This window comes from Plecotus auritus (genome assembly GCF_963455305.1).
Source record: "Plecotus auritus genome assembly, chromosome: 4".
Lineage (NCBI taxonomy): Eukaryota > Metazoa > Chordata > Mammalia > Chiroptera > Vespertilionidae > Plecotus > Plecotus auritus.
The window spans coordinates 27,587,120-27,865,063 of record NC_137775.1 but is presented as its reverse complement, the minus strand read 5'-3'; the positions used below and the strand labels follow the sequence as shown (position 1 = coordinate 27,865,063).

The following is a 277,944-nucleotide window of genomic DNA, read 5'->3' as shown; positions in this document are numbered from 1 at the left end:
CAATGACCTAAGGGCAGGAGACCCTTGGGAAGACTTGCACATGGTCTTTTTCTGCAACTCTTTTCTAGCTTTTTGCATATCAGCTCCTTCCCATCCCCAGGGTCCCAACTCCAACATGTCACTTCCTTCAGAGTGATATAACTGAGGAGCCTTCTGAGAAGAGCTATCAGAAGTATCACCTTCTTTATTTCCCTCATCCATCTCTAATTATTCTGTCAGTTTATATGTTTACTTATTTTCTATCTCCTCGCTCAAATGAAAGCTCCATAGTGTAGGAGATTTTTCTCTGTCTTGAGCACCTCATGAAACAGCTAGCATATATTTGTTGAATGTATACATTAGGTTTTTTCCCTATGAACCGTAGAGGGAAAACTATGTTAGCTGACAGTTTACAGTTTTCCCCACCTATAGTGGGATCTTTAATTAACCCAGCTTTTCAGTAAAGGCTCTGTGACTGTGTTCCAAAGCATATAGAGACAGGCAGGGAAGTACAGGGAAGGGTACCCATGCTCACCTAAACAGGGATTCTAATAGGGAACTCCAGGCATTCATTGCAGGGTCCATAGCAGAGCCTGGAGCTGCAGGGAGGAGTGCTGGATACTCAGGAGCAATTGCTGGTTGGATATTTTGTGCCTATATTTTCAAGTCTATTTCCCCCACCTGACATCCTCTAAGCACTAGGAGAGCCAGGATGGTATCTATCCTTCTAACTAACTGTGGAGCCTAGAGTAAAGCCTGACCCACAGTAAGTGTCCAGTGAAATTTTGTTTAATGGAGAATGCTTGAAGCATTCTTCTTCTGGCTACATTTTTCTAAACCTTAAAGTTTCAGCTATATCATTGATTCTCTAGGAAGTCTTCTCTGAAATCCCAAAGCTAGATTTGTCCCTATGTGCACCCCAGCTTGCATGCATGGTATTGAAATTGCCTATTTACTTGTCTCTTGTCTGGGCTCCCACTAGACTATAAGTTTGGTGATGGCAGAAACTGTCTGTCTCAGTTGCCATTGTATCCTTGGTACCTAGCACAGCACACATGGTACACAGTAGGTATTTAATAAATGCATGACAAATACATCAATAAATAAATGGATAATGCTTTGAAGGTAGATGCAGCAGAATTTGGTGGCCACTTGAATATGAAAGATGAAGGAGAGGGTGAAGTAAGAAATTCTGAAAACTGGAGAAAATGATGATGGTTGTTAATTAAATGAAGACTTGAGGGGGGAGGATAGTATGAGTAGGAACTGTGGACAAAGATAATGAGTTCAGACTTCGCTTAATTTCATTACTGCTATCCCTCACTAGAGGTAGCTGAGAGATCTTAAAATATTTTGATAACTTTGGCTTTGGCCTTTCTTCTTTTGTTTTATTTGTCTTTTTTTTTTTAAGTGGTGAGGATGAAAAAGCTTAGTTTAAGAAAATTGAGGTAATTATTTTCTTGTATAAGCACATTGCTCTCATGCCATATTGGATCAGAGTAATTGTGCATGTACCCTGCAGACAGACATTCACACCAGCTGCCTCCCAACTCTACATAACTGAGACTTACGAATTGGAAACTTTCCCACAAAAATATCATAATTGGCTCAAAGCTCACAGACAGACAGACAGTTGCTGTTCTTGTTCATTGTGTGAGCTATCCCCTTCTCATTCAAACTGAAACAAAATGAAAAGGAGAAGAAGCTGGGTCACTTCTTCATGCTCAACCCTGTATTCTATTTTTAGCCTTAGTAAAAAGTTCCGATTTATTGTTACAAAAAAAAATTCCTAAAATCAAGATGTTAAAAACAAGATTTAGGTGGGGTTAAAGGATTCCACTTCCTACTTTCATACACCATGTGGAATTTCATAGGAAGCCTGCTGTTTAACCCTTTTATCTTCCTCCTTTCCGCCCCTCCCCCATTTCTAAAGGAGAGGGGGGAGAGAGAGAGAGAGGGAGAGAGAGAACCTACCTAAAGAGAAAGATGGAAAATGATGACAGAAAGTCCTTCCCTCAGCTGCTCCCAGATGAGCTGTAGGAACCCAAGGACACCACTATAGTCTATGTATCCATACTTGGCTTCTCTTTCTGTAATTTCCCTGGTGTGTTCTGAAATGAACTTCAAAACAATTGTACCTCTACCCAAGGTTTCCCGCCCCCCAGAATTTGTCACCCACTCCATCACAGAGGTCTTCGCAAAATTAAATAAGACACAGCTACAAATAGGTCATCAAAGTTAAATGATTTATACCCTTGAGAAAAGGGACAAGCTAATCCTTAGGGATGGGTCCAAATAAGTGGCCATTGTTCCAGTATTCTTGTTCTGTTCTTTTTTTTTTTTTTTTTTTTTTTTTTCTTTTGCTTGACATGTGTGCCTGTCTTCTAAACTGATGGGGGGTCAACTAGTCATTTGGGCCACAGTTAGCCTGTTCTGCTAAAGTCACTTCAGGTAAATATAGCTTAAGGAATGTATGTTATCTCTATGTACCGTTTTTTTTCTGGAAATAGCCTCTCCTGTGCCCACAGGTTTACTTTGAAAAATAGTGATAATTGTGATTATAAATAACTTTGACAAAAGTGGAATACTTATGCAAAAATAATAGGGTTTATTAAATGCCACAGATCTGCTCTGCCATTTGACTATTCCCAATAATCAATATTAATATTTTTCTCAAATGTGTACCCTTAGGAACTTTTCTTTTCAGGTCTTTAGTTTGACTTTTACATTATTTCCATAATCTACAAAAGCAGTCATTTAAAAAATCCGAATTCTGTCCTCAGTGACCCCTGAACTTGCTGCTTACTCCAACCTCGGTATCTTCTTTGCTCATACTGCTGTCTCATTCCCCAACAACACTCTTCTGGACCCAAATAATCTAACAGGATGTTTCTTTTAAGAAAAAGATCAAGTATAATCTCTTTCAAGAAAGACTTACCTGCATTCATTCCACTCAATACTCTCGCTTTTACTTCACACTTGCACATGCTCACCACCTGGCTACAGCAATGTTTTCTTTTTTTTATTATTTAATAAATCTTTATTTTTCAGATTATTACAATTGTTCCTTTTTTTCCCCTCATAGCTCCCCTCCACCTGGTTCCCACCCCACCCTCTGCCCTTACCTCCCCCTCACTGTCCTCATTCATAGGTGTATGATTTTTGTCCAGTCTCTTCCCGCACCCCCCACACCCCTTTCCCCCCGAGAATTGTCAGTCCACTCCCTTTCTATGCCCCTGATTCTATTATATTCACCTGTTTATTCTGTTCTTCAGATTTTTTATTCACTTGATTTTTAGATTCACTTGTTGATAGCTATGTATTTGTTGTTCATAATTTTTATCTTTACCTTTTTCTTCTTATTCCTCTTCTTAAAGAGTACCTTTCAGCATTTCATATAATACTGGTTTGGTGTTGATGAACTCCTTTAGCTTTTTCTTATCTGTGAAGCTCTTTATCTGCCCTTCAATTCTGAATGATAGCTTTGCTGGGTAGAGTAATCTTGGTTGTAGGTTCTTGCTAGTCATCACTTTGAATATTTCTTGCCACTCCCATCTGGCCTGCATAGTTTCTGTTGAGAAATCAGCTGACAGTCGTATGGATGCTCCCTTGTAGGTAACTAACTGTTTTTCTCTTGCTGCTTTTAATATTCTCTCTTTGTCTTTTGCTCTTGGCATTTTAATTATGATGTGTCTTGGTGTGGTTCTCTTTGGATTCCTTTTGTTTGGGGTTCTGTGCACTTCCTGGACTTGTAAGTCTATTTCTTTCACCAGGTGGGGGAAGTTTTCAGACATTATTTCTTCAAATAGGTTTTCAGTATCTTGCTCTCTCTCTTCTTCTGGCACCCCCATAATTCTGATGTTAGTACGCTTGAGGTTGTCCCAGAGGCTCCTTACACTATCTTCATATTTTTGGATTCTTTTATCTTTTTGCTTTTCCGGCTGAGGGTTTTTTGCTTCTTTGTATTTCAAATCTTTGACTTGATTCTTGCGGTCCTCTAGTCTACTATTAGGTCTCTGTATATTTTTTATTTCAGTCAGTGTATGTTTAATTTCATATCTTGAGGGTCTCGCTAAATTTATCAGCCTTTTCTAGAAAATTCTTGAAAAACCTTATAACCGTGGTTTTGAACTCTATATCCAGTCGTTTGCTTTCCTCCATTTCTTTCATTTGTGACCTGTTTCTTTGTCTCTGCATTTTTGCTGCTTCCCTGAGTTGGTAGAGTAGCTTTGTGTGCTAGGTGTCCTATATGGCCCAGTGGCTCAGCCTCCCCAGTTATCTGAGGTGGACACTCTTGGTGCACCCCTTTGTGGACTGTGTCTACAGCCTTGTTGTAGTTATGTCTTGTTGTTGGTATCACTGAGAGAAATTGACCTCCAGGCCAATTGGCTGTGAGGATCAGCTGTGTCTGCGCTGGGAGAACTTCTGTGCTGGAGACAGCCTTATGAGACAAGACTTGCAAAATTGCAAAAGCCTCTGGGCTCAGCTTGGATGGGGCGGAATTTCAGGGTGGAGCAGACAGCCTTGGCTTCCCATCGGCCCTGCCCTATGAGGCCCCTGGGTCTCAGTGTCCCTCGGTAATTGCTGTAAGCACCTCTGAGAGAAAGCCGCCCTCGAGTTCTGCCCGTTGCCAGACAGTCCAGTTTCTCCCCCAGTGAATCTGGATTCCCAGATTCTCGCCCAGAACTGGAGTTCAGTGCAGTAGGAAGCTTCCACCTTCCTCCCGCTAGAGAAAGCCAGCGGCACACTCAGCAGTCAGTCCTCTCTGTGCGCACTGGCACACGCACCTCCAGACCTCTGCCTTTCGCGGCTCCCCGGAGTTTCTGTGCGCTCCTCTCTTTTCCCGACAGTCCAGACTCCCCCCTTATGAGTCTGGGTCCCCAGGGTCTTGCCCGAAACTGGGGTTCAGTGCAGTCGGAACTGGGGTTCAGTGCAGTCAGGAGCTTCCGTCTCTCTCCCACTAGAGAAAGCTAGCCAGCCACGCACTCAGCCACCCGTCCTCTCCGCACACGTGTCTCCATACCTCAGCCTTTTGCAGCTCCCCTGAGTCTCCGTGTGCCCCTCTCTTTCCTTCTAGTTGTAGAATTTCCACTCAGACAGCTTTCCTGTGGTTCTGGATGATGTCCGTTCTGTTTTTTAGCTGTAGTTTTGAAATTGTTGTGTGAGGCAGCAGTTTAGGTGTTCACCTATGCCGCCATCTTGGTTTCTCATTACAGCAATGTTTTCTAAGTTGTGGTTTTAACTAAACTTTTGGTGATGTTGGGTGATTAAATTACATTAATTTAAAGTAACTTTAGCAAAATTATTTGTACTTAAATTGTTTCAGTCCTCAACGTTAAAAAAAAAAAAAGGCAACTATTGGCATTTAGAACCAACACAACAGTATAAAACATTATTGGGTCCAAGGACCTGCTTCAAGGACACCTTTTTTTAAGTGCTAAGGGTACTGCTATTCCTGTTTCTGTGAACCATGCCCAGCACGGCCAGTGGTGAACCTGAGGAGGGGCGGTGAAGGATTAAAGAAAACAGGCAAGAGAATATAGTTGGGGCCAGGTGGATCACTGCACCTGGATGAGGAAACAGTGACACAGCCTGTAAGTGGAGTCTTTATTTTATAGTCAGATCACACCAGGCAAAACAAGGGAGTGGTCAAAATGTTTACAATATTCTTGCGAGTTTCAAACCTAGTTAGTTACATGCACCTGAGAACTCTATCAAGCTTTATTTTGGCAGCACTTGCTGCACCTCCTGCAGCCCACCTCCCTCAGCTACCTAGGACCACAGGGTCAGACTATAAGGTCAAGCTTACAACCACAGCCTTTGGCTATAATTGTTCTGGATGGGCTTTGCCCTCCAAGCCGGGACTTGTATGTGGCTTTGCCACAAAGAGGACTGTGCCCTCTCATCAGTCTGAGGCTTGAACCTGTCCAAACGCTGTAGCCACTCTCCACATTTCTGGAGTTAATTTTGATTGATCTTGAATAGAATTCTCTCTCAGGATTCCTCCTCCGCCTTTATTTCCACTTAGAACAATTTCTACCAAGAGTATCCTGAGGAACACTTGTTATATAAGACATGCCTCTATTTCTGTGGTTAAACACTATGTTTTTTATGAGTCATAATTTACATTAATATAGTAAAGATCCCTAGAAGTCCAACAATAAAGAAACCTGCTTACTCCCAACTTAGAATTTCCCAAGTATATACAACCTGTGAATTCCTTTACATGTAAATCAGTTAACATCTGTGAAACTAGAGTTCTGCTAAATATTGGGGAGGGAGTGGAGATAGTGCCTAATGCAAAAAAACACACAAAAAACCTACTTTTAGCATTAACATTCAAGTGAGTTGATGCAGTGGTGAAAACTCAAGTGAAAAGGCAGACAGTGGATCCCTCTTGTAAACAACCAGTTTTTTAGAAAATGCCTTGGGGCCTGGCCAGTGTGGTTCAGTGGTTGACTGTCAACCTATGAACCTGGAGATCACGGTTAGATTCCCTATCAGGGCACATACCCTGGTTGTGGGCTCAATCCCAGTGGGGTCATGCAGGAGGCAGCTGATCAATGATTATCTCTCATCACTGATGTTTCTCTCTCTCCCTTCCTCTCTGAAATCAATAAAATATATATATATTAAAAAGGAAGAAAGAAAATGCATTGGGAAATATCTTTAAAACTCTATAAACTCCAATTGTTATAATGATATAAATACATTAAATACTAATTCTAAATAGTGTAAAACAGTAGAACAGTCACAACACTGCTTCCAATTGCAGAAACATCAATTATGCTATCATTGTTCCGTTGAAGAACAAAAATTAGTGTCAACAACCTAGTGAGTACTACTTTTTTTTAAATGTGAAGACATCTTTACCAATATTATAACTAGAAACAACTTCCATCTCTTCTTTAGAACCTTTGTTATAATAAATACTATAGAATCTAGAAATATATTGCCTTGTACCCTGTCAATATGATGTGGTTCTTTTCTTTACATCACAGAAATAATCAGTTTCACCTTTAAGTCCGGTAATAAGTACTGTTATGTCGATTTATGGAGATAATTTTGATTGATTGTGAATAGAATTCTCTCTCAATATTTTCTTTCCTTCTGCAAAATATTGATCTTGAGTCCTTGTATGCAAATATGGTACTGCATAGATTAAAGATGGCTACAAACTTGCTATGCTCTCTTTAAGACAAGTGGTTTTCCCCTCCACTTGAATCTGACCTAGCTTTGTGATTTGCGTGGACCAATCAGAAATGCAGCAAAAGGGTGTTGCTCCAGTTGCCATCCTAGCTTTTGCTTTTACTCTCTTAAAGCCAGCCACCATGCTGTAAAGGACTATGAATTAGACTATGGAATGATGTGAGGCCATATGGAGAAAGTGACGGAGACTCTCTCCTTGATCAAATGTGAGTGAGGCTCTTCTGAGTCCTCTTTTTTAAAAAATATATTTTATTGATTTCAAGGAGGAAAGGAGAGGGAGAGAGATAGAAACATCAGTGATGAGAGAGAATCATCAATCGGCTGCCTCCTGCATGCCCCACACTGGGGATTGAACCCACAACCCAGGCATGTGCCCTGACAGGGAATCGAACTGTGACCTCCTAGTTCATCTGTCAACACTCAACCGCTGAGCCATGCTGGCCGGGCTGAGTCCTCTTTTTGATGTGGTCCTCACCTTGGGCTTGGTCCTTGGCCTGCTCAGTCCAATTTTAGCAAGAATTCTAAGTCAGTTTATCGAAAATACACACTCTTGGCATCAGATCATTCTTTATACCTTCCCACCCTGGTCTGCCTTCAGCAAGAATCCTGTCAAGTCAGTTTAACCAAAATCTCTCTACTCCTGATCTTTCCTCTTAGTAATTTTCCATCCACTGACCCCTACCCTGCTCCCTGGCTATAAATTCCCACTTTTCCTTGTTGTATTTAGAGTTGAGTCTGATCTTTCTCCCCTATTACCAACCTCATTGTAGTAGTTTCCTAAACAAAATCTGTCTTACTGTCGTTAACAAGTGTCATTTCACAATGTTTACATGTATCAAAACATTGCCTTTGTACATCATAAATATATGCAGTTTTTTTATAGAATGAAATATTTTTAACAGAGGACTACAAACATCTGGAAGATGAGAAGCCATCTCCGATGTTCTAGTCTCAGCCAAGCTCCTCGCTCAGTGTTTCTCAGCCTGGGCAATTTTGCCCCCTGGGGATATTTTTGGTTGCCGCTACTACCATAGCATCTAGTAAGTTGAGGTCAGGGATGTTGCTAAAATCATATAATGCACAGGACAGCCTCCCCAACAATACAGGGTGTCCCAAAAAAATGTATACACACTTTAACAAATAATAGCTCAATTTTGAAAATGAAATGTATTTTAATAAACACTGCCTTTATAATTATTCAAAGTGTGTGTATACATTTTTGGGGATATCCTATATATTATCCAGCAGCAAATGTAGTGTCAAGTTTGAAAAATCCTATCCTAGCTGAATGCAGCCAGATGAGTTACCACAATTTCACCATATGGAGCAGATTGTCCAAATGAGCCCAGTCAATGCACAGAATTGTGAGAAATAATACATAGCTGCAGTTTTAAGCATCTGTTGGGGTAGTTTCAATGGCATGCTATTGTTAAACCACAGGGCAAGGGAGGGAGCCCTGATTTGTAGTGTTTACATTTGTGCATGGTATAACTACTCCTACCATAGTCAATTTTAGGCTACCGGCATGAGCCACTGAACTCAAGGCTGGAAAGAGGTGTGCACAATTGGCTCTGTGCGCCTATAGGACTTGGTTACACTGCAATAGGCAACTGAGGCAATATCCCTTGTACACCGTATTTTTATATCTGAATTCTGGGCATGGGCATTCCCTATGTTCAGTTGACCACCTGGTAGGGTTCTCTACTTGTGTATTGTGGTCACATTGCTATTGCAAGCTTCTCTTTTAAACGGCAAGATGCTAATTCTGCTGCCTTTATGTCTTGTGTTATTTTTTGCACCATTAAAATTGTCAAATTGGGCTTAGTTACGAGGCTCCCACAGTGGATCACAGCATGGACTCCACTCTTAAGTAATCCCACAACACCCACAACACTCTCACATTTTAGTCCTGAGGCAAACATTCTGATTGGGGATAGAACATTGCCCTCACTAAACTGTGGGTTTTATTTGTGAAATGAAACATCGGAACAATAACTGAAGGAGCTAAGCAAAAGTGAAAGCAGGGGTGGTGAGGGGACGACAGTCTACCTGTGCCAGGTTTGGTCTCGTGATAGAGCGTGCTTCAGAAAAAAATGTTCTCCTTGAAGATAGAGGGAATTTCTTCTAGCACATAAGCCCAAAACATTCTTATTTCCTAGATCAGCCGTTTCTCCAGTTTCAGGGTGGACACTGGATTTAGGTTTGGTTATTATAGTGTTGTGGTTAGGAGTCCGCATGAAGCCAAATTTCCTGTGTTTCAGTCTTGGCTTGCCAGCTGTGTGACCTTGGGCAACATATTTGTGAAATAAGGATAGGAATGGTATCTACTTCAGAATTAAGATAGGTAATGTTGTGTAGTGCTTACTACATAGTTAGCTTTCAATAAGTAGTAGCTATTATCATTATTAGAAGCATTTAAAGTTTATATTCACTATTGCTATTTAACTTTCCTCCTTTTAACTGTAAACAAGATTTTTTTTTCCCTAAAAGTAACATTAGTTCTCGGTCAAGGATAAACTGTTTTCTGCACACAACTTTCTTCTCCTCCAAGAACAAGCCACACCCTTCTTCCTGTTGCATGCAAATACAGGTACCTTAAAGAGACAGTCAAAACCAGGCGCCCACACAGGATGCTAAGATTGCAACAGAGCGCACTCTGGTGTATATAGTGGGAAGCCAGGATGGGAGGAGATAATGAGAAGCAATGCTTTGCCCAAGAGTACTAAGTTGATTTGTGTGGATATAAGAAATTATTGCAAGTTACTAGACATTTAAAAAATGATATGATAGCCCTAGCTGATTTTACTCAGTGGATAGAGCATCGGCCTGTGGACTGAAGGGTTCCGGGTTTGATTCCAGTCAAGGACACATGCCTGGTTTGCAGGGCTTGATCCCCAGCAGGAAGCGTGCAGGAGGCAGCCAATCAATGATTCTCATCATTGATGTTTCTATCTCTCTCTCCCTCTCCCTTCTCTGAAATCAATCCTATCTAATAAAGAGGGAATATGCTAATTGACCACCACTCCGTCACAAGGATGGCTGCACCCACACCTGAAGCCAAGTTCCCATAAGGAGCCTTAACGAGCAATCAGCAGGGACCTGAGGCTACACCCTCCCCTGCCCCCGTGGGGCTTGACAGGGGACCTAAGGCCACATCCCCTACATGGCAGGGCTTGACAGGGGACCTCAAGGTGTGCTTCCCGTCCTGGTGCTGGGCTAGGGAACCTCAGGCCACACCTCCCACCAGGTGGGGCTTGACAGGGGACCTCAGACCACACCCCCAACCCAGCAGGGCTTGACAGGGGACCTCAGGCTGTGCCCCCCACCCAGCGGGGCTTGACGGGGGACCTCAAGGTGCACCCCCAGTGCTGGGTCAGGGGAACTCAGGCTGTGCCCCCGCCTGGCGGGGCTTGATGGGGGACCTCAGGCCATGACCCCACCCAGTGGGGCTTGACAGGGGATCTCAGGCTGTGTCCCCCACCTGGCAGGGCTTGATGGAGGACCTCAAGGCACACCTCCTGTCCTGGTTTGGGCTGGGGGAACTCAGTCCATGCCCCCTGTCCTGGCGCCGGGCCAGTGGACCTGACCGGGTCTGGATCTAGACCAATTGGGGGGTAGGGGGGCCGGCTGGGTCTGGGTCTCACGCGATTTTGAGGTGCATGTGGTTGGTCGGGGACTTGACTCTGGGTCCCGTGGTGAGCCCCAGACTCTGACAGGAGGAAGGTTTCCATATACATTTTACTAATTTTCTTTCATCTCTGACACTTCTATTATAAAGGGCAAATAGCAATATTAAATTATTTCCTCTAATTAATCCCCTTTTAATGTGCACGAATTTCGTGCACCGGGTCACTAGTAAAAATATATTTAAAAATTATAATAATCATAAAATAAAGTTTATTAGAAGCATGTGAGAAAGATAAGGCAAAGGGAAAGCAATGAGTGGGTCATACAATAGAGGTTGGCTAATGCACAAAATAAATACAATGGAGGCCCACGTGTATTTCCTAAGGACCCACCAGGAATTTGACTCTAAGCCTACAGGTTCTACCAGATGAAAGCAGACAAAAGCAGACCAGTTGCTCGGGATATAACTAGTCCGGATATAAGGCCAAACAAACCAACCCACAAGGATCCTGAAAATGCAATACCATGTGATATACTGAAGAACATTCTCAGTAATATCCTTATAGCAATGGAGTGGGGCTATTTCTTACAACACATCTCAGTATGGGCTGATGGCTTATCATCAAAGTCAAGTTCAGTGGAAGCAATTTTACAGAGATTCACTTAAACAGAAAATTTCATTGAACTGTGGTAAATACAGTGATAGAAATATGCATCAAGTGTTATGGAAGAATAAGTGGACACAACTGATCAATGAATTCAGTAAAGTTGCAGGATACCAAATTAATATGCAGAATCTGTTGTGTTTCTGTACACTAATAACAAACTATCAGAGAAATTAAGAAAACAATTCCATTTCTAGTTGCATCAGAAAGAATAAATACCTAGGAATAAATTTAACCGAGGTGAAAGATTTGTACTCTGAAAACTATAAGACACTGAAGAAAGAAATTGAAGATGACACAAATAAATGGAAGGATATACCATGCTCATGGATTGGAAAAATTAATATTGTTAAAATGTCTATACTACCCAAAGTGATCAACATATCCAATGCAATTCCTATCAAAATATGATTGGCATTTTTCACAGAATTGGAACAAATAAAGATTTATATGGAACCACAAAAGACCACAAATAAAGCAATCTTGAGAAAGAAGAACAAAGTTGCAGGTATCATGCTCCCTGAATTCAAACTATACTATAAGGCTATAATAATCAAAACAGGATGGTACTGGCACAAAAACATACACACAGATGATGGAACAGAATAAAGAGCCTAGAAATAAACTACACTTATGATATCAATTAATTTATAACAAAGGAGGCAGGAGTATACAATGGGAAATGACAATCTATTCAATAAATTATGTTGGGAAAACTGGACAGATACATACAAAGAAAATGAAGATAGACCAGTTGATTATACCATACACCAAAATATAAATAAACTCTCAAAATGGATTAGACTTAAATGTAAGACCTGAAACCGTGAAATTCCTAAGAGAAAATTAGGCTTTGACATCAGTCTTAGCAATATTACTTTAATATATATCCTTAAGCAAGGGCAGCAAAAGCAAAAATAATAAATGGACTACATCAAAATAAAAAGCTATTGCACAGCAAAGGAAACCATCAACAAAACAAAAAGGCAACCTACTGAATGGGCATATAGTAACTGATAGGATCATGTGTTGAAATGATATATTCAATAATAAACTTAACATCAAAAAAGCAAACAATTTAAATTAAAAAATGGGAAGAGGCCCTGACTAGACATTTTTCTAAGGCAGTCATACAGGTGGCCAACAGAAACCTGAAAAGATGCTCAACATCACTAATCACCAGGGGAATGCAACTCAAAACCACAAAAGGATATCAACTCCCACCTGTCAGAATAGCTGTTATCAAAAAGACAACAAATAAAACATGTTGGCAAGGATATAGAGAAAAGGGAACCTTCATGCACTATTGGTGGGATTGTAAATTGGTGTGGCCACTATGGAAACAGTATGGATGTCTCTCAGAAAATGAAAAATAGAACTTATGACCCAGCAATTCCACTTCTGGCATTTATTCAAAGAAAACAAAAACACTAATTTGAAAAGATATATACACCCCTATGTTCATGGCAGCATTATCTACAATAGCCAAGATATAAAAACAACTAGGTGTCCATTGATAGATGAATGAATAAGGAAAATGTGGTAGATCTATATAATGGACTAGAAGCCTGGTGCATGAAATTCACACACTCGGAGTGAGGGGTCCCTCAGCACAGCCTGCACCCTCTTACAGTCCAGGAAGACTTGGGGAATGTCCTTAGTGCTTTCGGGACAGGCTTCTGGCTGAGCGGCACTCCCCCTGTGGGAGTGCACTGACCACCAGGGGGCAGCTCCTGCATTGAGCATCTGCCCCCTGGTGGTCAGTGCACGTCATAGCAACCGGTCATTCCACCATTTGGTTGATTTGCATATTAGCCTTTTATTATATAGGATTATTAGCCATAAAAAAAGAATAAAATCTTGCCACTTGCAGCAGCAGGGATAGACCTAAAGGGAATTATGCTAAGTGAAATAAGTCAGAGAAAGATAAATACTGTATGTGTGGAATCTAAAACAAACAAAACAGATACAGACTCAAAGAACAAACTAATGGTTACCAGAGGAGAGGGGAATTGGCAGGATGGACAAAAAAGATTAAGGGGATTAAGAGATACAAACTTCCAATTATAAAATAAATAAGACAGAAATATAATAAACCACATATGGAAAATAACGTAAGTTTATATGAGAACAGGTGGTTACTAGACTCGTCGTGATGATCACACCGTAAAATATACGAATATACAGTCACTATGTTGTACACTTGAAATTTATGTAATATTATGTCAACTGTACTTTAATGAAACAAATAAAAAGAGATTTAAAATAACATATCCTAGATCAAAAAGGTAGGGAATTAAGAGAAGGTAAAACAAGATATAGCACTAAAAGTATACAAGATACTTTTATATCCAACAATGCTTTTTGGATCCAGTAAATAATATAACTCATTATTCTAACTTATATTCAAGATACAATTAAGCAGTTATTATATACAGTCAAGACTCAAAGGTGTGTAACCCTAAGTACAATGTAATGCTTTTTCTAACTAGACTCAACTGTCATCATTCACTTTCTCATATTATAATTTCTGTAATCTCCCCAGCCTTAAATAGAACATGTTAAAGGCTTTGGGAGTAGGATTTTCCCCTGAAAATATTAAAGGATGGTATTTCTTTCTGTTTTATTTTTAACCCAATAAACTTGATGTTGAAACTGTCATTTATAATCAGAGGCCTTGGGAAACCTTTTGCATTGCTCCAGCCTCCCACAGAACTTCAGACTTTGCAAACAACATTCTGAAACTCTGCCACTTCCCCCTGATTCTGAGGTTAAAAGCAAGTGCTTGCCCTCCTTACTCTAGTTAAGATCTTATCTTCTCTTGTTTTTCTTTCTCTGATAGGCTGATCTGGTACTTCTCCTGGGCAAAATAGAAGAGTGCTTTGATATTTGCTTTCCTCCAGGCTCAAACTGAAAGAAGACTATTAGGAACATGTAGACACACACACGCACACACACACACACACGCACACACACACACCTGCATGCACGCGCATGCACACACACACACCGTCACTGCATTACTCCACTAGTCTTCCCAGGGCCTGAGGCTCACATTGCTACAGCATTTTTAACTCTCCTGCCTCATCTGTAATGAATATATCACCATGTCTGTCCTCTATCTGCTTTGGGCTTTTGTAGCCATAAGTTCATGAAAGAGATTTGTTCACTTCAAGTAATTCTTTTTTTTTTTCTTACTGTAAACAAATTTGGAAAAAAATATATTTTAAACATTATAGGTTGGTTCTCTCATAGGTTCCTAGTATGCCAAATTCCTTTTGAACAACAATATTTGTGCTTATATTTCCTTCACATGATTCAAAGAATAGAAGAGAATAAACTCCAGGGAGCATGCCAGATACATTTTATTTTAAATCCAAATGGTGAAATTAAGCCAGATTATGCAGGGAATCTTTGAGATATTTTAAAATCATTAGAACTTAATTTGAAGTAAGAAACACCAATTCAAATGCAAAATAGTTATTTCTCTTTATTTTCCGAGGTCAGTAAAAGAAGTTTCTTACTATTCCAAATAAAAAAGGCCCTTGCATTAGCTTTCTAGGTAGTTATCTTCCAAACATCTTCAACCTAATAAATCTTGAATTTTTTCAAATGGTTCTCTATCTATGGGCAAGAGTTTCCAAAAATAAGTTGGACAAGATGACCTCTAAGACATGTTTAAAACTCATGATTCTGTGAAGTTACACATAAAAAGTAACAGGGGGAAAAAACCATACACTTAAATATAGACATGTGCAAGACAGAGAACTGCACCCTTGAATAAATATTAAAATCACCTGGAAATTAAAAAAAAAAAAAAAACAAAACAAAAAAACGGTGAGCACCTCACCCTCAGAGAGTACAATTTAACTAGCCAGGCAGAGAGCTCTCAAATTAAAAGTTTTTCTTAAACTTTACTTCTTTAAAGTTCCCCAGGTGATTCTAAGGTGCAGTCAGGACTGAGAGCCACTGATTTGAGGTGTATCGGGGTTGTCTGTGGGGAGTTGGGAGAATGGAAAGTGGGAAGACAGTTCAATAACTTTCTGTTCTTGAGAATCTATAGTTCTGCTTGTGTTAAGGAGATTGTGGGGATAAATACCATAACTGTCATCCACTGGTTTGGGTCTGGGAAGGCTTTTAAAGGATATGAAGCTTTTTTGAACGGGAACAGAGTATAACTTCATTACAAGAATAGAGGAGCCAAGATTAGGTCAGGGACTTGGAAGAGTAAGAGTAAATCATGTTCAGAGCTGGAACAGAGCTTTTAACTGAGAACAATTAAAGAATACCAAAAACCCACGATCAAAACTTTGTTTCCTCTAGGTACACAATGAATAGTAATTACATTTCATTGTAATTGAATTAAAACAATTTTTTAATATATCTTATTGATTGAAGGGAGAGGGATAGAGAGTTAGAAACATCGATGAGAGAGAAACATCAATCAGCTGCCTCCTGCACACTCCCCACTGGGGATGTGCCCACAACCAAGGTACATGCCCTTGACCAAAATTGAACCCAGGACTCTTGAGTCCACAGGCCGACACTCTATCCACTGAGCCAAACCGGTCAGGGCTGAATTAAAATAATCTTAATGGAAAACCCTTAAATATTCAGATTAAGTTTTGTATTTACCATTGTGTCAATTTAATCCTGACTCTGCTCTCCAAGATTTAGAAATATTACGACCCAAGAATCATTCTCCCTTCCCAGCACATATTATCTTTCCTGCAGCACTATGAATGGAAGTTATTCAAATACTTTTATTAGCAACTTCCACTCCTTATTTTCACAGACCAAATGTTACCCTAACCCAGTGGTCGACAAACTCATTAGTCAACAGAGCCAAATATCAACAGTACAACGATTGAAATTTCTTTTGAGAGCCAAATTTTTTAAACTTAAACTTATAATGCCACTTCTTCAAAATAGACTCCCCCAGGCCGTGGTATTTTGTGGAAGAGCCACACTCAAGGGGCCAACAAGCTGCATGCGGCTCGCGAGACGCAGTTTGCCGACCACGGCCCTAACCCCATTGATGAAAGACAATTTTGAGATCTTATAAAAGTTTCCAATATCCAGAAATATAGTGGATAGCTCTTAATGGTCCTATGATGATGACGATCCCGTTACCATGGGAAAAAAGGTTATATGTTAATAAAACATTTCCACTGAAATTTACAGTCTAATAATATCTTATACCTGGTTCCTTTTTAAAATTTGTAAAATACTTCTCATCCTTTTTTAAATGTCACTTTTGTTTCCTAGAGAGAGTTGAGTCAAATATGCATAGTTTGTGAGATATAAAAAGAAACTATTCACTGGCTACTTAATTGAGAGTGAAATTTTAATGAGACTTGCTTGAAAATCAAACATGACCTCCCTGTAATATCTTCCTTAGGGACTGTGCAATCATCACTTAAAGAGTAGCAACTGGCCCAGCTGGTGTGGTTCAGTGGTTGAGCATCGACCCAGGAATCAAGAGGTCACTGGTTGGGCACATGCCCATGTTGTGGGCTTGGTCCCCAGTGGGGGGCATGCAGGAGGCAGCCAGTCAATGATTCTCTCTCATCATTGATGTTTCTATCTCTCCCTCTTTCTTCCTCTCTGAAATCAATAAAAATATTTTTTAAAAGATTAGCAACTGTAGCCCCAGCATCAAATACAATTGTACCAGTAGCCATCATCCACAGTAGCAAGACACGACAGAATTAAACAAAGCATTCTTATCATCTTTAGGTGGTACTACGTCATCAGATATGCTGAATTCATTAGTCGGATCTGTAGGAATAGTGTAATATCTGACCTTAAAATATTGAAACAGTCAGAATGTATCTTTGATGCCACTATACCTCAATCAAATTTATTCATTCACGCATTCATTCATCAGCAAACACTGAGGCTACACTATGTGCCAGATGCTGAACAGGACAGGCTAGCTGCTATCTCACAGTTTAGTTGGGGAAATTTTACCACTAAACAGGTAAACAAATTAAAAATTATAATTAAAAATTGAAAAGTAAATGTTGTGAAGGTAATAAACAGCAGGTTACATGAGGGACTAACAAGAGCGAACCAACCCTGCACACAGTCAAGAGAAGGAATTCAAAAGAGAAGAAGGCTGTAGATGAGGCTGGAGAGGAAGTAGGTCATTTTAGGGTATATGAAACTTCTATTCGGCCTGGATCCTCTCTGCTGCCCAGCACCTGGAGCTCAGGCTAGCCAAGAACACCTCTGCGGGACCCAGGCCAGCCTGTGCCTTACTGTCTTCCTTGGGAAAAGTCTTCCACAGAAGACTCAGCCTTGCTCTGTGTATATGCACACATGCTCCTATGTGTGTGTCTGTGTTGTATGTGGGTTGGGGAGGGAGGGAGGCTAGCATAATTTAGGTTTTTTAATAAAGCTAATTTTTTTAAATCCTGTACCTATGAGCTTAGTTTTTCAAGAAAACTGTGTGGGCAATTACTCTTGGGTATTGCTTGTGTAGGGAGCCCGAACACCCTGACAGTGTGGAGGCTTCCCCAGTAAGACATATGAATTCTCTGATTTGCTGACTTATGGGGGTGAGTGGGGAATAAAAGTTCCATTGCAAGGGCTGAAAGCCTGTGATGCATGTCAGCAAGTTAGGAAGCAGCTCAGGGGATCCTATTATTAAAAGTCAACTGTGGTAGTTCTACCCTTTAGCTTTGACCTTTTTTGACCTTTTAAACCCATATCTACTTTTGATAAACCTAAGCTTGCATAGTCTTTTATGAGTTAAATTGTGTTCTCCCAAAATATATATCCTAATCCCCAGTATTTGTAAATGTGACTTTATTTGGAAATAGGGCCTTTGCAGATGATCAAGTTAAAATGAGGTCATTAGGACAGGCCCTAATCTAGTATAACTGTGTTCTTATAAAAAGTGATGCATCTGCAAGTCCAGAAATGCCAAAGATCGCCAGCAAACCATTAGGAGCTGGGTGAGAGGTATGGAATGGGTTCTCCCTCCAAAGGAACCAACCCTGCTGATACCTTGATCTTCGACTTCTAACCTCGAGAAATGCAAGACAATGAGTTTCTACTGTTTTAAGCCACCCAGTTTGTGGTACTTTGTATTGGCAGCCCTAGCAAACTAATGCACACTCCTCCAAGGCTACTTACATGTTCAAAATAAATAGAAAAGCAACTTCCTTTGGATCTGTAATTATTTAAAAATAAAAAGCTAAAAAATGGAAAATTATTATTAAAAGCAAGAAATAAGAGGATAAGAGAGTATCCCGTCTTCACACTCACGATTGAGAATCGCTGCTCTGGCTGCTCTGAGTTATATAGGAGTAAGGAGGGAAGGCTTGGGTGCCAGCCAGACCTCCTCCCTGCCTCAGAGGAGATGCATCACTCTGATCCTCTTTCTTCACATGGCGTTCTCCCTGTATGACTGTGTCTGCGTCCAAATTTCACCCATGTAATTAGAAAACCAGTCATATTGGGTTAGGGCCCTCACTAATAACTTCATCTTAACTGGATCATCTACAAAGACCGCATCTCCAAATGCGGTCATATTTACAAATATGGGGGAGTTAGGACTTCAACATATTTGTGGGGGGGAGGGGAACACAATTCTATGCACAGCTGATACCAACATGACTTTCCATACCATGAGAGACTAAAGAACATCAGTAAGGTTCTAAGAGGAGGACCTGATCCAGCAGGCCCAACTACTCAACCATTGTAAGGAAGCTTCCATAGGATGGATATTGTCAGTGGGCTCCCCCTGCTGGAAGAGTCAATGATGTATTTGACTCTAGCTGCATTTACACCTGTGTCTCCATGTAAAATTAGCCAATTGTTTTTCCTATCTTGTTCACTCCTTAGAATCAAGGTTACATTATTGTCATAACATGAATTGGAGGCTATACTTACTTAACTGTTATCTGGATTATTATGTATGAGATGGAAATTACCTGTTTTGTTGCTTGAAGATTCAGTAGAAATTGCTTATAAATCCACATTGGCCTTAATATGTTTAGTTTCGTTTATAGGCAGATGTGTTTAAAACTACTGATTCTCTCTCTCTCTCTCTCTCTCTCTCTCTCTCTCTCTCTCTCTCTCGCTGTGTGTGTGTGTGTGTGCGTGTGTCTGTCTGTCTGTCTCGCTCATTTCCTGCCTTATTTTGAATTAATTTAGCTTTTTACATTTCCTTTTATTCTTCAACTAGTTTGGAAGTCTTACTCTATATTTGTATTTACTTTACTTTTTCTTAAAATTTAATATGTTATGGTAGGTTCTGATCAAGCTTGCTATATCTAAATGCTCTTCAACTTTGAAACCCAGGAGACAATTGATTGCCTAGATATTATTACACAACTTCTATACCCAGAACCAGATGTTCAATGACCTATCTATATAAAGGCAGCTTTTGAAAACATGAAAGCTAGAGAACTGGAGTACGAGAGGCTTGGTAAGCACAGCTTTACCTTAAACAGACAGAACATGCCCAATTCAGGCATGTCCATGAAGCTCTTGGGGAGACTCAAGAAGCCATGCTCATTGAATATCTGTCTGATGTTCTCTGTTAGGCTCAGAGCTCCTCACAGAAAAATGTAACTGGTACACAATTTATTTGTCAAAGTGCTCATTTTCATCAAGACCTAGAATCAACCTTCTATAGAACTACTTTGCCTGGATATTTAACAAAATCTAAATTAATAACTTGGACCTCATATTTGACAGTACAAGGACTTGGAATACTAAAAAAAAAAATTCTTTCTTTTCACATGTAACCATATTTTGGTATTTAGTTTTACCTTTTTTTAACTCCATAAAAAAATAGACATTATTATTTGTTTTTCAGACTTATTTTATCATTTTATCCACTCTTCATCTTGCATTTCTAATTCCTGGAGGGCATGAATCTTCTTGTTTGTTGTATCTGCTGATTCTTGCCCATGGTAGATTTTTCCCTGTTTATTTTGTGACTTTCTACATATCTTGAACTTGTTTTAACAGGTTTTATCTTGTGGATCCCGTTCCTCTGAGGAAGTTTTGTGTTTTTATCTGCTCTGACTTGAGACAGATTTTTATGTTAATTTCTACATTAGGAGGTGTATGTATCATACAGAGAGTGAGCAAAGACACAGATAATAGTAGACATAAGACTTTAACATAGGATAAGGAAAGTCTTACTAATTCAATGTGAGGAAAAGAATTATTTTTTTAAGTAGTTCTGGATTCAGAAAGAGTGCAATCCAATCATGTATGCTACTTAAGAACCTAATGGAAACTAATCATCTCCAATCTTGGAGTAAGAAAAGGTAGTGAGCCCAAATAAATCATGAGAAAACCATCATGGTAATTAACAACTTGAAATATCTAGGCCAGGCTCCTCTACATGTATCTCTCTCCCTTTCATAATCTTCTTCCCTAGGATATTTTCCCCTTGAATTACAACTCTCTAAGTTAAGTAGGATTTTGTCTTGCTAACCTAAGAGAAACATAGAACAAGCCTGCTTTTAACCCATACAACTCACATGGAAGATTTTCACACTCAGGAGAGAAATTCACCGAACACTTCCCGCCCTATCTTGGCCTCTAAATTAAATCTGCTTCATTTGACAATTGATGTTGTGCTAAGTCCGACTGTCTGCTCCCTCCTGCCCCACCAAAGGCTCTTCATGATTCGTAAAGAGAAGGCTCATGCTGGTGTAACCTGCATAGAGTCCTGCAGTTGGTCCATCTATTCAGGGGACAGTCTGTTATAGAAACAGGCATTTATAATTGCTGAGCAAACCCAAGCAGACACTCCAAGTGATGAGCCGTGTCCCTTATTTATAAACAGTTTTCAAAGATCACCAGACATTTGAGGCATGCAAAGGAGAGGTCAAAATGAACAAACAGAAATGCTTATCCCAGAATAACCAGAGATAACATAGGGAAAAGAAGATAAGATTGAGGACATTTTTTAAACATATAGATTTAAAAGATTAATGAAAATGATAGAAAAGTTAAGCAACATAGATAATATGTTTAGTAGAGAAGAGGTATTTCAGAAGTAATAAACATCAAGAATAGAAGACATGTGCAATAAAATAAATAATATAGAGTGATTTCCCGGAACTGAAATGTTCAGTCATCATGTCAAAAGGGCTGGCTAAGTTCAAGCAGGATGAATGAGAAAAGACAGGAAGTACCAGCTGCTCCAGTCTTACTTATAGAAGGGATTTTCTGTCCAGCTGTGTAGAGTGCAGCTAGCTGACAGCCTCCAGCTAGTGGTGCCTTCAGGATCTACCTCAGCTTTAAGTAGAGGCCTTGCTCTTTTTAGAGAGTGTCCAGCCAATGGCAGGTACTAGTGTTGGCCATTTCTGGCCAAGGTGGGATTCCTCTAAAAGGCAACTTTGTTTCAGAGCTCCTTGTTGGGTTGGCCAAGATTTGGTTAGATCTGTCAGATAACAACCTCACCCCTTTGGTTTCATAAGTGTCAGCTCTATATCTTGATCCAAATGTTCTCCCTGACCAATCCTTTCTTTTCATTTCACTTTTCACAAGCATTATCCCAAATAAATCTCATATTCAAACATCTTCTCAGGTCTGCTTCTCCCAGAGGACATAATTGGCACAGCTATACATATAACCATGAAATTCTTAATTTTTTTATTTTTTAATTTTAAAAATATATAAAACAAAATAAGAGAATCATATTGGTATCAGACTTAGCTGCTAAACAGAGTGTTGAAATTATGAGCAAATTTTCACAAATGTTTAAGGATAACAGAAACCATAGTTCTATATTCAAACTACATAGTGCAAAGGAAAAAAATGATACATATACATAAAAAAAGCTTGCCTGCCACATACACTTTTTGAAAAATAGTCTTAAAGATTTTCCTCCAGAGAAAATTTAAAAAAAAATAATAGGAAAAAATTCAATTACTTAAATTTATTTTATTTGCAAGTAACAGGAATCTATGTGGACTCGCTTGGGCAAAAGGGCAAATTATAAAGATGCAAAGCTATTTTACAAAATCTGTCTTAGATTCAGTCCCCTAGAAAACAAAGCCTGAAGCGATAGCTTATGTGCTATTATTAAACTGGAGCGTGCAAGCCTAAGGAAGAGTGAGGGGGGAAAGGAAGCCAAAGGGAAGGAAGGGGAACCAATACAAGAAGAGTATGTTAGCAAGCTGGTCGTCACTTGGCATCCCAAGAGTGACCTAACGAAAGTATATTTTCCAGGAAGCTGTATGAATGGTTGAATGTCAGGACAGTCTGTCCAACAGCTCCTGACTCCATTGGAGCACAATGTTTCGCCTCACAAAGTACTTGGTTGCACCATCATAAATGAGCACCACAGATTCTGAAATTTCTTACGCTTTAGTATCAAAAGGGAAGCTCCAAGAAGTCGGGTGAGAAGAGGGAGGTGAGGGTTAAGCAATGTAGGCTTGCAGCAATCCCAACTAGCTCTACCTATGTGAAGTTAGAACCCACCTAAAGCTACAGAACAGAGGGGATTTCTCTGATCAGAACAACAATTGGCCAGGGACTCTGGAGATAAGTGAGGTTGAAATGATCTGAGATGCACTTTCAGAGATTTGCTGATAGAGTCCAGGAAAAGGGGTGTGGTTGGATCTCTGGAATAAACTAAAAACAGTGATTGGGACCCAGGAAGAGCACAGCTGCCCTTATTTTCATTTCTCTTTTTGCTTTTCTCTGTAAGTCAGCTTTATTCTCTAAAGCTTCAGATGGACTTTCTCAGAAATGAAGGGAAATTAAAAATACCTCAGAGAATAGCCTCGAACAAACCAAACATGAGGAAGAGCATGTTTCACTCAACTCTTTGAACCTAAGTTAAAAAAAAAAAGAAACAAATAAATAACTAGAAGGAACATATCATATAAATAGATTGGAGTCAGTGATTTCAAATTAATTTATAGATTTATTACAATCCCAGTCTCCATTGTAATGGAATTTGAGTAGTATCTTAAAATTAGCTGGGGAAAGAAATGAATGACATTAACTTTTAAAAATGAAAATAAATGGCAATATGAAGAAACTATAATTTCTAGCTTTTAAAATATAACTAATTATACTTGGCTTGGCATAAGAATAAACAGATCATGAGAGATCAGTGTACTTTTGATAGTTAAGATGTCTCTGGTCATTACGCAGACATTGAAATTCAAGTTTTTAAGCTGATAGTGAATCTGATAATACCTCAGTCTGGGGCTGTCATAGTTTTGCTTGTGCTTTTACTACTCTCAGTCTCTGGAATTCAGGAATTTCAAATTCTTATGAACACAAGAAAGCATTAAAAATTTTGTTTATCTGCATCCATTCAGATGAGAAACTAATTTATAAGCCATTAGCTCAAGAGAGAAGCCAAACTGAGGTAAAATCTCCTAGTTCAATGATAACTTTCTCATGGAAAGGAGCTTGTACCCTAATTTGGGTCAGAGGTTCACCCCTGATATAATCAACTGTAACTTGAATGGCAAAGTCATGTATAGAATATGGCTGCTCCCACTGTGACTTTGAAGATTGGGCAAGAAGAGAATAGACATCTCCAGAAAAGCAAAAAGAAGTAAAACTGAGTGAAAGAAATTTGTGAAACTTAGAGTTAAGTTGGAATGAGTGGCGATAATGTAATTACAATGAAAAATTTTCTAAGATAAAAAATCAAAATAATGATCCTTGGGAAATAAAAGTCCAGATGATTGCAGTAAGAATTTGTTTGGATGGGAGTTGAGTATATTAATTACTTCTTTTTTTTAAAATATATTTTATTGATTTTTTTACAGAGAGGAAGGGAGAGAGATAGAGAGTTAGAAACATTGATGAGAGAGAAACATCGATCAGCTGCCTCCTGCACACCCCTCACTGGGGATGTACCCGCAACCAAGGTACATGACCTTGACCGGAATCGAACCTGGGACCTTTCAGTCCACAGGCCGACGCTCTATCCACCGAGCCATAGCAGCTAGGGCTATTAATTACTTCTTAATAGAAATGTGTAAGCTAAATATCCTGTGTTTCATAAATACTTTATAATAAGCAATTATTATATTTGCATTTGTTATAAATAATGAGGATTAAAATGTCCATATTCTATGATCCAGTTATTTTACTGGTAGGAATCTATCCTAAGAAATAATTTGAAATGTGAACAGACTTATGCACAAAACATTAATAAAGCATCATTTATTTATAAGCATAAAAAATTGAAAATAACTTAGATATCCAATTATAGAGAAATTATTTTAAAGAACTTGACATATTCCTAGAAACTATGCTATTAAGCCATTAAAAATTATGTTTACACAGAATTGTTAATAATGAAAGAAAATTCTTAGGCTAAGAAAAACTAGATATGAAATTATATAAACTCAAAGATGTAAAAAAAATATTTCATGATGCCGGAAAGTGCATCACAATTCTAGGTGAAGAGACCTTCGGGATAATAAAGCATATCAGCAATTATTGGGAGGTTTTAGTTTTTTTTATCTAGAGGAAGAAATGGGTGAGAAATTATCCCTTACAAAGTGACAGATCCAGGTACACAACAGATAGCCAAGAATATTACTGGCCTTACTGGTATGTAGATATTAAAATTCAAGTTCCTAAGCCAATACTGAATCTGATAATACCTCCATCCAAGATTGTCATAATTTTAACTTGTGCATTTTCTACACTTGGTTTAACTTTACCAAAATGACCTATTCAAGGAATAGAAGGATATCAAGGCTTTGAATGTTTTGTTTACTTTTGTCTGGGCTGGGTCCTGGCTTCTTCTGGCTGGATGCAGCTCTGTACTATCAGAAAGGAGGTTCCCAACATGAGATGAGTGTCACAGTCGCCGTAAGAAGACAGAGGGAGTAGCAACCCGTCCCAGTGCCGCTTCTTAATGACGCTGGCTTATGAAGCCAAGACAACTTCCATGTGCATATATGAGAACGGGTGTCAATCACAGTGCAGATGTATGACTTAGATGAGTTCTGTAGCACAAAATAGAACACCTAGACTGCTATGGTCCAGTGGTCTTTCTCAATTGGAGTCCTTTGACAAAATGAAACCCTGCAGAAAATGATTGGAATGACAATTTTTCTCGATTATCCCTCGATGATACATTACTAGTGCCATTACAAACACAGAGGAGCGAAGTTAAGTCATTATTTACATTGAATGCTTTAAAGCTAATTCTCTTGTGAAATTTTAGTTAAGAAGGGCTTGAGGAGAATAGCTAAATTTATACCAAGCAAAATGGGCCACTTTCTTTGAGCAATCTGATGTTTTAATATGCAAAGGACTGGACAGCAAAACTTACAAGACAATGTATTTTATCATCTGGGTTATGACCTCAGGAAATCTTGTAACCTAAAAAAATCTTAGTGGCCCAGGTTTGTATCATTTTGGTAGAGTTTCCATAACAAAGTGCCACAAACTGAGAGGCATAAACAGCAGAAATGTGTTGTCTCACAGCTGTGGAGGCTTAGAAGTCTGGAAATCAGGGTCGTTTCCTCCTCAGGGCTGTGAGGGAGAGAGCTGTTCCAAGCCTTGTTGACTTGTAGATGGCCATCTTCGTGTTTACCTGGCATGTTTGTATGGCTGTCAGTGCCAAAACTTCACCTCTTTGTAAGGACACTGGCCATGTTGAATAAGGTCTCCTTCCTGTGACCTCATTTGAACTTGATTATCTCTGTAAAAACCCTATCTCAAAGTAAGGTCACATTCTGAGGGACTGAGAGTTAGAACCACAACATCTGAATTTGGAGGGACACAATTCAGCCCACAACAAGGTTGTGTAAACATCTGCTAATTGTGCCTGGTCAGCATCCATTACACTTTCTTCTTTAACTGAAATTCTCTTGTCAGTCATCTTTTTTTATGAATCACCACTACTTCTAGAGGCAGGCATATTATCCAGACTTCAACAATCCAAAAAATACATCTCCCTGACATTATGATTGGTTTAGAATGAGCACATGACTCAAGCCGATCAAAGTCCTCATTGGGACTTTTACTGTAACTACCAAGAAAGATTACAGATGCTAAGGATCATGTAAGCCTATCTTTAGTGGCATGTGAAAAGGCAGTGCCTGAGAATAAAGTCAACCAACTGTATGTGTGGCACATTCCTTCAGAACCGGAGCACTTATATTCCCAGTTACTTGGAATATTGGTTGCTGATGACTCCAGCCAAAGATAGCCACCTGGCTCGGTGACTGAATAATGTGGAGGTGAGGTCTTATAAATGCCCAGACCCCTTTTCTCCAAGCAATACGACCTTAAAGGGATTGCCAACTCCAAAACTACTCCCAGAATCAGCTGTGTCCCTCTGCCCAGTCCTACTTTCCTCACACTCTTCACACATGTTGATATCAAGAACACTCCCAACACACTTCCTGCAAACCAATCTTTATATCAAACCTATGAAACCAAAACAGAGGGAAGCAGTATTTTAGGATCCAGATTACCTTGTTTGAGGCCATATGAACCAATAAATTTCCTTTTGTTACTTAAGCTATTTAGTTTTAGCTTCCCGTCACTTTCACCAAAAGAGATGTGACTAATGATAACACCTCAGTTACAAGTATCAGAATCGCAGAGGAATTTTTGTACATTCATTTAGCAGGTATTATGGAGCATCTATCTACCCATCTACTTTGTGCCAGCTACTGTTCTAGGCACTGGATACACAGAAGTACATGATTCAATGTCCCTGTTCTCAGAGACTTACATTTTAGTGAGGAGAAAAGAAAATAAGCAAGTAAGAAAATTAACAGAGTAGAATTTTAAGTCAAAGATACCCACCCAAAGTTGGCCCTGGGGAATTGGAGTTCCACAGAGAGTGGCTCTCCCAGATTGGATGGCATTATATTTGAGTAGAAGAGGCCATCCCCAGGTTCTGTACCTATGCCACAATGTCTCTCTGGAGGACAACATGGGGACAATGATGTTAACTAGGGCCTATTAAAAATCATCCATAGTCCACTATTTGTAACACTTTAAACAATAAAATAATAAATAAATAAACTGCTCTGCGCTGAAACCGGTTTGGCTCAGTGGATAGAGCGTTGGCCTGCGGACTGAAAGGTCCCAGGTTCGATTCCGGTCAAGGGCATGTACCTTGGTTGCGGGCACATCCCCAGTAGGGGGTGTGCAGGAGGCAGCTGATCGATGTTTCTCTCTCATCGATGTTTCTAACTCTCTATCCCTCTCCCTTCCTCTCTGTAAAAAAATCAATAAAATATATTTTTTAAAAAACTGCTCTGTGAACTTAAAAAAATAAATAAATAAAGCAGATGAAAACAAAAACAAGAAATCATCCACAGGGACTAGTAAGAGTCACGCTAGCCTCCTGGGCTGCCTTTGACCAAGGCCTAACTAGGCAATTCCAGAGACTGCTATATCAGATCTTGACATTCTGGGAACTCAGCCACCATGGACTTCACCTCAGTTCTTCCCTTCCCGGATCATTACAGGTACCTGATTGGAATTATTTCATTGAGCACTCAAAACAGCTTTGTAAGGGGGGTGCTCCTGTCTTCATTGATAGATAAGAAATGCAAGGCACAGAGAGGATAAGTGACTCCTCCTAGGTCAGTGGTCGGCAAACTCATTAGGCAACAGAGCCAAATATCAACAGTACAATGATTGAAATTTCTTTTGAGAGCCAAATTTTTTAAACTTAAACTTCTTCTAACGCCACTTCTTCAAAATAGACTCGCCCAGGCCGTGGTATTTTGTGGAAGAGCCACACTCAAAGGGTCAAAGAGCCGCATGTGGCTTGCGAGCCGCAGTTTGCCGACCACTGTCCTAGGTCATACCACTACTGAGTGGCTCTGGGCTCAGGCAATCTGACCAGACACCTTAGCAGCTCCTTTAGAAGCCTGCACAACTCTGCAACGCTTGACCCAGGGGTCATACCTGTCAGAATGCCTGCCTGGGTCTGTTTCTTGGCAATGTCAAATCATGACAAATGGGATTAATATCTACTGGGCTCTACTCCATTCCAAATACTTTTCATGTGTAAGGTCATTTAATTTTAAAAAACAAACAAGCAACCCAACAAGGTTGACATCATTGTCCCCAGGTTGCACATACAGGTTTAAAATGTGCCTACAGCTCTAACTAGTGCTAGAGCTAGGTCTCAGACCTGGATCCGCTGACTCCAAAATATGCCCTCATGATTACAATTGCACCTTACTACTTTTTCAAGCAGATGGTTACCTGGTCCCATTGAGGTTTAGTTGTTTACTTTCAGTTTCCTCTGGAAAAACCAAACTAAAGTTATTAAAAGATCAGATGTTATTGAAACATCTAGATAGGATTCTGTATGATGGGAACTGAAAATTTAAAGAGATGAATTGAGAGGAATCCAAGCTACACTATGGATTTGCCAAGTTTTTCACTTGGGCAAATATTTGTGTCCTGCTGTCAATACGGAGGAAAACACGGGACTGGTTTTTCTGCAGTCACCACATGCTTTCCCATTAAAGGACTGGTGAGTCTTTTCAGCCACAGGTGAGTGGGGCACAGCCTCACTCCTTGTCATGGTCCTCAGCCTTGTACTCTCCTGGATTCCAGGCTTGACCCGACTGGATGGCTCTGTCTTTTGTAGTAGTCACGGATTTGCAAGATTCTCCTCAAATTTTCTTAGGCTTTTTGCCTTTAGGCAACCACAGTTACTTCAGTGCTTTTATCTTGTACCTCCTGTCACTCACTGTTGGTGTTCATCTCCATTCGTACACAATACAAAACCCAGCACTTAGTGCCCTGCCCTCTCTGTGATCCCAAAGGTAGGACTTCTGGTTTTATCTGTGATTGGTTTTCCTTCCTTCTCAAAACTGTGATTTCTTTCTGCTCATCAGGCCTCAGGGACACTCTCCCAAGGGAATGCATCTTGGCTCCCGGACCACAAGGTCAGAACCTCTTTATGGACTTCTTTACCTGCTGGTTCACTCTTATCATCAGTTTCATAGGGCTGATCTTTCTCTGCATTTGGCTATGGCTCTCTGGACTTCCCAACTCTCAATGTTCCTCTTATCTTCTAGAATCTTGGATCCCTGCTCACACCTTTCCTGTGGTTTTTGGTGATGAGGTTTCTCTATAGTTGCTTCCTGGATCCCCAGTAAAAAGTTCCTTAGAAATAGATGACTCCTTTCTCTATAGTTGCTTCCTGGATCCCCTTTGAAAAGTTCTCTCTTCTTCCACAGCTTCAGGGACAAAGAGAACTTTACTTAATATGCAGACCTTGCAACCAGCCTTCCAACTGCTATTGCTGCAGAAAGCCCTTTTTAATACTTAAAAATATCTTGTACTTCTTCATGCTCTGCCCCCTTGCATATGGCTTACACATTTTTATTGCAACAACTTTATAAACAATTTAATGATCTTTTAATATATTTTCTATAATTGCAGCATATTTAAAGAACTGATGCTCCTCTTTAAGCATCTAAGTTAACTTATAAAATATAGACTTGAACTTTGGGGCTAAGAGTAAACATCTTTTTGTTGTTATTTTATCATGAGACTTTTACAAGTTCTCTGATAACATATTGGTATATTATTGTTCTTAATGCTATTTCCTCCAAAAATGTACCCTTTAAATTTTAAACACAATTCCAGTCCATTAAAATTTCACAAGGTGGTTTGTAATCATTCTCTGAGAATGAAAGAAATAGCATACACTTAATGAGAATTTACTACGTGCCATGCTCTGCACTGAGCACCATATAGACATTATCTCATTTACTTCCTCAACAACTCTAAGAGGCTGGAATGATAATAATAATTTCCAATGAGCAAGATGAAGCTCAGAGGGGTTAAATAACTTTAGCAGAATCCAAGAACTGGGCCACAGTGGAGCTTGACTCCAAAGTCCAAACCTTAACTATCAAGTGACATTACCTCCCCAAACTAGGTAGAGCTAAAAAGTGTGTGTGTGTGTGTGTGTGTGTGTGTGTGTGTGTAAGAGAGAGAGAGATGTGGAGTAAGAAGTCCTCTGCATCTCAGTACCCTCCTACCCCAATCAGATTCCCCTGTATGGAACTCCACTGTAAACAATGCCACTATTGCTAAGACTCAGAACATTCCATGCTTCTATATATATAAAAGCCAAGCAAAAGGAACGACGGAATGACCAGGACAACTGGAACAACCGGTCGCTATGACGCATACTGCAGCAGCCAACCTGCCTGATCAGGGCCCCGATCACGCCCCCACCAACCCCCGCAGCCCCTCCCCCTGGCCGGCCCCACCCCCAACCACCCCACCTATCAGGTGCGGGGCCGACTGCCAACTGCCCATGGGTCCTCCCCCCTGCTGGCCATGTTTCCAATTGGTCCCTCCCACCCCAATCAGGGTTGGAGCTGGCCGGCCAACCACCTGTGGCCCCTCTCCCCCACTGGCCCCACCCCAATTGACCCCCATAGGGTGGGCTGGCCAGACCCCACCCATGCACAAATTCGTGCACCAGACCTCTAGTATGATAATAGAAGGGACACTTTTTTTTTTCAGATCACTAAAGAGGACTTGTCTTTGGTTCTCTCATAAAGTAATCTCCTCAAAGCTTCCTTAATTCATGATCTGTATTTTTCAGACCACAGATGTACTCAGATTCAAATCTATGGACACTCTTCAACATATGAAAGGTATGCATGGTTTTCTACTGTATTGCTTTGGTTTTTTGTGTCATTGCCAGCTTTAAAAAATCTATTTTTGTTCTAAATAGCGTATCATTTATATAGTTTTACAGGGTTACAAGAAAATTTATTAAGACAGTATTAACAGATTTGTTTTGATTTTTCAATGTGGTTCATGAGAAACAAATAGCAAATAAACAGGATAATCCTTTAAGTCCAAATCATGTGTTCATGGTAAGGTGCCCAGCAAGTTGAATTGTGTGTTTTTTCTTTCCACCTAAAAAATTACCATTTGGTGTAGTGCCACTTCAGAGTGACAAAGAGGCAAACACTTTATCCAGATTTCATTGTAAAGAGGGTTGTAATGTTAATAATAGTGTTGGCAGTGAGTCATTGTAGTGGCAGCAACAGCAACAGCAATCTTGATACTATATTTCATGGAGCTGGTGTTTATTAAGGCTACAAAGCCAGAACATGACACATCCATCTCATAATTCTGCCATTTATCTGGAAACAAGCAAATGACTGATGTTCAATTCCAGATTAGGTCCAGGAAGCCCTGATTTATCCCTAGACTAATAGTAAAGTTTTAGGGCCACTTTAGGCCCTCTCCCATTTTGCTGAGCCACTGCTAGCCTGGATAACTGTTTGCACAGTCTGTATTGCCTGCCCTGTCATAGGTGTTGGGAGCACCAACTGCTGCACACTGACATTCACAAGAATTCCTTTTGAGTAAACAATGGGGCTCTGAAATTTTCCAAACACACACCTCCTAAGCTATAGGACTTAATGCCTTCTAACCGTGCACCAAGATCTCCTAAATTAACACCCCTGAGACTCACAGTGAACTTCCTAATCGAAGTAAATGCACTCTTTTATAACCCTTGTGATGGATGCTGTGGGTTAGCTAGCTCAGCGTGCAACCCTGCTCCTTCTGGTTGGAAAGATTGGGAATCTAAAACTGATCTTTCCAAAACTACCTTACAGATGGGGTTCTGGACATGAGTTGTGTTCTGTCTGGTGCGTGCAATTATGTCACAGGTAGAAGGTAGAAATGAGGCCCATTTTCCTGCCATGTTTTGGTTGTTTTGTTCTGCCGCAGTGTTCCAGGTGCTATTCTCAGGTGGAGTGCAGCACAGTTGGAGTGCAGGAACAGTTGGAGCAGCAACGGTGATGCCTTGATTCCAGCTTCCTGGCCACTGGAACACAGCAGCAAAGCTGGGTGCTTGAACTCACGGTTCTAGTGGCAGTCGCAGGAGGAGTACATACCCTGGGTGTCAGAGCCACATGATTCTAGGACCCTGAAAGCAATCCAGGTCTTCAATCCTGAACCAACAGGTCCGGCTGAAAAGATGTTGGCCCTGGGAAGAGCACACTCTCCAGATGCAGCCAATGAAGCTAATGGACCAGGAGAACAAAGCCAGGGGCTGTGGAGAGCAAGCGAGAGATGTTCTCCTTCTCCTAGGAGCAGATCCTGAGTCTAACCAAGGACCTTACTTCATTACCAGGGCCCAAGTTTTCACATCTCCGACCTCCCAGATACTCATAATTCTCATTGACCAATCACAAGTGCTTTCTATCCTCTTTTCCAAGTGACAGTTACCCTGTTTCTACTTTTCCATTGTATTTTGGGCACTGGGTGGAAGGAACTACACCTTCCTATTCATTTATGGGCCAACAAACCAAATGATGCACTTCCAGCCCAGTTGGAAAGGACTGCACATCACCCAGAGCTCTTTGCTTTGAATTGATTGTAGTGACTGGAAGGAAGTTGGAATTGTCTGCTTTGGGGAAGGAGGGAATGTGCTCAGTGTGGGGGAAGAAGAGCATGCATATTTGAAAGGCAAGAGGAGAACTGCAGCAGAGATGCAGTGTCTACCAAATCCATTTTTCCCTTCAATGATAAAACTCCCAAGTTCTAGGGGGCATAGGACTGCCAAGGTGCAAAAGACATCTCTCAGAACCCTTACAATATGGTGTCATCATGTGACTAAATGTTGGCCCATGGGACATGGATAGAAGTGATTTGTGTCTCCTCAAAGTGGTACCCCCCCAAAAGGAGAGCATTGTGTTCTCCTGCCCTTTCCCCCTCTCCGTTGGCTGGAAGATGAGGAACTTTAGCAAGGAGGAGACACTTATTAAGAATGGTAGAGCCTCCTCCTGGCCCTGACATAATTAATCTGTACTGTTACATGTGAGAATTATATACCATTGTCCTATTCAAGCCACTATATATTGGGGTTGCTTTGTTCCAAAGCTCATCTTGTACTCTAACATTTGTGGTTTACTGTACTAATGTAGAAACAAATACAAAAGGTAATGGCTTAGTTGAACTGGTGGCAAAATCTGGCCAACCTAGAAATTAAAATTAGAATGCCATATGATAATTACCAGTTGTTACCATTGCAACCCCTGGGATCTTCCATTTCTGTGGTATCTGTGGTGATCCCCAGGGCATCTTCATTTCCATCTCCTCCTCTCTTTTCAGATTCTGGTGTCCTCATTATCTTTCCATTGACCCCTTCTCTGAACCCATTAGAATAAATGGGAAATAAAAGACAACTCACATATACTGATCACTTTCCCTATGCCTAATACTATATATGATCTGAGATAGACAGTATTATCATTATTAATTCTCAGAGGAGAAAAGTATAGTTCAGAGATATTTATTATCTTCTCTTAAAGTCACTTTTCTAATAAGGGTGTGAAAATCAGTCCCTCTCACTAAAACTTGAAGATTTACAGTTATACATGGCTCTATTAGTATAATTCCAAGTGTCTCTAAGTTGAATGGAATTCCTGTTTGTATTCTGTGTAGAGCCACTGAGTCATGGAACAGAAATATTCACCCATTACTAGAAGCACATTAACACTTTTAACTCCTTCGTGCAATTTTAATTAATGTAATAAGGATGCCAATATAATGCATATGACTCTGGTGGCTTTTTTTTCTTGCATTAATTATTAAGCACTCCAGGTATTTTGCTAATGTATTGTATGTTCTCTTTCCGTTAGGAATATCTAGTTCAGTGCTTTCCATACTGCAGATTTATTGAAGGGAGTATGATATCCTAATGAAATCAATATATTCATAGCCCAATATTAGCCAAAAATAAACAATATATAAGAGTATACCAAAAAATAAAATATCAGTGTGCATTGCACATGGTATAGGTGAGTATTGTTGTGTGGGGAAAACATGCATTGGGATTGAGAGAGAGCGAGAGAGGGGTGGATATCCATGGTGTCTGGTATGTAAATTCCCTTAATAAACTTTTAATGTAATAGAGTTATCAGCCTCTTCGTATGGTCGCTCAGGCCCTGGGAAATTTCCCCAACACTAAATCCATTCGATCTTCTCCACATAAATGCATCCAAATGTAATATCATTCTATGCTTGAAAGCCTTTTATAGGGAACCATATTAAATTATCTGCAACAAAACATGTATATATTTTCAATATGTAAATTGAAAAAATTTTACTTTATGTATCCATTATGCATTAAATGTTAAAATTTTCTATCATTAAAATTGCTAATACACAGTTGATCAAAATAACATCAATATGCTGACACTTTTTATAGATAATTATTAAGCATAAAAGAAATTTTTTTTAATATATTTTTATTGATTTTTTACAGAGAGGAAGAGAGAGGGATAGAAAGTTAAAAACATCAATGAGAGAGAGACATCGATCAGCTGCCTCCTGCACGCCCACTACTGGGGATGTGCCCGCAACCCAGGTACATGCCCTTGACCGGAATCGAACCTGGGACCCTTCAGTCCGCAGGCCGACGCTCTATCCACTGAGCCAAACCGGTTAGGGCCATAAAAGAAATTTTTGTTGGAAATTCATCTCTTAATGAGATGAGTGAGGCTGCATTTAAAAAGTTAGTTCATATATTGAACCATGAATATTACTTACTAATATGAGAATGATTTGGTATCTTCCCCCCCCCCGCCTTATTTTTTATTTTTATAAATGTAAATTCAAAAAAATCTGGCTAAGAAAAATAAGTACAGGGATAGGCAAAGGAGGCTTACAGTTGTGAATATGCAGAACAGAGTTAATGAAGCTATTATCCTATCTAATAAAAGAGTAATATGCAAATTGACCATCACTCCAACACACAAGATGGCTGCCCCCATGTGGTCAAAGATGGCTGCCCCCATGTGGACACAAGATGGCTGCCACAAGATGGCCAGCAGGGGAAGGCAGTTGTGGGCAATCAGGCCAGCAGGTGAGGGCAGTTGAGAGGGTCCAGGCCTGAAAAGGAGGGCAGTTGGGGGCAATCAAGCCTGCAGGGGAGGGCAGTTAGGGGTGACCAGGCTGGCAGAGGAGGAAAGTTTGGGGCGACCCGGCCTGTAGGGGAGAGCAGTTGGGGGCAAACAGGCTGGCAGGGGAGCAGTTAAGCATCAATCAGGCTGGCAGGAGAGTAGTTAGGGGGTGATCAGGCTGGCAGGCAGAAGCGGTTAGGGGCAATCAGGAAGGCAGGCAGGCAAGCAGTTGGGAGCCAGCATTTCTGGACTGTGAGAGGGATGTCTGACTGCCCTCAAGGGGTCCCAGATTGGAGAGGGTGCAGGCCGGGCTGAGGGACACACCCCCACCCCATGCATGAATTTCGTGCACCGGGCCTCTAGTAATAATCATAAGCTGCATGTCTTTTTCTATATGAACAACTATAAACCTACTTTTGCCTACCCCTCCATATGGGGATATAAAAGGTTTTGCTGAAACGAAGTCACTCAGTTCTTGTGTCAAAAATCATCTGATTTGCCTTGAAATTATTTTCATTTCTATGAAATGACAACTTGATTAGGCTTGCCTTTACTTTTGCTAGAAGAAAAGACTTGGAAACTACCTGGCTTGCAATCAAATTTTTATCTAGTTATTAGGTCTTTTGCCAAGAAAGGTTTTGTCAAGACTTATGAAATGACTGTTAATTAAATATTTTAGTTTTGACTTTGAGGTACTTTCTAAAATAAGTTATGTCCAAAAAGTGTTGAAAACATTATTTATTTTTATATATTTTTGCATTGTCATAATTTTCAATAAAATTTCATTTGTCAAAAAATTATCTTATTTTACCACATATTTTAAATATTTTTTTCAAAACTGATGAACAAGAGGTTTAGCTCACTGAGTTTGTGAAAATGTTCACCATCTAATCTAACTGGCAAGGCCAGTCACATTCCAATTACTTTCTTCAGAAAAACTGTGACTTCAGTTCAAATAAACATATGAATATGGATTTTAAGGAATATTATGAAAACTCAATAAATAAATATGAATCACATCTTATAAATTGCTAAAAGTAGTAAAGTCAAGATTAAAATTATATAGAGGTAATAGAATTTTCCAATTTTTACAATAAATTATAAAACCAGAAAATAATGCTCTTTCTCATTGCAAATATGTAATTAAGTGATGGAATATGAAATTCTGGCTGAGGAGCAGCCTTTCTCTTTAAATTGGGAGTGAGAATCCTGGAAAAGGAGATGTATGAACAAAGAACCTTCATAAACCTGCCAGCCAGTTCTCAGGCAGATCAATTTCATGTAAGAGTATCATGGGAATTGAGAACCTAGAAATTGATTTCCTTAAAACTATTTATGCTCATATGCTTCTTGGAAAGTCTTCTATGTTCAGGGATACCCCATAATTTGAACACTACTGCTGTTGAGAACTAAATAATCTGCTTCGATACCTAAAGGAACCAGGCATATAATCAGTAACAATTATTATTATGCTGAGAAAGGCCAACCGTCAGGTATAAGCCAAGGACTCCCAAAATTATCATCAGTTAAGCTTCTTCATAATTTTCAGATGCCAGCTGAATGTCGCAATTGGATGTCACAGCCACCATAAACACAACACATCCATAACTTAACACATTGTCTTTCACCCAGACTTGTTCCTCCGCCTATATTTCCTGTCTCAGAGCGTGAAGTCAACAGCAACCTAATGACCTGTGGAAAATGCTTCTGTTGTCCATCCAGTATTCATTCTGCACCAACAGAACTACTATTTAGTTCAGAGAAGCAATATACCCAGCTGACAACGTCCCTTGCCACTAAGGGTAACTATATAAACTAGTTCTGGCTAATAATGTATGCTACAATGACAAGGATGGGACTTAGAGGAAAGCTCTTTTTAAAAGAGCAGACTTAAGACCCATATTATGCTAAGTGAAATAGGTCAGATGGTAAAGGACAAGAACTATAATTTCACTCACGTGGGATATAAAACAAAAAACAAGTGAACAAACAATATTTTTAAAAAACTCTCATAGAAATAATAATTTTTTAAAAACCTCATAGATACAGACAACAGAATAGTGGTTAACAAGGCAAAGGGGCTGGGGGGTGAGTGAAAAGGATAAAGGAGATCAAATACAAGGTGACGGAAGGAGACTAGACTTCGGGTGGTGAACACCCAATAAAGTATACAGATGCTATATTGTCAAGTTGTGCACCTGAAATTTATATAATGTTGTTAACAAATATTACCCCAATAAGTTTTAAAAAATAAATAAAAGGGGCAGACTCAGCCTTTTGTCCTTCACCCTTCTTCTGCATCCAACCTGGACCACAGCAGATATGCTGCTAAAAATAGCACATGCTTCCTACTATAACAAGATGACATTATGAGGATGAAGGCCCACACTAAAGAAGGCTGAGCAGAAAGCTAAGAGGAGCCTAAGACCTTGCCCACATCATAAACTGAAGAACAGCAGTAGATTGCATTGCCAGCTTTGCTAGCCAAAGACAATCCTGACATCCTAACCAACCAAGAAACCCAGATAATTCTCCTCTGCCTCACTCTCCCCATCCACCTGGTTGGTATACATGCCCTGATGATTTTATCTCTCTAACATCACCACCATCACGCACATTTTGTCCGTCCTACAACCACGGCCTTAGTTTGAGCCTTTCTGTTAGTCCATTTCTCTGATGGTTGTTTCCTTAGAGCCTCAGCTTACCACCAAAGCTTTAAATGGCCCCTGTTGGCTGTAGAATGAAGTGCCAACTTCTTCAAATGAAACACTAGGTCCCAGAATATGAACTTAATCCTGTTTGCCTTGCTAGATTAACTGCTGACCATGCTTCTCCCACTCTTCATTCCAGACAAACTGAGCTACACTGAAGTTGTCTGTTGTTTTCAGACCTTTTCTCTCTCTGTGTCCTTAAAATAACCTTCATCCTTCACATCATCATGATAGACATCTACTCTTCTTTTAACACTCAACTTATATTTCTCCTGAAGACTTTCCTGATTCCAGCCCTCCCTTGCTGAAATACACAGAGAAAGATAATTAAGGGATTAATATGAATTTATTTAATAATAATTTTATTATGTTCTGAGAAATGGAAATTTAAAATGCTACAATCTCTATATGTGTACAAAATGGCTTTTAACTAAATATGAATGTTATACATGTAAAAATTCATATATATGAATTATAACTCAAACTATATACCCTAATTAATCCTGATGTAATTGTTTGTGGATTTCATAACTTTTATGAAGTTAATATTTGCACAGAAGCTAGAGGTAAAATGGAATCAGCCCATTTCTATCAGACTGGTGTCATTATTTTGTGTCTTATTAGCATTGTTGTTTACTTGGAATAATGAATGATACCTGGGTGGTTACCTATCTTGTTTATATAGAGTCTGCTCACAGTTCCATCAATATGTCAGCATTTAATAAACATTTGGGGATAATTGAATACTAACAACATGAATTGCCCATTTAATCATCATAATACAGACCCCATCGTGCCTTATGTGTTGAGTGTGTACTCAGAGTTGAGAAGAGACAATGATACTGAGATTTCGGTTTGACTGTATTAAAATAAACACTGAGTTTCAAACATCTGGCCAGTCTTTGTTTCCTTATAATATTCAGTGATTAGTTGCTATTTTAAAGGTCCTTCCTGCAATGCTGGAAATCTGGCATGATATGCACATAAAGAAAGAAGATTGGACTTAAAAACGTATTACATACTCACTTGAAACACACCTGCAAAAAGTGACAGGGCACAGCGCTCCCGGAAGGTGGTCCAAAATATACAAAGTAAAGGCACCTTCATTTACCCCTCAGCACACACAATGTGAGCTTACTTCAGAAAGGGCTCTCCCTTCCAGTGTGTTATACTCAATGTCCCTTTACTCTTCTTCCTTCTAAACATCGCCAGAGCTCATTGTGTCCCCTTTGCCACTTCTCATTCTCCCCACCAAGCACCATCCCCTGCTTTTCATCTGTATGAGTGCACTGGCAGATGGTGGATGTGGGACAGAGCCCCTAACAAGGTGTCACAGAGTGTCCGTATGACAGAGGTCACAACTCAAATGCCTACAAGGACCCGCTAGTAACATAGCAGTGAAGCCAGCCAGAGGTTGGTGATCTAGGGCTCATAAACCAGGGACTTCAATTACTTTGCTCCCGCCAGTATTTACTATGAGCTGATCCTGCCTCGTATAACCAGATCTCCTGGTTTTTTGGTGTGTGTGTGTGTGTGTGTGTGTGTGTGTGTGTGTGTGTGTTTCCCAAGAGAATCCAGGGAATCTGGTTCGGTTTGGTTTGAGAGCTCTCCTGACTTTTAAATGTCAATAATGAATTTTAATTGTTTTTTAACATATGGATCAAAATGAAGTACTTCTGTGAACGAGATATAATACATAGGGCCATTTGTCAAACATTTTTTCTGTTCAGTGAACTTCTCCATATAACTTTGCGATAGAAACACCTGATCAGTCATTTCTGATATTTTCAGGAAGTCAGAAAAAGGGAAATAGGCAATCTGGAAATTAATTGTGCAACTAATTATCTAAAGAAAGTGTTAAAATTACACTGGACCAGAAAAGGAGCACTGCAATAAATGTAACTGAAAATACCCTCACACAATGAGCTGATCACTAATTCCCAACTGGGCAGGTCATGGTGGGTAGTCACACCCCAGGCTTATAACTTCTTTAGTAAAAGATTTAAGCAAGCCCAGTCCAGTGTTTTTGTGCATCTAGGGTAATGCACCTTTGAAATGTCAGAAGTAATCCTCTTTTCCAGACCCCTAGAAAATGCAACCACCCTCAAGAGACCACATCATCTTGCTAACTATCTTATAATCCAATCCACGCCTTGCTTTCTTTCACCTTCATGTAATCTTCCTTATGTTCCCTCCTAAATTACAAATGTGTAAAAGAAACTACAAAACTGTCATTCTTCAGAGCATGTACGATCTTGCTTCCTAGCCATGTCATCAGTTTGGGCTCAAATAACCTCATAAAAATTCTCTGCAGGTTTGGACACTTTTTACATTGACAACAAAAACGGAGATACTATCTACCTTGGTTTTGCTGGAAGCCTGGATGTGTGACAGAGGCCCCAACAAGGTATCATAGAATGTTTTATAACCTGATTTGGGGGGAAATCATGTTTCAAGTTCCAACAACGTCAAAAATAAATAAACTTTTGGAACTCTACCCTTTCATTCATTGAAGGATGCCATTGTGTTCAGTAAATGGGAGAGCGTTTTCTATGAAATATGATCTGACCATATTTTGGAGAATTCCTGAAGATTTCGCAAGCTATCTGATGTTTTTGATATAATATGGACATCTAATCTCCTTTACAACAAAGATACCTCAGGCAAGAATAGTATAATTGCCTGTGGCCCATGAAACATTAAACCATAAAATCGTAATAGCACTTGGAACAAAATGTAAATATCTACCAGAAGATTAATGTGCTCTGACTAAATGTATAGGCAGGGCCATTTAAGCAGGGTGCATAACTGTCTGTTTTAACTTTAAACAGGATTTATAGATGCTGTGATGGTTAATCTTATGTGTCATCTTGGCCAACCAATGGTGCCCAAACATTGGCTTAGATATTACTCTGAAGCCATTTTTTAGATGTGCTAAACATTTATAATTGGTTGGCTTTAAGCAAAGGAAATTATTCTTTGGAATGTGGGTGGGCCTCATCTAATCAGTTGAAGGCCTGAAGAGCAAAGACTGATATTACCCTGAGAAGAAGAAATTCTGTCTTGAGACTATAACATAGAAATCCTGCCTGCGTTTCCAACCAGCCAGGCTGTCCATTTGCCCTACAGATGTCAGACTTAACCAGCCCCTATAATCACAAAAGCCAGTTTGTTATAATAAATCTCTCAATATAGTCATATGCTGCTTAACAATGGCAATGTGTGCTGAAAAATGCATCCTTAATGTGATCTCACCGTTGATTGAATGAACATCATAGCGTGCACTTACAGAAACCTAGATGGTATAGCCTACTACACACCTAGGTTGTACGGTATAGCCTTTTGCTCCTAGGTTACAAAATTGCATGGCTTGTTACTGCACAAAACAACATGAGATTAAATTCATTTCAAGAGAAAAATGATACAATTAAAAGAAGTGGTAAACACAAGATGTATGAGGCTGCTGCTGGTGTAACACGGCATACTGTTTTACCGCAAACTTTTTTTTATAAATAAAGAGAATACACTCTAAAATAATTATTAAAAGGGTAGTATAGTCATTTATTATCATTATCAAGTATTAGAGGCCCGTTGCAGGAAGATTCCTGCAGTAGGGCTTCCTGCGGCGGTCTGCTTCCCTCCCTTCTCCCCCGCCCCGCCTGCTTCCCTCCCTTCTCCCCCACCCCACCTGCTTCCCTCTCTTCTGATGGTTTGAGTGGGAAATAGAAGCACTGAGAGAGACAACAATGACACTAATCATTTCACAGGCATCTGCGGTATTTATCTTCCCAATTAGATTGTAAACTTCTTGAGGAGAGTGTAGAATAGTGGTGGAGAGCTCAGACTCCCAGTTATGCTTCTTCTTAGCTGAGTAACTTTGGGAAGTTATTAGATTCCCTTAGCCTCAGAATATAAAGCAAGAATTGTAATAATAGTATTATTAATACCTATTCAATGCGTGTTACAAAGATTAAATAAAATAATATGTGTAAAGTACTCGGTACATTGTTAAATACATAGTAAAAGCTTAATAAATGTTAACTATTACTATGACCTTCCATGGTGACTGAGGTGAAGGACATTTGTTCATTTCTTCAAAAAATGTTTATTGAGCACCTATGTGCCAGGTATTGTTTTAAGCACTAAGGACACAACTCTGAACAAAACAGACCCCAAAAATCCCTGCTTGGTTGGAGTTTCTGTTCTAGTGCAAAGGTGTAGCAGATGAGAATGTTAAGACAGACCTTAGAAAACAGATATATGAAATCTCCTAATTGAATCCAGGGATATCTGGCATCACAGTTGTACTGATTTTTCCTCCAAGATGGGCTGAAACCACTGTTAGTAAAAGAGGTATGCCAAGATCTTTTCACACCTTCCCTGGAGACAGCTTGCACCAATGAAAGGGAAAAGTTAGCACCTGCAAATCTCCTGCTTAAAAACTCTTTTTTTAAAAAAAATCCTTCTTGTTCTTTTGATATTTGTGCCTCTATAAATAAATTGGAAAGAAACATCTTCATTTGCATATCAAATAAAGGAAAATTACGAAAGGCTGTCACATGGGTCCATGATTTCTGCCCCAGAGGAGGTGATAGCAGAGGTCATAATCCTCCCCTCACAGCTGGAACAGTTACCCAGGTGGGTAAAACTACAATGTGTCCACCCCGTAAATGTCCACTCTATGAATGAGCCACAACTGCCCTGGATCAACCTCTCAAATCACTCCACTTTTGGCAGAGGACTGAAAACAATGCAGATTATACTTGAACATTTAGCATTTGATTTAATGGAGAAGAAACCCTCTCACAGTTCTCTCTTGGTGTTCTTCAGTTTTTGCCTTATTGTACTTAAAAGAAACCCTAACCTAGCGCAAAATGGAGTCATCTTGGATTTTGGCAGATTCTAAAAGAGAGGCTAGTAAGTTGCTATGGAGAACCTTAATCTATTCTTGCCTTTTCTTTCCCTTCTTTCATTACAGGAGTCACTGCATACAAAGCCACTGAAAATACCTCAACCCATTCAGAAAATCATCCTGGGCCCAGACCTTTATTCTCAGCCTTCCTGTCCCTCCCTTCTCATGTTGTCTCATTGATATTTGGGTTGAGTTGATTCTTGTAATCCCACTAACACAACAGGGAGTAGTTAGACCTGGGATGCAAATAATCCAGAAACATCTGTGTTTTTGCCTAGTTGAAGATCTAGGATTCTGGACTAGAATTCTGCATTCAAGTAGCTACCAATGTCAACATCTCTGAATTATAGGGATCGATGCCTCCAACAACATCCGGTCAACGTGGAGTTTCCCTCATACCCAGATACCATGACCACTTCTTGGAAACACAGTGCTACAGATGTATTGTCTCCCTTGCTCCTGGGCTGACCACTCCTGGCTTGCTCCTCTTCTCTTCTGCCTGACACTGGTCTATCAACATGTTTTGCAATCAAGTATTGCTAAATCGTAACACCTAGACTACCAAGTACTTGATAATACAGTGAAGGTTTTTTCATGGGAATTTCAGCTTTTCAGGACATTTTTTTTAATGTCACCAACATAAAAAGTAGCTGCCCATTGTTAAAGGTTTTATCAAACTTTGTTTGAACATTGTATCTCGAACTTTTTGGACCATAGTACATTTAAGTAAGGAAAATGACCAAGTGCCACCAAAAAGTTTCATTTTCCTGTAGGAGAAAAAATTGAGTAATAAAAATAAACTCTTGCTCTATAAGCACTTATTGTGGGTTTTATATATTCATCTACTCTAGCAATAGAGTAGTATGGGTTATTCATATCTCAAAGTCTAGTTTTAGGGGAAATTATAGGCCCAAAATATCATTGTCTCAAAGCAATGTCACCACTTGCAATGTTCTAATAGAACAACCAGCAAATTTAAAAGAATGAAAGTTAGCCATTAAGTAACCAGAATGGTAGAAATTGGAAATCAGGATCAAGTCAATAAAACACTGATGACACACCATTAACAAAGCACTCATTCAAAAAAGTGTGGGAATTCCAACCGTCATGACGTGTGCATACAATAAGAGCTCTATACTGTTTCGGTGCTAGTCCAACCAGCTTTGTCAATAGGCTACTGAATCAGGTGCTTTGTCAGCTCTGATAGTTACCTTAATTTTAGCTTACAAACAACGAAGTTTATCAACCCTTAGCTTCCTTTGTAGGTTACTAGTTAGCATTCTTAGCCCTATGTAAAATGAAAATAACTTTCTCCTAAGCACCCAAGAAATACCTAGCATGTTTAGATCAGTTGTGGACTCCTCATGAAGACCTTACAATGAACCCCATTTTGCAAACCATGGTACTAAGGTGGAATAAGCAAACAACCTTTCCTTTAGACCATTTGCTGCCCTGTACCTCCTCCACTGGTATCTTTGCCCCAGACCCACTAAGTACTCTCCCTTTTCTTAATTCTATAGTCTAGTCTTATCTTTGTCATTTCCTCTCTCTCCACCCAAAGTTTGAAGCCTCCCCAAATTTCCAAACCCATTGTCATAAAATAAAAGTTCTCTAAACCTTTATGCAACTCTAGCATCCCCTACTCTTGTTCTTTAATGACATTGGAATGTCCTACTCAACAACCGCCTCATCAGCCGGACCTATCATTGTGGACACTTCTCTGGTGACAGCTCTCTGGGAAGGCAGCTGCCATCCTTTCTCCTCCTGCATCACAAGCTCCTGTGTATGTGGTACTCTCGTTCCTAAATATGCACTACCTAAGACTAGATTGTTCTGGATTCATCCCAACACTTTTCAAATTTGGCACAGCCTTGAAAGGCTCATTTTTATTTCTCTAATTATGAAACATATTCTAAAAACCTGGCAATGAAATGAGGGGTTTGTTATTTCATAAAATACAGGAGCCATGTGTTACCTTTCGGTAAGAAAGTACTCATTTATCATCCAAACACTGTATAATAAAAACTGCCAAAAGAGATTTTAAAAAACTATAGCACACCACCAAATCAAAGAACTTTAACTGCCAATCCATATTCTTTCTTGTTATTTTAAGTTGTAAGTGACCATGATACATGAGCATACTTCTGATGCTCAGAACAGCAACCAAGCTCTTCTTCTAAACTAATTCATCCGTCCACTCTTTCATTCATCCACTCATTCAACATTGATTTATTAAGCATCTATTAAGTGCCATCACTGTTCTAGGGAGTGGAGTTCATCAGTGAACAAAAAGACAAAGTCTCCATAGGGTGGACAATGGTATGTTGCGTGATGGGAAGAGGACAGTTAACCTTCAAACAAAAATCCACCAAAAGAAAACTAACATTTGTAAGTTTGTCTCTGAATTTAGTCCTATGACTTGCAGTGAGCCTTCTTTCCTCCCCTGGAAGTATGATATAGTGAAACCTTGACCGTGACTACGTCCCCTGCTTGCCATAAGTCACCCTTGAGGCTCAGGTTACTTTCAGTACTGCATGAAACACATAATGATAACAATTACAACCCCAACAACCATGTCCCTGACAAGACAAATAATAGTAACAACTAATAATTATTGAGCAATTACTGTGTTTCAGTTAATCCTCACAATAATCCTAAAAGTTAGGTATTATTATTATTTCCCCATACTACAGATGAGGAGAAATCAAGGCTTAGAGGTTATTAGATTTGTCCACGACTCTAAGCCAAGGATTTAGTTCTTTGATTTGCTGATTGCTTCCTGGCTATAATGGTCAAGTACCCAACTCTGTGGTTAACTCCAGCTCCAAAAATACCTCGCCTTTATTATGGCTTTTGGCGCTAATACCTTTGCCTCTCTCTGCAGTCAGATGTCAGCAAGCTCTTTCTCTGTTGATGACAATATCAACACACAATAAATATTGAATATATGTTTAGACTATTTACCATTTTAATCAAGTAGTGCATTCCACAAAGTTAATTTGGCACCTATTTAATGAGATACATACCTGTTATTGAATTGGATGGCAATTAGATAAAGTCCCAATAAATTCTGCTCCCAAATAATTATCTTACGTTTTCTGCTCCCATTTTTTAATTTTGCAATATATACTATTTCCTGATGTGATATGCTAATCCTTTTCCCACTTCCTCTTTAGTTTCTGCAGAACACATGCACGTGAAGTAAAATATAATGATCCTAGATTGTGTTAACTAATGACCTAAGTCCCACATGGTCCAAGGATGAGATCTTTCTGGGCTTCTCCTGGCTCCCACACCTACTTTCCTGATCCTCATCCTCATCTCTGAATGACCTGGAAGCTGAAGCATTCAGAGACAGCAAGAATCAGGCAAAGTTGGTCTTGAGAGGGTTACAGTTGTATCATACATTGGGGAACTGGCATGGCAGTGACCTCCAACACAGGTGATGATGAAGCAGAACTAAATATGAACTCTGGATTTCCTGCATTTAAGATTCCCAGCAATCTTAGAGCAAAAAGAGTAGAGCAAACAGTTAGGTATAAGAAAAAGTAAGAGATTTTCCAACTAAATTTGATAAATTGGTCAGCTTTTTTATTTTTAGTTCTGAACCTGTTCTTAACTGTAACAAACAAATAAAGGAAGTCAAAATTTCACAAGGACACTGAGAATGTGAGAGGAGACAATAGCTGATATGCAATATCAATAATCTTTGGAGGTTACAAAGCAATTGGAAGAATAACATAGACTTGAGAAAGCTGTCACTTAAACACCTATGGATAGAGATACCAGTAGGAACCAAGCCCACCCACCCCACAGAGCCCTGGAAAGGCTCAGAACATGGCACTTCCAGGGAACCCTAAAGGCGGAAAGGAGATGTGTGACTGAAGTCAGGGGGGTTGGTTGATCATCTGCATACTGAACTGATGGAACTTCCCCGGGTCCCATTTCCCTTCCCACGAATCCAGACAACTACCCCTCCTCCCCACTACACAGAGACTAAGGTCTCTGGAAAATGGAGAGCAAGTAGTTTCACACCAGAGAACCCAGAAAAGGTGCAGAGCAAGGGTGATGGGAAGAGCTGAAAACAGAGAAGCTGACTGAAGAGTAGGACCAGCCTCTCCGCCACTCTGTGTCCAGAATGCCCGCACCATGAGACACACCCAGGCAGAAAACAGCTGGATTCTCCTCAAGAGAAAAGGGATGGCTTCAGAGGAAAAAAACAACACAAAACCAAACACAATGTTGATGTTGGGGATCTTCACAATGAAAAACTTGCTTGCCATCTGATTACCATATAGCAAAGCTCACTAGTATAAGTTGGCAAATACTGCCCACCAATCCAGAGCCTCCTAGCAGCTTGTTGAGTTACTATGAAACATTAATAGAGACAAAGATCTCTAGGACCTACCCTCTGAAATCACTAGCATCACTTCCACTGTATTCCACAGGCTAACGCAGTCACAAGCCTCCCCAGATTGGAGAGGAGGAACTGCAGAACTACCACTGACTCTGAGAAACGAAGTTAGTGAGTGGTAAGCCATGAGGCTCAAATGCAGGCTTTCCTGATATAGGATCTGTGGTTATTGTACCACAGACCATGCCTACCTGTGGACTTAGTACCCCAAAGGAACCACAGGGTTATTTCAAGGAATCCAGGAAACCATATGTGCACCTAGCATTTTCTGTGGATAAGTGATGTGCCTTGTATACATAAATAAATGTGCTATTATCTTTAAAGTAGACATACTGATCTTCTGGTTAATAAGATGCAAACATTTAAAATCTTTGCTGAAGTCATAGTGGCTTTTCATATTTTCTATTTTTTTAGTATGTATTTTGTATTATGTATTTTCTTAATCATGGATACTAAAAGTATACATGTGGAGGGAATATTTTTTATGCTTAAAAGGGGACTTTCTAAATGTGTATTCTCCAAATTGGAAGTTGCTGTCTTTATGGTCTACCATAAATCACAGAGATCTCTGAGGAAAGTCTTGTTAGATTGCAATCATACTGCCTGTCAGGCCCATAGGCACATCTAAGACAGCTGAGCTCACAGGCCCTGTGCAGTAGCTGTAGGTGCCTTGCCCTCCCGTTTTCAGCCGTAACTGATTGGACCAGGGGACAGCAGCTGACCCAGTCAATCCTTAAACTGGCCAATGACCAATGGAGTGGCCTGGCACGGAGAGTTCTGTCAACTATGCACAAACCAAGCTACTCAGGCTCTTTATGTTAAGCATTTAATTCAGACGAACAGCATAAGAGACAGCTAAAAGCAAGGGACACTAATAAAGTAATAAGAGGGCAAACTAAAGCTTAAATAGAAGCTATGAATTAGAGAAAAGATAAAGGATGAGGAATCTTACCAGAAGCAAAAGGAGAAGCCTGTCAGTAGAATTGGATCCATGAAAACAGCAGAGAGGTGTTATTAACAGGGAAGCTCTGTGCCCTGCGGGATGGTTCTTTCCCAGGGCTGTGCATCGGAAAGGGCCTGGGGGAACCAGCCCAGGAGATGCTCTCAGGGAAATGCTTGGGCCCCACCAGTTCTACTCAGTCAGAATCTACTGCATGTAGATGTTGAGAAAGTTTTTGCATCGCCAAAGCTATCCTGATACTCTCTGGTTAGTTGTCCCAAATCTCCTGAAACTCCACCATGGCACATTTCCCCGACTTGAATTACAGGGAGCTAGTTACCTTACCTTCCTTACTGCCACATATAGATCTAATTATTAATCCCGGATACCTAGCTAAGTGAGTCTCCATTCCTTCCAACCTAAAGAGTCTTCATTAGAAGGAGAACTACAGAAAAATAAAAGTTTTTTTAATGAGACCTTTTGTTGAGGCAGCTGAATAAAAACTACAAGATATGGGTCTTCATATAGACTCGGCTTCCAGAAAAATAGGATCGTTTCTGATTTCTCATCATAAAAAGCTTTTGAGGAGTGAGTTTTCTTTGAAGAGTTATTTATATCTTTTGCTAAGGAAGAGGAAACTCCAAGATTATTTGATCGTAAATAACTTAACAGCACATGCCTTTCTCTTGACTTTTCCTAGATTTACGAGGCTATAAATGAATGAGGCCAATACCGCATGCCACAGAGAAAAGAAGGCTTCTCCCTGGGCCATCACATATGTTTGTATTTTGTCTATCAGTCCATATGCCTTTTTTTCCTTATTGTCTGGAACCGTAGGAAGCAGCTTAGAGGCCAGAAAAATCTGAGATGTTAGTGTTCAATTAAGACAAATTCCTCAAGTCAACTTTTCTATAACTTATTTTTAAATGTGCCTCCAGGACACAAAAGGGTGCTTGGATTTTCTGTGATGGGAACTTAAGGAAACTTGAGTGCAAAAGTGGTAACTTCAATTTTTCAATTAGCAGTCATTCACTATAAAATGATGAGCTATACTTACAGATTGTCTTACATAACATCAGTATACAAAATAGCACTGTTATGGAACCTGCAATTAAAGTTATGTCATAAACAGCAGTACTTATCAAATTATTTCACATTTTTCAGTTCATTTTTAAGACACACACTTAAAATTATTTTTTCTATCTCAAGAGTTCAATATAATGCCTCAACCAACTTTTCCAACCACAGCTCTCAATACTCCTCTTTCCTTCCTTCTTATTTGCCTTTCTCTCCCTTTGTAGGCAGTAACAACCATCAGCAAAGTCCTTCCCAATCATTGTGCTGCTTTAAGACAAACTTCACTTCATCTCAGTTCCCCCCGGAATAATTCATGATTTGTGCATCTGTATCCCTATGTCATTTACACAAAGCTTCTATATTTAATACATATTGCACAAATGTTTTTCTTTGAAAACTGGAATTAAATTGTATTCTTATTTTGCTTTGCTTTAATAATCCATATTGCCCAGCACAGTGAGTGACCTGTCCGAAGTAGATGCTATAAATTTTCATTTCATGAATGACAATGTTTGTGTACACTATTTACGATTTTTAACTCCCATCCACCTATAGCCAATGGCACTCATTACTGAGATGATTAACTGGAATGCAGTTTATGGCCAAAAGGATTAGTTGCACTGTGAATCTGGCTCAAAAAGAAATCAAATTGATGATTTTGAATTTTTAAGGCCAGGATCCAAATAAGAGAAACTACTACCATATAGGAAGCCATTACAAAGGACTCTCGAATCTAAAGGGAAATCTTTGCATTTATCACCACCCCCATGAGATTCTTGGGCAATGTTTTAGCTGGCTTGTCTGACTGCATCTTTACTCTCTACAATCCACCCTAGTTACCAGTGTCAGAACGACCTGCACTGAACATCATTGTCATCATGCAGTGGTCAGCAAACTCATTAGTCAACAGAGCCAAATATCAACAGTACAATGATTGAAATTTCGAGAGCCAAATTTTTTAAACTTAAACTTCTTCTAACGCCACTTCTTCAAAATAGACTCGCCCAGGCCGTGGTATTTTGTGGAAGAGCCACACTCAAGGGGCCAAAGAGCCGCATGTGGCTCGCGAGCCGCAGTTTGCCGACCACGACTCATCATGGAACTTCCCTGCTCCAATTTCTCTTCAGACTCTTCTCCCTGATTCCCAGGTTCCACCTCAATTACCCAGTCCGAATCACCCCTCTCCCTAATATTCCCGTCAACCTGATGTCCTCTGACCTTCCACAAGATCATGCCTTGCTAATTTGTGTCCCTGTCTTACCTTGAGTCATCACCCTCACCAGTCTCATTTTCCCCCTCTGGATAATCAACTCTGATCATGTGAATTCTGCCTCCTCTATGATACCTTTGCCAACTGTCATGCTTTCTTTGATTTTTACCCTCCTTGAGATTCTATATCACTTTCAATCCTGTACTACAGGCTGCAACATGCAATTATAGACAATCCTGTATTGTGTCAGGTGGGTCTAACTAATCCAATATGAAAGTGAAGTTTTTAGCTCCCATGTTTTGGCATGTCCCCTAACTCAATGATAAGCATACAACAGGCATCAAAATCAGTATATTTTTCATAGGACCCAATCATTACATTAACCACCCCTACTTTTTAATTTTTAGACTATTCTGTAGTTTTAAGAGAATTTTTCTTCAAATTAAGATAACTTTCATTGCAGTTATCTACTCTTGATGCAAAAACTCGATTCTGAGAGGCACATAAATCTTCAATGACAAAATAAGACAATAAAGCACTTTTCAGATAGTAACATGTTTTTATTACATAAACATTAAAATATTCCTTGTGGGAGCTGGTCCTTAGTTTGCTTCTTGCTTTCGCAGAATATCAATTATCTATGGAAATTGTCTAAGGATGATTTATGAAACACTCTCACACGCCCACCACAGAAGCCTCAATGCCTACATTTTCCAACCAGATTCCTGAGAAAAATAATCAGTTTTGTTTTTTTTACAGTGTAATACATAAATTTTCTTTCAAGATATGAAAAGGATGGACTTCTAAAATGAGTCTCCTTTTGTTTACAAAGTCCTATAAAAATACATTAATATGCTCATGTTTTTCCTCTGACTTGAAAATATTCCAGTTTACCAGAAAATAACAATGAACAATGATATGCAAACCACATTAATCTTGCAGCAATATAATGTCAACATCATCGTGAACACCTTGCAAAAGTAGCTCTCCTGGGTATGTAACAATCTTCCTTCGTTTCGCAGCTTTGAGCGTTCCTACCAATGCTTCAAAGAGGTTGGCACATTTGTCATCTCGGAAGAGGACCCCAAATTTCACACTTAACTTCCCATCAGCATCTAGTTTGAAAAAATACAATGTTAGTCCATGCAAAGTCTGTTTCTTGTCCCTCTGTATGGGAGAATTACATAATCTTTAACACACATCTAGCTCTAGGTTAACCAAAATGACCATTTAACACTGAACAGTCATAAATTCAGTGTAACCTCTTGCCAGGTCCAAAAAGTGATGAAATAAATAACAACACGTTGCACACCTCTTAGCCTTAGTATCCTCTGGAAAAAGACTGGAAGAAAACCAAGCAACATTTGCAAAAGGTGAATGTGTAACAGTGCTACTACTATGGACCAATTTCTCTCTCTAAATTTTGATGTTTTTAATTGTGTTAGTAGTTGAATCAATAAAAATAACGAAGAGTCAGGAGCAATGCTTCTCTCAGTGTGTTATAAATGTACTCAGAACCCCCAGGGAGAGAGTGATGACCTTAAAAATGAAGAAATCTGTATTTACTGAGATCCCTAGATTATCTAGATTGGAGACCAGATCTTAATACAGATGTTAAAAATTAAGATATAGCCCTGGCTGGTTTGGCTCAGTGGATGGAGTGTTGGCCTGTGGACTAAAGAGTCACGTGTTTGATTCCAGTCAAGGACACATGCCTGGGTTGTGGGCTCGATCCCCCCATAGGGGGTGTGCGGGAGGAAGCAGATCAAAGATTCTCTCTTATCATTGATGTTTCTATCTCTCTCCCTGTCCCTTCCTCTCTGAAATCAATATATATATATGTTTAAATTAAGGTATATACTAAAAAGAAATGAGTTACCAAGCCATAAAAAGACATAGAGGAGCCTTAAATACATATTACGAAGTGAAAGAAGGTAATGTGTTTAATTTTTAAACTATTCTGTAGTTTTAAGATAACTTTTCTTCAAATTAAGATAACTTTCATTGCAGTTACCTACTCTTGATGCAAAAACTTGATTCTGAATGATTCCAACTATAGAATATTCTAGAAAAAGAAAAACTATGAAAAAAAAGATAAAACTAAGTAAAATGATCAGTGGTTTTCATGAGTTGGGGTGGGGAGAGATGAACAGGCGAGGCTTCCCAATACATGCTTTCAGCTTGCCTGTCTTTCTTCCTGCTGCCTAAGAGACACACAAGGGCTGAGATGGAATTTCGTTTATTTTCACATCTCCAGCACTTAAGCACAAAAGCAGCACTCAAGAAATATTTGTTGAATGAAAGTATTTAAATCTCCAGATAATCTTTATCCACTTAATTTTTTTCTACTGGATGGAAAATGAGAATAGAATTTTATTTTTAAAGAAACAGATAAAACTAAATCAATTTCCAGTTTCAGCTAATATATATCATAATTTAGATCCATCAAAATTAATCCACAACTTGAATAATTTACCATAGCATGTCAGTAGATAACACATCTCCATAGATACTTTCCAATTCATAAGTCATCCATTACCAGAAACGGGAAAGTCAAGAAGGCCTGGTGAAACTGCAATCTTCAAAGTATTTTCATCCTTATAGAAGTTATGATAATTACCTTGTTGTCTTCTAGTTTGTATAAGCTGCTAATTTTAAAGTGTGGGCTCAGTTTATCCTTGCAGAACACTGTGTTCTGCAAGGATAAACTGAGCCCACACTAGGGATATAGAGGCTAGACTTTTACACTCGATCTTAGCCAAAAGGCTGAGAAGCAATAGAGGTTAGACTTTCAAATTATTTTTTATTTTATTTTATTTTATTTTAATAAATCTTTATTCAGATTATTACAATTGTTTCTCCTTTTCCCCCCCCATAGCTCCCCTCCACCCAGTTCCCACCCCACCTTCTGCCCTTACCTCCCCCCCACTGTCCTCATCCATAGGTGTATGATTTTTGTCCAGTCTCTTCATGAACCCCCCATACCCCTTTCCCCCTGAGAATTATCAGTTCACTCCCTTTCTATGCCCCTGATTCTATTATATTCACCAGTTTATTCTGTTCCTCAGGTTTTTAATTCACTTGATTTTTAGGTTCACTTGTTGACAGATATGTATTTGTTGTTCATAATTTTTATCTTTACTTTTTTCTTCTTCCTCTTCTTTAAGAATACCTTTCAGCATTTCATATAATACTGGTTTGGTGGTGATGAACTCCTTCAGCTTTTTCTTATCTGTGAAGCTCTTTATCTGACCTTCAATTCTGAATGATAGCTTTGCTGGGTAGAGTAATCTTGGTTGTAGGTTCTTGCTATTCATCACATTGAAAATTTCTTGCCACTCCCGTCTGGCCTGCATAGTTTCTGTTGAGAAATCAGATGACAATCGTATGGATGCTCCCTTGTAGGTAACTAACTGTTTTTTCTCTTGCTGCTTTTAATATTCTCTCTTTGTCTTTTGCTCTTGGCATTTTAATTATGATGTGTCTTGGTGTGGTCCTCTTTGGATTCCTTTTGTTTGGGGTTCTGTGCGCTTCCTGGACTTGTAAGTCTATTTCTTTCACCAGGTGGGGGAAGTTTTCGGTCATTATTTCTTCAAAAAGGTTTTCAGTATCTTGCTCTCTCTCTTCTTCTGGCACCCCCATAATTCTGATGTTGGTACGCTTGAAGTTGTCCCAGAGTCTTCTTACACTATCTTCAACTTTTTGGATTTTTTTTTTTGCTTTTTGCTTTTTCGGTTGAGTGTTTTTTGCTTCTTTGTATTTCAATTCTTTGACTTGATTTTTGTGTTCCTCTAGTCTGTTTTTGGGTCTCTGTATAATATTTTTTATTTCAGTCAGTGTATGTTTAATTTCTAGTTGGTCCTTTTTCATATCTTCGAGGGTCTCGTTATATTTATCGGCCTTTTCTAGGATATTCTTAAAAAGCCTTATAACCGTGGTTTTGAATTCTATATCCAGTCGTTTGTTTTACTCCATTTCTTTCGTTTGTGATCTGATTCTTTGACGCCGCATTTTCACTGCTTCCCTGAGTTGGTAAGGTAGAATTGTGTGCTAGGTTTCCAATATGGCCCAGTGGGTCTGCCTCCCCAGTTAACCTGAGGTGGACACTCTTGGTGCACCCCTTTGTGGACTGTGTGTACAGCCTTGTTGTAATTAAGTCTTGATTGTTGTTGGTATCACTGGGAAGAATTGACCTCCAGGCCAGTTGGCTGTAAGGATCAGCTGTGTCTATGCTGGGAGAAGTTCGGTGCTGGAGACAGCCTTATAGGATTAGACTTGCCAAATTGCAATAGCCTCTGTGCTCAGCTTGGATGGGGTGGAGTCTCAGTCTTGGCTTCCCGTCAGCCTTGCCCTTGCACGCATGTGCGCGCCTTCAGACCTCTGCCTTCCCGGCTCCCGAGTCTCCGCCCGAGAGTCCAGACTCCCCCCACAAGAGCGTGGGTCCCCAGGAGCTCGCCTGGAACCAGGGTTCAGTGCAGTCAGAACTGGGGCCCAGTGCAGTCAGGAGCCTCCCAACTCCCTTCCACTAGGAAAAGCCTGTGGCAACCTCTGCAGCCTTTGTGTGCACTGGCACGCATGCGCTTTCAGTCCTCCGCCTTCCCCGGCTCCCGAGTCTCCGCCCGAGAGTCCAGACTCCCCCCGTAAGAGCGTGGGTCCCCAGGGGCTCGCCCGGAACTGGGGTTCAGTGCAGTCAGAACTGGGGTTCAGTGCGGTCGGGGGCTTCCTTCCCCCTTCCGCCAGAGAAAGTCAGCCAGGCTCTCAGCCGCCCTTCCTCTCTGCGCGCACAAAGACCCTTTGCCGTACCTCCAATTCTCTGTGAGCTTTTCTCTTTCCTTCTAGTTGTAGAATTTCCACTCAGCCAGCTTCCCTGTGGTTCTGGATGGTGTCCGTTCTGTCTTTTAGTTGTAGTTTTGAAATTGTTGTGCGAGGCAGCAGTTTAGGTGCTTACCTATGCTGCCATCTTGGTTTCTCTCCTCAAATTATTTTTTTATCATTATCTTTTTTTTGGTTAATACTCACCTGAGGATATTTTTCTATTAATTTTTAGAGAGCGTGGAAGGGAGCAGGAGAGACAGAGAGAGAGAGAAACATTGATATCAGAGAGATACATCAATTGTTTGCCTCCCATACAAACCCTGACCAGGGCCGGGGATCGAGCCTGTAACCAAGGTTGACCAGAATCGAACCCAAGACCCTGTGAGGCAAAACGGCTAAGGCTAGACTTTTAAATGTGATGAATCTGACCAATTAACACTCAGCTGACAAGGCAGAAAGATCTAAGAGAAAAAAGAATGCTATGAATCTTTGGAAATACATCTTTAATACCTTTAACCAACCAAACAATAGTCCTACTCTACTCCCTAGAGTAACATGACCTCACAGAGCTCTGGAGAAATTGGGAATGCAGAAAGGAAGACCACAGGTAGAGGGATCATTGTTGAAAAGAAGACTCACCAAACTTCCACCAAGTGGGTATGATGAAGTGGGTGGGAGAAAAATGGGGTTAGGAAAGATTATTCATTGGTTGGATTGAGGAACTTAATAAATGGCAACCCCTGCTGTCTCCTCCTGTTCTCCACAAACATTCCAAATGCAGCTCATGCATTTCCTCCAGAACTGACCTGTCCTACACTCCAGAGTCTTACCTAATAGCCAAAGATTCACTGAGTGCCCCCAACTACTACAGTTTTCAAGAATCTTTTTCTCTGAGACCACACTAAATTGGATGACAGCACTTCACAGCTTAGCATACCATTTTTTCCTGATAATTAGCTCATGCATTTTTAATCTATTTTCGCAACTAAGTAGTAAGATCTTTGAGGGACAGGAACACACCTTTATGTCACTTGTACCTAACACAGTGCTTGCATGCACAGATTTCCAACAAATAGTAACTGGCCATATGATTAAACTCAGTTGTTGAGCCCACACTAACTTTTAAATGCCTAGTTTATTTTTTCTTGGTATATTTCAGTGATGATGACCCTGGCTGGAGCTTCTGCTCGTACCAGGTTTAATGAAGAAATAAAATGACTAGAGAAGACCAAAAAGGGGAGGTGACAGAAAGAACAATGGCCCCCCAAAGACATCTATGTTCTAATCCCCAGAACCCATGAATGTATTACCTTACATGGTAGAGAAAATTTTGTAGATGTGATTAAGGACCCTGAAGTGGGGAGATTATCTGGAACTATTTGGGTGAGCCCAATGTAATCAATCACAAGTATCCTTTCAATGTGGAAGAGGGAGTCCTGGCCGGTGTGGCTCAGTTGGTTGGAGCATCATCCCATACACCAAAAGGTTGCTGGTTTGATTCCCAGCCAGGGTACATACTCAGGTTTTGGGTTCAGTTCGGTTCAGTCAGGGCACACACGGGAGGTAACCTATCAATGTTTCTCTCTCACAGGGATGATTTTCCTCTCTCTCTCTCTCTCTCTCCCCCTTATTCTCTCTAAAATCAATTAAAAATACCTATCTTTGGGTGAGGATTTTTTTAAAAATTGGAGAGGCAGAAGACGAAATCAGAATGCCAGCTTTGAAGATGGAGAAACAGGGCCATGAGCCAAGAATGCAGAAAAAGACTAGAAAACAGATTCAGATTCTCTGGGACCTTCATAAAGGAATGCACCCTGCCAACACCTTGATTTTAATCCAGGGAGACCTTTATCACACTGCTATGGATTAAATGTTTGTGTCCCCCTCCCCGTTCCAAACTCGTAAGTTCCGAATTGCTAAAGGTCTGATATTAGCAGATGGTGCCTTTGGAAGATGCTAAAGTCATGAGGGTGTAAGGATTTAAAGTCATGAATCATAAAGATTAATGCCTCATAAAAGAGGCTGCAAAGAGAGCCAAGCCCCATCCACCATGTGAGGATAAAAAAGAGAAATCTGTAACCTGGAAGAGGACTTAACCCAACCATGCTGGTACCATGACCCTGGACTTCTAGCCTCCAGAACTATAAGCAATACAGTTCTGCTCTTTATAAGCTGGTCTGTGGTATTTTCTAATAGCAGCACCAATGAACTAAATAGACTCCTAAACTACTTTACTCTTAAGATATTAAAAGCATTGTTTCACATCACTAAGTCTGTAGTAATGTTATGGCAACAATAGAAAACTAATACAGGGGATGTGTGATATGAATGGCTTAATGGAATTTTCAAAGTATGTCTTGTTATTTCAAACTAGAGGCCCGATGCACAAAAATTCGTGCAAGAGTAGGCCTTCCTTCCCCCGGCTGCCGGCACCGGCTTCCCTCCAGCACCCGGCACCCGGGCTGGCTTCCCTCGGGCCACCTACAGGCACCTGGTTCCCGGCTGGCTTCCCTCCGGCCCCGGCTTCATCAGGAAGGACGTCCAGGATGACATCCAGAAGATGCCCGGTCTAATTAGCATATTACCCTTTTATTATTATAGATGATTTGTGATTCCTAAGCAGATAGAGCTGTAAGAATAATGATAAAACAATTTCTTATAGCTGTAAGAAGCTATAATGATAAAATAACTCTTAAGAGGTAATTTAAAACCATTTTTCACTAATATAATTTTCTAACTTTGAGTTCCATTATCCTAGTTATTGCTGAATATGTCTATTGCTCAAACATTTCCCAAATCTTCCATGTCTTACCTGAGATGTACAAATACCCAAAGGTACAAGCACAATAGTTACTTTCATTTCGCCTTGGGAAAAGGACACTAATACTACCAATTTTACATATCACTAATTTCATGGTAGCTTCTTATATGCTGCTGAAGAAATAGCTGACTTAAAAAAATGCCTAAAGGTTGGTTTATTTATCTATATATATAAAACCCTAATATGCACATAGACCGAATGGCGGAACAACCAAACAACCGGTCAATGAGACGTGCGCTGACCACCAGGGGGCGCACATGGAACATGGGGGGTGTCGGCAGCAGGCGGCAGAGCACAGAACATGGCAGGCATAGGCTGCAGCGGGATGGTGGAACAGGTGAGTGGGGATGCCAGACCAAGGTGGGGCACCGGTCACTGTCATTGGGGTGAGACTCTGGTGTTTACTGAAAATTCTTTGCTCCTGCATGCCATGGTCCCGCCAGGTGCTCACACCTGCTGCCGGCACCGGCCCTACTCACACCCGCTGCCAGCGCCGGAGCCTCTGCTCGCACCTGCTGCCAGGGTCCAGCACCAGTCCCAATCACTCGGCGCCGTCAGTGTGTGCAAGCGGCAGCTGCTGACAATGCCAGCCCCACTCACATCTGCTGCTGATGCCAGCTCCAATCGCTCCATGCCATCAGCGGGTGCAAGCCAGGCTGGTGCCATCAGTGCATGGGAGCGGCAGTGGTGGAAGCGGGGCTGTAGGCAGACAGGGGACCAGGGGCCGCAGCGGGAAGGGCTGGGCGAGGGCATGGAAGATGGGCCGAGACCCGGCCCTGTGCCCACCGCAGCCTCTCAGCCCACAGTTCCTTTCAAGGTGCACAAATTTGTGCACTGGGCCCCTAGTATGTACATAAATACCTGATTATATAAAACTTAAGAATTTGGAGAAAATAAAGAAAATTTAATATAATTTCAATCTTAGTCCCTAGACACTTGGGAGTTTTAAAAATGCTGGCAGGATAAAGCAGAAAGTAAATTGTAGTAGTGTGACAAATAAAAATTTGAATATGATTCAATTACCAGATTTCAATGCAGCCAGAGTAAAGAGGCACAGCAATTTTCATTCCATTCAAAGGATAATGAAATATCTCAACCATTCTTTGCATCAGGATCCCAATACCCCACTAGCTTTGTGTCTCCACATATTACTTCATGGCTGAGGGCACTTGTCACCTGTGACAGAGGGAAGGGCTGTGTCATAGCTGTGTCCTGAGGCCTGGTGACTCCTTCCAAGGTTTCTACCAAAAATGCTGGTCCTACTTGCTCTGAAGCAAACTCAATAGAAATATTGTATCTGTGTTATAATACTTACTTTTTGAACCCAAACGGTGAATTTCCTCCACTAAGAGGTTAACCTCGTGTTCCACATTCATTGCTGCCTGAGGGAGAAAACAAAAAGTCTATATTATTGCCATTTCTACATTCCATTAAGCACTTCTTGCCAAATCCAAGGGCCCTTTCTTTTATGTAGCAATTGTCACTATTAATTTACCATGCTCCTCTTCCTAAAATTACTTGTGTAATATAATGGAAGTACTAGAGTACTTCCATTTTCCCTCCATCTGCATAACTTCCCTCTGGGCTGATCCCACTCTTAGTCTACACATTCTGTTGGGAAGAATGCAGCCATTTTTCTTGCACCCACTCTTAATTCTAAGTCCATCTTCTTCATGGTGCGGCTGCAGGCCATCAAAAATACAAAGGGGAGTTCATTGATTGATCTCTTCCATGGACATAGACAATAGGGTGGTGAAGGCCTAGGGGGTTGGGGGTGGGAGAGGTCAATGGAGGAAAAGGGGATATATGTAATACATTCAACAATAAAGATTTTAAAAATAATAAATACAAAGGTGAGTGACACAAGGATCTGCTCTCAGGGCAACTAACCCTCCAGAAAGAAAGGCCTGGAATGCATAGCAGTCTGACTACTCCTTGACTGATTGGTCCAAGGCATTACAGGAGCACAAAGAAGGAAGCCACAGGCTTCATGGAGGTCACTGGGGAGGTGTAGGCCAGGTAGCAGTTGGAAAAGGGTGTTGAATGCATGGGGAAGAACATGTACAAAAGCATAGAAAAAAAGGGGAAAAGGCAGGTCCTAAGTTAGGAGCTGGAGATACCAAAATAAACGTACACACTGCCTCCCCTCTGGGAGCCTGCAGTCTAGTGGGGAAGGAAGATTGATACAAGACAATTTTAATAATGTCAGGTCAGTGCAACAATGACTCCTGGGTCACACATAGGGACATGACCTTCCCTGGACAGTGCACAGTATACCTGACTACAATGAAGTAGCGGTGAAGACCATTCATCTTCAGATGACGGGAGCTACTAACTTATTTTGGCCTACTAGGTCCTCCACAGGCTGGGTTCCACCCACCATTCCAGCTTCCTCTACTCAACCCTCTTGAACTCTAGCTACAGCTACAAGGGGCTTCTTTTTGTCCTTCAAATGTCCCTCAATCTCTCACATCCAACCTTCCCATACACTGTTCCTTCAACCCAGACTATGACTATTCTTCTTTCTTGGGCTAACTCCCACACATTCAGTCCCAGCTTAGACATAACTTCCTCTGAAGCCTTCCATGAAGCCTGGAGTAGAAGAGTTCCCCCAGTGAGTGTCTCCAAAGCACTGTCCACCCTCATCATTTCATTTGATTGGAATTACCGATTTCTTAGCTTTCACCGCAAGGTAGTAAGCTCCTCTAGGCAGGGATCTGACTGTAAAGCTGTCTGCTTGATTGTCTGGCACCAAGAGCACAGGTTCAATAAATATTGGTCTCATGGACTGAAAGAAATAGCAAAGGCTTGAGAGAGGAAGGAACTAACCATAAAGCTGCTGATTTAAGTGGAGAATAGAGAGGAGCTCTCAGAGGAAGAGCACACAGAGACAGAAAAGGAAAAGTAAAGGAGCCTGGCAAACAGCTAGAGTGAGAGGGGAGAAATACCAGCAAGAAGAGGGGAGCCCTAACCGGTTTGGCTCAGTGGTTAGAGCATCAGCCTGCAGACTGAAGGGTCCCAGGTTCGATTCCGGTCAAGAGCATGTACCTTGGTTGCGGGCACATCCCCAATAGGGGGCGTGCAGGAGGCAGCTGATCGATGTTTCTCTCTGATCGATGTTTCTAACTCTCTATCCCTCTCCCTTTCTCTCTGTAAAAAATCAATAAAATGTATTAAAAAAAAAAAGAAGAAGAAGAAGAAGAGGGGAAAGCAGATTGAGGTGGAGGAGAGAACCCTGACCGCGTTGGGTCAAAGAAGTAAAAGAAGAAGAGTTTCCATAAGAAGGCAGTAATCTACAGTGAAAAGGACAACATGAGGGTCAGAAAGTATGCCTCAATCATCAGTCTGTTTTCCAATCCTAAATTCTCCAAATCAAATAAGGGACTAAAAAGGTGGGGTTCTGTGAATAGTTTACTTTGGGGTGACAATTTGGAAAAAAAACATTATCCAGACAGATTGTAACTAATTCCTGGTAGCTTTTTAAAACAAGAATGACTTCTAGAGGTTTAGACTATACCAATGGTTGGCAAACTCATTAGTCAACAGAGCCAAATATCAACAGTACAACGATTAAAATTTCTTTTGAGAGCCGAAAACCGACTTCTGCGCATGGGCCACGAAGTTTCAATCGCACTGTACATGCACGCCCACACGTGGTATTTTGTGGAAAAGCCACACTCAAGGGGCCAAAGAGCCGCATGTGGCTCGCGAGCTGCGGTTTGCCAACCACTGGACTATACTGATTGGGACCTCAGATTTTCCATCAGCTAATAATTAAAAGCACAACTGCCATCTGCTACTTTACATGTAAGAATATTACAATTTAAGAAGCTTGTATTGCAATAAAATGCAACATTTTAGGTTCATGCATTTACATAAAACTATAAAAATTATAGCACCCAAATATCAGAAACTTTGTGTTGGTGAATTTTATCTATAACTCAATTCAAGATATAGTTTAAGAGAGATACTCATAAGCTGAAATACACCCAAAGGACATCACTGAAAGACATACCATGAGAATTATGGTAGAAAAAGCACATCCCTGTAAATGTCAGCATGGGGGACAGCTGTTGTTTTTACCTACCCAGCACCCATTCCCCATGTTGGCACCATTAGTCTAATTTTTGTTTGGATCAAGCCTTTCTTAATTCTAAACTCATGTATCTTGGATAGAACCTCACCCTAAACTCCAGGAGTGGTTCAGAGCCAGGATAATTGATTGGGGGCATAAGTAGATGATTTCATCCCGAACAATGAGGTACTGTCCCACTGGGTTCTAAGATGTAAGTTTACAGCCCCTGATGTAAACAGCTACCATTGGGAAGAATCTAACAGGAATCAAGCTGGCACAAAGAAAAGTCCCACCACATAACAATGACTGAGCCATTACAGGGCCCTGGACTTTCCAGTTACATAAACCAATCAACTTTCCTGGTTTTGCTTGTGTTTTTGAATGGGTTTCTGTCACTTGCATTCTAAAGACTCTTGACCCATAAAGTTAGCCTAGAGAAGACCTACCACTATTTTTTTTTTTTAATTAAAGCTCCTCTTATGTACCTATGGGAATAGTTTGTTTTATGTTGCTCTATCAGATGAGATGGATAGATGTAATAGAAAGGCAGATTTGGGAGCCATATAAGAAAAACAATCAAAACTGCCTAACAATGAATAAAGGTGACACCATGTTCTTGAAAGCATTAATGCAGAAGTAGTGTGGATCTGTGAGGGTTGTTGAGGAAATTAGCCCACACTGGTCAGAAGGGAGAGTGAAATGTCCAAGAGGATTATGGGCCTCATTCTCAGATTCTATGATTTCCTCCCATTCTGAAAATTTCTCTAACACCATTTTCCACTCCTTCCACCTACCACTAGCCACACACTTCAGACAAAGCTCTCCTTTGATAATGAGACTCAAAATGGAAATCCCTCTATTATGTATAGTGTGAATACCTGCACCGTGTTAAACAGATGTATGCTCATCCAATTTTAAGAAGGGAAGGCAACGGGCATTTCTTTATAATTAATTACATATGAGGCTCCTTATCTGTTAATTCATGTAATCCTAAGAGCCTTGCTGAGTATTTATTATTTATCCTCATTTTACGAATGATGAAACTGGCTGTTGCCCCTGGGAGTGTGGGTGGGGGGTAGTGAGGGGACGCTAGCACAATTAAATGCTGATGCTACTACATCCTCATCCTCTTCTATCTCCCCCTCCTGTTGTTCCTCTTTATCTTTGTTACTTATTATGCAAAGTGGTGCAGTAAATGCAATAGAGTTGCATTTGTATGAAATATTACAAACTGAGTATTTACTAAGGCAGAACACTTACAGAGCAAGAAGGGCTCCCTGCCCAGACCCCTCCAAGTAGGAAAATAACAGGCCCAGGAACTATCGCTAGCATACACAACTTGGCATGATTTATTTATTTCATTCTTTAGCGGGGACAATGGGGTAGACATATTCATTGTTACACAATCCTTGGAAGGCCCATGGCATTTTATCAGGCTTGGGACTGGAGTAAGCAGCAAGATCAAAAACAATGAGAGGCCAGAAGCGGGCAAGTCCAGAGGGAAGAAAGAGCTCCTCGAAGGGCCAATAGGCGGGGAAGGGAGAGAAAAGGAGGAGGGAAAGGGGGGTGGGGGCGAGTGATCGAGGGAAGGCGGTGGCAGATGCCAGGCGGCCCTCTAATTGTGACAGAATGTAATTGGGCAGCGTGCGTGGGGATCACAAAGAAAGCGGAATGTCAGAGCATTCGGCATATGATAAAATGCTCTACCATTAATACACATCTATGTAGGGACCCTTTGTAAATCTTTTTTTTAAGTTTGGAGGCACTACATGGACATTTTCTAATGCTGAAGGACTACAGCCTCCGGGGAATCCGGCGCCAACTCCATGTGCTAGGGCGGGCCACTTTTCCAGCCTTCCCAAGCCATCCCAGACCAGCAGCTGGTGCGGGTCAGAGGGTGGCTGGTTCCTTCCCGCCTGCTCCCGGGCGCGCACACTCCTTATTTGGTCATCTCCGCTCCAAGTTTGGGAGCCCGCCCGGAAGGTGTCCCCAGACCCTGTGCCCAGAGGCCATCACACGATCACGGTCACCACCGCACTGGCGCAGAGCTGGGGAACGCGGGATTCGACGCCCTGCTCCGGGGCAGCACCGCGGGCTCGGGGGCGGCCTCCCCGGGAAGGGCCGCGTCCCGGAAGCCTTTGTCTCCGCGCTCCCCGCGCCCCGAGCGCCCCAGCGCGCCGCCAGACCGCGCGCCCAGACCGGGCACAGAAAACGGACCTGCTCCGCTCCACAAACCCCTACTGTCTCCTCACTAACCCCCCGCCCCACATACAAGCAGGAGAGCCCAGAGCCGCACCACCGCCCGCTCCGCAGAACCTGCTGCCATGAGGCCATCCAATTGCTCGTGGGGATCTCGCCCCGCACCCCCATCCCTCCCCCTCCCTGCTCTGCAGATCGGGCTCCCGACACGCCGCACCGCAGCCGGACTCCCGGGCCGCTGAGCACCTCGTGAGCCGAATGCGTAAGTCTGCGGAAAAGTGGGGGCGTGGGGCGCGTCCATCCCGCCCCCGGCTCCAACTCAGCCCAATTCCAGGAGTAACATCCACGCGCCTCCGCCTCCCCCGCGTCCTGGCTCTCCACCCGCAGCGCACGATTCCCCTGCTGCTTGTCCTCCACCGGATGCCGGGTCCACCCCTGATACCTGGCCACCTCTTCCCAGGGGACTCACTCACCTCTCCGCCTCCTTTCCTAGTCGGTGGAAAACCTGGTGCAGCGTCAGCGGGGGCGGGTTATCTGATTAAACGCTCGGAGGAGGAAGAGGCTGAGGTAGGAAGTGACTGAGGCACAGAGAAAGGCTGGCGAGCTGGGGCGGGGAGGAGGAAGAGGAGGAAAGGGGGTGGTAAGAGTTTCTGCGCTCAGGAAGTGGGCCGCCCACACTCCCAGGGACAAGCCTATGAGGAAGAAACTCCGGAGTGGAGACGCCCGATACGGGGACCGGTTCCAGACAAGTGGGAAAGGGACCCAGATCTTCACCTTTTTGATTGCCGCCACCTTTCCTTCGCGCTACCCAGAGCCAGTAGTCCCCAGCCCCCTGCATCTGACGCGTGATTTCCTGCCCAGGTCTCTCTTCTCGCAGGAGAAGTAAAGCGCCCCAACATGCTGAATGCTGAGGTCTCCCAGGGACTTTGGTTCTCTATGCCAGGAGCAGGGGTCTCCAGAAATCAGCAAGACAGCAGAATGGTGTGGTCTGCAAACAAAACTCATCTTGTTTTACTGCAAAGAAATTTTACTTGGACGAAGCTAGTTCTTGATTCTGGGTCGACAGAGGTGTCTTACTTCCTACATTTAACTGCAACCCACTTATTCATACATTTCAGTCAATGTTGTTTTCGTGTGTGTGTGTGTGTGTGTGTGTGTGATGCTTGCTGGAGTCCCTTTGGAAAGAAATTGAGGCTCTGCTGAGGTGACCCAAACCATACCTGGGGCAGAGGTTGCACCAACCACCACCCAGAAAGCACCCGCTTCTCCAATAACTGATTGGATTCAGAGTGATCATGTGGTCCAAGAACACAGCCCATAAACTGGCCCTCATCTTCCGAGGTCACCTGGAACAAAGTTCTCCCTGAATAGTGACTGCTAATTCTGTAAGCCATTCAGATTCTCCCTTGGAAATTGAAAGGAGAGAATACTGACAGTGAGCCATCTGATAGGAAGGCTGGAGCTGAAAGAGGGCTTGGGACAGGGGAAGTGAAAAATGGGCCTCCAGAAAGCAAAATATTTGAGTGAGCAGAAACGTGAGGACCAAGTAGGGACCAAGTAGGGGCAGGTGGGGCGGGAGTGGTAGAAGCTGAGACCAGTGATGGAATAAGATCAACAAATACCTGCTCCCCAGGGACCTATGAGTATCCAGTTCCCTGGAGGGGCACTGGATCCATCCACTCTCCATACTGTGTTCTACCGACCCTTTCACAGTGAACACCTATCCACCTGGGAGTGACTCTGAATGAGTCTCTGTTCCCTAAGGCCAAAAGATTCCTCTTTAACCTAGGTCTGATGCAACTAGGTTTCTCATGACACATGACGCTTAAGGTGACTCCAGGATCCTTTGAGGCCTATTTTTTTCTCACTAAAAGAAATCTGAGAAGTTATACCTTATATCTTTAAAAATCTACATAATACAAAATTGATAATTTAAGAAAAAGATTGTAGTTAGCAATTCTCCAAGCAAGGCCTGGCTATTTTGGCCAGTGTCCATGATCACAATTCTTCATTCATCCAATGAAATTAATAATTAATCTGTAGTGTGACACTTCTGTTATGACTAAGTAATTAGTGTTTCACAGTATTCTGCCAGCAAGCAAAAAAAGAAATAGATTACCTAAACAAGTAAAAGTCTGTTAATATAGATATGGATTCACTCTTTTAAAATACTTTGTTTATACATATGCTGCACTAACCATAACATAAACTTCCTGTTAATCTATAAGGAATTACAATTCAGGAAAGGTGTTTTTTATAAAAAATGTTATAGATTTTGCCAACTAATATTTTTCATACCTAATTCCTACTCTTTCAGTTTCCATACTTACGTTTGCCATCTTTTCTTGATATTATAGGATATTATCATCATGTAGCTAAACAATGTGGAATTTTAATGTAAAAAGCAAAAAAATAAAATTTATCAAACAGTTGAGAAGTATTCATTAACTATCAAGCTTGTGCTAGTCCTAGAGGATACAAAGTAGCTTACAGCATGATCTTTTGTCAAAAAGAACTTTTGGTAATGTACATATAAAATACTAAAATCATCTTTACCCATTTATTTAATTACATAGTGTACCAGCCTTGGGCAAACTACGGCCCGCGGGCCGGATCCAGCTGTTCTATCCGGTTCTCTTGCTCTCCCCTACGCTCCTTTACTTTGAATTTATATTAGTTCACACAAACACTCCATCCATGCTTTTGTTCCGGCACTCCGGTCCAGTTTAAGAACCCATTGTGGCCCTCGAGTCAAAAAGTTTGCCCACCCCTGGTAGACAATCATTGTCCAATGGAAATATAATTGTGATCCACATCTGTAAAATTTTCTGGTAGCCACATTAAAAAAACACACATGTGAAATTGATTTAATAATATGTTTGTTTTAATCCAATATATCCAAAATACTATGATTACAACCTGTAATGGCTATTTAAACATTATTACTGAGACATTATACATTCTTACTTTTATACTGAGCCATTGAAATGTATTGTGTTTTATGCTTACATTTCAGGAATTAGTGGTAAAGTGTGCACAATCTTGTAATACTCTAAAAGACACTGTATTATACACTTAAAATGATGAGGTTTATGGTATATGAGTTACATATCAATTTACATGTTTTTGAATAAGAAACAATGAAAATGTTATAGGCAATTAGACAGACATGAGCAGAGCAAGGACAATGAGCCAGGAACAGAAACTCACCGAGGCAAAAAGCAAGGGGGAAAACTGGCAAAACAAGAACTCCCCAGCCCCCAGGGTAACCTTTCCTCCCCTAGCATACTGCTGGTCATGTGGTTTAGAACCCCCTGACCTTTTCCTCCCTAAAGATAACATCTAGGCCTCAGTTGTATTTTAGCTCCAGGCCCAGAAAAGCAGCAAAACCAGACAAGTGAGGGGCTGCCTCAGGACCAGCTGCATTGACTAATTAACCTCTGTCCTGGTGCTGACCAATCAGTGGAGACCAAAACCCTGAAAAAGCACACCTGCAAAGCTGATGAATATTCTATTAGACCCTCCCCTGAGACCTCCCCTAAGATTTTCCACCTGCCAGAGAGAGATAAATAAGCTCAGGATGGAGGACTCAGTTCCTGCTCTTCCCCAGGGGAGCACCCCAGAGCCGTTCCCTTTCCTCTTCTTCCCTCTAAGGGACCCGAGGAGACTTGCAACTAGGGGAGCAATGGGCAGCAGCAACTCATCCTGGGCTAACCCCCTGAACCTGTCTCCAAGGCCCCCTTTTCTCTGACTCTCAGTGAGCTGAAGCAGCCCAGCCAGGCTCTCCTGTTCCTTTTTCTATGCCCTTCCTTGTTTCACTGTCCTAAGTATATTTTTGCCATGTCCAATAAATTCTTACTTAGTTTGCTACACTTTGTCTCTTGATTGAAATCTTTCTTTCAAGAAGACAAGAACTGAGGTCCTGTCATCTCACCGGTTACAGAAAGTTAAGACTAATTAACAACTAAGAACCAAACCAGAGAACAAATAAAATGATTTGGCTCAAAAACAAACAAAACGAACAAAAACTGTTGAACAAAAGGATGAATCTGACTACCTTAGGAAGGTGCTCTATTTGCTGTATTTCCCCACTGCTCCTTCTTTCTTTCCTTCCTTCAACAAATATTTATTGCAAACCTTTATGAGTCAAGGCTTGCATGTCTCTTATAGAGTAGTCAAAGAGAACAACTTGTGAAAGAGAAACATTTTTTCTCACCTGAAGAATGGGGCTCTTCTAAGCTGGCTTATTAAATGATATACAGGTATATAATTTTATAAACACCATTATTTCTAGAATTTACATTAAGATGTTATTTTTATTTTTCTTCTTGCCTCCATATATTCTTAAATATTTTTTCTCTTCTCTAACCCCCAAAATAGAAATAATATTTTTAGCAAAGCTTGGGTATTATGTGCACCACTCACACATGATTTATTCTCTCTCCCTCCTCCTCTCCCATCATCCCCAGTTTCCCTGTTTTCACTACATAGTTTCTAGTCTCCACTCCAACATAACTTCAGGTTGCATAGGGCTTTGGTTTTCCATGGCACAGTCTCCAGTGCCAACCCTACTTGTTCAGCTCACCATTAGTAAATGGATGCCGCATTTCAGTATCGCAGTTCTAGAGTCATAAAAGTATAGGGAGCAGTTATAGGGTTAAGACTCGGACTGACCTGCTGGCAAAGCCACAAACAAGTCCCAGCTTAGAGGGCACAGCCCTCTTAGCATAATTAAGCTTGATCTTGTGACTGCTCCCTAAATCTTTCCTGGGTAGCTAATGGGCTGTGGGAGGTGCAGCAAGTGCTGCCAAAACAAGTGAAACTTACAAGAACGTTGTAAATTACCTTGTTTACCTCTGACTATAAAATAAAGCATCAGCTTGCAGTCTGGATCTGTTCTGTGGTCTCAGTCACGCACAGAAGATCCACCTAGACCAGCCGTGGGCAAACTACGGCCCGCGGGCCGGATCCGGCCCGTTTGGCTGTTCTATCCGGCCCGCAGAGCCGAAAGAGCAGAGGGTTCTCTTGCTCTCCCCTCCGCTCCTTCACCAGCAGCAGTGTTAACATGGCAACGTCGGGAAACACGGCCGCAGCTCCTTCTTCTGAGTGGGCGGATTTATATCCGCCCATTCAGTAGAAGGAACAACCTCTCAATCTTCCAGAGGCTCCTTGTAATGCCTGCGGACGCGTCCCCGGACATCACCCTGGGAATGCGTAGACACGTTATCGTGGTGATATAGGGAGACAAGCCCCTGGAGAGCACAGTATCAGAGCCTTTCTGAGGTAAGATTAAGAGCTCTACTCAAACACAATTTTTTCCTGTTCCCACATTCTGTACATCACAATGACTTGTTAATAAAACAACAAAGACTTTCAGCTTTTAGTCACTTCAACTGGTGGCCTGTCCTTTGTCACAAAACCCTGAAACAGCACCGGAAGAGGTGCAACTGGAACTTATCGATCTTCAGTCTGACTTTGTCCTAAAGGAGAAATTCAGCTCTCTTGAACTAAGAGACTTTTATGCTTCACTTAATGAAGCCACTTTTCCAAACATCCGGAGGATGGCATAGAAGATACTGGTGCTGTTTGGGTCAACCTATGTTTGTGAGCAGACATTTAGCATCATGAACATCAACAAAACCCCTCACAGATCCAGCTTAACTGACGAACACCTCAGATCTATCCTGAGAATAGCCACAACAAAACTAACTCCAGACTTTGATGCATTAGCTAAAAAAGGAGACCAACAACACTGTTCCCACTGAAGTTGATGTTTTAAAGACCAAAAACCTTTCAAACCAGTCTACATTGCCATCTACATCTATGTCCCGGGCATAATTTGGAAGTTGCACTAAAGAAAATGTTTAATTTACTGTTTACACATTTTGTTCTTTTCTATTTGTTTTAGTTTTAAATTATTTTATTATATTTAAGTTTAATTTGAAAGGCTTTTGTACCTTTCCTTTGTTAGGCAATTTTATTTTGCCTTAGCCATCTTCAATATAAGGTATGTTATTGTGCTATGATTCCTCCATTTTTTGAAGTTTCAAATTATAATAATTAGTGTTTACATTCTTCTTGTTAAAATGTTTGAAATGAATAAAACTATTGAAATAAAAAAAAAAATACCGTACCCTTTTATGTAATGATGTTTACTTTGAATTTATATTAGTTCACACAAACACTCCATCCATGCTTTTGTTCCAGCCCTCCGGTCCAGTTTAAGAACCCACTGTGGCCCTCAAGTCAAAAAGTTTGCCCACCCCTAACCTAGATCCAGCTTATTCTCGTTCATCCTTAGCCGGCCCTCCCTCAGGCTCGCCGAACCCTTGGCTGTACTGGCGCTGCACAAGTGGCACCCAACGCGGGGCTGAGTTCGGCCCAAGTGGCACTCAATGTGGACCTGAGTGTGAGGGAACTGCAATTGTCAGGTGAAAGGAGGCCCCAAGGCGTGCGCACGCAGTAAGTAAGGTAGGGGTGTAGTACTAGCTAGGTGTAAAACATGGGAAATTCAGGATTGCAGGGGAAGATGTATGCGTATCCATGCTCAAGGCTATGCTCCATGCGTGGGGTTGTTCTGTGAGGTATGAACAGCTTTTCGATTTTTTGGATTTTGTGAGTAAAACCTGCCCATGGTTTTCTGAGGAAGAAAAGGTAAATATAGAGGCATGGGAGAAGGTAGGAAAACAACTTCGCGATCATTATATAGCTGTGCTCCATGCGTGGGGTTGTTCTGTGAGGTATGAACAGCTTTTAGATTTTTTGGATTTTGTGAGTAAAACCTGCCCATGGTTTTCTGAGGAAGAAAAGGTAAATATAGAGGCATGGGAGAAGGTAGGAAAACAACTTCGCGATCATTATATAGCTGAAGGTCCAGAGGAAATGCCTGCCTCTACTTTCAGTCTGTGGTCCCTGATTTGGGACTGCCTAGAGCCCACTCCAGAAGGGGAGTGGAGGAATGTGGCAGGGGAATCAGAACAGATGGGGGAAGGTTGCCAAAGGCTTCCGACTCCACCATCGGCGCCTCTGCCGTCTCCTCCTGTCCCTGGGGCTACAGCTCCTGCGGGAGAGAGCCCTCCAGATGATGCACTTTCTCCCAAATATGAGCAAGGATTGGAGGAAGCAAGGGAACAGCGTCAGCGTGTTTGGAATGATGGGGGTCTGATACAAACATTTGGAGAGCTTACTGTTGCTCATAAGCCTCTCCTTTTACCCCCTAAACAAGCAGAAAAAAGAATGGTGCCTTTGTCTCTACTCCAGCAGACTCTGCATGGGGCCAGGCAGGCTGGGGAAGATACATCAGGATTCAGTTTATATCCTATATTTGAGCAGCCTGATGCTCAGAATCCAGTGCAGATGCTCGTGGTCATCAGTCTATACCTTTTAAAACTTTGAAGGAGTTGAAGACTTCTTGTTCTATGTATGGACCGACTTCCCCCTTTGTGCTGGGGTTACTAGATACAATATCTGAGGAAGCTATGGCTCCTAGTGACTGGAATACTGTCTCAAAGGCTTGTCTCTCACCTGGAGATTACTTATTATGGAAACCTAATTGGGCAGAGCTTAGTACAGAGCAGGCTAACAGAAACCAAACTCATGCGGTACCCATTACAATTAATATGCTCATGGGCACCGGACCTCATGGGGCTTTGCAGGATCAGTTAGGATACCCCATGCAAGTTTATCAGCAAATAAACGTATGTGCCACCAAAGCCTGGAGGCAGCTGCCAACAAAAGGGGAAAAGTCTTTAGACATAAGCAAAATTAGGCAAGGCCCTGAGGAGCCACATCAGGATGTTGTGGCTCGCTTGTTCCAAGCCGTAGGCAGGATTGTGGCTGATCCTGAGGCTGGAATGATACTAGTGAAGCAATTAGCTGTTGAAAATGCAAATAGAGTATGTCAAGAGGCTTTATGTCCATACAGGAAGAATGGTACTGTACATGACTTCATCTGTATTTGTGCTGACATTGGACCAGCCTATGTTCAAGGAGCAGTATTAGCTGCCACATTAAAGGAGATGTTGTTCGCTGGTCATCAGAAAAGGAAAGGGGGATGTTTTAACTGTGGCAAGCTAGGGCATTTTGCTAAAGACTGTAATGCTACAAATAGAAGTCAAAGGGCTACAGGGGTGGAAATAAGCAGTCCGGATTATGTCCAAGATGCAGGAAAGGAAAGCAATGGATGAGTGAATGCCGCTGCAAGACTGATGTTGATGGTAATTTAATACCCCCTAGGCAGGGAAACTTCAAGAGTGGCCAGCCCCGGCCCCACCAAACAGTAGGGCCCTTATCCTTAACCCCACTGCAGTCTTTCCAGCTGGCTCGGTATGCTATTGATCGCCTCCTTGCTGTAATGCAAGGGGCTACCCCATTTTCTCTTGCCCAGTCCTCCCATGCTTTGCATCATCAAAATGCTGCTGCCTTACGCAAACAATTCCGTATTTCTAGGGAGCAAGCTCGTCAAATTGTTAAGCAGTGCTCTTAGTGTGTAATTCATTGCCCTGTACAATCGTTGGGGGTTAATCCTAGGGGTCTTAAACATAATCAAATTTGTCAAATCGATGTCACCCACATACCAGAATTTAGTAAACATAGATGGGTACATGTTAATGTAGATACCTGCTCCCGCTTTATCTTTGCGACTCCCCAAACGGGAGAGAGTGCCAAGCATGTAATTAATCATTGCCTAGCTGCCTTTGTGGTACTAGGTCCTCCCTTAGAGATAAAGACAGACAATGGGCCCGCATACACTAGTTCTGCTTTTCAACGTTTTTGTCAGCAATATCAAATTTGTCATAAAACTGGTATCCCTTACAACCCTCAAGGTCAAGTAATAGTGGAAAGAGCAAATCGTACTCTTAAAATGCAATTACTAAAACAAAAAGGGGGAGACGGATGTTATGTGTCACCTCAAAACAAACTCAGTCATGTTCTTTATACTCTAAATTTTTTGAATTGCAATGCAGAGGGTCATACAGCAGCCAAAAGGCATCAGGCCTCCAGTACAATAGCCTCCGTGGGGTTAGCCCGATGGAAGGATGCACAAACTGGACAATGGTTTGGACCAGATCCAGTAATGATATGGGGAAGAGGTTGTGTTTGTATCTTTCCAGAAGGAGCAGCACAGCCAATTTGGGTGCCAGAGCATTACGTACGTCACCACAATGGACCCAGAGAAGCTCCTTGTCCCATCGTTCAAAAGACTGAGAGTTGCCCCAATGACAGCAAAGCGGAAAAGGAAGATGATAAAGGCTATACAAAAGACCGAGGTGCCAACATGGGGTCAGCTGAAGAAGTTAACGACTGAGGCCCAGCAGATGGCAGAAAAGCAAGAAGTGGAAGCTACTCCCTCAATCATGTTTCTGGCCATGCTAGCATTGGTTAGCTGCCAGTCTTCTACAAACTCTTGCACAGCCAAGTCCGAGGACTCTTGAGTAAATCAGCAAAAGAAACTTTCATTTAGTAGAAAAATGTTACTGTAGTTTGATTTCTCTATTATTGTAGTGTTGCATTGGCATTGTTTTATTAATAGCCATGTCTGGGTTTTACATTGGCATTGTTTTGTTATTGGGTTTTGCATTGGCATTGTTTTGTTAATATTTTAATAGTCAGAACTTTGTTCTTGTTGTTTAAGTTTTACTTCCATTATTAGTAGCTTAAAATTAAAAGAAGGGCAAGACGTAGGGAGCGGTTTTAGGGTTAAGCCTTGGACTGACCTGCTGGCAAAGCCACAAACAAGTCCCAGCTTAGAGGGCACAGCCCTCTTAGCATAATTAAGCTTGATCTTGTGACTGCTCCCTAGATCTTTCCTGGGTAGCTAATGGGCTGTGGGAGGTGCAGCAAGTGCTGCCAAAACAAGTGAAACTTACAAGAACATTGTAAATTACCTTGTTTACCTCTGACTATAAAATAAAGCATCAGCTTGCAGTCTGGATCTGTTCTGTGGTCTCAGTCATGCACAGAAGATCCACCTAGACCCAGCTTATTCTTTTTGTCTATCTTTTCTTCATCCTTCGCCGGCCCTCCCTCAGGCTCGCCGAACTCTTGGCTGTGCTGGTGCGGCACATAAAAGAGAGAAACTAATTGACTCAGTTTGGATTGACCCAGTTCAGATAGGCCAAGTTAAAGCTTTTATGTCTAATACATAGGGCTGTTCTTTCCAAAAACTGTAAATGAGATTTCTCTGTAAAGAAGGTATGAGAGAGGAATCACACCAAAATATGTTTACCATAGACAGCAGCATCTCTATAGATCTGCCTTGTACACTAAGTAGGTATTAGACCCATGTGGACATTTTCATTTACATTTAAATTAATTGAAATGGAATAATACTAAAAATTCAGATCCTTAGTCACAGTAGCCTAATTTCAAGTACTATTCAATTGCTGCTGTTTTTTTTATAGCACAGAACATTTCTATTTTCCCCAAAAGTTCTGTTGAATAAAGCTGTTATGGATGGTATAAAAATAAAAATAAAATCAACAACATTTGGGAAATTGTTAACAACCTTAATAATTTGATAAACACTATTTAGTTTTTGCAATTCTTCTCCCACTCCTAACCCAACAGCTAAAATAATTATAAATTACCTATGTTCCAGGCTTTCTACTTTTCTGGCAAGAAATCTAAATTATTACCTCAAAATGATTACTCAGAAAGGTAAAATCTGGGACGGTCCCAGTCAATTTAGGACAACTGGTCACCCAACCCATATTTCACCCTTCTCTTTTGTAGATTTGTTTCTTTGGTTTTCAATCCTTCCACTTTCTTTTTCCTGAGTCTTTTTTGTAGCTCCAGTAAGGGAGAGGCTACATTATCCTTTATTGAACCTGGGCCAAATGGTCAGCGTTGCCAGCTGAGAGTTAAAATTTCTAGATCATTGAACTCAATCATGAGAGGGTAAATGCTGAGTGCAAAGAGCAGCCACACCGGTAGCTGTGTGATGACAGCGGAGTCAGGTGTCAAGGTGGGCTAAGAAATACAGTGTCTAGTCCAGATGTCCAGGGTGTTGTCTGGGGGTTACAGAAGGCCTGGAGTGGAAGGGGTTAATTCCACCAAGCATGACACTGGTAGCTAATCTGGCTAAACCACCGCCAAATTTTAAGAAGCAGGGCCCTGAACCTACTAAAATTAATTCAATTGTAATCTTTGGGCCATCTGTATTTTATATGCATGCATACCATCTGTATTTTAAAGTCCCAAAGTGTTTCTAACTTTCAGCTGAGGTTGAGGACCACTGAGCTAGATAACCTGTGAAGCCAGCAGCCAGGGCAAGCTTAGGCAGCAGTTGCTCCAAGGAAATCCAAGGGACTTCTGCTGCTTTTCAGCTATAATTGTTCATTAATGTCTTTTTAGTCCATTCCACAGAATGTAAAGGGTCTGTTCTGGTCTCTGCCCAGACTCCCTCACTCAAAGTATCTCTGGGCAGAGAACTTTTCAGGATGAGCAAAGGACAGTCTGATACCTAGGCAAAGTAGGGAGTCATTATAAGATTTGAGGGGTGTTCAGGAAGGTTTCATTTCTCACCTACCACCATAATTTATGCCTGGAATTTCAATCAGTGTAGATTACTTTAACACAGACATTGCAAATTCAAATGCCCTTAGAGACAGCCAAATAATATAAATGACAGCTGTGAGAATGTGCACCCAAAGTTGCTAGCTCTTAACATTTTTCAAGAAAAAAATAGAAATCTGGATTTAAAAATATATATACAGTTCTCACTTTTTTAAAAATGAGGTAATTGAAATACTTTTAAAAGACTGTCCTGGCAAAATGAAACTTACCTACAAGATGGAAAAGTCCCTTCTCAAAATGCAAATGTCCCTGGAAGTAGCAACAGATTTCCTTTCTCTCTTGTCTCCATTGGAGCATTTTCTTCTTTCTACAATCCTGGTAAATCCTAGTGTATTCACAATTCCTTCCCTCAACTTGCCTCTAATTTGAGCTTCTATTTTATCAACAAACGTCTTCAAACACTTTACATTAGCTGCTTCTAACCTTCACCATCCACCATATATTGCACTATTTGTAATCTGGTTTGTGCCTTCACCTTTTTATTAAAGCTACTTTCTCTAGTCTAAGGTCACTAATGACTCCCAATTGGCAAACACAATGGCCTGTTTCCAGTTCTGATTGTCCTGTAGCTCTCTGTAACACTTGGCATTGTGTCCACTCTCCTGGCTAATGACCATTACCCAGTAAGGGAGAATAAGTGGCTCTAGGCTGCTAGAGACCAGGAAGAAGTGGGAGAGGAGGGAGAGAGCTGGAGGCAGGGGAATGCAGGAAACCAGGGCAAGCACAGTCTCTTGGGAGGAAGTGATATTCTAAGGCTGAGTTCAAAAGATGCACAGCTGAAGCAGTTCATAGTTGAGGTTCTGATCTGGAAGTTTCAGGCTTGGGAGAAAAGGTACAAGGTTGTATGCCTAGCACACAGAAAAACAAAACAAAACACTAAATAAACATTTACGGAACAGAACTGATCTCCACCCATCCCCTCACTATACCCTGGACCAGATGCAGGAACAGAAGCAGAGATCTTGCCACTGGGTCCAGGCTGGGGATGGAGGGGAGGAAAAGAGCCCCAAGCCAGGGCCCAGGCAGAGGAAATCATGGGTCAGATCCCCAAAAGCTCTCAGTAGGAGGTTGGTGAATAACCACTGCACACTGGTGGGCAGCCTCCCCTTTGCAGAGGATTCTAGGTCCTAGAATCTAGGAGAAGCTGGAGTCAGTCCATTTCCTTTAATCAGCTAAGGGGGAAGAGTGACGACCTACCGGAAAACGCTCCCATGTATACACAGAAAGCCTGGGAAGGGACAGAACAGTGCATGGGGTCACATCCTTTCCTGTATCAGGGGATGGACAAAGAGCTCTCTTGAGGCTCCCCCTATGGCCATTCCTTCCTTTCTCTCTGTGCGGTTCTCAGGTTCTCAAGCCCACCCACCTCCCTAGGTCAGTCTCTAATGCAGACAGCTTGTTAGAAATGCAGAATCAAAGAGTCAGCATTGGGACATCCTTCACCTACTGCTCTGGGACATCCTTCACCTACTGCCAGGGTAATTTTCTGAAAGTACAGCTTTAATAATGTTATACCCCTGCTCAAAACCCTCAGTGTCTCTTCATGCTCTATTAAATCGAGTACTGTACATGTTTCACCATGCCTTCAAAAATCTTCTACCACTTGGCCTCTATTACCTTCCAGATTCCTGACCACCCAAAACCATCTGTGAAAACCATGAGTCAGTAAAGTTGAACCATATCCTGTTCCTGCATCTAGCCCATAGTGCAGTGTGGAGATGAGGTGGAAATTAGTTTTGTTCTATAAGTGTTGAGCTAGCACTTTCTGTGTGCTCAGCATACAACCTGTTCCTCTTGCTCGCCCAGGCCTGAAACCACCAAATCCCCATTTTCTGGCCTTTGCTCTGATTGTTCCTGTTCCCCATTTTCTGGCCTTTGCTCTGATTGTTCCTCCCCTCCAACATATCGTATCTTTGTCTCCTGAAATCCAAGGGCAAACCCGAATGCCAGCTCTTGCACAAAGCTCCATGTGTTACCTACATTTAAGGCAGAGATGACCCAGGCACCCTAGCTGGCTCCAGGCCTGACTGTATGTGTCTTTGACCAGCCTCAGTTTTCTAACTTAAAAATTAGTGATACTGAAACCTAATTTCAGGGTTGTTGTAGCGACTGAATAAAATGGTGTCTCTTTGAGAGTCCTCTAGCACTTTGGACATCTTTGAGGACAGTTATCTCATGGCATCTTATGAAATGCAAATATCACCATCATCTTTGAAATTTAAAAAAATCAATTCAAATTCATCCTGTAGGAAGTCTAGTGCTCTTCCTTACATTTTAGCAAATTCTCAAGATTCATGTTCTCCTGCTTTCTGCTGGCTCTGAGCTCTCTAATCCTATTTACATATCACAGTTCACCATTTCCACCCAAAATAGACATGAAGGGCTCCATTTCTTTAATTCACCCCCACACACCAACTCCTTCTCCACCTTGCCCCTCAAAACACTAACATTTGGCATGCGTGCTGAATGTCAGGCTTTAGCAAAGGCTTAAGGATGAAGGCCATTTACATGCAAGCAAGGCAAGCAATTTATAATGGACTACGAGATATCCTGCTTCAAGTCCCTTCACTGTCCTGCCTCTGGACTTGCTCACTGACCCCTCTCCAGGCAGCTCCAGTCTCCCATCTGCTGTGGGCCAATGTCCTCACATCTCCCCATCTGTTCTCCAAAGTCCTGCGACTCAGGCTAAGGCTCCAGAGCCTCAAGTTACCCCCTTTATTATGCAGAGCAGCTTAGCTTTCTAGTAGAAAATCATCTCATTACTGTGCTCTGATAAAAAACTTCTTCACTGACCCCTGAAGAAAGGGTCTTCCCTGAGCATCTTGGAAGACCTAGAAGAGGCTTTTAATTTTGCCTCATTTTTTCTTTTCTTTCTTTCATTTTCTATACTTTTTTTTTGAGGGGTGGGGGGAGCTCTCCACCATTAATTTGTATCAGTGAAAGTAAGCCTATAGCAAATTCTTTTCATGTGAATTATGACAACCTTCTCAATAAGACAAAATTTCCTTGTTTTAAATAGGGCATTTAGTTAAATTTGCTTTGGAACCATAGTCATTTCCCCTTAATAGACTATAAAGTTCTTGAGGATGGAGAGAGCCTTATCATTTTGTATCCTTTGCAATGCTTGGCACCAAGTATGGCAGGGAGTGGGCGTTCAGCAATGGACTTGTTGAGTGCATGTGAGGGTTGACTCTCTAACTTCTTGGCTCCTCCCAGGGCTATGTAAAATGAAAGATCAGATGTGTAAGCCAGCTATTTTAGCCATTGTAGACTGAACATCTTTTTTAATTTCACCCAAATTTAAACAAGTTTCTAGGGAAGAGGTAATATAAGAGAATAGTATGTATTGAGTACATATTAGCAACATTTATACTCCATTTCCAGCGTCTTTTTATTGTGAGATTAATGTTTAGCAGCTCTGCCCTCAGTATCAATGCCTCTGGATCATATTCAATTAAAATAAGCCACTAAAATAAGTAAAATTAGTTGGATACAAATTTAATGGGATAAAGTGCCAAGTAATCACAACAATGAAAGTTTCATTGATATTATCATTTACAATATGTGAATTTTATAATATTTTTATATTTAATATTTCTATTTTATTTTTTAAAGAATTTGTAGGTCTTACTTTTTTCCATCACCATTTATCTCCTCTATGCCCTCTTCTACCTCCACCCACCCCCTTAACATGGTGTGAATCTTAAATATTATTAAATACATGTAAAATTCTTCATAACAACTGCCTTTTAGCTGTCAGTGATTTGTAAATATTCAAACATCAGACACATTTATTAACTCTTCCTGAGAGACATTTCAGAGAAAGATAGCAGAAACGTGGTTTGATGTTTTGTCAACATAAATTTAAAAGATCTATCTACAAGAGTAAACCTTTCAAGTCTTTGTGGCAGTTGTTCTATACATTTAACTAAGGGGTGAAACAACAAAAATATGGGGGAAGGCACGTATACCACATTCTCTTACTTCTTGGTCTTGGCAGTGCCAATTAAAGTGTTTGATGAATAGAGATTTTTTTTAGTACTGGTTGCAATGTATTCATTGATTTCTTAAGAACTCAGAACATGGTTTTATTGCCACACACTTCCTATTCAAATAGCTGAATACTTATTCAAACATTTAGATTTCAGTTTAAAAGTTCAAACATCCAGTTTCTAGATGGGTTTCTTTTCTGAGTAGTTATGTGGTTTCAGGCTGCTCATCCAGGTATGACATCAGAAAAACTTGCTGTATTAACCATGTATATATATTATTTTCTTTGAAACATCAATATTATTATACAGTAAGAACAGTAACTATATAAGAAGTTAGGTTCATTTTATCTACTGAGGGGCATCCATAATTTATTGTACTTGCAAAATCAGATTAGTTTCCACAAAGTGGTTTTTATAATCACAGAATTAAATACAAAACAACTTGGATTATTCTAGAGGTTATCTAATGCTTTCATAGTAATAGGAATTCTATGAGAGAAAACAAAGATGACTAGATATGCTATAGTAATATAAGAGTTTGATACTAATATTTTGTCAGTTCAAACAGTTATATTGGTCATTGATGATTATAACCATTAAAAACATTTATTAAACAAACTAGAGGCCTGTTGCACAATATTCGTGCAAGAATAGGCCTTCCGAGAAACCAAGATGGCGGCATAGGTAAACACATAAACTGCTGCCTCTCACAACAATTTCAAAACTACAACTAAAAGACAAAACAGACATCATCCAGAACCACAGGAAGGCTGGCTGAGTGGAAATTCTACAACGAGAAGGAAAGAGAAAAGCACGCTGAGACTCAGAGGAGCTGCAAAAGGCTGAGGTACGGAGACACGCGTGCGGAGAGGACTGGCAACTGAGTGTGTGGCTGGCTTTTCTCAAGCAGGAGGGAGACAAAAGCTCCAGACTGCGCTGAACTCCAGTTCCGGTGAGACTTTGAGGACCCAGACTCATACGGGGTGAAACTGGACTGTCAGAAAAGAGAAATGCACACTGAGACTCAGAGGAACTGTGGAAGGCAGAGGTACCGAGGCGCACGTGCGGAGAGGGTGGGCAACTGAGTACGCGGCTGGCTTTCTCAAGCGGGAGGGAGACAAAAGCTCCCGACTGCGCTGAATTCCAGATCCGGGCGAGACTCTGGGGACCCAGACTCATTCAGGGAAAAACTGGACTGTCTGGCAGCAGGCAGAACTCAAGGGCGGCTTTCTCTCAGAGGTGCTTGCAGCGATTACCACGGGACACTGAGACACAGGGGCCTATTAGGAAAGGGCTGACAGGAAGCCAAGGCTGTCTGCTCCACCCTGAGACTCCGTCCCATTCAAGCTGAGCACAGAGGCTTTTGTAAGTCTTGTCTCATAAGGTGTCTCCAGCACAGAAGTTCTCCTGGCGTAGACACAGCTGATCCTCACAGCGAATTGGCCTGGAGGTCAATTCCTCCCAGTGATACCAACAACAATCAAGGCTTAACTACAACAAGACTGTGCACACAGCCCACAAAGGGGTGCACCAAGAGTGTCCACCTCAGGTAACTGGGGAGGATGAGCCACTGGGCCCTATAGGACACCTAGCACACAAAGCCACTCTATCAACTCAGGGAAGCAGCCAAAATGTGGAGACAAAGAAACAGATCACAAATGAAAGAAATGGAGGAAAGCAAACGACTGGATATAGAGTTCAAAACCACGGTTATAACGTTTTTCAAGAATTTCCTAGAAAAGGTGGATAAATTTAGCGAGACCCTCGAGGATATGAAAAAGGACCAACTAGAAATTAAGCATACACTGACTGAAATAAAAAATATTATACAGAGATCTAACAGCAGACTAGAGGATCACAAGAATCAAGTCAAAGATTTGAAATACAAAGAAGCAAAAAACACTCAGCTGGAAAAGCAAAAAGATATAAGAAACCAAAATTATGAAGATAGTGTAAGGAGCCTCTGAGACAACTTCAAGCATACCAACATTCAAATTATAGGGGTGCCAGAAGAAGAGAAAGAGTAAGATACTGAAAACCTATTTGAAGAAATAATGACCGAAAACTTCCCCCACCTGGTGAAAGAAATAGACTTACAAGTCCAGGAAGCACAGAGAACTCCAAACAAAAGGAATCCAAAGAGGACCACACCAAGACACATCATAATTAAAATGCCAAGAGCAAAAGACAAAGAGAGAATATTAAAAGCAGCAAGAGAAAAACAGTTAGTTACCTACAAGGGAGCACCCATATGACTGTCAGCAGATTTCTCAACAGAAACTATGCAGGCCAGATGGGAGTGGCAAGAAATATTCAAAGTGATGAATAGCAAGAACCTACAACCAAGATTACTCTACCCAGCAAAGCTATCATTCAGAATTGAAGGTCAGATAAAGAGCTTCACAGATAAGAAAAAGCTAAAGGAGTTCATCAACACCAAACCAGTATTATATGAAATGCTCAAAGGTACTCTTTAAGAAGAGGAAGAAGAAGAAAAAGGTAAAGATAAAAATTATGAACAACAAATACATATCTATCAACAAGTGAATCTAAAAATCAAGTGAATAAAAAATCTGATGAACAGAATAAACTGGTGAATATAATAGAATCAGGGGCATAGAAAGGGAGTGGACTGACAGTTCTTGGGGGGAAAGGGGTATGGGGTGGTATGGGAAAAGACTGGACAAAAATTGTACACCTATGGATGAGGACAGTGGGGCGGGGGGTGATAAGGGCAGAGGGTGGGGTGGGAACCTGGTGGAGGGGAGCTATGGGGGAAAAAAGAGGAACAATTGTAATAATCTGAACAATAAAGATTTATTAAATTAAAAAAAAAAAAAGAATAGGCCTTCCTTCCCCTGGCTTCACTCCCGGCCGCCCGGGAGCCTGCAAGTCCTTGCTCCCGGTTGGAGCACCGCTCCTGTAGCTCCCTCCACCGCCCCCCCTCCCCCTCATAGCAGGCATCCTGCCCCTCCCGGCTGCTTCGCGCCTGCATATGCAAATTAACCCACAATCTTTGTCAGGTTAATTTACATACTCACTCCTGATTGACTGTGGGCGTGGCAGAGGTACAGTCAATTTATATGTTTGTCTATTATTAGGTAAGATATTTATAGAGTACCTACTATGAACTTGATAGGTGATTCCTTTAAAGGGGGCTTTTGGTCTGATATTCAGGCCATGGGAGGACAATTTACTCTGATGGGGAATCTAAGATGGTGCCTCAACAGATTGTGTGTCTCTTATTAAACTCTCCCTGTTTGATACCTTACAATGATCTTCTGTTTGTAGTTGTTGAACTATTGTTCTGTCCCCCCATCAGTAGAGAGCCTCTGATAGTTAGCTAAATCAAGGCTTATTCTCAAACCAATTAAGGGTAGAGAGGCCTTAGTAAACATGGGTAAGGCAACCATTTAGTGTAGAAAATTTGAGATTAAAAAGGCCTACTACTAAGAATAATGGTTTCCAGGCTATGTTTAAAAACACCTACTTGCACTTCCACAGACAAAGATTTGGAATTTGTCCATATCAAGTAAACCACTTTACTATCAATTAAGCATCAGTATTATCCTGTGATGATTCTTAGTTTTGGTTGTGTTATATGGCTTTTAATGATCATAAATACATTGTTAAGTATGTTTATGAGTAACTAGAGGCCCGGTGCATGAAATTCGTGCACGGGGTGTCTGTCCCTCAGCCCAGCCTGCACCCTCTCCAATCTGGGACCCTTTGAGGGATGTCCAGCTGCCCATTTAGGCCCGATCCCAGTAGGATTGGGCCTAAACGGGCAGCCAGACATCCCTCTCACAATCCAGGACTGCTGGCTCCCAACTGCTTGCCTGCCTGCCTTCCTGATTGCCCCTAACCACTTCTGCCTGCCAGCCTGATCATCCCCTAACCACTCCCCTGCCAGCCTGATTGATGCCTAACTGCTCCCCTGCCAGCCTGTTTGCCCCTAACTTCCCTCCCCTGCAGGCCTGGTCCCCCCTAACTGCTCTCCCCTGCAGGCCTGGGTCCCCCCCAACTGCCCTTCCCTGCAGGCCCGGTCACCCTCAACTTCCCTCCTCTGCCAGTCTGGTCACCCCTAACTGCCCTCCCCTGCAGGCTTGATCACCCCCAACTGCCCTCCCCTGCTGGCCATCTTGTGGCAACCATCTTGTGTCCACATGGGGGCAGGATCTTTGACCACATAGGGGCAGCCATCTTGTGTGTTGGAGTGATGGTCAATTTGCATATTACTCTGTTATTATATAGGATAGAGGCCTGGTGCATGGGTGGGGGCCAGCTGGTTTGCCCTGATGGGTGTCCCAGATCAGGGTGGGGGTTCCCTTGGGGCATGAGGCAGCCTGGGCAAGGGGCCTGTGGTGGTTTGCAGGCCGGCCACGCCCCCTGTGACCCAAGCAGAGGCCCTGATATCTGGGATTTATTTATCTTCTATAATTAAAACTTTGTAGCCTTGAGCAGAGCCAAGCCTCCTGCTTGTTCCGTGGCTGCAGCCATTTTTGTTGGGATTTATTTATCTTCTGTAATTGAAACTTTGTAGCCTTGAGTGGAAGCCAAAGCAGGCCAGGGCTGCAGAAGCTTGGCTTCCTCCATAGCCAGGGGCAACTCAAGCCTCCTGCTCTCTCCAGCTCTGTGTCTGCCGCCATTTTTATTGGGATTTATTTATCTTCTATAATTGAAACTTTGTAGCCTTGAGCAGAGCCACGCCTCCTGCTCGCTCTATGGCTGCAGCCATTTTTGTTGGGATTTATTTATCTTCTATAATTGAAACTTTGTAGCCTTACGTGGAGGCCTGGGTCCGCCAGGGTGTGTGGAAAGCTTGGCTTCCTCCATTGCCTGGGAAACCCAAGCCTCCTGCTCACTCGGTGGCCGCAGCCATCTTGGTTGGGGTTAATTTGCATACTCGCTCCTGATTGGCTGGTGGGCATGGCTTGTGGGTGTAGCGGAATGATGGTTAATTTGCATATTGCATTTTATTAGATAGGATTATAAAAGACTTTTAGTTGAATACATCATTGTTAATTTAGTGTATATCATATGTTTGCATCAGTTTTAATTCGGGCCCATCATTTTTTAATACCATTGCCAAATGACACGTACTCCTGAAAACACCCCAATTTTGCTGTATGGTAACATTAAAGTTAATCTGTAATTTAACCTTGTGTAAGTGCATCGGATCCCTCTGAGCCTCCTTCCCATCAGCTGGATGTGACATTTCAGGACTTGCAAATGAGTTCCCTTCCAAACATATCAAGTGTTCAAGAGAACAAGTAAAGGTGTGTATGAAAGCCACAAGTCTGAGCTCTCACAGTTACCTGGCATATCAGCTCACCCAGGGCCTGGTTTTCTATCTTTAGGACAGAATACAAAGTTTTTCCTCTGAAATTGCCAGAGAACTGGGATGAGTCAGGAAACTAATTTGCATGTTAACTAAGGAACTTGACTGGTATCCCTTTCAGGTAGGTTTCATTGGAAACAGGACAGTGTTGTCATAACCTGGACTTTGTCCTGAGGCTTAGGAACAGGGTCAGAATCTCACCCTTCCGTTTGGTGAAGGGAAAGGAGAGCACAGCCTGATTAGAACATGGGCCAAGGGGTAGGTGTTGGACTGGGCTCTATGTAGGGCAGGGGACACCAAGGCTGTAAAAGTAGAAAAAGTCAAAATCACACAGAACAGCCAAATTCCAAAGGTCAGAAGTAAGAGAAGCACCAAAGCTGCAGGCCTAGTATCAAGATCAAGTTCAGAGAAAAGGCAGATGATATAAGAAAAGTAGAATCAAATATGGTAGAAGGGCTTTGGCCAGGTAGCTCCGTTGGATAGAGCATTGCCTTGATACATAAGGTTGCAGGTTCGATCCCCAATCAGGGCACATACAAATATCAACCAATGAATGCATAAATAACTGGAACAGATCAATGTTTCTCTTTCAACAAATAAAAATTTTTTAATCGTGGTAAACGGGTGCATAAAGGAAGAGAAAGGAATGAATGGTGTTTCTGAAAAGGTTTTGGAATATCAATTGACATTTATAGTTTACATCTAATGGTTTGCTATGGGGACTGACAAGGTATTGGTGGCAAATGGGCATGCGGATGAGCAGAGCTTAAACAGCCTGGGGAAAGCAAACAGGTGATAGGGAAGTCAGTTATTATTTAAGCCCAGGCTGATTTTCAACTTCTTTGGTTCAGCTCTTCAAGTACGGGAAAACTACCCCCCCACACACATACTTCCCCGCAACTAAGAGTAGAGCCCTTGCCCTTTTCTCTGGAATGTGTAAATATTCTGGGTCATTGAAAGAGTGGAGGGAGGTTCTGCTTGGGTAATCACATGAGAAGTAAACTTGAGTGTGCTTCGCTGTGCTGGGCAGTACTGGGTATAAACAGGGAAATGGCTGGTTTGGTCCCTGTGTCTAGGCAAAATGCTTCTCTGGTGAAGTCAGGGGTCCTGAGACTTGTGACTATTGGGACCTCAAACAGTGACCCTCTTGGTCTACTCACCCTGCTTTTCTGGAGCAATGGTCCAAAGCCTTCTAGGCTGCTTCTCTAAGGGTCAACTCCCAGACTCCCAAGGGGCCCTCTGGTAAGCTCTGCTCATCAGAAAATCCCTCTTTCACCACATCTTGTTTCCCTCTGAAGCCCTGTCCCCCTTCATGTTGCCTTCTTCTCTTGTGCCATTTTCACAATAGACTTTCATCATTTAGAAATTAACTTGTTAATTAAAAACTGAAAATGCAGTTCTCCTTGAGAGCAAGAAGAACTTAATTCCAAATCCTCCCTGGAAGTGAGGTGAAATGCTTGCATTCCATCCTTTTGTGCAGACAAGCAAGGGAAAACAAAACTTGCATAGTAAGCAGTCTGAAAACTCACAAGCTACTGCAAAATGTTCACATAAAAGGGGATCAAAGGCCATTAGAGGAGAACCAGACATCCTCACACCAGGAACAACACCAAGCTGGAACTCAGAGGTGGGGGTGGGGGTGGGGAGGTACATAGTTATAAAGTTCAGCACAGGAAAGGAAAGAAATTAAGCAGTATGTAGGGTGTCCCCCACAAATGTACACACACACACTTTGAATAAATATAGAGGCAGTGTTTATTAAAATACATTTCATTTTCAGGATTGAGCTATCAGCTGTTATAGTGTATATACATTTTTTGTGGGATACCCTGTATATTAGTCTCCTCGACGAAACTATAAATTCCTCAATGATGGTGATCATGCTCTTCAACTTTCTGTTCTCAGCATCTAGTACAGTTATTAATACATAGTAGGTGATCAATAAATGTTTACTTGAAATGAACTAAACTTACCAAACTGTTTTCATGACAGGATTATAGTTATGTACAGTGCCCCCAGGATGTCTTAAAAGCCCTGCACATCTCAGATAACTCTTGAACCTTTACAACAGCGATTTTCAACTGGTGGGCCTCAAGAATGTTTAAAACATGCAATACCCAGCTGTTTAGTCAGGGACACTGACCTCTTTTCCCTTAGATTGTCAAGTAACATAACGACAACAGCCAACACAAGAATAGCTGTTCGGCATGAATGAATAAAATATTATACTTATTTTTTGTCAGATAGGCAAAAAATAATAATAATATTTTTGGTGTGCCACAGAATTTTAGTAATTAATATTTGTGCCATGAGATGAAAAAGGTTGAAAACCACTGATTTAAAGGGTTAGAGACACATTAAAACATAAATAAGTGCATATTGATGAATGTCCTAAACTGAGAGGAAGACAAATAGAAAATAGGCGGAAAAGTACCTGGTTGTAAAAAATAAACGGGGACTCTCCTATTCCAAAGCTAATCACATTAAACAATCCCGTTAACGCTTGTTGATCTTTTTAGAGCAGATTTAGAAACATCGAGTTACAATCTTATTTTCAAAAAACTTCTCAAAATGATTAAAGCAGTGGAGAAGGGATTACAAAGGGGAAAATGGCAAGTCGATTCTGGAGTATGGCTGGCATGGAGAACCAGGCATCGCTCTCGGCCAAGGCTCAGCCTGGCCAGCACAAGGATTTGTATCGTGGGAATATTGTTGCTGCTGTTGTTGTTTCTAATTTATTATGGTAAGGACACTGAACATGAGTTTCTACCATTTAAAATTTTTAGGTGTGCCGAAACCGGTTTGGCTCAGTGGATAGAGCGTTGGCCTGCGGACTGGAAGGTCCCGGGTTCGATTCCGGTCAAGGGCATGTACCTTGGTTGCGGGCACATCCCCAGTGGGAGGTGTGCAGGAGGCAGCTGATCGATGTTTCTCTCTCATCGATGTTTCTAACTCTCTATCCCTCTCCCTTCCTCTCTGTAAAATATCAATAAAATATATTTTTAAAAAAATAATAAAATTTTTAGGTGCATAATATAGCATTGTTAAGTATGCTGTATGGCAGATCACTGGAACTTACTCATCTTTGGTAACTTTCCTTTTACCTTTCCCTCCTTTTCCTCACTGTCTTTCACTTTTGCCTTCACATCACTTCTAGTTCCATTCTCCATTTCCCCATCTCCAATGACCTAATGCGAAATGCCATCACTTTAATATCATTAACTGTCACAGGTCCTGTTCTACCGGCCAAACTCAGCAGGGGTCCTCAAACTTTTTAAACAGGGGGCCAGTTCACTGTCCCTCAGACCGTTGGAGGGCCGGATTATAGTTTAAAAAAAAACTATGAACAAATTCCTATGCGCACTGCGGGCCCGGGACGAGTCGGCTGCTAAGCAGGACAGGCAGCGGCACCCGGTGGGCCGGATAAATGTCCTCGGCGGGCCACATGTGGCCCGCGGGCCGTATTTTGAGGACCCCTGGGCCAAAGTATTGATAATCATAATATAGTTCCCTCCTGAAGGAGCAGTCAAGAGCCAAAGATTAAACTGACCTTATTTCTTACCACTGCCCGGCAACTTTTCTATATATTCTGGGAGTATTCTGTTTCTCTCTTAAACCATGTATCACACTGTATTGCATTCGTAGTGAATGTCACCCTCACTAGCTTTTCACCTCTTTAAAGGCAAGACATCTTTTCTTTAAATCCTTCGACTGAGCATAGAGCCTGACATACAGTAACTATTTAGTAATTGACAAATGAAAGGAAGGGAAGGGAGAGATCAGAAGGGAACAAAACAAAAAAGGAAGGAGGATGAAAGAAGTTAGTGAATTGTACTCAGAAAAGAAAATATGATACTAACTTTGTGGAAGCCAATTATTCATAGGCACTCTTACACAAAATCATTGTAACTATTCCTCAGTCTGCTCACTTGAAATGACCTGGCTCATCAGGGAGCATGTCTTAAGTTAACCTCACAAGCAAGATATGTGCCCGTCTGCAGATTAAGGGAAAAATTAAAGCAACTACTTGTTTTTTAAGGGTCCCAAATTCTATAAATAAAACCACCAACAAAAAATACTAAGTCAAACTAACCAAACAACCAACTTCATTTTTGTTTTCAGGCAATTTCAGGGAAACTTGTGGTATTGACTCCTTAGCTACATTTCTCTATTTTTCTTATTTCTCTTTGTACATATAATACTTATTTTAATGACTACCTTTCTCATAAATAATCCTTTGAAAATTATTCACTTTGAGTAACTTACCTGGTTTATTGAGTTACTTTGGTAAAATAACTTTGTGTCTTTAAATCAAAATATTGTTCCAGGAAATACGGGTAGTGTGGATCCTGGGCCCATTGAGACTGAATCTGAGTGTGCTTATTGACTTCTTATTGAACTGACCTTTATGAGTTTCTTTATTATATGCCATAGGAAGTAGCATACAGTAAATTTTATAGCTTTTAGCTGAAATAACTTATCTTGGTAAAACCAGCTTTGCTACTGTTCAAGCAGAACATTTCATAATGAGATTTTTTTTTTTAAATTAAAGGCAGTATAAATCTATTTTTAAATAATCCAAGAAAGTAATTAAACTTGTCTTCTATCTTGAAACTTAATTGTGGTCTGTCTTTAAAATAGTTACATAAGGCACATTAAAGAAGATTGATGTCAATTTTAAAATATCAATGCAATGGATACATTTCTGAGGGGAAAAAATTCATTCAACAAGAAAAAATCTGACTACACCAATAATCTAGGAAGAAACTGATAAAGTTGACAAAAAAAAAAAAAAAAACCCACAGCCCAAATACATCAAATAGTTCTATAGATGAATCATTCCCATGATAAATAGAAAAGGTTAATTTGGAGACTTAAATATAACCTTGGCAATAGTAAGATGCCAACAGCAAGATGTGAGATTAAGTGACAAAGAGAAACCCAATCTAAAATAAATCTCTAGTTAGTTGTACTCATTTTTTGCCAGTTGTAGTATACATGGTTTAAAAAGACAAGTCTTTTTATATAGTTTATTCATTATAATGAAAAACAGGGGACACTTCCATTAGGAGGTGGAATATAAATAATTCTCCTCTCATTAAATCTAGTCTGGCCTTATAATACCTATGTTCAATAGAATGCATTGAAATGATAATGCATAATTTCTGCCTCGATTGCTTGGAATGCTTGCTTTTCAGATGCTTCTTTTAAAAATGCAACTATCATCCTGTAAGAAGCCTGAATAAATGGAAATGCCATCAAATGCTGCAGGAGATACCCCAGATGAGCTCCTAGATGACTGCCAGCATTAATGGCTCCCCATGTGAGGGAGTCACCGTGGACATGCAGCCCAGCCCAGTCAAGCCTTCAGATAACCGCACATAAAAGATAACTGCCTCGTCAAGCCCTTCCCAAACCCCTGACCCACAAAATCATGTTTTGTGCTACTCAATTTTGAGATAATACATTATGCAACAAAGATAACCAAACCACCTGCCTAGACCAAAATCTCAATTCTAAGAAGCAACCCCCACCCTCACCCCTGCAAGTTCCTATATGGACCAGTGGAACTACTAATGGAAAGACCAAATGACAGTCCACCAAATGCAGACTTAATGAGTAGAGGTTAAAGGCTACAAGTGATTTTGTGATACCAGCCTGATCTCCTTAAAGGGCAAACTGGACCAGCTAACTCTAAGGATGCCTCATCATAGACTTACACTACACCAGCCCCTTACAGTGAAACCAGAGGACAGTACAAGGAATCCTGTAGATTTGAGGCCCCTTCTCTCTCACAGTCAAGAAATCATGCAAGCTGTCTCTATCTCCCACCCCCCATAACCCTCTCCATGACATCTGGGTGAAGGCCAGGGAAAAGAGTATGCAATATGAAAGGCGGGAGACTAAATACTTAAATGATTGCACTTTACCAGAAAGATCCTAAGATAATTGACAAAATTAAATTCAACCCATGCTGCTACTGAGGAAGATTATATTCATTAGAGAAAATTAAAAAGCCACTTATAATGTTTAAAAAGTTTGATCCAATTACTCACATACCTGTATTGAAATAATTGTGTGGGGGTTTTTTTTGTTTGTTTGTTTTTTTAAAGAGATCGCCCTAACCGGTTTGGCTCAGTGGATAGAGGGTCGGCCTGTGGACTGAAGGGTCCCAGGTTCGATTCTGGTCAAGGGCAAGTACCTTGGTTGTGGGCACATTCCCAGTAGGGAGTGTGAAGGAGGCAGCTGATCGATGTTTCTAACTCTCTATCCCTCTCCCTTCCTCTCTGTAAAAAATCAATAAAATATATTTTAAAAAATAAAAAAAAGAGATAAATTGTTTGGCCAGTGCGGCTCAGGAGGTCATGGTTCAATTCCATATCAGGGCACATGCCCAGGTTTCGGGCTTGATCCCTGGTCGGAGCATGCAGGAGGCAGCCAACCAATGATTCTCTCTCACCATTGATGTTTCTCTCTCTTCCTCTCTGAAATCAGTAAAATCATATATCTATATTTTTATTATTTTTTAAATAGATAAGTTGATTTTAAGCACTAAATTGGTATTGGTTATTACACATGCTGTATGTACCCAAAATCACTAGACACAGGCCAGGCTTTCTTTGTCCATAGGGTTTACAATATGGTAACAGCTGAAAGTCTAGGTGGAAATGGATGTGATAACTAATAATGTATGTTTAAAATAAATATTTATATCTTAAAAAATATCTTCCCTGATGGTTTGAATTATTTGAACAAAGAACAGGAACAAATATAAACAATCTAGATTTTAACTGATCATGTTTGTCATTGATAATAGCTGCCATTAGTAAAACACCAATTAAATAGCAATCTTTTTCATTCATTTTTCATTTTCTCTGGTACTTGCACTGGTCAAATAAAGTATCCCATTTTACAGAAGAAGATACTGAGGTTGGGAGTGTAAACTAGCCCTAGATTACTTGGCTAATAATTGCCAGAATCAGGCGTAATCCAAGTGTATTTGACCTCAAACTAGAACTATTCTGTTTCCATTACAACTGGATACCTTTCTATTGCTGTAGCCATTGAGATTGGTTTATATTCATTTTTACTTTACACATTTTTAATTTTTAAGATTGTACAGAGATAACCTCTTAGTATCCTTGGAAAGTGAAATATTGACAACAGCATGATTGTCAAAAATAATAAGTATGATTTAGGATTAAAATCGAAAAATACTTCACAAAGCAGAAAATGTCTAGCTCTTAAGCGCCATGGAAGCTTAAAGAATCCATGATGCTAAAATATTTTCATGTCAGGTGATGGGGGGATAACAAATACTAATATAGGTTATAGAAGTAGAATAAAGAACAGGTTACTTGGTTTCATTTTTGTTAAATTAATAGTTTAGGAAGGTGAAGTGTTTGGAGATGACTCTGCCCACGTGCAAAGTTTTTGCTTTAGAAAACAGTGCCAATGGCAAGCAGTGTGCTTCAGCATTTTCTACAACCACCTCTGCATGCGTTAGTATAATGAAGAATAGGGAAACCATTTGACTTTTTCCATGTTAAAAATTCAGAATAGTAGAAGCACAATAAATTAAAAGCATTTACAAAGGAAACTTAGAGGAAAAACTGCCTTACATAGTGTAAGTAATAAATATCTGTTGGTTTGATTTTTATTTAGAGAAAAGTGCTTTTCATTTTGGTTCATCTCTCCTGAGAATTCTATTTATATAATGAGTTGATTTACTGTGCCAACAATTTCATTAAGATTGCTATGCCTTTGCTCCTGACGAACCTCATGGTATCTTAATGGGATCTTAAATTTACCTGGCATTTTCTATCTCATTATTAAACCACCAATTTACAACTGCAACGTCCACAAAAATAATAATTTTATGATTCTCTCTGATATAGGTAATGAAAATAGATAACATTGGTAGTGTAGTATAAAGATTGCCTCATATAGTTTTTGGAGGCTACACAGTATTTTTTAAAGTTAATTGATTATGCCTTATAGGATGACTCCAAAAGAGGAAAAGAAATACGATTCATATTAAGTTGCATAGTTGAAAATTGCTAACAGAGTAAATCTTAAAAAGTTCTCATCACAAGAAAAAAATTGTAGCTGTGTGGTGATAGATATTAACTAGACTTAGTGTGGTGATCATTTTGCAATATATACAAACATTAAATCATTATGTTGTACACCTGAAACTAACATAATGTTATAAGTCGATTACATCTCAACAACAAATAAAGTTTTTAAATTCACTTACAAGTACATTTTGGAAAAGGCAAAAGATATTGAAAAAGAAAAAAGTGGTTGCTAGGGGCTGAGAGTAGAGGGCAGAGTTAGTATAAAGGGGCAGCAGAAAGGAATTTGGGGGGCACAGAATGGTTCCCCATCTTGTTTTTGGTGGTGGTTACATTACAATATACATTTGTCAAAACTCATAGAAGTGTGTATCAGAAACAATACATTTTACTGTATGTAGTTTATTTTTAAAACTTAAAGATTTCCAATTAAAAAACAGTTGATATTTGTGGGCAGTAACCAACTGTTTGATCTTACCTGAAAGCCAACATCTTTAAATGTGTAGCTATATCATATAGAACATGTGTTTTAAAATAGCTTTCTCATGATGTCATTTTTTAAAATTGACATGTCTAGAAATGTAAAGGAAAGAAAATAGATTTGACCTCAAAGAGCCCATGTGTTAAATCATTTCTTTCCCTTTAAACCTGGAAATATCAATTTAAGTGACAGACATAGAGAAAAATCTTTCACTTGTGAAACTGTCAAACCCTCTAGCACCAAGCCCACCCAGTATCCAGCCAGGGGCCAACAAGGTCTCCCCTTCATCCAGGCCTCCCTGATTTTTTGAGCTCCTGCCTCCACGGAGGATGTGTTTGTCTGGAAGGGCTCTCACACAGACCCAGGCTCCTCCCCACCTTGGGGAGTGGGTCAGTGGGGCTGAGGCTGTGGCTGCTACCTGTAGGGCCCATCCAGTTGCTTCTTAATAAGCCTTTACCTAGTGGGGGGGGGGGGGTAGGGGTGTCTGACTTGATTGTTTTTCTTTAGAACATGTGGTACTCTTTGTCCTCAAGTTGGTCTTGGTCATCAACAGGAAAACTCCTACTCTATGTCCTAGGAAAGCCTCACAGAGCAATAAGACCACAGGAAGAGAACTGCTCAACATCCTGTAACACATGTGGCCAATTCAGTGTTAGCCTTTGGCAAGGAATCGGGAGGGGGAGGAAGGACAGTTCAAGGAGGATTCGGGATGCTGCAGAAGGTCCTTGGCATGGCTGACAGTGAGGCCCGTGGAGTGAGTGCTCCTTGAGGAGAAGATCATGCAGTTCCTTTCACACTGGCACAAGATGCTCCAAGGGTATTTTCCAGTACATGAATGATGTGTTGGATAGGGAGGAGAACCTGAAGGCTATAATGAGCAGGCTTATTTGAGAAATGGGAGGCGAGAGTAAAAGGATAGCACATATGGACTGAGAAGGGAATTGCAGAATCCCAGAACTTGGAAGTGAAACAATCCTATAATTATTTCAGGTTGCCACGGAGGAGTGGAGCTGGAGCTTGCAGAGTTAAGGGAGCCACAGTAGGAGATGATGGTATTGACTGGCTCGTCACACCATTTGTTCATTTATTCATTCAACAAACTCTTGATGAGTACTATATGCCACATACTAGGCCTTGGAGCTATGGCAGGCAATGAACAAATATTTTCTGGTAAATGCAGGGATGGTAGCTGGGGAGACTTAATAAACAAGTAACGAAGGCACTGTAAGTGATTTTGGAGTTGAGACTGTCTGGATCTTGAATCCCAGATCCAGACACTTAGTAACAATGTGACTTATAAGTTACTTTTCCCATTTGTGCCTCAGTTTCCTCATCTGTCAAATAAAAATGCTAATAGCGTCTACTTCATAGGGTTGTTGTGATTAATGCAGTAATTAGTGTAAAGTCTTAGAACAGTGCCTAAAACATAGTAAGTACTCCATAATTATTAGCTATTAAAAATATAAATGGATACATACTTTAATGTCAGGTAGTAAAAAGTGCTATACAGGAAAATAATTCAGATAGGGGCTAGCGTGCGGTAGTGGGGTTATTTTAGATTAGGTGTTGAGGGGAGGTCTCTTTGAGGAGGTGACATGTGAACAGGGATCTGAGTGGTGTGAGCACAAGCCACGCAAAGGTCTGTGGGAAAGAGGAGTTTAGGTGGCAGGAAGGAAGAGCTTCAGTGCCTGGGAAAGGAGGTGGCGAAAACGGTGCTGAAGGCAACTGTGAACCAGCCCCTACTCTCCTGTGCTCCTCCCGTTTGTGCCGGAAGACAGGCCACCTGTGGGGCTCTGATCACCTGTGGCAGGCGCCCTGTTGGGGTGTGCAGGTATCTCTGTGGCAAATCGAAAATTTTAGAGATAGGGAAATGTGTGCTTAATGGCATGTTATATTTGTATCTATATAAAATACTACTATTCAGTTAGAAAATAGTCACAGCTCCACAGTCCCTCATCTTTTTTAAACAAAGAATGGTAACACAATACCTATAACAGTGTGTGTGTGTGTATCCTATTAAAGCCTGTAGTAAAATGAATAAATGTTGACGCTAAGGGGCATATATAAAGACTATAAATAGTCTCATGCGAGTTAGGATTTTTGCCTCCAAATGAGGCATGTCAGGTTTTGCTGCCAGAGAGTTACAAAAAAAAAAGCTTAGGCTTTACAGTGCTTTTTTATTTTGGAATTCCAGATAAAAGATTGTGACCCTTTAATAATTTTCAGGATCAGCCCTCTGGGGAGCAACATGTAGAAAACAAAATAAAAACCCAAACTGGAAAATCCGGATCCTTCTGCCTTAGCTGCTGTTTTTGAGATACTTCGTATTTGTTACGTATAAACTCTGTTAAGATCTTCTGCTTGAGCTGCCTTCAGAACTCCCTGTGTCAGGGACCACAGGGCAGTGCAGAGCGCGGCTTTGCCAGAGGGAGAAGCGAGGGTTTACAGAGCGGGTGGTAGACGGAGAGCACCAAGTTCCTGGTGCCAGAACGACCTTGTGCAAAGAAAACTTGTCCGTTTTCCCCCAAGTCAGCAGATGTTCTCAGGAAAACATGGCTTAAAACCAGAATGGGGGTGACGTCACAGTGCTCGAGTCTGATGAGAGTTTCCAAAGGCATTGGGTGTTCACAGCCCTTCAGAGCACACACAGCCGCTGAATTTATTCTCAGAAACTTCTGACATCAAAAAGGTACGAAGGGATACCATAACCTGAACAATGTTCCCTTTCGATCAAATACTTATCCGACGCTGCGCGCCAGAAGCTTCGAAATAATGTAACCTGCAACCCTTATCTCTAGGTTCTCCGGCTCTTGATGAGCCGCATGCTGTTCCCGCCTGATCCCGCCTTCCCCGGGGTCCCGGCTCGTCCCGCCGAGGGAGGGCGGGTCGGGCCTCGCCGCGGGCTCCGGCCACCAGGGGGCGCTGCGCCCCCCTCTCCCGGAGCGGCCGGCCGCCCGGTGGGTGTTCCTCTCTGCCTCTCGCGCTCTCTCCTCGCGGCCTCACATCCGGGTCTGGAGCGCGGCCGCTGTCAGTGTCGGTGCGGCGCGTCGGGGGCCGGGCCGGGCGCAGTCAATGGCGGCGCGGGGAGGCGGGGCTGCGGCCGCGCTAAGCCCGGAGCCCCCCAAACTTTAGGTTCGGAGCCCCACAACTTTCTGGGAAGTGCTGCCGCTCCGGGGGCGTGGACGGAAGGGGAAGCCGAGGCGGAAAGTCCAGGGGGAAGCGGCGCGGAGCCGGGGAGACTCGAACCCGCGGCGAAGGCGTGCGGAGTCCGCCCGAGCCTCGCGCCGCCGCGCCCCCGCCTCCTCCCCGCGGCCCCCGAGCGGAGCCGCGCGCGCTGAGCCCGGGACTGCGCGGGCCTCGCAGGCGGCGGCGGCCGAGCCCGGCCGGGCGACCTCCGGGCCCTGCGGCTCGGGCGCCCCCCGCGCGCGCGAGGCCGGGCTCCCGGGGGCTCCGGGCCGCGGAGGAAGCCGGGCCGCGCGCAGCCCCGCGGTCCCGGGGCCGGGCCCCGCGTGTTGCATGCGGGTGGGGGGCCGTGAGCCGGAGGCGAAGATGGAAGGCTTAACGCTGAGCGATGCGGAGCAGAAATACTACTCGGATCTCTTCTCCTACTGCGACATCGAGAGCACCAAGAAGGTGGCGGCCAACGGGCGGGTGCTGGAGCTGTTCCGGGCCGCGCAGCTGCCCAACGACGTGGTCCTCCAGGTAAGGTCGCCGCGTCGTCTCCGCTGCGCCCGGGGCCTGCCGGCCTCCGAGGGGTCTTTCTCGGCCGCTCGGGCCTCCTGCCATTGCCTCCGGGGGTGGGAGTGGGTGCCGTTTCCCGGACGGACGGCGGTGGGCAGGTTCCCCCCACACACACCTCACCCCTTCCTCCGCCCCGGCTGCACCGTCCTCGGCCGGGGCCGCAGGTGCCCGGGCCGCCGCACTCCGCCGGCCGCGGTGGAGGGGAAGGGGTCGCTCTTAGAGGATAAAAGTCAGGCAGAGATGCAGTGCGGCCGGGGGTCTGTTTATTATCTCTGAAGAGCCCGAGAGCTGGATCTCTCGGCTACCCCTCAGAATCTGTAATTTCCAGCCCTGGAAGAGCAACTTCAGTTGAAGAATCGTGGGTGGTTACCATGTCTTTGAGTCGTAAGTCTTGGTATATACACAGCTCTTCGGATCGTGCAGAGTAGTCATGTCATCAGTAGAGGTAAAATGTTTTTTAATTCTTGAATTAACCGAGCAGACACGATGAAGTGGATCTTAAAGATTTGGAAATCGAAGAAGCAGTGTTTCCAAAGAAGCTAAATTCTTAGGGAGATTAAAAAATGTGAACTCCTAGCGAGTAGTTCACAAGAAGATCGGGAAAAGAACTTACAATTAACAATAGAACGTGTGGCTGGTGTAAACGAGACAGGTTTCCGATTGGCTTTTGGTGAAACTTGTGGATTTGGGTTGGGAGATAAGTATTGAGCAGCTGGGGGTCAGAGGTGTTTATTTGCCTCCATCTGTAGTACTAGAGGAGCAAGCAGAGCGAGTTTTAAGCTTTCTCTATCACATCCGTTTTTAAAATAAAAGGCTTCCTAGAAGTTCTTATCTAATGTATGTGGTGGGCATTGATGTTAACTGTTTAATGATTCATAACTGCTAGTAAGAGTCTGTCTAAATAGCAAATCAGGAACAGGTTTTAAGCTTTCATCTTTATGATGGTTGAAACTAGTTATCAAAATCTCCAAAACTTAAAGCCCAATGCATAGTTACAGTGTACCGCAGAGAGCATTGAATCCGGAGGTTTGAGGCCTGGGGCTTTGACACCATTCTGTTGTTCACTAACGCTATGACTTTGGGCCAGGCACTTTCACTCTTCAGCATATACAATGAGAGTCAAGTTCTCCCAAACAGAAATTCCGGGAAGTATAGAAATTCACACTCTTTTAGAAGTTACCTGTGCAGTAACTGTGACTAAGATGAATGAATTCTGTCTTTTTTTGCATAATCTTGTATGTTTTATATTGCTTTTTTAAAATCTTGGGAGGAAAAGTTGGGTGTCTTACATACCAGCAGCTAGGATAGTCTCAAATTCATGTTGCTGAACAGGGAGTTTTAGGCTTTGGCTGCCACAGTCTCTGTCCCATATTCTTCTTTGTTTTTTACAACCCTTTAAAAAAGGTAAAAACCAGTCTTACCTCAGGGGCACACAAAACAGGGCCTGTAGTGTGCTGACCCTGCTGAAGACTGTTAGTTGTAGTGTGGGGTATATATGCTCTTCATATGGCTTTGGTCTGGTCAAAACATGGTCTTTTTGTAGAAATAAAACACACTTTCAACTCATTTAGGAACTAAAATTAAGGAGAAACTTCCCATGTTATATTTTGGTTTATGTCCTGGGTGGGGAACCTTTTTTTTGCTAAGGGCCATTTGGATATTGATAACATCATTCGCTTAATATAATTAACTTAATGTAAGTTTATGTTGCTATGAAAGAAGCTCCTAGGTTTATTGAATTTCGAATCCCACCTACGGTTGCCTTGGCAGGGCCAGACCAAATGATTTCTCGGGCCTTACATGACCCAGGGGCTGGCTATTCCCCACCCATGGTTATGTCTTTGCTGGGGGGAGCTAAAATAAACTGACTCATTTATTTAGGACTTTAAATGTATTATTTCAGATAGACAAATTTGTTAATTAACCTTTGCTTAAAATACGTTTAATTTAATCCACTTTATTTTCATGTTTTGCTTAATTTTATTAACATTGAAAAAATCTATTGCCTTTTTGTATAGAGAGCTTAAATAGCATAAATATTCAGGATTTAATTACAAGTTGGAAGCTATAAGAAATCCCTACAGCGGAATTCTTGCAGTAACATATACTGCAGTGGCATTTTGGGTATCTTGAAGGCAGTTTATCTAAAAATTGGCTTAAGACATAAAATGTGAGACAAAAGCGAGGGAATGTGAACTTAATTGGCTTAAGGGAGTTTGAGATTGAAAACATAGCCCTCCATTGCTTTCTAAGTGGAAAGCATTTGGGGAAACTCACATACTGTTGAGTTACCTCCCTACCACTGGTTGGGCATTGCATGGTATCAATAGGGTAAGAAGCTCTCGGGGACCTTGTAAATTACAGGAATATACATGTGTAACATAAAGCAAAATATGAATACCATAGGAGAGGTACAAAGGAAGTATGATCAGGAAAGGCTTCTTAGTTCTGATGGAGTTTAGTGTGGAGGAAGGGCAGGGGGGTTAAGAGGACTTCCAGGCAGAGAAAAAACATGACCAAAGGTGGAAAGTGTAGGAGCCTTTCCAAAGACTAGCAGACAGCTTGTACCCAAGGTAGAGTATGTTTTCCAGGTAATGGAACAAGAATTAGACCATATTAGGAAAGATTATAAGAACAGATGGAAGATTTCATGTTTCAATAAGCAGTGGAGCTCACTGGTAGTTTTTTACTTTGAGTGAGGAAAAGAGTAGAGGCTGGGCTTGGAGGCTGGTGCAGTGGTCTGGAATGGATGCTAGGTAATGGACATCCAAACTAGGGTGACAACAGAGGAATAGGAAAGGAGGAGCCAGATGAACAAACAGGTCTGTTATTGAAGAGCTTCTGAGTAGTCACTATGGGAGATGCTTTGTGGGATAATGTTTAATTGAGGCCAGATTATCAAGGCTGGGTGGAGAGCTTTGAACTGTGAAGGCAACAGGTAGTTGTAGATATAAGAGAAATGACACATGAAAGCAGTGCTTTGGGAAATCTTTAGGAGATCAGTAGAACGGGAGTTAGAGGGAAGAAACGAGATGAATTTGGGGACTGATTCTAAGTGCGTGTACGAACTGGTGATCTAGACCATGGTACTTAAATATAGGAGGTGAGGAGGCATTGGTGAAGACAATTATTTTAATCTCCAGGGCGGCAGTTGCCACAACTGGGGAGAGGGAGCAGTTCTGCTGGCATATGGTGGATAAAAGGGAGAGATGCTGCTAAACTTCCTACAATACACAGGACAACCCCCCAGCAAATAATTATCTGGCCCAAAATATCACTAGTGCTGAGATTGGACTTGTAGTGGCAGAAGGACAGAAAATGAAGCTAGAGATAGAGTACAGATTATGAAGGTAGACTTGGTGATATTTAGATGATATTAAGATGAAAGAAGACTAGGACAAAGATTATTCTCTGTTGGACCCCACTCACAATTAGAAAAGGGGCTGGAAGAGGGCCCAAATTTTAAGAGATAATGAGTTTGATGTCGGCATTTTGAGATAGCAATGCAAATCTCCAGGAGATGGTTGGAAACAGGTAGAGATTTGTCCACCTAAGTGCTAGTTCTTACAGTGAAGTTCAGGCGTCTGGGGTCTCTTTTTCATCACCTAAGTGTCTTGCTTGGGGGCAAGGGACAGATAGCTCCTCACACTGTGGGCATGCATCTACACACCAGGGCTTTGATTGATGGAGTCATTTTCAGCATTTGTTAATAAAAGTCGAGAGAAGGCTGAGTCATCTTGGGGAATGAGTCTAGGAACAAAGAACAGAGGGCCCAAAACTGAAGGAGGAATGAGCTGGCATTTATTGAGTGCTTATTATGTTTCTTTTACTAGGCAAGTAATTTTCATGGAGGAATTCATTTGATCCTTGCAACAACTCTGAAGTGGCTATTATTTTTGTTTTTTAACTAGGAACTTGATAAGCAGAGAAATTAAATAACTTGTTAGTGAATAGAGTCTCTCTTCCTTATCATTATTCCTTGGCACCTCTCAACTCTTTCTTTTTTAAAAAATATATTTTATTGATTTCAGAGAGGAAGGGAGAGGGAGAGGGAGATGGAAACATCTATGATGAGAGAAAATCATTCATTGACTGCCTCCTGCACTCCCCACACTGGGGATCAGTGAAAGAGCAACCCAGGCATGTGCCCTGACCCAGAATGGAACCGTGACCTCTCCTGATTCATAGGTTGATGCTCAACCACTGAGCCACACCGGCTGGGCTCAGCTCTTTCTTACTTTCACAGTTCATGTGATTGTTTTGCCCATAGTTCTTATGAAGACTGGATATTCTAAATTATTTGTTTTGAGTTATATATGGATTTTCTCCTTCACATAGTAAGTAGTTTCATGTATAATAATGTCTTGAGACACAGCCACTTAAGAGAAATAGGAAGATTGTTGAAGTTGTATCATGGGCACACAGACACACAATTTTACATTACTACAACTGTCAAACATCTTAAGGTATGTTTTGACTTTAAGGATTTGTTTATGGAAACAGTATGGCAACACAAAGCGAATATGTATAGCTAACACTTTGTAGAATTATGCTCCACACCAGAAAGGAACAGAACTCAGAGGGAGAAAAATCTGTCTTCATAGGATTTAATTGTAAGAAATTTTGCTGTCTACTGTGCAAGAAAGTATTCAGAGGTTTAAAAATATTTTTTTCCAGAAGTAATTTATTTTATTTTTTAAAGATTAGGGAAGGTATGCTATTTACCACGCTAATAAGTATGTTTCTTAGCTTTTGCTTAAAACCTCTATGCTGGGAAATGTTTTAAAGCTTCTTACAAACTTTGTGTAATAATTTGATAAAAGTTTCTAGTACTAACTGTTCCTTTGTTGAAGGTTATAAACAATGTACCCTATTAATGAGACTGAAAAAATCTTTTAGATCATTTGTGTTGAGCAATATCTTGTTAGACTATTTGAATAACACATTAAGTTAATGGGGGAAAAGTGATAAGAATTAAACATAAACCATTTTGTCTTTCTCTTAAAATTTGTTCAATTGTAAGAACTCATTAGTGATAGGATTAAAATAGGAAACAGAGCCTCATTATGCACTGGAAATTATAAACTTAATACAAATAAATGTCAGGTTTGTTATTTTGGAGTAGGCATTATTTTCATTTGTAATTCTTGAATCACTGAAGAATTATAAGAAACTATAAAAATAATCTTGCCTTAATTAGACACTTTCTTATACACAGTTGAAAAACCATACACTGTGAAAAAAGTCACACTTAATGACTTTATGTAGTGTAATATTTACTTTAAAAATGTCTCTTTTTTATATCACATTGTGCTAGGTTTGGTCTTTTATTTCCTTAACCAAATCCCACAGTTAGAATCTTAGTGTTTTGGGAATTCATTCTAAGTATTTTGATAGAGCAGTTAAAGAGCATGAGAGGTTTGTATAAGGAGCACTAAATATGGGGGGCAAGTTCCAGTCCTGTCTCTAGCTAGCTTTGTCACCTTGAACAAATCACTTACTATCTGGGTGTCCTCACTACATGAAGTGATTGGATTGGATTTTCAGACTCTAACCACAACCTTAAGAAAGTAGCACACAGACTTGAAATTAGTTGCTTCATGATTTTGACACTGGAACTGATTTCTTTTATATTCTTCGGGAGATTTGAGGTCCATCGTTCTTAGTTCTTTAAGGTATCTAGATGGCCAATGAGAATTTTAAGTGGGTGACAGACTTTGCATTTGCAGTGTTTTCCCTCATGTATGTTTCGTTCTCCATATTCTTTTCTGTGATAGATGCATTTTCATTTTTCTTTGCCCTACTTTACCTTTGTGTAAAAAATTTATGTCTGATGGGTTGCATACATATAGGCATGACCTAAAAAATCAGGATATAATAAGTTTGACTCAGAGATCTTTTTTTTTAAGTTCATACCATACACCAGATTCATTGGGATTTGATAAATTATAGGACTTAGATTAAAAAAAAAATTACATCTCCATTTTGTTTTAAGAATTGACTGTATGTTGAATTTGAGTTTATCTTATTAAATGATGAAACCAGAATTTATCATATATCTCCTTCTAACCTCTTAGGTTGTGGATTCCTTTGAGATTCTGGCATACACACTGGACATCTGCTTAGAAAATATAGTTAAGCAAAATTTTGTGTATAATTTGAGGTTGTCAACCTTCCCCCAACCTAGTCAAGCTCATCCCATGGACTACTACAGTAAGAAAGTTTTAAGGAAGAGCAGATGAATCTGTGAAATGCTGGATGAACATGTCTTCCTTAAAGTTTTATATATTTTTAATAAATACTTCTTCATGGTTACTGTTTATATTTGGGGTGTATATGCAGTGCTGAAAAACCAGAAATCTTCCTCTGCCTTCTTGGATTATACTTGTGTTAAAGTAAAAATGGAAAAGAACTGTGTACAGTTAATAGAGTATGATGGGGAGACTGTGGGGACCTACTTAGGAAGGCCTCACTGAAGAGACATGGACATAAAGTAAGGGAGAGAGAATGAGATGTTTCACATAGAGGGAACAGCATGCGAAGGGCCTGATGCTGTGAAGAGCTTAATGTGTTTGAGAAAATGAAAAGTTGGAATAATATGAACAAGAGCAGAGAATGGCTACAGGTCTTATACACAGCGATAAGGAGTTTGGATTACAAAATATTAAAAAAACCAATATCCCTGATGAACATAGATGCTAAAATCCTCAACAAAATAGTAGCAAATTGGATCCAGCAATGTATTAAAAAGATCATACACCATGACCAAGTGGGATTTATTCCAGGGATGCAAGGCCGGTACATTATTTACAAATCAATAAATGTGATATGTCACAGACAAATTGAAAGACAGAAATCACATGATCATATCAATAGATGCAGAAAAAGCATTTGACAAAACCTAACACCCATTTTTAATAAAAACTCAGCGAAGTGGAAATAGAGGGAGCACACCTCAACATAATAAAGGCCATATATGACAAAGCTATAGCCAACATCATACTCACTGGGCAAAAACCAAAATCATTTTCCCTAAGAACAGGAACAAGACAGGGATGTCCACTTTCACCACTGTTATTTAACATAGCACTGGAATTCCTAGCCACAGTGATCAGACAAGAAGAGAACATAAAAGGCATCCAAATTGGAAAGGAGGAAGTAAAACTCATTATTCGCAGATGATGTGATATTGTACATAGAAAATCCTAAAGACGCCACCAAAAAACTGCTATATTTAATAAATGAATTCAGCGGTGTAGCAGGATACAAAATTAACACCCAGAAATTGATGGCATTTTTATACACCAAGAATGAATTCTTAGAAAGTGAAACCAAACCATCCCATTTACCACTGCAACAAAAAAATTAAGATACTTAGGAATAAACTTAACCAAGGAGGTAAAAAACTTGTACTCGGAAAACTACAGGACATGGGAAAAAGAGCTAGAGGAAGATATAAACAAGTGGAAGAATATACCATGTTTATGGATTGGTAGAATTAACATTATTAAAATGTCCATACTATTAAAATACCAATGGCATATTTCACAGATCTAGAACAAATACTCCAAAAATTTATATGGAAACAACAACAAAAAAACACCCTTGAATAGCCTCAGCAATATTGAGAAAGAAGAACAAAGTTGGAGGAATCACAATACCAGACATCAAGTTTTACTACAAAGTCACTGTAATCAAAACAGCCTGGTACTTGCACAAGAACAGACATATAGACCAATGGAACAGAACAGAGAACCCAGAAATCGACCTAAGCCATTATGCTCAATTAATATTTGACACAAAGGAGGCAAGAACGTACAATGGAGTCAATACAGTCTCTTCAGTGAATGGTGTTGGGAAAATTGAACAGATACATGCAAAAAAATGAAACTAGACCACCAACTTACACCATACACAAGAATAAATTCAAAATGGATAAAAGACTTAAATGTAAGTTGTGAAACCATAAAAATCCTAGAAGAAACCATAGGCAGCAAAATCTCAGACATCTTGGCGGGGGTGGGAAGGGGTGGGGTGGGTGTCAATTGGGGAAAAAGGAGACATGTAATACTTTAAACAATAAAATAAAAAAGAAAAAATATCTCAGACATCTTACGTAGCAATATGTTTGCAGATGGCAAAGAAATCAAAGGAGAAAGTAAACAAATGGGACTACATCAAAATAAAAAGCTGCACAGCAAAAGAAACCATCAACAAAACAAAAAGGGAGCCCACTGTATGGCACTGATACATCTGATAACGGGTTAATATGCAAAATATATATAAGGACCTCATACAACTTAAAAGGAAGACAAACAATCCAATTAAAAAATGGGCAAAGGACCTAAATAGACACTTCTCCAAAGTGGACATACAGACGGCCAAGAGACATATGAAAAAATGCTCAACGTCACTGATCATCAGAGCGATGCAAATTAAAACGATAAGGAGGTATCACCTCACACCTGTTAGAATGGCCACCATCTACAAATAACAAGTGCTGGTGAGAATGTGGAGAAAAGGGAACCCTAGTATACTGCTGGTGGGAATGCAGACTGGTGCAGCCATTATGGAAAACAGTATGAAGTTTCATCAGAAAATTAAATATGAAACTGCCATTTGACCCAGTATTCCATTTATACCACAGAATACTATGCATCAGTAAAAAAGGCAACTTTCTTACCTTTTGAGATAGCATGGAGGGACCTAGAGAGTATTATGCTAAGCAATCAAAGCCAGTCAAAGAAAGACAGATATAACATGATCTCACTCATATGTGCAATCTAATGAACAAAAAAAATCCAAAGACAGAAACATGGAACAGACTGTTGAATCTCAGAGGGAAGGCAGGGGTGCGGGTGGGGAGTGGGGTGGGGTGGGAGGGTGGTTGGGAAAAGATAAACAAAGGAACTTGTATGCATATATGCATAACCCATGGACACAGACAATAGGGTGGTGAAGGCCTGGGACGGAGTGGGGACGGGCTAGAAAGGGTCAATGAGGAGAAAAAGGGAACATATGTAATACTTTCAACAATAAAGATTTTTTTAAAATGCGAAAAGATTTTGTTCAGCAGGTAGCATCATATGAATTATATTTTTAAAAAATTACCCTGCTGTATAGAGAAGAAAATACTGGGAAAAGCAGAAATAGATTGGTCAGTGGATATGCAGTAATTTAGGTAGGGGACAGTGACTTACATTAGTGGAATGGAGAGGAGTGGACTTACTTGAGATATTTTTAGGTGGTAGAAATAGGAGGTCATGATAATGGATTGGATGTGGAACTTAAGGAAGAGGGAAGAACTCAGGGGTATTGCTGGATGTTGTCATTTTGGATTGCTGGGGAAAGAATGGTGTTTTGTGTGTTTGTTTTTTTTATGTTTTAGTTTTTTGCTTTTATTATTTTGGAGGAGGGATAATGTGAATTCAGGAGTTTCCTTTAGTCCAGGGGTGGGCAAACTTTTTGACTCGAGGGCCACAATGGGTTCTTAAACTGGACCGGAGGGCCGGAACAAAAGCATGGATGGAGTGTTTGTGTGAACTAATATAAATTCAAAGTAAAGGAGTGTAGGGGAGAGCAAGAGAACCGGATAGAACAGCCGGATCCGGCCCGCGGGCCGTAGTTTGCCCAAGGCTGCTTTAGTCAGTCTTGAGTTCTCAGAAGCCTCAGATTGTCAAGTAGGCCTCTGTCAGAGAGAGCCCATGAATCTTACGGAACTCAGATATTTGGCTTGGATATATCAATTTGAAGCTTATCAGTGTATTACTGATATTTAAAGCCATGAACATAGGTGAAATCTCTGAGGAAGAGACTGAGAGTCAAGGTTTGGCTAGAAATAGAACCCTGAGGATCTCTGTACATTTTAAAGTTGGATAAACTGGAAGGTCACTAGGAAGGAGGCGTAAGAAGGACAGCCAGAGTGGTTGTAGGGAAATTGGAATGTATATTGGATCATGTCATGGATGCCAAGTAATGCAAGTTTTCAAGGAAAGGGTAGTTAACTGTATTGAGCTTGGCTTAGAGGTTGAGAAGATGTGGGCCATTGGCTTTGACAACCTAGAGGTCATCAGTAACTGAGATGAGCCAGTTTTAATGGCTTGGTAGAGATGGAAGCCAGATTTAAGTGACTTGAGGGGATACATGATAGCTCAGGCCTAGAAATTTGGTGTATAGATAGCTTTATAAACAAGTTTGCTATGAAAGGAAACAGATACGGTGTAGAAGATAGAGGTGTATGAGGATATAAAGGAAGTCTTTGTTGAGTGTAAGAAATACCGCAGCATGATTTTAGTTGTTAGGATTAATAAAAGAAGGAAGGAAGATGAGAGAAGTCCTTGAGAAAACAAGAAAGTTCAGGATCCTGACTGTATAGAGGATCAGTTCTTTGATAGGAAATGGATCATCCTCAATTTTAAAAGGAAGGAAGAAGTAAAAACATAAATATAGAGAGAAGTAGGTATATAGATTTAGTGGAGGGAAATTAGAATATTCTAGCCTAATGGCTTTTACTTTTTCTACAAACTGAGGCGAGTTTAACAATTCAGTAGTGAGAAATTATCTGACTATGAAAGTAAGAAAAACTATTCACCGTGTCATCAAAAGAAATAAAATATTTAGGAAGAAATTTAACAAAAGAAACACCAAGATGTTTTTACTACAGAAACATTGCTGAAAGAAATTAAAGAAGATTTAAATAAATGGAGAGACAGTCTGTGTTCATAGATTGGAAGATTTAATGTTGTTAAAGTGATGGTTCTCCCCAAATTGATCTGCAGAGTCAACAAAATTCTTACCAAAATCCCAGACTTTTTTGAAGAAATTGTCAAGCTGATCCTAAATTTATAAGGAGATGCAAAGGACCTAGAATAGCCAAAACAATTTTGAAAACGAACAAAATAAGAGACTTACCCTAGCTAATTTTAAAATTTAACTAATCTCAAATAATCAAGAACATGTGATTGGCATAAGGATGAGCATGTAGATTAGTGGAACAGGATTGAGAATCCCGAAATAATTCTTACATTTATGATCATTTGGTTTTTAAAAAAAGTGCCAGGACAGTTCAATTGGGAAAGAATAGTCTTTAAACAAACGGTGCTGGGACAATTGGATATCTGTATGTTTAAAAAATGGCCTTGGGCATATTTTTGTGCTATATACTTAAGACAGTACACAAAAATTATCTCAAAATAGATCACATACTTAATTGTAAAACCTAAAACTATAAAAATTCTAGATGATAACATAGAAGAAAATCTTTGTGACCTGTGTTAGGCAGAATTCTTAGATGTGACACCAAAAGCATGAATCTTAAAAGAAAAGCTGATAAATTGGACTTCATTAGTATTTTTAAACTTTCACAGTTTAAAGGATACTTAATATAAAAAGTTAGGCCACAGAATAGCAGAAAATATTAGCATGTTAAAAACATGATAAAGTTCTTTAATCTCAAATACATAAAGAAGTCTTACAACTCAATTATAAAAAATTATATTAAAAATGGGGAAAAGACTTTAATAGATATTTCACCAAAGAAGATAATATGAATGGCCAACCCATATGAAAAGATGTTCAGTATTCATCATTAGGGAAATGCAAATTAAACTACAGTGATATGCTGTTACACACTCTAGTGGCTATAATTAAAAAGACTAACATGACATAGTATTGGTATTGTGGAGGAACTGGAATCTTTATACACTGCTCTTGGAAAATGGTTTGGCTGTTTCTTAAAAAGTTAAACATATGCTCATTATATGAACCAGCAATTCCACTCTTAGGAATCTACCCAAGAGAAATGAAAATGTGCATGCAAAAAAGTGTAAATGTCTGTTTAGCAGCATTATTCATAATAGTCAGAAATTGAAAAGCAATAAAAATGTCCATCGTATGATGAATGGATAAACAATATGGTATATCCATGCAATGAAATTCTGTTCTGTAGTAAAAAGGAACAAATCACTGATAAATGCTACAACAAAGGTAAATGCAAACACTTAAGTGGCAGAAGCTAAACACAAAGGAGTACATATTGTATTTGCTGTCATGATGAGTTTCTTTTCTATATTGAGATATTTGCAATCTATTTTTTATAGTTTTTTTGTTTTCTTCATAATTTTTATCCCAGGTATAATATTTATCTAATCTAAATCATCAAGAAACATCTTTATAAGATTATATTATCTTCCCTGGCCCATGTGGCTTAGTTCAGCGGTTGCCAACCTATGGTCCACGGACCACTGATGGTTCGTGAGATCTGAAAGGTTGACGACCGCTGGCTTAGTTGGTTGAGCATTGTCCCATGGACCGAGAGGTCCCAGGTTCCAGTCCAGGTCAGGGTACACACCGGGGTTATGGGCTTGATCCCCAGTAGGGAGCATGCAGGAGGTAGTTGATCTACATTCCTTTTCCTCTCTTCCACTCCTTTCTCTCACTAAAATGAATAAAAACATTTTTTAAAAAGATTGTATTGTCTTTTATGGAACTAGAAAGGTACTTGAAATAATAATCTAAAACTATAAAATACCATTCATGTTTTGTTTTATTTTCATTTGATATCCTACTTCTTTGAACTTTTTCCTGATCTTCTCAACCAGATAACCCTCCTGTAACCTTCCCACATTATTCTATAAGTTTGCACTTATATACATCTTATACTTTTAGCCTCCTGTTCAGGTATATATGTTTTTCTTAAAATGTGGCAAGCAACTTGGAAGTGTTAGCTTATTCTTGTTTGTTTCGCTCATATCATTCTGTTCATGATAGGCACCCAAAACACATTGGACTGGTTTATTTGGCACTTCAGGGCTTCATTTCTCATCATTACATTGGTGAGTCCTAGCCTTACCTCTTCACTTGGTCATAATACTTTAAAAATTCCAAACACCAATGAATGAACCTTTTAAACAATATGGAACCTCTGAGACCAAATTGTATAGATCTTTCAGTTAGACTGTATGTTAGTGAAAACTTGTGAAGTTATTCAGTCAGGTAACTCTAGTCAAATATAGTGAGCATGCATATTAATAACTTTCCTTTAAGGTGCTGTACCTTAATGCTATTTTCCTCTTAGTTTTTTTTAAGATATCAGGTTTACTTCAGTAGTAAACTCACATGAGCTTTTTTGCCTTTCTTGAAGTATAATTTCCAGTTCATGAACTTGATAATGAACAGGCAGTGGTAGATAACTAATTTAAATAAGGAAACAGGTCAGTAGTTTCTCATTTAATTTAGTTGACTCTTTTGGAGGGAAAGCATAGCATTCTCATAAAATGCATGACAATAGTGAAAGCATATCAAATCTGAGTGGTTATGCCTAACCAGCCTTAAAAATTATCTGCCGACTCACCCTCACATCTCACAATCTTGTTTCCTATTATTCTCCTAATATGGACTTTGTGTTCCAACCCAGCAAATCCGTTTTGTGTTTCTCACAGTTACTTGCTCTATATCAGTTTCTTTTCATCATGCTACTTTTTCCATGTGCGGTACCCTTCCCTCGTAACTTCCATGCTTCCATCCTCCCCATTTTTCAAAATGTGACTTAGCTTTTGTAGGCTTTGGAAATTTAATTTGAACAACCTCAGCCTCACTCTGAGACTTTGATTTGCCCATCCTTTCGTAGGAATTTTGCACTGTGTATTACTTTTTGTTTATGTCATTGCTTAGCTGCTTTTTCAGTATATTTACATCCCAACAATATTGTAAGCAAACTGAATAAAATTCAGGTCTGTTTTCTTTCATGACCTCATGAGGTCTGTAGCAGCAAAAGTGTATAGTAGATGTTTAGGAAACAGCTCACTTTTTAGGACAAGCCACTTGCTTAGCCTTGCTGTTGCTCTGCATTCATAAATGTGATTGGGATGATGAATTAAAGCAAATCTGGGCTTCTCACCCAGGGAAGTAAAAAGTGGGGTGCTGAAACTTACAGTCTTGATTACTCTCTCCCCAGTCCAGTCAACATTCTGGGCTTGAGAAGAGACAAGGAGGCTGCAAGAACAGGAACAAGTAGCATTCTGAGCTCTGACTTTGCTGACCAACATTGTCAGTTCCCCTCCTTCCCTTTTAGAACCCTTTCCCCTCTATTTTTTATTTTATAGCATAGTAATTGTAAGTTTTAAAAAAATAAAACTGGAAACTTACTGGCAACTAAAGAAATAAATTATGGCAGAATTTGGATATCTTGGCACATTCTACATTCTTTTATAAAACGTAATAAAGCACAACTTCAGTTGACTTCCAGTGTACCTGGGTGAATGTGGAAGACCACAAATCCATGTAGAGATGAGCGTGCTGGTCACGCTCACAATGGTACCACATAGGGATAGCACATTCCCTAGCACAGGCCACTGATCCTGTGCCACGTCAAAATTACAGATTATACTACTTGTCATGATCCATATAAATCTCACAGGAATAGTGAAAACTGCAGTTGTTAAACTTTTGAAATCTAAGAGCCTACTGTATTCTGTGCCTGCCTTCAAAAAAAGCTAAGTATTTAATAACCAGAGGAAGAGTGTTTATGGTTAGAATTTCTATTACTAATTACAGTTTTGAACTCCTAGAGACAGAAATCGTTTACTTCCCTAATCACATTTCTGCTGATTCCCCCAAGACTTGGTTCTGGAGCGAATGCAAAGATGGTGTTTTCCACTTGCACCTAACAAATGGCAAAAATAGAATTGTCATAGTTACTAATTGCATTGTATCATGGTTATTTTCTGCTTAGTGTTCCCTTTTGCTTCCTGTGTTATTCATTTGACCCTGCAGACCCATTTACTGTCTTCCTATTTTTCTTCTTCTTTTTATTGCCAAACAACAGATGACCCAGATTTCTTCTCAGCTGCCTGTACCCTCCCTAAGCACTACTAACGTTTTTATTTCCCTTAACCCTACTCCCTTTTTAAAAAAGATGCTCTCAAAGTTCACATTTATCCTAGTCAGCAAATCCAGTAACCTTTTCTTAGGTCTTATTCTGTTACCACCTCCCTTGCAATTAACACTGAATTACTTCTTGATGGAAATTATCTCATCTTATTTCTGTTCACCATGATGGTAAATTATTATATGTCTTTAGCATCTTATAAGTTTTTAAGTTTGGCTACTTGTAAGTGTTAGTCTTTTAATAAAGAATAGGTAGGCCTTGATGTAGTCACAAGCATGTTTTGCAGACAATGGTATTTGGCAGAAATTAAATAACAGTTTTGTTTTTATTGAATTTATTACTGTTTTTGTTATCTTCTATTTATTTCAAGTGATATTTATTTTCCATTTATATTGTGATATAACTTCCTTTTAAAATAAATTTATTAACTTTTTGAAAAATTTTGATCTAAAGAAGAAATATTAAGAACATAGTAGCACAGATGGTCCATGGACATGGCAGAATTTGTGAAGGTGATATGCCAGTGTCTGAAGTTTGGGAAACACTGGCATGATGGAAAAAGCCAGGCTTTGGGGTTTCACAAAGCTAGGCTCGTATTTTGGCCATGTTGATATCTCTTCTATGACCTTGGGCCAGAACTTTCTCTTTGCCTCATTATTTTAATTTGTAAAATGAATGTAATAATGCTTGCTGTTTAGGATTATTTGAGGATTATCTTAGATAAGTACTAGCATTCCACTCTATAAATGGTAAATTTTTCATCATCATCATCATCATCATCATCATCATCAATTTTATTACTTTGTTTCTTTCGTCATTTAGTCAACAAAAAAATATTTCATAGAATTTTAAAGATGCAGTTTAATTCTTAGGATTTCTTACTCTCACATTAGTACTTAACTGTTCTGGGCCTTAGTGTCCCTGGGCATTAGTTTTTTTCATCTGCATATTGAGAATAACATAGCACCAGCCTCTTAGGATTGTTTTGAGGACTAAATTAATTCATAAAATACCTGGAATAGTCCCTGGTACTTGCAGTAGTACTATATAGCTATTAGCTATTATTATTGTTAGTTATGTTTCTAATATTGTTAGTTATGTTTCTAAATAGCTATGTAGTACTACTGCAAGTACCAGGGACTAAAACAAACATGGTAAGCCAAATTATTTCTCTATTTTTTTAATGATTAAATTGGTACTCTTCCTACAAAGGGGAAAATTGACCCTGAGACAATAACAAACTAGATGGAGTACATAAAGTTTTTCATTATCAAATATTTAATACAAAACTATGATAAAACAGAATAAAATACTGTACTGATACTTGAATTTTACACCAGATCTTGTTCCTTTGGAGCTAGATTTATAGGATTTAGCAGTGGCTTTATTATTCCCACTTAAATCCCCAACACAATTAATTTTACTCCTTATATTTTTGTTTATCATCCTATATAATAAAAGCCTAATACGCAAATCAACTGAATGGCGGAACAACCGGTCGCTGTGATGTGCACTGACCACCAGGGGGCAGATGCTCAACACAGGAGCTGCCCGCAGGCCAGCCAAGGTGGGTGCCAGCAGGTACCTTCCGATTGCCCCACCGGTTGCCCCACAGATTGGCCTTGATCGCCAGCCAGGCCTAGGAACCCTACCCATGCATGAATTTCATGCATTGGGCCTCTATTAATTCATATTTACATATACATTTGTGTCATTTTTTAAAGGGAACACATAATATATGACTGGAACTTTGGCAGAAATAGTTTCCAGAGGGTAGTTTGTGTTATAATTACATGTATCATATGTAATAGACTTAATATAAAATTTACACTCAGATAAATAATACTTGCAATAGAAAAGATCTTAGAGATAGAATCCTATCTTTTCATGTTGTTTAGGAAACTTGAGATAACTGAGTTACCTATATTTACATAGCAAGCAGTTATCAAAACCTGATTCTGTGGCCTATCCCCCCAAAACTAACAATTCTTGTTTTACAATATAACAGAACTATTTTATAATACAACTTATAGGAATCTACCTCTGGGCAAATAGGATCCCTTATAAAATAAATTACTTGTTCAGATCATGAGTTTCAATCCATGTTCTGTTACTTGCTGTGTATCCTTGAGCAGGCTTACTAGTGTGAAACAGTACCTCTTAGGGTTGTTAGAATGATTATATTAGTTAATATGTTACTGAGCTTGGACAGTACCTGACACATATATACACCATTTATATTAGCTTTTATCATAATCATCATTGTCATCATCCTCACCCTGTAATAGCCTGCAATAGCCCATAGCACAGATTAAAACTATTATAGTAACAGTGGAATAAATGGGTATCTCTTTGTCACAAATAATAGAAATTTCCCAGGCCAAGGTTTGCTGCTGCCTGACCACTGGTAAAGAATATGTACCAGAAATTATATCACAGTTACTTAAACCTGTTCAGTCTGATTCTACTCACTGACTATACACACTTCAGAGCTCCACTTGTTGTATGTGTTTATGAAAAATCGTGGGCTCCCAATTCCTTCCACTACAGGAGGAATAGCGGTAACATAGTACAGTAGGTAAAAATACATTTTGGAATCCTCAGCTCCCCCACTTACTTTGACCATGGGTGGGTTATTAACTTCTCTGTGCTTTAGTTTTCTCATCTGTGACAGTGGGATAAAGGTCCCTGTCTTTCAGGGAGAAAAATTCCTCTTATGAAGACCGAATGAGCTAATTTATAAGTGCTTAAAATGATGTCTGGTCCAGTGTTTAAATATTTAACTTCTATTATTTTTTTAAAATTTTCTGATTAAGTAGGCATTGCTGAGACTCTAGAATAGTCAGTTAAGCCTCCAAGTAAGAAAACAGGGAGGTTTGACCTGACCAGTGTGGCTCAGTTGGTTGGGTGTCATCCCATGCACTCAAAGGTTGCTGATTGGATTCCTATAACACATGCCTGGGTTGTGGGCTCCATCCCCAGTAAGGGGAGTGCAAGGATAGAGGGTGTGCAGGGGAAGCTAATTGTTTGCTCTTACATCAATGTTTCTCTCTCTCCCTCTCCCTGTCTCTAAAAATTAATAAAAATATTTAAAAAAAAAACAAAAGAAACAGAAGTTTGATTACTTGTAACTGGTTCCTGAAAAATAGTATTCCTTAATCAAAAATTATAATTTAACTAGAGGCCCGGTGCACAAAATTCATGCATGGAAGGCGGGGGTGTCCCTCAGCCCAGCCTGCACCCTCTCCAATCTGGGACCCCTTGGGGGATGTCCGACTGCCCGTTTAGGCCTGATCCCAGTAGGATCGGGCCTAAACGGGCAGTCGGACATCCCTCTCTCAATCCAGGACTGCTGGCTCCCAACTGCTCGCCTGCCTGCCTTCCTGATTGCCCCTAACCGCTTCTGCCTGCCAGCCTGATCACCCCCTAACCACTCCCCTGCCAGCCTGATTGATGCCTAACTGCTCCCCTGCCAGCCTGTTTTCCCCTAACTGCCCTCCCCTGCAGGCCTGGTCACCCCTAACTGCCCTCCCCTGCAGGCCTGGTCACCCCTAACTGCCCTCCCCTGCAGGCTTGATTGCCCCCAACTGCCCTCCCTTGCAGGCCTGGTCCCTCCCAACTGCCCTCCTCTGCTGGCCTGATCACCCACAACTGCCCTCCCTTGCAGATCTGGTCCCTCCCAACTGCCCTCCCCTGCTGGCCATCTTGTGGTGGCCATCTTGTGTCCACATGGGGCAGTCATCTTTGACCACATGGGAGCGGCATCTTGTGTGTTGGAGTGATGCTCAATTTGCATATTATTCTTTTATTAGATAGGATTAGATAGGATAGAGGCCTGGTGCATGGGTGGGGGCCAGCTGGTTTGCCCTGAAGGATGTCCTGGATCAGGGTGGGGGTTCCCTTGGGGCGTGGGGTGGCCTGGGTGAGGGGCCTGTGGTGGTTTGCAGGCTGGCCACACACCCCGGCGACCCAAGCAGAGGCCCTGGTATCTGGGATTTATTTATCTTCTATAATTGAAACTTTGTAGCCTTGAGTGGAGCCAAGCCTCCTGCTCACTCCGTGGCCACAGCCATTTCTCTTGGAATTTATTTATCTTCTATAATTGAAACTTTGTAGCCTTAAGCAGAGGCCAAGGCAGGCCAGGGCTCCATCGCCGGGGGCAACCCTAGCCTCCTGCTCTCTCCAACTCCGTGGCTGCCGCCGTTTTTGTTGGGATTTATTTATCTTCTATAATTGAAACTTTGTAGCCTTAAGCAGAGGCCTGGGCCGGTCAAGGCAGGCAGAAAGGTTGGCTTCCTCCATTGCCGGGGGCAACTCAAGCCTGCTCTCCAGCTCTGTGGCTGCCGTCATTTTTTGTTGGGATTTATTTATCTTCTATCATTGAAACTTTGTAGCATTGAGTGGAGGCCTGGGCTGGCAAGGGCAGGCAGAAAGCTTAGCTTCCTCCATTGCTGGGGAAACCCAAGCCTTCCTCCTGCTCTCTGTGGCTGCAGCCATCTTGGTTGAGTTTATTTGCATATTCACTCCTGATTGGCTGGTGGGCGTGGCTTGTGGGTGTAGTGGGGGTACAGTCAATTTGCATATTACTCTTTTATTATATAGGAATACTAGAGGCCCGGTGCACAAAATTCGTGCATGGGTGGGGTCCCTCAGGGTGGCCTGTGGAGATTGCGCTCTAGCTTGCGCCCCCAGCCTCACAGCCCTGCAGCCCTTCCTGGCAACCTGCCTTGGCCTGGTGCCGCCTACTCACCCCGCACCTCACTACCGCCACTGGTCACAGTCAGCGGGGCGATTGGATGCCTGCTTGCACCTGCCTTGGGCTGGCACTGCCAGCTTACCTGCTCCACCATCCTGCCGCGGTCCCGCTGTCATTGGGGCCCATCGAGGCTGACAGCACCTCCACTGCTGCCAGCACCGCATTGCCAACACCTGCCATGTTCTCCACCGCTGCCAGCCAGGGCCACCCTCCCTTCCCCTGGCCAACCCACCCCCTGGTCAAACTCCCCGAAGAACTCCCGGTTGCGGGACAATTTGCATACTATGCTTTTATTATATAGGATGGCATATTATAAGGAAACAGGTTGTAAATGTTGGCTTTTCATGTTATCTTATATATCTTATTGGTTTAATGGGGTCATTTATCTTGAAAGGTGTTTTAGAAGGACACATAAGTTTGGTTGTGCTTGAGACAATACCAGCTTATGTCTTTTGTCCAGTCATAACTATAAATAGTGCTTCCTTTCATTCTTGCATAGGTCTCAGATTAGATGTAAATTTTGTGGTCACCCTAAGTATAGTTTACTGGCCAGATTTATTTTACTAAACTATCCCCATGCTCCAATATTTTCTAAAGACAAATTCTACTATTTTAACCTTAAGTTTTATTTGATTTGTGGTATTCTTGAAATCACTTTTGCATTTTTTGTTGTTTTTCTCTTTACCTTTAGTCTGTATTTTAGTCTTTTTTTAAAAGTTTTTTGTTGTTAAAGTACATAATATGAAGAATTACTGTAATTGGGAATTTGGGATTTGAATTGAACTACCAATAAACATTATAGGCAGTCATATTATTTTTCATATCAGAGAGTCCTTACATTTTGAGGCTATCAGAAGTGTTTTATTTGTTTAGATAACTAATAACATACTGATTATAAGCAGCAAAATATTTATTGGTCTATATGTACTAGTCTTATCATAGTAGACTGTCAATGGCAGTTTATATTGCCTAAAGCAATATAAAGAATTGAGTCAGCCCTAGCAGGGTGGCTCAGTTGTTTAGAGCGTCGTCACTGTATGCCAAGGTTGCGGGTTCGGATCTTGGTCAGGGCACGTACTAGTACAAGAACCAACCAATGAATGCATGAATAAAGGGAACAACAAATCAGTGTTTCTCTCTCTTCCCCGCTAAAGTCAATAGATAAAAAATTTTAAAAAAGAATTAAGAGTCAGATATTGCTAAGAGGAATCTCTTTAATTATCTCTTTATTTTCGTTGCTACTTCATAACTGTAATTTTGCTACTGTTATGAATCGTAATGTACATATCTGTGTTTTCCGATGGTCTTAGGTGACCCTGCTAGCGGTTCTCAACCTGTGGAAACCTGTGGGTCGTGACCCACAGGTTGAGAGCCGCTGCTGTAGAGCCTAAGACCATCAGAAAACACAGATATGTACATTACGATTCATTAACAGTAGCAAAATTACAGTTATGAAGTAGCAACGAAAATAATTTTATGGTTGGGGGTCACCACAACATGAGGAACTGTATTAAAGGGTCACGGCATTAGAAAGGTTGAGAACCACTGCTTTAGCAGGTAGAATAAAATCTGCCTTTCAAATATTATTAAGCTTCTAGGTATTAGTAATCTATATTGTTATAGTGTGTTCATATGATAAATTTCTATGGTAATATTAGCAGGGGGATAAGAAGATAGGTAATATATTTGAAATGTTCCTGCTGAAAAGTTATTGTATTGAAAAATTTACCACTTACAAATGCTTGCTTATATAGAAGGGGGATTAATACTTATCCAGTACTTACCTAATATTTCAGTGCCTGATATAGTTAGTAAGGGCTCAAGAAAAGTCTGATATGTATATTTTGCTATAGTAGTTATGACAGATTTTATATATTTCTTATTTTTGAGGTGGTCTGTAAATTAATGTATGCCATTGTCAACAATGTATACAGTTTCTTATTTTACCTAAGAATACTGTTGGGGAAAGACATGGAGAACTCATCCTTAACTGAGATAGGACAGTGGTTAATATATGAAATGGAGGTTATACATGAAGGTATGAGTGGAAGGAAGAAAAGAACCCAAAGAATTAAGATAAAATCATAGCAGGAGAAAGCAAAGAAGCAATGTGGTCTTGAGCAGCAGGCTTGAAATAAAAGATCCTTTGAGTTGTGTAAGCCAAGAAATAAGCATTAAAGAGTTTGGATAAGAAAGTATTATAGTGAAAGTGAGTTGAGATATTTGCTCTAGTACAGTTAAGGATCTCGAAAGGGTTGGTAAGATTGCATTTCACTTTAGACCTGAGTTCAGTAAGGAAATTTGGCAGTGAAGTTAGTGGTGATCGCTAGTCATCTGCAAACATGCTTCATTAATACAGTAATGGATATTAGTTACGTACTTGTTTGTTGGACTGTGCTCAGTATTTAAATTAAATTGTTTTGTAACAAAGGAAAGTTTTAGAGGTTAGTGTGTCCACATGGCTTGTGTTGACAGCAGTGTTTGAAAGAAAATTAAGTCATGTTGGAATGAGTGGGCTTTGATGTATGTCCCTATCTTCTCTGCCATTGATTTTTTTTTTTCTTGACCTTTTCTCCTTGTCATAATTTATTGCAGTGGTGAACATAATATGTGTGGATCATGTATAATAGAAATTAATCTGGACAAAGCAAACTGTTTAGTATTAGAAAATATTTAACTTTTAAAGAAATGTTAAAAACGATCTTTCCAAATAAAAAAGGTGTAATTCAAGTGAAGACTATCTAACAGAATGAATTTGGTAAATCAGGGGTGTGTGAGCACCATCAGGGAGCGATTCTCTTCAGTACTAAGTGCCTACCTGTGCAAAGTATAGAGCCAGGTTTTGCAGGGGATTCTAGTAGGATTAAGTCATAGTCTCTGCCCCCAAGAAGCTTGCTAGAGGGACGGGAGTGTAGGGAGTGTGTGGTGTAGTTAACATAATGACACTGATAACAAATAACTCAATGGTAGAACCTGGAGTACTAGTACAGAGAAAGTAAAAGTCATTTGGTTATGGGTAGGAAGTATAGAAAATGTTACAGGAAGGGGAAGGCTCTCGTGGTGGGTTGTGAATGAAGAGTGTAATTTAAATAGGCAGAAATAGGTTAGAGAGTAATCTGGTGAGTGAGGAAAGCAAAGGTATGGAGATAAGAGAGCTCAATCTAGATTCGCCAGATAAGACAGGGAAGGAAGTTTGAGGCTATGTTATGGAGAATCTTGAATGCTAGACTTAGAAGTTTATTCTTTAAAATTTAATAAACATTATTTGGAACTGTACTTAAGGATTGTCAATCTGGTAGTCTGTGTATAGGCATGGAAAGAGACTGCAGCCTAGTTAATAAAAAAATATTCATTCATCCAGCCAACAAATCTATTGATACTGTGCATTAGAAGTTATTTTGGTGCTGGGAATATAAGAATATAAGAGATCTTCCCTGTTCTCTGGAGTCTCCTTCATTTGGTAAATGTTTACAATAAATAAATAAAAACAGTAGGGTGCTCAAGGACAGCCTCTGAGATCATGACACTTGAGACTTGAATGACTGAAGAAGCCACCCAAGCCAAGATCTCCAGAGCAAACATACTGAGGATATAACAAGTGCAAAGTTCCTGGAGCAGGAACAATACTGACTTTTAGAAGGAAGAGGTGTTTTAGATTTCACTTATACTGTGGAAATCTATATGTAAGGACTGTGCCTGATAACACCAGTGAAGGATGAAATAATGCATTTTCTTTGAATTAATTTCCTTGGTTACTCTTCAGTTGTCTCCCACTTTGCCAGAAAACAAATGCCCTAGCCCCGTGGTCGGCAAACTGCTGCTCGTGAACCACATGCGGCTCTTTGGCCCCTTGAGTGTGGCTCTTCCACAAAATACCATGGCCTGGGCGAGTCCATTTTGAAGAAGTGGCGTTAGAAGAAGTTTAAAATTAAAAAATTTGGCGCTCAAAAGAAATTTCAATCGTTGTACTGTTGATATTTGGCTCTGTTGACTAATGAGTTTGCCGACCACTACGGGCTTAGCTGATTTGGCTCAGTGGATAGAGTGTCCACCTGCGGACTGAAGGGTCCTGGGTTCAATTGTGGTGAAGGACACATGCCCAGGTTGAATTTTGGTCACCTGTTCATAATGAATGAGTCAATATGATACGGATTTTTGGACTGGAACACTCGGTGTTTCCCTGGGCAGGATGGCTTCCCCGGATTCTTTGTCCATCAGAGTTGAAGAATGAAACCACGGACGGAAGATGGTATAGCAAAGGTGGAAATTTGTTGAAGAACAAGTACAGACTCCCACGTGGGGAGGGGGAAAGAATCTCACAGCACAGACTCCCATGTGAGGAGGGGGAAAGAGTCCCAACGAGTCCCCTCCTCACCCCCCACTTATAAAGGCTGTAGTTCTTGGTGCCTTGATATCCCCTCTGATTGGTCACTAGTCCCTTATTGGTTACTGTAGTAACTCCTGAGCTCAAAGGTCAAACCTCATATGGGGCATTTGAGGCCCTCCTCCCTCATTGTTCTCCTATTCCCTCTGGGCTTTCTTCCTCCTTTATTTTGTAAATATAGTCATTTTTGCTACTCCCAGTTCCCTTGTCCTATGGAAATGTAACTTCTGCTGGCTTCCTGTTCCCTTGTCTTATGGAAATGTACCCTTTGCAACTCTGTAGCCCTGTGTTTTTTTCCCCATGGACCCCCAATTCTAAAAATTCCCTAAACCTGCCTATTTCATCTCTAAAAATTCCTGTTTCAAATAGAAAACTATAACTGAGCTCTGTGCTTGGCATAGCTTCTCAAAAGGTTGCCTGCCTGCCTGCCTTTAGGAGTAGATTGGATGTTGACTCTTATGAAGGATTACTAAATGCTAGAAACATAGGCTTTTCTCTGGGGCAACAACCCCCATCTTAGTATTTCCCTGACATTTTATTTTTTAGAGATATAACTTCCAGTTTTTTGTTTGTTTGTTTTCATTTGGAGGGTAAAGTCTGATTGCTTGTATTGTAAGCAACTGTAGAAATAGGGATTTTAATTTCTGTCCCAGGCTCACCCTAGCTTTTCTGGGTGAGTCCCTGGATTTTACAGGGAAGATTGATTCTTTTCTATGGGTATTTTTGGCACTTATTTCTTCCACCTTATTACATTAGGTGCTACTCCACCTGCTTTTTTGATTGCTAAACTTTATTGATATTTCTTGTCAACTCGTTGTTCCCCCTTCCCTCTTACTTATTTTTGTGGTTTTACACCCTGTATCATTTTAATAAGATTTCTGAAGGGAAAGGATAAATTCCTGTGCTCGGTGTATTATCTTAAATCAGAAGTTCAAAATACTTAGGAAGGCATGAAAGCATCCTCTAATTTAGAAGACTTTTCATCAAAAATATAATAAAACCCACTTTGGTACTTAAAGGCATTAGCTCTTAGCTCTCAAGAAAATGTGGTTTTCAAGAATGACTTAGTCTCTGAAGTCCTAGACTGTGGACAGTATATTATGATCAGTGTAATGAAGAAAAAGTAGTAATAATGATATTTGTAGATCAGACTCTGTTATTAAAATGCTTTATTAAATACAGACTCATTGCATCCTCACAGCAACTACATGAGGTAGTATATTTCCACAGTTCACCTTGTTAACATAAAAACATTCAAACCTGTAAAGAATTTTTGTGAGTTTATTTGAGCCAAACTGTCGACATATGCTGGGAAGTGGAACCTCAACGAATTGAGATAATGCTCTGGAGAATGGTGGGTTACATCTATATTTATACATTGCAATCAACGGAAGGGACGTAGATGGGTTACATGAAATCCATTGGTGATAGACTAGAGAGGTGGGATAAAGCAAGCAGGGAAACCCCTGGGATTGGATATAAAATAAAATAATAGACACATACTTAGGTGGGTGCAGGAACAATTAATAATGAAGGAATAATGATAATAATGAAGGAATTTGTGGTATCTGTCCTGGCTCTCAGTTGTGCCCCAAGGGGTCCAGAAAAAGGGAAGTTACAAGTTACCCAGACATTTCAAGGGTATGTTATTATAGATGCAAAAAGACAGGCTCAGTTAAGGTAAAGGTTGACTTTGTCAGTGAAGATACCAGCCTAGGATGTAACTACCCACCATAACTGCTTTTAGTTAAAGTTTAATGTCAGACCGTCCTTTGTGGTTACTTTAGGTCTCTTGAGTTTGCAAGACCACCATGCAGGCCTTCCCTGAGCTTGTCAGATTAGCATGTGGCCCCTTTCGTCCAAAAGCTGTGAGGAAACTGAGGCACAGTGAAGTTCTATAACTTGCTCAAGTGCTGTATGAATGATACAGATGACTTGCTTGTCACATTGATCTCTATAGGCATAAAAGTAAACTATAATCTAGTTTATTTTCCTAGATGTGAGTGGCTCTTTTGTAAATATTATGGAACAGAGTAGCGAAATCAATTCTCCTGGTTATAATCCCCAAAGAGTTCTCTCTCACTTATCCTCTTGCCCACTCTTGCACTCTCTTGCTCCGTGACCTGCACTCTCTTGCCATGTGATCTTAAGCAGCCGCATTGCCCATGGCCACGTGGACCCCACTCGCAATGGACTGCTGGGAGCAGAAGTTTAACTAGCCAGATGCTAGACTGGACTTCACTCCACTGGAGTGGAGACTGGGCAGTGGCCTTAATCTTGTCCCTGATGGAGACAAGGTTGGACTTTTTCCATGGCAGGACAGAGGGAAATGGGACCTTGGAAACCCAGGGTTTTAATTCCACAGAAATAAAGATCACTCATCCTCCTATGTGAGTCTTAGGAAATTCCTTTCCTTTGCAGCATTGCAAGAACTCCACTTCCACTGGTAACAGGTGGGGACACAGAAGGTATTCCACCCATAACAGAATGACCCTGTATTTGTAAAAATTATGTGTATTACATATGTGTGCTCATGCATATGTATACATGTAGAAAAGTTGCAAAGTGGAACTAGCTGAAAAAACTTATGAAAGGAATTGTTATTTTTTTATGGGAATTGTAGGAACTTTTCATTCTATATCCTTAGCACCTTTCATTTTATAAGTTAAGAAAATAAAGCTTAATAATTCACAGTAACTATCAGCAGTATACCAGCCACCACCAGCTGGGTTTCCTAGTTGAGTTAGATTGGAAGGGGTCTGTGTCTTAACAATTAAAGTGGTTTCACTGGGCTGGAGAAAGTTGCATGTGCACAAATATGCGAAATTTACATTAAGGGAAAATTACCATAGAGAGTGCATTAAATTAATGAGACTACTTTGAATAATATGCTAAATTAATAAATTTCAAATTTTGGAAGCAATAAATGATTTTCTAGGAAATTATATATTTTACAGATAGAAAACCTAGTTTATACCAAATAATAAGGAATAATATGGAGACACATGTCAAAGATACACAAGTCTACCCTGTGTCATAGGTGAATTCTTGTAAATTTTTAAGGAGTACATAATTCCTAATCTATTGAAAGAATTTCAGACCAGAGAGGAAAACAGTAAAGCCAAACCTTTCACATACAGGGTTTCTTTTTTTAAAAGCTAAATCATTTTAAGACTGTGGTTAAAATTTTACAAGTATTATGTTTTTAAAGTAATATACCATTACTAAATAGAATTCATTCTAGAGATCAAAGGATGGTTTGATGTTTAAGAACTCTATTACTAGAATTATTAATCTTAATAGACCAAAGAGAAAAATTAGGATTTCTTAGTTTTTTGCCCAGACATGCACAAAATAAAATTAACACCTATTTGTGATTTTTGAAACTATGAAACTCAAAGACAAAACTCCTAGAGGAGTGGAACTAGCTGAATAGTTTCTTAATATATCAAAGGTGTTGTAGGGTGTTAGCCAGTATCATCTTTAATGATAAAACACTAGATGTCATCCTGTTAAAGTTAGAACTATGACTATAAATAAATGCCATCCTAATTAAAATCTCAATTTATTTTGATAAATGGTTCTAAAGATTTATTTGGAAGAATAAGTCATATGAGAATAGCCCAGAAATTTTTAAATAAGGGGAAAAAGTTGAGGGCTGCACTAACCTTATTGTGGATATTTAAATATTATAAATCTAAAGTAATTAAAAAAGAGGTCTAGGATTAGCTATACAAAACTGTGTAACATAGGGAGCCAGAAATCTATATATATATATATAAAAGCCTAAGCAACCGGCTGACTGGCCAGTAGCTATGATGTGCAATGACCACCAGGGGGCAGACACTCAGTGCACAGGCATGGAAACATGGAACAGAGTGATGACTCGAGAGGGAAGAGGGAAGGGGGGTGGGGTGGGAAGAGATTAACCAAAGATCTTATATGCATACTAGAGGCCCGGTGTACCGGTGGGGTCCCTTGGCCTGGCCTGTGGGGATCAGGCTGAAACCGGCTCTCCAACATCCCCCGAGGGGTCCTGGATTGCAAGAGGGCGCAGGCCAGGCCAAGGGACCCCACCGATGCACGGGCCTCTAGTAATACAAATGTGTGAGTGGTTTTTCAAGTTACTGGAGAAAAGATGAGAAACAAGCACTCTCATACTGACAGTGGGAGAATAAATTTTAGTAACTTTTTTGAAAGGCAATTAGATAGCTGTTACATTTCAAATATAAGAATACTTTGGTCTAGCAGTTTTGCCTTTAGGAATTGGTACCAAATATTTCTTTAATGACACATTTTGTCTAATTCACAAATTGTGATGATAAATCAGACTTCTTGATACTGTTTCATTAGGAATTATTTTTGTAAATTGTATGTCACAGCCCCTTCCCTCCTTTCTCCTGCTTTCAAGAGCTTGTGGCCCCTAAAATTGGGATAGCTTGAAGAGATAATTAGTGATAAAGTGAGTTTTTTAGGTGGCACAACCAAGATCAGTTGTAAAGAAATAACTGCAAATGTTGCCTTTGAGCCATTTTTCTCCCCCTTTTCAAACTCTTTTCATGCTTCCTGGGGTGAAATTTTTGGCATGCAAACTTAAAATTTTGTTACGTCTAATACAGTAAAAAGATAGTATCCTTTAGGTTTGGAATTAAAAAAACTCGTTTCTAGTGCCAGTTCTTCCACTGACCAGCTCTGAGATTTAGGGAGAAGCAAATTTACCCTTGTAAACTTTGTTTCAGAGCCAAGCATCTTAACCTGTTTAATATCTGTCTTTTTACTTCAGTTCCTCCAGTTCATTCCTTAACCCATTGCAAACTAGATTTTACCCTGCCATATCTCTACTCAAGCAGCAAACACCTCCTAACTTCAAAATATAGAGTACATTTTCCTCCCTTTTTATTTGGCCCTGCTGTTTCTCACTTTTTAAAAATTATTTATTAATTTCCTGAGTAAATTATATTATATACACACACACACACACACACACACACACACACACACACACACACACATATATTTGGTAGTAAATACAGACTCATGTAATGAAAACAAAGAAGTGTTCCTTAATTTCAGCACCCAGAAATAAACACTGGCATATTCACTGCCATTTATATGTACACTAGAGGCCTGATACACGAAATTCGTGCAAGAGTAGTCCTTCCTTCGCCCTGCTGCCTGCACCGGCTTCCCTCTGGCACCCGGGACCCAGCCTTCCCTCGCAGCCCTAGCTTTGTCCAGAAGGTTGTCTGGAAGGACATCCAGTCTAATTAGCATATTATGCTTTTATTATAGACTAGAGGCCTGGTGCACGAAATTCATGCGTGGGGGGAAGGGGTCCCTCAGCCCGGCCTGCACCCTTACCAATCTGGGACCCCTCGGGGGATATCCAACTGCCAGTTTAGGCCTGATTCCACAGGGAACAGCCCTAAACCTGCAGTCGGACATCCCTCTCGCAATCCAGGACCACTGGCTCCTAACCACTCACCTGTCTGCCTGCCTAATGCCCCCAACTGCCCTCCCCTGTCAGCCTGATCTTGCCCCCAACGGCCCTTCCCTGCTGGCGTGGTCGCCCCCAACTGCCCTCCCCTGCAGACCTGGTCACCACCAACTGCCCTCCCCTGCAGGCCTGGTCACCCCCAACTGTTCTCCCCTGCCAACCTGATCGCCCCCAACTGGCCTCCCCTGCCAGCCTGATCTCGCCCCTAACTGCCTCTGCCTCGGCCCCCACTACCATGGCTTTGTCCGGAAGGAAGGCAGACATCTGGAAGATGGCCGGTTGACCCGGTCACATGAGCATATTACCCTTTTATTAGTATAGATGTCTAGTAAAGTTGGGATTATATTTATACACTGCTTTGTATCCTGCTTTTTGTTTTAATAACATTAATATTGTAAGCAGTGAATTTTAAAGGCTGCATAGTTTTCTTATTATATGGTTATTCCATAATTCATTTTATCAGTTTTTGTTCTTCTGGTAATTTTAGTTTGCTTCTCCTTTTTGTACCTTTCCCCTGCCTCTTCTTAGGTTTTTTTTTATACCTGCCCTTTAGGTTGTGGTGCTCTCCTGATTTTCCTTTCACTGCCCCTGAGTGTCCCACAGGTACCTGAAACAGATGTAACAAGGATAAATAAACTATATGTTTCCCTTAAGGGGTGTCAAGTGGGCAAAAAAGGGTGGTGAATAAGGGCAATAATCCTAATGAAATCCTGTGCAGCCTGCAAGCCTGTGTGCCCTTCCTTCCTTAACTCTCTAGCCCTCCTTTTCCTCCTAGTTCCTTTAATGTAAACCTGCCTCTTTATCTTCCTTACTCTTAAATTTATACACAAATGATATCCCTTAGTGGGAGAAACAGGAAATTCTTCCAGTTTTGATCAATCACAGTCAGGATTACTGTATTTTCTTGTGCATGTAAACAAATGATCATTGTTATACATTACTTAACCACTAATAGGTGCTTTTCTGAATTCTAATAAATATGGACTTTACTTCTGACTTACTATCACAACATCCAAGGTATCTTAATCTTCCTTTGAATGTTTTAGGGAAAAGAAAACAGATTAAATATGCTTTCTTTCTACAGGAATTTATGTATTTTGAGAAATTGAGATAAGGATACTTAGTGCTTATTTTACTTAAAGATTATAATCCTATATAATAAAAGGCTAATACGCAAATTGACCAAACGGCAGAACAACCAGTTGCTATGACATGTACTGACCACCAGCAGGCAGACACTCAATGTAGGAGCTGCCCCCTCATGGTCATTGTGCTCCCACAGGGGGAGCACTGCTCAGCCAGAAGCCCTGAGCCGGGCTCACAGCTGGCAAGTGCAGCTGTGGTGGCGGGAGCCTCTCCCGCCTCTGCAGCAGTGCTAAAGATGTCCGACTGACGGCTTAGGCCCGCTCCCCATAGCTGTCAGTCGGATATCCCCCAAGGGCTTCCGGACTGCGAGAGGGCACAGGCCGGGCTGAGGGACCCCCCGCAAGTGCGTGAATTTCATGCACCGGGCCTCTGGTGTCAGTATAATAGACATCTACTCTAGCTTTTGGCGTTACAATTTAATCTTGTAACATAAAATTCTCTTTTGTAGTCTGATATGTAATTGCTATAGCCAGTCTAGAAATGCTTATTGAATGACTAGAATGTCAATGTAGATCCTTGAAAGCCTAACTGCTTTAAAAAAACAAAACAAGCAAACAAAAATTATTGTTGTAAAGGAAAGAGTATAACCACATTAAATACAATCTGGAAAATAAGAGGCAAAAGTCCTACTCTTAATCTCACTTAACAAAATTTCTCATAGAATTTTCATATATTTGGTTGTTTTCAGATTTGTGTTTATGTGGTTTAAATGTGTCCTGCTTTCTTCCCACTGAATATGTCATTTTTTGACTATTATTTAAAATGGCTGCATACTAATCTGTTAGTTGCATGACCCTGTTGTATGCACAATGTTTATGTAGAAGAGTGTTTCTAAATATATATATATATATGATTCTTAAGAAAAAATAGTTATTCTAATAAAATAAAATTGTTTAGCACATGGGTTTTAATAAGTAGGCAAACGATAATCTTCTTATTTAAGGTCAGTGCCTTTTTGTTTTCAAACATATGAACCTGAAACTTGAGGAAGTTGGTCGTCAGGTGAGAGTATGTATTTTGGAGAAGTTATCAACAGAAGTTAGTTGCTTATTCAAAGAATTATTGTCATAAATCTTATGTTACATTGTGTTCTTTTATAGATTATGGAGCTTTGTGGTGCAACAAGACTTGGTTATTTTGGAAGAAGTCAGTTCTATATTGCTTTGAAACTTGTTGCTGTTGCCCAGTCTGGTTTCCCTTTAAGAGTGGAAAGTATTAATACAGGTAAATATGGGATACATTAGTAATTGAAATGAAAATAGACTTCAAGTCACAAATGAAGTTGAGTCTTTCTGATATTACAGTGGCATTTGTGACCTTGAGAAAAATGTCATGACTTCATTCTCACCACCTTGCTATTTAAAATTTGTGAATAGAATACATACCTATTTTAAATGTTATGACATATATGTACTTCCTGCATATTTCATTGTATAAAACTGTTAAAATGGTGATTGTTAAAGCATAAATTTACTAAGACTTGTTTAGAATTTAGGTAATTTTATCAAAATAAAAGGTGCATTGCAGTGACCCTCATATATGCTTTCTTTATATATTTTTCTAAGTATAAAGCAACATTATACTTTGTTTTCTTGTTTGTGAAGACTGAACGCTCCATATAAAACTAGAAAGCATTAGTTAACCGAAACTTTCTGGTTGATAGAGATACTATTAAAATATTGGCATATTAAAACCTAGTTATAAGCATCTGACTGTCTTATACATATCACCTAGGAAAATTTGTTTTTCTATTATTTGGAGGTGTGTTGATAATGAAGTAGATGGAAATTTTATAAGGTAAGCACTTAAATGCAGAGAGTTTTGTGATTTTCTTAGGGAAAAGAGGAAAGAGAGCTACATTTTCTGTAATGTTAGGATTTTTATACAGTAGTGTTAGTACAGTTTAGTTTTAAGTGCTCAGTGTTTAATGCCAGCTTAGTTGGAGGTTCTCATTGTGGGCCTCTAGTGGGACACGCATCCTTCTCCTCGTGTTAAGAGTTTACATTATTTTCAGGTAATTTTGAGTACTTTGCGTACACACTGAATAAACTTCATCCCCTCCATAGTGTGGAAATTCTAGGGGAGATTCAGGGAATTATAGTGGAAGGAAGTACATTTTCTTCTGAAAATGATTCTGCTATGTTATTCTGGTCCAGATTGACCTGCGGAATTCTTAGTTTTTTATTTTTCTTCTTTATTTAAAATAGAATGTAAAGTATCTGCCTGTAGGAGTGAAGTAAGCCAGACTAAAGTTGATAGATTGAGCTGCTTGTACTGTGTCTTTGGTAGGTGAACAGTAAGATATTCTCAGGAATTTCTGCCATGAAAATGTTTGGATTAATCTAGTCTCAAACTTAGTGACATATTCTGTGTTATATTTAGAACTCGAACATCTTACTTTAGAGAATTAGTGTGAGTAGAAACAGCATAGGCTTTGGGGTCAGACTGACCTGGGTTTAGATTTTGTCACTTACTGTCAATGAGCCTCAGTTTGCTTACCTGTAAAATAGGGACTTTGCAGGGTTGATACGGTAATGAATGTAAACATAGGACCAGACATGCAATGGACATTTAATACAGCTATTTTTATAACCCCTTGGAAGGACAATTTGGTATTACTATTTCTTTCTAGGTTAGGGTCTCCCTAAACAATTTAAGGAAGAGGACGAATAAAATTTCGTAGTGATAGACATTTTGTTTCTGTATCACTTTTGCAAAAATTCTTTCTAATCTAATTCACCTCTTCAGGTTTTAATGTGTGCATCATTTTTTATTTTAAAGTAATAATTATTTTTGCTGTTAATAGTAAAGGACCTTCCTCTGCCAAGATTTGTTGCTTCAAAGAACGAACAGGAATCTCGCCATGCAGCCTCGTATTCTTCAGATTCTGAAAATCAAGGGTCTTATTCTGGTGTTATTCCTCCACCACCTGGAAGGGGGCAAGTGAAAAAGGGGTCCATAAGCCATGATACTGTCCAGTCTCGTACATCTACAGATCAACAGGTAGTCACATGCTTGTCAGTATTATTAGTTGACATCCTGTGTAGATATTTACACTAAAACTTTTACTGAATGCCTTAACAATGACAATGTTATCTTAAAATTTAAAAATAATGGTACTCTTTCTAGGAGCCTGCATCTCCAGTAGTTTCACCACAGCAGTCCCCACCAACGTCTCCACACACATGGAGGAAACACAACCGTCATCCCAGTGGAGGAAATGGTGAGAGGCCTCTTGCAGGACCTGGGCCATTTTGGTCTCCCTTTGGTGACGCACAATCAGGTATTTACAAGTTCTAGATGTAACAGTCACTTATTAAAGGTGTAAATTGAAGGAAACTTGATAACATTCCTTTAAGAGTTGCCTCTAAGAAAATTTTTAATTATAAGTTAAGTGCCTTAAATGGAAGCAAATGCCAGCTGTGAAAATTTGTAAGTAGATGTATCACTTTGAACATTGGTAATTGCATTTATTTATATCTATGATGCTTAGATAAAAGTTTATAGACACTGCATTCTCTGAAGGTAAAATGAATAAGTGATTATTTCCTAGAATATTATATATATGTTAGATTAGTTTCAGTAACAATTTAAAAGATTTAAATGAAATAATTTTAAATTGACAGAAAATATTTCATTTTGGAAATTAACATTTCTACAAAGTTAGAACTCGAAAGAAAACTTATATAATATGTGTATGGTGAATTGTTACAATAAAAAAACCTAATAACTTTATATTCTTTAAAAGTGAGTCAGCATGTTTGCCCATTCTGCTTGTAGGTTCTGCTGCTGGTGATGCAATGTGGTCAGGGCATTCTCCACCTCCACCTCAAGAAAACTGGGTCAGTTTTGCAGATACTCCACCAACCAGTACTCTTTTAACCATGCATCCTGCTTCTGTCCAGGTGTGACATTTTATTAGTATTGCATTTTTATTTGCTTCATTCAAAATACTGCTGCAGTCATTATTTTTATATTTTGCTGTTGCAAATTTTATGAATGCAAGTTCACTTTTATTTAAAAACCACAAAACAAACAAACAAAAACCAGAACTCCACTCTGTGCCTTTTCTTTAAGTCTTATCATTGAAATGTTTCACTAAAAGTTTTGGCTGATTTTCTTTCTAATTTCTTAGTGAACTTTTGAAAGGTTTTGGCATCTAGGAATATATTTGCTTGGCTTTCTTGGCACATTTCCATAACTTTCCGTTGCTTACACATTGCTGTCATTCTATACATTTATATAATCATTGTCCAAAAACACTTAGTAACCTGATTATAAGTATGTGATTTGCTGATGAGTTTGTGAAGACTTCTTATATTTGAAACATCCACAAAAGTAAGTTTTACTTGCAAAGATAAATAACCCAGCAATCTTGGTCCATGTAATCATATAGATAAATACTGTACTGAGGAAAAAATGTTTCATTACAGGACCAGACAACAGTACGAACTGTAGCTTCAGCTACAACTGCCAATGAAATTCGTAGGCAATCCAGTAGCTATGATGATCCCTGGAAAATAACAGATGAACAAAGACAGTATTATGTAAATCAGTTTAAAACCATTCAGCCTGATCTAAACGGATTTATTCCAGGTGAGTTGTTAAAAAACAAATTTTTCTAGATGGGACAGTTCAAAGTCTCAGTTTCATAATCTCAAAGATATGGTTTTATTGGTCAGAGATTATAAAAGATAATTCTCCAATTGTCTAAAAAAAGTTTATAATTACTAGAGACCAAAAACATGACATATACATATGTTAAGGTTACCTTTTTTTTCAATGAAAAAGGTCTTAAGACCACATTTAATTCTTGAGTCTGTAAGTTCAGAATAATGCTAAACAACACTGTTTTGTATTTCAGGATCTGCAGCTAAAGAGTTTTTTACAAAATCAAAGCTTCCTATTCTTGAACTTTCTCATATTTGGTAAGTGTGGTGTATATTACTTGGGTAATGTGGGTTATTTCAAAGGAGTTTCCAGCAGGTAGATTTTTTTAACCTTAAAAATAAACTATTAGAATAACCTTTTAAAGAATGTTCTTATGACTCAGTATTGCCTTAAAATAGTCAGCTTCTCTCTCACTCTCTAGAAAAGAAATAAAGTAATACCAGTAGAATAGTTCTTTAAAAAGTGCTAAAAGTCTTTAAGCTATAGTAGCTGTTTCTTATTGCTAGTATAATGCATGGAATAAAAGCTAGTTTGCTCATACATGGTTGTGTTTATTCCATTTGATTTTAAACAAATTTAGTAAGTCCTGTACCAGCCATGAGCTTAAGAACAGTGCTTAACACCCATTTAAATACCAACTGAAGACTCAGGATGGTTGCTATGTGGTTGGAATCAGTCATTAAATTTCAATCACAAATTGCTTTTTAAAAACAATTTTCAGGTAAACTTAAGTGTTGTTTCCATTTTATATCTACACTAGTGGCCCAGTGCACGAAATTCGTGCACAGTTGAGGGTCTGTCCCTCAGCCCAGCCTGCACCCTCTCCAATCTGGGACATCCCTCTCACAATCCAGGACTGCTGGCTCCCAACCGCTCGCCTGCCTGCCTGCCTGCCTGATTGCCCCTAACTGCTTTTGCCTGCCAGCCTGATCACCATCTAACCACTCCTCTGGCAGCCTGATCAATGCCTAACTGCTCCCCTGCTGACCCGATTGCCCCTAACTGCCCTCCCCTGCTGGCCTGGTCACCCCTAATTGCCCTCCCTAGCCAGCCTGGTCACCCCTAACTGTCCTCCCCTGCAGGCCTGGTCACCCCCAACTGCCCTCCCCTGCAGGCCTGGGTACCCCCCCAAACTGTCCTCCCCTGCAGGCCTGGTCCCCCCTCAACTGTCCTCCCCTGCAGGCCTGGTCCCCCACAACGGCGCTCCCCTGCAGGCCTGGTCACCCCTAACTGCCCTCCCCTGCTGACCTGATTGCCTACAACTGCCCTCCCCTGCAGGCCTGGTCCCCCCCAATGGCCCTCCTCTGCAGGCCTGGTCCCTCCCAAATGCCCTCCCCTGCAGGCCTGGTCCCCCCAACTGCCCTCCCCTACAGGCCTAGGTCCCCACCCCCCAAACTGTCCTCCCTTGCAGGCCTGGTCCCTCCCAACTGCCCTCCCCTACTGGTCCAGTCACCCCTAACTGCCCTCCCCTGCTGACCTGATTGCCTACAACTGCCCTCCCCTGCAGGCCTGGTCCCCCCCAACTCCCCTCCCCTGCAGGCCTGGGTCCCCCCCAACTGCCCTCCCTTGCAGGCCTGGTCCCTCCCAACTGCCCTTCCCTACTGGCCTGGTCTCCCCCAACTGCCCTCCTCTGCTGGCCTGGTCACCCCTAACTTCCTTCCCCTGCTTGCCTGATCACGCACAACTGCCCTCCCCTGCAGGCCATCTTGTGGTAGCCATCTTGTGTTCACATGGGGGCAGCCATATTGTGTGTTGGAGTGACGGTCAATTTGCATATTACTCTTTTATTAGATGTAATGATATTTCTCTATATTCTAAATTTTATTACTAGGGTTTTTAGTAGCATAGAGTGCTATAGTAGAAGATAAGTAGATAATGCCAAAACCAAAAAGTTAAGAACTAGCAATATATACATGCTATTTATAGTTTAAAGTGGTAAATTTAAAAAAATGGTTGTTCCTACATCTAGGAAATGGAAGGATAGCAGGGTGGGGCTGCTGTCTTTTTGTATCAAGCCTTGTAATTGTATTGGATCCTTTAAAGTACATACATATAGACTTTTAATAACATTAAAAGCAAAGTTTAAAAAATTTTTAGTGACTTATTAAATAAGCCTGATTTCAACTAAGTTCTGTATCTAAAGATATCTATGTGTTAAAGGCCATTTCTTTGGTGACCTTATTTTGGGGGGGGGGGGCTCTTTTTTCAGCATTTTATTAAGAAAATTTCAAGCACTTAGAAAAGTTGAAAGAATTGTGCCTTAAACCACCCACATGGCCAAAGCCTGTAATCTACAGATAACCGTTTGCTATACTCACTTTGTTACACATCTTCCCATCTACGGGATTTTTTAAATTATTGTTTGCTTGCACTTTTTCTGGAAAAGGATTTCTCTTTTTCTTTTTTTCTGAGACATAAAGGGATCCAAAGTAGAATATGATTCTATTTCTGATGTTTTTCTTTTAGGGAACTCTCAGACTTTGATAAAGATGGAGCATTAACACTGGATGAGTTTTGTGCTGCTTTTCATCTGGTAGTTGCTAGGAAGAATGGCTATGACTTACCAGAAAAACTCCCTGAAAGTTTAATGCCCAAGCTGATTGATTTGGAAGACTCAGCAGGTAAGATCCAGGAGCTTGAAGAGACCTGATTGCATGCCTTGAAAAATGACACTTGGTTTTCAAAGCAAAATCTAGATGTTAAAACTTAGCTTAAAAGCATAGACATTTCATCAAGGGCATGTACATTTGCCATTAGAATAAGATGTACAGCCTCAACTTGGATCAATAATTTGTCTGTTTAGTCAACTGTAAACAAAGATAAAGAATATATGCCACTATTTTACTTTACACTTGTGACCTGCTGAGATTTGAAGAGCATTTCACAGTGTCTTGTTATTTTGTCATCCTTTAATTACATTTTTTATTGTCTGAAGTGGAGAAAGTAGCCTGTCTTCATTATCAACATTTTTCCATTTAATGCATCTTAATTTGTTGAAGGGAAATAACCTGGTTTATCATTAGACCTTTGCAAGTATGCAGGCATTTTCCTTTTAAAAAACCAATTTCTTCAGATGCTAAAGAAATCTGGAAATTTTGTGTGTGATGTAGATAATACTACATTGTTATCATGTTTACAAGAATGCTTTTATAGATGCTAATATTTACAGATAGTTTTATTTTAAAAGAAAAAGAATATAGGGGGTAAAAAATGAGTACATTTTTCTTAAATTCTGAATGAATAAAAGGAAATCTAATGTTAAATTAGTGAGTCTAATTAAAACTAAATTATTGTCTTTATTTTTTCTACCTAAATTCTTTTTTACATATTATGATGGAAGGAATTTTATACTTTTTAAAAGAGAAGTTAAAACAGAATTTGGCTCTCAAAAGGGTATTCATCTATTGGGAAGCTTCTGTGTAACCCAGAATTGCATCTGATCTGACTTTATTGTGTAAATTATGCAGTAGGAATCATATGCATATTATTATTGTCAAAAAGAGGACTGCCTCCTTAGATTCAAGAATCTGTGTACTTCTAGTTTTGCTAATTATTCCTGTGACCTTGGGCAAGTTCTTTTTGTTTTCCCACCTGAAATGTGTATTCGATGCTATTCACATTTCAGGGCCTGAACACACGGACCTTTTATTAACCAATAAGTCTATTTAAAATTTTAGGGTTTTTTAGTTTTTTAGAAGCATTATCCTATGAGAATCCTAGAATTTTTCTGATCATTTTAGGCAGTTATTAGGTATCTCTTAACCTCTGACTTGAGCTAAAAGCTTAGTATTTTTGTTGGGTAATTTTGTCTCAATGTACTTTGATTTACCTAATGAAAAAATAAACAAAAAGAACTTCATTTGGTTTATTTCATAGTAGCCAAAAGGGAAGAAATTGTGGTAGCTACAGACTTACTGTGCCATTGATTTTAAAATTAGGCCTTGTGTCTAGAGTTTTTCTATGACTTTAATCCTTTAAAAACTGACAGCGTAGTATAATTTAAATCAAGCTTATTCTGTTGTATGTCATTTTCTTGAGACTTGTCTGATTCTGTTATCTGTTGCATATAGATGGGTGAATCTGGCTTTTGCATGTAGTCTTTTTTCCCCTTCTTTATTTCATTTAAATAAAATCTGGGATTCTTTGTAAACTTGATCTATTGCCTGAATTTTAAGGCTAATGATTTAAGTAGAAGTTATTTTCTGGGCATTTTTCTTTTTACTCCTATTAGATCTGTTTTGCACAGAGTCACACTGATTTTTCTCCCTGCATATACCTCTACACCAGTGGTTTTCAACCTTTCCAATGCCGCGACCCTTTAATACAGTTCCTCATGTTGTGGTGACCCCCAACCATAAAATTATTTTCGTTGCTACTTCATAACTGTAATTTTGCTACTGTTATGAATCGTAATGCAAATATCTGTGTTTTCCGATGGTCTTAGGCTCTACAGCAGCGGTTCTCCACCTGTGGGTCACGACCCACAGGTTGAGAACTGCTAGCAGGGTCGCCTAAGACCATCTAATTATAATTTTAATTCTAATTATAATTTTAAAGGTATCAAAGACTCATAGTTGTTTTTTTTACCATTTGCACATAATCTGTGTAATTTTCTGATGAAATTTATTGTAAACATTTGACCACACAATATTAAATTCAAATCTTCTTTGCCTAATCACTAAGTGATAAATTTGGAATTTTGTTAATTTGGGGTTGAGGGAATGATTAACCTTTTTTTTTTCTCCCAGCTATCATAAGCCTGAGATTTATATGCCACAAGTACTTTTATAGAAATTGTTATGTGACACTGTGGATCAATCAAGATCTGTAAAAATCCTTTTAAATAGCTGTGTTTTTAGAAGTTCACAGTTGAAGGGGAAACCACCCAAGCAGTTCCTTTTGGCTGACCTAAAAATTTATCATAAATATTTCTTCTATGGAGCTCTTCTGACTTTCAGACAAAAGTAGTTACTATCTTCTCTGATCTCCCATAGTATCTCCTATGTGCTGTTTATTTGTGACACCTGTCACACTGTTTGTTTTTTTTTTTTCTCTTTCCACCACTACATTCTGAGTTTCTTAAAAAAGAAAAAAGAAAGAAAAAAAAGGAAATGTGTCATATTCACTGTAGTATCCCCAGGATCTAGCACTTTGCAGGCATGTGCTAAGTAGCTCAGTAAATAACTGCTGAGTGAATTAATGCTAAATGTGTGCCATTTTTAAAGTAGGATATTTTTCTTAACATATTTCTGTCTTTGAAAATATAGTCTTTTGTTATATGTTTGTGATGTTGGGATATACTAAAATATTAACTCTACAAGTATTTTGTATTTATAATTTAATAACTCATAGAAAAATAGATGGTGAAAGTGATGACTTGAGTTACAGTTTTTTGGAGAAACAAGCTAGGCTTTCTAAAGGCATACAAACATGGGTGGGATAGATATATATTTTTTCCAAAATTATTTGAACAAGTTTATGGTATTAAATAGCAGACAAAATAAAATTGCTAAGGATCATAGGTATAAGTACGTACACAGACCTGAATTAAAATACGTATATTTAATGTCATCACTGAATATGGCAACTGAAGTAAATAAAAGGGAAATTTGAATTTTGTTATCTTACAAAAGAAAGCATATAAAAATTCATCTGTGGGAACAGCTTTCTGAAGCTGAATTCAAGAAAGAATGTTTATCTTCCAAGAATGGTTATCTTCTTTAAAATAAAAAAAGGTTAAGGTGACCTCCTAGCCTACCACAGTAGTGTATCTTAAAGGGAAAAAAAAGCATGTTGTGATGCTTTGCATCTTAAACTCAGTCTCCAAAGAATCTTCTTTGTTGTAGCACAGTCGCAGTTTTACATATACTGTATTTTATGTGATTACTTGAGGTCCATTGTACACATTTGTGCACTGGTGGGGTCCCTCGGCCTGGCCTGTGCCCTCTCACAATCCAGGACCTCTCGGGGGATGTCAGACTGCCAATTTTGGCCCAATCCCCTCAGGCCAGGCCAAGGGACCCCACCGGTGCACAAATCCGTGCACCGGGCCTCTAGTAAGCATATGAGATCTTTGGTTAATCTCTTCCCGCCCTCTCCCCTTCCCCCTTCCCTCTGAAATTCATCAGTCTGTTCCATGTTTCCATGCCTGTGTATTGAGTATCTGCCCCCTGGTGGTCAGTGCGTGTCATAGCTAACAGTCAAACAGTTGAATGGTTGCTTAGGCATATATATATATATATATATATATATATATATATATATATATATATGTAAAGATTTGATAAAACTAGTGCCTCGGTGCACAGATTCGTGTACGTTGAAAGGAAATTAATTAGAAGGTAGCCAGCGGGGCAGGACTGGACGAGACGGGCTGGACATGCCCTGGAGCCAACCTCCCGCAGTTCCTTTCTGGCCAGCTGCACCTAGGGCAGTGGCTCGAAGGGCTTCTGCGAAGTGAGCAGGGTCCCTCCAGCAGGTGGGGTCCCTCGGCCTAGGTTGCGGAGATTGGGCCGAAACCAGCTCTCCGACATCCCCAGAGGAGTCCCGGATTGTGAGAGGGCAGTTCTCAAGTGACACACCCCAGAATCGGACTCCCTCCTCTCTGGTTCCAGGGTGCATCACCCGAGAACCCCCACTGCCAAGTCACTGCAGCTCAGCAGCTCCTGTGTTGAACTTCTGTCTCCTGGTGGTCATTGCGCGTCATAGCTACTAGTCAGATGGTCGCTTAGCCTTTTATATGTATAGACTAGAGGCCCAATGCATGAAGATTCATGTAAGAATGGGCCTGCCTTCTCGCCTTTGCTCTGGCTGAAGCCGCCTTTCCCCTCCGGCCTGGAGCCGCCTTTCTGCTTCTGCCTGGAGGGGAAAGAGCCGCCTTTCCCCTCCAGCCCGGAACCACCTTTCCACCTTCCTATGCTGCCCAGAGGCCCAGAGTGGCTGGGGTGGTGCAGAACGCCTGCATCGTAGCCATGGCGACGACACAAGTATCCCGCCCCCGGCCACTGGGTGCCTGTGTATGCAAATTAACTCGCCATCTTTGTTGGGTTAATTTGCATACTCCTGATTGGCTGGTGGGCGTCGCGAAGGTACAGTCAATTAGCATGTTACTCTTTTATTAGGTAGATGGATATCTCTCTCTTTTTTTTTTTTTTTTAAATATATTCCATTGATATTTCACAGAGAGGAAGGGAGAGGGATAGAGAGCTAGAAACATCGATGAGAGAGAAACATCGATCAGCTGCCTCCTGCACACCTCCCACTGGGGATGTGCCCGCAACCAAGGTACATGCCCTTGACCGGAATCGAACCCGGGACCTTTCAGTCCGCAGGCCGACGCTCTATCCACTGAGCCAAACCGGTTTCGGCTGGATATCTCTCTCTTAAGCTACACTAGAGGCTATTGGTTGGGCAGTAACTAGATTGGTCTTACTCATTATATCTCAGCACCTAAGAGGATGCAAATTGAGCACATAAGTAGTTGTTTTTTAAATGGCTGAACTACTTTTTTAAAAATCTGTTTTCTGTCTTCACACACAATGCTCACATGAACAACTCAATAATATATGACTGAACGCTCAAAGAGGGAAAAGAATGTGCTCCCCATTCTGTCTCCTCTTTCATAACCACTGCTTTATACAGTAAATTTGAGCAAATTTTCATTATTGTTGATATGGTGCATAACATAGTACTTCTAAAATGAATGTTTTTAAAAGCCAGAAATTTTTAATGACATTTACTATGCAGATTTATAGTTGAAACTAGACTAATGTGAGTTAATCACTGTTAAGAGTTTTTCTGTATTCATCCAGAAAATTTTAACATAAAAGCTTAAAGTAACACATGCAGATATCTGTTTTAACACAAGTGCATTCACACTGTACATCACTGATTCTTTTTCTTACAATGTTGGACATCTGCACTTTGTCAAACACAGGCCTGTTACCTTGATTTAACCAGTCTCTGATGGATGGGCTTGGAGGTTGTTTCTTGGCTTTGCCTGTAAAACAGTGCTGCAGTGGACATGCTTCTACATATAATTTTGTATAAAGAACCCAGTATTTTTTGTTTTTGAAAATTTACTCTCCTGGTGCCCTTACTTGCAGAAGAAAAAAATAATGAAAATATGCACTAATATTGATCTTTAACTTTCCAATTAAGGAATTACTTCTCCAGCTCCCCCCCCCACACACACATACAAATACAGTTTTAACACTAGAATTATTTATCTCAAGTTAGTTGGGTATTATAGCTCAGAAATCAATACAATTACAAATATTGGCAAAGATGCACCATTTAATGAAATTGGCCATAATAATTAGAACTGCTTGAATTTCTGGCAAAGAAATTGACAAGCAAGGTTGGATAATACTTGAGCAAACCTTTACAAGATGACACACTAGGGGCTTTAAAAGATGATAGTTTAAATATCAGTGGATTAGTAAAAGTCCTTGGGAATAATTAATTATACCTTTAATTTTTTTTTTTTTTTTTTTTTTTTTTTTTTTGCAGAAATTGCCTTTTTCTTTACTATTGTATTGTAAGAGTCAAAAGTGAAGTAAAGGGTATCTGTCTTCTTCTGCTAGTAAGAAAACTCCATGGAAATAGGAGCCTTGTCTTTTTGCTCAATACATATTTTTATTTACTGTATTTATGTATAGGTCTTCAGTAAATTTATCGACTGAATTTATGCCTTTATTAATTTTGCCACCGAATTGCCCCCACAAAATTTAACATCTTTCATTCTTTGTTTTTTATGCATATTTTTACAATTTTCTGTGTACATTTTGAAGACAAAACGCCCATCAAATTTCTTTTTCACTTTATGAAATTATAGTCCTTATTGTAAGTTGACTAACTTTAAATGGGCTTTTTCCATTTTTAGTTGTCCTGGGTAATGGGAAACTCATATATATCTGTAGGTAATGTTCTTTGAAGTAGAATAGCTGAATCAAATAGTAGTTTCTCTAAAATGTTGATCAGTACTGCCAAAAAAGGCAGTCAGTACAATTTAATTCATATTTTGGGTGATTGCTTTGCTTCATTTCAAACTTTGTTGGACACATTTTACTTCCTTTTTCTTGAATCTTCGATTTTAATTTAAAACCTATATAGACTTCTATATAGACATTCTTAAGGTCAGCCTACTGAATAAGTTCCGTTTTATGGCATGTTGAGAGAAATGGAATTAATTTTGGAAATAGAATATAGTTTTTGATGTATATAATATTCAAAACAAAACATATCTGAAATTATCTTTAATTTATTTCCCTGTCTTTTAAGAATGAATGAAAAAGGTCCCATTTCTAGTCTTTCTTGAAGACTTAAAATTTATCAAAACCTGTGTATCTTTTAAATATTTTTTCTCATAACAATAATATTGACATTTCAAATAAATAAAAGCTGTAGTTTACTTTTGCTTTGAGGAAGCTATTAAATGAAATTGGAATCATGAAGATGATTGAAGAATTCTTCCAACAAGTTTTGCTACTTGAAAACAAAATAAGTTTAAAACCATAAGACTTTTGGGAGTAACAATTTTTTAGTATGTTGAATATAATACTAAGAAAGTAACAGAAGTTCAGAGTGGGTAGGTGATAAGCCTAGGTAAAAACGGAAGGTCTTTGAGAAAGGTGGTTTGGCAGGTACACTGCACTGAATTGAATCTGCAGACTTTTCAGAGTCTTTGGAGGATAGAAGGATGAAACTACTGAGAGCATTTTTATTTTCTAGTGCAATACAGAAAATATGGTTTGCACTTATTTAATTTGCACTTGTTGCTAACTTTTAAATGTAGCCTAACAGTATGTCAGTCAATATGATCACAGTGTTGTGTCTTCCAGGCACACTCTTATACATGGAAATACTTTTTGCATAAAGCCCTTTTGGGGGTTGGCTTTAACAAATAATTTAGGCTCATGCTCTTCTTTTTCAGCCCTGATGCTCTGATGATGTCAGGGGCAGAGCAGACCCCTCAGGAGGGAGGCAGGGTTGACACAGTGTTTCAGCAGGAGGCTAGGTTGGAACACTGCATCAGGTAAGAGTAAAACTACACCCCTGCCTCCGTGAGGATACGGTCTACAGACTAACTTTTGTGGGCGGGCCTGAAGCTCTTTGTTGGAGTATTCATAGGGAGCCAGGTTGGTAGAAGGAGATACAGCTTGTTTACAGACTTAATGCTCATGACTATTAGTTTCTAGAACATAGGTAATTTGCTCTTTTTCTACTGCCATTTGTTGTTCTATATATGAAATAACATTTTAGTCTTAGAACCCCTTTACATTCTTAAAAATTATTGTGGACCCCAAAAAACTTCTGTTTATGTGACTTAGATCTATCAATAGTTGCCCTATTAGAAATTAAAAATGATAAATTTTAAAAATTTTTACAGCTTTTAAAAATTACAATTGTAAGCTTCCTAAATATTAGCATACATATTTTTAGGAATATAACTGTATTCCCCAAAACAAAATAAAAAATTATGAAAAGGGTGGCATTGTTTTACATTTTGTAAATCTCTTTAATATCTATTTTAGTAGAAGACAGCTGGATTTTCATATTTGCTTCTGCGTTCAGGCGGTTAGATATTATTTTATTTGAGGTATCAGGTGTCTGCAGACCAAGCACTGAGTGCCATATCCAGTCAGCTGACTGTTTTTCTATAGCCCACAACAAAAAGTGGTTGTTATTCTTTTTCTTTTTAATCGTTGGAGAATAAAGAGAACAATATTTCATGACACATGAAATTCAAATTTGTAAAATTATATGAAATTCAAATCATTGTCTATTAATAAAATAAAGCCAAGCTCATTTTTTACTAATTATCATGGCTGCTTTTGCACTACAACAGCAAAATTGAATAGTTGCACCAGAGACCATATAGCCTGCAAAGCCTAACGTATGTACTATCTGGCCCTTGGTAGAAGAACATTGCCAATCCCAAGTACATGAAGAAAATCTTGTCTGGCATAGTGAAATGAAGGACTGTTTTTAGATAATTATGGATATTCTTTGGTACCACACCAAATGTCAACAAATGGTAGTTTCTTAAAGGTTAATTGCAATGTGAAAGCTGAAATCATATTAATGAATTATTTGTACTGTTACATTAAATTCCATAGATCTGTTTTGCACTTTGAATATGCTTTGGATTAATATTTTGCCCATGCATGATTTTATAACATAATTGATTATTTGTAAATTATTGGTTCATTGAGTTACACAGATATGGATACAAGTTTTCCAAAATTCTAATTTTCTCTTGAAAGCGCAAAGTTTGTCATTAGTAACAATACTGAAGACAGTTGTTTTCCTGAAGTGACAGGCTTACTTAACTCATTTTTGAGAACATGCATAAAAGTCTGAATAATTCGTTTGTCAGCTGTTCTTTAAAGAAAAATGCACTCCTTCTCCTCCTTCCATGAAAAAAGAGGCCTGTTCAGCTCACAGCTAAATCACTCAAGAACACTTCCTGAAGATGATCACCCCTGTGCTCTGATAAAGAACAAAAGTGCAATATATATTGCGCCTCCCCATTACTTTGGGACTCCATTATATAGAATTGCAAATATATATTTCCCCTTTCTCCTACAAAGACTATTAAAAATATGTGTATTCAGGGCTGAGATTTAATAAAAATAATTTTTACCGCTTAATTGTGAATGTTCTTCAGTGACATTGCCATGCCTATTTATTTAAACTGGAATGTGTGGGGGTGAAGAATACAATGACTAGTACAGGATGGGGCAAAATTTGGTTTACAATTATTCCTATGGGGAAAAATACAGTCCTCCTATCTAATAAAAGAGTAATATGCAAATTGACCATACCTCTGCCACACCCACCAGCCACGCCCACCAGCCAATCAGGAGCAAGTATGCAAATTAACCCAACCAAGCTGGCTGCGGCCACGGAGCTGCAGCAAGCAGGAGGCTTGGGTTTCCCCAGCAATGGAGGAAGCCAAGCTTCCCTGCCGCCCTGGCCAGCCCAGGCCTACATTCAAGGCTACAAAGTTTCAATTATAGAAGATAAGTAAATCCCAACAAAAATGGCTGCGGCCACAGAGTGAGCAGGAGGCTTGGCTCCACTCAAGGCTACCAAGTTTCAATTATAGAAGATAAATAAATCCCAGATATCAGGGCCTCCGTCTGCTTGGGTTGCCAGGGGGCGTGGCCGGCCTGCAAACCACCTCACCCAGGCCGCCCCACACCCCAAGGGAACCCCCACCCTGATCCGGGACACCCTTCAGGGCAAACCAGCTGGCTCCCACCCATGCATCAGGCCTCTATCCTATCTAATAAAAGAGTAATATGCAAATTGACTGTCACTACAACACACAAGATGGCTGCCCCCATGTGGTCAAAGATGGCCACCTCCATGTGGACACAAGATGGCCAGTAGGGGAGGGCAGTTGGGAGGGACCAGGTCTGCAAGAGAGGGCAGTTGGGGGTGATCAGGCCAGTAGGGGAGGGCAGTTGGGAGGGACCAGGCCTGCAAGGGAGAGCAGTTGGGGGTGATCAAGCCTGCAGGGGAGGGCAGTTAGGGGTGACCAGGCCTGCAGGGGAGGACAGTTAGGGACAATCAGGCTGTCATGGGAGTGGTTAGGGGGTGATCAGGCTGGCAGGCAGAAGCAGTTAGGGGCAATCAGGAAGGCAAGCAGGCAAGCAGTTGGGAGCCAGCAGTCCTACCTGGATTGGGCCTAAACGGACAGTTGGACATCCCTTGAGGGGTCCCAGATTGGAGAGGGTGCAGGCTGGGCTGAGGGATACACCACCCCGTACACAAATTTCGTGCACCAGGCCTCTAGTAATTAATAAAAATACAAGGATAAACTCTGTTTCGTGTCCTCACAACTGTAAACCTATTTTGCCCACCCCTGTATTATTTGGGTGTCACTGCCTTGTTTCTTATTGATAAGCCAGCAGTTTTACCCACCATTGCTTTTGCACCATCATTTCAAATGCCAACACAGGAGAAAAATAATAATATAATGATTACAAAAAACTTTTTGACTTTTCAGATGCCCTATAAGAGTCATGGGGATTCCCTGGAGTCAGTGGTCCACAGTGTGAGAACTGCTACTCTAGGAAAATGACTATGTTGGAATACTTATCAAGTATAATTATTTGAGTGAATAGTATCCTTCAAGAGGCTACATCCACTACAACTTTGTACCAGTGAATCACAGAGGTTCCCAGAATCTATCCCAAATTATAACTTCCCTGAGGTAGGGGTAGAGTGCAGTCTGGACCGAAATTTGCTAGTAGAAGACTGACATGAGAAAGCCAGGCCAGAGCTCCAGCTTACCCTAAGATGATATTTGAAACTGAAGTAATATAGTCTGACTGTAGAAAGGTTCTTTTGAAAATTACCTTATAGTTAATACTGTTTTAATTCTATTTATTTTTCTTCAACACCTGCTTTGCTGGATCTCTTAAAGACACTTCTCCATTCACCATCCTCCTAACAGAGTTTCAGTTTCATTAAACTCAGATTTATAGCTATTATATCCTTTCCTTAACTTTCTTTCTCTTTATCATAGGAAAAAAATCCATAATTTTTGTTCACACTAAAACCACAAGCTATTCCCATGAGGAATTTGCTACTACTTTTCATTATAAATATTATTTCATTAGTTTTTCTCTAAGAGCTTTGATTTAAGAGGTCTTCATAGAACATTATCGGAAGCCTGTCTGCCTCTTATTGTTTCTATACTACTCATACATCTTTATCAAGAAAGGGATAGCATTAAGAAAGAAATAGCAACAACTTCCGATCTTTCAAAACAAAAATTTATCAAAATCTGCTGCTAGACTGCAAATTAGAACTTGCAGTGTGATATAACTATAAAAAAGGAAGTATTTTGAGATAGTAGTCATGTAACAAAGGACAAAGAGAAATTGAGTACTTTTTCAAAATACTGGTAGTTAGCTTTGGTTCTGGGAAAATAACAGTAAAGGAGAATGAATTTAAAGAAGAAGAACACAAAAAGCAACTCATTCAATAAAGATTTGTGTACATAGTATGTATTAGGTTCTGTGTCAGGCACTAAAATGTGAAGGATTTACTTTTGAATAGATTGAAAGGTTAAAACCTATACATTGCTAAGTTATTGTATGACTTTATTTAGGAATTTGAACTATAGTGCTAACATTTAATGGCAAATGTCTTTCTTTCTGATGGAGAAACTCGGGTGCTGTTTTATTCAGCTTGCCCATCCATGGTCAAGCAGTGAGCTAGTGACAGATGCTGGAGTAATGTTTTGATACAGGTTCTAAATAGATTAGGTACTCCCCATTAATTTGGCAATTATTTGATTTTCAGACTGGTATTCAAAGATATGTAAAACTTGGGAAGATTGGAATGAGAATTAAGTTAACCATTGAAATTCCTTCTGTTCTCAAATTGAAATTTAAGTGATATTTTAAATTAGGGCTTAACTACTCACAAGCAGAATGTGCTACCACATAATACTTTAAAAACTATTTTGCAATGGTGTCGTGGATTTGTAGCTTTCTCAATGAAGGTTAAGTGCCAGTGGCCTAATGATAAAACTTTCTTGGGTGTGGGCTCATGGACTGCTTTTCACTCATGCCTGGGACTCTTCCTCTCCTTTTACTCTCTGCCCTGCAAATATATGCTGCTTTTTGGTAACAGAGGAGACTTGTAGAGAAAATGTGAGTGACTTAGTGTAAATTAGCGTTTCCCAAAGTATATTCCAAGAGAATATTGAGGGATTTTATTTGGGGTAAAGGATTTAAATAATTTGCTCTCAGACATTACAAGTCTTTGATATACAAATGTTCATGGAGTTGCTCCAACAGGGAGTTACAGTATTCCCAAATTTGAATAGAAAAAATTTCTTGAACCTAATTTTTTAAAGTACCTCACATTAATATTCCATAAAATACACTTTGGGAACTGCTACAGATTTTGCCCTATTATCAGAAAACGGTGCAAAACGTCTGTGCTAGACGTATTATTATGCATAACACTCTTTTTTCTATTCCTAACTAGAATTTATTTTCATGGAAAGCTTTGGTTTTGCGTAGACAATAAGTAGCAAAAATAAGTACTGCCTAATTGTCTGATTGTTAAAATGTTTATTTTTCAATTACAGTTGACATTTAATATAAAAATATTTACTTTAGGAACATGAGGAAAGGAAATTCAGATTATAAATTGCTACTTGTCAAAGTCTTCAGGGTTTTTTGTAAGTAATATCCCTAAACTAAAATATATTATTTATGGAGAATTTCTGTTTTTCAATTGCAGATGTTGGGGATCAGACAGGTGAGGTAGGTTATTCAGGCTCACCTGCAGAAGCACCTCCAAGCAAGTCACCATCAATGCCATCACTAAACCAGACTTGGCCAGAGATGAATCAGAGCAGTGAGGTTAGCAAAGCTTCCCTTTCCTTTCATTAACATTAACTTTGTTAAGGTAAGACGTTCCAAACAGTAATTCCAGCATCTAGCTCTTTCAGCATGTATGCATAGTTAAGAGAACATATAAAGTAGGGCTATGATAAGTGTTTGTAATTATGTGACTCAGGTTTTCAAAGTACTTTTTCACATGTATACTGTCATTTGGTTTCCACCACTCATTCCTGCTAAAACCCTGTGAGTTAGACAGGGCAGGAGCATGCAGGTTATAGTCAAAAGGTTGAATGTCTTGGCCAAGATAACTCATAGCCATTGAGGAACAAGAGCTTAGATTTGAACACAAGTCCTTTGACATGTAGCCAACTACCACACCCACCATGGCACACTGTTTCTCATTCCTGTAAACAAGGTATGTGATAATATATTTGGAATCTTAGTATTGGAAGTGATATGAGAAGTCACTAATCCTGCCTTCTACATGAAAAAAGTATTTTCTTCAACCCAGGCTATTGATAATTTAGTTTTATTTAATACAATATGGAATTAAACCCTATTAAATGCAGTGGTTAAATGATATTATATATAAGACCAAGGATAACATATAAAACAGAATTTCAGACAAATGCACTCCCTCTCCTCATTACTTGGGAACTCCATTATATAAAACTATAAAAGTAGAGCCACTCTGATTAGAATAAGAGAAGTAGGCCGGAGGCCCCTGTGTTAAACCTTAGTGCTCTGTAGAACATCAGCTAAAAAATAGCTGTTCTAGCCTGTTAGAGCAGTTTTCTTGGTGAACAAGTATCATTTTTGCCTTAAATTATATATATATATATATATATATATATATATATATATATATATATATATGTATCTCACTTTTAGGTAGTGCTTACAAATTTAAAAGTTTGTTGACTTTCAGGAAAAAATTCTAAACTTCTGGACTTTTCATATCTTTTAAAGCCAGTAATAAAATACTGAATTAAAGAGACACTCGTTAATTTTGGAGAGTTGAAAAACAGAAGTAACTGGTAGGTTTTAAAGTACTTGCTGCTGCTTTATGACATAATCACAGATACTGTACCTGACACATAGCACTTGTCATACCGTCAGATAGTTTTTCTAGAGGGAGGAATTAAGCCTTGAAATAATTCACTAGTAAATAGGCTTTATAAAGAGTGGGATCATTACTCTTGAAACCACTTGCTCATTTTTTAAAAAGCAATATCAGATTAAGAGTAGTTTTTTCATTGATACTCAATTCTAAAGTCCATATTCATTCTAAATAAAATTGTGTGTGATCATTAAAGACTAGGAATAGAAGTCCCTTCCATATTCTGATTTAAGCAGTTGCACTTTTTAGATAGTTTGAGCAAGTTTCATTCTGTAGTATTCAGTAATCGGTTATGAATGTCATGTTATTTTTCTTTTGACTCTATGGAAAATCAAAATGTTAATAAAACTAACATTGATTTTGAGACATTTTAATAAATCTCTACCACAAAGCACTAATGATCCTTTCAACAGGTAATTATTTGGCATCTAAAAATGGATGAGACATTGCAAGGAATAACACTACTAATAACAACAACAGCACTAATAATAAGCCTTAATATGTGTTGAGCACTTGGGATGTGCCAATTCTGTTCAAAAGCTTTTTACATATATGAACTCTACTTCCTCATAACAATCTTACAGTATTATTAATCTCACATTACAGATGGTGAAACTGAATTACAGAGAGGTTAAATAACTTCTAAGGTTGTACAGTATGACTAGGATTCCAGTAGTCTGGATCCAGAGCTGTGCTCCTAACCATTATACTAAAGTTATGAAGATAAAAGTGTCTCTCTGCTCTCCAGGTAGCTTGCATACAATCTTGTGAAACCAAGTAAAACTTCATACAACCAAATAGGTAAATAAATGCCTTCTTTCTGGCAAAAGTCTACATCTAATCTTTTCTCCACAGTTAGATCATTAGGGTTTTAAAAATTCCTCTGTACACATGCAACAATAATTATTGAAGAAACTATAACAACAAATAATGGTAAATCACTTCCTTAAGTGATGTTCCATGATAAGAATGAATTTTTGTTATTCAAGAATCACTTTGAATACATCAATATGTCTTAATTTTCATGATTTTAAAATTTGTCGGCAGAGTTGTTGAATGATTGTATTAGCCATTTTTGTAGATAATTTTCATCAATGTATTAATTTGCTAATATTTTATTTCTACAAATCTTCTCAAATGGAATATCACTATTTTAAATAAGTCGAACTTTGAAGCATAAAAATGTATGCTTTTCCATGCTGAATTACAAAAAGAGGATTTTGGTTAATGGGATAGGTGTGTCTGTGTGTAAACATTCGTTTGTATATATTGTATATGTGTAGATGTTTTTCCCTCTTCAGAGTACAACTGGTAATTCTTAATCAAATTTTAATGCAATTTTGATATAAAAATTCTATACTATTTTATTACCAAGATCTTTAAAACAGGTGGAATTTACTATAATCATTATTGGCTTATCACTCCACCTATTTTAAGAGGTATGATATTTGTGTGCCTCTTTTAGAAGAGTAGTATTTCATATCAAAATACATCCTCTATATATAACACATACCCAGATGCTTGATTTGCTCTCATTGTGGCCGCACTCTGATTTTTCTAGCATGGGGGCGGAGGGTGGTGCCTGATTGGCAGCTCTGTCTTTCGATCTGGCATGGTCCTGTTCATAGTGCTGATTTCAGGGGTTGACTTGCTACAGATTGACAAAAGCTCAAACATATAATTCCAGAATTCTTTGCACTTTATCTCAATTATATTTTATTAAGTATACATATGTACAAAATATGTGCACGTACATAACAAAATCATCTTTCAGGGGTGGCACTGGCAAGTCACACTGACTTGCTTTGTTTTGACCAAAAGTTTGGTAGTCAGGATTCACTAACATCACCAAATCAATGCCTTAGCATTTAAATTTTAAAAGGAGGATTTGAAGTTATTATTTCTCTAGTCAAGACAAACCCCTTTACATTTTTACCTTGTTGCCATTTATACCACTTAGACTCTGTTTGTTCCTATGTCTCTTTTGAGGTTGAATTCTGTAAGGCTTTGAATCTCTTCATAGAGATTGCAATAAGTTGTTACTATACATTTGATTGTGAAGGTGCTCACCTTACATTACAAGATGACCCAGCTTAGATGAATATAAAATGTTTATGCAAAAATGGAAATTATGGAATTTTGTCAGGCCTATGAAACACAACTTGCAGTGCAACCTCTGAATGACTTTGCTAAATCTTCTCCAGTGATCTTTTTACTCCCATCTTTCTCATCATGCTGACTTGTCTCTCCTCTGTCTGTTCAGCAGTGGGAGACATTTAGTGAACGCTCTTCAAGCTCACAAACTCTGACCCAATTTGATTCTAACATTGCACCAGCTGATCCTGTAAGTCAATCACTTAGCTTGCTTGTTTGAAATTAATTTTATTAACCCAAATTTCCATTCATTATGGTTTTCAGCAGATATGCATGATTCAGTGCAGTGCTTAGAGGGAAATGGTAGCAAGCTTTTCAATTTTTGTGTGCCTAATGGTGGAAAGAACATTTTTTTTTTTTTTTACCATTGTTTGTATTTTCTAGTTATTTTGGTGAAACCGTATGTTTTAAAAATCTGGTACATATGTCTAAAGAAGCATTTTGTGACAATTGATTTAGTTGACTTGTTTTCATTTGCTAATTGAGTGTATGTTCTATTAAACATACTGTTTATTTTAGTGTAGTTACACTTAGTAAATACTGTTTTATTTGTATGCTTACATATCATGTAATATGTACTACATATGTAAATATGCAATGTCATCTTTTATTTTAATAGTCCAGATGGTATGGCTTTGACTTAAATAGTATGTTGAGTTCTGTTACAAGAGAATCAAGTTCAGCAAAACAACAGAGTTGTTAGTCAAAGATTCCCATTGTGCAAAGGAGCCTGTCTTGTCTTCCTGTGGTTTACTGTGTTGCTCTGAAAAATGCTACAAAGTTCACATCGTGATTTCAAAAATAAATTATATTATCTTAGACTTAATTTCATATATGACCCACCTGTCCCTCAAGTTATTTGAACATTTCAAAACCTTAGTTGCTAATCATTCTTCTCACTGTTCACTCCTGCTTTTTCATTTTTCTTTTAAAAAGAAGGACATGCTAATAACCATTTTTCAAAAAGAAAAGAGGAAATAAGTAGGAAGGGAAGAAGAGTGTAAAGGTAGGATTAGAAAATGAGCTGAGTGGAAAGATATGGAGAAGGCATTCTTTTTAGATGTTTGATCAAAGACAGCCAGCATTCGTGAATTAAATGTAAAAATGGTCTTGTTATTTAATGTGGATTTGGGAGAAGTGGTATTTAAAGATAATAGTACATCAACAGTTTAATGAATCTTTGGTGTGTTTTATAATTTTAAACACTTTATATCTATTTGAAATACAGAGGATGTTGTTAAATTGAATTCAAATAGATAATGTATGGAAGTGTTTTATAATTTATTAATAAGAGTCAGTTAATATGTAGATCATCTGTGCCTTTTGCTTCTCTTGCTACTTTGAAGGCATTTATTAATTTTTTATTTTAGTCTCTGAAAAGTGAAGAAGAGATAAAAAGGAAACACAATTTTTGCTGCTTTATTATTAAGGTCTCTTGGGAAGTGACAGGTGCTATAAGCTAAAAGAAAATTTTTCCATGTTATTCTTATCTCCTACTTACACCGTCAAGTTAGTTTATTTAAGGTACTTCATAAAAGTACTTTTTTGGGAAAGAAGGTTTGCCGTAGCAATAAAGAAACTCTAATCTCTAACCCTTAAGAGACCATGAAAATAATTATTCATAGTATTATGATTATTTGTCGGGCCAGGAAAAAACATTACATATAAAAACATAGATTTTTCAGGGCAAAATAAATTAACCCATGACTTATAAGAAATGCAGGGAAATATTTGGCTTAATAACAGTGATATTCTTGTAACCTATTGGAAATAATATCCAAATTTGTGAATTCTTGCTCTAGGGTTTAATATGGCTCAGTACTTTCTTTTGTTATCTCTAGTGTGGCTGGAGGCTCTAGAAAAATTAAAAATTATTCATTGATATTTTTAAACTCCAATTTAGACTTCTGAATTTGATAGAGTTGCCAGTCTTAAGTATTTATAACCTGGTACCTAGAAACATCCTTTTCCTTTTATGGTGGCAAACTTAAATCTGAACTTTGCTCTCCAACTGGGAATTTCTCTTTAAATTTTGAATTAGGAGAATATACTGTTCTCACTGAAGATCTAAATTTCTTAACCCTCATTTAATACTTATTGACATATTTCCTATACATACACTTGATAGTAGCTACAATCCCAAATGATCCTTTGCAAGGTTTATGTAAAGGATTTTAAGTAAATAAGGTCCATTCAGATTAGAACAGAATCACTTAGGAGAAAAAAAAACCACCACAGTTCTAATGTGAATTTGACATACATTATAGTGTTGGAAATACTTAATGGAATATTTTTAAAAGCTAAAATTTAATAATTATCCATTTGCTCAATAAAGTGAAGGTCTCTGAAGAGCTCCAAACTGCTCTGTAGCGCTTAGAGATAGTGCACTGACCTCACATGCAAACTGCAGTGGTTAATTATTAGGCTCCCGGAATAGTAATGAAATTGAGTTTCTGACATTTCATTTCCAGAAACTTGATTACTTTTGTTGAACTTCTTATCAGTTAATAGACTCAGGTAGAATCTGCTTCTGCAAGGAAATTCTAGGCTGATGAGAAGTGTCGTGAACTAGTCTTCTCCATGATATGCCTGATCTTGAGTGCTGTAGAGCTTCTGAGTAATTTAGAGTATACAAGGGAAGTGAGTTTGATCACTGATTATGCCCAGCCAACTCACCTGGTTTGATGGAGCTCCTTTCTAGGTGCCTGTGATATTTTCTAGGAATACAAAAATGTCAAGAACAAAATTCCAATCTTAAGTAGACCACACCACAGTTCAATTATTATAAGCTTGACTAGAAGCCCGATGCACGAAGGTTCATGCTAGAATGGGCTTTCCTTTCCCTGGCTGTCGGCACTTTCCACTCCAGCCCAGCCCCTTTCTGCTGAGGCCCCAGAGCCGCCTCTTCCCACTCCGGCCCTGCCTTTCCATGCTGCCCTGAGAGACCGGGGGTGGGGGAGAACACCTGTGTCAATCGCCATGGTGACGATGCAAGCATCCTGCCCTGTCACTTGGCGCCTGTGTATGCAAATTAACTTCCATCTTTGTTGGGTTAATTTGCATATCACTCCTGATTGGCTGGTGGCGTAGCGGAGGTACAGTCAATTTACATGTTTGTCTAGTATTAGGTAAGACGATTGTAATTCATCTGATTGTGATAATTATCATCCATGGCTATGAACAAAACTCTGGGCAGAGAATCATGGGCCAACTTACCCCAGAAGGTTTCCATAAATGAGCTTTTATGCTGAGTTTTGAATGGAACTGTGAATTGCCAAATTCAGACAAGAGCATTCCAAGCAGAGCGAATATCATGAACAGGATTAATTCAGTGTGGTGAGAGTATAGGGTAGACATGTGTATGGGGGAATAATGGGGACTGGGAAGATCTTTGTATGTTAGACCAAGGATCTGAACTAAATCTCATGGACACTGTTGGCTAACAAGAGTACCATGAGCCCTAGCTGGTTTGACTCAGTGGATGGAGCATCAGCCTGGGGACTGAAGGGACCTGGTTCAATTCTGGTCAAGGGCACATGCCTGGGTTTCGGGCTCGATCCCCAGTAGGGGGCATGCAGGAGGCAGCCAGTCAATGATTCTCTCTCATCATTGATGTTTCTATCTCTCTCTCCCTTTCCCTTCTTCTCTGAAATCAATAAAAATACATTTTTTTTAAAAAAAAAAAGAAGAAGTACCATGATAAAATGGGGTCAAGGAAAAGCTATAATATGAAAGATTGATGGGATCAAGAGAGAGATGAAGAGCACCTGAACTAAGAAACAGTAGGCAGGACTGGATTCAGATAGTCAAGATAATAGGATTTAAATCAAGTAGAAAATATAGATTATGTGAGCATTAATATAATATTCAATAAAATGCTGAATTGTATAAAATCAAATACCCAAATAGATGACGCAAATGTGCCATGAGTAATTACGAATGGGTTTCCTAAAGGCTTTGGGTGATTTGAATAGGGAGAAGAAAGGCGGGGGAACCTGCCAGTCAGTCTTACACTTTTTTTCTCTATTTTTACATTTGGGGATGCTAGTTTGGAGCAGAGAGAGTGTTACTTGGACATCTTATAACTCAGGACTCAGAGGCTAGTAGGCATTCATGGTTCTTCATCTGGGATGTTCAAATGCTTAAAGTCAGAGCCCTCTATCATGCTCTGACTCATTTGTAACATCATACTCATAAATGAAGCCTCTGATATATGGTCTCCTGTTTTCAAGGAATTACCTTGTCGTGCTAGCTAAGACCCACTGGACTAAAGCTATTGCAGGCTCTTAGCAACCAGTCAGTGTATGGCTGAAGTATGCTATACAAAATGCTTTGCTGGTACAGAAACTTAAGTTATTTGGATAATGAATAGAACACTCATAATTTTCTTTTCTTGTAGTCATTAATGTACTTCCATTTATTGTACTGGAAATATATGAAAAGACTAATTAATATTTCCAATTATTATAAGCTTTATAAATTTGATTTTATAAACATACACATGGAATATATATTAGATAAATACTATGAGTTTAAAGCATCTAATAAATTTTCCTTGCTTGTTTTTTCCTAGTTTTGGGGGCTTTGTAATAAGAATTTATTGTGTCACAAACTATCATTTCTTTCTCCTTTAATCTTGCCTTACTATATTAAATTCTGATTTTCATAGCAGCTATTTCTGCTATTAAAATTGTAAGTTAAGAAAATAGTATTTATTTCTAAAGCTATGTTTTTATAACCATAACAACATCTTAAGTGTATTGTTATATTTTCCTGTGAGTGACTCATTATTATGTGAGAAATCTAAACTTCTATCCATTTGTAATGTTCACCTTTGTAATTGTAACTAGAGACCCAGTGCACAAAATTCGTGCACAGGGGTGTGTGTGTCCCTCAGCCCAGCCTGCACCCTCTCCAGTTTGGGATCCCTCTCACAATCCAGGACTGCTGGCTCCCAACCACTCGCCTGCCTGCCTGCCTGGTTGCCCCTAACTGTCCTCCCCTGCAGGCCTGGTTTCCCCCCCCCCCAATTGTTCTCACCTGGTTGCCCCCAACTGCCCTCCCCTGCTGGCCTGGTCCCCCCCAACTACCCTCCCCTGCAGGCCTGGTCGCCCCCAACTGCCCTCCCCTGCAGGCCTGGTCGCCCCCAACCGTCCTCCTCTATAGCCTGGTTCCTCCCAACTGCCCTCCCCTGCTGGCCTGGTCGCCCACAACTGCCCTCCCCTGCTGGCCATCTTGTGGCAACCATCTTGTGTCCACATAGGGGCGGCCATCTTGTGGGATGGAGTGATGGTCAATTTGCATATTACCTCTTTATTATATAGGATTGTAGAGTTGTATGGGGAAATGTTAGTTCATTTCGATTGCATAATACATGAACCCTGTCCAGCATTTCACTGATGTAGAGGCAGGAAATTGCTATGAATGGATTTATCAGTATAATTGCAATAAAGAAGGTTATAAATTGTTTGAATTTAGAGATAATAAGAATAAGCCAAGGAGAGCTGCAAACAAGAAATGGTATACTGGAACTTTCTCTAGCAGAGGCTTGGTATTAGTACTGTCACCAAAATAGTGTTGGATTTAAACTGAAAGATCATTATCCTTTACACTAAATTATAAACTTAACTAGATATTCAAAATTTAAGGATCTAATATTCAGTCCTTAGAAGCAGCAAACACAAAATGGGAACTGACTCCTCATACAAGGAGCTGAGCCTCCTTCCCAGTGTTTTTCATTTGGTCTGTAGCTATTAAGCCAAATGCTTGATCCTATTCCGGTTCTTCCACTGGTGTGGCAGCTTCCACCATCAGGCTTACCTGTGTACCCAGGTGTACCATTCTCTTCCTTTCCTTTCAGAGAGGCTACCATCTGTCTTCATCTTCTCTTCCTGGCCTTATTCTTTCACTCTGAAAAGTCTCTTCTATCAGTTTCTTTACCCTTCTAATTATAGACTTGCCACTCATGAAGTTTAGGAATATCAGATGTGTTTATAATCTTGAATGGTTTAAGAAAATATTAGAATCTTAGAGTAGGAGCCTTACTTATCCCTCTTAAAAACTGGATCCCTTGGTGGAAATGTTAGGCTAAATGTTAAAGTTCTATAGAACTAATCTGTGAAAGTACACATTGTGCCTACTGTTATAATATAGCAGGCATCTCTTTAACTCTGTTTTATAGATGAAAAAAAAAAAAAAGTATCAAGTTTTCTTGAGCAGTTACCTGAAAATGAGTTTGGTCTACTACTTAATTTTGGATTCTAATGAAGTAGTTTGTTTCACTTTAACCTGAGAGGTTCAAATTTGTATGATTTCATCAGATCATTTCACACTTTGCCTTTGAATACTATCTTAAATTATATTTTTATAAGGTCATTGTTTTTATTCAAATCTTTAATCACTCAAAAGTTAAAATGTATTTTTTATCAAAAAATCAGATTATTAGGCATGTACTGTAAACTTGATTATTTTACATATAATTCTAGAACTTTTAATTTAAAAACTCATTTTCATGCTTGCTTTAGTGTGAATGAGAGTCTATCCACCAGTTTTTAAAATACTGTTAATTTTGATTATTTCATGGTGTCAGTTTGGCATTTTTAATACAAATTCTGTATTTCCTCTCATTTGTTCCTAGGATACTGCTATTGTTCATCCAGTTCCCATTCGTATGACTCCAAGCAAAATCCACATGCAGGAAATGGAACTTAAAAGAACTGGCAGTGGTAAGGAATCTGTGTCTGGTCTGTATTAGGTTAGCGGGTAGGATTTTAGGTTAGCTTCAACTACATAAATACAGAAGTAATTATTCTATCAGGCTTCAGATTTCTTTCATAATTGCTTATTTTTTAACATAGTACTTTCTATTTTTTATTTAAATTATAAAACTTAAATAAGGACATTGAAAATATGAATTTTCTGATATTCTGTGTTTTTATGATCATTTTTGTGAATTTACATTTAAAGTATGTTAAAATTGTAACTGAAGAGGCATATGTTATAGTGAGTTTTGGCTTTGAAATTCTTTTGCTTAAGTTCTTGAATTTCCTCCTCATTTTAGTTTTTTTTTTTATCCTCACCCAAGAGTATATTTATTCTTTTTTTTTATTTTTTGAGAGGGAGAGAAACATCGATGTGAGAGAGAAACATCAATCAGTTGCTTCTCGTATGACCTCCGACTGGGGATTGAACCCACAACCTGGCTATGTGTCCTTACCAGAAATCAAATCCACAACTTTTTGATGTACGGGAGGACACTCCAACCAACTGAGCCACCCAGTCAGGGCAATTTTCTCCTCATTTTAAATTAAATGTTTTATAATTAGAGTTTCTCAAAGATACATTTATTTCCTATATTAGTCAACATCATAAATTACTTACAACCATTTGTGTGATGTTTTGTTTAAATAATTGCTTATCTAAAGGGATAAAATTAACAAAATATTAACATGCAAATTGACTTTTTTATTGTAAAATATCTTCTATATGGCAGAAAACAAAATTCTATATAAATAGGTTTATATTTGTTTTTATTAAAAAATATTATTTTTGCCGAAACCAGTTTGGCTCAGTGGATAGAGCGTCAGCCTGTGGACTGAAGGGTCCCAGATTCGATTCCGGTCAAGGGCATGTACCTTGGTTGCGGGCACATCCCCAGTAGGGGGTGTGCAGGAGGCGGCTGATCCATGTTTCTCTCTCATCGATGTTTCTAACTCTCTATCCCTCTCCCTTCCTCTCTGTAAAAAATCAATAAAATATATTTTAAAAATATATATATATTATTTTGTATTATTTTCCATGGATTTATTGGCTACTTTGGAATATCTAAATGAAGTATCATATACTCTGAGCTTTATGAATTTATTAATTCAAATGCCTATATCTTATGTTTTTACTTGCTAATTTTCTTTCCTACTAGATCATACTAATCCAACTAGCCCATTACTTGTGAAAACATCTGACCTTTCAGAAGAAAATAAGATAAATTCATCAGTGAAGTTTGCTTCTGGAAACACAGTAGGTAAGTGAAAGATACCACTACATCTTCCACTAGAAGTTTGTTAAGTCTGGATTTAGAGCCTGAATGATACAAATGTATAGCCATTTAATATTATCTTCACTGAATAAAGTAGAGAATAGTCAACCCTTTTAAACACCCTACCCGCTGTATGAGTAAATGGGTCCCCATTGCCACCTGAACCTGCTTCAGGACAGGCCTCCTGGTTGCCTTCCTCTCAATTAGCCAGATTTAGTCCATTGGCTCTTTCCCACTAGATCCTTTCTTTCTCTCACAAGAAATAGTGTGTATATTCAGTCATTCAGCCAGTGTGATTGAATACTATGTGCCAGGCTCTGTTCTAGATACTGGGGGATTCAGCAGTAAAATAAACAAACAAAAATCTTTCCCTTTATGGAGCTTATATTTTGTAGGGGAGATAAGATGAAAAGGGGGGGTGGGAATAACTCATGCTCTAGAAGGTGCTTAACACCCTGGATAAAAATTAAGTTGGGAAAGGGGAAAGGGAGTGACATGTTCAATTAGCTGGTTAAAGAAGGCCTTACCAAAAGATGACATTTGAGTTAAAACTTAAAGGAGTGGAGGGATTTGGCTGGGTGAATTTCTGAAGCAAAAGCATTTAAGGCACAGAAGTAGCAAATGTGAGGCCCTGATTTAGGAAACATGCCATACTTCTGCTGGGAACAGCAAGCAAACACCTAGAATAGAACTACTTAGCAAATTTAGCAGGTAGAGGTAGCAAATGTAGAAGAGTAACCTGGGAGCAGATTAAGACAGACTCTGACTGAGTGAGAGGAAAAGCCGTTAAGGGTGGTTCTCAACCTTTCTAATGCCACGACCCTTTAATACAGTTCCTCACGTTGTGGTGACCCCCAACCATAAAATTATTTTCGTTGATACTTCATAACTGTAATTTTGCTACTGTTATGAATCGTAATGTAAATATCTGTGTTTTCCGATGGTCTTGGGCGACCCTACTAGTGGTTCTCAACCTGTGGGTCGCGACCCACAGGTTGAGAACCGCTGCTGTAGAGTCTAAGACCATCGGAAAACACAGATATTTACATTATGATTCATAACAGTAGCAAAATTACAGTTATGAAGTATCAACGAAAATGGCTGCTATACTGGTAACGGGCCAAAAGGCAAGAGCCAAAACAGGGAAGACTTTTTAGGATATAGTTACTAGTATAATAATGCAGACAAGTGAACATGATGGCTTGGTCTATGGTGGTGGCAATAGAAATGCTGAGAAATGGTTGAGTTCTGGCTGTATTTTGTAGGATAAGACCACAGGATTTGCCTATCTATGTGATACAGGATGTGTGAGAGAGGACTCGGGGTGGCTCATGGGATTTTTGGCCTGGGAAACTGGGAATTGAGGATGACTGTGGTAGGAGTAGGTTTGTGGGGGAAGAATAGTTCAGTTTTAGACATCTTAAGTTTGAAATACCCATTAGAACATCCAAATAGAAATATGTTAGCCTTATTTTTTTACCAATTAAATAATTCAGTGATTTGACAAGAAAAAGGGATACATTTTGAAATATGTCCAAACAACCAGTCCCTTTAAGTTAGCATTCTTGAAAGTGAATAGGTAGTTTTCCTTTATATTGTTCCTAGAGTTCCTATTTTGAAATTCCTTTATTATGTCACAACTGTCAGTCTACTTCTGGATTCTCCGTCATAGGACTTTGAAGAAGTTGAAAATGATATTTCCTCAGGTGAAAAATTAGGAACCTCTAGCTAATTTCATAAATTTTATTATTGCCTAAGCACATTTTATTTTCTTGTGAAACTTAATTTTTTTCTTTATTTAAAATATTTCTAATTTGTTCTTTAAAAATGATTTTTATTACAAAAGTAATTCACACTTACTATAGAAGTGTAATAAAAATAAAAATGTTTATAATCTCACTGTTTCACAAATGCCCATGATTAGCATTCATTGTCCAGCTTAATCACCATTCTGTGCATATGCCATATTTTTATATAAAATGAAATTGTAATGTATGTACTGTTTGTGATCCCTTTTATGTGACTTATTTTGAGTATTTATGGTATTAAATGTTAACTTTTCTAGATTATAACTTACACTATATGCATAGTATTTTGTTGTATAAATAAGCATTTATTTGATTTATATTTAATTTTTTTTTTACAATATACAAAATATATTTAATTTTTTATAATAAAACTGGTATGAATTGTTAACCTGTTAGCCAGTCTGAATATCTTTGATTTGAAACAATAATTCAGTTATATTTGTTTGGGGCACATAGAGTTAAAGTGAAAAAATGATTATTATTAAGTAGGCTATATTCCATTTATCAGCAGATGGTTACAGTAGTTCAGACTCTTTTACTTCAGACCCAGAACAGATCGGGAACAATGTAACTCGTCAAAGGTCAGTATTTCTGTCAATAAAAAGCATATTAAAATATCTTGTTACATTTTAATATTTAAAATTATATAGGACCAAGTATAAATTACATATTTTTATCTATTCTTTAGTTCTTCACTTCTCTGAAGGCTGTTAGGTTATCTATTTATTTATGTAAAAGGGAAGTACTTTTGATTTTTTTCCCAACTTGAATAGAAAACAGATGAAACCCTTATTGTCTCATGGCATTCTGTGGAAGGTTTAAGAAGGACTTTGATAACTTCTTGACAGTAGCAATTTAATACAGCCCTTTTTTTAGGTAAACTGAGTCTCTTTAAGTAATAAATGTGCAGATTTCCTTTTATAGCCTTACTAGAGGCTCGTTGCACAAAGATTCGTGCAATGGGCCTTCCTTCCCCTGGCTGCCGGCACCGGTTTTCCTCTGGCACCCAGGACCCAGGCCTTCGCTTCGGCCAGAGCGAGGCTTGGTTACTCCGCTGTGGCAGAGCAGAGAAGCCAAGCCTCTTCAGTCTTCAGTCCTCAGTCATCTTCAGTCTTCACCTGCATATGCAAATTAACCCACCATCGTTGTTGGGTTAATTTGCATACTCACTCCTGATTGGCTGGTGGGCGTGGTGGAGGTACAGTCAATTTGCATATTTCTCTTTTATTGGTGTAGATGGCAAGTACCAAAAGAATTCTGTGTTTTAAAATGCTATCCAGAATCCCAGCCCAGTGTTGGGCTACCTATCTACCTTGAAGATCTGGGTTACATATAACTTTTCAAGCATAAACTAGAAAGGTGAGGGTGGAAAGGGTTTGTCTTCAAGGGCTTTACCATCCACAGAACACTGTGTGGAGGACAGAAGCATCTTTCTCCTCTCACTTCTTATGTGTGGTAAGTATCCTTTTGCCACACGCCTAGAGGATGTAGAGAGAGGCTAGTAATACAGAATCACCAAAGATCTTAGAGCCAGAGGCTGCTTCTTCATAGTTCTTCCTGTGTTTCTTAAAATTCTCAGTCATCTTGGATTTTATTCTGCTTTTTATCCCTATAAGTGAGGATTAGATTTCCAGAGTCCATGAGACTCTTTTCAGAATATAGAAAAAGTTGCCAAAACCGGTTTGGCTCAGTGAATAGAGCGTCGGCCTGCGGACTGAAAGGTCCTGGGTTCGATTCCGGTCAAGGGCATGTACCTTGGTTGCGGGCACATCCTCAGTGGGAGGTGTGCGGGAGGCAGCTGATCGATGTTTCTCTCTCATCGATGTTTCTAGCTTTCTATCCCTCTCCCTTCCTTTCTGTGAAATATCAATAAAATATATTAAAAAAAAAAAAAACTAAAGCAATTTACCAAATACCTTCCAAAAAAAAAAAAAAAAAGAATATAGAAAAAGTTGGTGGCAAAGAAGTGCATCTCCAGGTAAGTTGAGCATGAGTACAGCCACCTCTAAAATGGGATGGCCTGTGGTAACACAGGAATGGGAACTGCAGATAGTGAGCCAGATTCTACCTCAACTTGCCAAACTCCAGACTTTAAGCTGAAAAGTGTCCATGTCGGAAAGTAGAGTTTGTTTGTTTTCTTAAGATTTTTTCATTGATTTTTAGAGAGAGAGGAAGGGGAGGGAGAGAAAGAGAAACATTGTAAGAGAGAAACATTGATTGGCTGCCTCCTGCATGCCCCTTACCAGGGATCGTGCCCACAACCCAGGTATATGCCCTGACTGGGCATCTAACTAGCTACGTTTCTGTGCATGGGATGGCACTCACAGAACGCTGAACCACACTGGTCAGGGTTAGAGTGTTTGGTTTTTCTTTAATAAATATTTTAAACAAATATCTATAATTGAATGGGAAAACATTACACTAGTTTTGCAGTCTACCTTAAATTCTTGTTAATAACTCTTCAATTTTTTTTGAAATATTGTTAAATGTAAAATTATACTTTATAAAAAGATTATTTGCCATATGAAATAACCACTTGTGGAATGCACATCATAAATAGTACTGGCTTTACTCATTGTAATATGTGTATACCTACTTGAGAAAATATCCTTTGCTGCTTAGCCAAGTTTGAATGCTTAAAAAGAAAAAGCTCCAGTATCAGTAGCATGACCAACTGCAATGTGGTGACTTTTTGCAGGTCTCATTCAGGAACATCCCCTGATAACACTGCACCACCACCTCCCCCTCCAAGGCCACAGCCCTCGCATTCTAGATCGTCATCTTTAGACATGAATCGGACCTTTACAGTCACCACAGGTAGGGGTTAGAGAGTCGTGAATCAAATTATCATTTGATTTAAAGTCATTAAGGACACACAACATCTTATTTTCTCAACATGTCTGTTTTTATATTTATCCAAAGGAAAAAATTGGATTTAAAAAGTATCAGAGAGGGAATTGTGTTTTTTAATTTCTGTCTAAACTGTGTTTGAATTCAAGTGATAAAGATGGGAACCTGAGAGATGCCACAGAGATTGTAAAAGTATGATATGGTGATATCAAGAAGGAAAAGCTAATAGGTCTTAAGTTAGCAACAAAAGAGAGAGAGGACCCACAACTTACTCTAATATTTTAATTTGTATATAATCGGTCATTATTGTTATATTGATCAAAATAAAAAGTTAAGACACTGGGTAATAATGTCCTGTTTGGACATCGTGAGTTTGGAATTATTAGGAAAAAGAAATAATCAACAGGCCACTGGATTTGTGGGCTAAGAAAGATTAATCCATTATTTGAGAATCATTTTCATAGAAACAATAGAGTGAAGTATTAATTAAAAGAGGAAACTGGAAATCCTCATATCTGATAGCTAAAGATCAGTCAGAATATGGGAAGAAAACCAAGAATGTATAGTATTAGGAAACAAGGAGGAACATGTCAAGAGTGCCCTGTGCAAATGAACAAGAGAAATGGATTCTGAGAAAAGACCATGAGATTTGGCCATTAGATCACATCTCTGCCTTCCCATACTTAACAAAGTAATCTTTTAGAAATCTTTATCATTTGATCATATTCATTCAACCTGTTCTACTAGCGAAGTAATTATATACTTACTGAAAAGAAGACTTGTATATTCACACAGGACAACAACAGGCTGGAGTTGTTGCCCATCCTCCTGCCGTGCCTCCAAGACCACAGCCTTCACAGGTATTCTGCAACATATTCATTACTAAACATCAGTTATTACACTCCTCATGATTAACTGTTAAGTATTTGAATCTATTCTAGAATTATTTTGAAGATCCAGAATTACCGAATTTTCATTCTTGCTGAGCATTTAATTCAGGGAAAATAAATCTTATTTTGAAAGAGAATTCCAATAATAATTTCAGTTATTTTTTGAAAGACGCTACTAGTAAACCAAATGATAGTGTCTTGACAAAGGAGAGTTTAGTTGAAAGAACTGGATTGGGAGATAGGAGATGTCCATCTGTGTCTTGGATCTAGCAGTGACTCAGCGTGACCTCACTGCGTCGGTCTGGATGTGTTACTGCATCAGTAAAGGAAGTGTCAGATGACCTCTGCATCCCTGCCAGGTTGAAATTGTTTTGATATGCACAAAACTATTATGTTCCAGGGTAGATTCTGGATTATAGCTGTTAGTTTTATGTCACTGACTGACTACCTTTTACATGAATGAATTTTGTTGATTTTTTTGAGTTAGAGTCTTAAAATGAAGTTGAGTATTTGCAGTTAAAAAGATGGTTTCTTAATCATTAAAGATGCTCAAATTTGAATATTCCAGTATTTGTTTTATCTAAAGTGCCAGCAAAAATATTCTTACTGGGGTTAAGCTGTGAAACCCAATGAGTTGGTCTCTTGACTCAAGTGACCGGTCTAGTGGGGAAGACAACTGTAAAGAATTGTAAGGGCAACAGTAGATGTGTTTATGAAATGTTTTGCTACATCTTTACTAGTTAGTAAAGTCAGGGATCACATTGAAAAGATATAAGTAAAGTGAAGGAAGTAACACTTAAGTAGAGACTTGAAAGATAAAGTTGTATTGCTTTGGGAGAAGGCTTTCCAACCAGACAGAATGGTATGCACAAAGTCATACAAGTGTGGGGTAAATCTTCAAGGAAAAATGAGTTAGTTTAGAACAGCTGGAATAATGGGAAAGGAAACTGAAGAGGTCCAAAAGGGGCAGAGCGTCTCCTATATCATTATAAGAAGGGTACAATTTTTTTAGAGGAGATGGAAACTTTTTAACGGGTAAGCAAGGAAGAGATTTCTGATATATTCCTATAGCGTCCTGTACTTGCTTTGTCATAAAACTTTCACACTATTTTAATTCCTGTTAACCTATGTCTCATCCTGCAGTAGACTGTCAGCTTTATTGGGCATGGACCTTATTTGTTCACTGTTATAACCATAATGCTTGGCCAAAAGTAGATACTTGAAAAAATATTTTTGGTTGAAGATTGTAGAAGGATTGGTCTGGCAAAGAAGTAGAGGATAAATTGAAGAAAAGCTCACTGAAGTGTTGGAAGAATAATTAGCACACTGGTTTCTACACTTTAAAAAATAACCTTTTTATAAACATAATGAAACATTTAAAAAAACACTTGTTTGAAGAACAAACAATTGCACAATAGCCCAATTAAGAAAAAAATAGATGCAAGTGAGAATCAGAGAGTAGAACCTAACTTTCCCCTCTCCTTATGCACTTTCTTTGCAATAAGAATTTTGTAAAGGTATTTGTTTTATTGGGGTTTTGTATCTTTTTTTTGTTTGTTTGTTTGTTTTGTTTGTTTGTTTAGTGTCTTAGCATTTCTCTTCTGGGTTTTTTAGAGCTAAATGTTCCTGTAGGTCACCTCCCTGAATTTACAGATAATATAACAGAGCATCTTTTTAATAATATTTTAAAAGGAAAAGAGGCCACTTGGTGACTGGTACACCAATGAACTGTTTGTTCTCTATTCTGAACCATCGTGCAGGCTCCTGGTCCCACAGTGCATCGCCCAGTGGACGCCGATGGCATGATAACTCACACTAGTACCTCACCTCAGCAGATACCAGAGCAACCAAATTTTGCAGATTTCAGCCAATTTGAAGTATTTGCTGCATCAAATGTAAATGAAGAACAAGATGATGAAGCTGAGAAACATCCAGAAGTCTTGCCGGTCTGTTTTTAAGGGCTTATCTAATTTTCCACAGGGACTCTCCATATCTTACTCAGAGCCGGTCTGTAAACAGAGGAGCCTCTAAAAGAGCAGATATTAGAGTGAACATCAGTGAGCAAAATATCTGCTGCTGCTGCTTGGAGATGATTTATATTTCTTAGGCCTGTGCTTCTCAATTTTTCCATTGTCCTTAGACTCCTGCTAATTGCAGTGTATTGCTTTAATAAGAATCAGAATCTGGGTGGGAGTAGCTGTTGTGTGAAAAAATACTGCTCTGGGGTTGCTTTTTTTTTTTTTTTTTTTTTTAATCCTCAACCAAGGATATTTTTCCATTGATTTTTAGAGAGAGGGAAAGACAAAGAAACATTGATGTGAAAGAAACACATTGATTGGTTGCCTCCTGCACATGCCCAACTAGGGCTCGGACCTGGGCCAGGGAGGAGCCTGCAACTGAGGTACATGTCCTTGACCAGAATCGAACCTGGGACCCTTCAGTCCCCAGGCCAACGCTCTATCCACTGAGCCAAACCACCTAGGACTGGGGTTGCATCTTAATGCTAAGCTTCTGACTGTGTGATTTGGTGAAGATATCCATGTAGCAGTAGGCTGTGGTTGCCATAGCTACACTCAGTTTGTATGCGAGTAAGTCACTTTAGTTAGACTTACAGACTACAGGATGCCAAAATGTACCGTAATCTCTGGGTACAATGCTCCTGGAGACTCTGTTTACTTCTAGTTGCAAGACCTTCTCTAGGGGTCCCTGACTTCACTAACCATAAATGTGGAATTGGAGGGACCAGAGGAATTTTAAAACCTTGGTTCTGATTGCCTCAACCCAGATTGAGCCTCTCTGACAGATCCCAAAATCCATGTTCATTTGACTGGCATCATTTAGCCAAAGGTTTCTTATAGATCTGATCCGTAAAAAAATTTCTACTAGCTACTTCTTCAAGCCTGTAACCTGTCTCACAGTGGGGTCACAGGGTATGGCCTGTACCTCCAGGAAGGCAGGGGAGAACCTGAGGGGGGAAGTACCAGTGTGCACAGGGTGCTTGTCCTCATGCCCCTGGGTGGATGCATCCCTCCCAACCTCAAGAACTTCCTAAATTCCCTCTGGGTACATCCTCAGCCCTCCCCCTCACCCTCAGATCTATTACCTTCCCTCCTCTCTGCTCTTCAGTTGTAGAGAATGGTCATTTTACAGGGTTTTCTCAAATTCCTTCTCATCTTCATCTCAGATTCCTTATTGTCATAGCGAATATTTTCTTAACATTTTACTCTAGTGCTTTATGTATATATTTATGCATAATTATATATTACTTATATATAATTAGTAATAATATATTCATTTCTAGGTTGAAAAAGCTTCTGATCCTGCAAGTTCTCTTCGAGTTGCCAAAACAGATAGTAAAATTGAAGAAAAGACAGCTGCTAGTGCTCCCGCCAATGTGGTATGCAAGAAGTCTTTTATAATATTGATCATTTTGTACATAAAAAAGAGGAGATCATTTATACTTTTTAAGATTTTAAAGATGACAAAAATCTTAGAAATAAAGTTAGAGAACATCTAACCCATTCCTTTCACTGTAGCATCTTTACTCTGTCTCAGAATATGATCTGCCTGTTAAATATTCTAGATAATAGTCTATCATCCATATGAGTACATGCCACAGTCTTAAAAGTTATGTGGTATTACAGTCTTCTAAGTACATAAAGTATAACTTCCTTATTGATCATATTCAGGTGTGTGTTTTTTAAGTATAGTAGGGAAAATTATATCGACCCTCTAAGGTTAATGTTACATTCTGTGTTCTTCAACTGTTTTAAGGATAATTTTTTTCTCCAGTATTTTATGAAAATTTTTAAGCATACAGAAAAATTGAAAGAATTTTACATTGTATATCAGTTAATATTTTACCATACTTGCTTGATCACATATCTTTCTATTCTTGTATCTGTCTATATCAGCGATTTCTAACCTTTTTTATCTTATGGCACATATAAACTAATTACTAAAAATCTGTGGCACACCAAAAAATATATATTTTTGCAAAAAAATAGATACACTTTTGATTCATTCACACCAGATGCCTATTGTGTTGGCTGTTGTCATTTTTCTATTTGACAGTGTAAGGAAAAAGAGGTCAGTGCCCCTAACTGAACTCAAGAATTGCGTGTTTTAAAATTCTTTGCGGCACACTGGTTGGAAATTACTGATCTATGTCAATCCTTAACTGCTACTTTCCCCTTGAAAGAAAAATTTTGCTAATTTTTTCCCTATTTTCATCCAGAGATTTCTGATAGTTATTAAAGTAGCATTTGTTTCTCAAAGTGCTTAAATTCTACTTTATGAATACTTTATTGTTTACTACATTAGTAATTTTCTGTGTTGTTTTTTAATAGTTAATATTTGTCAGCTCTTGTTAACAAATTAAAAATAGCACTTGCCGAAACCGGTTTGGCTCAATGGATAGAGCGTCGGCCTGCGGACTGAAGGGTCCCGGGTTCGATTCCAGTCAAGGGCATGTACCTTGGTTGCGGGCACATCCCCAGTGGGAGGTGTGCAGGAGGCAGCTGATCGATGTTTCTCTCTCATCGATGTTTCTAGCTTTCTATCTCTCTCCCTTCCTCTCTGTGAAATATCAATAAAAAATATATTAAAAAAAAAAATAGCACTTAACCAAAGAGATGGCAGTTGAGTCTTTTCATTTATTAACAAGTCAAGTCAGGCTATGGTAAATACTAAAATACCATATTTGATTCTGTTGAAGACAGATTCACAGTTTACAACAAAATATCCACTCATTTTCATTAGTTATAATTATTATGCACCTTAGTGAAGGGTTTTTTAACAGTGCCTAACTTACCACTTCTTTACAAATGGCTTTATTCATTAAGATGATGTATTTTAGTATTTTTGAGTAGGAAATTTTATGGTGATAATGGGTGTACATTCCTGGACACTTTCTTTTATATTTATTGAACAGATATATATTGAGCATGTGTCATGATCATGTTAAATCTGTGACTTATTACAGCCTTGAGTCAGATTCAGGTCTGATATTACCCTTTAAAAATTGTCTAGTCAGTACATTCACAATTGTGATGTCAAGTAGGAACATCTCCTATTGTAACTTAAGTCAGGTGTTGCTACAAATTATAAATTGTTTTAAAGTAGGAAAAGTGATTTAATTTTTGGAATAAGTGGTTTTTACGGAAAGCTAATGATGTTGACAAAATTCTGACTAACCATGAATGTCTTCAGGAAATGCTTCATTATTAATGGAATTCTTGTCTTCCAGGGCAAAGGTACAACACCTCTTGCTCCACCACCCAAACCTGTTCGAAGAAGATTAAAATCAGAAGATGAGTTAAGGCCTGAAGTTGATGAACATACACAAAAGACAGGTGTCTTAGCTGGTGTTCTTGCATCACAGCCTTCTATTCCTAGGTAATCAAAGCTATCTTAAATACAGTTAATTACTAGGAACAAAAAGTACAGTAATTAAAAATATCAAACGGAAAGAAATTATGGTCAGAATAGTTCTGTAGTTGAAGAAAGCTTCTTAATTGTTGCTCTTTGAGAGTTTTCTCATTTATGAGGAGGTAGAATATTCTTTCCACTTTTCCCTTCTATTATTAAGTTCTTTTCCAATTTCATTTGAGCACCCTATTGCACACTTTTAAAAATTAATAGTGTAGAGTAACACTAATATTTTAACTCTAGTTCTTTTAGACCAGGACTTTGCAGGCTAGATCTCATGGGCCAGAATCAGCACATGGCCTGTGTTTGTAAGTGCCATGAGCTATGGCTTTTACATTTTTGTAAAAAAAAAAAAAAAGAAAGAAAGAAAAAAACAAAAATATGACCTTCAAAACCTAAAGTATTTACTGTCTGGCCGTTTATAGAAAAAGTTTGCTGATGCCTGCTCTAGACTAATAAGTTATTTTACAGAAGAAGAAGAATTAAAACAATAACAAAAATTAAGCTTCTGAAGCGTAGATACTTTTGGTTGCCGTTGAAACTAAGTGAGGTTAAGCTAGACTGATAAGGCAAAAAATGCTCCAATTTTTCTGGTTTGCAGGTAGATCACGGAAGAATGGAGAGAATTTAAAGATAAGAAATGACAAGGTTATTTACTTATTTTGCCCTCTTTATCTCCTCAGGTCTGTTGGGAAAGATAAAAAAGCTATTCAGGCATCAATTAGACGCAATAAGGAAACCAACACAGTTTTGGCCAGATTGAATAGTGAATTGCAGCAACAATTAAAGGTAATGTGGTTTCTGAATGTTTGGGAAGTTCCATGGGCACAGAGCATGTCAGGGTTGAACTGGAACTTAGAGGTGATCCAGCAATGCTTATACTAGTATGAAACTTGCTCTGTAGCAAGAGAAATATGTATCTAAAATGTTTTATATGCCTTTGAGTCTTTTAATATTAAAAAGAATATTTTATACTAAATGCTGATATGATTACCTTATAAAGGCATCGATATTCTTATAATGTTCCTTTACTTTTCATAATGAAACACTGGAGAGGAAATATGGTGACCTTAGTTACCTCTAAGATCACATATATGGCTCTCTCTACACTCTTATTTAATTCTGATTTGAGTATTGTCAGCTTACCTTTTATCAAAGATAACTCAGATTCTCTTAAAGGGACTAAACAGGTCTAAAGAAGAAGAGGGATGGAGGCAATTTAGATCATCTTGCATGTGGAAAAGACAAGCCTTAAATAGAAGTGCTTAGGACCAGTGTGTGTTCCTGTCATCTGTACTTGAGAGGAATAGTTTTGTTTTTCTTACTTGCTCTAGCCAAGATTTTTTTCAATCCCTGTGAATAAAAATTAACCACAATAATTTATGGCTTAACATTATTAAGCATTCATGTTTTATAAACCAGTGTTTCTCAAACCTTAATGTGTGTATAGTTAACCTGGGGTCATGTTAAATGCAAATTCTGATTCATATTAGGTATGGAGTGGACCCTGAGAATTCTGCATTTCTTATAAGCTTCAGATATTGGAGATGCTGCTGGGCTGTTGACCCGCTTTGGGTAGCAAGGTTGTAAACCACAAAAATGAGTAAAAAAGAGTTTGCAGAAATGTAAAATGAATACAGAGTTTGTTCTTTTCCATAATATTGTGTTCATATCCTCATCCAGCATTTGTCACACTGTCCTGGAGTTATTATCTGTGGCACATTTGTCTGTACCCTACTAAACTGAACTCACCAAGGATAAATTGTAATTATTTCTATTTAGGATAACTATAATTTATGCCTAAACTTTTGATTAAAAAGATACTTTTGATTACAAAGAGGGAGTGAGGTGTTAGTACTTAGGCCAGGACATCAGAGGTAAACTGGAACTGTCCTAGATAAACTTGGAGCCATCTTGCCTCCATCCCCTAAACCTAGCACATGTTAGGTCTTTAGGGTTCCCAAACCCAATTCCAATATTAGGAGGCGGTCCCCCATGCCAACAAACAGTTCTGACACTGGCAGGGTCTCTGAGAATTCAGCTCAATTCTGACACTGTCTACCTGGAGATAATACTAGATTCTAGAGGTTAAGAGCTTCTGATCAACTGGCTACAGATGGAAGTTCCAATACCATCACTCCACGCCTCCTCCAACTAAGAATGCTAATCTCACAAGTCCAGGTTGTTACTGGTACTTCTGACCAACTGGCTATAAATTAGAGGTTCACATAGCCCCCTCCTGGGGTTCCATTAATTTGCTAGAACTCAGAGAAATGTGTCCCTTATTAAGAACACTGGTTTTAAAAGGTTCCAACTCAGGAACAGCCAGATGAAAGAGATGTATATGGCAAGGTATATGGGAAGGGGGCAAAGAGCTTCCATGCCTTCTCCAGGCTGCACTCTCCCCACATCTCCATATGTTCACCAATCCAGAAGCTCTCCAAATACTGTCCTGAGGGTTTTTACAGAAGCTGCATTACTTAGGCATTATTGATTAAATCATTGGCAGGGCCTGTTGATTCAACCTTCAGCCAGGGATGGGACTGAAAGTTCCAACTTTCTAATCGCTTGGTTGGTTCTCCTGGCAACCAGCCTTAGGTGCTTTCCAAAAGTCATTTTCATTAGTTTAACAAGATACCTTTTCCCCCACCCCAAATGCTTGGGAAATTCCTAGGGCTTTTGGGAGCTATGAGCCAGGAACTGTGGATGAAGACCAAATATGTATGCGATATACAGAGTTTGGGCATCTGAATGACAAATGTATTATTTCTTATAAATCATAATATCGCTTTAGGCATTTGATAAATGTCTGTTGAATGAATGATATTCTTGCAAAATTTTTTGATCAAGAAGACATAGTTGGTCTATGATTATAAATTTGGTTTGTTGTAAAGGAAGAGTTTAAAACTAAGGACAAGCTTGCTAATACCAAACTGAAGACGAAAATTTTGTTCATAGTTGTTTTTCTGAAGAACGAAAGAAAACCATAGAAACATGTATATAGGAGCCATTTTAAGAATCACCCTTCTCATTATTTCTGAGAACAGAAAATAGGAAGTATGGTACCAAATAGGGAAAGGTAGTTCTGGTTGAAATATGATACTATCAGTATTATGGGGGAGGGGAGGGAAGGAAAGTAGATAAGTTAAAATTTGCTGGCTATCTGCAAAGACTGCTCAAAATCAACAGTGATTAGAAATTCTATTGCAAAATAAGTTTATTCTTTGTGAAACTGAAATTCAAAATGAGGTTCAGGCATTGCTGTAACCAGATGTAATCACCAGGGGAAAGAATCTATGTTAGTTAACTTATCTATACAGTTATTGCAGGGAATAGGATTCATGCATAATAGCCATTGTTGTGGCAGAACGTGGAGAACGATCAGCCAGCACTGAGGGAGGAAAGCTTAACCTTTATTTTGCAGATCTGCTAGTCCAGGGGAATGCTGGATCTAAAGCCTAAACTGAACACGTGGGGAGGCTCTGACCTATAAAACTCCTCCCATGGCTGGCCCCTGAGGGTCCCCGCAGCTCCGCCCAAGTCAGTCTTGACAGGGCCTTAGGGGCATGCTCTGCAGCTCCGCCCTAGTCAGCTATTGGGGGGCCCTGGGGTTAGGCTCCGCAGCTCTGCTCAAGTCAGAGTGGGGAAGTAAGACTACAGTTTTAACCAGATACTGAACTAGGTTGTAAGCCCTCCCCCCATTTTCCTTTTCACCATCATTTGCAAATATTGGCTTTTCTAATAATTAAACAACAAAAAACATTTTATTACCCTGATTTATATAATAAAAATATTTTAATAGCATATTTTAATATTACATACATAAAGAAACATTTCTAAAGTGTCTTTTTTTAAAATGAACAACTGTCCCTTTGTTTTCTTAACAAATTTAAATTGTTTTTTTGATGCAGAGCTGTTGTTAGATGTGCCTTAATTTTTATAGATGTTGAAACATAACTTGGCTTTGCATCTTTTTCAGGATGTTCTTGAGGAGAGAATTTCCCTGGAAGTTCAACTGGAACAACTTCGACCATTCTCTCACCTATAAGCCAATTGCCGTTAACTGTGAACATACCCATTTTTAAGCAGTTTTGAGTTCAAGCCAATTTGGAGGCCCAAACATTCAGCTCACTGCTTAACTCAACATTAAATTTTATGATTCTGTTTTGCCCTATATGTTCACCATTGTATTTAAGTATCTTTTATTTTTTAATTTCAACAATAAAAGGGTCAGGATGACTTTTTCTCGAGGGTATATTGTGTTTATTGGCACAGCCCACCCTTGTTATTCCAAAGCATCAGTAATACATAACATTGGTCCATTAGACTTATGTGTCCAAAACTTCACACTGATTTGATTTACAGAATGGGTTTCTTTTTACATCTCAAGCATATTTGCAAAAGGAGACAAAAATAAGTAAATTCAATTTGTCTTCTCTTAAATTAAATGTTTCACATAAAGCATCTATATTCTGTAAAATTCTTTAAAATTAGTTTCCTATTTAAATTTTTTATTTGAAAGAACTGTGTTGGATAAGGCCTTCTTTAACCGTAAGCTCTGCAGTAATCAACATTCTCTGGAGTCCTTGGTATTTTCAGCGTTCATGTCAACTTGGGGCTTAGGTTCTATATTATTTTCTTTATGAAAATTTGATCAGTTTCACCAGTAACTTAAAATTGTTTTGTGTGAGATTTTAATTCAGCAACATTCAAACATATGAAATAGCTATGAAGATAGACCTTTCTTAATTATACCCTAAAAGTTCAAGGGAAAGTGTTGAACCAACACTTTGACAAACAACCTAAGTACCATCCACTTGCAAACATCACTGCTTTTTGCATGACTTATACACTTAACTCTCAATTAAAAGCTTATACTCATCAGTCTCCAAAGAGATTATTTTATAGTAATATGTTTTAAAACTTCTGAGGACATTAATTATTCACAAAATAAATAGAAATGTCTTAGGATTTCTAGTTTATCTTCAGCTGTCTTTGTCACTCACTCTTTTGCCATGTAGACAGGTTTTTCCTTATTAACGGAGTTTCTGAAGTGTGCCCTATTCAGGATGATAGACTGTCTTAGGATTTGTTTCAGACCACATGATATATATACATTTTGGTCAAATTTGTAAGTTTGCATTCACTGCTGACTAATGGCAAATGTTCCCTTTAATGTTTTATTCTGTCTGTGGGATCATACATATTAAGCTGCATGGATATATCATAACTGAATCAAAATCATCATAACACTAATGAAGCAATATTTTAAAGTTTTATACAATTTTTAACAAGAATTTAAATTTTTAATAATTAGAAGAAATTTATATTTTCATTGCTGAAAAAAAAAAATGTTTCAAATAGCCTAGTTCACAATTCTATAGTGTACTAGTAGATTGTATTACCTTACAGGAGAATATGAAACTAAAAGGAAGCTGACAACCAAAAGCTTCCTAGATTAATACACCTTTTATCTACCATTAACTAAATAAAAATACTTTTACTACATATATCAGCTAAAGTTTCCAAGTACCTAAAAGGTTATGGCTTCAGTTTCTTAAATACGTAAATGAAGACTTTAAAGAATGGCCCAGAAAACTGCTCAACACCTATTTTGCTGTTTCTCTGTTTTGAAATAGACTTGTCTTCATTTCTTTATTTTCATTCAACTAAATTCCATTACAGGTAAGTTTTGGTAGGCTTCCATTTATTTTTATTTTTTTAGAAGTGTTTTTTTCCAACAGCTTTTCAATTTAACAACGTCACAAAATGTTAAAGCTTTTTATTTGGAAGATCTAAGAATTTTATTTAGCAATCGAACATTTAAAAATTACAGAAAACTTTTTAGTACTTTGTAATGGTATATTTTTAATGCTCTCTGGAAGAGTACGTTCATATTAAGGATATATGTGACAAGTTACTGAGTAAATTTCCATTTATATTTCCTATACATATTTTTAAATTAATAATTCATGAAAACGTTAAAGATTATTGATAAATCACCAACAAATTGAATTATTTCTCTAGACTGATCATTTAAGAAATTTCATTCTGATTTTATTTTTTACTAGATCGTGAAAGAAAACTTTAAATATACAATGTGCTTGTTCTGTCTTAGGTTTTGTCAGTTAAGTAACTCTAGCTAATAGTGTCCATGAAAAATAACTACCAAAAGAGGTGGTTCAAAATCTTGGATTCAACTTGTTCTTATTGTGCATTTCACATACTTGAACACAGATGCTAAAGTTGAAAAGTTAGGAGGAAATTTATGGACCATCCTCGCATGGAACAAAAAATATTTGTCTATCTTTGCCTGAGAATTGGCAGCCCTGATGTTTTCTTAAAGTCCAGTCTCACTTCTCCATGGTACTTTTTATTGTATTTAGGAGTACTGACAACCATAGGAACTTGTCATCTTCAGCTTCTGTGGCACAAATCCATTCATGTTTTGGACCTTGAAGAATAAAGGCATTCTTGATATCTGTAAAAATATTTGAGGTTCACTAATTAATCTTTGCAGGTAACAATCAAAAGGAGAAATTGTTTAAAATTCAAGAATTGACCAGTGTCTTCTATCTATAAGAGTATTTTGAATACTAAAAGGAATTCAAACAAATACAGTTTAGGATATAACTTAACTTTAGAATAACTCAAATATATGACATCTAAAATAATACTGTCTTTATATTATAACTGATTTTAATTAGCAATTATACTTGAAGACTAAGTGATAGATATTTAATGTTATTTAAATCCTTGTCTTCACTGAGAGTTATAGATGGAGATGTGGAGAGCTAGGCCTAGACAACTTTGGTATGAGGGCTGATGACAGAATTAAGGCAACTACTTAGCTGAATGGCCACTATCTATTAGGGTACATCATGATATTTTAACATAGAGCATAGCTAATTAAGGGGAGTCATAACACTTTTAAACATACCCAGTGCTTATAGGTAACCCATTTTATCTGAGTGTGTCTTGTAGGTGGAAATATTTATTCCCACACTTGGTTTTCTTTTTTTCTCAGGCTCATATTTAAAATGAGACTGAAGCTAATGAGAAGCAATTCTTTTTAGATTAATTTTTTCTCTGAGATCTTGGTTCCACTTTAACCGTGAGTCCTGCCTTTACATGCAATGAAAAATACTGGAATGAAAGTGCTCCATTCAGGTTGTCTGGCCTAACAGAAATATAAGAAAGAAACAGGTCCTTTCAGGTGTGGGAAGTAGAGGGTAGGAAAACTAAAAATAGGCACATTTGGTTTAGGTTTAAGTCAAAATTGTTTTTATAACAAACTAGAGGCCCGATGCATGAAATTTGTGCAAAAGTAGGCCTTCCCAAGGTAAGGAAGGCCTTCCCAAGCTTACCTCTGGCACCCAGGACCCGGGCTTCCTTCCGGCCACTGGCAGGCACCCGGGACCCAGGCTTCCCTTGAAGCCCCGGCTTCATCTGGATGGTCATCCAGAAGGACGTCCGGTCTAATTAGCATATTATGCTTTTATTATAGATGCTATTTCTATTGAGGTTATTATGAATGAAATGTTTGTTACTGAACATCCTTTGCAAATCTGTTGATTTATTCCTTCTTTACTCGCAATTTAAATGGGAATTTAAGAAAAGGTACAGTCAAATATGTAACCATCACATTTCTAGTAGAATGGAAAAATAATAGATAAAAGTCTACAACTGTAACATCCACAGGCAGTATACGGTAGTGGGGTAGTGGTTAGGGGCTCCCACCCTTCTCAGACTTCAAAGAATCCTTTGTGATGATGTGGAGTCATGCCCCTTGGTGAATTTTGAAACATCTTAATGTCTAGAGTGCATGTCTGACAATGCCAGCATTCCCTTCTTTTGCTCTTTCAAGTAGATGAAAATTTACATGAATGAAATCCTAAAAATATTTGGGAAATTATTTGTAAACTGCAAAGTATAATTCCAGTCTTTTTCCCACTTTTCTATTGTAATAGTTTATGAGCTTTACTACATAATATAGCTTTCCAAAGGTATTAAAGTCTTGGGAGGAAAAGCATACATACATTTGGAATCTGGAATATCTTCTACGAGTAACCTATGAAGGGCTACTGATGCAATGAACTGGTAGGTTGATTTTGAAGTCCTTTCAAATGGAGTATGAGATGTGCTCCGACTAGCAACAAGCAGTGCATCATTGAAGAGGAAAAGACTGAGGTCTCGGGTGTGTTCATAGAGCCTGTGTTAAAATGCAGAAGGGGCACTTTCAGAAGCGTTCCATATGCAATGTGGGGAAAGTGAACATTCAGCTTTCCTTCCTTTATAACATGCATCATGCTAAAGCTGTGTTTTTAAACTTTTGTCAAGTTTGATATTTAGTGTATGATATATTTGGGCGACCTGGGGAAATTTTTTTGGTTTCATGTTTAAGGGTAACAGGTTGGGGTGAAGAATTAGTGAGGCTCAAGGTGTCTTGAAAGCATTGAACTGCTGGTAGGAAATACTAATTTCTAATTTTGATTGGAGGGAGGGAAATGGATGTGTAACCTCATGAGTATGATAGGTTAGAATTAAGTAGCTCTTGATTTTTACTGAGATTGCCACCAGGGTCAAATGTAGACATATATATGTATCAACAGGCAAAATGTGGTGTCCACAGCCTCCATCTGATTATTACCCCCTTTGCTGTTCCGTTGTTGGAGCCAGGTCAGGTAGGTGTCACTGTATACTAAATGGGTGGTGTAAGTACTCAACGGAGCATCAAGTGACATCCAGGGAGGAGCTTGGGGGAGGCCCACCCCACCAGGAGTGGCTAAGTAAAGCAAGCTCAATGTTTTGATGGAGGGTTACCAAACAATTTATTTTCTCTTAGAAGTATCAAGCAACCCTTGGTTACTCTGAGGAAGGGAGTCAATTTACTAGCTTGTTCAGAGGAAACGTCTTATTTTTACTTTCACCACTTTCTGTTTAACTTTTAATTTGTCAACTTAGATCCACATACAGTTTTAATAAATGTAAAGTGACATCACATCCCTCCACTTAGGTCACCCTAGATACCAAGCTAGTACATAGATTTACTATTTTTTTTATCTGTCCAGGTAATCACACAGATGAACATATATACACATCTAGGTAGTTTGCCATTATTTTACAAAAATTGTAATATTATTCACATTTTTTCCTGCTTTTCTCACCTGGCAATGGAAATCAAGTGAGCTGATAAGGCTTTAATTAATTCTTTTTAATAGCTAATTTCATTGTGTAGATGGACCATTATTTATTCAACTCATCGACTTTTGATGGGCCGTCCCTTTTTGATGGACATTTGCTTTGTTTACAGGTTTGGGTCTCCTCCCTTACTCTCATTTCACTTGTTCTTTTTTTTTTTTTTTTAAATTTATTGATATTTTACAGAGAGGAAGGGAGAGGGATAGAGAGTTAGAAACATCGATGAGAGAGAAACATCAATCAGCTGCCTCCTGCACACCTCCTACTGGGGATGTGCCTGCAACCAAAGTACATGCCCTTGACCGGAATCGAACCTGGGACCCCTCAGTCCGCAGGCCGACGCTCCATCCACTGAGCCAAACCGGTCAGGGCTTCACTTGTTCTTTATTGCCACTCTGAGCAATGTTGTTCTTTATTGCCACTCTGAGCAATGTTGGATCAATGTTTCTGATCCTTACATAGAAACAAATTTCTTACATGTGCTATTCTATCATAGGATTACCAAGGGTAGGATTGATTGTTGAAAGGGTGTATTCATTTTAATCAAAGACTTCCAGATTGTTCTTCATAGAAGCTGCTATATTTCATATTTAGAGTACTTCACGTCACAAATGTCTCTGACTTGTACATAGTACAAATTTTAATGTGCATTTGAGTTACTTGAAGATTTTGTTAAAATGCAAATTCTGATTTAATAGAGCTAGAGTAGCCTGAGACTATTTCTAAAGCGCCCTGGGTATGTTGGTAGGCAGGCCATACTGAGTAGTGAGGCACTTACCAGTTACAACCATCCTGTAATCTGGGCAGAGGACTGGATCAGGGAGCTCAACATTTCTAAGAGTGCTATACCTCAGGTTGAACAAGTGTTAAGAAGTTCAGGTCGCGTTGGTTGCGTCGATAGGTAGATATGGTCATCCAATCCCTAGAGCCAACTCACATATATTTCCTTCTTAGAAAAATGTTGAAAGCTATAATAAAAGTTTGCTGTTTTATGTGAATTAGCCAAGAAGGTACCTACAAGGGTGCTTTAAAGAAGTGGCTCTGAAAGGGATGTTTGCTGTGGTAAATGGTGGTTTCGTTTTTTCCTTTGGAAGAAACAACGTCGAGAGTAGAGGTAAATGAATGTGAATTCCAATTTTGTGACTACTTGGACCCCGTGGGTGGTTGGCTCAGGGAAGGAAGGGAAGGAGCAGACACATTAACTGAGTTGGGAGTTGAGGTCACTTGTAATCTGAGATCAGGAGCAGGAAAAGATAAACATACAAATAAGTTTTTATTTCAATCTGATTATTAGAGTGCTATTTAAAATACATATAAATCTGAGTTTTATCTAGGGGAAAAAAGCTTTTAAAAAGCAATTTGCTAAATTAAGGTCCCCAAGATCTCCAATAATTTTCATCCAAAGACCCAAAAAAATCAGAATCTTCTCTAAAAAATCTTAATTCCATATGCAAAAGCAAATAATTTCACCTTTCTCATTGACATAATGGAGCCGCTGAAATGGAAACTATGGATCTTACTAGAGTTTCAGAAAACTGCTTCTACTCATATTCAAAAGAATCAACTCTAAGAGTAGAGTATTTTCCCTGAACTTGAATAGGATTTTTTTTTTTGCTTGTTCAAAAATAGGTTCAATGTCTCAGCAAGATGAAACAGGTCTACTATAGTTTAACTTCGTAATACCATTCTAGAAGCATTTTGTTGTTTATTGCATTAGCCAGCCTGAAAGACAATGTACCCGACTTTTATAGACAAACTACCCAACTTCTATAAATACATGAAACTTTAAAAGGAATTTTCAAAACATAACCTTTAGCATGAACAGACAACAGTAGACCATTGGTTCTGTAAGCTAACCTGAGCCAATACTATCTCCTCCTCATCCATCATCCACACTCTGGTGAATAATAGTCACTTTTTGGGTCCCCAGGAAAAGAATAAATTCAGAGCCAGAGTTATGTATCCCTGAGAGGTCTAGGTTCTTCCCCTTTCCTCAATGCATTGTTGCCCTGGGAAATGACTGTAGGTCCCTTTGGGTAAAGCTAAAAGGGGAGAACCATGCATTTTTGGCATTGTAGTAGGGTTTGCCACAAGAAGACTCTGGATTTAAGGAGTGGTTATTTAAGGCTCTATTCACCAGTCCTAGAGGGCTCCATTTTTGTGACTTTGGGGAGACCCTATAGGAAGGGGAAAACACTAAAAATCAGCAAGCTTAAAGTCACATAAAAAGTGTTTATGAAAAAAACAACAATAATGCATAATGTATTCTAAAAGCTTACTATACCCCAAACTCTGTGGGCTATGACCACAGAAAGGCAAATACCTCCAATTTTCCTAGCTCTAAATAGACTGACTTCATCTCTACCCAGAGCAAAATTTTTTATTTATAGTGCAAATATTATTTGCTCTTTGGCAGATTTTATTAGTAATTTGTTTAGCAACTGCTGCTATATTGATGAGTTTATTATGAGGAAGGTTTAGTTCAGCTTTCCACCTGCTGGTCTAATCAGTGGTTAGAGCACTGGGACCCGGTCTTGAATTCTAGACCAGCATTTGTTAGTTCTGTGATATCAGACAACCTGCTTAAGTCCAGATTCCCCATCCATAAATATGGTTCCAGTCCTACCTTCCTCACCAAATGATTGTAAAGATTATATCAAGTGAGAGAAATTAAAATATATGGTACACAGTAAAGCCTTCTACTCATGTGAGTTGATATTGTATCTATAATCTATAAATATAAGCAGAGTTTCCACTAAGTAGAAATCCCTAATGGGAATCATAGGAATGCCATTTCTTGAGTTTCATGTAATTTTCTAAAATGGCAGAAAACATGATTGCAGACTACTTATTCTGTGATATCTTTTGGAATGTAATCCTATTTTGCATTTACTTAATTCAAATATTGATGTAAAATTACATGTACTGTATATTGTTTGGAATTCACATAAGGTGATATAGTGCCTATTTAAATATAAGTGTACCTCATAATTAGAGTCCAAAATAATTAGTATTATCTCACTATCCTGAAATTCTCAAATGTACTCTGTTGTAGAAACACCAAAGACAGACATTTAAATTCTAATAATTGAGACTTCGAGTTTCTGGTTGCATATGTAAAGAGCTTGGAAGTCATCATTTCCATCCTCACAACAAAAAAGAAGCTGAAAAACTCCAACAACTCTCCTTAGAGCTATCAGAGAGTTGAGGTCACAAGGTAAACCACTACCCTAAAAGCTGGGGAGAGACCAGTGTATACAGAGTTACAGTTTACTGGAAGCAGAAACTGCACACTGGAGCCAGCACTGGGTAATAGTTTAAGGGTAATTGACTAATTGCTGTAGACTCTGAACTAGCTAAAAAATTAAAAACTCGAGGCCTAGCTGCACCAGTTTTACCTCCAGGAGCCCCACCAGGTTCCTACTGTGAAAATCTAAGAGAAATCCATTCCTCCCAATAGGGAGGAGAAAAGTAACCATTTTTTAAACACCCCAGAAAGTGCTATTCTCCTTAACAAAGACTGCCCTCAAGGGAAACTTCTACCAAAACCTAGACAACGTGGGGAAGGGAAATACCCAACTCCAGCTCCCTCTAGCTTTCCTGTCTTATCTGAGAAGCAAAAAGACCAACACCTGAGAAGCATAGCCCAGGTGCACAGGCTCACTAAAAAAAACAAACCAAATCACCATCAATGGGATTCTTTATAGTAACAAGGGATTATGGCTGAAAAGAACAGCAAGGCTCAGACTCCATTTAAAGGATCTCTAGAAAACCCAGGACTACAAGGGAGACAAAAACAAGGACATCAGAGAAAATTGAAGCCTCTAACAACACAGTTACAGCAAATAGACAAATAGAAACACAGGCTTAGCCCAGTCGGTGTTGCTCAGTGGTTGAGTATTGACCCATGCACCAAGAAGCCACTGGTTCAATTCCCAGTCAGGGCACATGCCTGGGTTGCAGGCTCAATCCCCAGACTCAGCTATGGTAGAGATTTTGGAATTTAAGATAAGTATGATAAATAAGGACTCCACTGGAAAAAGTGGATAGCATGCGAGAACAGATGGGTAATATAAATATAAATGAAAACGCTGAGAAATTAAATTCTAGAAGTCAGAAACACTTAACAGATGAATAATTTCTTTGATAGCCTTATCAGCAGACTGGACATAGCCAAGGAAAGAATCAGTGAGCCAAGATACATTAATAGAACTTACCAAACTGAAAAACAGAGAAAAAAGATTGGAAAGAAAGAAACAATATCCATGAAGTGTGGGGAAATTACAGAAGATGTAACAATGTCCACTAGGAATATCAGCTAGAGAAGTGGAGCAGAAGGAATATTTGAAGTAATAATGGCTGAGAATTTTCCAAAATCATTGACAAACACCAAATCACAGGTACAGGAAAGATGAAAAACTTAAAATCTACACCTAGGCATATCATATTCGAACTCTAAAATATCAAAGACAAAAACAAAATCTTGAAAGAACCTAGAGAATTATAAAATGCCCTACTTATAGAAGAGCAAGGATAAGAATTAATACTGGATTAGAGGCCCGGTGCACGAAATTCGTGCACGGGGGAGGGGGTGTCCCTCAGCCCAGCCTGCACCCTCTCCAATCTGGGACCCCTTGAGGGATCTCCGACTGCCCGTTTAGGCCCGATCCCACCGGGCAGTCGGACATCCCTCTCACAATCCAGGACTGCTGGCTCCCAATTGCTCACCTGCCTGCCTTCCTGATTGCCCCTAACCGCTTCTGCCTGCCAGCCTGATCACCCCCTAACCACTCCCCTGCCAGCCTGTTTGCCCCTAACTGCCCTCCCCTGCAGGCCTGGTCACCCCTAACTGCCCTCCCCTGCAGGCCTGGTCACCCCTAACTGCTCTCCCCTGCAGGCCTGGGTCCCTCCCAACTGCCTTTCCCTGCAGGCCTGGTTGCCCCCAACTTCCTCCTCTGCCGGCTTGGTCACCCCTAACTTCCCTCCCCTGCAGGCTTGATCGCCCCCAACTGCCCTCCCTTGCAGGCCTGGTCCCTCCCAACTGCCCTCCCTTGCTAGCCATCTTGTGGTGGCCATCTTGTGTCCACATGGGGGCAGCCATCTTGTGTGTTGGATTGATGGTCAATCTGCATATTACTCTTTTATTAGGTAGGATAGAGGCCTGGTGCATGGGTGGGGGCCAGCTGGTTTGCCCTGAAGGGTGTTCCAGATCAGGGTGGGGTTCCCTTGGGGCGTGGGGTGGCCTGGGCGAGGGGCCTGTGATGGTTTGCAGGCCGGCCACACCCCCCGGTGACCCAAGCGGAGGCCCTGGTATCTGGAGTTTATTTATCTTCTACAATTGAAACTTTGTAGCCTGGAGCAGAGCCAAGCCTCTGCTTGCTCTGTGACGGCAGCCATTTTTTTTTGGATTCATGTATCTTCTATAATTGAAACTTTGTAGCCTTAAGCAGAGGCCTGGGCCAGCCAGGGTGTGTGGAAAGCTTGGCTTCCTCCATTGCCGGGGAAACCCAAGCCTCCCTCCTGCTCTCTGTGGCCGTAGCCATCTTGGTTGGGTTTATTTGCATATTCGCTCCTGATTGGCTTGTGGACGTGGCTTGTGGGCATGGCTTGTGGGTGTAGCGGAGTGATGGTTAATTTGCATATTACTCTTTTATTAGATAGGATTCCTGTTCAGAAAACATGCAAGGAAGAAGACAGTAGAGTGACATAAGTGTTGAAAGAAAAAGCCCACTAAGCTAGAATTCTGTAGCCAGTAAAATTATCCTTCAAAAGACTTTCTCAAACAAAAATTGAAGGACTTCATTGACCCACCTAGCAAGAAATGTTAAAGCAAGTTCTTCAGAAAGAAGGAAAATTATATAGGTCAGAAACTTGGAATTACATAAAAAGAGGAAGAGTGTTTAAGGTAAAATATATCCTAGGAAGGTAAAATAAATTCTAGTAATCAGAAACTAGAGCAACCTGGCTGGTGTGGCTCAGTGGTTGAGCATTGATCTATGAATCAGGATGGCACAGTTCGATTCCCAGTCAGGGTACATACCTGGGGTTTCCGGCTCAATCTTCAGTAGGGGGTGTGCAAGAGGCAGCCAATCAATGAGTCTCTCTCATCATTGATGTCTCTATTTCACTCTCCCTCTCCCTTCCTCTCTGAAATCAATTTTTTAAAAAATTTAAGAAAAGAAAGAAACTGGAGCAATTCCTAGCACATTCCTACTATAGAGGTGGGTTTAGAATTGCTGGTTTGGCAGATAGTCTCCTTCCATCATTGTATCTCTCCTATTGCTGCTGATCAAAAACAACAAAATAAAAACTGTGTCAATGAGAAAAATGACACAATTGTGTGACTTGATTTTCATTTAAGAGTCACTCTAGGTGGGGATTAGGAGAGAGAACTGGTGTCCAATGATCCCCCACCTCAACCCTGTGATTTTGGGAAACATTAATTGAAATATTCATTGAAATAACATATAAACCAATTTTTTTTCTTTATTGGAGTTGGACAAATTAAAGAAGTTAATTCCCTCTCCATTTGGTTGCTATTTGTTGAGTCATCATTATTGCCATTAATACTGAGAACACAGTTTGGCAAAACATTTCCTAAAGCAGAGACTGGCCCCACCACTTGTTTTTTGTGTGTGTTTTTTAAAATATATTTTTTATTGATTTCAGAGAGGAAGGGAGAGGGTGAGAGAGAGAGAAACACCAATGATGAGAGAGAATCATTGATAGGCTGCCTCCTGCACGCTCCCTACTGGGGACCGTGCCCAAAACCCAGGCATGTGCCCTGACCAGGAATTGAACTGCGACCTCCTTGTTCATAGGTTGAGGCTCAACCACTGAGCCACGCCAGTCAGGCATCCCCACCACTTGTTTTTGTAAATGAAGTTTTATTGGAACCCAGCCACACTCATTTATGTATTATATTGTTTATAAAGATGGTATTTGTTAGGTGTTATATTGGTTATATAACTGCCTTTGTGCTTCAATGACTAAGTTAGGTAGTTTCCACAGAGATTATTTGGCCAGTAAGACCAAAATGTTTATTAGCTGACCCTTTACAGAAATTGCCCATCTTTGTTCCACAGGAGAAAATTGGATGTTAGTTTATGGAAATTGACACCCTCCCATCTTTTGTTCTTACATTACTCTGAGCAGTGTGCAAACTAGATACGGTGAGACCTCAATATCATGGTGATCTTATGGTGAGACCTTTTAAATACTGACCAGAGTAAATATCTGAGGATAAACTGGTGTTCTCTTTCTTATAGTTGAACAGATCATACATGTGATATCCCACAACACTTGCATCATCTTTCAGTAGGGAAGTGACTAACTTTAGAATTTTTGTTTCTGTGTAGTTCATGGTCCTGGCAGAAACTATTTATTTTCTCTCATTTGCCCAGTAGCTGCCTGGAATTCACGTAAGGTGATAAAGCATCTCAGAGGGGTGTGTGTAACTTTTCAGTTCAACACACAGATTATCATAAACTTATACTATGTCAGACATTGTACAGGATACAGGGTGTGAGTAAGACACAGTGACAGCTGCAAGATAGTTAGATGTTTACCTTAAATAGAAACTTATTTCCTCATCACAGCAGTGAAGCTGGGCTACATCTTGGACTCTAATCAGATATCTGTTTACTTCTGACAGAATCTATGAAATAAAAAACAAAATTAGACACATACATACATTTTTAGAAAATAAAAGGCCCCACTACTGCAGAACCCTTTTGTATCCCAGAATATGCAAGTGTTGAGTAGAACTCAGTTCAATTATAAAAAAGCCAATGATTTTGTTTATGAAATAGGCATGCTTTAGATAAAGACCACAGAATTAACAATGAAAACTTTATTTTAGGGTGTTGTATAATTTCTTAAGCTACTGAAATGGTTTTATTTACCAACATTTTCTTAGCATCAAAAATAAAGTGGAAGTGGGGTGAATAAGAAGTAAGCTATCAAGAAAAGGAAGGGAATGAATTGTTACAAATTAAGAAGTCAGGCCCTTGCACTGATGTATGGTAGCCATGGAGATGGTCACTTGGTGTGAACAGTCATCTAGAGATGAAGTTCCAAGATTTTGAACTTTTTGTAATTCAATCAATTCCACTTCGTTTTCCCTACCAAAATATGCAGATCTAAGTTATGACAAAATAACTCCATCTTGCTTCCCCAATTTGACCAAATAAAAATAACATCTCCAATCAATTAATAATTTAATCAATATAATTCATGTATCGAGCTCCTGTTATATGCCAAACTCTAGAAGACAAGTAAAACATAGCTCACACCTGATAGAGTTCCTAGTCTTGTGAATAAAGGATTGTAATAAAATGTGACAGATGTTCAAGGTGCTGCAGGAGACCCAGAAAGGGGCAATTCCCAGCAGGAGACGGTGGGAGCAACTACAGGAAGATGATGATTGAACTGGATTTGTAAAGGATGAATAGGAGTTTATCCAGCAGGGTAGGAATGGAAGGTCATTTTCAAGAAAGAGTATGGGCAAAGCACAACTGTGTGAGGAGAGGCTGACATTACTGGAGAATTGTGAGTAGATCTGTATGGTTGGCTCATAGAGTGGTAGGCAGGGCAGTAAAAGAAAAGGTAGAATGGGACCAAATGATATTCTCTAGGTAACAGCCAACAGAGGGTTTCTAAGATTTTTCAGGTACCTCAGTGTGCAAGATCCTAACCAGCTACTATGCATAGAGAAATATGAAGCAGTAGAATACATGGCCCTTTCCTCAGAGGGAGTCATGATCACAGCAGTACCAAGAAAGGAGCTAAGACTACACAAAAGTTAAGGGATGGGGTCAAAGCCACTTAGCATCCTTGCAGATAGAAGGATGTGAAATGTGAGGGCTTGGCAGCACCAGGCACACAGCAGGCATTCAACAGATGTTAGCTGATTGGACATCTGTATGTCTCTTTTTGCCAGTGATATGAGGTTTTATCCATGAGCATGAGATGTAGCAAGTACATCAGAATACGTACAGGGCACCCCCAGATGATTCTCTGTATGTCTGACAGCTGATCTTTCACATTGAAGTTTTGGTTCATCTAGAAAACAAAGTGAAATAAAATTGTGAAATGTGTATACGTAAAAATAGATTTAAAATATATCATGGCACTTGATACAGGGCTTGCTATTTCCATACATTATAATAAGAATCTAATTTCATGAACCCAGTGTTTTAAAACAAAGAGGCAAATGGCAAGACTGTATTCAAAAAGCATCTTTTATGGGGGAATAAGGACACGTGTAACACCTTAATCAATAAAGAAATTTAAAAAAAAAATAAAAAAAAATAAAAGTCTAGTAAAGTTAAAAAAAAAAAAAAGCATCTTCTGGGCAGAATATGTCATCAGTTTACTTTCAGCCTGGACCCGTGCAGAGTGCTCATGACAAGGATTGTTCAGAACGATAGTACCACACTCTGAGATGCTGACTTAGTTCAGGAAATCTCATACATTAGTTCTTTCAGCAGAAAAAGGATTTTACTTTTTTTCTCTTAGTCCTCTAGAAAAATCAGCCCAAATACCCCATTCTTCAGACTTTCATATTAATAAAGCTTTTATTGTACTTGTATAGTTATCTGAAAACATTCTGTCTCATGTTGTTTGGCTTAAAATAGATGCCTGTAGTGCTACAAGTCTCTGAACACAACGATTTCACATTCAAAGGCTGAAGAGTTTGAGTGAGACTACCAAAAAAACATTGTAGTGTTTTTAAGGAAACAGACTCTTGTCAGCAACCAACCTGATCTATGTAACCTTTGTATTTTTTCATTTGGTCAATTGCAGTGGTCAAGTCCCCACGGTCAACATGTTCTGCAGGAGTATGAAGCCTCAGAGCATAGAGAAGATGAACATACTCATCCAATCTTCGGGATGGGTACAGGAGCAGCTCCGGCAGGCTGTGGGGCATAGAGAGGGAACCTGGTCTCTTTCCGAAGGTCAAAGAAGGCCCTGCCTTCGGGGTGCCTCAGCTGTGCTCTCCCTCAGAACTTACCTCAGCATTTTGGTGACAATGGTTTTATCGTGCCTCTTCAGGAAAGCTCGGAACGCTGGTACCATCTCTCTGCACTAAAGGTGAGCATAATGTTGTCAAAACTTCGCTCGGTGCGACAGCTGTAAAGCATTCCGTTACACCGGGCAGACATGATCTATGAAGTTCTCAAAGCAAGAGGGCAACATCTACCTCTGGTCAAAGTACTATTAGTACTTACTAATATAATGTACTAAGTATAGTGGTTTATTCATACCATAGAGCTAACCCTGTTCATTGAACGTAACCAGTATTGACAAATGAAAACAGACTTTGCAACCAGGGAGGCCTGGATTAGAATTAGAATTCTAATCTAATTCTACCTCATTCTTTGTGAACTTGTTAAGTTACCTAACTCCCCAAGCCTCAGTTTCCTCATGGATATCATACCTAACACTTGTGAAGGAAAAATAAATTCTGTCCATAAAATGCCTGTTGCACAGTAAATGTTATTTCCTTGTAGTAAAAGACAATTGATGGTATTCACCTATAATACCTGCTGCTAATCATTATAAAGGTGTTCCACTGTATATAACATCTGCTTTAAAGTGTATTCATTCATCACCAGTAAAGTGCCCAGGAAGTACCCATTTGTCTCAGTGGGGACATTCCTAAAAGATGCCAGTAATGCTAATTCCTAGAAATCAAATAAATACTGACTGATTTCAATAATAGTAATAGCTAACAGTTATTGAGTACTTAAATGCACACCCTATTTTAGTGAACCAGATATCATTACTATCCACAACTATAAAAAATTTGGCACCAATCTGTTTCTGATAATATGTGACACTTTATTCCAATTCTTGTCCATGAGGTCAAGTCTATGAAATTGCCTTATTCATGCACTTTTCACCCAATACATAATTAGTGTGTCTAGCAGTGTTAAACTCTCTGGGCAGGGTGAAGGTGTACCATAAAGGGAGGTGCCCAAGGTCAGGAAACGGCCCGGGGGGCTCAGTGCAGCCAGGGGGACACAGCCAAAGCGGCCATTGGCAGAAGTGTGCCCCATGTCGCAAGGTAGCCTCTTCGGCTGCAGTTCTGATACAAATTGAGGAGGAAAGAAAGGAACTTAATGCCATTAGAAAAGATCCCAACCAGAACAGCAAGTGATGCAGAGGGAAGCGAATGTTCCCGCTCAACTACATACGGCACAAGTCACAATGGACTTTCTAAGAAATGTACGGCAAAGAAATTCCTTATGCATAGTGAAATTTCACAAATTGAGTGGCCTTACCCCAAGAAACATGGACAATTAATTCCTTTTCTTTATAAGACGGCCACCTTTGTCAAGGTCACACAGGTCTGTGAGGGCAGAGTGGGATTGGAGCTCACGGGCTCCACTGTACCTAACAGTTAAACATTTCCCTGTAAGTGACCCACAGGGTATCTGCAGCTAATGGGAGTCTGGCAATTTGCATGAGGATTAGTTCAGTCCAACAACTAGTTTCTGGACCCTGCTGTGTGAAGCACTGTGCTAGCCCCTCGTGATACAAAATTAAATGTCGGGTCCCCTTCCTCAGGTAAACAGTAAACTGGAGGCATGGGTCTGGAAGCCAAGCCCTATTAGTCTTAGTTCTTTGGATTGCACACAACACTTCCTTTCAAGTTCAGGTCTCATAAATGCCTGGATGGTAACTCAATCATTTACCTTTTCAATGGTTTTCAGAACAACAGGGTAATTGTTGAAGAAATTGGTATATGTGTTCAGCTGGCTTCCAAACTTTAAGAATATTTCTCCCACACAGTGAGCTGGGCCCCATGCCTGTAGTCTGTCTCTCAGGTTATCTAGAAACTGCCTGCAAGACGGGAAAAGCATGAAGATTAAATACTGGCCAGTGATAACCTATAAACTTAACAAATGAATCAGTTGTCATTAGTGCAGCCTTCTTCAGCCTACTCCTTTACGGCTGGGCTTCTGTCGCATACTTTTGTGCTAATACAGATTCGACAGGACAAGAGGAGCTGGGAAGGGAGGAACCTGGTTGACTGCGGGAGGACCCCACCTCCTCACCTGAATCCCTTGAGGCGGAACCCCACGCTGGCCTCCATAGGCTGCCCCTGACTCTCCCATTCCCACATGGCCAGCCAGGCAGGCAGGAAGGTTTCTTAGAGTCCCCAGCAGAGTGCTCAATTTATTTTAAATGGCGATAACCTTCCCTCAGGCCGTTTCCCCGTGGACCTAAGGTTGTCCTTCATTCAGCCATCACAGGCCCTGAAAACAGACCAGGCCTCGTTCAACCTCTTTATTTTGTAGGAGTTGGGTCGAGGGAAGGCAAGGAACTTGTTCATAGTCATCTGGAACAAGCATGTCAAACTCGCGGCCCAGCCAATACTAGTATAACGGTATGTAAGAAAAGTTTTAATAAAATTTTCGTAACTTAATTTTTACAATATCCTGTTATACATAACTATTAATAACGAGCCATAACGTTCGCTAATGACTGATTACTATCATCGTGTTGCATTCATTTCCCTTACGCGCCTTACGCGCAGGCACACCATTTCTCTCCACTAATACAGGCAGCGAATATTTTAGCAGCCGATTGCCACATCATTAGTCTTTACTGACTTGTTTGGTGTGCACAACAGGAAATATTTTGCTTTTGGAGAATGAGAAAAATAGGTTTATTTGTGTTACACTTATTAATTTGTGCAGTTATTCAGTGTCTGGTAAGTTAATGTTCAAGAAAAATATTAATTTTTATTAAAATGTTCTATTATTTTATGTTAACGGTTACTCATTTATTTTAGTCCTTTGTATTCAGCATGTCTCTATCGAAATAAACCTACGTTTCTATGAAAATTGAAGCTTTTGTTTTTTTGCGGCCCACATAGACTTAAACCTTGTTTATTTGGCCCGTGTTAGCCTTTGAGTTTGACATGCTTGATCTGGAAGGTTACTGGCAGAGAACCACAAGCTTAGTTTGTCTTTACCACAGATCAAATGATCACTTCCTCTGTGTCCTATGACATACTCAAAACATCTACTGTTATTAAGCTGACCATGGGTTCTTTAAGCAAAGTATCCTAGTAACTTAGTCCCTTCAAATCCTTCGGTTCCTTTCCCATTGCTCAACTAAACATACTGTCTTGTCTTTTGCATGAATATGTTGAATACAGAACTGCCTGGCACTGACCTCCACTCCTAGTACCAGGGGTTTGAACTGAGGCAGGGATCAGGCCCTGAGAATCATCATTACTGGTTGCAGCCCAGTGGCAAAAATTCTCTCTTCTGTGCCATGATCAGGGTCCCCAGGAGAGGCAGAGACTGCCTGAGCCTCTTGCAGGTGAGTGTGAGTTCCTCCCACCACACAGTTGAGTATTTCAGAAAATACGTATTCAGGAATTACCTGTTGAGACTTAAAACCTGCAGGATATCAGAGAAAATGATCTGGAGGTTTGCAGCACTCAGAATTGCTCTGTTTGAGGACAGCGCTGCTTTTAGTGGCGCGGCATAAACATCTCTCACAATTTCCAGCATCTGCACGTATTTTCTCTCACTCTGTAAGAGTTCCCCTGCAACTCTAGTTCGCTTGGCAGCCCAGTCCATCTGGAGCTTTCCCTCCTGTAGAAAAGCATTAAGCACTCAGAGAAAGCATAGTGATTCTTTCCAGGCATACAGCCCCCTCAAAAGCCTGAAAGTGGAGGGAGACAGAGCAATGGAAGTACTAGCAGTTGGGCAGTCACTGAGATGGCCCTGGCTGGTCTGTGACAGGCAGGGTTGAAGGGAATCTTTATAGGGGACTGTGGAGGACCTCGCTGAACATCGCTTGTCCCTAGTATCGCCAAATAGCCCCTCACACTGGGCCAGTGTGATGCTGTGGTAGAGATGGGACTTTACGCTTGGATCCTGAGAGGGCAGATTGAGACTTTACTTTTCTCAGTCTGTCCTTTGAATACACGTTGTGTCCTGTGCTAGCTGCTGGCTGTACAGTGATGAGAAGGCAGCATCCTGCCTCTGTGGTTGGTGAGGAGGCCTTGGGGTTGCCCACTGTTATTTGTGTGTGTTTTCCCCCAGTGGTGTTTTATTGATTATCCTGCAGACAGAGAACTGAAATGAGCTAGCCCTCTCATTATCAAGTAATTTACTTCCCATGGGCATGTTATGAAATATGGAAACTCATGCTCTTCTTTCAGTATTTAGGGAAAAGCACCTAACTTGGGAACTGTGAACTCATCTCCCTGTGTAGCTATGTTGCCAAATGTCCTGTTTCCTATATTTCAACGTCTTGTTTTATTTTCTTTTTTTTGTTGTTGTTGTTGTTTTTGTTTTATTTTCTTAATGCAGAGGGAAAAGTCATACACTGGTGTAAAGAAATTCCACACCCTATTATTATGCGTGCTATGTTTATATTTGGAGAAATTAGTTTTCATTCCTGGGAATAGGTAATTCTTTTCCTTTTATCTGTACTTTTTAAAAGTTGTAAAATGAGCAGCACCTTTACAAAAGAAAACAATTATAATATTTAAATTTTAAAATTTTAGTGGGCTTGTATTTGAGCCTAGAACTATTAATACTCTTAGAACACAATTTCCTCTTTCCCCTCCAGCCCTAAGTATACCCCAAGCCCCAAATAAAATGACAGGAGTAAAGCCTAGTGCCACACGATGTTCACTCAAAACAAGTCAACCAGAAGTTTATGAACTAAAATTAAAATGGAAAAGTAACAAGAAAAAAATTAGAAAACTCTCTGTTTGCAATACTATAAACACACAGTTCTTAGTTAATTTTATCTTTCAAACACATGGTCTGTATATAATGCCTATCTAGATATATCTAATGAGTTAAAAAATACAACTGCTTCCCACTTGAGGATTGGCTTGCAGCCATATTATATTTTTATATATATTTGCATATTTTTAATTCATTGGGGCCGTCCAACATTTATAATGATTTTGACTTAAGGTTTCAGTTGTCAAACTTTTTGTTGTCTTAAGACTGTTGTCAGGTATTTATTTCCCAGTCATACTCTCTGACACCCAGCCAGTGAGGGCTGCGGTCTGCACTGCAGTAGGGGTACCCCCCCAGGTGTTGTCGGCTGAAAAACAGCCTCGGGACTGAGGTCAGGGCCATGGGATTTAAGTTTCTTTCTGCCAGCTGCTGTTGTTTTTTAACTTTAGAGGACGTTGATTAAAGCTGGGGACAGTGAAACCAGAAAGGGCCAGGGAAATGAGCCTCGGCTGGGCTGCTTTGGCACACTAAGAAGGCAGAGGGAAGGGGACTTGGGGACAGGCTCAGGGGGTTTCCCGGGATGAACTGCTGCTTCCAGTTGCTGTCCTGGTTGCAAGCCTCAGGGGTCCCTGAGAGTTTAGGAGATACGTGCCTGTGGGGAGAGAAGGTTGGGGGGCAGGGGGAAACGTGGGTGTGCTCCTGGGAGGGAGAGCATGCGCAGGGACCTTTGTTTTGGGAGGTTTTAAAGGCTGGGTATATAGGGGAGGATCTCAATAGAATATTCATCAGCTTTGTGCTCATGTACCAAAACGAGGTTTATTCTCTTAACTTCATCTGTCCTTGGATATGGTTGGCAAATGTCTGCCAATTATTTAACCTTAGAGAAGTCCTTTAAGTCTTCTAACTTTAGTTCCTCATCTACAAAACTGTGGTTACTGATATCTATGTTAGAGGAGCTCGAGAATGAAATATGATGGTAAATGTGGACATGTGCTGAGAAAAGCAAAACAGCACTTAGAGCTGTGTACTGGGGCAGGACGGACTAAGGCTCTGCTGTGCTGCAGCCTCCTCTGAGCCCTACCGTTCTGGCCTGAGAGACGAAGGCCTAAACGCTATACTGATTCTACTCAGCGTTTGAAGTCAGACCGTGATTGGGTGGGTCGGATAGCCTAACCTTTTGTGCCTGCGTCATTCCTTTAACTGCCGTCCTTGTGTCGTGTTAGTTAGAAACGCATGGAGTAGCAGAGGTGGCTTTTGCTCCCAAGATGTGATACCTCCATCTCCTTGACTCAACTTCATTTCAGACCAGGAAATATTAACAAAACAAAAAAACTACTGCCCTAACCGGTTTGGCTCAATGGATAGAGCATTGGTCCTGGGACTGAAGGGTCCCAGGTTCCATTCCTGTTAAGGGCACATACCTCAGTTTTAGGCTCCATCCCCAGTCCTGGGACCTGTGTGGGAGGCAACCAATCAATGTATATCTCTCACATCAATGTTTCTCTCTCACTAACAAACAAACAAAAATTTAAAAAAAGAAAAGAAAAAGCTACTGACTGGATTCCCCCAATTACATTTGGGAGCTTTTCCCCTCTTGACATATTTTTACTTCGTTCTTGAAACTTTCAAGAAAAAAGAACTAATCAGAATAAAGGCGAAAGTGGTTGAGTGTTGTTGTTGTAGGGTATGTTGGGTGTTTGTTTTTTTTTTGGCGGGGGGACCTCAGGAGAAAAACAAGTGGGAAATTTTTATTACATAATAATTGGCTTACCAGCTGAACCAGCACCTCAAAATTTGGATCATTTTTGCCGAGACTTGGTTTTGTGTCCTGGGGATTGTCTTCCAGAACATTTCTTTCCTGAGGATTCAATGCAGACTTGATTACACGGAGGCACGTCTGAACGTAGGTGCTGTGCCCACAGGAGGCTCTGTGGCCCTGCCTTCAGCCCTAACTACGGTGTTCCGAGTCAGTGAATCAGCACTGGACAAAATCGATGCCTCTCTTAAAGCAAATGTTATGTGAAAAATAAAAAACCCTTCAGCCTCCTTTGCACTGCATTACGCTTGGAAAGTAAATCCCGGGCAGCTCCCTTTTCCCCGGGAGCTGGGGGAGTGAGACTGCTGCTCAGGAGCTCCTCACAGGCAGGGGGTCCCACATGGTGCAGGTAGGCCTCTGCCTCAGCTCCGCTCTGTCCCCTGTCAGTCACAGGCACACGGGGCACCTGACTTTTATTAAGATGCCAGAAGTCTACACCCATTACCGGGCTCCATGGGGGGTTTGTGTTGGGGCTGGTATCCCAAGCCTGTGATCACGCAAGATAGGTAGATGATTTTCTATGGGCATAAAATGGTTCTAAAATGACATTTTTATAGAACTCAGCTCTCTGACAATGCAATTTTCAGTGTTTTCTGAATCCTGATTATTTCACTTAATCAAGAAAGTATGGGTTCTGATGATAGTACTGGCAGAATGATTACTTTTTGCCTGAAGTACTAGCTTCAAACCCACTTTTCTGTTATGAAATTGAATCTCAACTAAGAAAAGAAGAACAATGCTTAGTTTCACACACACACACACACACACACACACACACACACACACTGTCCTGGGCTGCAAATGAAAAAAAAAAAATCTTTATGTTATCTCGGGACTCAACTGAAAAAGAGGCAAAATGCAAATGTCCAACTTTTCCTCTATGACCAGAGCGTACTCCAGTCAACGTGGTGCATCTGATGCTGGTACTAGTAAGTGGCTTAAATGTCACTCATGATCCTACAAATACCTTTTCAAGAAAATAAAGTTCTTAGAGGAAATGACCAAGTGGAAGACAATAATTATCATTATTGCCTATGAATTTCTCAAGCACATGTGTCTAACTCTACAGCGAAGCAATGGCATAAAAATGCAGCAATAACTTTACCTTCATGAATAAATTGAATGTTGCCTTTGGGTCAGATTTTGTCAGAATAACATTTTCTTCCAAATCTTTGCTCTTTTCACTACATTTCTTCAATAGAAAATATGACAAATATTCCAGAGGTTTGTCCTGAAAAATCCACACCCCATCCCCCCAAAATTCATATTTAAAGCATTCATTGGAAATATAGGTCAACAAAAGTGCAGTAGAAAAGCGGACAGATTTTTTTTTAGTAGAGTTTTCAGCTTTTGTAACAAAGTAATGATTATTCACGTAGAGTCAGTAAATGGGGCTTCTGAGTTCATCACATATTCCAATTACCATGTATACTGTTGGTTCTCAGCCAGTTGTCACCATTCAGTTAGGTTGCCAAGGTCTCATGATTGGGTCTCAATATCGTCAGAACCAAAGTGGCCCCTAACGGCCTCTTGGCCAGATGAGGAAGGGGACAGGAGGGATCTTGTCTTTCAGGAGAAAGAAGGCTTGAGAGAGGGGCTACAGCAGCTGAATTACTGGGAAAAACACTCAAGTTTGGTTCCCTCTCAGGCTATAGTTTGAGCCAGTGGTGGGCAAACTTTTTGACTCGAGGGCCACAATGGGTTCTTAAACTGGAACGGAGGGCCAGAACAAAAGCATGGATGGAGTGTTTGTGTGAACTAATATAAAGGAGCGGAGGGGAGAGCAAGAGAACCCTCCACTCTTTCGGCTCCGCAGGCCGGATAGAATAGCCGAACGGGCTGGATCCGGCCCGCGGGCCGTAGTTTGCCCACGGCTGGTTTGAGCACCATTGAAATGATATCATACCGGTTACTTTTAAATAATGAGGTGGCAGTAAGTACACTGAACCTACACCAAACGCATTTAGTAAATTGATGGTATTTTGGGAGACAGTGCAGGATCTCTCAAAGCCTCAGGCTTATCCTGTGACTATCCCTGATCATTTTATCGACAAAGCTCACCAGGGCCTTCAGCACTGAGCCGCCAGTGGGTTGGCTAGAGTGCTGGGAGCTGAGACTGCAGAGGAGGCAAATCATGGCCGCCTGCAGCCTCTCAGACTCCACGCTGGACGCTAACCTGGGGACACCTGGTGGCTACCCAGGAAGCCAAGGTGAAACCAAAACAGACACATGAGAGATAAGGAAAACTCATGCGAAGACAACGTTAAATCTACCCACGAAGTTGATTTACTACAGTGGAAGAGAAGGACCTGAGACTCTCCCCTTTGAGAACTAAAGACCTGAAAAAGCATCCGGTGTGTTAATGTCTCCCTAGTCCCACCCTGTTCTCCACTCCCCCAGACAGGCTGCTTATTGTATTTCCTGTCGCTTGGAAGATCTGTTTGTGTTCGCTTTCCTTCTTATCTAGCCTTTTCACACTTTCATACGCTTAATTGTTTTAACTATTGAATAATGTTTATGTGAAATATAAAGCCACTCATGTGTTTTTTAAATAAGTCACTTCTGACTGAAATTAATCACAAGACAGAAAACAGTGCACCACGGAGTCAACTTTTAAATAACCTAGATTTTACTATTTGCCTATTTTGTGTACCTAATAGATCTTGGGCCCAGAATCTCTCAGTAGCTGTTTTTACAAACGGATGTAATTTTTCTAAGGAATTGCACCCCTGGGTGGATATACAAATTAAACGATAAATAAACACAAACTAAAAATTTATTTAAGTGTTAGGGTTTTTGGAGTGTGCTTTCTTTAAAAAAAAAAAATACTTACAGGATTTTCTTTTGAAAGCTCCGCCAATCCATCTGCCAGAGCTTGTGCAATTTCTTGGTTATTCAGAATGTTAGTCATACTCATGGTGTCAAACATAAACTGTCCTGTAAATATAAAGCCATATGCACTGTAATTAATTTATGTAAGAGATGTAATCAAGAAGAACCCAGCTCAGTCCTTACAGTTGCTTTTTAGTGAATAAAAATGCAAAGAATAAAAATTAAAATTCTATTATGCCATGAGGATTATCTTCCATGATAAAATATAAAACAAGTAATAGCAACTAAATGTCCAGCGCATAAAAAGTACCCACCCTGACAAAGCTGATCTTGAATAAAATCTATAAATTGAACAATAAGGAGAGAACACATGAAAATGAACCTTGTAAGTTTAAATTTTTTTTTATTGATTTCAGAGAGAAAGGAAGAGGGAGAGAGAGATAGAAACATCAATGTGAAAGAGAATCATTGATTGCCTGCCTTCTGTGGGCGCCCCACTGGGGAACAAGCCTGCAACCCAGGCATGTGCCCTGACCTGGAATTGAACTGTGACCTCCTGATTCATAGGTCAACATTCAACCACTGAGCCACACCAGCCAGGAATAAGTTTAAATTGTAGAATCGCAATCACACCGAAGATTCCTCCACCCTCCCCTTTATCTTTGCGCTCAAATACTTAAAGATTTTAAGCACACAGAAAATAATATACTAACATACATACACAGATATCTTTTACATTTAAAAATATTTTAGACAACTTGAATTTATATGAAAAGAATTACCTTCTATTTTACTTTTTATTGCTTACATATATCATCAAAAAATACTTCTATCTTTTAAAGAGATAATCTTTCTACTTTTATGTATAGTTTTTATATCTAGGAAATACCAGGAAAAATAATTTCTCCCTATTTATTATTTAATAACTATTTGAAAATATTGGTTGAACATCTACTAAATGTGGTAGAGTTAAAACCAAGAAGACAAATCCCTGTTTTGGAGGCATTTATGTAAAGATATACACTGACAATATGCTATTATTATATTATATTGACATAAAATATCTGCATACTTACTTGTGTTTCCTGCTCTTGCATAAACAGTAACTGTATAAATAGATGTTAAATAAGCAGGAGTGCTGGGGAAGGGAAGAAAGAAAATAAGGATATAGGTATCTAAAGATTTGATTTATAGGGTGTTTTATTTAGTTAGATGGGAAGAGTTAGGGGAAAGCCGAATAGGTAAAGATAGAGGGAAAATTCATTTACCCATAAGATAAAAAAGTATTTTAGAGAATGGACTGATTTTTCCCGGCCTGTGTTTCTCAGTGGTTGAGCATCGACCTATGAACCAGGAGATGATGGTTCAATTCCCAGTCAGGGCACATGCCCAGGTTGTGGGCTCAATCCCCCAGTAGGGGGCGTGCAGAAGGCAGCCGATAAATGATTCTCATCGTTGATGTTTCTATCTCTCCCTCTCCCTTCCTCTCTGAAATCAATAAAAAAATATTTTTTAAAAGTTATTTAAAGAATGGATTGATTTAGGTGAAGATCCAGTTGACATAGGACATTGTTTCCAAAAGCCTCTATTGTGATAATTTGATCATGGATATGGGACATAAATGAGAGATTCAATAATGCCCAATAGGTTCCACAGAAGGCCATGAATCCATCACCCAATTATACATTTTAAGTAAAAAAATAAATAGAACACAATTGCAGGACAATTTAAGTAGTGGGTGCTGTGGTTTAAGAGTTGCTTAGCTTTGAGAGCAAATAGCAATGGGGAAAGGACAGAGTTGGATGGCTGAGCAAATAGCAAATTTTGTCTAGGTAAATAATTGACTGGCACAGGATTAATAAGATGGCAAAATCTGAAACCAGGAACTAGCTTCAGCATTTTGAAGATGACTATAACTATTCATCTTTATATTTATTATTTATTAAGTAAGGTTTAATATTTATGTTTATTAGAGAGTATTTAATGTTTGTTAAATACTTAATGTTTATTAAATACTATTTAATACTTAGTAAATAATATTTAATATTTATTCTTAGTGGATATTTGTTATATTTGAAGGAAGATAGGAAAAACAAACGGAATAAAGCAGTACTGAAGATGTTTAGGAGTCAACTAAAGGTCTGCAACAGGCGTAGCAAGAGCTCTCACCTATTATCCTGCCACTGGCGTTCTTCTGCAACTCCTTGAAGAGAGGTCTGAACTGTTTCCGCACTGATTTCAAGGTGTCTTCCAGGAAGTCCGTGAGGCTGGACCACGTCTGCAGCTTGGATTCGCTGAAGTAGATGGAGGGGGGTGCCCTTTCCTGCTGTTGTCCCAGCCAGTCACTAAGAACTGACATTATTTTCTCCTTTTATTATTGCAGACGTAAGCTTGGGTGAAACAATTCTACTTCTTGTTTATAACCGTATTTATATCAAGCTTATTATCCTTTCTCATTACAAAACTAAGACGGTCTGCTTTCAGAGATAAAATTAGAAATTCAAAAAGACTACAGTGAATAATAGCAAATACCTATCTATTCTTTGATAGATAAGGTTGTCATTATGTTTGACATTAAAAATTAAATAGCTGCTGGATTTGTGAATCGGGAAATGAAGTAGGCATCTAAGTAAGAATATACAGTACTGTTTTGTTTTTTTTTGTTTTTTTTTTAAATATTTTATTGATTTTTTACAGAGAGGAAGGAAGAGGGATAGATAGTCAGAAACATCGATGAGAGAGAAACATCGATCAGTTGCCTCCTGCACACCTCCTACTGGGGATGCGCCCGCAACCAAGTTACATGCTCTTGACCGGAATCGAACCTGGGACCTTTCAGTCCGCAGGCTGACGCTCTATCCACTGAGCCAAACCGGTTTTGGCTATACAGTACTGTTTTATGTTTATATCCTCAAAATGAAAATACAGGGAAATCCACTATGCCTGGCTTCCCCATCATGCCATCCAAAGTCCTCCGTGTCATAGCCAACCCTGTATCTTTCTTACAAGCTGCTATCTCTCTATGTATCTCTGCACGACTCTAGTGGGTGCTTATGCACGTTTCTCTCCTTGAAAACGTTACTGAAGGACACAGTGCCGTGTTAAATTTGATTTTCTTTCCTGAATAGACTTGTTTGACTCTCCTCCCATTATGTTTATTGCTAAACATGTGAAAAATCTATATAATAGTTCTTCTAGAACAGTGGTTCTCAACCTTTCTGATGCCACGACCCTTTAATACAGTTCCTCATGTTGTGGTGACCCCCAACCATAAAATTATTTTCGTTGCTACTTCATAACTGTAATTTTGCTATGGTTATGAATCGTAATGTAAATACCTGTGTTTTCCGATGGTCTTAGTCTCTACAGCAGTGGCTCTCCACCTGTGGGTCGCGACCCACAGGTTCCCACAGGTTGAGAACCGCTAGCAGGGCCGCCTAAGACCATCGGAAAACACAGGTATTTACATTACGATTCATTAACAATAGCAAAATTACAGTTATGAAGAAGCAACGAAAATAATTTTATGGTTGGGGGTCACCACAACATGAGGAACTGTATTAAAGGGTCGTGGCATTAGAAAGGTTGAGAACCACTGTTCTAGACGGAGAATAGGAATAGTAGGGGAAAGAAGATGAACAGGAGGAAGAGGAGACAGAGGAGCAGAAAAGAAGAAAACTTGTTCTGTAAACGACAGTGTCTGCACCCTGCTCTGCTCTGCTAGGCAGATTCCTCTCTCCCCGGGGCCAAATATGTTATCATAATATAAACTGCAGTTAACAAGTGACTTCTGTTACAAAACTCTGCTAAGTCAATGTGCTTTCTGTTACATCATTTCCCGTACAAGTTCCCCAATTATGGCAGCTTTCCCGTCTTCAAAGGCCCCTGGCATTTGGGACCAGAGAACAAATGCTTTATATATAGTTTCTGCATCACCCCAAACATTCTCTGATAAGAGGCTGGGAGTGCTAAAGCGGAGAATGAGGAGCAAACAAAGCAATTTGGTTCTCCTGTTGGTCAGCCAATGTTATGTTTTGATCCAGTATCTTCAGCTTTCATATCTAAATGGATATTACACACACATTTTTGTGTGTATAATATCATTGACTGTTTTTCCTCTCAGATAATGTTACACCAATGAAACCTGAGCAAGCCCCTTCTTAATCTTCTCTTTGTTCATTTTTTCAAATGAAATAATATTAATTATATTTACTAAAAAACTATTCTTTGTACTTGTTCTTTCTCTAGATCAGCAACTAAACATGCTTGTTTAACTGTTAAAGATGATGTTTTCAACTGAGTTTTACAAATGATGGCTTGAAGCAAATATTTGCAAAAAATAATCCCCTTCTAAGCAAATGACTGAGTGCTGGGGAATGACAGTTTCAGAAAAGGAATGCAAGACAGTCGTTGGCTTCAGCCAGAACCAGTGTCCTTCAGTGGTGCTTCATAGTTGGGGATCCCCGAGTTAGTGCGTGGGCGCGATGGTCCGCCCCCGCATGCACTTACTGTGTTGGTAAGAGCCAGTTGCAATCCCAGCCGGGGCGGTAAAGAGCGTGCCGGTTAGTTGAGACAGCTGGGAAAGAACTTCTATTCCTGCCTCTGCACAAAAACACTTTCATTAGTTTACTCACAGGTTTTGCCAGGGAACAGTTAAGTGTTACTGAAGAGCACTAATGAGCTGGTCAGGAAAAGCCATAGCAGTTCTTGTTCTCAATTCAGATCCCTCGTGGAATAGTTTATCAGCATGTTACAGTTCACCCCTAAGAGCTGAAGTCCAAACACTTCATTTATGAGGACTGCACAACAGGGTGAAAAAGAGGGCATGGGGTCTGACCCGGGGCTTATTTTCAATCTGGAATACTCAGGCCACAGACAGAAAGTCCGCGTGTATTTTCTAAAATAGCGTGACACCAGGGAGAAGTCTCATTGTAAAGGGACAGATTTAAAACTGTTAAACACAGAATGGATACAATGGTCAAAGTTTAGCACGGCATTAATTTCACTCCTTCAGTGACCTGTATAGATTGAAGTATGCTCATTATCTTGATTGCTTTATGGTTTTACAGGGTATATTACACATGTCAAAATTTATCTAATTGTACATTTAAATATTGTATATCAATTATACCTTAATGAAGCTGCTTTAACATTTTAACAATGCTCCCAATAAAATGAAATTCAGGTGTTTGGGTAACTGGGTGAATGACAACATCTTAACTGAGGAATACTGGGGAGGAGAAGGTCTGGCGCTAAACAGGCAACCAAGAGTTTGTTTTAGATGTGTTAACTTTGAGAAGCTAGTAGAAATGCACAATATGAAGATGTCAAGTGGGAGCTAGATATGAGTCTGCAGCTCAGAGATGTCAGAGCTTGAAGCATGTATTTGGGAGTGTCCAGCATACATACTGAATTTAGAGTCTTGGGAATAGATGAGACTGCATAGGAAACAGGTGTAGTCATGGAAAAGGAGAGCCCAGATCCAGCCTGGGCACATTTAAGGGTCTTGCTGAGGAGGAGAAGCCAACAGAGGAGAATGAGAAGAAGGTGTGACTGAGGCAGGCAGGGGGACGACAAGGAGAGTGTGGTATTAAGGAAATCAAGAGAAGGAGAGTTTCAGGAATGTCCATCTTCATCAAGTGCTGCTGAGAAGTCAAAGCAAAGTGAGGATGGAGAAGGGACTACTGGATTTGGGCATGTGTAAGTCATTTATTTTCTTTCTAAAGCAATTTCAGTAGAGATAGACCACTTGTAGGAGCTTGAGGAGCAAATGACAGGTGAGGAAGGTAGAGGCAGTCGAACAATGGTTCTCAAAGTGTGGCCCTTGCATCAGCAACAGCAGCAGCAGCACCTGGGAACGTGTTAGAAATGAAAATTCTCAGACCCCGTCCCAGACCTACAGAATCAGACATGCTAGGGTGGGGCCCAGCAATGTGTATTTTAACAAGACCTTTAAAAGGTTAAAAAACACACTGAAGTTTGAGAACCACTGGTATAGTCAATTCAAAATGTGGTGAGGAAAAGTTTATGCTCACTCCTTCCTTTTTTTTGCCAGGGGGTCGGGCGGGGGGGAGACAGGAGCTACTACAGGTGTTCCTGATTTAATATGAATGATCTAATCAAGACAGAGAATTGAGTCTACACGAGAAGATGGAAGCATGGAAGTGAAGTCAGAAGGTGAAAGGCGGTGGGATACAGAGTCTAAATGGAGTAGTCTAACTTTGATATGAACAGGGGTGCTTATTCCATCGTCAACAGAAGGGAAGACAGAGAATGAAGGTAAGAGGGAAGTAGGTGGTGGATTTGGTGTTGGGAGGGAAATTAGGGAGTTTTCTTAGGCAAGTCAAAGGTGAGGTCAGCAGCTGAGAGCGTTGTTGGAAAGCTTGACTAGGGAGGAGAAGGGATGTAATAAATAGTCATCTCAAAGAGTAGAAAAATGAATTTACCAGGAAATGTGGTAGGATTGCTTTTCAGTGCAGCAATCCCATTTGATATTTATGCCATTAAATAAAGTTCGATCTATATGAACAGTTGTGTTCCTTTATCCAACAATATTCAGCTGTCTCAGTGCAGGCAGGCATAGATTTTGCAGATGGCTGTGTTTTAACCAGCACTGGGATTTAGCCAAATGGTGGGGATTTCGCCAGGAAAAAGACAAAGAGGTTCAGAGTCTTTGCAAGAGAGTAATGTAATAATAAACCATTAAATCCAAGTTTAACAAGGAAGAAACCAAGCACGGAAGCATAGTGATGGAGAGTGAAAATGTGGGAGTATGGATTGGAGGTCTTCAGCCAAAATCGATAAAGAGTGGGAATACTTGGTACATGATTTGGAAGTGGGACTCAGAGAGACATATGCTTGAAATCCAAGATATCACAGGTGACACAGCTACCAGGGATGACAAACTCAAGAGTGATGCTTGAGGTGGTGGGAAAGAGGTTTTGGGGCTGAGAAGCCAGTGTCTTCTGATTGAACCAGGGTCTTCATGGTTCATCCAAGTGGAAATTACATTGGACAAGAAGTGTAGGGGTGGGTTTAGGGCCCAGAATAGTGATGGAAAATCTAGTGTTTGCGTGCCATTAAATTTCATTTCAGACAGTTTCTATGTCACGAAACTATTGTTCTTTTCCTCTTTTGCCTTTGTTGTCTGCCTTTCAATATTATACTTTCCTGCATCCTTTTTTTCTCCTTCTACTCCAATGAGAAAATTGGCTTTGTTCTCATTATAAAAGAAGGTAATACTAGTTTATTACAGAAAGTGTAGGCAAATAAGATAAAAGAAAATATATAGTTCTATTAATATTTTGCTATATTTCCACATAGATTTTTCTATGCATAGTTGAGATTATATAATTCTAATAACTGTAAAAATTTTGTACAATAACTTGTATTTCATTTTTTTAAACCCCTTCCCATCCTTTGGTTTTTATCCTTTCCCCTGGTTGAAGCTTGACAGTGAAATTTGAAAATTAAGAACTTTAAAAACACACAGTTCTCTAAAGAATGGGTAATAAGAAACAGTATGAGAAAATTAAATTTCACACTCCCTCTCCCCTGTTATGCTTGGTAAATAAACAAATAAACCCAGTGCCCATGAATGCAGAGCTTTTATTTAACAGATAACCCAAAAGTGAATTTGACTTAATGTTTCGAAATTTCCCTTCAAGTACTGAAATCAACTTTGATACTAGATAAGTAGGCACTTTAACTTATATCAGCAACCACACTCACCTTCACAAAGCACTTCACTGTTTCTAGTGTTCTAATATTAGGTATTTATATTGTTATATATTTGTGTAGTTGAAGTTTTTGTTATTTGGGTATTCACAAGTCCTATAAGGTAAGATGCTACTACCCTAATACTCATGAGGAAATGGAGGTTTGCAAACTTGCCTAAGGCTACGCAGCTGAAGTGCCCTGAGTGGAGTTCCAGTCCAGGTCCTTGTCACCAAGCTCACGCATCCCAGGTTCAGACACAGCAGGGAAAGCTTTCTCACATTGACCAATTACGGTTCCTGTGCTGGTCAGGCCCTTTCCCCTGTGTTGTGCATGCTGATTTTACTGTGTTTTCTAGAAGAAATAGAAATAATGTTCCTGGCTGGCTCTTGTCACTACTGGCTATATTTCTATAGGAACAGGTTACTCTGACTACTAACCCCAATGCCCATTTCCTCTACATCCCCGAGTATATGAAGTATAAAGCAAAAAAGAAATAAAGAGTAAGTGTGACAGAATCATTTGAACTGAGGGTATGTCACAAATTCACCAAACGTCATCATAAAGTAGGCGTGACCGCAACCTTTCAAAACTGACCTGATGCTCCCAGTGGTACGAAGAGGTCCACGTGACCCCCTTCTTCTTCAGGGGCCACGAAGCTTCCTAATTTCTCCCAGAAGTCTCTCACATCAGGCCTCAATAAATTTTTAATACCAATTTTATAGCCTGAGGAAAGAAATTGAAAAGTCACATCAATTTGTAACGCTATCATGAACAGAAAGAAACTCTCAGCAGTTTGTGAAAATGGAACCACAATTCTAAAAGCCAACCTCTGCTCCTAAGACCAAGATCCGTATGGCACCTCTGCTTCAACGCCATGCCATGTTAAGGCCACCAGAGGTGCCGCTGGACTTCAGCGTGGCCTGGTCTCCTTCACATTCTGGATTTATTGGACACTGCGCACTTAGTTTAGGATGTTGTGTTTCTGCCTCCACTGTGTAGCAGTGTGAGTTACCAGGCTCACAACAGGGTTGAGAATGGATGGCCAGTCAAGTCCTGGAATGTTACAACCGAGTTCCAATAGAAATGTTTCCCACAGTTGTCTATCAAAAAATAAATTGTTCAGCCCTAGCCAGTTTGGCTCAATGAATAGAGCATTAGCCTGAGGACCCAAGGGTCCTGAGTTCGATTTCGGTCAAGGGCACGTACCTTGGTTGCAGGCTCCTCCCTGGCCCGGACTCTGGTTGGGACGCATGCAGGAGGCAACCAATCAATGTGTTTCTCTCATATCTATATTTCTCCCTGTCTTTCCCTCTCTTTTCCACTCTCTCTAAAAGTCAATGGGAAAATATCCTCAGGTGAGGATTTAAAAACATAATTAAAAAAAAAAATTGTTCCAAGCAGAAGTAATGCTCCCGGAGGTGGAGCCCCCCCCCCCCTAGGAATCTGTGTGATGACCCAGCTAAAGTGAGTGTGTCTGAACCCATTTCTGAACCAGTTCTGGAGACTCTGCATTCCTGAACCCCAGAAACGTAATGCAAATCAAGTCAGTCACAGGAATCCTGACGTCTAAACACGTAAGGAAAGGTCCTCTTCAGGTGACTGGACTAAGAGATTTCATTCTGTTGTTGTTAAGGCAAAGGCATCTGGGAAAACACCACAATTATATAGAAGGAAACTTTAGTTTTCTGAGGTATTTTTGTTGTTGTTACTATTGCTTTAATAAAAGAAAACAAAGAAAAGGCAGAGTTTGGAACCTTTTCTCGTCTGGAGAACAAAAAAGCTCAGATCAGGAAAACCCACCAGGCTCTTTTGCTCCATAGGAGGTGAACCAACTACCACAGTGTAAACTTGCACTTGCTACTTCTCCACCATTTAGAGAGGAGCCGCCATGTAATTAATCATAAATTTAAAAGCCAAATAGCAGCTGCTTTACTTTGGGGATGTAAAAATTTAATGTGGAACACAACTGGCTTCAGGCACAGGTAAACTAAACAAGAAAAGCCAAAAATAAGGCGAAACTGATCCAAAAGCAGTTAGTTTTTGCTAATAACAAAATTCACTGAAACTATTCCCAGTTGTAGAGTTCCAGCCGCAGAGATGGCAGTTTGATGGGTGATTCAGGAGACTCACTCTGCTATCTAGTGAGATCCCTGCCAGCTGGATCCTTGGCCATCTCTCTTCCCTCATCCCACAAAGATGGAAGATTCCAAGTTAGCAAAACTTAAAACAATTCTATTTTAGGTATAAACAAGGAAGGATGCAAGTTATAGTATGAGGGAGAATAGAAACTAAAAGTTTATTTCTAAAACATTTATCATCTCCTTCCCCCAAAAAAGGGTAACCATTAAAGTTTTTAAAAGATGGCCCATAACAAGTTAATGATATCAGCCAATCCTTTCCTTTGTGGTATAGCCATTGGAAGTATAATGAATGTTGTGAGTGCACACCAATGTATAGGTCTCGGTATTTGCTATTATTAAAATTGCTTAACTTTCATCAAGTAATGTAATCAACAGAGTAAAAGGTAACTTACAAAATGGGAGAAAATATTTGCAAGTTATATATCTGATAAGAGGTTAATATTCAGACTATTTAAGAATGCCTACAACTCAATAACAAAAAATCAAAGAACCAAATTAAAAAATGGGCAAAGGCTTGAATAGACATTTCTCTAAAGAAGATATACAAATGATCAACAAGCATATGAAGAGATGCTCTACATCATCAGAGAAACACAAATCAAAGCCACAATAGATATTATCTCATTCCCATTAGGATGGCAACTATGAAGAAAAAAAACAATAAGAACAGAAAATAACAAGTGTTGGTGAGGATGTAAAGAAATTCAAACACTTGTGCACTGATGATGGGATTGTAAAGCAGTGTAGCCACTATGAAAAACAGCATAACAGTTTCTCAAAAAATTAAAAATAAAACTACCATGTAATCCAACAAATTCTACTTCTGGGTATATATAAAGGAATTAAAAACAGGATCTCTAAGATATATTTGCATACTTATATTCTTAACAGCACTATTCACTATAGCCAAGAGGTGGAAGCAACCCAAGTGTTCATCAATGCAAGAATAAACAAAATGTGGTATATAGATACAGTAGACTATTATTCAGCCTTTAAAAAAGGAAGAAAATCTGATTACATGCTACAATATGGATGAACCTTGAGGACATTATGTTAAATGAAATAGCCAGTCATAAAGAGTCACATACTGTATGATTCCAGTTATATGAGATATCTAAAATAGTCACACTCATAGGAACAGGAAGTTGGATAGTAATGCCTGGGGGAGGGGGAAAAGGGAGTTGTTGTTTAATGGTGTAATGGTTCATTTTACCTGTCACTTTCCCCAGAAATTTGGTCAAGCATTAATCTGGGTGTGTTTGTGAGGGTGATTTGGGCTGACATCTGAATAGATAGACTGAGTAAAGCAGATTCCCTAGTATGGGTGGGCCTCATTAAATCAGTGGAAGTGGAAGACCTGAATAGAACTCCTGCCTGATTGCTCTGAGCTGGGTTATCAACCTTCTTAACAAATTGGAATTTCAATGGTACTCTGAAGGTCATACACTGACTGGGACGAATACCACACCAGTGTTAAGTGGGTTGTTCTTTCCAGTCCCATCTTACCTTGGAGTAAATTGATTTCCCTGCTATCCCCATCGCTGAATATTCCCATGCTCTGTGCCTTTTGCCCACCCAGGGCTTTATCTGTGAGATACAGCAGGCTCTCCAAAGTCATGCCACTGTGTTCGTACACCACAGAAATGACACCTGCCTTAACACTGTCCACCACCATCTAGAAAATAAAACTGAAGCTGTAGAAACCAAAGCCCATCACTTTAGACTAGTGCTAAGGAAAGGAATTTAATGAATTTGTAATCTGTGACATGTAAAGACTTTTTTTCAGAAATTATGGAAAGAGAACAATAAGTTTTCTCCTTCACTGGAGTTTTTAAAAATTATTTCTTTTCTAATTATAAGAGGAGAAAATTATATACATTTGTAGCTCCAGCATTTAGAAATAAATTCTATTATTTTCTTCCACTCATACACAGAGACCTATATACATCTTAAAAAATAATAAAATTGAGATCATTCAATTTTGCAACAGACCTCTTAGTTTTTGTTTTCTTCTAAGTTATGAATTTTTAAAAAACAGAGAGGAAGGCAGAGATATAGATAGAAACATGGATGAGTGAGAATTATTGATCAGCTGCCTCCTGCATGCCCCCTACTGGGGATCAAGCAGGTAACTTGGGCATGTGCCCTGACCAGGTATCGAATGGTGACCTCTTTGATCCTAGGTCAATGCTCAACCACTGAGCCACACTGGCCAGGCTGAATTTTTTAATTATAAATATTTTCTATTTATTTTTTAAATTTAATCTTGATTGTTCAGATTATTACAATTGTTCCTCTTTTTTCCCCCATAGCTCCCCTCCACCCGGTTCCCATCCCACCCTCTACCCTTACCCCCCCACCACTGTCCTCATCCATAGGTGTACGATTTTTGTCCAGTCTCTTCCCGCACCCGCCACACCCCTTCCCCCCCTCCCGAGATTATCAGTCCACTCCCTTTCTATGCCCCTGATTCTATTATATTCACCAGTTTATTCTGTTCACCAGATTTTTTTATTCACTTGATTTTTAGATTCACTTGTTGATAGATATGTATTTGTTGTTCATAATTTTTATCTTTTTTTTTATTAAGGTATTATATATGTACATATCTTACCATTGCCCCCCCCCACCCCACTCCCATACATGCCCTCACCCCCCAATGTTTTGCATCCGTTGGTTACTCTTATATGCATGCATATAAGTCCTTCAGTTGATCTCTTATTTCCCCACCTCTCCCTAACCTTACCGCTGTAATTTGACAGTCTGTTTGATGTTTTACTGCCTCTGTATCTATCTTTATGTTCATCAGTTTATAATGTTTTTCATTATCCCCAAATGAGTGAGATCATGTGGTATTTTTCTTTCATTGACTGGCTTATTTCACTTAGCATAATGTTCTCTAATTCCATCCAGGTGCCTACAAATGGTAGTAATTCCTTCTTTTTTATGGCAGCATAGTATTCCATTGTGTAGATGTACCATAGTTTTCTGATCCAGTCATCTGCTGACGGGCACTTAGGCTGTTTCCAAATCTTAGCTCATAATTTTTATCTTTACCTTTTTCTTCTTCTTCCTCTTCTTAAAGAATACCTTTCAGCATTTCATATAATACCAGTTTGGTGGTGATGAACTCCTTTAGCTTTTTCTTATCTGTGAAGCTCTTTATCTGCCCTTCCATTCTGAATGATAGCTTTGCTGGGTAGAGTAATCTTGGTTGTAGGTTCTTGCTATTCATCACTTTGAATATTTCTTGCCACTCCTGTCTGGCCTGCATAGTTTCTGTTGAGAAATCAGCTGACAGTCGTATGGATGCTCCCTTGTAGGTAACTAACTGTTTTTCTCTTGCTGCTTTTAATATTCTCTCTTTGTCTTTTGCTCTTGGCATTTTAATTATGATGTGTCTTGGTGTGGTCCTCTTTGGATTCCTTTTGTTTGGGGTTCTGTGTGCTTCCTGGACTTGTAGGTCTATTTCTTTCACCAGGTGGGGGAAGTTTTCAGACATTATTTCTTCAAATAGGTTTTCAGTATCTTGCTCTCTCTCTTCTTCTGGCACCCCCATAATTCGGATGTTGGTATGCTTGAAGTTGTCCCAGAGGCTCCTTACACTATCTTCATATTTTTGGATTCTTATATCTTTTTGCTTTTCCAGCTGAGTGTTTTTTGCTTCTTTGTATTTCAAATCTTTGACTTGATTCTTACGATCCTCTAGTCTGCTGTTAGATCTCTGTATAATATTTTTTATTTCAGTCAGTGTATGCTTAATTTCTAGTTGGTCCTTTTTCATATCCTCGAGGGTCTTGCTAAATTTATCGGCCTTTTCTAGAAAATTCTTGAAAAACCTTATAACCGTGGTTTTGAACTCTATATCCAGTCGTTTGCTTTCCTCATTTCTTTCATTTGTGATCTGTTTCTTTGTCTCCACATTTTGGCTGCTTCCCTGAGTTGATAGAGTGGCTTTGTGTGCTAGGTGTCCTATAGGGCCCAGTGGCTCAGCCTCCCCAGTTACCTGAGATGGACACTCTTGGTGCACCCCTTTGTGGGCTGTGTGCACAGTCTTGTTGTAGTTAAGCCTTGATTGTTGTTGGTATCACTGGGAGGAATTGACCTCCAGGCCAATTGGCTGTGAGAATCAGCTGTGTCTATGCTGGGAGAACTTCTGTGCTGGAGACACCCTTATGAGACAAGACTTGCAAAAGCCTCTGTGCTCAGCTTGAATGGGGCGGAGTCTCAGGGTGGAGCAGACAGCATTGGTTTCCTGTCAGCCCTGCCCTAATAGGCCCCTGTGTCTCAGTGTCCCATGGTAATTGCTGCAAGCACCTCTGAGAGAAAGCCACCCTCGAGTTCCGCCTGCTGCCAGACAGTCCAGTTTCTCCCCGAATGAGTCTGGGTCCCCAGAGTCTCGCCCGGAACTGGAGTTCAGTGCAGTCGGGAGCTTTTGTCTCCCTCCCCCTTGAGAAAGCCAACCGCATACTCAGTTGCCCGCCCTCTCTATGCGCGCCTCGGTGCCTCTGCCTTCCGCAGTTCCTCTGAGTCTCAGTGTGCTTTTCTCTTTCCTGACAGTCCAATTTCACCCCGTATGAGTCTGGGTCCCCAGAGTCTCGTCCGGAACTGGAGTTCAGCACAGTCTGGAGCTTTTGTCTCCCTCCCACTTGAGAAAGCCAGCTGCGCACTCAGTTGCCAGTCCTCTCTGAGCGCACGCATGCATCTCAGTACCTCTGCCTCCTGCAGTTCCTCTGAGTCTTAGTGTGCTTTTCTCTTTCCTTCTCATTGTAGAATTTCCACTCAGCCAGCCTTCCTGTGGTTCTGGATGATGTCTGTTTTGTCTTTTAGTTGTAGTTTTGAAATTGTTGCACGAGGCAGCAGTTTAGGTGTTTACCTATGCTGCCATCTTGGTTTCTCCCCTAAATACTTTCTATTTAAATAAAAATTTAAAACACTGTTCCTTGAATTCAACAGATGAATAAACTTTTCATTGTGATTAAGTTTTATTAGGAGCAGACAGGTCAAAAAGTCATTGAAGTCATTGATTTTTCTTTCTCAAGCCTCATGCCACTTTCTGGAGATCACAGTTCAACAGAATAGAGAATTACCACATGGTTACACCCTATTTTTTACCTAACCCCCCTTAATATTGATAACCAAATAAGTAATTATGACAGTCTTTTATAAAGAAGATGGGTAGGAGAATGGACTTACTTTATACCTGCTTATTCACCCATACCCTGTCACCAATTATCCTCTGTGCCCAGCATGATGCACTTTTAAACAATTAGGGAAACTATCTGTGGCCCATGTGGAGATCAAAACTCTGACCTTGCTTCCATGTGGACACGCTAAGCGAGCCACTGTGAATGATCAAGGTCAACTCCTAGATACCCAGAGGTAGAAGTGATTTCACATCTTAAAAACAAGCATTTTGTTGTAAATAGAAATTTTATTGGAAAACTTTAAGTAGGCCAATGGATATAACCTACTAAATGTTGTCGCTTACATATGCCCTGTGTGTGTATTAATGTATATGTGTACTTCCTTTATTTTTCTTATTCATATTAAAATTAAAATATATAACTTCATTATAGAAAGAGCATATTTAATTTAATGACACCCTCATTAAATAGATCACAAAATAGGATTTCTGACATTTTTTTTTTTTGAGAGATGGTAGGTACATGGTATTATTAAATTCCTTGGTATTCCAAAGAAGTTTTAAAATAATCTGTAATAACCTTGCTCTTTTGTGGTTTAAGTGCAACAAATTCAATTCAATAAGAATTTATTGGATAACTACTAATACAAGGCAGTTTAGGCCTTTTAAAAAATAATTTTAATTTATGGTTATCTTTACTGCTTCTCATTTTTAAAACTGTTTTGCGTCTGTAAATTTCCACTTAGATCAGACCAATTTTCTTTTAGATGAATCATTATCACACACATGGTGGCCAAAAGATCACCATACAATTTCTAATGTCAGTGAAAAAACTTGATTCCGGAAAGGCCTGGCCTTCTAGCCCTATACCTCATACGCAGGAATCCGAGATGATATTAATATGAAGTGTGTCTGGAAAGCATGCGAAGGGCTGTCATCATTTTTTAAAACTCCACGCCAATTTTTCTTTGATAATGAAGGGTAGGAATGTCTTCCAAAATCATTACTTCTGTAGGGGCAAGGGGAAATAAGTGAAGTTCTCGTTTTCTCTCTTTTAAAAAAAAATTTTTTTTTAATGTTTATTGATTTCTAGAGAGAGGAAGGGAGAGAGAGAAACATTGCATGTGCCCTGTCCGGGGTTGAATCTGCAACCCTAGGTATGTGCCCCGCCGGGGAATTGAACCTGTCATCCCTTGGTGTGGGAATGATGCTCCAACCAACTAAGCCACCCTGGCCAGGGCTCATTTTCTCTTAGTTTGATTTTGATAATGTGTTCTCTGTGGTCGTCAGTTATATTGTATACAAGGCAAGGGGCCTCAGTACTTCCGTTTCTCCCTGTAGTATGGGAACAAAAGCAAATGGGTCTCCTGGGCAGGTTGGGGCCAAAGCTGCTCTCTAGGCCTCCCTTCCTCCGTCTGTGGGATGCCAGAAAGTTCTCTTGCAGCTTAGCTTTCGTGGGGCTCTGAAAATGAAGGTGGTGACTTACTTAGGGGTTCAAGATGACATTTTGAAAAGGGGCAGCAGAGAGATTTCATATTTCCTTAATCATCCAGGCCTCACGGTTTTCCGAGTGACATCTCCATCCTCTCTAGTCACTCCCACCCCCACATTACCACTGGGACATGCTTAAGCCCTACAACACATTTCTGCAAAAAATAATATTTTTGCTCAGTAACTTTATACAGAAAATATACTATATCCACCATGGGGCCTCTTTTTAGAAAGCATGCTAAAGACCACTGTTACCCTAGCCCAGCCGCCGTGGTTTGCCGCTCTGTTGACTAATGAGTTTGCCGACCCCTGGACTAGACTAAATGTTACTGTGTGGTTGGAAGCTGTGAGGATTAGGCAATTGTGGCATATTGTGTGCAAAGAGGTAAAGGGTAGTATATGTCACAGTGGTCAGCAAACTCAGTCAACAGAGCGGCAAACAGCGGCTTGCGAGCTGCATGTGGCTTGCAAGCCACGGTTTGCCGACCACTGCCCTAGCCAATTTGACTCAGTGAATACAGCGGCCCTCGGACTGAATGGTCCTGGGTTCAAATCCAGTCTAAGGCATGTACCTGAGTTGCAGGCTCGATCCCCGGCCCCCATCAGGGCGTGTGCTGGAGGCAACCAATTGATGTGTTTCTCTAGTATCAATGTTTCTCTCTGTCTCTCCTCCTCCCTTCCACTCTCTAAAAATCAATGGAAAAATATCAGGTGGGGATTAACAACAACAAAAAAGACAACTGTTCTTGCTATATCAAAGGATAAGAGCCATATAATGGTGAGAGATCCTGCATGTTAGCTAGATTATTGTAGAATTGGTATCAGGGGGTGGTCCTGAGCTTCAGTACATGGAGGTTTGCTTACCGCTTGGGCAAAGCTTCGAAGGAAGCCAAAGCAAGCTGTTTCTCCAAAGCTTCATATAATCCCACTCGGTCCCTCACAGTCTGGGGGAGACGTGGTTGGCATCGGGATTTGAACAATCTAGAGCAGCGTGTTCCGCTCACCCAGGGGGGTCGGACTCGGAATAACTCCTCTGAAAAACAAACAGCAGCAGGCTTGGCTGTTGATTGCACGCTTCTCCCAGCCAAGGCTCCATAGATAAAGGCATCAAAAATAAAGCCGTCCCAGGGCAGTATTCCAAACGGCAATCATTATAGCCACTTTTATGGACTCTGTTTAGATTTCTTATCCTGTCAGCACTGTGGCTGCAAGTTCCCAGTCATTTGAGGTCAAGAAACAAAGCTCAGAGAACAAGCAACTCTTTTTCTTGTGGAAGCCAGTTAATTTATAGGCTTCCTATCCATTTCTGTCTTTCTTCTGGGCTTCAAGTAATTTCCCATTTGTTAAAATCTCACAGAGGGTGAGTCAGGAAAAAAAAACAAAAACAGGAGAACTCAAGTCAGCTTTGTCAATTAACTTTACACACAAATCAGAAGGCTTAGCTAAACATGTGTCTTGTCCCAACTTCCTTTCCACTTAAAAAAAAAAAAAAGCCATTCTTCCTATTTTCATTCCCTTTTCATTTCTCCTCCCTTTTCACCAATCCCAATTCTTCTGACCTGTCCTGAACCTATTTATTTGCTTTTGCCTGTGTTTGTACTTCTCTCTTATAACTAAAAAAAACACCTAGGACAGCAATGGAGGTGCTGATAATTGACCTTATATAATCCATCTGAAACCTTTTTGGCTTATTCATTAACTTGAAATAGAGAGTGAAGAGAAAAAGAGCTTGTTCTGAACATACTTCAGAGGATGCCATCCACATGCTGTTCCAGAAAGACAGCACTATCCTCCTCTGTGGCAAGTTGTGTATAAACCCATTGGTTTCTACAACACTTGGTTATGATGTGAAGTTTTAAATGCTACTCACTCTTACGCAGTGCAACTTCCCCCCAAATTATTTTCCTTAGGCACTTTTCTCTGTGTCTCTCCTGTAGCTCCTCGTCGTCTGTTTTGGGTTCATTCAGGGTCCCATAAACAGCAGCAGCTTGCCTAGGTGTCAGCCAGTCTAAGTTGCACACACAAGCAATGTAATGGTGCTTCCAAGCACCGTACTCATGATCTGTTGGCGTATAGGGCAGAAACCATCCAAGCTTGATGCATTTGGGCATCCATATGCAATCCTTCGGAGAAAGAAATGAGAAAGATGAGTTGTGAGTTTTTTAAAGGTCAGTTTCCTAGTAATAATGCTTTCAGGTACACACATAATATTTTTTAATACTTTCAGATTTCTAGTGCAGTTGATTTGCCATCTAATCTTGATGCTGAGAAATAAGAAACATTCATTTCTCCATAGCAAAACGATCCTTTGATTATGTATGAATATACACTGAGTGGCCAGATTATTATGATCTCTGAACGCATAATAATCTGGTCATTCAGTGTGTGTGTGTGTGTGTGTGTGTGTGTGTACTAGAGGCCTGGTGCATGAACTCGTGCATGGGTGGGGTTTGGCCAGCCTGGCCAGAGGGAAGAGACATGGGCGGTGGGCGGCCTGCCTGCTGGTCGAACTCCTGGTAAAGGGGACAATTTGCATATTAGCCTTTTATTATATAGGATATACACTGAGTGGCCAGATTATTATGCATTCAGAGATCATAATAATCTGGCCACTCAGTGTATGTATTAGTTATCTTGGTCCACACATCTAGTGCCCCATAGCATTTGGTTACTTTAAGCCTAGATTCTGGGACTTCTGCCTCTAGCAATGATATAGTTGTTTGTTTCAGACCAATCCTCCCACAGAGAACAACTTTGATTGAACCATATGATATTGCCAATGTGCAACCAGTTTTGGTAAATGAAAACAGCGGATTTCATGTGGTTGAATCTAATTAAATATCTTGACGAAATATTATACAACAATTATTTGAAGTCATTGTAGAGCTACCAGTGCAATAAGGACCTGTGCAGCTCAGAGAGAAGGCTGATCCTGGGCATCACTCTCACATCAGGGAGTCTGACAGCTCCAAAGTGAAGTTCAGGCTGACAAGCTGAGCAGAAAGCTATGAGTGAAAGACTTAGAAGCTGTGAAAACTTCTAGACATTCTCACAGGGAGGAGAGGAAACAAATTTAAATTTAGGGCCCACTAAGGGGAGGAACCCTGGTAACCACACCAGGCTTTCGGTTGAGATCCTTTTCAGCAAGGACAGTGAGGAATTGGGTAAACTCTCACCAGGACTGAAGCTAGCTTTGAAACAGCTCATTCTCTGATTGGATTTCAGGCATCTATTCCTAGCCAAACCAAATGCCAGAGCCAAAAGCAAATTCTTTCTGGAGGAAGATAACATCCAGAGACTCAAATTATCACATTAACTTACTTATACTCAGTATGTGGTATTCAATCAAAAATTGCAGGCAAACAAAAAGACAATTATTCATTTTTTCTTTTATCTTTGAGTAAATAGAAATAGACCCTCAGGATATCCAGATGTTGTAATTATCAGATATAAACTTTTTTAAAAAAATAACCTATACTTAATATGTCTAAGAAATGAAATAGCTAGGTGGAAAATTTTGGCAAGATAATCAAATCAACATTCTAGAACTGAAAAATATAACTAAAATTTAGAACTCAATGATCCAGTTTAAGAGCAAATTAGAATTCAGTTTAAAAGGTGTTACCAAAAACTGTAGAAGAACCAAGCAATACTTAGAGAGATGCAGTTACATTTATTATGCGCGGGTCCAGAGGAAAATGTCTCTCAAATTCTGGGCCCCAACATGGAGGAATTTTCCCTATTTATATGTTTTTACCTTCTTTGTTTCCCAAATATAGGGTGTTTCCAGCCCCCTTTGTAAGTTCTTAAAGAGTCCCTATGTGCTGGGGCCTTGAGACCTCAACCAAAGGCATGGCCTCGTGCCAGCACTGATAATTTTGTCCAGGGAAGGTTTTATGGCCTCTCTGAAGTGGGAGTAGTCTCATTTTCCTTATTATTTAAGCAAGCAAGCATTTACAGAAGCCAAATAGCAGGGTTAAAATTTCAAACAGCAGTTTTTATATAAGATGGATGCTTCATTCCCCACTGGTTTTATGTACATGAGTCAAATCATTGACTCTTGGTCATTGTCAAGGAGGGAGTTATATTTACCCCTGAGGACTATAATTTTCATTTTCTGCCTCATAAAGTTAGTGGGCCTGCTTATAAGATAAGGGCCCGGAATGAGGGCCAGGAGTAATCTTTAGAGAGTCTGAAAAGTCCTGGACTCCCTATTTTTCCTGGGCTGTCTTAAGCCGGGTATGATGAAGCCACGTTGGGATTCCGTTGACCTTGACTGCCGTGGAGGTGGTCCTTTCCAGGTAGGAGTCAGTCCTTAGGTGGCAAATTTCTTTACCCAAACAGAGTCACCAGGGTGGAAGGGATGAACCGGATCAGAAGTTGGTACAGGCAGAGCATCTCAGATGTGCTTCTGGATTGCTTCCTGGGTAGACTATAAAGCCTGTAAGAACTTGAATAAAGACTGGTTATGAATTTCAGATTTTCTAGATTGGGTAGATCAGGGTCTGGAAGAGTCACTAGAATCTGTAGAGGCCCCACTGGTTTTAGGGCAGCCTCCCAGGCAGCTTCATTTGTGGCCCGGTTCCCTCTTGCTTCTTTGGAGACCCCTTACCTTGTAAATAGCCCTATGTACGTGAGCCATTGTAAATGCATACTTGCTATCAGTATAAATTGTTACTGGTTTTTCTTTTGTCTACCAGGGAGCCTGAAACTGGGTGACTCGAGTGTTTGACATCCAGTGCTCTAGTGTATTCCAGAGTAAAGCCTCGACCTCATGGGGGCAGTTAGGATTAGTTACTGTCCTAGGGTTAACTTATTTGCTTTTTCGATAAGCATAGCTGTGGCTGCTACCGCCTAGAGGCAAGTATGTCACCCAAATGCAAAGGGATCAAGTCTTTTGGACAAATAGGCTACTGGCCTTTTCTAAGGGCTGAGACTTTGGGTGAATACCTCTTTGGCTATGCCCCTTGTCTCACATACATAGAGGTGGAAAGACTTAGTTACACATCTGGTAGTGCTAGTTGGCCCATCGTCCTTACTCTGCTCATGTCTGTCTAACTGCCTAATATATTACCTCAAGGATCCTGGCTCTGAATTCTTTTAGGGAAAATGGACGTTGAATTTCTTCTATAGCTGCTTCCTGCTGAGGAGGGACGGAGTTTTCCCTCAGAGCCAAGAGATCCCTGCTGTCTGTCAGAGGGACAATGAGGCCTGGGCACAGAAGGAGATGGGCTTGTGACCTGGCAGAGACAAACTGTAACAAATGGTCCAGTGGAAGGGAAAGAAAACATTTCAGTTTTAATAACCTCTATTGAAATAGAATTTTTCTCCTCAAAATTACCTCTCTGTTTATTAAAAGAGCCAAATCAAGACCAATTTACCTATTGTATTTAATTTGGCCTGATTGTTTGCATAAACACAACAAGAATGGCAACTAACTACCTTTGCAAGAATTTCATGATTGAATCTTAGTGTGCCCCATAGGGCTAGGACAGGGGTGGGCAAACTTTTTGACTCGAGGGCCACAATGGGTTCTTAAACTGGACCGGAGGGCCGGAACAAAAGCATGGATGGAGTGTTTGTGTGAACTAATATAAATTCAAAGTAAAGGAGCGGAGGGGAGAGCAAGAGAACCCTCCGCTCTTTCGGCTCCGCGGGCCGGATAGAACAGCCGAACGGGCCGGATCCAGCCCGCGGGCCGTAGTTTGCTCATGGCTGGGCTAGGAAGCCAAGCCATCCAGCTGCCGTCGGCCTGCCTGCAGTATCTGCTGAGTTAGGTGAATTTCTCACCTGCAGCGACTCCACCTGGGCCCACGCCCTAGGTTTTAAGGCCCATCTCAGTAGCTCTCCTACTCATTGCAGCCTAGAGTGCTTGGGGGTTCCGCAAGGATGCAGAGGCGTCCTTATTGCTCCCCTTCTACTCTGACCAACCGCCAGTGATGGTAGGGCCTGGGCCTGATGCTCCAGCGCCAGCCATTTTCAGGGCTCCCAAGCAGGATACCAGGCTTTTCCTTGGCAGTCTTATTGGCTTCAAGTCTTCAGAGTTCAGACAGGGCTCTTTAAAACATAATACTCCAGTCAAAATTTCCAGTCAATAAAACCACTATTAGAAACCGGTCTTATTGAATTTATGCAAAGAAATGTATTGCCATGATTTATTAAGCATTGCCAAATTTCAGAGAAATTATGTAAGGAGAAAAATATACTGACCTGCTTTAAGATCTTCTGATTTTCCTTGTCAGTCCTTTCTATGGATTCTTCAGAGTAATATAACTGTCTTCAAATGACAAGGAGAAATTCAAAATGTGTCTATATTCAAGTAGACAATTATAGCTGTCCTTGTAGTAGGGATCCCCCTACTTGACTTGTCCTTAAAATTTTATATGGTCTCTGGGAGGGGTGACATGCCCTCTGAGAAAGGACTAAGGGAGCTTTATTGCTTTACAGGGTCTCAGATGTCACAGGATCTCACGGGGTCTGTAATTCCTGTAACAAAGGGCTGGTACTCACCACTTCCCTCTGTTCCAAACAGGCCTTCCCCAGTTTCCTAAAGTTGAGGTTTGTGCCACACCTGACATGGGCATGGCTACACAGGCCTGCAAGACAGTATACAGGCTGCCAACTGTCTTTCAATAGAGACCAAAACCAGATGGGTATTTTCCTTGCCCATTTGGGCACCTGCCCTTTTGGCAACTGCATTCAAATCTGTAAGGTTAATGCAATATTATTAACACAATGAAGTATAATATTGGCACCATGGCCACCTTAGGTAGCCAAATCTTCTGCTACCATATATGACACATGGTAGGGCTATAAAAATACCTTAGGGAGGTGACTAAGGTCTATTCTTGACCATCTCACACAAAACAAAATTGTCCTTGTCTTTCTGGAGTCATGTCCATGAAGACACAGGCATCATCTAAGTCTATTATACAGTTTTCTGCAGGCCACTGTCAGGGATGTGCATGGTGGCCAGTTCTTCTTTCTAGCCACAAACACAGCCTGTCTAATTTCCCTAAAATTTATTCTGACACGGGAGAAAGTTGTTTTGCTGTAAACAGGCAGCTTAACCCCTACATAACTGGGCTTGGCCATCTGCCTAGAAAGCTGTAATTTATAAGTTTAACATGTGGCCTTAGGTCCTTCCAACCCAACAGGGTCTCTGTCATCCCTCAGTCAGACTCCGCCTCTCTTGGAGAATCTCAAAGTCCTGAAGGCTCCCCGGTCCAGGGAGAGTGCCTTTCCTATGCTCTTTGACTTTAAGCTGCCAGCCCAAAACAGCCAGAGTTGCAGTTAGAAATAGCTTTGCATAATTTGCAAAGAGCTTCTGTGGCAGTGGCTTGGGTATTAGGCCCCTTGTCTTCTGTGGCAGTGGCTTGGGTATTAGGCCCCTTCCCGCCAGTTCCCTTTGTGGCAGAGCAGCAACCAAGGCCTCTCCCAAGGGAGTGCACTGGAAGGGGATCGCAGCCCCTCCTCTTCCAGCAGCAACAGGTACTGAACCCTTTCAGTACATTTGCAAACAAGGAGCTTCCACTAGCTCTATCTGCTGCTTTTACAGATCCCGGGCCTGCTGCTCTATTCTTGGGGCTGCAGGAAGGCTAGCAGCAGTCACTGGCTTCTGGTTTAACTGCTGCAGCCAGCAAGCCAAAGGCCTAAGTCTTGTATTGCTTGTTGTAAAACGCTCATTATTCACTGGGCAGCAGCGGGGCAGCTAGATTAATTATGCTTGCAGAAAACTTGTGACCTTGAATCTAGTGAAGTTCTGATAAGACACCTGGACCAGACCCCTATGCCAGCAGAGCGGTCTGCAGGCAGTAAAAATCAACAAAACTTATCTCTCCCTGCTTCATAATTAACTGCCGACACCCCCCCCCCCCACCATCTTTTTCTGCATTAACCATTTACTCTGTCCTGAAACAAGGCAAATGGTCTGAGATACTGTATATTTAGGCTTTTTACATTTAAGGATACTTTTTTCTTTCTGTAACCGTTATTTTCCCTCATAGATTTTTCCTCTTTACTGTAAGCCCCTAGAGTATCTTAAATCCTCCTCCTTTGCCACTCTTGATTTCTCTGACCACCCCCCAGTCCAGTTGCTTGTCTCCCTTTCCTATTGTGAGTCAGAGGAAGACAATTCCTACAGAGGGGAGAAATAGAAACAGTGGGAGTTTCAGAGAAAACTACAGACTACAGCTGTAGTAGTCCTCCCTTTCGAAGGCTGAGGTCCAACCTGTGGAGAAAAATGACTCTTAGTCAGCCTGGAAAGATAGCAGATGAGGATAAGGGTGTGTAGGGAGATTTCTTGCAAACTGAAAGCCTGGATGGCCTCCTGAAAGAAAAGATCTTTAATCCAGTTACAGATGCTATTAGAATCCAGATGAGAGAGGAAAGGAAAGACCAGGTTATGTCCTCTATGAGGATCCTAATAACTGAAAACAGCAAGTCAAACAAAACACACAACCACGAAGACAACAGACTACACAAGACACACAACCAGGGTTAATGGGGTCCATAGACAGTTAATAATAACTTCAGCCTTAGTTCCGCCTCAGGTGGCTCACGTTGGACTATGATGTCACAGGCAGGGACAGGGCCTGTAAATCTCTCTGCCCTGCAGAGCTGTAAGCCCTGCCCCTGGAAGTCTCCGACCACCAAAAGAGATAAGAAAGCCATAAATAAAAGTTCTTTGTTCTTTGAAATGTCACAAATTTATACCTTTAAATTAACCCTAGGACTTTAAAATTTCAATTAAATACAGCAAGTTCACAAATCAGAGCAAACTGAAACCCTTACTTATACAAAATTAGAAATTTTTATTAGCTAAGTGGGCTGATTCCCTCTCTAATGGAGAGCAAAAGACTCTGAGAAAAAGAATTCTCAGCAGCTGCTAAAGACTTTTGCATTCCATCACAGCAGGTCTGCCCTATCTTTAAACAAATTAAACAATAGAAAGAGATAAAAATTCTCTCCTGTGTACAGCCAAAAGGCACAAAGTGGCTTTCGCTTCACACAGACCAGTTAATGAGCAGATAATTATGCCAAGACAAACAAACATCCATACTCACACTCTCTCAGTAGACTAGCCCAGACTGGAGCTGAACAGATAAAGGAAACAATGCCCACCTCCCCAGATGGGCTTGGGGGCACTCCCGGCACCCATGCCCCAGAACAGAATTCTCAACCAACATCTTGGTGAGAACCTACTGGAGGAGTTAAGACTGCATCCAGTCCCCCTTTTTGGTAGCAAATTGGCTAGTCCCACACAAACAAACAGCAGAGTGAACTCATAATTCCTTAATCGAATCTGAATTCATTCACCTCCAGAGTCCCACATTTATATACCAGCTAGTCCGAGTTTTTTACTTCTACCAGATATTTACCCAGAGTTTAAACAGTCCACCTGATTCCTGATTAATTTACATTAATAAATTAATGGCTTCCGGGGAGGTGATCAAGCTCCCCCTTCCACTCACTTGGAGTGGGCTGAACTGATGGGGCCCCTACTTTACCGATTCTGTCGACAGGTCCAGAAGTGTCCGTCCACTCTCTCCAGATGCCGGCCGGGTCCTGGGCTGAGGTCCAGGAGCACCCAGAGTCCCCCGGTTCAATTCTGCTAAATCAGCAGAGCAGCACCTCCCGGAGGCCTATCCGGCTCCCCGGGCCCCAAACCCGGTCCACTCACCAGAGGCTAAAAAGCCAAGCATGGGTTGGTTTTCTCGGTCAGGGAACCAATAATGTTACAGGAAACCGGAGAAGAACCAAGCAATACTTAGAGAGATGGAGTTACATTTATTACGCGCGGGTCCAGAGGAAAATGTCTCTTAAATTCTGGGCCCCAACATGGAGGAATTTTCCCTATTTATACGTTTTTACCTTCTTTGTCTCCCAAATATGGGGTGTTTCCGGCCCCTTTTGCAAATTCTTAAAGAGTCCCTATGTGCTGGGGCCTTGAGACCTCAACCAAAGGCCTGGCCTGGTGCCAGCACTGATAATTTTGTCCAGGGAAGGTTTAATGGCCTCTCTGAAGTGGGAGTAGTCTCATTTTCCTTATTATTTAAACAAGCAAGCATTTACAGAAGCCAAATTGCAGGGTTAAAATTTCAAACAGCAGTTTTTATATAAGATGGATGCTTCAGAGGTAATTAGTCAACTAAATGACAGGCCAGAAGAAAAGTCCAGACTGAAACACTGACAGCCAAAAGGAAGGAAAAGACATATGAGAAAATGTGAAACTATGGGATAAGTATTGGAATCCCACAAGGAAAAGAGAGAAAATGGGGCAGAAGCAATATATAAAGAGATAGCATCTGAGAACTTTTCAAAATGGATAAAGGACATTAAATCTCAGATTCAAAAATCACTGCAAAACACAAAACAAGATAAATGTACAAACACACACACACAGACACAGACTCTAGGTACATTATGATAAAATTACACAAAACAAGAGAGAGAGAAACATATAGCAGCTAGAGAAAATAGAAATATTACCTTTAAAGGAACAACTATAAAACTTCCTACTCCTCAAAAAATAGTTGTAGAAGCCAGAGATCAATGGAAAAATATCATATACTATAAACAATTAACTGCCAACCTAGGTTCAAATTTCCAATGACACTAGCCTTTAATTATGAAGGTGAAAAGAGACATTTTTTAAAATAAAAACTAAGAGAATTTGTCATTAGCAAGTTGCATAAAACGAAATATTAAAGAGAATTCAGAAGGAAAATGATCCCAAATGGAAATTCAGAGATGTAGGAAGTTATGAAGAGCAACAACAACAAAAAAAGTAAATATGTTGTTACCTATAAATATTGACTATATAAAAAATAGTAATAAGGGGGGTAGGGGTTGGTGAAAAAGGTGAAGGGATTAAGAAGTACAAACTGGTAGTTACAGAATAGACACAGAGATGTGAATTACAGCATAAGGAATATGGTCAATAATAACTTTGTATGGTGCCAGGTAGATATTAGAATTACAGGGGGGCCACTCTGTAAAGTGCATGATTGTCTAACCACTATGCTGTACACCTGTAACTGATACTCAATAATATTGAATGTAACTGCAATTGAAAAATAATAATTAAAAAATAATTGTAATAAAGTCTTGTGAGGTTAACATATATTTAAGTGTTTGTATCTTTTACATATGTTTAAATATATATAAAGTCATAGATGACATTAGAATATCTGACAACAAAAGCATGGAAACCAAGGGGGACGAGAGGGATGGAGTTAAAGGGTTCTAAGCTCTTTGCATTCTCTCGTAAGTGGTAAAGTAATCCTAGCATGAGTGCTGTAATTGCTGGGTAGCCATGAAAGAATTCTGAAGAATTCATAACTAGCAATAAAAATAAATATTTAAGTACTCCAAAAGAAGACAAGGAGAAAAATGAAATATAAAACACATGGAACAGACAAAAAAATAAATAGTAAAATGGTAGTCAGGCCCAAATATATCAGTATTCACATAAATGTAAACAGACAAATTTCCCCTGCTAAAAGTCAAAGACTGCTAAATGTTAAAAAACAACCAAACCACCTTATTCTGTTTATAAGACATATTTTTTTAAACATAAGGACATAGAAAGGTTGAAAATAGAAAGAGAACAATCCGCCATGCAAACACTAAGCCTGGACTTTATTGTAGCAATAAGTCCAGGGCTCACAGTGACTCTTGCATGTGGCCCCATCACAGAGAGTGAGGTGTTCTCTGGGATCAGAACCTAGCACAAGCCACCCTGGGAAGTGTGCGCAGGTTCAAGAAGTAAGTTATTGACTTGTTTTTAAAGTATGTCCCCATTACATTCTATTAAACCTTTTAAAAAGACATGAAGGAACAAATAGGCCAGAGGCAGGCTTATCTTCTTTACAGATATTAGCCAAAGAGAGCTCAGTTGAAATTGTGAATTATCATGGATAAAATAATCTATAATAATAAAAGCGTAATATGCAAATCAACCAAACAGCCGAATTGCGGAACGACTATCCGGATGACCACACTATGACACTCACTGGCGCCAGGCCAGCCAAGGTGAGTGTGATGCGATTGGTTGGGGGGCCCCCGCCATCACCCCATGATCACCCCATAGAGGGAGGCCCAGGCCACCAACCGGCAGGTTGGGGCAGGTGGGCAGAGCCCCGGCCGGGTGGACAGGGCCTACCTCTTTGGGGTGACTGATTGTGGAGCCCTACGATTGATCACCCCAAAGAGGGAGGCTGGCGGGTGGGCGGGGCCTCCCTCTGTGGGTGATCGATCGCTGGGCTCCCAGACTGCAAGAGGGCACAGGCTGGGCTAAGGGACGCCCCCCCCCCCCCCCCCCCGGCACGAATTTCGTTCATCAGGCCTCTAGTATTATATAAAAACCAAAGCTTAAATAATTTTTAGGAAAGAATGGACTTTTTTGGCCAAGGTAAAATATTTTCTAAATATTTGAGTACTTAAAAATTATTATAATTACATGAATTATTAGAATAATGTATAGCTGTTACTTACAAAATAATGTACTTATTCCTATTTATTTTTCTTAAGGGTAAGTTAAGTATGTTTCAGATACCCCTATTTATCTCTGGGAAGAAAGTTACCCCAGTAGCCCCATTAGAGATGACTGTTGTATTTGAACCCTAGGAAGTAACAAGTGGTACACCTGTTCGGTTAAAAACTTCCAGGGCCAGCTGACTTGTGCAGCTGCACACAAATCTCTTGGACTCAGGAAGGAAAAGATGTAGAGAGAAATGAAGCGTGGTAACACTGTGGAGAAATCCAATTTGGCCACTTGCATCCTTTCTGAAAACTGATCATGGACAAACCTAAGAAAGATACAGAAATTTAGTTCAGAACACTAATATCCATGAACTGTACAAAACAAAACAACAATTTAAATTGTTGAACTTATGAGTATAAAATTATTGATACTTTTCTTATATTACCTTTTATGTTTGTATGATTTATAGCAATACCCCCTTTTTTAGTCCTGATATTAGATAATTTGTGTTTTCTCTCTTTTTTTCTTTGCTACTCAGTTTGTCAACTTTGTTACTTTTTTTTAAAAAAACAGCTTTTGTTTTTGTAGACTTTTTAAATTGTCCATTTTCTATTTTATTTATTTTTACTATTATTTTTTTCCTTCTACTTGCTTTGGGTAAAATTTGCTATTTTTTCTAATATTTTTTAAATGTAATACTGTTTATTTAACTTCAAAAATATTTCAGCACTCTAAGTATATAAAAGTAAAAACAAAACAAAATTCCAAATTGTGTTTAGTACAGAAGGTTCTTGAACTTTCATTGATGCAGTGAGTCTTCACTTTGCTGAAAATGAAGAGTTGTACAGTTTGTTTAAGAACAAACAGTTTAAAACTACCACACTTAACTAAAAAAGACCCAAACTCTTCTCACGCCAGCTGACCCCCTTTTCCAGAGCTGAGAATAGCAGAGTGTTGTGTCACTGTGAACAAAAACAGGACAACCTGAAGCTACATGGATGCCCACTGCAGTGTCCCTGGTCCACTCCTCACAGGCACCTTCCCCACAGCATCGATGCCAAGCAAAGAGCATCAAGAGCTTGTCTCAGTTGTTTTGTTCTTTTTACAAACTATAGATACAGATAACTCAGAACTTCTAGCCAATAACCAAATAGTTAACACCATCTTACAGATTAAAAAAAAAAAAGAAAAGAAAATGCCAGAAACATCTTTAAATGCCTTATCACATCAACAGCAAAGTGCACAGAGTGAGAACATGAGAGCCTTTTCATTTAAAAATGTTTGAAAATATGTACAACTTTGATATAGTTCAAGGATACTCCGGACACCCACGGCCACTTCATGTAAACCACTGACAATTTCTAGGGCACTTTAAGAGACTGCATATGATCATGATCCAACTGTGTGATTAATCATAATGTGGGCAACAGACACTTCTCAAATAGAGCTGTGTCAGTTATGGTGCTCCCCTACTCTAAAGTATTCACAAGGAGACAGATATCTAACACAGCTTTTTAAAATTCTTCTTCTCCCTCTTCCTCTTCCTCCTCCTCCTCCTCCTCCTCCTCCTCCTTCTCCTTCTCCTCATTTCCCCACTTCCATGTTATTTTAAAATAAGTCCAAGACATCATATTTTATCTATAAACATTTCAGTGTGTATACTAAACAATGAGAACATTAAAAAACATATTATCTAATACTACCATCATACCTAAAGAAATTCAATAATTTCTTAATGTGACATCTATAAAGAAAACTTTTTTATATGACATCCATCAAGAAAAGTTCTTACACCGCATTTCAAGCTGCCTAAGCACAGATCTTGAATAAAGACACAATCTAAGGCCCTATCAAAGTGATCATCTTGGGACTATAGAGGCCAAAGAGACATTTGACAGCCTATGAAAGATGCATTGCTAGCCCTGCAGCCACCAACTATAAAAACAACAGAAATGACTGTCCTTTTTAGATACTAGCATAAACATCTGCTTCAGTCCCAAGCTACCAGATGGGTGGTCATCATTGAATAAGAATCTCTAGAATAAGAAAGTTTGGGAGCAATCCAGGTACCAGTAAATCAAACTCTTCACTGGAACTTCTCATCTCCTCCAAACTTCATGGAATTACAGACATTTGTGACCAGTCTCACAGCTGATTGGAAACTTTGGCAATAAGAACCTACCAGAACTCATTTACCTCAGGCCATTGACACTAGAACTTTTTCTCTCTGCTAAGGCGCTACTGCTGCCCTGTTACTGGGTCCTAATGGACAGATGAACTCACTGCAAGGAAAGTCATGACTCTGAACAGATCTCCTTCGGCTATGGGTCTTCTCTGACCTACATTCCCATAGAGTGGGTCAAGCCTCAGAAAGTTTCCAAGTGAAATGAAAATGGCACCTCCAGTTAGGGACAAAAAGACCTTAGCTACATCCATGAACAAGTTGCTGAACATCCACTAGACCCAGAGAGAGTCTTGACCAGGAATTTACCCAAACTGCTGGCTTAGCTAGAGCCTCATCTACAAGTCGTAAGAGGAGGGCAAATTCTACCTTGCAACAGAACACCAGCTCATACATGTAGAAGGAATTAGATTAGAAAATCACCTCTTGGTAGCTATCATAGTAATAAATGCTTCAGATAAGAATCACCAATGGCTGCAGCAAACAAGTTTGATGAGAAACAGGATATTTGCATAGATTCAAATATTTTTAATTCATTTCAAAGTAATCACTCCACTACTTTTTAGTTATTAACTAATTAGTACAAAATACTTCATAATTAGTCATCTTAACTGAGAAACATTGCAAAAATAGTATAAATAATTTATTTAGTAAGGGACAAATGGACATGGTTGGCCCCGATGTGATCCACTGAGAACACAGCATCGCTTCTGTGTTCTTCCTGCCAAGAATGTAATACCCTGGATGTGATCTTGAGGAAATGCCAGCCAACCACAAACTGAAGGTCATTCAACAAAGTAACACATCTGTGCTTTTCACGTGTCAAGAAAAAACAAGGAAACACTGAGCAATGAAAGGTGGCTATAGAGACATAAAAATTAAATACCATCAGTGGCCATGGATTGGATTCTGGAATGAGAAGGAAAGGATAATTATAAGGGACATTGTTGGAAAAATCAGGAATATTGAATGGAGTCTGTGAGTGGGATGGTAGTACTCAATAAATGCTCATTTCCTGGTATTAGAAGATGTACTTGATTTTTCAGCAGACTGTCCTTGTTTTTTAGGATTTACTGAAATGCATAGGGTTAGTGGGGAACATGTTTACAACCTACTCTCAAATGATTTGGAATAATATGGCAAAAAAAATGTAAAATGTTAACAATTGAGGAATCCAGATGAACAGTGTAAATAAATTATTTATACTATTTTTGCAATGTTTCTGTAAGTTAAAAGTTATTGCAAAACAAAAAGGACTTTTAAAAAAAAGAGAGAGGCTACCTGTTTTAGTTCCAAGGTTTAATGATTGCCAATTATTGTGTGTTTCTACTCCCCTGGCTTTATTTTAAGCCCCTGCTCTCTCTTGATTCCTGTCCGTGCAGCTTTGTCACAACCTGAGACAAAACAGAGTGGCTTTAAAATGAACCTGTTGGCATGTCAGTCTGGGGAAAGCATGTGTGTGTGTGCATGTACGTGTCATGTAAGCAGGAGGGCAAAGAATGGAGTGGTGCATGTCCTGCAGCATATAGTGTCCACAGACAGAAATGTCACTTGGGGAATCTTCTCGGTATTGATAGAGATTAACATTCAAGCTGAATGAGACTATGCCAACACCAAGAACAGTTAACCCCAATGGATCACTGATCTAACTCATCACTGTCTGATGCAGGCTTCTCAGCCATTTCACTAGCTCTTGACAGACAATTTGCTCTCATTTGGAATTACTAAACACATCCATCAAATAAGATGCAAAACAGGAGTGTCTTCAGCCTCCTTTTCAAAGAGGGGACTCCGTATCTTTGGAGTTTTTGTTCCCACCCCCTTCACACCCCACAGCCTCTACTGATTCACACCAGCAGAGTAAATGGGAAAAATTGAGTTACTTTTTAAAGAAAATCCCAATTATACATGTTTTATAGATGTTTCCTAGTCTGTGCTTCTGCTACAAGGACACATTCAAGCATAATGAATGAATCTTAAGCAAAAAGGAAAGAAAATGCTTCAGTCACATTTAAGAAATCAGTGCATGAGCAGCAGAGCAGGGCGAGTTTGCAGTAATGACACCATGGCTTGTTGCATTTTAGTTAGTGTTGCAAAGTAATAAATCTGTGAAGAGAAATAACAACACGTAAGGAGACAATGAACAAAATGTGCTTTGCTCATTTATTGTGACAAGGATAGCTTCTTTTAAATAATTCATGCTAATGCTTTGCAGTGTGCTACTGAATGTACAATGTGTACTTTGCAAAAATAACAAGGCTTAGTAATATGGGACTTGAATTGAATTCTCTGCTCTTAAATTTCTGATAAGAAGTGGAAAGAGGCTTCCAAAATTGTGGTGAAAGTGACTGGGGGAACAGCTTGGGGAGGTGGCCTGGAGAGGGGCAAGTGGGTTTGGTAGAGGTACCCGTTTTCTAGTTGCCAAGGTTGAGCCTTGTCTGGTGACTTTTCAAACACTCTATGGCATGGTAAGGGTCTGTATGAGATGGGTTTCCATATGCATTCCAGTGATACATAAAATAATGACTGGGGTTGGGGTACAAAGGAAATGAAGAACCAGGTGCTAAAGTCTTCAGCGATTAAGAGAGCAACCATAAGTTTGTTCTTTGTATCTTAGTCTGTTTCTGTTTTGTTTGTTTTTGTTGTTTTTTTAGATTCCACATATAAATGAAATCATATGGTATTTGTCTTGCTCTGTCTGACTTATTTCCATTAGCTTAATACTCTCATCCATGTTGTTGCAAATGGCAATATTTCATTCCTTTATAATGCTAAGTAATAGTCCTTTGTATATATGTACCAGAGCTTTATTTATCTATTCATCTATTGATGGAAAAATAGGTTGCATCCATATTTTATTTTAAATAATTTTAGAGAATTTTAAATAATTCTGCAGTGAATATAGGGGTGTGTATATCTTTTCAAATCAGTGTTTTTGTTTTCTTCAGATAAGTACCCAGAAGCAAAATTGCTGGGTTGTAAGGAGTATTTGTTAAATGGATAAAAGTGGTTTTATTATCTGGCAATACAATTCTTGCACATTTTTTCCTTTATATTCAACTCTTTATTAACTTGTCCATTTTCTTTTCTGGATTAGTTTTAGAATAAGTTTCTCAAGGTTCATAAGGAAATCCTATTTGGAGATTTTTACTGAGATTTAATTAAACTTGAAGGTTAATTTAGAGAAAATTGGCATCTTTAAACGTGGTACATCTATCTCTTTATCCAGGATTATTTCTTATTATCCTTTAATACTAATTTATAATTTCCTGATTAATGGCCTTGCACTTATCTTTTTAGTTGTATACAACACAGATAGGGAAGCAGAGCAGGGAAAAGGGAGAGAAAGAGGGAGGAGAGCAAGAGAAGGAGAGGAGGGGAAGGAAAGACAGACACACAGAGAGAAAGAGATCTAGTAACATCATTTGATTCCAAGGATCTAGCCCAGCCTGAAGCTAGACCAATCTTTTTTTTTTTTTCAATTGATTTCAGAGAGAGGAAGAAGAGGGAGAGAGTGATAGAAACATCAATAATGAGAGAGAATCATTGATCGGCTACCTCCTGCACACCCCCTACGGGGGATGGAGCATGTACTTTATAAATGGCCAATAGTACTATTTGGGCCTGTGCCCTAACCAGAAATCGAACTGTGACCTCCTGGTTCATGGGTCAACACTCACCACTGGGCCACACTGGCCAGGCAGCTAGCCCAATCTTAAGTCAATAAATTCACATTTCTTCTTAAGCTGGTTTGAATTCCATTCCTGCTGTTTGCACTTGAAAGCATTCTGACCATGAAGTAAAAGAATAATAGAGAGAGTAGGAGGAGTGATGGCACAGGTCACTGAACGCTCACTGTGCGCCATGGCATGCTACTTCTGCTTCTCAGACTTGTGAGGCCATGCAGGTCTCCCGGGCAGCCACTTCTACACTGATTCTGCTGCGACCCTCTGGGCATTTCTTAAAGAGATTCTTAAATACAGAGCACAGACAAATAGTCTCTTTTTTATTATTATTAATTTCTTTATTGATTAAGGTATCACATATTTGTCCTCATCCCCCCATTCCCATCCCAAACCCCTCCCCACACATGCCCCCACCCCCCTGTTGCCCGTGACCCCTGGTTAGGCTTATATGCATGCATACAAGTCCTTTGGTTGATCTCTCCCCCTTACCCCCACCCTCCCCTACCTTCCCTCTGAGGTTTGACAGTCTGATCGATGCTTCCCCGTCTCTGGATCTGTTTTTATTCATCAGTTTATGTTGTTCATTATTTCCCCTAGATGAGTGAGATCATGTGATACTAGAAATACACTTATAAGAACCGAAAATGAGACAAGCAATAATGGTTATGCTGAGAGGCAAATGAATCAGTCTGTAGTGAGTTTCTTTCTGGGCCAACAGTTCTTTTGAGTCCCAGTTTCAAAGTCAAACAGTTCCTTATGTGTACATGTCAGCAATGATATTTCAGTTCTGGAAGGTGGACAAATGGTGGTAATGCAGTCTCTTAAAGCCTAGTCTCCATTTCCCCTGATTATCTGTGCATTTGACTCCTCTTACACAGAGGTTAAGAGGACACTTGGTGGAAAGCTAACATCACGTACTCTGTAAATGGCTGGCAGTACTATCTGGGCGGCTGCACTGGGGAAGCGGTGCAATGAACTTCGAGAGGTGCCATTCGCACAGATGACAGCGTGGAATAGCGGCCCGTGGAGCTGTGTGGCAGGGCCCCTTAGGTTGTATTGTTGTGCACAGTTCCTTTGGATTGCTCTATAGAGGTCTGGAATTAACTAAATCATGAAAAGATTTTAATGAAGCAAAGTATTAGTAATCGCCTTATTCAAAAACTTTCAATATCTTAAAAAATGTTTTCCTCCTGCAAACTACCAAATGAAAAAAATTGTTTTCTGATCACCTTTTGGTTATTGTTGTAATGGGAGTGTTTTAAACATCTCGTTCATTCAATAAGCATTTGTTGAGTGGCTACTATGTAGCTGGTGTTGATTGCTCTGGTGACAGAAAGAGTCACCAGAAGGAGTTCTTACATTCCCATGGACATGTAGACAGGAAATAAGCCAGTATATAACATAATGTCAGGTGGTGCTTAGTGCTACAAAGATAAGTGAAACATTATCAAGCAGAGACATCATTTACACAATGGGAAGTGAGAACATCAATGCATGGGTTTGCCATCTGTGCTCCTTCTATGTCTATTCCCACCCAATTAAACAGCTTAGGGTTTTTAATTGGGTTTCTCCTTTTTTTTTTTTTTTTTTAAACTCAAGGGTTTTCTTTCTTAGCTTTATCCACCCCTAAAAACCACCCCAACAATGAATGTTTTATTTTTTTAAATATATTTTATTGATTTTTTACAGAGAGGAAGGGAGAGGATAGAGAGTTAGAAACATTGATGAGAGAGAAACATCGATCAGCTGCCTCCTGCACACCCCCCACTGGGGATGTGCCCGCAACCAAGGTACATGCCCTTGACCGGAATCGAACCTGGGACCCTTCAGTCTGCAGGCTGACGCTCTATCCACTGAGCCAAACCAGCTGGGCAACAATGAATGTTAATACATACAGCAAGCATGTCAAACTCAAAAGCTAACACGGGCCAATTTAATGAGGCATGCGGCCCACGGGCCATGAGTTTGACATGCTTGACATACAGTATTTCATACAATTGCCTATGACCATCTGGTCTATATGAAAGGACAGGAACATGTCCAGACTATGAGCTGAGGGGAGGGAAGAGTCAGGATGAGTCTAACTTCAAGACTGTATTAGATATTCAGAAACCCGGTGTGTCTCTTAATACACTGCCTGCTCACAGAAATATTCTCTCTAATGGGTGTGCAGTGACTCACAGGGATGTAGCTGTTCTGTATTCAAAATTAACCTAGAAGCATGTTGTCTCTGAAAAATTTATATATAAGATTCCCTCACAGTTCACAACTGAGATACACATCCTGCACTGAGCCCTCCCAGGGGGTGCTGGGAAGAGGGGCAGGTGTCCTGAAGTGGGAGGTGGTGGTGTGTGTGGGGGGGTGCTCTCTCATCTGTATGTTGGTTGGTGGGTATTCTGCCCTCCAACCCTATTTCCAGTGGCTCTGAGGGAAACCAATAATTAGAGCCCTTCACTGATCATTATCTCCCTCATCCCTGAGACACACACACCCACAGAAATTCCATCCATCTCTGGGGAATAAATTTTCGTGACTGTGGCCCCACCCACCAGGGAAAGCGACAAGTTTGAACAGCTCCAGAAAGGCCTTGGCGTGGGGCGTTGCCTGGTAGGAGCAGAGGCAATTTGGAACCGGTCTCACCAGTATGGCTAGGAGACAGAAGCAAACTTCTCTAGTTTTCTCTGAGTGACAGACATAGCAGCCCAGTTTCCTTTAAGGAGTCACGGGAGTCCAGCGGCAGGGGGATGGCACCACTGGAAACCATTAGACACGTGGCCATATAAGCATAATGTACTGGGGGAAATGCCATGGCAGAGGTTTGTGAAAATTGCTGGTGGTGAAAAATGAGCAGGGAAGGCCTCCCGGGAGAGGTGACATTTAAGTCAAGGTGAGAGGGAGAATCTCTGCCAAGGGGATAATTTCAGAAACTGAACCTTTGAAAAATGTCTTAAATATCATAAAACTCCATTTAAGAAATCTTCTTAAATCATAACAATGTGGAATATTTATTAGGAAAGAAAAAATATTAGATGTTTGACTGCATCTCATAGAGATTAAGAAGAAACTTTTAAAGGTGATAGCATGTTTCTGACCAATACTGCATATCTTGTTTACACATTACAGCTGTAACTGCCTGAATTAAAACAATATTATGCATAACCTACGGACACAGACAACAGTGTGGGGAAGGTCTGGGTTGGGGTGGGGCTGGGTGGAGGGAGGCAAAGGAGGGAAATGGGGAACATCTGTAATCCTGTCAATAATTAAAAAATCTTATTCAGAAATTCAAAACAAAACACCTAAAGCTTGGCTTCTCTGCCTTGAAAACAAGGTAATTTGCATAAATATAGCTTGGCTTATGTATAAAAAATGTTAAATTCTCCTGTTTATTCATAGGCTTATTCACAGTGATCAGGGAACAAGGACCATAGGAATAAATGTGATTCAAAAGAAATGCTTAATAGTTAAAAGTCAATTGCCTGGCTACCATTTGACCCAGCAATTCCATTCCTAGGTATATACCTCAAAGAAATAAACACATCCATACAGAAAAACTTGTATACACATGTTTATAGCAGCATTATTCACAGTAGCCAAAATGCTTAAACAACCCAAATGTCCATCAGCTGAGGAATGGGTAAATAAAATATAGCATATCAATACAATGGAATATTATTTGGCAACAAAAAGGAAAGAAGTGCTGATATATGCTACAAAATGGGTGAATGGTAAGAATATTATAATACATGAAAGTAGCAGTCACAAAGTATATGATCCCATTTATATGTAAAGTCCAGAAAAGGCAAATTTATAGAAACAGAAAGTAGATTAGTAGTTTCCCAGTGCTGGGAGGTGCGGATAAGGGGTGACTGCTAATGGGTATGGGGTTTCTTTTTGGGGTGATGAAAACGTTCTAAACTTTGGTTGTGGTAATGGTTGCACAACTCTGAACTTACTAAAACCGTTGACCTATACCCTTTAAATAGATACCTTTTGTTGTATGTGAATTATCTCTCAATAAAGATGTTTCAAAGAAAGGTGACTGCTCTAACTTTAATCTAAAAAATAAAATGAGTTGGGCTTTTAAGATTTAATTAAAATTTAGCACCATTCAGATTGGATAACACTATGAGCACATGGGATCTGCAGATGCTGATAGGAGAGAAGAAATGGCTAGGTGAAAGAAATGGGGAGTAAGTGGTACAAGAAAAACTGAATCCAGACTTCAGGGAGTGAACTGATTGATGTTAAACAAGAAAAACCACCACTACTAATTAAAGATGGGTCCAGGATGCCAAATCTAGAGACCAGAAATTGACATACAACTTCCCCTAAAATCAGCAGCCCAGAGAATGTAGTAACAGATTTGTGGAATGACGAAATACCAACAGCGCCCTGCAGAAACACAGCTGCTAGGAAACAGAGGAGAGTAATCTCACTGAACAGATTAGTTCCATACCCTTGTCCCATAGAAAGAAGAATTCAGGTACCAGACAAAGGATGCAATTTCCAGCGACACAATGTCAGGCCTAATGTTAATAAGCCTCAAACTATACCAGAAGTTCTCTAGTGACCTCTAGTGGTTACAACTAAAATTGCTTGGTCTATGATACGTGAGACTACACCACAAAGCAATTAGGGATATGGGGTTTGGCCGGTAATTTTCTTATCTTGAAAGCTGTCAAGTTGGAGTAGAAGAAAACCTAGCCAATGACTGCCATAAAAAGTTCCCTTCCCTGATTTTTAAGCACTGACTGGAGAGCTGTTTCTCTGTGGCTTGTTTTTGCAGCTTCTTTAAACACAACCAGGAAGGTGTCTGTCTCCCTCCAGTGACTCAGTGGCTTCATAAGGGACAGTCGATTAACAATCCACTATGTTCCCAGGATGCAGGAGAAAGCTGGCAACGGAGAAGGTGAGTGAGTGGGTAGGAGGGAGGAAATGGCTGAGCAAAATAGATGGGCAGGAAAAAGTGTAAGAAAAAGTGGGAGGCAGGTATTACAAACTGAAAAAGCCAATTTGGTCTTGCACAAGTCTCTAGTACTTTTCAGTAGCTACCTAAGAAGTTCAAAGTCCCCCCAACCTTCCCACCAGGTTGTAGGGAAAGCCACTCATACCGAGTGATGCCATACTTAGAGTGTTACGAAGCAAACCTGGGTAAATAAGCCCAAGCCGGCCTCTCCTGTAGGCTGACGTCCTTGTCCTTTGGGTGAAAGGTTCACTTAAATGAGAAAGGACAAGAAGCAGTTCACATTCCAGAAACAGAAGTCTATCGTTACCCTCGTGGTTGACCTCAGATTCCCAGAAATCCCCAGACTGATAAGGCTGTGTGTTTGGGGATGAAACCCAAAAACCATCCTTTCTCTACCAGCTACCAGAGGGGCTGGATTCTTCAACCATGTCCAGGCGCACTGCAGGGCTCTCTAGAATATTCTGGTCTGTCCACATCTTTAATTTCACCAGAGACACTCCATTCCTAACACTCATCTGACAAGTTAACCAGCTGCTAGTTGCTCTAATAATAACTAATGCCGGATATTTGCTATGTTAATTAGTAAAACACTTGGTAATGACTGAGACAGTGACCTTTCCAATTCAATGTTAGCTAACTACCTCCAGAGTATTAATTCCTGATCAGAATACTAGCAACCCCTGGTATTTCAACTAACACCTTCAAATATCACACCGTCTTTGCTGCACGATTTCAAAGGAGATTGTAGACATGGTAGGAGAGAAGGGTACGAACGAGAACAAGGACACACTGGTCATCAGTGACCATGCTGTGCAAGTCTTGCCCATGTTCTTAAGTGTTGCTGCCATGGTTACTGCTCAGATATGTTTCAGATACAACCATTCAGGTAACAAATATTTATGGAGTGTCTATCTATGTACCAGATATCTACTTGATGTATCTTGTCGTCTGATAGTTCCCAAGGGGACTTAATATACGAGGGGGGTGTTAAACATTCACTGGCTGAGGCTATTGACAAGTTTTTGCAAAAACTAAGCATCCCCCGTGGTACGAAGATGTTAAAGCCCCAGAGGTTCCGTGTCACTCTCAAGGAATCAGCAGCAGAAGAGTGTTTATAAACCTTCCAATGTCAAAATACCAAGGGCTTTGTTTTTTCCTAGGGGGAAAAAACCCTTAAAGGTTATATAAACATTTTGTTTTCATTAAGAACCAATAATAACTACATCAATCAGCTACGTTTACCTTAGTTGTGATTTAGTGCAGCGTAAAAGTATCGTGAATAAGAATTCTTGACGTTGCTTGTTAGTCCAGAGGTCAAACCAATGACTTATAAGAGCAACTCTTTCCTGGAAGAGCTATAAGGGGGAGGGGGAATTACATTTTTCTGTATAGTTTAACATATTCTTAGTTGCTAAGCAATTTAACCACCTCACAGCTCATATTTGCACAGCAGTTTACAGTTCACAGAGCACACGCGTAGTGGAGGTCTCTCCCCCAGCTTCACCTGCTTGTATCCCGGGGCACAGACAAGCCCAGGCTTGTGGATGGGCTGGTGGGAGAGATAATTACAGAGGGGCCAACAAGGCCTCTTTCAACACAGAGAGGTAAGGAATCCTGGCTCTTGTTTCTACCTTGGCTGATATAGCCTGGGGAAACAGATTCCAAATATTTCATCTTGAAAACACAAGCAAGCTACCTACCCTTGTTGAACTGTGAAAACGAGGCCATTTGAAGTTAGGTATGATTTTTACGAACCCACAGTCCTATAGCTTCATGGCACCCACCAAAAGGAAAGTTAATAAATATTGCTAAGTAGCCATTGTTAGACATGTCTCTAGGAAGGACATACACCAAGAACCAGCACCCCCCAAACCTGGGTGTCAGCCCAGCTTTGCTCAGATGACGTATACAAACTCGCTGATTTATTACTCAGTCGGGCCTTGGTCCCAGCTCCTGTGGTCTCCCTCCCTTGTGAGCGGGCCTGAACCACGCACGAGCTCTGAAGGCCCAGCCCGCCGGCCCCTTCCAGGTCTGACAGAGCCATTCAAGGACTGCGTCCTGCACTACCTTTCACAGGGGACATCCCAGGCCAGCGGGCCACACAGTGGGCACAGGAGGGAAGTGAGGATTAAAGAAATACACAGCCCTGACGGGTTTGGCTCAGTGGATAGAGCGTCAGCCTGTGGACTCAAGGGTCCCAGGTTCGATTCCGGTCAAGGGCATGTACCTTGGTTGCGGGCACATACCCAGTGGGGGGTGTGCAGGAGGCAGATGATTGATGTTTCTCTCTCATCGATGTTTCTAACTCTCTATCCCTCTCCCTTCTTCTCTGTAGAAAATCAGTAAAATATATTTTTTTAAAAAGAAATACACAGAGAAATATCCAAGGGTGGCTTAAATTACCAGCCATCATTACCTAAAAGATAAATCATACATAAATAAGGATATGAAATAATAACTAATATTAGTAATACAAATAAATAATACAAGAATAAACTCTGTTTCACGTACTCACAATTATAAACCCACTTTTTTTTTTAAATCCTCACCCAAGGATATGTTTCTATGGATTTCAGAGAGAGAGAGAGAAACATCCATGTACTAGTAAAAGAGAAATATCGATCAGTTGCCTCCCATACATACACCAACTGGGGATCGAACCTGCACCCTAGGTATGCGCCTTGGCGGGAACTGGACCCACAGCCTTGCTGGTGCTCCAACCAACTAGGGAAGATGCTCCAACCAACTGGGCCTCCTGGCCAGGGCCTACTTTTGCCCGCCTTGGAATATTAAACTCCACACCAAAAGCGCCTCGCCTTGCTCTTTCCTGTCACAGTAAACAGTGTGTGTTCTGGAGCTTTCTGTTTTGTCCCTGGAGGTACAGAGGAAAGGGAAACAGACCTGGAGTCCTTCCATAAGGTAGGAGTTGGGGACTGGGGTGAGACAAATGTAGGTTGATTTTTATTCGAAGTGACTCAAAAACTAATCCCTTAGGGGTGTTTTTTAGAAAATATATGGCAACATGAGACCCAAAATGTCATAGTACAATGAGCCTTACAAATTAAACTTGTTCTATTCTAGAGTGCGTAACTCACCTGTCTGTTTAATGCCTTGTTGCTACATGGTGTCCAGGCACTGAATCGCGTGTGGAAGCTCTCCATTTCCAGGGTTTTCCTGGAAGAATCCCCAGCTGACATCCCAGCAAATTATTTTCTTCCAGTCCTAGAAACTATAGGTTACTTTCAAACGATGTTTCATTAAGATCACCTAGAAACATCCAGTATATTAATATTGTCCTTATAGGAATGAAATAATTACAGCAATGCATGCACATATATATCCATGGAAGAGAATCCATACAAATAATAGACAGGAAGTTCATGTACGGCAAGTAATTGTAATTTACTCTGTCCTCCTCTGATTGTACCCAAATGTGAATCTAAGCCAGTTGTTTTTCCCTTTGCTGGGAAATGACTCAGAAATCGGAGTGATTCTGTATCAGACAGGGATGTGGACTTGACTCCCCCACCACACACACACCCTACCCCCACCCCGGAGAGCAAGAATCTGAAGGGCACAAAGACACCACTCCACCTGCCTCTCTTTTGAGGACAGAAGTCAAACAGAATGTAGAGAAAAAATTAGGCTAATGTATTAGTTTCCCATTGTTATATAACAAATCACCTAAAACTCAAAGTTACTGTGTGTCAGGAGTCTAGGCACAGCTTCGTGGAATACCGTCTTAGTCTACTCGGGCTGCCAGAACAAAATACCATAGGCTGGGTGGCTTTATTTTTTTTACAGTTCTGAAAGCTAGACGCCCAAGATCAAGGTGCTATCAGGGCTGGTTTCTGGTGAGACCTCTCTTCCTGGCTTGTAAATGGCCATCTCCTCACTGTATTCTCATAAGGCCTTTCTTCTGTGCACATACAGGGAAGGGGATGGAAGAGACAGACAGACAGACAGACAGACAGACAGACAGACAGACAGAGACCTACTGTCTCTTCTTCTCTTTATAAGTCCTATTGGATTAAGGTCTCACCCTTACAACCTCATTTAACTTTCATTACCTCTGTATAGGTTCCTGTTTCAAGCTACTAAATGTCAGGATGGTTTGTTATCCAGCACAGGCTGACAAAGCCATGTGTTGGTGTGCATCCAGGACTCTCACATACAGCTGGTGTGATATCAGCACTTCGAAAAACTGGCATTGTTTCCTAAAGTTGAACATGTGCATACATTTGACCCAACAGAAAACATGAACATGTGGACCAGATATATCCACAATATTCACAGCTGCGTCAGATAGCTCCAAGCTGGAAAAAGCCCAGGCACCCATCGACAGCTGAATGGATAACCATGTTGTCATATATTCATGTAACAGGATGCTGCTACACACAAAAATATGTAGGACTCACATACATAAGACATTAAACAAGCTGAAAACAAAATAGTACATTTTCTATGGTTTGATTTATACAAAGTTCTACACTATAGTGTTAGAAGTCAGGATGGCGGTTACCTTTGGGGAGGAAAAAGAGGGTAAAGACAGGGAGGGACGTGAAAGGTGATTCTGAGGTGCTGGTACCGATCTAGTGGTGGGAGGCCAGGTGAGTCATTTTATCCTTCATTGAGTTCTACACTTATGAGTTGCATATTTTTCTATGTCTTCTCTTTCAATCAAGGTGTTTTAGAAATGATATCATTAAACATTATGAAGTACCTAAAAAAATAAAAGTACAAACTTTATGAAGAAAATTATAACACTTTATTGAAAAACATTTTCAAAGACCTAAATAACTGGAGAGATATATTTATTCATGAATTAGAGACTCAGAAGAATGAAGGGTTTAATTCTCTTCAAAATGATTTACAGATTCAATGCAACCTCGATTTTTAAAATCCCAAGAAATATTGTGGGATGTGTAAGTGAAAAGCTGATTCTAAAATATTTATGGAGTTTAAAGGGCCCAAAATAGTCAAGACAGTCTGGAAGAGCAAGGGAGGGAGATGTGTTTCCAGATATCAAGACTCAATGTCAAGCTAGAGTAATAGGATGACATGGTATTAGTATGGAGACAGACACTGGTAAGATGATAAATCAAAGAGGAAGAGATGGATTCTTACATTTGTAGAAAGCAGAGTATCTGTTTGTTTGTTGTTTTTTTTTTAAAAAATAGGACCCCTTTCTCTCTCTCTCTCTCTCTCTCTCTCTCTCTCTCTCTCTCTCTCTCTCTCATACACACCAATTACCTGAAGGCTTTTTTATATATAATCAATTACATATGGTTTGTAAATCCCCAGAAGACAAAATTAGAAACAATGGATGATGTCAGAGAAACAGATTTCGGATCAATCTAAGTGGGAAAACAACCACTTCAGCAGCTTTAGCTGTCTCAGGAGGTTATGTCCATTATTGGAGATATTAAAACACAAATTCACTCACCACTTGTCAGTGAAACTCTAGCTGGGATTCAAGCATCAGAAATGTCTATGTTTCTAAGCAACCATCTGTTGCTATAAGTTCCAAGAAGGAGAGAGCAATGGGGCCTGGAGTAGCTGAGAAAACTTCATTGGCGAGCAGAAGATTTCAAGAATAAGACAAGCATTTGCAGTGCCTCTGCTCTTACTACATTTCAGTAAGCTAGAAGCACATTTTGAAGATGAATATGTTGGAAATGCATATAACATATTAGGAACAATTTTAGAAACATTGTAAGAGCAGTATGACAGCACCAAGTTTGGGTCCCTGCTCTGACTCCCCCCCACCCCCAATTGAAGCTTTACAAGTAATTTAGTCTCTGAGCCTCAGTTTCCTCATGTGTAAATCAAGGCAGTGATGTGTTTTGGTGAACTATAGTGTAATAATGTGTGGTTCAGAGGAAAACCTCATGGCATTGTGGGAATAGCCACTTGTGAATCAACATTAAATCAAAACAAATCCTTAGCTTCATAAGATGCCCAGCTGTGGTTATGTGAAATCCCTCCAAGAGCCAAAACAAGGGATTTTTATTTAGCAAGTTCTCGGAGTTATTATCCTCATGTTAACAGCTTATTGAGCCAAACATTGCTGGCATATACTATATCATGTATATATATAGAGATATTATTAATGTAGATATGGACAGAGAGATAAATTTCCACAGGATTATCTTTATTCTCTAAGATATCAACTTTGCTGACTCTCAACCCAGGAAGAAATGGAATGCTGACAATCACTACTTCTTTAAATGGAATGATTTCTTTTCATATTCAAGCATTTTATATTTCTCCAAATAGTAGCCCCATAAGATATTAATAGGTGTTTCCCAGGAAAAACAGGATCCATACATAGTTCAATATGCTTGGGAAAGACTTGATTGAACAAAATTAAACATGTCTCATTTTGTAAGATGTTTTAGAAACTTTAATATTTAATATTTCCAAGAGGAGGAAATGGTATTGGTTATCTTGTGTGTAACAAATCTAATGCTGTGTAACAAATAGTCCCAATACTTAGTGGCTTCAAAAAACAAACACTATTATCTCAGTTTTGTCAGGAGTCAGGCATGGCTTAACTGGATCCCCTGGCTCAGGGTCTCTCATGCTCCATGTGTCCGCTGGGACTGAAGTCATCCCAAAGCCAGATGGGAGAATGATCTACTTCCAGGCTCATGAAAGTGGTTTTTGGAACAAGGACCTCAGTTCCTTGCTGGCTGTTGGCTGGAGGCTCCCCTCCCATGGAGGCTTCTCCCTAGGTTAGCTCACAAATGGTATCTGGCCAAGTGAGCAAGTGAAAGAGCAAGAGAGGGTAGGCAAGATGGAAGCCAGAGTCTTTGTGTAGCATAGTCTCAGAAGTGATGTACATCACTTTTGATTAGTCAGAATAGAGATCAGCAAATGTGGTCAGCAGGCCATAATTGCCTGCCACTCATTTTTTTAAATAAAGTTTTATTGGAACATAGCTAATATAACTATAACAGCATAGTTGAGTGATTGGAAGAGAGACCATGTGGCCCACAAGCCAAAAATATGTACTACCTGGCCCTTTACCAAAAACTTTGGCTCTCCTGCATTAGAAGCAAGTCCAGCCCATACTTGAGGGGAAGGACTCACAAGGGTATGGACACCAGGAAGTTGGGATCATTGGGAGTCATTTTATTTTATTTTATACTAGAGGCCCAGTACACGAAATTCGTGCCCTCAGGGGATGTCCGAATGATGCCTTAGGCCCGCTCCCCAGGGCAGTCGGACATTCTTAGCGCTGTTGCAGAGGCAGAAGAGACTCCCGCCACGGCTGCTGCGCTCACCAGCCGTGAGCCTAGCTCAGGGCTTCTGGCTGAGCGGCGCTCCCCCTGTGGGAGAGCACTGACCACCAGGGGGGCAGCTCCTGTCTTGAGCGTCTACCCCCTGGTGATCAGTACACGTCATAGCGACCAGTCCTTCCACCGTTCGGTCAATTTGCATATTAGCCTTTTGTTATATAGGACTAGAGGCCCAATGCACAAAATTCATGCAAGGAGCTTGGCCCTCGCAGCCCTGACCGGCCCTCACAGCCTCAGCCGGCCCTTGCAGCCCCCACTTCCTCCAGCAGGTCATCTGGACAGTCTCACTGCTATTCGGTCTAATTAGCATATCTTTATTATATAGGATTAATGTTTTTATTGATTTTAGAGAGGAAGGGGGAGGGATAGTTAGAAACATCAATGATGAGAGAGAATCATCCATCGGCTGCCTTCTGCATGTCCCATACTGAGGCTCGAGCCTGCAACCCAGGCATGTGCCCTTGACTGGAATCCAACCCAGGACCCTTCATTCCACAGGCCAATGCTCTAACCACTGAGCAAAACCAGCTAGGGACACTGGGAGTCATTTCAGAAGCTGCCTCCCACATAGTGCCTGCCCATGAGTAGGCATTTGATGAGTATCTGATGAGTAATTGAATAATTATTCACATTTTATCCATTTTCCAAATTCCAAGGCTGAAAAGCAAGTTACTGGCTAAGAAAAATTCCTTCACTGATTATTAGGATTTGACAACTATGTCACCATGATGGCAATTTATCTATGTGATCTTATTAGTAAAATTTCCATCATTATGTTAAATGAGTTATATGGTAAAATGAGGTTAGAACTGAAAAATTAGGTAGGTCTGACAGATTATTCTTTCATGACATGAGTGAATTGGAAGAAAGGGAAGTATTTGAGGGTACTTACTTGGGATGAAAATTCACTCTGGGGCAAGAACACTGACTGAATTATGCTTACTATATGGTAGTTGTCAATATCTTCTAATACCTTTAGAAATATGTACCTGGCATTTCTTCCTTAAGAAACTTTTAGGTTCTATGCATTGGGAAAAACCTCTTAGCAAGTCTTCCTCCTGAAACATGAAGAAGAAATAAACTACTAGGGGTGGAGAAAAAAAATTTAACCCCTTAAATATGCTTACCAATAAGTAATCTGGTTCTAAAGATCGCAGGGGGGAAAAATAACCAGAGTAAAAGAAAAGTGCATGTGATTAGTAAAAAAAGAAATTAAAGACTATTCCAGTTAAATAAAATGTCCTATTTAGGGCATGGCTTATTTTGAGCATAAACCAGTATATCATTTTTATTAACCACACACATGTAACGAAAGCAATAGCACGTTTTGAGGAAATTTCTTGGGTAGCACAGGAGGGATAGGAAATGCCACGCCTGTGAGCCCAAACTGGATTTGCTCAATCTAAAGCTGCAAAATTAAAGCTATAACAAGAAGCAACTGTCCTATCTAAATTCATCCAGGAAGAGTAACCAGTTATGTTGCTCTACCTTTCAAATTTCTAACCCTACTTTCTCTCACTGAAATCGTTTTTAGAGTATGATTTTTGAGGTTCCTGAGGTGCACCAATGTGGAGATGGGCCTGAAAACAAGATGGGTTGTGCTAACTTTAATACGGATGAGGTCTGCATATTCTGTTCTGATACTTAGGGCAAGATTTGTTAATAAGCACAGGGTAAGCACTTTAAAAAGATAAATATTTCTACCACGGTGTAATTAATGTGTCCTATTCTTCAAATCTTAGCATATTAACTCAGAGCTATACAATTATAACCACGAACTGTATTCGCTGTAGACTGTATTTCTCCTTCACTACCCTCCCAGGCAGGGCACTGGGCTCCGCACCCATGACCTTGGAGAACCTGAGCAGCTTCATAATTTTCCAAAAGACTGAAGGGGCGCGGGGGAGAAACAAAACAATCTCTGCGTTGGGCCAGGTTAGGGTTGGGCTGTGACAAGTGAACCCTCATCTCCCCCAGGGGACTCCTTTGGGATAGCGGCGGGGGATTTCCTCCCCACCGCCCCACCCCGCACATTTTGGACTCCATGGTAGGAGAGAGGGTGAGAACTGGCAGATGGGGGGAGTTTGATGGTGTAACCACTTTGGGAGCCCTAAGGAAATCAGTGTTTTCCAGAGGGCCCCATAACTTGACTTTATTTCCATCCCCAGTGAGTGCTGCGGGGGAGGTTAGCGCTTACTTGCCACAGCCCGACTCAAACCTGCCCCTCCTGACACTGCTTAGCTTCTCCCCAGCGCACTGCCACCTTGGATAATTCTGCAGTTGCTCAGGTTCTCCAAGGTCATCTCCGCGCTGCGTGGGATCGTCCCGGGGCTGCGGGGGGGGAAACTAACCCAGCCCGGGCCTGTGCTTGTGATGTCCCCACGCAAAAACGCACCAAGGGCTTTCTTTACCTCCGGAAGGTGGCCGAGAGACGGCACCCAGCGGCTGCCTCCTTTTGGATCTTGTAGTGAAAATCTGAAGCCAGACCTCCGCTGCAGCCTGGGGTGGAGGGTGGAAAAGATGGCCCCACGCTGTCTCCATAGAGACCTGACAACAGGGGAGCGACCTGCTCCGCCCCCTTCCTGCCCCGAGGTCGCAGCTCCCCAGCGCCAGCGCCAGCGCCAGGGCTGCGGCGAGACCCGCATAACCACTGGGCACGCCTGGCCCGAGTGCCCAGAAGCAGGGGCAAGCCGCCGGGATGCGGGGCTCCAGGAGGAGACCTGAATGCCCAAGCCAACGTTTGCTTGGTCCCAAAGAAAGCTAGCAATTTTAAGGCCACTTGGGGGGAAGGCGGGGTTTCTTACCTTCAGTAAATCCTCAGAGTATTCTAATACTTATTATTGTCAATTTTAGAATGATACAGAAGGTACCAAAACCAAAAAAGCACCCTTCCTAATTTGGTTTCTAATGATTCTGGTCAAAATGCCTTTAAACAGTTATTGTGCAGCCGGCAAGTTTTTTCTTTTCTATGGAGATGAATAGTTATCGCCATGGAAAGAGATCCATAACATGAGGAGCAGGTTAGAAAACCATATAAATAGGATGACCTAATTTTTGTAAATAAACAAGTTTAAGATGTTTTAAGATTTTTTAAAAGTCACTTATAATTAAAATTTATCTATAAGGAATATGCAACATCTATACATTTTATTCTAAGCCAGGCACCTCATTTTCCCGGTTGCCTTTTAACATGTTTAAGTTGCGTAAACAGATACAAATTATTGGATAAGCTAAAATTTTGTTACCTGGGACCCACATGGGGTCCCTTGGCAAAAGGACAAATGCGTAAACAAGGCCAATCTGCTGCTCTGTCACTAATCCACAGGAAACAGCTTCAGCTCTCTGTCTCAGCACCCATCCAAGAAAAACATGGCCCATGCCAGCTTCCTTTTATTCTGTCAGACCCTAGAGGGCTAGTGCCCTGCCTGGAATCCCTAGTCTCTCAACCCAACAGAAACATTTCCTGGGTTGTAGTTGTTCTAGTGATTTCCTCGTTTTTAAAAGGGATATTCAAAAGACTGATAAGTTGGTCAAAATTCTTTAAACTCAGAATCCCCCAAATTACTAAAACTACCACTTATAAAAATGGTCATTTAATGGGTTCCCATTCTCCCCACCCCCAATTAGGTGCTTGTTTCCGTGACCTGAAAATAAGGAGGCAGAATCATGGAGGTCTCTTGTCTACGGTAAAGGCAACTGAGCTATATGAATTGATAAACAAAATGTGATATATCTATATTATGGAATATGATTTGGCTGTGAAAAGAGATGAAGTACTGATACATGCTACAACATGAATGAACTCTGAAAACATTACGCTAAGATAAATGACTCCATTTGTAGAGGATGTCCTGAACAGGCAAACTCAGAGACAGAAAGTAGATTACTGGTTACCAAGTGCTGGGGGGTTTGGAGGCTGGGGTGTGACTGCTAATGGGCTTCTTTTTGGGGTGACGAATCAGACTATGGTGGTGGGTGCACAACTCTCTGAATATACTAAAAACCACTGAATTATATACCCCAAAATGGTAAATTTTATGGTATATGTATATGGGTTATTTCAATCAAATTGTTTATAAAAGGGTCATGAAGCCAACGTGGGCTGAACATTACTGGTGTCAGCTACTGTGCTGAGCATCTTAGTGCATGCTTTTTACTTCCTCATAACAACCTCTAGGAGTTGGTTATTAACCTCTTTTTCTCCATAAAAACAAACATTAAACTCATAAACTGGCCGAAACCGGTTTGGCTCGGTGGATAGAGCGTCGGCCTGTGGACTGAAGGGTCCCGGGTTTGATTCCGGTCAAGGGCATGTACCTTGGTTGCGGGCACATCCCCAGTGGGAGGTGTGCAGGAGGCAGCTGATTGATGTTTCTAGCTCTCTATCCCTCTCCCTTCCTCTCTGTGAAATATCGATAAAATATATTTTAAAAAAAAACAACAACTCATAAACTGAGTAAATGTACACGAACACAAAGCTAAGGAGCAGAATGGGGATTCAAATCAAGGTCTGACTTTAAAGCTCATGCTCTTTTCATTACATCCACATTTAAATGGGCACAAGGTGCAAAATTTGCAAGGAAGTTACAGAACCTCAAATTTTATGAGAACAGTTTGCTTTTGAGAATTGAACTCTTATATTCCCAGATTGAAAACTACGGGTTTCTTCCAAACAGACAACAGAGACAAATTTAAAACAATCACTTTATTAAAAATAGCAAATTTCACAAATACTCATTTCACATTTTGTTACCACTGGCCATTGGCAAACACACCAGTGTGTGTATGATTGTCTGACGTAAACTGAAGCTGGGCTGCCACAAAAAGCCTGTGCATCATCAACTTAGATCAACAGTGGAGTAAGTTTGGTGAGCTCAGGAAGGAATATCCCTCAGCCCTATCAACAACATTTAGCACAATGCATTTCAAGTATAACCCAGAAGGCAACAATAATAAGCATAGCAGCACAACCTGTGTATCGTTTCCTGATTAAGCCTTCCACAAGGCCTAGCCTCCAGTTATGGTGAATTACAGCAAGTCAAATTTACCACAAGCAGTTATGAGAAAATCATTACAGTTGCACTTTAATTACTTCAATTCCTTATTGTGGGAGATTATTCTGCTACTGGATTCAGCTGGAAAAGTAAAGAATGCTGCTTTTCTTCAAACCACAAGAAAGCAACTGCATTTCATTTTAGCTGGTAGAAGTATTTGGAACATCTTGTGCATCTGTCAAATGCAGTTTTTGTCTGAATTCATGAGTTAAGATTTTCATTCTACAATAAGTAATTCTTTTAAATTTCTGGAAATTACACTCAGGAGCTAAGAAACAGAGGCATTAAAAAAAAAAAGAAATATGTCTAAAGGGAAAGTGCCTATATTGCTTTTGAGAAACTTAGAAGTGATAAGACAATTTTTAAATGTAGTGAATTATACTATACCTAGAATTTGAAGACTTTCAAAAAAAAATCACTGACTCAGGACTAAAATTCAGCATTAATAACAGTATATGTTACAATAATTAGAGTAATTTACATACATATGTAAATATATATATTTATACATTTTACATATATAATGTGGTTTGGAAAATTTCACATACACATTATTATGTGTAGCAATCACCACCTATTACAGAGGACACTGAGATGTTAAACAATTTGACCAAGGTTACATTACCAAAATGTGGAACCAAATTTCAAAAATTAAATCTCTTGACTCTACAGTATCCTTTCTAATATCTCATTTTTGGTTCAAAGGGGATGTCTTACTTCTCAAATGAAATTATTTTGTAGGTAGAACTATTTCTTACTGTTCTTGTGTACCTCACATTGTGCCTATCACTATGTAAAAAAAAATTTTAAGTTCCTGAAATAGTTGTTCTAAATTAAAATGTCAAAACCTGAATATTTTACATGTACCTTGGTGCTTTCCTTTAAGTAAATCTTGTAATACACATTGTACACTTAATAATGAAAATGTCACTTCACAAGCTAAGTATCCCTTAAAAGTCTAATTCTCAATTTTATGCAGAACAGTTTGCTTTTGAGAATTGAACACTTATATTCCCAGATATTATTACATAGAATTCTTAAATTCTATGTAATAATATTAAATTGAGCATAGTATATCGGGATATCCAACTGCCATTTAGCCTCAGAATATAAGATTCAAAATAATTTATATGACAACTAGCCTAATCCTCGATTCTCTTGATGAAAAAGTATTTTTAATTTGTTTTAAAAACACAAAACAAAACAAAGTAAAGCACAACAAACCAAAATGAACAAAACAACTAGAAAATTCCATGTGGAAACCAAAGGGGAAAAGAGATGGCCCTGCCGAAACCGGTTTGGCTCAGTGGATAGAGCGTCGGCCTGCGGACTGAAGGGTCCCGGGTTCGATTCCGGTCAAGGGCATGTACCTTGGTTGCGGGCACATCCCCAGTGGGAGGTGTGCAGGAGGCAGCTGATCGATGTTTCTCTCTCATCGATGTTTCTAGCTTTCTATCCCTCTCCTTTCCTCTCTGTAAAATATCAATAAAATATATTTAAAAAAAAAAAAAAGAGAGATGGCCCTACTAAATAATAATAGGTGTCTTTGTTCAATAGATCTAAAAATCACATCTTTCTAATACATGATTGGGATTATTCACCAGAAATTATGATTTGTAGACTTTTCACTGTTGATATTAGGCAAAGGATACATGGAAGAATTCAATTCTTCTAACTGTAACATAAAGAAACACATATTTTAATTTTTATAATATAAACATAATAAATATCATAACTATACATTTTTAAATAAATTATTTTTCATGTAAGCTTTCTTTAAATGAGAAAGCAAAATACTAAAATTTCCAGACTGGGAAATTCACTTATGTAAAATAATTATAAAGTAGCTTTAGCATTTGTAAAATAAGAATATGTGGAGGGAATTAAATCAGATGATACAACTGGAGATTCCTAAGTATGCTTAAAATCATGCATAATTATAGTCTTCTCCAATAATAGTTTTTAAAAGACTAAAGCTGCCATTTTAATAATCAAAATCTTTAAAACCTTTATGGATTACAAAAAGATTTCACATGACAGTTTTCAGTATGAGGTAGAATTAATCATCCCTACAGGGAAAAATCTGAGTTACAGAAATGTAAAATTGCTCAGTTATAAATGCAGACCCTGGACTAAACGAAGGCTTTCTGGTTTCAAATTTGGTGTTATTTTCAGCACACCACAGTCACTCTCCTAAATGTATTACAAATTAAGCTTATATTTGTAAAAGGAAATAGATGCAACACTGAAAACAGTAGACTTGAGCCCTAACCGGTTTGGCTCAGTGGATAGAGCATCGGTCTGCGGACTCAAGGTTCCCAGGTTCGATTCTAGTCAAGGGCATGTACCTTGGTTGCGGGCACATACCCAGTAGGGGATGTGCAGGAGGCAGCTGATCAATGTTTCTCATCGATGTTCCTAACTCTCTATCCCTCTCCCTTCCTCTCTGTAAAAAATCAATAAAATATATTTCTTAAAAAACACAGTAGACTTGAAATAAAAAGTATAAGCATGAAATTTTTAAAGTATGGGCATATAATTTCCCTCACTATTCAAAAGATAGAAAAAAGCAATAAAATGTCATTGGTGTCTAGGAAACCATTTTGAAACTAAAGTACCTTGAATTCAATTTTTATCTATTTTTGTTCAAAAAAAGATTTAAAGAGGCAAATTTAGTTCACACTTCTCAGTATAAGAATCACAGGTGGTGTTATGGGGCTGACTTATGTCCTCCCAAAATTCATTTTTGAGTCCTATCCCCAAATACCTTAGAATGTGACAGTATTTGGAGATAGGGTCTTTAAAGAGGTCATTAAGTTAAAATGAGGTTATTAGGTTGGGCCCTAATCCGATATGACAAAAAGAGGAAATGTGGACACAGGTACCCATGCCCAGAGGGAGAACTTGAAGATGGCCATCGACAAGCCAAGGAGAAAGGCCTCGGAAGAAACCACCCTGCCAGGACCTTATCTTCAATTCTTAGCCTCCAGAACTAGGAGGAAATATATTTCTGTGGTTTAGGCCACCCAGTACTTTGTTATGGCAACTCTAGCAAGCTAGTATACATGGAAATGTGTTAAAGTACCATAATTACCAAACGTATTTCTGTATTTAAAAATAAGTAACTACCCAGAATAAATAAGGCAATATGTATTAATCATGTTAGGATCTTTTGACACACTACCTTCTACATCTTAAGGTATTATCATATATGTACAGAAGGTAATATTTTGCTTGAAGATTAGCCAGCATTCTCAGAATATATGCATAATTTCTCTGGATTATGTTTCTTTAAAAAAAGAGTAAAGTACAGCATGGATAACACCTGAAAACATTACATTAAGTGAAAGAATCCCAACAAAAAGCCACACGTTGCATGATTCCACTTATATGAAACTAGAGGCCTGGTGCGCGAAATTCATGCACAGTGGAGTCCCTAGGCCTGGCCGGTGATCAGGGCCTATCGGGGCCGTCTTGCCCAGTCCCGATCGGGGCCAGGCCGGCCAGGGCCTGCTGGCTGCTGGCCAGGGTCTGGGGGCCTACCGGCCGCTGGTCCAGGGCCTGCCAGACAGGTGGAGGGACAAGGAGAGGGACCACGGGAGGTTTGCTGGCCGGGGTGGGAGGGACCAGGGCAGGTTGACTGGCCTTGGGAGGTTGGCTGTGGGAGCGCACTGACCACCAGGGGGCAGCTCCTGCATTGTGCGTCTGCCCCCTGGTGGTCAGTGCGCATCATAGCGACTGGTCGATCGGTCGTTCTGGTCATTCGGTAGTAACAGTCACTTAGGCTTTTACATATATACTAGAGGCCTGATGCACGAAATTCGTGCAAGAGTAGGCCTTCCTTCCCCTGGCTGCTGGCACCGGCTTCCCTCTGGCACCCAGGACCCGGGCTTCCCTCGCAGCCCCAGCTTCCGGTCTAATTAGCATATTACGCTTTTATTATTATAGAGAGATGTCCAGAATAGGTAAATTCATAGGCACAGAAAGTAGATTCATGGTTGCTGGGGGGTGGGGAAGGGGAGAACAGAGAGTTATAGGGTTTCTTTTTGGAGTGATGAAGATGTTCTGAAATTGATGGTGATGTCTACAGTATACTTTAAATAGTTAAAATAGTAAATTTTATCTCAATATAAATATTTAAGAATAAAGAGAGCCCAGCAGGTGTGGCTTAGAGGTTAAGTGTTGACCTATGAACCTGGAGGTCACGGTTCAATTCCTGGTGAGGGCACATGCCTAGGTTGCGGGCTTGATCCCCAGTGTGGGGCGTGCAGGAGGCAGCCGATCAATGATTCTCTCTCATCATTGATGTTTCTATCTCTCTTTCCCTCTCCCTTCCTCTCTAAAATCAATAAAAAATCTTTTTAAAAAAAAATAAAGAGAAAGAACTATACTCACATCAGAAAGAAGCCTATCCAGATTAGAGTCACTTGCTGTCTTCCTCTTATCCTCAGGAAGTTCCTCTAACTCCCCATACAGCTCCAAATTCAAGCGAGCTAATTTCTCCTGCATTCCCCGAACATGTTCCATCTGTTCAATGGAACATTCATTTCCTGGGGGAACATTCCAAAACATTAATAAAGATTAAGATAGAGGAAATACTCTTAAACTCTAGGTGCTGCAAAAGAAAATGATTATCACTTTCTTTTGTAAATTGCTCTGTTAATGATTGAATATTTTCTGGATACAGTAAGTCAAATTTCTGACTGGAAAAACAATGATGACCTGAGAAATGACCATGAGCACTAAACAAATCAGATAGGAAAGATTAAAAAAACAACAACAACTATTCCTCAGGTATAATTATCTCCAATTTGACAACTCTCATTTGAATCAAGTGATCCAACATTTTATAATAATCTCAATGAAATTAAGAGTCATATGAATACTTCAACCACAAATCCCTTGTCAACCAATTAGGTATTCCTTCTTTAAGAAAAATATATGAAAATATTCATGAAGAATGTAGAACGTTATGAAGCACGCAATGCAATATTTTCAACTGTATACATAGTAATAAACTTAATTGATAAATGAAATCTAAGATGACTGCATTTTACGCCTCTGGACTCTTTTTTTTTTTAAACAAAAGAAAATGACACTGTTAAAAGGAGTAACAAAATACATACAGAAAATAGGGTCTAAGCATGTTGAAAAGTGGTAAATACAAACATCTATTGCTTACCAAATGCTTGAAGTTTCCCAGAGTGGAAGTCATTCAAAAGGCTGAGAAGCCCCTTCTCCATCTCCTGAACGTCTGAGACATCAGTGAGAAAGGAATGCTGAATCGGGGTTGACTGAGCACCTTTTCCCTCTCCTCCCTGAGGTTTTGTCTTTTCTTTCATCACTCTGCAAATAAGATACAAATAAAAACTGGTTGCGTATACCTGTCTTTAAAAAGAGATGGTTATTTTCAGACGGTTCTCGGTTAAGCAAAATTTCTGAATTAAATTTTCCCTTAAAAACAAGAAATCAGAACAAATTCTGTATTAATAAAACCAAGCTAGAAATTAAAAGAAGTTGTGAAAAATCTCAAACAAATGTATAAAACATAACCACTAAGGTATATAAAAAGCTTGGTTAATACATTTATATAATATGCTCATTCTTTGGACTACAAAAAACTGAAAAGAAAATTAGTATTTTTACTATCCTATGTTTCATATATTTTTAATAGATTTGTTTTTTAGAGAGGGAGGGTGAGACAGAAACATCAATATGAGAGAGACACATAGGTCGGTTGCCTTCCCTACACACCCCGACCACGGATCAAACCCACAACTTTTCGGTGTGCAGGACGCTCCAGTCAACTGAGCCACACCAGCCAACGCCATGTTTCATATTTTATTTCTCAGTAAAACATACACCTTTCCCTTTTAAACTTTACCCTATCTGTTTCTTGAACTATCAGTTGTTCAACAAGTGGTTATGGAGTCCCTACTCCGTAGCTGACACTATGCCAGATACTGGATATATAAAGATGCACACGGCATCAGTCATTGCGCGGAAGAGTGCCCAGTCTAAGGAGAAAGGAAGTCACATAAATTACAAATCACCATATGATGGAGTGCTAAAAGCCTGTTATTAACCTTGACTCCTCCAACTTCCTAAGGCCCCCACATGCAGTCATGAAGTCCTATTGATTATAACCACAGATATCTCTCTAATCTTTCTACTTCTCTCTCTCCACTGCCACTACCCTATCTCTTGACTGAACCCTCCTCTAACACTCCCCAACTGGTCTTCCTGTCTCTATGTGTTGTCTCTGAGCCCCTTATGAAGTCTCCTCATAGACCAACCAAGTCAATTTTTTAAAAAGTAAAATCAGATCATATAAATTTACTTAATTCAACCCCTTCAGTAGCTTTGCACCGCCTGCTGGATAAAGCCCGATATCCTTAAGAAACCCTATCCTCTCCTGTCTATGTATGCTGTAGACATTCTGAATCTCGTTGGCTTCCTATAATTCTATTCTCTTACCTAACTACATGCTAACCCTCTGTCTGCAACAGCATCCTTCTCCTCACTCCCATCTTTATCTCAGTTCAAATGCGACTTCCTCAGGAAGGCCTTTTTAGAACTCCTAGACTAGATTAGTTCTTACTACATGTATCTAGCGTATACCAGGCTCTCCAACACTTGAGTAATGGTGCTGTACACCCCGTGATATGGGAACAGAGACAGAGCAGTTCACTCAACCAAGGGACAGCCAGGAAAAACTTCCTAAAGGTGACATGTGAGTGAAGCTGTAAAGAATAAGTAGGAGGAGTTCACCAGGCAAAAAAGGAAGGCGGGATTGTATATTATCTGTGAACCCCAATACATACTACAATCCTGACACACACCCATATTCAGTACTCAATTAGTTTCTTTGTAATGTTGCATGAAGACATCTTTTCCACAACTGTACTCACCACAATAAGGAAAAGATGAAGATGGTGGGTCTGGCAGAGGGGGTAGCAAGAAAGAAACTAATACTCTTTACAAGAAATCAACTTAGAACAAATAAGCTGCAGACAATAGGTTAGTAACAGCTCTTCACAAAGCAAGATCTGTGTCTTATATACATATTAGGTTTAATCCATTATTTAGGACCTTGCCACTCAAAGTGCTAAGACCCATGGCATCAACTTCATCTGTGAGCTTATTAGAAATGCTTATCTGGGGCCCTACCCCAGACTAACTGATTTGGAATCTGCATTTTAAAAAGATTCCCAAGAGATCCATTTTCACACTAAAATCTGAGATAGCCTTAGCTGGTTTGGTTCAGTGGATGGAGCACTGGACTGCAGACTGAAGGGTCCCGGGTTCAATTCCAATCAGGGACACATGCCTGGGTTGCGGGCTCGATCCCCAGTGGGGAGCATGCAGGAGGCAGCCAATCAATGATTCTCTCTCATCATTGATGTTTCTCTCCCTCTCCCTTCCTCTCTAAATTCAATAAAAATATATTTTTAAAAAAATCTGAGATAAACTACTTTTGACTATAAGGTTTTAGTGTGTCAAATGCTTATCTTTTCTTTCACATTGGAAATTTATTTTAAAAAAAGTAAAATCAGATCATATAAATTTACTTAATTCAAACCCTTCAGTAGCTTTGTTTATTTTCACTTCAATGTTTTTGATCTGTTACACTGTCTCACTTTATATTAAAATAATGCAACAATAAAAAAAGCATTAATTGAAATTATACTAGGTGCAAAGCCATATTGTAAGTACTGTCTGACACATAAGGATTATCAAGACAGCCCCTGTCCTCAGGAAGCCTACATTCCCGAGGAAGGTAGAGAAATAAAAGTACAAGGTAGAAAATGACAATGAGATACAAATAAACTGCTGTAAGAATTTAGGAAAAGGAGTGATTGCCTTTAAAATCTCTTAGCTTTCTTTTTCCACCAACCATAACCATATTCAAAATATGACTCTAAGTTAAACTCCTCCAGAAGGAAAACCCCTTTCTAATATGATAATTTATGAAACCCTCATAACGCTTGTTGTTTATCATTTAATTTCTATTGGAATGTTCCTTTTGTTTTCTCAGAGTGAGAGACCATCAAGGCAAGAATCTTTTCTTTAGTGGAAACCCAATGGCTACATTACTTCCTTAACTGACTGTCCACCAGATGCTGCAATTGGAAGTAAGTTTCTTTATTTTTTTAATTTCTTTATTGATTAAGGTGTTATATATGTGTTCTTATTCCCCCATTATCCCCCCCTTTAATACTACAAAATATTCACACATATACAACAGTAATAGGTAACACATTTAAACACCATTCCTGTTTCCTTTGGAGCCTGAAGACATATGATGATCACCAAATAGTAATGATTACTTCTAGGTGATGAAATTTTAGTGCTTTAAATTTCTGCTCTGAATTCTTCCTGTGTTCGAATTTTTACAATCCATACCAATCATTTCTACAAAAATAATGAAACCACGCTTTTTAAAACATAAAAACGACCAAAGCACAAACACTCATCTTAGTTAAAAAAACGAACAAAGAATCCCATATGTCCTTTAATTTCATTTCTGGCTAGCTCATCAACTTTTTTCTACAAGTTTTCTTGCTCTATTTTAATCTGAGATAAATAAGGACCTTCAAACCCATCATTCATTTTGCACTTTCTAATCTCTATACATGCACTTTAAACTTCATAATTTTTTGCTAAAACACATATAATATGTGCTTCAACTGTTTTAAAAGTCAAGAGAAAAAAATATAATAATTATAGGATTTAGTATTTACTTCAATAGCATTTTGCTGTGATAATATGAAAGAAAAATATTCACCTTTTTAACTTTGGTCGCTGTGAAGTTGACTGTGATGCAGGATTTGAAAACCCTGTGCTTTTACTAACTGGAATGGCATTTTTTTTGGCATTAACAACCTGAGTAGAGTGGGCACTAAAAGACTTAGGACTTCTCCTCTTCACTTTCCGCTCCTCCATTGTTGTAAGTTCTTTTTACACCAAGGCCAGCTTCTTAAGACCTAAGGAAATAGGGCAAAATTACACATGTATGCTGTAATATGCCAAAATGAAAAAGGTCCGATACCCACTTCATAGACTAAAGACGATCAAGAAATTCAGAGATTGTTAAAGAAAGTTAGAACAGGGTGCCTTAAATTTAATCTACTGTATTTTTACACAGAAGCCCTAAGCCAAAGTGACAAAAAATTTTTTCACCACTTTCTTTATTCACTCATCCCATAAATATTAACTCTCTTCCAGTTTCCTAGCACTATTCTGGGCATTGAGGAGATGGCAGTGAACAAGGCAAAGTCCCTGCCCTCCAAAAACCTACATTATTGAAGGGGAACAGTACATAAAAAATAAACAAAACAGCCACTTGATATTCCCAGCCTGACTCAAGCTTCAAGTGGCTTTTAGGTGTCCCTTCAAAAATATATTCTTAGCCCTAGCTGGTTTTGCTCAGTGGATAGAGCAGCAGCCTGCAGACTAAAGGGTCTCAGGTTCGATTCTTGTCAAGGGCATATGCCCAGGTTGCAGGCTCGATCCCCAGTAGAGGGAGAGCAGGAGACAGCCGATCAATGATTCTCTCTCATCACTGATGTTTCTCTCTCTCTCTCCCTCTCCCTTCCTCTCTGAAATCAATAAAAAAATATATATTCTTAGAAGAACCAACTAGATTCAAACAGATGTGTACTTGACAGGGGTATCTGAATTTTAACTAGTAACTAGAAACCTTATTTCAACTACCAAGCAAAAACTCAATGTCTGCCTAGGGATAATATTGATTCTAGTTCCTTGATCAAGTGAAGTTACGTACAATTAAACTTATTCCGTAACTATTTTTAATATACTTTCTCTACCTATTTTCACAGAAACATGGAACTTTACTATATATGTTTAGTTTTGCTAATATCAAAAAGGTTACACTATGAAGTTACAGCTGGCCCTTCCATAGAGTACAAATGTAAGGTCTTGTGTTTATTCAATACTTGCCCCTTACTTTATATATTAACCAGCTTTATTTTCCTAAGTCATCCATCTAAAAATATCCCCTACATTTTCTTTGTATTTATGCATAATATTAAGTTATTCTCAATTACATTGCTTCATGTGTCATAAGATGAGAAATTTATATGGTTATTTACCTCACCAGATCCTAAAGTGCCTTAGGAGCATTAGGCCTTTTATGTTGAGTTGGATTTAATCATGCTATGACTGTTCAGAAAGATTCAGATCCACTGATGTCACTCTTAAATAATTAATTCAGCATTATAACAAAAATAGATGTTTTGCCACTGTCTGAAACTGGTGCGCCTAGCACTGGAATTTAAACCACTGAGCTCAGTTGGCTCAGGCTGACAATCATATCTGGAACAATGACACCTCCAAAGGAGAGGTTTTAAAGGAAAGGCTCCAATGCCCAGCCTCTAATCCCAGATACTAAGTGAAAAATCCCCTGAAATCGTGCCTAACCATTTTCCCTTGAAGGAAGCATTTTTAGTAACGGAACAGCCATTTTGGGGCTGTTTCACATGCAACACAAATGAAATGAAAAACAAAACAAAAAAACTGAACAGTGCTCAGCTGGTGTGGTCAGTGGTTGAGCACTGATCCAAGAGCAGGAGCTCCCATTTCCAGTCAGGGCACACGCCCGGGCTGCAGGCTCGATCCCCAGTAGGGGGCGTGCAGAAGGCAGCCCGTGAGTGATTCTCTCATCACTGATGTTTCTCTCTCCCCATCTCCCTTCCTCTCTCTGAAATCAATACACACACAGACACACAAATGAATAGACACAATGGGATATAAGTTCTCCAAAGTGGCAAGATCTGTATAAAATTATGATACATATAAACACACTGGCCTTTGAATTTAATGCTAATACACATTTGGTGATACTAGGAAAAGAAGAAAAATTTAGGAATCAAAGCAATGCAAATAGACCAATAGTGGTCTAAACTAAGATGTTCTGAGGGGCTCGAAAAGTATCCGTTAAGGAAGGTAAGATCTCTGTCACAAGAGCACTGAAATCCTTCTTGTATACCAAGAAGCAAGGAACCATTTAGAAAAGGCCTTTATAAACAGCTCATTGTCTACTCACACTGGTTTGAGATCAGGAACGCACAGCCTCCAAGCGGGACCACTAGGAGTCCCTCCTGATTTCGCCCCATTCGCCTCCCCAATCAGTCAACCCTTCACCGCCCAGAATCCAGCAGTGGCCAGAGTGGGTGGTGGGAGGGGCCTAAGGGGGACATTGCGGAGGTACCTTTTCTTACACTTCATACCTGAGGAAAGAGGGGATCGCGTCCTCGTCCTCAACCTGCAAACACCCCGAAGCCTCTGAAGCCACCACCGCAGCTGCAGCACCTTCAGCAGGGGTCACATCCCAGACCCCGCGCCGCCACAGCTCCCTTTGTTTATGGAAGTGACGTCAGGGGGTGGAGCCTCCGTGCCCCAGCCGGAAGCCTCTCCTCTTCCGGCGGTGCTAGTCCCGCGTGGGTCTCCGCTCTTGGGAATCGTATTGCTTCACTTGGCCTGCCTTCAGCTATGCCTTCTGCGGGCGTGGAAAGGAGAACCCATAGCTGGGTGTTCATTGAGGTTTTTGTGGCCCAAAAGTAGAGAAAGGTAGGGTGGCGGTAGAGGCACCCTTTCCGGAAGCTGCTCCGCCCCCTTGGCTAGTGTCCGCTTTTATGCACTACAATTCCCAGCATGCTATTTGGCAAGCCCGGGGCGGAGCCAGAGTGTCGCCATAGCAACCATTCCTGGATTGTTTCCCATACATTGCCTGAATTTGGAAGGCAGCGTAAAAATCGTGATGCTGAGTCCCATTAGAACCTAAATGCGACTCTATTACTGTTAATAGCTACTCTGTTCAGGCACTAGACAAACGTTTTCTCTAAACCTTACTGTTTTCAGAAAAAGGGATTTAATACTCAGAAGGTTTGATAAATCCACGTCTCTGTCGCCAAGACAGTTCTTCCACTACACATCCTGCCTCTGGAGAACGAATTGCGGATTGAGAGGGATGGAACTAGTCCAAATGAAGGGAGGCATCGTGCTTCATTCATAGCCTTTCCGCGTGGAGATGGGAGTGCGGAGGGTTTAGTTCATAGACCGTGTGATTGGAGAGACTCAAGAGAGCACCACACACTTCTCCCGCATTTGCTGGTGAGGAAATGGGAAACGGAATCTAGAGAGTATATCAGTGCCAGGGAAGCAGAGCAAAGACGACCCCAATTACCCATATTTACAAATCCTGAAATGTTTTAGAAAGAAAAAGAATAAACATTCATGTGTCCTCTCTCCAGAATGAATGGGTGTTACGTTTTGTTGTTTTATATTTTTTAATGAAATAAATGGTACATTACCGATAAAGCAGGAGCCACCTATTCCCGGTGCCATTCTACTTCCCTTTCGAAAGGCAACCACGATCTTAAATTTGATAGGCATCTTGCTAATCTAGGTTTTGTATACTTTCACTATTACTGTATATTTATAAACAATAGTGAGATTGACTTGGGGCTTTTGAAGTTTTATAGGAATACTGTTATATTTTGTACATTGATCTAAAACTTAACCATTTCACACAGTTCTGTGTCTTGTCGGTCTATCACATTGATACATATGGCTAGACTTCAATTTTTTAACTAAATAGTATTCAATTAAATAAGTTGGCCACAAATTATTTGCGAATTTCCATAGTGATCAATATTTAGTTTGTTTCCCATTTTTCACCATTACAAACAATGCAGTAGGGTACAGTCTTCCCAGTATCTTTTCTCAAAACTAATCTTGTCTCGTAACTAATTTCTGAATTATCTTATCTGTATGAGCAGAGCTTGCAAACTGGTGATTTACATACTATTTTTTTTTTCACATTGGTTGCTAACAATTAAAATTGGAAGATTAAAAAAATGAAGTTGTCCCATCCGTTTGGCATCCCAATAATCCTGGGAAGTTCTGACCACACTAGATCTGCACTGCAGCCCAGAAGCAACAGTTCAAGCTGAAGAGCAGCTGCCTCCTTTAGATCAGTTCAAGTGATCTCTAGTTTCTCTCTCAGTCCCTCCACCTTTAGTGCCCATCTGAGCTCTGTGGTGCTTGAATCTGCAACCCCCAATATAAAATAGGGACACAAGGAGGTGACCTTCAAAATTTACATATTTCGAGTATTTAAAGTTCCGTGTTGAGTCCCTCTTTTGGCCAGACACTCTGTCTCTCATAGGATGTCAGGGGGCACCCGTGAACAAGATGGATAAGAACCTTACTTAAAGTTAGAAATCTTACATTCCTGATAAGGAGATGAACAATAAATTAGTAAACAAAACAGTTTCATTTAGTAATAAGTGCCTACGTGAAATAATAGCTTAAGGTCATAGGTAGTTGTTTTAAGGGGTGGAGTACTGAAGAGGGAATGTCAGGGAAGGCTTACTGAAAAGGCAACTTTGGGGATTGAGATATGAATGAAAGACAGGAGCCAGCCATAGAATGATCTGGGGGGAAGAGCATTCTTGGGCAAAACATATGGCTAAACTATAGGTCTTTTTTTATTATTTAAATTCTTTATTGTTTAAAGTATTACACAAGTCCTCTGATTTTATTTCTGAAAGTGAAGTGATTCATGCAATCCCTCTTTATATCCCAAAGTCCAAAGATATAGGCCCAGTCACAGTGCCAGTCAGATGGCATCACTAATGCCCAGGCAAATGCTGTTTTATGTTTTGGTATATCAGCCTTCATACCAAAGGGATCTAATGGACAATTAATCCTAAAGTTTAGGAAAATTGTTGACTGATTGATTCTTTAAAAAAATTTTTTTAGAGGAGAAACCAAGATGGCAACATAGGTTAGCACCTAAACTGCTGCCTCGCACAAAAATTTCAAAACTACAACTAAAAGACAGAACGAACACCATCCAGAACCACAGGAAAGCTGGCTGAGTGGAAATTCTACAACTAGAAGGAAAGAGAAAAGCTCACAGAGAATCAGTGGAGCGGCAAAGGGCTGAGGTACAGAGATATGCAAGCAGAGAGGAAGGGCGGCTGAGTGCCTGGCTGACTTTCTCTGGCAGGAGGGGGAAGGAAGCCCACAACTGCACTGAACCCCAGTTCCGACTGCACTGAACCCCAGTTCCGGGCGAAACCCCATGGACCCAGGCTCATATAGGGGGAGTCTGGACTGTCAGGTAGAGAGAAAGGCACACAAAGACTCGGAGACTTGGGGGAGCCACGGCGGGCAGGGGTCTGGAGGTGCGCGGGTGCGAGTGCTCGCAGAGAAGACTGAATGCGGAGGTTGCCGCAGGCTTTCCCTAGTGGAAGGGAGTCGGAAGCTCCTGACTGCACTGAACCCCAGTTCCAACTGCACTGAACCCCAGTTCCAGGCGAGCCCCTGGGGACGCACGCTCTTACGGGGGGAATCTGGACTGTCAGGCGGAAACTCAGGGGAGCCGCGGAAGGCAGATGTCTGGAGGCACGCGCGCAAGGGCAGGGCTGACAGGAAGCCAAGACTGTCTGCTCCGCCCTGAGACTCCGCCCCATCCAAGCTGAGCACAGAGGCTTTTGCAATTTTGCAAGTCTGATCCTATAAGGCTGTCTCCAGCACCGAACTTCTCCCAGCGTAGACACAGCTGATCCTCACAGCCAACTGGCCTGGAGGTCAATTCCTCCCAGTGATACCAACAACAATCAAGACTTAACTACAACAAGGCTGTACACACAGTCCACAAAGGGGTGCACTAAGAGTTTCTACCTCAGGTTAACTGGGGAGGCCGACCCACTGGGCCATTTAGGAAACCTAGCACACAAAGGTACCCTACCAACTCGGAAGCAACGAAAATGCGGAGACAAAGAAACAGATCACAAATGAAAGAAATGGAGGAAAACAAATGACTGGATATAGAATTCAAAACCACAGTTATAAGGCTTTTCAAGAATATCCTAGAAAAGGCCGATAAGTAGCGAGACCCTCGAAGATATGAAAAAGGACCAACTAGAAATTAAACATACACTGACTGAAATAAAAAATATTATACAGAGACCTAACAGCAGACTAGAGAAACGCAAGAATCAAGTCAAAGATTTGAAATACAAAGAAGCAAAAAACACTCAGCTGGAAAAGCAAAAAGAAAAAAGAATCCAAAAAGTTGAAGATAGTGTAAGAAGCCTCTGGGACAACTTCAAGCGTACCAACATCAGAATTATGGGGGTGCCAGAAAAAGAGAGAGCAAGATACTGAAAACCTATTTGAAGAAATAATGACCGAAAACTTCCCCCACCTGGTGAAAGAAATAGACTTACAAGTCCAGGAAGCGCACAGAACCCCAAACAAAAGGAATCCAAAGAGGACCACACCAAGACACATCATAATTAAAATGCCAAGAGCAAAAGACAAAGAGAGAATATTAAAAGCAGCAAGAGAAAAACAGTTAATTACCTACAAGGGAGCACCCATATGATTGTCAGCTGATTTCTCAACAGAAACTATGCAGGCCAGACGGGAGTGGCAAGAAATATTCAAAGTGATGAAAAGCAAGAACCTACAACCAAGATTACTCTACCCAGCAAAGCTATCATTCAGAATTGAAGATAAAGAGCTTCACAGATAAGAAAAAGCTAAAGGAGTTCATCACCACCAAACCAGTATTATATGAAATGCTGAAAGGTATTCTTTAAGAGGAGGAAGAAGAAAAAAGTAAAGAGAAAAATTATGAACAACAAATACATATCTATCAACACGTGAATCTAAAAATCAAGTGAATTAAAAATCTGAGGAACAGAATAAAGTGGTAAATATAATAGAATCAGGGGCATAGAAAGGGAGTGGACTGATAATTCTCAGGGGGAAAGGGGTATGGGGGTGCAGGAAGAGACTGGACAAAAATCGTACACCTATGGATGAGGACAGTGGCAGGGGAGGTAAGGGCAGAGGGTGGGGTGGGAACTGGGTGGAGGGGAGCTATGGGAGGAAAAAGGAGAAACAATTGTAATAATCTGAACAATAAAGATTTATTAAATTAAAATAAAATGAACTTTAAGAATAAAAATTTTTTTTTATTAGAAACAGACTCATAGACACAGAGAACGGACTGTTGATCTACAGAGAGGTGGGTTTTTGGGAGACTGGGTGGAAAAGAGGAAGGGATTAAGAAGTACAAATTGGTAGTTACAAAACAGTCACAGGAATGTAAATTATAACATAAGGAACATAGTAGATAATAGTATAATAACTGTATGGTGTCAGGTGGATACTTGAAATATCGGGGGGATCACTTTATAAAGTATATGATTATCTAACCATTATGCTGTACACCTGAAACTAAAAAATAAAATATTGAATGCCAACTGTAATTGAGTTTTCTTTTTAAACTTAATATTTGGGATAGTTTCAGTTGATGACTACAAAATTAATGTTTTAGCCCAGTTTCACGTTACACTTCCTTTTTAAGGCCAAGAATAGTTAACAGGATTTGAGAATGATGATCAGCAAGACATGAGGATGATTCATCTTAATAATATCCTTTCTCCAAGCTCTTGTCATATCCAGCTTTTGAAGAAGCCTTGTGTTTTAAGTTTAACCAGAAAAGAAAGTGTACCATGGACAGGCAAATTAGCTATATTGCATCACAACCATTCCATCAGTTTTCTCTCCTTTTCTTGAATTTTAGTTCAAGTTCAGCAGTATTACCATGGACTGTTACAGACTGCTAAGAAATACCCATAGGAATAGCTCATAATATGGCAGAGAAAATAGAAGGAAGGAAGGGATGGAGGAGTAAGAAGGACTCCCATGAGGCTTTGTTTATATCTCTATCTAAAGAGGAAATTTTAAAACGTCATTAAAAACTTAAACTGTTATCACTCTGTCTTTTAAGGGGTTGCCATCATTCCTGTCAGTGAAGAACTAAATCTTTATGTAGGGGCAGGAAAAGGGATAAGACCCGGCCCCAGGTAGACGGCGCATTGTGTGCCATAATACAACAGTGAGAGCTGTTATGTGCACACGTAGGCAGGAAGCTGAGTTTGGGAACGTGAGACTGAGAAACTTGAATTGTTTTGTATAACAAAGTGGGAAGAATGTCACTGGGTAGAGGGTGGCGATTGGGGAAAAACAGCAAGAAAGGGGGCTGAGGGAGAAAGGAGAGTCAAATGGTGGGAAGGACTTTGAAAAGAGAAATGAAGTCTATTATTCAATTTATAATCATTAATGTTGTTCTAAATCAGCCGTGGGCAAACTATGGCCCGTGGGCCGGATCCGGCCCATTTGGCTGTTCTATCCGGCCCGCAGAGCTGAAAGAGCGGAGGGTTCTCTTGCTCTCCCCTCCGCTCCTTTACTTTGAATTTATATTAGTTCACACAAACACTCCATCCATGCTTTTGTTCCGGCCCTCCGGTCCAGTTTAAGAACCCGTTGTGGCCCTCGAGTCAAAAAGTTTGCCCACCCCTGTTCTAAATACACACACACATACACAGCCTTCATGCTTATAAAAATCAAGATAAATTCCCTGAAAACTCAAAGTTTTGTGTGAATTAATCATGGAAACCAAGGGAAAAATATCAAATTCTACATGTATAGGAGATTGAGTGGCAAACAAGGGCAATCCTATCTAATAAAAGAGAAACATGCAAATTAACCATCACTCTGCTACACCAAGCCACGCCCACCAGCCAATCAGGAGCAAGTATGCAAATTAACCCAACCAAGATGGCAGCCAGCCATGGAGCTGGAGCAAGCAGGAGGCTTGGGTTGCCCCCGGCGATGGAGGAAGCCAAGCTTCCTACCCACCCTGGCCGGCCCTGGCCTCCACTCAAGGCTACAAAGTTTCAATTATAGAAGATAAATAAATCCTAGATACTTGCTTCCAGCTGGTCCTGGCCTTTGCTCAAGGAGGTGCTGAAAAAAAAAAAAAAAAAAAAGGAGGGGGCTCGGACCTTGGGTCGCCAGGGGGTGACCAGGCCGGGATGGGACAGCAGGGGCCATTGGGGGTAAGCAGACCAGCAGAGGGGCCAATTGGGGGTGAGCAGGCCATCAGTGGGGGTCAGTTGGAGGTGATCAGGACAGGGGGGACAGTTTGGAGTGAGCAGGCCAGCAGGGGGCAGTTGGGGGTGAGCAGGCCAGTGGGGAGGGAAGGTTGGGGTGAGCAGGCCAGTGTTGGGGGGGTCAGTTGGGGGTGATCAGGCTGACGGGGGCATTTGGGGGCAAGCACACTGGCACGGGGGCAGTTGGGGGCGAGCAGGCCAGCAGGCAGAGTGGTTAGGGGCAATCAGGCAGGCAGGCAGGTGAGCAGCTGGAGCCAGCAGTCCCGGATTGTGAGAGGGAGTCCAACTGCTGGTTTAGGCCCGATCCCTGTAAACCGGCAGTAGGACATCCTTCGAGGGGTCCCAGATTGGAGAGGGTGCAGGCTAGGCTGAGGAATAGCCCCCATGCATGAATTTCCTGCACCGGGCCACTAGTATATGTATAACAGTAAGTATCAAAGGCCTATGTCAGATGAAGTAGGAACTTACAGACCAAGGTAAATGGGGAAATTACAAATGGCAGGCTAGAGTACAATCTCAAAAAGAGCAAGAGAGATGAGCTTTCTACCATATGGATATTGGGTTATATTTAATTTCACTTTACTCTTGAAGGACCAGGGTACCTGGGATGACATCTGATAATCTGCTTGTATCTCCCAGTAGTTTTTAGCTACTTAAGGGAACTAGGTTTTATTTTTTTATTTTTTAAAATATATTTTATTGATTTTTTACAGAGAGGAAGGGAAAGGGATAGAGAGTCAGAAACATCGATGAAAGAGAAACATCGATCAGCTGCCTCCTGCACACCCCCTACTGGGGATGTGCCCGCAATCCAGGTACATGCCCTTGACCGGAATCGAACCTGGGACCCTCCCAGTCTGTAGGCCGATGCTCTATCCACTGAGCCAAACTGGTCAGGGCAAGGGAACTAGGTTTTAAATATCTTTAATTTTTCAAAGCCTAGCATAGTGTCTGGCACACAGTAGAAATTTAGAAAATGTTCATTAAGTAAGTGAATAAGTGAGGGACAATTAGACTCATATGATGGTAAGTGGCAGAATGGCATTATTAATTAGATCAGGTGTCACCATAACTCAAATGTTTTATTCAGAAATTAGAAATTAGGTTGATTCTTAGTCATACCTGCCTCTGATCTTTAGGTGGCAGTATTATCTCATGTTAAATTGTTTCAAGACCAGATTCCATTTAACTTTTGAGAACAAGTATGAATTAAAAACAATTCTGTAGCTTATTTCTGTAATTGTGCAGAGCCAAACTAAGAAACAAAATATAATTACATGATATTATGGATTTCCTCCCCAACTTAAACACAAATGAAAACTACGGTAGTTCTCTAATTCTAGTAATTTCCAAAGATTAAAGGCAAATACAAATTGGTATACTTTGTTTACAAAACACATGTACTTTTTCAGAGTATGAAAACGTGTGAGAGAGAGAGAGAGCAAAAGAGAGAAGTAAAATGTCTAAAAGTAAGCCATCTCCCAACATATAGGATGACTAGAGTAAATACAAGATGGTCAGTTAAATTAGAATTTCAGACACACAAAGGATACTTTATATATATGTCTCATATAATATTTGGGACATACTTATACCAAAAAAAGTATTTCTTGTGTATCTGAAAAGCAAATTTAACTAGTATCTGTTTGTTTTTTAACTTAAATCTGGCAATCTTACTAACAAACTAGAGGCCCAGTGCATGAATTCGTGCATGGGTGGGGTCCCTCAGCCTGGCTGGTGATCAGGTCCGATTGGGGCTGTGAGAGGTTAGCTGGCTGGGGGAGGAGCCACGAGAGGTTAGCTGGTGGGGGGAGGGGCCATGGTAGGTTGGCCGGCCGGCCCAATCGGGGCCGATGGGGGCCAGCTGGCCAGGGAAAGGGGCCATGGGGTGGTGGCCAGCCAGGGGAAGGGGCCACAGGAAGTTCTGATCGGGGCCATCGGGGCTGGCTGGCCAGAGGGAGGGTCTGCTGGAGATTTGCCAGCTGACCCTAGCCGGCTGGGGGTGGGACTGTGGGAGGTTGGCCAGCCACGGGAGGTTGGCTGTGGGAGTGCACTGACCACCAGGGGGCAGCTCCTGTGTTGAGCGTCTGCCCCCTGGTGGTCAGTGAGAGTCATAGAGACCCGTCGACCGGTCATTCAGTCGTTCGGTCGCTTAGGCTTTTATATATATAATATTTTGGTGTTGCTAATTCCAAAATAAACAGAACTTTACCAAGTCTGAAGAGAGAAAAGGGAAACAGCTGGTGGGGTCAGCTTCTTCCTCCTGAGTCTAACTTTAACACTCTTGGTACTTTCCCCCTGCAGATCAGAGTTCCTTAGCTAAGTAATTCATCTTCAGGACACTGACCACCCTGGCAAGTGCCAATGTTGCAGCCTAAAGTGGCTCTCCCATGCAAGCACTGTTTTATAGCACTTGTGAATCTGCTTGCGAAAGCCCCCTCAGTGAGTAAGGAAGGAGATCCCAGACCCTTCAACTCTGATTTGCACTTCTCAGTGGGACCTGATCTATACCAGCTATGCCAACGGAAATAGACGAACTGCTTATGATGTAAGTCCTATTTAAAAAAAAAGAATTTTCTGGTAAATCATATATCACAGTTGTATGGACATTTGCATTTTAATATAAGCATTCCCTAACTTTCAAATAAAATGCACTTCAAAATTTCATTTGTAAACATTTTTTAGTATATATTTTTATTGATTTCAGAGAGGAAGGGAGAGGGAAAGAGAGATAGAAACATCAATGATGAGAAAGAATCACTGACCGGCTGCCTCCTGCACGCCCCCTCCTGCATACCCCCCACCTGAAACCCAGTCATGTGCCCTGACCAGGAACCAACCATGACCTCCTGGTTCATAGGTCTACACACAGCCACTGAGCCACCGGCCAGGCTGTAAATATTTCTGAATTCAAAGTAAGCTTTTCATAGAAACAATATTATGAATGGTAATCGGATCTTCAGGTTTCCTGGTGAGAGTGTATTTAATTGATCATATGACTGAACCACTGTATTTGTAGTCAAAAATTGTTATTTTTTTAAAAAGGTTATTTTAATAGTATTTTAAAGAGTAAAAAATCTTGAATATTGAATATTCAGGTTTGAAGACATATCAATAACCCATGTTTATTTTGCTCTTGCTCTGTCTGTGCCAGAAACCATTCTCAGCACTTTAAGTGAATTAACCCATTTAACCTTCATTATAACCCTGGGAGGTAGATTCCGTTATGATCCCACCTGACAGATGAGAAAACTGGGGCAAAAGTCAAATGGCTGCCCATAGTTACACAGCCTCTAAGTGGGAGAACTGGGCCCTGAGCCAGCCGACAGCTGCATTAACCACTGTATCCCACAGTCACCCTCCTTCAGAAGAAAGGGGGAAGTGAACGGTCTGAGAAGATTCCGAGGGGACAGCTGCTCACTGTCCAAGGTAGTGCACTGAACCTAGAAGAGTTCAAAGTGGATGGTTGGTCTTTCCCTTGGTTTAGCTGTATTATGAATACTACTTTTGTGCTTCCTGACCAGAATGAAACTATTTTGGAATTTGTAAGTGGAACAAAGGATGTCAGAAAGAGGGAGAAAGATTTATCCAGATGTAACTGGATAAGAATTAATGAAAGATGTCAGTGGATTAAAGAGAACATGTGTGTGGGGTATGAGAAAGAGATTTCTAGAGTGGAAATAACTGAACTGATACCTAAAAAGAAAAATCAAAGAGGACAGTTTGACTTTCCATAATTATCTACATGAATAGGAAAGGTGAAGTGAGAGGGATATTATTAATCCTAATAGTGGCCTGGTGCACGAAATTCATGCACGGGGGGCAGGGGGACGGGGGGCGGGGGGGTGGGTGTTCCTCAGCCAAGCCTGTACCCTCTTCAATCTGGGATTCCTTGAAGGATGTCCTACTGCCAGTTTACAGGGATCGGGCCTAAACTGGCAGTCAGATATCCCTCTCGAAATCCGGGACTGCTGGCTCCTAACTGCTCACCTGCCTGCCTGCCTGCCCCTAACCACTCTGCCGGATGGCCTGCTCGCCCCCAAATACCACCCCCCTTCCAGGCTGATCACTCCCAACTGCCCCTGTGCCAGTGTGCTTGCCCCCAACTGCCTCCCCTGCCAGCCTGCTCACCCCCAACTGCCCTCCTGCTGGCCTGCTCACTCCAAACTGCCCCCCCTGCTGTCCTGATCACCTTCCACTGACCCCCACTGATGGCCTGCTCGCCCCCAACTGGCCCCCCTGCTGGTCTGCTTACCCTCAATGGCCCCCCACCAGCCTGATCACCCACAACTGCTGACCCATCCTGGCCTGATCACCCACAACTGCCCTCCCGTCTTGGCCTCTAACCGCCTCTTCCTTGGCCCTGTCACCATGGCTTTGTCCAGAAGAACATCTGGAAGGTCTCCTGGAAGGTCTCCCAGTCTAATTAGCATATTATCCTTTTATTAGTATAGATAGAAGCCTGGTGCACGCGGGGGGGGGGGGGGGGGGGGGGGGGAGCTGGCTGGTTTGCCCTGAAAGGTGTCCCGGATCAGGGTGGGGGTCCTGCTGGGGTGCCTGGCCAGCCTGGGTGAGGGGCTAATGGCTGTTTGCAGGCTGGCCAAGCCCCCCAGCGGGGACCCTCACCCCATGGGGGTGTGGCCAGCCTGGGTGAGGGGCTGATGGCTGTTTGCAGGCTGGCCACGTCCCCTGGCGACCCAAGCTCCCAGCCCCTCCTTTTTTTCTTTTCTTTTTTTTTTTTCAGCGCTTCCTTGAGCAGAGGCCAGGGCCAGCTGGAAGCAGGTATCTGGGATTTATTTATCTTCTATAGTTGAAACTTTGTAGCCTTGAGCAGAGGCCAGGGCCGGCCAGGGCGGGCGGGAAGCTTGGCTTCCTCCATTGCCAGGGGCAACCCAAGCCTCCTGCTTGCTCCAGCTCTGTGGCCGCTGCCATTTTGGTTGGATTAATTTGCATACTCACTGTGATTGGCTGGTGGGCATAGGGGAGGTACGGTCAATTTGCATGTTTCTCTTTTATTATATAGGATTTAACTTGCTCAGATTGGTGAGAACCCGAGGTGCTTCATGTACCACCCAGTGGTGGCAATAGCAGACTTTCCAAAGGCCCCTGCTCAAGGTGACAGTCTCTCTTGTGCTAAAGGAAGCGTCAAATCCCCATCCCCATTTAGTTGTCTTTAGACCAGCCTTGGGCAAACTACGGCCCGCGGGCCGGATCCGGCTGTTCTATCCGGTTCTCTTGCTCTCCCCTCCGCTCCTTTACTTTGAATTTATATTAGTTCACACAAACACTCCATCCATGCTTTTGTTCCGGCCCTGCGGTCCAGTTTAAGAACCCATTGTGGCCCTCGAGTCAAAAAGTTTGCCCACCCCTGCTTTAGACACTCTGTCCACCCTTTATCTTCTCCACAGAGAGAAGAGGTAGTGAGGGTGGAGGGAAAAGAATTCTGGACTTAATGTTTGGGGAGCAGAGTTCTGACCCTGCTACCTAGTTAGTTCTCTAACCTTTGGCCCCTGTTTCCTAAGCTGTGAAAACAGCTGATATTACCCACCTTGTGATGTAAGCACCTGGCAAATATTAACTGTGATTCCATTTAATCTTCACAACCCTGTGCGGTACAGTCCCATTTTGTGGGTGTGGGAAATGAGGCTCAGGGGGTGAAGGTACTTGTTTGAAAGCACCTAAGGGCTAATATCGTGGTGTTCATAGGCACCCCGATCGTTTAGCCCTAGTGCAGTTGATCTTCCCTCTGCATTGCGGCCTACAGGAGAAAATGCAATCACTGAAACGAAATGGTGTACACTTTTTTCCAGAATGAAAATTTTAAAAAGCCTTTGCTACTCCAGTCCTGATAAATAGGGGGGAGAAACTAAGTAAAGCTCAGAAATATTTTTCCCTAAGGAAACAAAAATAGAAGGTTTTTTAAAGCAAAATATACCATGGGTAAATGTTCCAAAAAGCCTTTAATTTATGAATAAATAGACACTGCAGCATTCATTCATATAGTGACTTTTATTTCAAGTTTATTATTTATTACATGATAATACAAGCATATTCATTTAACATATATTTATTGAGCATCTGCCATATACCACATGTTTTGTAACTCTGAACAATGCAGAAAAAAAATCCCTGTTCTCATGGAGATAGATTGTATTCTAATGTGAGCATGACAGATTATTTTTAAAAAAATAACTACAATGTGTGGCTCAGTGGTTGAGCATCAACCTATGAACCAGGAGGCCACGGTTCAATTCCCGGTCAAGGCAGGTGCCTGGGTTGCAGGCTCCATCCCTAGTGGGGGTCATACAGGAGACGGCCCATCAGTGATTCTCTCTCATCATTGATGTTTCTATCTCTCTCTCTCCCTCTTCCTTCCTCTCTGAAATCAATAAAGATATATTTTTAAAATAACTACAAAAATGAAATCATTTCTATAGAATAGAAAGGGATAAGTATTATAGGGAAAAAATAGTGTTGGGAAAGAAGAAATGGATTATGGGTAGGCAGTTGCAATTTTAGATAGGACAGTAGGAGGTCTAATTGAGCAGGTAAGTTTTAAGCTAAGAGTTCAAAGAAGGGAGGAGATGAATTGTGAGACTATCTGGGGTCAGAGCAGAGGAAGGACCAGCACAAGGGCTTAAGGTTGGAGCATGCGTGGAGGATAGAGCCCCCTAAGGAGGCCAAGTTGGCTTGAGAGGGATGAGTGTGAGAAGGAGTAAGAAGCGGTATGACTGTGGGAGTGCGGGAAGGGATGGGCGAATTATGTAGGGCCTTGTAGGCTACTGTAAGGGTTTGAGTTTTTTCCCTTTGAGAAATGGAAGCATCTGAAGAGTTTTGAGTGGAAATGGGACATGATTGAGCCTGCAGTTTGATAGATCACTGCCTCAGGCTGCTGTTGGGAGTAGACCATAGGTGATAAAGGAGAGGAACAGGAGACCAATTTGGAGACCATTGGGTAATCTAGGTGAGACACAGTGGTGCCAGACCAGGTGGCATCTGTGAAGTTGATGAGAAGTAGTGAAAATCTAGATCCATTTTGAAGGTAAAACTAACAAGGTTTACTGAGATGTGGGATGTGAGAAGATGAGTCAAAAATGACTCCCACGTTTTGAGCCTGAGCAACTGCAAGGAAGGCTTTCCCATAGACTGAGATGGGAGGACTTGTGTGCTGGAAGGGGTATTGCAGGAAGTTCACTTTGGGATGTTATGCTTGAGATGACGTTTAGATGTATGAGTGGCAATATTGAGTAAACAGTTGTATGTTTAAGTCTGGACCTCTGCTCTAGCCTGGACAGATACATTTGTTCAACATATAGTTGATATTTAAATTCATGAGACATGATGAGGTCACCAAGAGAATACAGAGAAAGAACACTGTTAAGAACTGAGCCCTGGGGGAGAAACCAAGATGGCGGCATAGGTAAGCACCTAAACTGCTGCCTCCCACAACAATTTCAAAACTACAACTAAAAGACAGAACGGACACCATCCAGAACCACAGGAAAGCTGGCTGAGTGAAAATTCTACAACTAGAAGGAAAGAGAAAAGCTCACAGAGAATTGGAGGTACGGCAAAGGGTCTTTGTGCGCGCAAAGAGGAAGGGTGGCTGAGAGCCTGGCTGACTTTCTCTGGTGGAAGGGGGAAGGAAGCCCCCGACCGCACTGAACCCCAGTTCTGACTGCACTGAACCCCAGTTCTGACTGCACTGAACCCCAGTCCCGGGCGAAACCCCATGGACCCAGGCTCATACAGGGGGAGTCTGGTCTGTCAGGTAGAGAGAAAGGCACCCAGAGACTCGGAGATCCGGGGGAGACCTGGGGAAGCCCCAGCGTGCCAGTGTGCACAAAGGCTGCGGAGGTTGCCACAGGCTTTCCCTAGTGGAAGGGAGTCAGAGGCTCCTGACTGCACTGAGCCCCAGTTCTGACTGCACTGAACCCCAGTTCCAGGTGAGCCCCTGGGGACCCACGCTCTTATGGGGGGAATCTGGACTCTCGGGCGGAGACTCGGGAGCCGGGGAAGGCAGAGGTCTGAAGGTGCGCGCGCGCACAAGGGCAAGGCTGACTGGAAGCCAAGACTGTCTGCTCCGCCCTGAGACTCCACCCCATCCAAGCTGAGCACAGAGGCTATTGCAATTTGGCAAGTCTAATCCTATAAGGCTGTCTCCGGCACCAAACTTCTCCCAGCGTAGACACAGCTGATCCTTACAGCCAACTGGCCTGGAGGTCAATTCCTCCCAGTGATACCAACAACAATCAAGACTTAACTACAACAAGGCTGTACACACAGTCCACAAAGGGGTGCACCAAGAGTGTCCACCTCAGGTTAACTGGGGAGGCCGACCCACTGGGCCATTTGGGAAACCTAGCACACAAATCTACCCTACCAACTCAGGGAATCAATGAAAATGCGGCATCAAAGAAACAGA

The 277,944-nt window shown here is 40.2% G+C and overlaps 4 protein-coding genes across 20 annotated transcripts; 1 reads left to right on the top strand and 3 right to left on the bottom strand.

Moving 5' to 3' along the window:
* Nucleotides 1-51,181: 51,181 nt before the first annotated feature.
* On the bottom strand, nt 51,182-65,156 carry ABRACL (ABRA C-terminal like). 2 transcript variants are annotated; one of them, XM_080664159.1, is made up of 3 exons: nt 65,022-65,156; nt 59,590-59,656; nt 51,182-51,753 (listed from the first exon to the last, which is right to left on the bottom strand). In XM_080664159.1, the coding sequence occupies exons 2-3, from the start codon at nt 59,648-59,650 to the stop codon at nt 51,569-51,571; spliced, it is 246 nt and encodes an 81-aa protein (XP_080520285.1). In that variant the 5' UTR covers nt 59,651-59,656; nt 65,022-65,156; the 3' UTR covers nt 51,182-51,568. The 2 variants fall into 2 exon arrangements, with proteins under 2 accessions (XP_080520285.1, XP_080520286.1); XM_080664160.1 differs by lacking the exon at nt 65,022-65,156 and adding an exon at nt 64,795-64,967.
* A 31,993-nt stretch (nt 65,157-97,149) lies between these two features.
* On the top strand, nt 97,150-175,007 carry REPS1 (RALBP1 associated Eps domain containing 1). 16 transcript variants are annotated; one of them, XM_080665290.1, is made up of 20 exons: nt 97,150-97,719; nt 129,529-129,652; nt 131,235-131,431; nt 131,558-131,711; nt 132,209-132,333; nt 132,862-133,024; nt 133,293-133,356; nt 135,566-135,720; nt 148,373-148,494; nt 151,860-151,940; nt 158,388-158,475; nt 159,669-159,770; nt 162,102-162,174; nt 164,292-164,410; nt 165,221-165,303; nt 167,094-167,279; nt 168,635-168,730; nt 170,582-170,730; nt 171,447-171,552; nt 174,743-175,007. In XM_080665290.1, the coding sequence occupies exons 1-20, from the start codon at nt 97,534-97,536 to the stop codon at nt 174,809-174,811; spliced, it is 2,442 nt and encodes an 813-aa protein (XP_080521416.1). In that variant the 5' UTR covers nt 97,150-97,533; the 3' UTR covers nt 174,812-175,007. The 16 variants fall into 16 exon arrangements, with proteins under 16 accessions (XP_080521416.1, XP_080521424.1, XP_080521412.1 ...); XM_080665286.1 differs by having other exon boundaries at nt 97,392-97,719; nt 131,558-131,651; nt 132,209-132,270; nt 165,239-165,303; XM_080665285.1 differs by having other exon boundaries at nt 97,392-97,719; nt 131,558-131,651; nt 132,209-132,270.
* A 1,952-nt stretch (nt 175,008-176,959) lies between these two features.
* ECT2L (epithelial cell transforming 2 like) lies at nt 176,960-248,996 on the bottom strand. The gene is made up of 24 exons (XM_080665282.1): nt 248,875-248,996; nt 247,453-247,521; nt 243,682-243,882; nt 242,255-242,426; nt 240,402-240,514; nt 228,485-228,647; nt 217,706-217,958; nt 216,700-216,868; nt 215,215-215,353; nt 210,705-210,873; nt 207,652-207,780; nt 203,848-203,940; nt 201,508-201,690; nt 199,340-199,443; nt 197,612-197,737; nt 196,462-196,548; nt 193,369-193,583; nt 191,667-191,814; nt 189,980-190,053; nt 189,728-189,884; nt 188,962-189,027; nt 187,533-187,621; nt 178,803-178,975; nt 176,960-177,244 (listed from the first exon to the last, which is right to left on the bottom strand). The coding sequence occupies exons 4-24, from the start codon at nt 242,354-242,356 to the stop codon at nt 177,117-177,119; spliced, it is 2,880 nt and encodes a 959-aa protein (XP_080521408.1). The 5' UTR covers nt 242,357-242,426; nt 243,682-243,882; nt 247,453-247,521; nt 248,875-248,996; the 3' UTR covers nt 176,960-177,116.
* A 1,966-nt stretch (nt 248,997-250,962) lies between these two features.
* CCDC28A (coiled-coil domain containing 28A) lies at nt 250,963-263,149 on the bottom strand. Its single transcript, XM_080665281.1, has 6 exons — nt 262,770-263,149; nt 260,306-260,504; nt 256,700-256,863; nt 255,913-256,067; nt 253,170-253,192; nt 250,963-251,712 (listed from the first exon to the last, which is right to left on the bottom strand). Exons 2-6 carry the CDS (start codon nt 260,461-260,463, stop codon nt 251,658-251,660), a joined length of 555 nt encoding a protein of 184 aa, XP_080521407.1. The 5' UTR covers nt 260,464-260,504; nt 262,770-263,149; the 3' UTR covers nt 250,963-251,657.
* Between the last annotated feature and the right edge of the window lie 14,795 nt (nt 263,150-277,944).

What these genes read in the sequence shown, in the direction of transcription:
- REPS1 (XM_080665290.1), top strand. Translation starts at nt 97,534, where the DNA reads ATGCGGGTGGGGGGCCGTGAGCCGGAGGCGAAGATGGAAGGCTTAACG. An exon ending in CTTGAACTTTCTCATATTTG is followed by an intron (nt 133,357 to 135,565) that starts GTAAGTGTGGTG and finishes TTTTTCTTTTAG; the next exon opens with GGAACTCTCAGACTTTGATA. An exon ending in AGATGAATCAGAGCAGTGAG is followed by an intron (nt 148,495 to 151,859) that starts GTTAGCAAAGCT and finishes CTGTCTGTTCAG; the next exon opens with CAGTGGGAGACATTTAGTGA.
- CCDC28A (XM_080665281.1), bottom strand. Translation starts at nt 260,463, where the DNA reads ATGGAGGAGCGGAAAGTGAAGAGGAGAAGTCCTAAGTCTTTTAGTGCC. An exon ending in TGGGAAACTTCAAGCATTTG is followed by an intron (nt 256,068 to 256,699) that starts GTAAGCAATAGA and finishes ATGTTCCCCCAG; the next exon opens with GAAATGAATGTTCCATTGAA. An exon ending in TGGATAGGCTTCTTTCTGAT is followed by an intron (nt 253,193 to 255,912) that starts GTGAGTATAGTT and finishes TTTATGTTACAG; the next exon opens with TTAGAAGAATTGAATTCTTC.
- ECT2L (XM_080665282.1), bottom strand. Translation starts at nt 242,356, where the DNA reads ATGTCAGCTGGGGATTCTTCCAGGAAAACCCTGGAAATGGAGAGCTTC. An exon ending in TTCGAAGCTTTGCCCAAGCG is followed by an intron (nt 215,354 to 216,699) that starts GTAAGCAAACCT and finishes TTGCCCCTACAG; the next exon opens with AAGTAATGATTTTGGAAGAC. An exon ending in AGCTTTCAAAAGAAAATCCT is followed by an intron (nt 197,738 to 199,339) that starts GTAAGTATTTTT and finishes TGGATTTTTCAG; the next exon opens with GACAAACCTCTGGAATATTT.
- ABRACL (XM_080664159.1), bottom strand. Translation starts at nt 59,650, where the DNA reads ATGAATGTGGAACACGAGGTTAACCTCTTAGTGGAGGAAATTCACCGT. An exon ending in TCACCGTTTGGGTTCAAAAA is followed by an intron (nt 51,754 to 59,589) that starts GTAAGTATTATA and finishes TTTTCAAACTAG; the next exon opens with ATGCTGATGGGAAGTTAAGT.